General features: G+C 37.8%; 13 protein-coding genes, 1 long non-coding RNA gene, 2 other non-coding genes and 1 pseudogene across 17 annotated transcripts; 10 read left to right on the forward strand and 7 right to left on the reverse strand.

The window, feature by feature from the left end:
• Window positions 1-5696: 5696 nt before the first annotated feature.
• On the forward strand, window positions 5697-6443 carry LOC110890576 (dirigent protein 22). The gene has a single exon (XM_022138189.2). It carries the CDS (start codon window positions 5758-5760, stop codon window positions 6319-6321), a length of 564 nt encoding a protein of 187 aa, XP_021993881.1. The 5' UTR covers window positions 5697-5757; the 3' UTR covers window positions 6322-6443.
• Window positions 6444-59949: 53506 nt separating this feature from the next.
• LOC110888470 (zinc finger MYM-type protein 1-like) lies at window positions 59950-60909 on the reverse strand. Its single transcript, XM_022135995.1, has one exon. It carries the CDS (start codon window positions 60907-60909, stop codon window positions 59950-59952), a length of 960 nt encoding a protein of 319 aa, XP_021991687.1.
• Window positions 60910-67962: 7053 nt separating this feature from the next.
• Window positions 67963-71404, reverse strand: LOC110888468. Its single transcript, XR_004870980.1, has 3 exons — window positions 71318-71404; window positions 70456-70569; window positions 67963-68268 (listed from the first exon to the last, which is right to left on the reverse strand). It is a non-coding gene; the product is annotated as an uncharacterized LOC110888468 (transcript).
• A 572-nt stretch (window positions 71405-71976) lies between these two features.
• On the reverse strand, window positions 71977-72775 carry LOC118479375. Its single transcript, XM_022135994.2, has 2 exons — window positions 72579-72775; window positions 71977-72113 (listed from the first exon to the last, which is right to left on the reverse strand). Exons 1-2 carry the CDS (start codon window positions 72763-72765, stop codon window positions 71977-71979), a joined length of 324 nt encoding a protein of 107 aa, XP_021991686.2. The 5' UTR covers window positions 72766-72775.
• A 9572-nt stretch (window positions 72776-82347) lies between these two features.
• LOC110890575 (prefoldin subunit 6) lies at window positions 82348-86630 on the forward strand. Its single transcript, XM_022138188.2, has 5 exons — window positions 82348-82499; window positions 82581-82651; window positions 83842-83966; window positions 84835-84895; window positions 86385-86630. Exons 1-5 carry the CDS (start codon window positions 82430-82432, stop codon window positions 86439-86441), a joined length of 384 nt encoding a protein of 127 aa, XP_021993880.1. The 5' UTR covers window positions 82348-82429; the 3' UTR covers window positions 86442-86630.
• Window positions 86631-87232: 602 nt separating this feature from the next.
• On the reverse strand, window positions 87233-97140 carry LOC110890574 (twinkle homolog protein, chloroplastic/mitochondrial). Its single transcript, XM_022138187.2, has 20 exons — window positions 96733-97140; window positions 94795-94961; window positions 94152-94207; window positions 94007-94064; window positions 93384-93494; window positions 93141-93224; window positions 92365-92445; window positions 92215-92280; window positions 91994-92110; window positions 91292-91339; window positions 90614-90699; window positions 90264-90507; window positions 89501-89632; window positions 89257-89318; window positions 89024-89107; window positions 88460-88591; window positions 88264-88360; window positions 87836-87970; window positions 87555-87622; window positions 87233-87438 (listed from the first exon to the last, which is right to left on the reverse strand). Exons 1-20 carry the CDS (start codon window positions 96929-96931, stop codon window positions 87408-87410), a joined length of 2058 nt encoding a protein of 685 aa, XP_021993879.1. The 5' UTR covers window positions 96932-97140; the 3' UTR covers window positions 87233-87407.
• A 27577-nt stretch (window positions 97141-124717) lies between these two features.
• LOC110890573 (DNA-binding protein DDB_G0278111) lies at window positions 124718-128888 on the forward strand. The gene is made up of 7 exons (XM_022138186.2): window positions 124718-124854; window positions 126822-126887; window positions 126978-127027; window positions 127636-127700; window positions 128348-128439; window positions 128522-128593; window positions 128677-128888. Exons 1-7 carry the CDS (start codon window positions 124852-124854, stop codon window positions 128713-128715), a joined length of 387 nt encoding a protein of 128 aa, XP_021993878.1. The 5' UTR covers window positions 124718-124851; the 3' UTR covers window positions 128716-128888.
• Window positions 128889-131280: 2392 nt separating this feature from the next.
• Window positions 131281-131881, forward strand: LOC110888467. Its single transcript, XM_022135993.2, has 4 exons — window positions 131281-131340; window positions 131435-131473; window positions 131564-131611; window positions 131682-131881. The coding sequence occupies exons 1-4, from the start codon at window positions 131281-131283 to the stop codon at window positions 131853-131855; spliced, it is 321 nt and encodes a 106-aa protein (XP_021991685.1). The 3' UTR covers window positions 131856-131881.
• Window positions 131882-132108: 227 nt separating this feature from the next.
• On the forward strand, window positions 132109-133374 carry LOC110892164. The gene is made up of 4 exons (XR_002565883.2): window positions 132109-132340; window positions 132419-132547; window positions 132809-132844; window positions 133213-133374. It is a non-coding gene; the product is annotated as an uncharacterized LOC110892164 (long non-coding RNA).
• A 6719-nt stretch (window positions 133375-140093) lies between these two features.
• Window positions 140094-142280, forward strand: LOC110890572 (uncharacterized protein C594.04c). Of its 2 annotated transcripts, none has more exons than XM_022138184.2 (3): window positions 140094-140327; window positions 140423-140550; window positions 141548-142280. In XM_022138184.2, exons 1-3 carry the CDS (start codon window positions 140226-140228, stop codon window positions 142164-142166), a joined length of 849 nt encoding a protein of 282 aa, XP_021993876.1. In that variant the 5' UTR covers window positions 140094-140225; the 3' UTR covers window positions 142167-142280. The 2 variants fall into 2 exon arrangements, with proteins under 2 accessions (XP_021993876.1, XP_021993877.1); XM_022138185.2 differs by having other exon boundaries at window positions 140094-140319.
• A 17786-nt stretch (window positions 142281-160066) lies between these two features.
• LOC110890571 lies at window positions 160067-162528 on the reverse strand. Its single transcript, XM_022138183.2, has 2 exons — window positions 162268-162528; window positions 160067-161951 (listed from the first exon to the last, which is right to left on the reverse strand). The coding sequence occupies exon 2, from the start codon at window positions 161947-161949 to the stop codon at window positions 160228-160230; it is 1722 nt and encodes a 573-aa protein (XP_021993875.1). The 5' UTR covers window positions 161950-161951; window positions 162268-162528; the 3' UTR covers window positions 160067-160227.
• A 582-nt stretch (window positions 162529-163110) lies between these two features.
• On the reverse strand, window positions 163111-167860 carry LOC118484084 (annotated as a pseudogene).
• A 130-nt stretch (window positions 167861-167990) lies between these two features.
• On the forward strand, window positions 167991-168096 carry LOC118484587. Its single transcript, XR_004873695.1, has one exon. It is a non-coding gene; the product is annotated as a small nucleolar RNA R71 (small nucleolar RNA).
• Window positions 168097-184142: 16046 nt separating this feature from the next.
• On the forward strand, window positions 184143-189790 carry LOC110890570 (protein CHUP1, chloroplastic). Its single transcript, XM_022138182.2, has 7 exons — window positions 184143-185624; window positions 186249-187136; window positions 187224-187355; window positions 187942-188123; window positions 188198-188309; window positions 189137-189280; window positions 189441-189790. The coding sequence occupies exons 1-7, from the start codon at window positions 184887-184889 to the stop codon at window positions 189519-189521; spliced, it is 2277 nt and encodes a 758-aa protein (XP_021993874.1). The 5' UTR covers window positions 184143-184886; the 3' UTR covers window positions 189522-189790.
• Window positions 189791-193506: 3716 nt separating this feature from the next.
• LOC110890569 (coatomer subunit epsilon-1) lies at window positions 193507-198874 on the reverse strand. The gene is made up of 7 exons (XM_022138181.1): window positions 198582-198874; window positions 198397-198486; window positions 197183-197334; window positions 196384-196519; window positions 195108-195263; window positions 194162-194241; window positions 193507-193859 (listed from the first exon to the last, which is right to left on the reverse strand). The coding sequence occupies exons 1-7, from the start codon at window positions 198744-198746 to the stop codon at window positions 193769-193771; spliced, it is 870 nt and encodes a 289-aa protein (XP_021993873.1). The 5' UTR covers window positions 198747-198874; the 3' UTR covers window positions 193507-193768.
• Window positions 198875-224641: 25767 nt separating this feature from the next.
• Window positions 224642-229810, forward strand: LOC110890608 (protein MAINTENANCE OF PSII UNDER HIGH LIGHT 1). The gene is made up of 3 exons (XM_022138219.2): window positions 224642-224971; window positions 227844-227978; window positions 229153-229810. Exons 1-3 carry the CDS (start codon window positions 224786-224788, stop codon window positions 229642-229644), a joined length of 813 nt encoding a protein of 270 aa, XP_021993911.1. The 5' UTR covers window positions 224642-224785; the 3' UTR covers window positions 229645-229810.
• Window positions 229811-275805: 45995 nt separating this feature from the next.
• LOC110888485 (extensin-like) lies at window positions 275806-276944 on the forward strand. Its single transcript, XM_022136010.1, has 2 exons — window positions 275806-276481; window positions 276595-276944. Exons 1-2 carry the CDS (start codon window positions 275806-275808, stop codon window positions 276942-276944), a joined length of 1026 nt encoding a protein of 341 aa, XP_021991702.1.
• Window positions 276945-288358: the final 11414 nt, after the last annotated feature.

Genomic DNA, 288358 nt, shown 5'->3' on the forward strand with positions numbered 1-288358 from the left:
GGGTTAAACGAGAGCTTACTACTAACTTATATCTAGGGTAGAATCTATTGAGAATATGATGGTGAAAAAGACTAGAACAAACTCCTTAGAAAGTCCTTCAAGTTGCCACCTCCATAGATCACCTTCAAACTTGAAAGGAACTTGTAAAAATGGAAGAGATGGATGATGATAGTGGCGGTGATGGATTTCGGTTTTGGGGGAAACCGAATGAGAGAGAGGGAGTAGTAATGTGAGGGTGTGTAAGACTTGAATTGATTGTAAGATCTCATGGCCATGCCTTATAATCATCTTCACATATTATGGATACTTACACAAGCAAGAATCAAATATTATGGATACTTACACAAGCAAGAATCAAATATTATGGATACTTACACAAGCAAGAATCAAATAAACAATTGCCATAAAATCTAATCAAATATATGGAGGATGGAGAATGATTTGTGGGTCCATGGGGGACCGAAATTTCGGTTGGGGGGGGGGGGTCTTGATGTAAAATTTCAACTAAATGGTAATTGATAGTTAGAGTGCAAGTATCTTGATAGTATATGTTTGTGTGATGATTTTTGGTGGGTGTTATGGTACACGGGGATCATAACTAGTCAAGAAATAATAACACAGTGTGTTAGACAAATATTTGGTGTCCCGGGTAATGTCCGGTTGTTCGGTCGGATACTGTTCTGTTAAAGTGTTTAATTATTCCGCAAGGCGTCTTATTTATATATTTTTGTAACACAATTTATTCCTAACACCTAGGAAAATATTCAGGACCATTTAGTCAAGTTTTCTGCATACTACTAGTATGCTAACACGCACATGTAAGTATAACACAGTAATCAGAGAGCAGCTAAATAATTCAGCACAGTCATCAAACACTTTAATTTTTATTAAATAATCGTACGGATACATGTAATTACGAGGGTTGTCACAGAATCGACCATGAAAGCTCTTTTTGATAAACACCCTATGGTGCCACCCCCATCACTGCCTTCCAACCCTATTGTCCAACCCACTATTATTGCAGCAGAGGATTGCGTGCTTAAATGTATCCAATCCTTCCCTAGAGGGACATCTTGTGGCAGAGATGGGATGCGGGCCCAACACTTGTTGGACGCTATTGGTTGTGAGGGTTCGGTAAGTTCCTCGGGTCTGCTCACAGCTATTACTGAAGTCGTCAACCTTTGGCTTGAGGGGCTTTGCCCTAAGGTGTTGGCCGAGTTTGTAGCCTCAACCCCCTCACCCCCTTATTGAAACCTGATAATGGTATTAGGCCTATCGCCGTGGGGGGCATCTGGCGTAGGTTGGTCTCTAAGGTGGCTATGAAGAAAGTTGGGAAGGACATGGCCCAGTATTTAGGGGATTTTCAATTCGGGGTTGGTACACCAAATGGGGCGGAGGCGGTGCTTCATAGTGCGAACAGGTTTCTGAGCTCTTTTCATGAGGATGAGTCCATGGCCTTGCTTACGGTAGACTTCACCAATGCTTTCAACATGGTTGACCGCTCAGCGTTCCTCCAACAGGTCCACAAACACTGCCCATCTATCTATCGGTGGGTCCAGTTCCTGTACGCCCAACCTGCTAGGTTGTATGTTGGCAGCGAGTGTATTGGGGCTACCACTGGAGTGCAACAAGGAGATCACTTGGGGCCCCTTCTCTTTGCCCTAGCCTTACACCCCCTTATTCTCCGTGTCCAAGAGCACTGTAACCTCCCCTTTCATGCTTGGTATTTGGATGATGGCACGATTATAGGTAATGCAGTGGAAGTTGCTAAGGCCTTGGACATCATCATCACAGAGGGACCATCCCTAGGGCTCCATCTTAATATTAAGAAAAAGGAAGTGTACTGGCCATCGTGTGACGGTCTCAAGGGTCAAGACGGCCTTTTCCCGAGAGGGATAGGTAGACCTGAGAGGGGGGTTAAGCTCCTTGGGGGGGGGCGGTTAGCCGAGATTCTGTTTTTATCAAGGAATTAGCAGGGCGGCGGGCACTGACAGCGGTTGACCTTATGAAACTCTTGCCCTGCCTTCAGGACCCCCAGTGCGAGCTTCTTCTTTTAAGGTCATGCATGGGGGTAGCTAAGTTACTGTTTGGGATGCGGACCTGCCAACCCCAGTTGATGGCAAATGCGGTATCCTGTTTTGACGATGGTCTTCGAGAGGCTATTGAAGACATTGTTGTTTGTGGGGGGGGTCCTACTTCGGTGACCTTCAGTGGCGTTTGGCATCTTTGCCGATGCGTCTGGGTGGTTTGGGCCTCATCTCAGCTCGGGATGTTGGAGTTTATGCTTTTATGGCGTCTAGAGCTCAGTCGTGTGTATTGCAAGACCATATCCTTCGGAACAGTGGGGTTGGTAAGCTTGACGTAGACTACCAACAAGCCCTTGAGTACTTAAGTGTCTCTCTTCCAGACTTTGATATTGGCGGTTTCTCTAATATGGACACCGCCCCCTCAAAGCCACAAAAAACCTTGGCGAATGCCCTATTTGACAAAATCGCTCGGAGTCTGGGAGAAACATTTGATTTGTCTCCCCGCCAGAAGGCGGTGACTGAGTGCTTGAAAAGCCCCCATGCGCAAGACTTTTTTACTGTTATCCCGATCGAGGGGCTGGTCCAGTGCATGTCGGCTGTTGAGTATAGGGCTATCCTCAAATACCGGCTGATGATCCCTATGTATCCAGAAGACGGAACCTGCCCAATCTGCCATAAAGCCAGCATGGATAAATACGGGGAGCATGCTGTTCACTGTAAGGAGCTACCTGGTTTCAAATATCGGCATGACTGGGTGAGGGATGTTTTGGGGGATATCTTGAGGAGAGCGGGGATTTCTGCCAAGAAGGAGGCCCCTGTGAATTTCCTTACAGATTCTATGGAAGGGAGATCTACATTGAGACCAACATATCTGCTCGTCTTTGGCTGGGAGGGAGGGAAACATGCTTGTGTGGATCTCATAGGAGTCTCCCCCTTAGCTGGTTCAAGGGAAAGCGGGTTTGTAGCAGGACAAGCTATAAGGAAAGCGGAATAAAAAAAGGTGGATAAACACGCTAAAGCCTGTGCTGATAACCAACATGCATTTATCCCCTTCGCCTTCGACACCTTTGGCTCCCTAGCTCCAGAAGTTATCCGTTTGTTGACTAGGGTTCAAAAGGTTGTCCACAGCAGTTGCTCATCAACATGGAGGCAGGGGTTTGTCTTTAATAGGCTAGGGTTTGCTATTCAGAAAGAGGTAGCGGCGCAGCTTGTTGCTCGCTTACCTGCGATATTGATGTAATTCAGCCAGTTCACGTATAATATTACTTTAAAATAATCGTAATTTTTTATCTATTTAGAGTTACAGAAAATGACGCTTGTGATTTGCGTAAAACTGAATCCATTCACTTGGAGCCTCATGTTAAGGAATTTTCACTACGTTTTTTTTTCTAAAAAAAAAAATATATATTGCTGTAAAGCCCTTAAAATGTATATATATCCTTAATTCATATTTCATATTTTGTTTCGTTTATTTAATTTTGAATTTCAAAAGTTAAAGTAAAATGTGCAAGATGGCGAAACAAACTTGAGCTTGATGGGAATACCCAAAACATTATAGACGGGTATTTGAGTATGGGATTAAAACAAAATTACATTATGTTGGTATGAGATTAGGTCTAGCTAAATTACCCAAAATTATGTACGTGTTTACCTGAATCATATATCTAAATTTTTTTTTTCATGTATAACTATTGTTATTTTCTCATAACCTATTTTAGTAATGCTTCATTTTAGTAGCTTCGTTACATGGAAAATAACTTTTTCTTTTTAGGATATATATTTTGATGATATTATATATATTTGTATGCTATGGAATACAAAATTATGTTTTGAGAATTATATAATCATGAAATTTGCATATGTTGAATATTTAAATATTTTATATATGGTGATAATGATATGTATCTAATTTATCATATTATCATACTAGGTTATAACCTCATGTATTACACGAGTTAAATAAATGAATTTTATATACCAAATAATAAAACACTATCTTTTTAAAAGCCTCCTTTATTGCACGAGTTAAACAAATGTAATTTTATATATTAAATAATAAAATAAGTTATATCTATAAGAACCATATGTATTGTACGGGTTGAATAAACGTAATATTATATACTAAATAATAAAAAAAATTATATCTTTAAAACTATTGTATTACACGGGTTGAATAAATGTAATATTGTTTACCAAATAATAAAAAAGTTATATTTTTAAAAACCCCCCACACACAAATAAAAAACTCATAGTTGCACAAAATAAAAAAAAAAATCAAAACTCATCAGCATTCAAAACAACGATCCACAGAAAACAATCACTAATTCCTCCAATTTAACCTAACAATAATCCACATATTTCGCACTACAAAATCACAAAATGTACCGATGTGATGGTTTGTAAATTCACATTGCGGTTGCAGACAATTAAAGGGTCGTGAGTTGTGACTTTTTTATTTATATTACTGTCTACAATAGAATCAGTTGCTAAAAACATGAAAATTGTACATAAAGAAGATGCAAAGTAAGAATCTAATAACCTTATCATATATATATATATATATATGTTGAAAGAAGTTGAATATATGATTGAAAGATATTGGCGGTGGAAACGGTTTGGACCAATCAATCAATTCTTATTAGATTTAATTAAATATTATTGATAATAAAAATTTGTATTAGATTAGATTTGATTAAATATTATTAATAATAAGAATTTGTATTAATTTAGATTAAATATTATTATTATTAGTATTATTAATAATTTTAATTAATTAAATGAGAGAATGACAAGTGTCGGTTTCTTTTATTATATAGTATAGATAGATATAGATATAGATTATTGTAGTTGTTATAATTGTAGCCGTTATAAACAAAAAGTTCTATTAAAATTAAAATGGAAAGCAAAAAAATTATACTTGAAATTCCGAACATCTATTTTTTTTTTCTAAAACTAATTGGTATAACCAATACTCGTATACATGTTCAACATCCGTCAAGTAATGAGTCATGTATGAAACACACTTGTACAATCGGATATGAACTGGAATATCGATACCCGACATATACCTAATCCATTATCACCCCTAAATTTTGATCAATGGGATTAGAAAAACTAATTTCCCCGTTTGCGGTGTGCACATATAATTTATATATGTGTGGGCGCTCGGGGGGCAAAAGTGAAATGGTACTAACTTTAACGTTATTTTACTAATTTCGTGAAAATAACGTTAAAAGCGGCGGATGGTTAATCATGCATCATGTGGTGACGTTGATAGCTGAAGACACGGGGATACATGCACCAATCAGTCTCTGTCCCGATTGTGTAAGTGTTATGTGTCTTAGGTCCAAGGCTTGATACAAAACTACAATCGAGCCGGGGTCTCATCGGAAGCAGCCTCTCTATACCTACGGGGTAGAGGTAAGGTTGTCTACATCTACCATTCTCAGACCCTACCTTAGCTTTGTTATTAGTGGGATTTACTCATGATGATGATTTGCCATTCAAGTGTTGTTTGCTTTATTAGACACAATCATATCGAACAGGTTTTGCTTAACCGTTAATCAAAAGCAAACACCTCATGCTCAACTTGAGTAGCACCACCATGATAAAGTTGACCATGAAATCACACTATATAGAAACCTTAAATCCTAAACAGAAAGTCTATAAAACCTTCAGTCCATCACCCACTCCTACTATCTAAATCATCCATATTTGGCACCCAAAGACAATGACTTCTCTCATCAAGAACACACTCACAATCACCTTCTACTTCATACTCTCTTCATCCCTTTTGCATCCCTCCAATGGAGCATTTTCCGAGGAGATTTCGGAAGCCATATCGATGAAACGAATGGAGAAAACGACACGCTTCCATTTCTTCTTCCACGATATCCACAGCGGCAAAAGTCCATCCGCAATCAAGATCGCAGGAACCCCAGACTCAAGCCTGTTTGGTGACACGTTTATGATGGATAACACATTGACCGAACACCAAGAGGGGACATCAAAAGTGGTCGGAAAAGCGCAAGGAATGTATGCATTTGCAGCCAAGAATGAGCCAGCATTACTTATGGTGCTAAATTTGGAGTTCACTCAGGGAGAGTTCAATGGTAGCAGTCTAAGTGTGCTAGGACGGAATCCGGTGATGGTTGATGTGAGGGAGATGCCGATAGTAGGTGGAAGTGGGCGGTTTCGGTATGCCAGCGGGTATGCTTTAGCTCATACGGTTTGGTTCGAGCCTAAGACGAGTGATGCCATTGTTGAATACAATGTTTATGTGAAACATTACTAGTGGTTAAATGAGGTTTTGATAACTAATCATCTTTAAGTGTTGTGTGTTTGTTTTCTTTGTTAATTTAACATTGTATGCATGCATAGAAGATATGCAAGTAATCTTTTATATTTTACCGGATGCATGGAAACTATTGCCCACCATTGTTTTAAAAACTTGGCATACATGGAGGACAACTTGTGGGAAATGGGACAAGTTTTGAAAATTAGGCTACTTGGTATGGTTGAGGCTCATCCGTGGAGGATGACCCGCCACGTAAGCGCCACGTAGGATGGGTGTGAGGATGGGGTAAAGAGAATGGACCTAAGGAAATGGGGATGAGCCTAAAATATATATGTATATGTTGTATGTATATGTGTGTGTAAGAGAAGAGCACCCTATACCTCCCGTCTCCAACGTCACACCCCTGCCGTTCAGGACGACGACGAGCCTACCCGGGACGGTGTTTGGGGGCGTCGCCGGTGCTCGACGGGGCTGGACGACCCCCCATACCGTCTAGCCATATAGCCTCATACCAATTATTAAACTAACTATCGTAAGTCATAAGATTATGCATGTCATGTAGCCGTTACTCATTAGCCCCGTTTCCCCATGGGTATCCGATGAAAGATTTTATGTGGCTAATTATGTTCCCAAGTTAACTTAACGAGGGAAATGAAAAGAAAGTAAAAGTGAGAAAGGAAAGGACGAGAAAGGAAAAAAAAAAAAAGATGTCTTTCCCCCCATTTCCTTCCAAATCGGAAGGATAAAGAAAAACTAAAGAGTTTAGCCTAGTTTTCCTTTCATTTCCTTTCTTTTCCTTCCTTTAATGTAACTCGGGAACACGACATGTTTTATTTTCCTTTCTTTTCCTTTCTTAAATGAAACTCTGAAACAAAAAATATTTTTAGTTTCTTTTTGTTTCTTTTCCTTTCCTTCCATTAGTGAACTCTGGAACACAATTTATCTCTTAATTAAATCCTATTACGGATTACCCACAACTTGATGTTAAACTCGCTCTAAAAACCGATTTGAAATACTAAATACTTAACTGTATTTTTAATAAGTTTAAGTTACTAACAAAAAATACAATATATTACATTTTAAGGGAAAATTACAAGAATAATTATTGTTGACTTCAAAATAGACAAAATCGGGGTTTAGCCGGTGCTTTCGCCAAAAGCGAGAATTGAGTTGGCGATTTTACCAAAAAGTGAGTGTTAGCCTGCACTTTTTCCAAAAAAAAAAAAAAAACGATTAGACCAGAGGGTATGGGTTCCGTCCTCCCGTCGCCGCCCTATCTTCCCACCCCCCATGCCTGTCGCCGCCCCTTCTCCTGTCCAAATCGTCCTCCCTAAGCCGGTTTTGACGAGCCAACTTCCTCTCTCCTCACACACACACATCTATACATACATACATATATATATATATTGTGACAACCCTCAAAATTCCATGTATTCCGTACAATTTATTAATGAAAATTAAAGTGCTTGATGACTGTGCTGAATCATTTAACTGCTTTCTGATATCTGTGTTATACTTACATATGTATGGTAACATACTAGTAATGTACAAAAAAGTCATTAAATAGTCCGTTATGATTTCCTAAGTGTTAGAAATTAAAAGTGTTACAAAAATATATATAAAAGACACCTTACGGATTAATTAAGCACTTTAACGGAACAGTATCGAACCAAACAACCGGACTTTATCCGGAACATAAAAATATTGTCAAACACATTGTTTTTATTTTTCTGAGCTAGTTAGGGTCCCCGAACACCCTAACACACCTTATATTACATAACACACCTTAATAAACTAACTAGACATTTGAACATAACTAACAAGTAACTAGATCATTGAAAACCAACCCATACCCCCCCTCCCCCATTCGAACCGGTTATGGATATGGGGGACATCCCAGGGCCGTCTCTGAAAATCACAAAAAAAAAAATTTGGCCCTGTTCGAGATAAAAAAATTGGGCCCTATTCGCAAATCTTCATATAACATAAACTCATCAATCATTCAATCATATATATATATATACTAAAAATTCATAATACTACGATAATTGTTATGAAATAGATAAAACAAATTAACAAAAATAGTGTAGCAAAAATGATCAAAGTATCGAACTTACTTGCTAAGCAAACAGTGTGGTTCTCCTAGCGTTTTTTGAAGCAAAGCTCTCGATCAACTCCTTGTAATCCATAGTATCTAATATTTCACTTTCAATAGATATTGTCGCCAACCCGTTTAGCCTTTCTTGTGACATTGTAGAACGTAAATAGGTCTTCAACAACTTCAACTTTGAGAACCTTCTTTCTGCCGATGCCAAGGTTACCGGAATTGTCAACAACACTTTATATGCATTTATAGCATAAGGATAAGTAGTACTGCGTTGGAAGATATAGTCTAAACCGTCAAAAGGGTTGTCAATGTGTCTCGGTAAAAATGTAGTAATCAACTTCAACTTCGTACACAATTCTTTAGCATCAATATCGGATTCTCCTTCATACTTCAATGCATCTTCAAGGCGATAACAACACTCCTTAAGCTTGGCTTCATCAAGAGTCTTCAACTTTTTAGGAAACAAAAACCCAAATATTTTTTCGAATTTTTGGTATTGTTCAAATCTTGTTTCAAGTGAAAAAATAGTTTGATCAACAATACTTAAAAAATAATTTACTCTAAAATCCTCCTCGGGTGAAAATGTTACTTCTTCTACACTTGACGATTCATCAAATTGTTTTTTCCTATATATCACACGTTTTTGACGAAATTCCGCATTAACACCTAATTCATTTGCAATTTATCTAGCTTCATCAAGTGCCTTAGAGAACCCCACTTCTCTATAATTCTTAAAGAATTTAATTAATTTGTCCACTTCATCAATAGCAACATCAAGAACAACATCTTTTGCTTGCAACCGTTTGCTCACCACATTCACCTTTGATAATAGTTCAAACGAAATGACAATTTGTGCCAAAAATTCAAAATCACCAAGTTCATACTCTTCTAATGATTTAGCTTCACTTATGATTTTAGCATCTCTATCCGTCCCCCTAACTTCTCGCAAAGCTTTTCTTACATCTCCAAGTTGAGTTCTTATAGGCTTAATACTATCTATACGACTTTCCCAACGAGTTGTAGACAATGATTTAAGAGTTAATCCTTTAACATTGTCTTTCAAAATTTGACACCTTTTAATAGAATGGGCAAATATAGTATATAACCGTTGTATTGTTTCAAAAAATTCCTTAGACTTAGTAATTGTGTTAGCCATGTCACACAATGCTAGATTTAGACTATGACAACCACAAGCACTATAGAAAGCTCTAGGATTTTTTTTCTAAAAATCTAGTTTGAACTCCTTTGTTTTTCCTCTCATGTTTGCCCCATTATCGTAGCCTTGACCACACATATCACCATTATCAAGATCAAGCGACTCTAATGCCTTACATGTTACTTCAAAAAGTCCTAAACCTGTGGTATCATCAACAACCAAAAAACCTAAAAAGGATTCCTCAATGGTCACAGAACTAGAGTTAAAATTCACATACCTCACAATTATGGACATTTGCTCTTGGTGACTTGTATCAGGCGTGCAATCGAGGATGATGGAGTAATACTTTGCTTGCTTTACTTTCTTGATGATTTCGGTTCTAACTTTATCCCCTAATAATTGTATCAACTCGTTTTGAATATTGTGGCTAAGAAAGTGTACATGGCACTCTTCATTCAAAACTCGGGGCACATGTTCTTTCATAATCGGGTCAAACTCTTCCAACATCTCAACCAAACCCAAAAAGTTTCCATTTCCTTTTTGATACAACTTCTCATTTGACCCACGAAACGCTAAGCCATATTTTGCAAGAAACTTCACAAGTGCAATAATCCTTAAGATGACTTGTTTCCAATAATCTTTTTCTTTTCTAAAGTGCTCATATGCCCCTTTGTCAATTGTTTCTTTGCATTTCAACCTTTGCCGCAATTCAAACCATTCATTCATATTCTTGAAATGTTCTAAACCAACTTCATGTTCTTTAAGTCTACCACTGGCATGTCTCCAATCGTTATAACCTTCATCATCCAACCCACCTTTCGGATGCCGCGTTCTAAAAACTTTACAACAAAAACAACAGAGTTTGTCAAGTTTTTTCGAATACACTAGCCATTCTCTATCGCACGTCTCCCTATTTGATAAAATTCTAGTGTACATGGTATTAGAAAAATGTCTTCCAAATTTATCCACGGGGCCCTTAACATCCATATCTCTTTTTGGACCTTTCGTAACCAACTCTTTAATCATGTCATTACTAAGCCCACCCCAATTTCTTGGATCAAAAATATCAATATCCGGAACCGGATTAACATCATCTTCATCTACGGTATCATTAACATTATCTTCACCTATGTTCATGTTGTCTTCACCTACGGTCACATTGTCTTCGCCCACATTACCTTCTTCACCTACGGTCACATTGTCTTCGCCCACATTAGCCTCTTGACCCACATTATCGTCACCCAAGCTAGAACTAGAATTTTGAGTTTCTTTTGAAAAAAAACTTGTTTATTCGGTTTTGTTTTACGTCGTCCGCCTTTCTTTTCTCTTCCTCTAGCTTCCTCTTCTTACGTTTTTGATGGCCGGATGGGTATTTGTATTTAGGAACGGGAGGCATAATTTCTAAATATTAACAAAAAAAATATTCATTCAATATTTCAATCACATTCACAAGACATCACTTAACAAAAAATATACATTCATTCATTATTAACAAATAACATTCATTCAATATTTCAATCAAAAAAACGAAATCAAAAAGAAAAAAACATATGAAATCAAAATCGAAATCAGCAACTGATATTAAGTTTATAAGTTATTAACATACCTCCGATTGAAATCAGAATACATATTAACTGTTAACATAACTCCGATTGAAAACATATGAAATCAAAAACGAAATCAGCGACTGATATTAAGTTATTAACATACCTCTGATATCAAAAAATATTGCAATTGAAATCACAGCCGGTCAGCAATTCAGCAGCGTCTTGCGTCTTTTTGTTTCCCAGATTCCCTCGTCCCCTCATATCAGATCACATATACTGGCCTTATTGTTTGTAATTGGTCATTGGGCCTATTTCAAAATTGAATTCACTGCAACCATATGGGCTTTAGTGCTTTACATGTGAAACTGATCTAGTAATTGGGCCTATTTCAACATATACAGGAATTTTAGTTTGTTTTTTTTGGGCCCCATGCTGGTTTGGGCCCTGTGCACAGGCCCATCCTGCACATGGGCTTAGCCGGCCCTGGGACATTCCCACATTTCTTTTGATTATTTAAATGGTACATGTTGGGGGATTTTGGACACATTGTATGATGGTTAATATTGATTAGTTTATAAATAGGCACTATGGGTTAATCCTTTCATTTTCACCAACACAATCAAACTTGCACTCTCCTCTCTTCTCTTGCTCTTGTTCGGCCGCCCCCTCACCACCACACTACCACCATTCTTGTTCCAAGTTCAAGCATTTCAAGTGTACATCTAGGTGCACAAAGGTGAATAACGGAAGGTGGAACTCACAGATCATCAAGGACCACTCTCATCTTCTTTTAACCACCACATTTCTTCACTCGAACTTCCCTAGTCTCGAACTAGTGCTAAGAACTTAGATCCGTATATTTTTCATGTTATTAGAGTGGTTAATAGTTATTTGATGATGAAAATCCATGAACACTAAAGAACCATGAACAAAGTCTTGCATATAAACTAAGTTGTAATGAAATATTGATGAAACATAATGAAGTGATGATAAACTGAAGTTGTCTTGATTATGTTACTGATTACTTGCGGATCTACTTGTAATATTGATGTTTGATGTTGTTGTGATCACTAAACATGTTAACGGAATCAATCGAACACAAGTTAAAAAGATAAAAGCTGAAACAGTAGGCTGTTTGGTTTTTACAGCCAACTTCAGTTGGCTGTAACCAGACCGTAACTTAACGAAAAACTGATTTTCTGAAGTCTAGAGTTATGTATTATGAAATACGGTTCTAATGGCATTGGAATCGTAATTTTTGGACTTCGTTTACCATTTTTAAAGTGTCATTTTGTAACAGCAGCTAGAGCTGCATTTTTACTGCTGAAAATATGCATTTTGTTTTCTGTCATAACTTGAGTTCTGTGTAGAGTCAGATCATGAAATTGGTACTGTAGATGGACACTGATGTCGTAGTAATTTTCCCACTAGAATTTCGTCAATCCGACTTACAATGAATTTTTAGTGAATTATTCCGTGGACTGCAGTCAGAAAAAGATAAATCTGAGTGTAGTCTGGAAAATGATTTTTAATAAAATATTGGTAATGAATCGGATCCCGAGATTTTTACACAGTAATATTTGGATCGTTTAGCACCTTCTGTAAAAAGTTGGGAATTTTTTAAATAAGATGACTATTTTATTAAAATGCTTTAAAACAACCCAGTTTTGGATATTTAAGATGAAATGATATAAGTAGTAATTTGCGTGTCTAAATGTCGAGTATGTTATCTGTGAATGATCTAACATGTTGTGTGTCGATAAAAGTGTTATGTGCAATATCGTGTGCTTGCTTATGAACGGGAATAGATGGGGAGTTTATATGGGCATAAACCGTTAAAGTGATGCATGTTATGTGTTAGATGCGTGTAGGAATTTTTGTGCTTATTTGAAGTCACTAATAAACTAAGTGGTAATCCTACTAGGACGTGATTGACCGACTTTGACTATTAGCTATATTTGAGAATCTAACCGAGCAAACCGAGGTGAGTTCACACACTTTCTAAGGCATGGGATTCCCGGTGGTTTGGGAATGGGTTAAAGAATTTAAAACTGAATCTACATATCCTCCTTGGGTAGGATATGTACGACCATCCTCCATGGGTAGGATGCCAATATTAATCCTGCGTACTCTCTTTGGGAGAACTACGTACATTCGTCCTCCTTGGGTTGGACAACAACCTTAAAACTTACTAGACAAAACTCTATCATAAGTCCCTCAATTTATATCGACTTAATCGCCGAGGCCAATGGCGAGCGGGTCATTAGTTAATAGCGCTATTAGGTTTAACAAACCTCACACCGTGCCAGTCGGACGGGCGTGTACTAATGGACTATGGCAAACCGTCAGTGATGATAGACACTGATGTAGGGCACAACTTATTTGCGTTAGCGGTCGATATGGTATAGTCTAGTGGTTCACATGGGGAAGCCCCCACTGATCATGGATATGTTTTGGGTAATAAAGAATGAACTGGTTAATCATGCTTTCAACTACGGGGTAACCCCCACGGCAATTACGCCAACGAAAGACAAACCATGTTTTCAGAAACAACTTAAAACTAAACAACCAAACGTGAACTCACTCAACTTTGTTGTTGACTTGTTGTTACATGCCTTACAGGTCGCTAAATGCTTGGAGCTAGCGCGAGGGAGGAGTCGTTATGGGATACGGACTGTTATGTTCCGTGTTTAATATTTAAATCCTTATGAACTTATTAAACTTACGCTTTGGACTTAAAACTTATGAACTATGGACTTATGTTATGGATTTACGTTTATGCTTCCGCTGTTTGAACTAAACTTAGTTAACTAACTTTGGTCACTAATTGTATTGTGGTTGATTCTATTTGCTTAATTACGTTGTTCAATATGATTAGTGGCTCGATCCTGGTCACGTCACGCCTCCAAGCGGTGGTACTCCGCATGGTGGATTTTGGGGGTGTGACAGATTGGTATCAGAGCCATTGGTTATAGTGAACTTGGTTTTAAAAAAAAGGGAAAAGCTGATGTGTGTAAAATGTAACATATAAATTACATCAAATGAGGCATTAAACTAACCCTTTTTAAGTACTAATGTTGGAAAAAGTGTGTTTTTGTCTTCCTTTTGTATTTTGAGGATTAAATGAGCTCTAATTAACAAAAGAAGCAAAAAGGCAGCTAAATCTAACATAAATACAAGAAAAGGAACAAAAGTGGATTGCCCGACCCCTCGACAGCATCCTCCCAAGCAAAACAGAGAAGGCAGAAGACTGAACACGCCCCGTGCTCAGCGAGCACGGGGCCGTGCCCAACAAGCAGCAGAAAAGACAAACCTATAGAAGCTTCTATTGCTCACCACGGGGCCGTGCCCAGTGAACACGGGGGCGTGCCCAAAGTACTGCAGGCGCATTAATTGAAATTGCAAATTACAATTAATGAGGAGAGATAGTGTCAGACAGGCATGGGGCCGTGCCCAGCGGACACGGGGCCGTGCCCAGCCCTCTGTTCAGCCTATAAATAGGAGTGCTTGGCTTCATTGCAACTCATCCCTTGGCACACCACCTCTCTCACATTTCATCCACCACCCACCACCATCACAACACCATCATCCATTGTCCATCATAGAGTGTGTAAGTCGTCTCGGAATCCAAGATTGATCGTAAGAGTTCTTGACAATCAAGGCCATGTTTGCCTAAGTCTCTTACATCACTTGGTGAAGACAAGTGTTTAGTATAATACTTTTTATTTTTAATCTTTTGCACTTTTTATTTGGTTTTGTATTAATGACTTTAATAACTAGTTGCTTATGTTAAAGGTGACTTTTCCTTACCATTTGTCCGTGGTGTCATGGCATTATTTTACTGTCTATATAAAATAAAAGATTTTCACCATTCATATTTCCAAGGTCTATATGGAGGTATGTTGGCTACCTGGTCGGGGGTTAAGGGAACGGTTTGGTAAGGGTCTTGCCCTTGTTCAGCGTTTAGAGGTCCTGCAAGGGACCTGGGTCAAATTTAGTAGGACCTCCTTCAATACCCAAAGGTATTGGATGGCGGGGGTCCAAACTCTTTGATCCCCTCATAAGTTAACTACTATTAATACTATAACCCGGCTATTTAGGACTGTATCCCTGCTGACTCAGACTACTTAGTCGAGGGTAACGTCACCTCCAAAAGAGGGGCCTACCATAATTTGCATTAATAACTTAATTCGTTATCTTTCAATAATCCGACCCTTTAGGATTGTATCCTTGCTGACTCAAACTACTGGGTTGAGGGTAACGTCACCTTCAAAAGAGAGGCCTACTACAATAACTAAGATAATCTCTTAAACAAGTGCAAAAGTGCGAAAATAATCAAAGGTTATACTAATACACGAGTCGGATCCAAGTGATTCATCTTGTCTATCTGTTTTTATTTTTATTTTATTTTTTAGCATTTAGTTAGTTTTATTTTCTTAGTTTAAAAATCTTTTCTAACATTTTGATTTGATTAGACGTTGAGGATAAACCGGTACTAAAAGCTCTTGTGTCCTTGGACGACCTCGGTATCTTACCAACACTATACTACGTCCACGATGGGTGCACTTGCCCATATGTGTGTTTAGTGTTAGTAAATATCGTGTTTTATAAAATTAAAACTTGGCTAAAAAGTGTAGAAAGGGCTTAAAATATATACCAAAAATATATAATACTACACGCACATCAAGTTTTTGGCTCCGTTGCCGGGGACACAAGGATTTTAAGAAAGTTAGGAATCAACGGCCTAATCATATTTTTTTATTTTCTTTTTAATTTTTAGGATTTTCTTAGTTTTTCAGCTTCTGCAGAGCTCAGCACGGGCCGTGCCTGGTCGGACACGGGCCGTGTCCAGCGTTGTTACTGGCAGTTTTTAGTTTTCCAAGTTACAGAAGGCTGACCACGGGGCCGTGTCGGTGCAACACGGGGCCGTGTCCAACTCTCAAGTAACTGGGATCTGGAAAACAATCACTGTAACTCCGACCACGGGCCGTGTTCATTGAGCACAGGGCCGTGGTGAACCTTCTGACCAACATTCTTTTCTATTTTTGTTACAGGACTTGGAACCAGACGCCAACCCTACGTAGTGTATGAGCTCCAGTTCTAATAAGGACATAAAAGAACCTCTAGAAGAACCCGAACGCTTTCTCAGAAAAAGACTAAAAGCCAAAAACCAAGAGAAGGTTTCGGGGAACCCACTTCCAATGGCGGACCAACGTACCCTCATGGATTATCTACGACCCACCGTAGGTAACCTCGGCGCCGCTATCAATGTACCGAATGTTGAAGCCAATAACTTCGAACTTCGGCCGCATTTGATACAGATGCTTCAGAACTCCGCAACCTTCCATGGGCTTGCGGACGAGGATCCCCATCTACATATGTCACACCCCCAAATTACCACATAGGGAGTGTCCCTGTTAGGCGTGTGACATACCAATAACGAGCCACCAATTACATTGAACCCATACAAGTTATAAATAAAATCCCTATTATTAATAAAAACATCTTCAATAAGTTTAAACGAAAACCAATAAGTTCAGCGGAAGCAAATAGTAAACGAAGTTAAACTGTTTCAAAACCCAAGTATAGTTTCATGAAATCAACCGCATAAATCCTCCCAGTCGACCCATGACCACTCCAGCTACTCCAGACAGCAAGTTTCCCATATCCAAGATACCTAACGACCTGCGAGCATGCAACAAGTGTATCAGACAACGCTGGTGAGTTCATAGTTTTACGAAAACGTTGTTTACCAAGTATGTAGTTAATCCATTGAAGTTAATTCCTGAAGTAATGTTGAAAACAATGTTGATAATAACCCGAATACAAGACGGCTTCTGATTATTTTGCCCTTTCTCCAATGCTCCTATCAAAGCATTGGTCATGACTAGGTCATTAGTTCAACACCCGTCCTCCCAGGTACGGGGTGAGGTTGCCAAACCTAAGTAGCGCTACTAACTAATACCATGTTACCACCCAGGTAACCAAACAACACGGAGGGACTTTAAAGGTGATAGGAAGAGTATATTATCCAACATTCCCGTTTTTACCCAAAAGACTTATCCCTCCCAAGGATACCCACTGACTGTCCCAACCACCGGGACGCATGCTCAAGAAAGATGAACTCACCTTAGAGTGCTCGGTAGAATACGTTACGTGTTTCCGAGTTAATCAATTTGTTCCTATTGTGATTACCACTAACAGTTAGAATCTCGTTCTATCAATTCACGTATCAATCCATGCATGTGACAATTTGCATTAATTACCACGTAGTCACATAATGAACATTCGAGTCGCAGGCATTTCACATATTACATGATTTATTGTATAAATAGCACCCATATAGTTCATGACAACATCACAACCCAGTTCCTTAGCATGCAATTAGTTCATGAGCCAATACACTTTACTCATGCACATGTATAAATCAACTAACAATAAATCCTTTGATGCCCAAATTGTACACAAACAAATTAGTAACACACATTTAACCCACACGTTTCAAGTATTCAAATAACATCACATTTCAACGTACAAAACATGCAATTTCATGTACCACTCGTGGCCTGTAAACCCAACGTACGAGACCCAGGCTCAACCCGTCCCGACCCGCAACCCAGGTGTGGTCACTGTTTCAGTTTCTGGCCCAGTTATTTAATTCCCGAAGCCCATCAGCTAAGTCATTTGTTCCTTATGTGAAACGGCCCAAGTTAAATTCCATGATATGTGGCCCAGATTTAATAAGTTAATCTACCTGTATACGTTCAATCAATGTGTGCGGCCCAATTTGAAGACACTATTAGGATACATATTACTGTGTGTTAGTGTAACTCATGGACCCGAGACCCAACCGGTTTACTGTTTTGATGCATCATTCGCCTCCTAATTATAACCCCAACCTTTAATTCCATTTATCCCCTATGTGTAAATCATAACCATTATTATAACAGTGTATCATCAAAACAGTAACAAGCAATTCAACAATTTTATACGATTCTAGTCATTGATTAACAATGATTGCACACAATCATAATTAACATAACTTAGCCAATGTACTATACACACTTAACGGAGTTAATTATGCATAACCGAATCATTCATAACAGGAAATAACAGACTTCACAGTGTTAGCTGGCTTAACAGTGTTAATTATATTTAATTAGGTTAACCACTAGTGAAGTAATAACCAACAGAGTCACATACTAAACTGAGTTTACAACATAACCAAGTTTATCAGCTAACCAAGTTAATTAGGTTAACTGAGTTAATGACTTAACCCAGTTAATAGTTTAAACGTAGCTACATACTTAACAGGGTTATATATATATATATATATATATATATATATACGTAGCTTAACAAGGTTAACATTGTAACAGATCTAACAACTTAAGAGATTAAAAGTTGAGCCGAAAATAACCATTGGGCCGAAAACCCAGCCAATACCCTTGCTTGGCCGCCCAAACCCCACCTAGTATATGTTGGCCGCCCAAAGTCACATGATTGGACCACCAAATGCATAACCAACCTCTCATTGGACCCCTACATCAACTACATACTAACATTTAATCCATCACATGCAATGTATCACTAATTGAATTAATGTTTAATGGCCGACAACTTTTATAGTAGGTTGGTGATTACTGGGCCTTTCAATTCAAAGCACATGGGCAGTCAACTATGTATTGAGTTCAATGGTCATCATTATCATGGCAGTAGAAGGCACAAGATCAAAAGGGTCAACACATAATAAATTTGATGGCTAGTGAACCCAACATCATCATGATATGCACATGGTTGTTATTGCTACTGTTACATCACCAATAATTATGAACCATGTATCAATCATCATTCCAACAGATATTCATACTCATACGATCATCGATTAGATTTCAAACTCATGCATGAACAACCCTAAACATAATCTAACATGCAAGAACATAATCAGGTTTCTCACGTTTTACACATGGCAAGATCACATAATCAGGAACTAGCATGAGAGTAAATCTACTAACCAAGAGAGGACTCGGCTGAAGAAGGTGGTTTCTCGCTGATGAGGGGGGTGGGGGTCTACTGTTGTCGTGACTCAAGGAAGAGGAAGTAGGGTTTGATTTATTTAAGTTTGCGATAATGAATCCTCATCTAATACGTACTCTAATTAATTAAGGTCTTTGGGGCGGTTCCCTTCTCAACCGAGATGGGCTCAAGTCCATTAAATTGGGTCAGTGCACAAACAGGAAGGGGTAGGGGTTACATAACATCCAATTACATTGCCAACAACAATAACAAATTATAACTGGGTGGGCCGAGATCTAATTATACAAGAGTGAGGATATACAAAGTGTATAATAGGCTTGGGTGATCCATGTTATGAGCCGATACATTGTGGGATTTTAAAATGTGAAAATGCGGCCCAGAAGATATGCGGCCCAAAAGCCAAAACATTAACTAGTAAGTTATCGTACAAATAAGTTTAACGGAGTTATACACACTGAATGATTTATCACATAGAGGAAAATAACGAGAAATAAGGAAACAAGGATCGCAAAATAGAACGTTACCGACTTTGAAAGTTCGGGTTGTCACATCATCCCCAACTTGAAAGAAATTTCGTCCCGAAATTTGACAAGTAAGCACAGAAGAGTGAAGCGATAGAAACTCTACTTAACTATATGTAATACTACACAAATAATAATCACACATAATAATCAAGCATTACACGCAATCACTAAGCATCCAGATAACTGCATAGACACCACGTAAACCAAATTGTAAAAACAGGATTGCTAGATCAGTTGGGTGCCACATCATCCCCAACTTGAAAGGGGATTTCTTCCCGAAATTCGCCAAGAATATCGAAAGTTGGTCCCACCATTTGAACAATCGGGTCTTCAAATTCAGAGGTAGCAGAAGGAAATCGTTCCGAGACTTTGTTTCCCAAGAATTCACAGCTCCCAGCTGTGCTAAGGAGGTTGTAGTTACGCAGTCTTTGAAAATCCCATGATGAATCTGTGAAATATCCAGCGAACCCAAGGGATTGCTGTATCCCAGAAGGAAATCAGGATTTGCATAAGGTCAATTCTGAAATTCCACCTAACGATATGGAAGTAAACCAGGTAACTCTTCAGAAGACACATCAGAAAATTCACGAATAACTGGAAGATACTCGATCTTCATTTCTTAAAGTGGCGAATCGGTGACGAGAGCTAGAATAGCAGGGTAGCCCTTCAGTAGACATTTCTGAGCTTTCATGACTAAGACGATGCCAACAATGGCACCATTACGATGATCTTGAACTGACAAGGATTCCCCACTAGGGAGAGGGATACGCATGATTTTCTCTTTACAGAGAATCTTCGCTCAACGACTACGTCAAAACTTACAAGAATATAGGGAAGTAGGTCAATGTCGAACGCTTGACCCACGAGATCAAGTTTACAACCAAAAAGAACATGAGAAGCTTCTATCGATTTACTATCAGTTAATTCTACTACATGCTTATTTACAAGAAAGGTGGGAGTCAGTCCTTACTGACGACTGAACCCTAAGGCACATAACTCCAATCGAAGCAAGAGTCAAATAAAACAGAAGCAGAAAAAAGATCATTCAAAGAAGACGTACCGGTCTCAACATTGCCATCATTGCGAGTCTCCCCCAGCGCCAATAGTAAATACTCTTCCACGTGCTCCGTTCCCACCATTGTTCCCATTGTTGTCGCTCCCAGTATTGTTGTTGTTGCCAGCATTCTGATTAAGCTGAGGGCAATCCCTCTTAAAATGACCCTCATCACCACACTGAAAGCACCCCTTTTGATTTCCCTGGTTCTGTTGAGACTGTTGCCTCTCCTGTTGTTGTGGCTGCTGCTGCGGCTGCTTTGGAAGCCAGACCCTGCAATCTTTAGCCATATGACCCACCTTGTTGCACCTATGACATACTCGGGTGCACGGCCCGCGATGGTGAAACATACACTTATCACACTTTGGTAACTTTCCCGCGTAAGAACCCTGATTTGAATTGTTGCTCTGATTCTGGTTCACAGAAGACGACTGGCTAAAACTACGGTGGGTGCTGTTGTCTGCCCTTTTCTGAGATTGGCTGGCACTGGTAGCTTTATCAGTGTCATTCCATTTCCGCTTGTTAGCACTAGCAGGTGTTGTAGCTGTAGCAGTCGAGGTGGTAGCAGAAACACGTGGAGGCAGGTTGCCACGTTCGACCTCTTGGTCAGTAATCTTATGTGCCAAACGGACGATACGGGGCAGATTGTCTAGGTTTGCAGCAGTAACGTACCCCTTAACAGCTGGTGCTAAGCCCTTGAGATACAACTCAATTCGCCGAGGTGGGGGTCGAGACATGTTAGGGCACAAAGTTGCTAAATCATTAGACCTCCTAGTGTATGCTTCAATCTCAGATCCCTCCATTTTCAGATTGTAAAACTCGTTTTCCAGCTTCTGAATCTCATCACGAGGACAATACTCCTCCCTCATCAACTCTTTGAAATCATCCCAAGTAGTGGCATTCGCCATCTCAATACCCAACATCTGAACCTGGGCATTCCACCATGTAAGGGCACCATCCTCGAGTGTGCCCGTAGCATACTTCACTCTGTCCCCAGCTGGACAGTTACACATTGCAAATACCGATTCTGCCTTCTCAAACCATCGTAGGAGTCCTACAGCCCCTTCAGTCCCACTGAAGGTCTGTGGCTTACAATCCATGAACATCTTGTACGTACAAACAGGTGGAGCAGGTGGATGGTTTTGATTCGCAGGTTGGCCTAAAACGAAGGAAGTAAGACGCACAGGTAAGATTCGAGTATACGACACAAGGATAGAAAGTAATTGGCACATATCGTACCAGCCTGGTAAGCCGCTAGGGCTTCAGCTACACGAGTGTTGATCAAGTCGGTTAATTCGGCCTGGGTCATAGCAATGTGACCACGTCCACCACCTCGGCCTCCTCCACGTCCACTCATGGTTCTAAATAAGAGAATGGAACTATCTTAAGGGTCGAAATGAGGTAAAAGTCGAGTATCACATTGAAATCTACAAACTACCAAGTTTACACACAATAGGGCAGAACCCTTCCCACGCTCGTTAAGCCTCACTGGGACTTGCATGCACCTCGCGTTATTATTATGTGTGCACCCATAGTAATAAGGTAATTTGCATGCTCATCTCAGTGCCTCTTAACTTGCGCTAAAAGTTTCCCACATTCAAATAGCAAGCGAAAGGTTTTATAGGATCAAGAATCACAATAGTCAAAGGGTAGTGTCACACTAACAGTTCAATTAACAGGGGTTGGTAATATAAGGGCTCATGCTGTTGTGCCAAGTGTGCATTCACGTGCAATCTCATACATAAGTGTACACTAGATATACTATGCGATAGTAAATGAAAAACGAACCTTGCAGTCTGGAGCTGAGTGTCATGGTCGATTTCGATACTGTTCGGTTATAGTCTGGTTTTATGAAAACGTTTTAAAACCAAGTTCACTATAACCAGTGGCTCTGATACCAAACTGTCACACCCCCAAATTACCACATAGGGAGTGTCCCTGTTAGGCGTGTGACATACCAATAACGAGCCACCAATTACATTGAACCCATACAAGTTATAAATAAAATCCCTATTATTAATAAAAACATCTTCAATAAGTTTAAACGAAAACCAATAAGTTCAGCGGAAGCAAATAGTAAACGAAGTTAAACTGTTTCAAAACCCAAGTATAGTTTCATGAAATCAACCGCATAAATCCTCCCAGTCGACCCATGACCACTCCAGCTACTCCAGACAGCAAGTTTCCCATATCCAAGATACCTAACGACCTGCGAGCATGCAACAAGTGTATCAGACAACGCTGGTGAGTTCATAGTTTTACGAAAACGTTGTTTACCAAGTATGTAGTTAATCCATTGAAGTTAATTCCTGAAGTAATGTTGAAAACAATGTTGATAATAACCCGAATACAAGACGGCTTCTGATTATTTTGCCCTTTCTCCAATGCTCCTATCAAAGCATTGGTCATGACTAGGTCATTAGTTCAACACCCGTCCTCCCAGGTACGGGGTGAGGTTGCCAAACCTAAGTAGCGCTACTAACTAATACCATGTTACCACCCAGGTAACCAAACAACACGGAGGGACTTTAAAGGTGATAGGAAGAGTATATTATCCAACATTCCCGTTTTTACCCAAAAGACTTATCCCTCCCAAGGATACCCACTGACTGTCCCAACCACCGGGACGCATGCTCAAGAAAGATGAACTCACCTTAGAGTGCTCGGTAGAATACGTTACGTGTTTCCGAGTTAATCAATTTGTTCCTATTGTGATTACCACTAACAGTTAGAATCTCGTTCTATCAATTCACGTATCAATCCATGCATGTGACAATTTGCATTAATTACCACGTAGTCACATAATGAACATTCGAGTCGCAGGCATTTCACATATTACATGATTTATTGTATAAATAGCACCCATATAGTTCATGACAACATCACAACCCAGTTCCTTAGCATGCAATTAGTTCATGAGCCAATACACTTTACTCATGCACATGTATAAATCAACTAACAATAAATCCTTTGATGCCCAAATTGTACACAAACAAATTAGTAACACACATTTAACCCACACGTTTCAAGTATTCAAATAACATCACATTTCAACGTACAAAACATGCAATTTCATGTACCACTCGTGGCCTGTAAACCCAACGTACGAGACCCAGGCTCAACCCGTCCCGACCCGCAACCCAGGTGTGGTCACTGTTTCAGTTTCTGGCCCAGTTATTTAATTCCCGAAGCCCATCAGCTAAGTCATTTGTTCCTTATGTGAAACGGCCCAAGTTAAATTCCATGATATGTGGCCCAGATTTAATAAGTTAATCTACCTGTATACGTTCAATCAATGTGTGCGGCCCAATTTGAAGACACTATTAGGATACATATTACTGTGTGTTAGTGTAACTCATGGACCCGAGACCCAACCGGTTTACTGTTTTGATGCATCATTCGCCTCCTAATTATAACCCCAACCTTTAATTCCATTTATCCCCTATGTGTAAATCATAACCATTATTATAACAGTGTATCATCAAAACAGTAACAAGCAATTCAACAATTTTATACGATTCTAGTCATTGATTAACAATGATTGCACACAATCATAATTAACATAACTTAGCCAATGTACTATACACACTTAACGGAGTTAATTATGCATAACCGAATCATTCATAACAGGAAATAACAGACTTCACAGTGTTAGCTGGCTTAACAGTGTTAATTATATTTAATTAGGTTAACCACTAGTGAAGTAATAACCAACAGAGTCACATACTAAACTGAGTTTACAACATAACCAAGTTTATCAGCTAACCAAGTTAATTAGGTTAACTGAGTTAATGACTTAACCCAGTTAATAGTTTAAACGTAGCTACATACTTAACAGGGTTATATATATATATATATATATATATATATACGTAGCTTAACAAGGTTAACATTGTAACAGATCTAACAACTTAAGAGATTAAAAGTTGAGCCGAAAATAACCATTGGGCCGAAAACCCAGCCAATACCCTTGCTTGGCCGCCCAAACCCCACCTAGTATATGTTGGCCGCCCAAAGTCACATGATTGGACCACCAAATGCATAACCAACCTCTCATTGGACCCCTACATCAACTACATACTAACATTTAATCCATCACATGCAATGTATCACTAATTGAATTAATGTTTAATGGCCGACAACTTTTATAGTAGGTTGGTGATTACTGGGCCTTTCAATTCAAAGCACATGGGCAGTCAACTATGTATTGAGTTCAATGGTCATCATTATCATGGCAGTAGAAGGCACAAGATCAAAAGGGTCAACACATAATAAATTTGATGGCTAGTGAACCCAACATCATCATGATATGCACATGGTTGTTATTGCTACTGTTACATCACCAATAATTATGAACCATGTATCAATCATCATTCCAACAGATATTCATACTCATACGATCATCGATTAGATTTCAAACTCATGCATGAACAACCCTAAACATAATCTAACATGCAAGAACATAATCAGGTTTCTCACGTTTTACACATGGCAAGATCACATAATCAGGAACTAGCATGAGAGTAAATCTACTAACCAAGAGAGGACTCGGCTGAAGAAGGTGGTTTCTCGCTGATGAGGGGGGTGGGGGTCTACTGTTGTCGTGACTCAAGGAAGAGGAAGTAGGGTTTGATTTATTTAAGTTTGCGATAATGAATCCTCATCTAATACGTACTCTAATTAATTAAGGTCTTTGGGGCGGTTCCCTTCTCAACCGAGATGGGCTCAAGTCCATTAAATTGGGTCAGTGCACAAACAGGAAGGGGTAGGGGTTACATAACATCCAATTACATTGCCAACAACAATAACAAATTATAACTGGGTGGGCCGAGATCTAATTATACAAGAGTGAGGATATACAAAGTGTATAATAGGCTTGGGTGATCCATGTTATGAGCCGATACATTGTGGGATTTTAAAATGTGAAAATGCGGCCCAGAAGATATGCGGCCCAAAAGCCAAAACATTAACTAGTAAGTTATCGTACAAATAAGTTTAACGGAGTTATACACACTGAATGATTTATCACATAGAGGAAAATAACGAGAAATAAGGAAACAAGGATCGCAAAATAGAACGTTACCGACTTTGAAAGTTCGGGTTGTCACAACATATTACTAATTTCTTAGAAATATGTGATACTTTTCGGATCAATGGAGCATCAAATGACGCCATCCGCCTCCGAATGTTTCCTTTTTCACTAAAAGACCGAGCAAAAGCTTGGCTTAACGCCCTCCCAGCTGGATCGGTAAACACCTGGGATGAACTAGCCCAAAAATTTCTATATAAGTATTTCCCTCCCGCTAAAACGGCTAAATTAATGACTGAAATTAATACATATTCATAAGAGGACGGGGAATCCTTATATAAAACTTGGGAAAGGTTCAAGGAGCTATTGCGAAAGTGTCCACATCACGGCCTTGCGATATGGCAACAAGTGTCCACTTTCTATAATGGGCTGTTGCCACACACAAGGCAAACACTGGACTCTAGCTCCGGGGGACTTTTAGGTAATCGTCGCCCGCATGAAAAATATAATCAAACTGAGGAAATTGCTCAAACCAATTTTCAGTGGCACACTCCCCGAGGCAATAAATCTACTGCCCTGGGCGCCCATAAGGTTGATGAAAGCACTTCTTTACAAGCCTAAATCGAGGCCCTCTCTTCAAAAATAAAAAAAAATTGGAAATGACAAAAACGGTCTCGGTTATGGCTTGTGAAGGGTGTGGTGGGCCACATGACAATTGGAGTTGTATGAAAGAAACAGACGATCAACAAGAATCGGTAAACTACATTGATAATAGACCTAGGCCGTCGAGTCCTCCAACGAGCACCTACAACCAAGGATGGCGAAATCACCCTAACCTTGGTTGGAGAGAACCCGGCAATGGTAGTAAACAACAAAACGTAAACCAACGAACAAACTTTCAACAACCAAGAAATGAGTCACAAAATTTCCCTCAACAACAAAGTGGACGAGAAAGGCTTGAAGATACTATATCTCGCCTCATCTCCGACACTGAAAAGAAAAACTCGGATAGATTTCTATAATTAGAATCAAATTTTAGAAATCAACAAGCTAGTATTCAAAACATCGAAAAACAAATAAGTCAACTAGCACAAAATTTCTCTGAGAGACCACAAGGCGCGTTACCAAGCAATACCGAAACAAACCCAAAGGCGCATGTTCATCTCATAACACTACGGAACCGCACCGTGGGTCCTACGGAAAGCTCGCCACCTACCGAGGAGACCGTACACCGCCCTTACAAGAGAAAGGTTCCCCTCCCTCATCAGAGCCTACCAAGGCTCCTCGAGTTCCGTACCCCGGTAAGTTAATCCGACAAAAGACCGATGAGCAATTCGCTAAATTCGAAAGTTTACTAAAACAATTGCATGTTAATATTCCTTTCATTGATGTCCTAACCCAAATGCCTAAATACTCTAAATTCATGAGGGATTTCCTCACTCATAAAAGGAAAATTGAAATATTGCAATTAGTTAACTTAGGCGAAGATTGCTCTGCCATCGTACTCAACAAACTCCCCCAAAAGAAAATCGATCCCGGAAGCTTCACGATTCCTTGCTCAATCGGTGACTCCCCCGTTCGTAATGCACTAGCCGACCTTGGGGATAGCATTAACCTCATGCCCTCATCAATGTTCAAAAGACTCGGCATAGGAAAAACGAGTCCTACAAAAATGAGTATACAACTGGCTGATCGATCCGTCAAATTCCCGCAAGGAGTCATTGAAAATATCCTAGTCAAGGTCGACAAATTCGTCTACCCGGTTGACTTTGTCATACTTGATATGGAAGAAGACACTGAAGTCCCCCTCATATTAGGGAGACCATTTCTCACCACCGCACAAGAAGTGGTAGATATGAATGACGGAACACTCACTTTGAAATATGGGGATGATAAAGTAAAGTTCGGGGTTGGGAAGAGAATAGAGGACGATGACCCGGTCAATTACATGAAGGTTATTGATTCAAGTTTGGATGATGCTCTCCGACGGTGCAACATGGGATGCAAAACATCCCACTCAGAAAACATATAACCTTGCCTTGGGTCTAGCCAAGGACCCTTATAAACGTGGCGCACCACGGAGGCAATCCGCGGAACTATCCTTAGTTTAAGTTTAATCTTTTAGTTTTAATTTGCAGAATAAAACACACTTATGATAGTTAAGGATGACAAGGGAAACGAGAAACATAAACCCATGCACAAAAACAAGGCACCCGACAACTATTTCTCCCTTACAGTCAGTTCAGCACGGGCCGTGCCCAGCCAACACGGCCCCGTGCTGAACACCCTGTCAATTCAGAGGCTTAGACTAATTCAGAGGCGGAATTCATTGAAATAGTCTTCGTAAAGCTTGATTTCACTACTTAACGTCTCCTGTATTGATTAACTGTCAAATTACAAGCTTTTGGAGACAAATGGGCAGGGCTTCGCCGTTACACCTTAAAAAACACACACCTGGATCGCTCATATGATCTCCTATATATAGGCATTTGGGATCGCTTATATGACATGGTCCAATAAGCGACCCAAACACATGCCACTCGAGCGGTCCACATATTGTCACATAAGCGGCCCATTAACATGTCATTCGAGCGGTCCATCCATATGTCCGCTCGAGCGATCCTAAACCTAATTGGACTAATAAGCGATCCAACAAGACTAATATCTATACAATCTTGTATTCCGTACACAATACGATCTGCCCTACCCTAAGACTCGAACGAAGATGTAGTCGACAGACAACTGCACCAACAGACTCCCCCTTGAATGTTGACGGAATCTTCAGTGAGAGTCTTCAATCATTCACGGCTCTTCAATCTTGTTCGGTCTTCTTCAGGAACTCAGCCTGGAATCAAATCTTCTACAAGAACTTCTCCCTGGAAATATATGCCTGGATCTTTCTCTGGTTTTAACTTTCGTCAGACTCCCCCTATCATCATGCTGAGATCTTTGTCTGGAAATCGTTATCACCATTGAAATCAACTCCTGGCTTTCTCTGTTTAAGCTCTTCTCAGGTTCTGATGTGTCTCCTGGCTATCTGTAGCAACAGGATCAGAAACCTGCAAAAACTCATACATACTATCACAAAACAACACAAATTGTGATTCAATCTAATGAATCAACTTATCATTTGATACTGTTTACAATTAAACACTGATTACAAATTTGAAACATTCCAATATTTGATTCAACCTAATGAATCATTTTAGACATTTCAAATGATTTAACCAACCTGTCTGTTCATCAAGTTTAGCCTTTGAGATTTTGAAAATCAGTTCTTCAACATCATGTTGTCGAAAATCTTTTTGGATTTTTCAAAATATGAAATGTAAATGCAAAACAAACATATTTTTGTGAGTTTGTGCAAGAGGATCATATCAGTTTTGATACATATCACCAACACCGTTAAGCTTTTAATCGTTTTAAGTTCTAAACGATTCACATAGATTGACGATATAATTGTCCTCTTAAATTTTCATACAATTTTCAATCTATTCAGGATACTATTTAGGTATTTTATGAACTTAGTTCAATTCATGTGTCCCACCTCTTGAATATACTCCCGTATCCAGAATCCCAATATTCAGTCTTACAGGTATGAACACTACAATGATGTCTGTATATAAATTAGGGGAAAGATGCGAGAACTGAGGGATCTCAGGTCAGAACTTCCGTTCAGCAGAGAGATATCAGCTTCGACTTAGCATTGTGTCCCCTTTAGAGGATCTTTTTAGCTACAACAGATGATTATCAATTTATTGTCTAATCAACTGAGGGCTTTATGCTATATTTCAAGCATTTTGCAGAAAGTATTAGCCAAGGACTAGGTCAGAACTACCGTTCAGCAGAAGTCCCGGAATAATACCCCAGACATCATAGAGTATAAACACCTAGTATATCAGAATACGAGACCTTTCAAACGAGATTTCAGGGGTTACCTATATATCCAAGTAGTGTTCCCCACGAATTTCACAAGTTTGAAATTTTAGGTTTATATCCCGAATAAGTCTACTAAATGTATGAAAACCTATCGTCACATCATCAGTGAGACCGTTTATCACATTTTGCATTACATTTCTTTAGCGTGCTGTGATAGTCCAACTGATTTACTATCATTTCCTCTTGTTTCGCAACAAAACTCATTTTTTTAAATTTTTCAATGTTTTTGACATTTTCAAATTTTCTATTTTTTTAAAATTTTTCTCCCCCTAAAATCAAAATATGTTTCAATTTTGATTTTCTGAGAAAATTTAAAACAAACTGTACAAACTTGACAACTTGATGAGAATCACTTCAATTCTCCATCCACTTGGCATAAACAATCAGAACTCCCCCTCACAACAAACTATTTTCCCATAATGATTTCAAAACACTTAAGTTTGTTTTAATCAAAATGGTTTTTCCGGAAAACTTAGTTTGTTTACCAAACAATTTAGGTACGGGGTTACTTCATCAACTTGTTTACCAAATTCTTGAGTGATAACTAAATCAAGTCCAATTCAATGACCTTGATTTAATCACTTGTAAGATCTACACCAATCACTACCATACAACCACTTGTAGGTTTAGCAATTAAGCTTATCAAACCTGTTTTTCAACCAATTACCATCTTTTGGTTGAATTCTCAAGGTGCCGATTCCTACTCCTCGCTTACAAACCTGGGAGTTCCGGCAAGTCCTGCAAACACCTCACAAACAGACTTAGAAAGATGCCGATTCATGATCCACAATACCATCTTGGGATCTCCGGCAAGTCAGGGTTTTTCATTTAAAAAGATCCACCCAAGCCCGACCAGCCTTGGGTGTTTTCGACAATTTTTCCTCAACCAATGGCTCTTCTGGCTTTGACGAACCAGAATCATTGCCTGAATGTGGCTCGTCTGACTTTACTGAGTCAGATTCATCGCCGACATGTGGCTCCTTTGTTTCTGAAGAAACAGATTCATCGCCAGGAAGTGAAAACTTCACTTTCTTCTTTTTCTCCTCTTTTGTCCCCAGATTTGTATCTGATGAATTCTTTTTGCTTATCTTTGCAGATGAGGAAGTAGATTCATCAGAACTTTTATTCTTTCCAACGGATGAATCCGAGGACAAAATCTTCTCGAGATACTCTCTTGCCTTCTTCCTCTTTTTCCTCAGTCTGTCTTTCTGCCCCTGTGAAAGTTTCACTTTCTTTTCCTGAATTGACTGTTCTTGAACTTTAGGTTTCAGAACCTTCTGTTCCTAGGGCTTGACTTTGACTGGAATCTTTGCCGATTTCTGAGAATTAGCCCTCAATCTTTCATTCGATCTCCTTGGGAAATCTCTGGCAATGTGACCTTTGATGTTGCAGTTAAAGCACCTCCTATTCTCATAACTCCAATACTGGCAGTTAACAGCAATGTGTCCGTGATATCCGCAGCTGTAACACACTCTGTTATCGTACCAATCACCATTTTTAGTCCAAACGCTCAGATCAAAGCATTGTTTGGCTTGGTGATATTCTTTTCTCAAACTTGCTGGATTTGGCTTTGAAGCACTGTGGTCCGACCTGCACCACTTATTACCAACATTTTTTAAGTTTTCACTTTTTACTTTTTTTAATTTTTTCTTTTGATTAGATGAATGATCTGATGAACTTTTAATATCTTTTCGAACAATTTTCTCATTGTTAATTTTTTGTTTCTGTTTTGCTTTCTTCTTCAAAGGTTTTTGCTTCGAGCATTCACCCTTTTCAGTTGATTGCAGAACAGTTTTCTGAAATTTTTTCTTTTTATCATCAGATTTTTCATCACAATCTTTAACTTTGACTTTGTCAAAGTTTGTGACATTGTCACTCATTGGAACAGAATTGATTGGTTTTGGACAGGGAAAATTCAAACTGTCTGATTGAGTCACAAAACCTATCAATTTTTTCTCAAGTTCATCAATCTTGCTTCTGGAATTCTCATCTTCTTTTTCAAACTGAGAGATTCTTTCAAGATGAGACTTGATCGAATTTTCATTTTCATTTTTCAAGTTTTCAAGAACAGATTTTTCATTTTCCAAAACATTTATCTGTTCTTGAAGTTTCACTTCATTAGCTTTCAGATTTTTGTTCTCCAATTTTATCCAGAAATCTTCATTTTCTGATGATTTCTGTTTGCTTTCAAAAACCTTTACATTTTCTTTCAACTTCTTGTTTTCTGATGTCAAACTGTTCATTTTACCCAACAATTTGTCATTTTCAATTTTCAATTTCTCACAATTTTCTTGTAACATAAGAATCTGTTTAATATCAGCTTGCTTCTCGTCTTCCAACTTCTTGACTTTTGATGTCAAACTTTCCGCATCCTTCAAGAGTTTGTCATTATTAGTCTTGAAGTTGTCACATTCGAAGCATACTATTTCAGAACATGAAGTTTCATTCTTCACAGATTCTTCAACCTTCGGCACTTGTTCTTTCTCTATCTTATATATACCTGCACCAAAGATTGTAACAAGATCAAGAGGATTTCTATTATCATCAATATAACAGCCTCTTTTCATATCATACACCGAATTTCTTTTTGTTTTCAAACAAACATTGATTTTTTTTATTTATTTCTTTGATCACTTTTAAACTCAAATCTTCCAAATTTATTTTTATCTTATCCAATATTTCTCTCTTCTTTTGATAATTTTCATAATCGTGATTTTTAAGTTCGCCGATGAATTCATTCAGAGTTAATTTTGAAAAATTAGAATTTTCTTTCAAATTTTTCAAAAAATCATTCCATTCAACTGATAAACCATTAGCGAACTTTGATACCATCTCAGCTTCTGATATCACTATTTGATTTTCCTTCAAATAGTTCATCAAACGATCAAAACGTTTCTCCAAATCATCCAATTTTTCATCTTTCTTACTCAAAAAGCCTTTGAAACATTCATACCAAATTTCTTTTGATATTTTCTGATAAGAACTACTAAGATATCCTCGATACCAACTATTCATTCTCTCAAGATCATTGTTTTCTTGCACATCAAACCTCATTGTCATTTTTCAAAATATCCCGACAAATATTTTGTGAACACAAACGTGAACCAGATGTCCGAATCAGCGAATCGAATGAGCGAACCAAACAATCCGGACCAAATAAGCGGACCAGATGAGGTGTCCAAATAAGCGATTCAAGATTGTTCTTTTGAGCGGTTCCAAATATTCGTTTGAGCGGTCCAAAACTGTTCGATCGAGCGATCCACAACTTATCCGGATGAGCGATTCAAGAACTGTCTGATGAGCGGTCCAAACAACAATTTTGAGCGAACCAGAACCAAAATTGTACGTAAGAGCGATCCAAAACTTGATCTAAACGCGGTTCATGATGATGTCACTATAAGCGGTTCAGATTTCGAACATGATTTGACCCCTAAAAACTTCGAATTTTTGTTTCAAACTTTCCAGGGTTTGTCTAAGTACAATTTCGCACAATCTGTGAAAAATTGATCGAATTCCGACCGTGAAATCTTCCCGAATCAGAAAAAGAAGGTGTAGAAGTGAGAATTTCGAGCGAAAATTGAGCTAAACGGTAAGAACTCTTCCTCCTGAGCTCTGATACCACTTGTATGATCGTTTGTCGACCTGACGAGTCGTTCAGAAGAGTGCTTAGACTAATTCAGAGGCGGAATTCATTGAAATAGTCTTCGTAAAGCTTGATTTCACTACTTAACGTCTCCTGTATTGATTAACTGTCAAATTACAAGCTTTTGGAGACAAATGGGCAGGGCTTCGCCGTTACACCTTAAAAAACACACACCTGGATCGCTCATATGATCTCCTATATATAGGCATTTGGGATCGCTTATATGACATGGTCCAATAAGCGATCCAAACACATGCCACTCGAGCGGTCCACATATTGTCACATAAGCGGCCCATTAACATGTCATTCGAGCGGTCCATCCATATGTCCGCTCGAGCGATCCTAAACCTAATTGGACTAATAAGCGATCCAACAAGACTAATATCTATACAATCTTGTATTCCGTACACAATACGATCTGCCCTACCCTAAGACTCGAACGAAGATGTAGTCGACAGACAACTGCACCAACAGGGGGGATGCTAAAACCTTGAATTTTGCAAGTCCTAATAACAAGCCTTACACAAAACTCTATTGGAACCGCTAATCACCCCAAATTTTTTTTCAGAATTTTTTTTATTTTATTTTGTCTAAGTTTAAGTTGAGAATTCTAAGACTAACAAGGTTATATTTTTATAAGTTTACAACCGATAGCGTCGTGATAAAAAGAACCAACATAAGAAAGTTATGAAACGGCATGGCAAGCTTAGTTAAAATTCGATTATATATGCTCGATTGCATAAAAACCCATTCCCACAAAAGTGAGTTTTGAGCCTTTATTGAGCATATAAATATACATCTTTACGCTAAATGCTCATTTTTTGTTTCTTGTGTGAATAGCCGCTTGGTTCTTACGACTCTAGAACTTGCCATGATAATTCATTCCCGGTCCTTACCAACTTAAACCCAAGTAAGTAAATGATGGAGGCATTAGGACTAACCCTTTTTCTTTCAACACCATTATTTTTATTTTTCTTTTCACCTACCCAAAAAATTCCCCCTAGTTAACCCCTTTGAGCCTAAACCTTTTCATTTCTTAACCCAAAACCCCTTTTTCCCACCAAAACCCCTTTTTATTTTTACCCATTATTTTAGTAACAAGCTCGGTTTTCGTGTGACTAATATATATATATATATATATATATATATTACAATGAAGTTAGAAATAAACAAACAAAGCTCCCTAAACAAAAGCTTGTTTGGATAAATACTTCATTTAAAATAAAAAGTCACAAAAACAAAATGTTTTACGAAAACCGACGCTTTTTACGACTTTCGCCCTTTTTTACTAACCACTAACCCAACCACCCACCTTTAGCCCAAGCCTAACCCTTCGCCCAAAAAGTCCTCTTGATATTTACAAAGGTATAAAGTTAAAAAGGAGGAGGACTGATTGCTTGGCAAGCTTATGGTAGAAATAAGTTCCGTGCCGCTCTCGAGTGATTCACTAAAAATACACCTTCGGCCAAGTGTGAGTGATTTCTCCCGTGAGGTATGTGAACTTGTATATAAATGGAATTTTAGAAAAGTATGTTATGCCTTAATAAATAATTTACCTTATGAAAAGTTTTTAATAAATCATGACGAATAGGATTGTAAATAAGTAAAAATAAAACCTAACCAATCTTGGAAAATCCCGACACTCTATGACAAGCAAAAACCTTCTCTTCTACCCATTCCATTTGGGAGTGTAAGCCACATATTAAGGAGTTTTGCTTGAGGACAAGCAAAAATTCAAGTGTGGGGGTATTTGATGTGTGTAAAATGCAACATATATATTACATCAAATGAGACATAAAACTAACCCTTTTTAAGTACTAATGTTGGAAAAAGTGTGTTTTTGTCTTCCTTTTGTATTTTCAAGATTAAATGAGCTCTAATTAACAAAAGAAGCAAAAAGGCAGCTAAATCTAACATAAATACAAGAAAAGGAACAAACGTGGATTGCCCGACCCCTCGAAAGCATCCTCCCAAGCAAAACAGAGAAGGCAGAAGACTGAACACGCCCCATGCTCAGCGAGCACGGGGCCGTGCCCAAGAAGCAGCAGAAAAGACAAACCTATAGAAGCTTCTATTGCTCACCACGGGGGCGTGCCCAGTGAACACGGGGGCGTGCCCAAAGTACTGCAGGCGCATTAATTGTAATTGCGAATTACAATTAATGAGGAGAGATAGTGTCAGACAGGCACGGGGCCGTGCCCAGCCCTCTGTTCAGCCTATAAATAGGAGTGCTTGGCTTCATTGCAACTCATCCCTTGGCACACCACCTCTCTCACACTTCATCCACCACCCACCACCATCACAACACCATCATCCACCACCATTATCCATTGTCCATCATAGAGTGTGTGAGTCGTCTCGGGATCCAAGATTGATCGTAAGAGTTCTTGACAATCAAGGCCATGTTTGCCTAAGTCTCTTACATCACTTGGTGAAGACAAGTGTTTAGTATAATACTTTTTATTTTTAATCTTTTGCACTTTTTGTTTGGTTTTGTATTAATGACTTTAATAACTAGTTGCTTATGTTGAAGGTGACTTTTCTTTACCGTTTGTCCGTGGTGTCTTGGCATTATTTTACTGTCTATATAAAATAAAAGATTTTCACCATTCATATTTCCACGGTCTATATGGAGGTATGTTGGCTATTAGGGGTGTTCAAAAAAATCCGGATCCGAAACCGAATCCGAAATATCCGAAAATCCGTATCCGAAATATCCGAAATTTTGGATATCCGAAAATTCGGATATCCGAAAACCGGATAATCCGAATTTTCGGATTCGGATTCGGATATGAATTTCAAAAATTTCAGATAATCCGATTATCCGATATCCGAAAACTAATTATTTTTTTATAAATATATATAGTATATGAGCATTATATTTAGTTTGAATTATCGTAAAAATTAATAAAAAAGTAGTAAATAATTGTATTCATGTGAATTTATGATTGTTTTTAATTTTAAATGTTGTAAATTTGGAAAATCGAATATAAGTTTAGTTTTATTCTATACACAAAACGGATTTTTTGATTTTTTTTATAAATTCGGATATCCGTTTGGATATCCGAATCCGCATCCGAAATGTCGGATATCCGAAAATCAGATATCCGAAATTTCGGATACGGATTCGGATATCAATATTCACTATCCGAAATTTTCGGATATCCGGTTTTCGGATATCCGAAAACCGGATAATCCGATCTTGAACACCCCTATTGGCTATGTCACACCCCAACCGATGGCGGAATCATCGGGGCGCGGCACTGAGCGAAACAGATTGTCCAGAAGTTTCCACAACAACTATTATTACAAATTCAGTTAAATGATACGTCCCATACCGTATCCCAAATAAATAAACAAGTTATCATAGAAAGCAACTAGGCAAATAATTCCGTTCCGACAACTCAGATTCAATTATTATTACAGACAATTGTTTATTATTTCTAGACTCCCTAGCCTCGATTTCATCACCACGCGCCTAAGCATCCTAGCAACTTAAGCACCTGTCACATACGTTAAAATAAAGTCAATACATATAATGTAAAGGTGAGCACACAAGTTTGATAATAGCATATAGAGTCCGAATAGTTTACGCATAACCAGGCACGTACACAGAGGAAAACGAAGCATGTTAATTATCGACATGGGACCATCGGTACCAACGACTGCGGGTTGACCGTCCGAGACGGTTCGCAATACATGATTACCACCGTAATCCATGCAAGTAATTGTCCTTAACAACCCCCGTATGAACGGGTGCTGAGTCCAAACTATAGTACTATGTTGCTAAGGCAGGTAGATAGCACTCCACGTGTAAACATAATAAACAGCATTCATTTAGTCAAGTAGCACATGCAAATGGTTAGCGTTCAAATAGTTTGTGTTTGATCGTGATTTGATAGGTAACGTATGTAACACCCAAAAGTGCTAAAAGCAAAAAAGGATCGAGTATACTCACAGTGATTGGTTATGGATTGAAGGGAGCGCTGAGAGTAAGATTAGCCTGAATAGTTTGATAGCATAACGATAAGTAACGCGGAAAAGTAAACAAGTGTGAATGGATCGAATGGACTGGTCGATCGAACGGCAGGTTCGATCGAACGGGCTGTTCGGTCGGCTGGTATGTCCGGTTGGACAGTCCTGTTCGATCGGCCGGTAGGCTCGATCGGCTGGGCCATTCGAGTGGATTGTTTCTTCCTCCAGTGTGTTTGTGTTTGAGGATTTGAACTTTTGAAGTTTTTGTTGCAGCATTTGAGAACACTGAAGTGTTCCTACCTTTCAAGTCGATCGATCGAACGGTTCGTTCGATCGGCTAGCTCACTCGATCGGCTAGGAACTTCAGAATTGGTTCTCAGCTGAATGTCACTCGATCGAACGGACTGTTCGATCGGCTGGCATTTCCTTACTACGAACGAGTGGTAAAATCGATCAAGTGCTGAAGAGTAGTATCTCATGATCTGAAGAGTAATGTTCACCAAACGCAGTTCGATCGAACATCCCTTCCTCGATACTATGCTTCATGAAATTTTAAAGTGTGGGACCATGTGCTAGCCGACCGGCTGGCCCGGTCGATCGGCTGGTTTGTCCGATCGGCTGGGCTGTTCGAACAGCCTAGCCGTTCGGCTAGCATCACTGACCTGGTCGGCCTTTCGTCTAACACTTGGCTGTTTGAGTACATGTCATTATATCGAGGTAGTTTGATAACAGGTTGAACTATGATACCTTCGTTCTTACTCGTCTCTCCGGCTCGGACAGGAATCACCCAAATCCGTCCGTTGAGCGGTTCGGAACGTCGGCTTAGAGTTTAACCCATTGTCGGTGGACCTCGTAGATAGAACCCGAATCTTGAACCATCCAACCATTGGAATGATCGGTGGGTTGGCTCAGGCTCCATTTCTACCGGTTTGAAGGCATTGAGTGTAAAAGAGTTGAAAGAAAGTTGGGATTTCCTTCTTTCAATCCTTCACAACTTGTGGATGTTTAGATCTTTGATAGATCTTAACTTGTTTATGTGGAAATCGGTTAGATCTAAGCTATTCATGGTTGAATGAGGCCAAAGTTTGATGTTCTTCGAGAACACCATGATGACATCACCCCAAGAACACCCAGATCTTGGTGATTTCACGGTTAGAATCCAAGGTTTGAAAGATAGAAAGGTGTAGAATCATGCAATGATCAAAAACGTACAAGAATTAGAGTGAAAACTTACCGGAGTTGAGAGAAATCTGAGAAAAGGTGAAGAATAGGAGCTGGCCGGTCAGAACTTTCCAAAAGTGGAAATGAAGACAAGGACAACCCTATTTATAGGCTTCCAAAAGGGGAAAGTGGCAGCCGATCGGCCAGGAGCTCCGATCGAATGGGCTGCTCGATCGGCTGGCAAGATGCTAGCCGATCGGCTGGCCTGTTCGATCAGGATGTCTCCTGTTCGATCCGCGACACACTTTGAGTATTTTGCGACGATTTTCAACGTTTCAATTTCGACGGATGATGATACGAATACGATAGAGTTCCTAGTCCAATTACTTTTAATCCCAACCACTATATCTAACATACAATATCATATAAGTCACGTTTCGATGTCGGTTTCGATTGAGTTCGATTGCTTTTCGAGTTTCGATTTGATTTTCGATTGATTTACTTGAATACCACACCAAACATATAAATAAACATGCACAAGTAACACGTAAGGCACACACACACGTATAATAACACCAGAGTTCGCATAATTCGAGTCTCGAGTTCGATTGTTGAATCGATTAGCTTGATTATTGATTGATTAACTTTATCGCATTGTTACTTCCTACTATTCACAGTCGTAAATCGGTCGTATTGGTTAAATATTCGATCATTTCATTCATACAATACTTACTCCACATAATACAAAAGTAAAAAGAACATTAACAGTCAAAGAAGTCAAAGTTGACTTGGACTTTGACTTTGACATTTGAAAACACGGGGTGTTATTGGCTACCTGGTCGAGGGTTAAGGGAACGGTTTGGTAAGGGTCTTGCCCTTGTTCAGCGTTTAGAGGTCCTGCAAGGGACCTGGGTCAAATTTAGTAGGACCTCCTTCAATACCCAAAGGTATTGGATGGCGGGGGTCCAAACTCTTTGATCCCCTCATAAGTTAACTACTATTAATACTATAACCCGACTATTTAGGACTGTATCCCTGCTGACTCAGACTACTTAGTCGAGGGTAACGTCACCTCCAAAAGAGGGGCCTACCATAATTTGCATTAATAACTTAATTCGTTATCTTTCAATAATCCGACCCTTTAGGATTGTATCCTTGCTGACTCAAACTACTGGGTTGAGGGTAACGTCGCCTTCAAAAGAGGGGCCTACTACAATAACTAAGATAATCTCTTAAACAAGTGCAAAAGTGCGAAAATAATCAAAGGTTATACTAATACACGAGTCGGATCCAAGTGATTCATCTTGTCTATCTGTTTTTATTTTTATTTTATTTTTCAGCATTTAGTTAGTTTTATTTTCTTAGTTTAAAAATCTTTTCTAACATTTTGATTTGATTAGACGTTGAGGATAAACCGGTACTAAAAGCTCTTGTGTCCTTGGACGACCTCGGTATCTTACCAACACTATACTACGTCCACGATGGGTGCACTTGCCCATATGTGTGTTTAGTGTTAGTAAATATCGTGTTTTATAAATTTAAAACTTGGCTAAAAAGTGTAAAAAGGGCTTAAAATATATACCAAAAATATATAACACCTCGCACACATCAAAAGCTTTTTGGTAAAACCAGACTATAACCTGTACAGTGCTCAACGATCCACAACGACACTTCGCTCCACGTGCAAGACTAGACACAATAGGTGGTATGATCTATGTTATCTTTTCGGTTAGATAGTTACACTGTGCATTAGGTAACGTGATAATTGCTATTTGATTCTTGTGTGCTTACTCTCTCTTGTCGTCCCACACTTACGCACTTTCGCGACACTTTTCTCACTTACGTTGCTACATTGTGAAGATCATGAGCGGACGCGCAGGACGTATCAACCTCACTCAAGCCCAGTTGACGGCTCTAATCAACGAACGAGTTGCTGAGGCACTCGCAGCTGTTCCTGCAGGAGGTATAACCTGCCATATCAACCCATCTTAGGATGTTTAGATCCTACCTTCGCGAACCCACTCTTGTGCTTAACCTTGTCTTTTATTCTCGCGCGACAGGTCAACCTGCACAACCTCCTGTGTGCACGTTCAAAACCTTCATTGATTGCCGACCTAGTACTTTCAGCGGCACCGAAGGAGCTGTAGGCCTTCTTCACTGGTTCGAGAAGCTGGAGTCTGTTTTCGAGATGTGCGAATGCCCTGAATATCGTAGGGTGAAATATGCTACTGGAACACTCGAAGGTGCTGCGTTAACCTGGTGGAAGGCACAGGTTCAACTGCTTGGGTTGGCGGTTGCTAATGCCACCCCGTGGAACGGTTTCAAAGAACTGATCAAAGAAGAGTACTCCAGTCGTGACGACATCCACAAGCTGGAGGTAGAATTTTTAAATCTGAAGATGACGGGGTCTGAGATTGAGGCGTATACTAAGAGGTCAAACGAGCTGGCCATCTTGTGCCCTACCACGGTGGACCCTCCCATCAAGCGCATTGAGCTGTACCTCAAGGGTCTTGTACCAGAGATTCAAAGCCATGTAACCTCAGCTAATCTTGGCACCATTCAGCAAGTCGTCAAGTTGGCTCATCGTCTCACCGATCAGGCAGTTGAGCAGAACAGGCTGCCCAAGCGTATTAGCGCTACTACTTCTGATGCTCCCAACGATAATAAGCGCAAGTGGGATGGAAATTTGGGCAAGGGTTCTGCTTCAGCTCAATCCCAGCAGCGAAAGACAGACGAGTACAGGAGCCCCAGTCAGCAGTCTTCTAGGAATCAAGGTCAGGGTGGGTACAAGGGAAATCACCCCAAGTGCAATCGATGTAATCTGCATCACAGCGGGCAGTGCAACAAGGGCCGTTGTCAGAGATGTCACAAGCTGGGTCATGAAGCCAAAGATTGCAGGAGCCCACGTCCTGCGAATCAGAATCGCCAACAACAACAACAAGCCCCACAGAACCACCAGCAGCAGCATCAGCAGGGAAATAAAGGATGCTTTCAGTGTGGCGCTGAAGGCCACTTTAAGAGGAACTTCCCCCAGCTGAACCAAAATCAGAACAACAACCAAAGAAACGGAAACAACAATGGAGGCAACAACGGAGGTAACAATAATGGCAATGGCGCCCAAGGTCGTGTGTTCGTAATTGGTCAGGGTGAAGCAAGGAACGATCCCAACATTGTGATGGGTAAGTTTCTTCTGGATGATTTCTTTGTTACTGTTTTATTTGATTCGGGTGCCGATACTAGCTACGTGTCCTTAAAAGTTAGTCAGATGCTTAAGCGTACTCCAACACTTTTGAACACCAAGCACATCGTAGAGTTAGCAAATGGTAAAAGTTTAGAGGCTACACATGTAGTTAAGGGTTGCAAGCTTGCCCTTGCCGATCAGAACTTTTCTATCGACCTCATTCCTATCGTTCTGGGTAGTTTTGACGTTGTCATTGGGATGGATTGGTTATCTCAACACCAAGCGGAGATTATTTGCAAGGAGAAAATCGTCAGTATCCCTCGTTCTGATAAAGAACCCCTCGTGATTCGTGGCGACAAGAGCGGTGCTGTTGTAGGCACATCTCTTTCCTTAAGGCCCAGAAGTGTTTACGAAAGGGCCACACCGCTATCCTAGCCCTCGTTTCTGGTTCATCCGCGGAAGAAAGGAATATAGAAGACATACCTATTGTACGTGATTTTCCTGGGGTATTTCCTGAGGAATTACCTGGTCTCCCGCCTCATCGCTAAGTCGAGTTTTAAATCGAGCTAGCTCCTGGAGCAGCGCCCATAGCTCGAGCACCCTATCGTCTAGCTCCATCGGAACTTGAAGAACTGTCTACGCAACTACAAGAACTCTTGGAAAAGGGTTTCATACGTCCTAGATCTTCGCCTTGGGGAGCTCCAGTATTATTTGTGAAGAAGAAAGACGGTAGCTTCAGAATGTGTATTGACTACCGCGAACTCAACAAGGTGACCGTGAAGAATTGTTATCCTCTTCCACGCATTGATGATTTGTTCGACCAGTTTCAAGGGTCGAGTTATTACTCTAAGATTGATTTGAGATCGGGCTACCATCAGTTGAGAGTCCGAGAGGAAGACGTCTCCAAAACGGCATTCAGAACTCGTTATGGCCATTATGAGTTTCTGGTTATGCCTTTCGGGTTAACGAATGCACCAGCGGTCTTCATGGATCTCATGAACCGAGTGTGCAAGCCTTACCTGGATAAGTTTGTCATAGTGTTCATCGACGACATCTTGATTTATTCTAAGAGTCAGGAGGAACACGAGCAACATCTGAGGCTTATTCTAGAACTCATTCGAAAAGAGCAGTTGTATGCCAAGTTTTCGAAATGTGACTTCTGGCTTCGTGAAGTCCATTTTCTGGGCCATGTAGTAAACAAGGATGGGATTCATGTTGATCCATCCAAGGTTGACTCGATCAAGAACTGGCCTGCACCCCACACACCAACAGAAATCCGCCAATTCTTGGGTTTGGCAGGATACTACTGAAGATTCATCAACGATTTCTCCAAGATTGCGCAACCTCTCACTTCACTGACTCAGAAGGGTGTCACCTATCGTTGGGGTGACGCACAGGAGTCCGCATTTCAGCACTTGAAAGATAGACTTTGTAGCGCGCCTATCCTCTCATTGCCTGAAGGCACAGATGATTTTGTGGTTTACTGCGACGCTTCCATCCAAGGACTTGGTTGTGTGTTGATGCAACGTGACAAGGTCATTGCCTACGCATCGTGCCAACTTAAGGTTCATGAAAGGAACTACACTACGCACGACTTGGAACTGGGAATAGTTGTTTTCGCGCTTAAGATATGGAGACATTACTTGTACGGTACCAAGTGCACCATTTACACTGATCACAGGAGTCTCGAGCATATATTCAAGCAAAAGGAGTTAAACATGCGACAACGCCGATGGGTCGAACTCTTGAATGATTACGAATGCGCTATCAAATACCACCCGGGCAAGGCCAATGTTGTGGCCGACGCCCTCAGCCGAAAGGATACTATACCCAGGCGTGTACGTGCGTTACAGCTTACCATCCAATCTAACCTTCCCGCTCAGATTCGCGATGCTCAGGTTGAAGCATTGAAGGCAGAGAACATCAGTGCTGAGTCCCTACGAGGATCGAGGCAGCAGCTAGAACAAAAGGAAAACGGCGCCTACTATGTTAACGGACGCATCTAGGTTCCACTGTATGGAGACCTACGCGAGCTTGTGATGGATGAAGCACATAAGTCTCGTTATTCAGTACATCCTGGTTCAGATAAGATGTACCACGACTTAATGACTACATACTGGTGGCCTGGTATGAAAGCCAGCATAGCAACCTACGTCAGTAAATGCTTGACTTGTGCTAGGGTCAAGGTCGAATACCAGAAACCATCAGGCCCACTCCAACAACCAGAGATACCTAAATGGAAATGGGAGCAAATTTCCATGGATTTCGTTACTGGCCTGCCCAGATCTCAACGCGGGAATGATACCATTTGGGTGATCGTGGATCGACTGACCAAGTCTGCACATTTTCTGGCTATCAAGGAAACGGATAAGTTTTCTACTCTAGCAGACATCTACCTAAAAGAAGTGGTATCAAGGCACGTAGTGCCAACCTCCACCATTTCTGATCGTGACGCGCGCTTTACCTCTGAACTGTGGCAAGCTATGCACAAGTCTTTTGGCTCACGTTTAGATATGAGCACCACTTATCATCCACAGACGGATGGGCAATGTGAACGCACCATCCAAACTCTTGAAGACATGCTTAGGGCATGTGTAATCGACCTTGGTAACGGCTGGGAAAAGCACCTCCCGTTAGTGGAGTTTTCGTATAACAACAGCTACCACACCAGCATCCACGCCGCTCCGTTTGAGGCATTGTATGGACGGAAGTGTCGATCACCTCTTTGCTGGGCAGAAGTTGGTGACAGTCAAATCACTGGCCCAGAACTTGTAGTAGATACAACCGAGAAGATTGCTCAGATACGACAACAAATGGCGGCAGCTCGTGACCGTCAGAAAAGCTATACCGATAAGCGAAGAAAGCCACTCGATTTCCAGGTTGGGGATCGAGTGCTACTCAAAGTCTCACCTTGGAAAGGTGTAGTCCGTTTTGGCAAACGAGGCAAGCTCAATCCGCGTTATGTCGGACCATTCGAGATCATTGAGAAAATCGGCAAGGTGGCCTACAGGTTGAATCTACCTGAAGAACTCAGCGGAGTTCACAACGTGTTCCATGTGTCGAATCTGAAGAAGTGTCTGTCAGATGAGACCCTCATAGTTCCCTTAAAGGAGCTCACTATCGACGCCCAGCTGCGATTCGTCGAAGAACCAGTAGAGATTACAGACCGAGATGTTAAGATTCTCAAGCGTACCAGAATACCTCTCGTCCGAGTTCGTTGGAATTCCCGTCGTGGCCCAGAGTATACCTGAGAATGAGAAGACCAAATGAAACTCAAGTATCCCCAGCTGTTTAAGAAGAATGCAACCACTACTAAGGCTGAAGCTACTGCAGAATTTCGGGACGAAATTCCAAATCAACGGGGGGATGATGTGACACCCAAGGAAAACCAGGAAACCAACGCAACACAACTAGCTTCCTCAGTAACCACGTGCTAAATTTCGGGACGAACCAAACAACCGGACTTTATCCGGAACATAAAAATATTGTCAAACGCATTGTTTTTATTTTTGTGAGCTAGTTAGGGTCCCCGAACACCCTAACACACCTTATATTACATAACACACCTTAATAAACTAACTAGACATTTGAACATAACTAACAAGTAACTAGATCATTGAAAACCAACCCATACCCCCCCCCCCCACTCGAACCGGTTATGGATATGGGGGACATCCCAGGGCCGTCTCTGAAAATCACAAAAAAAAAATTTGGCCCTGTTCGAGATAAAAAATTTGGGCCCTATTCGCAAATCTTCATATAACATAAACTCATCAATCATTCAATCATATATATATATATATATATATATATACTAAAAATTCATAATACTACGATAGTTGTTATGAAATAGATAAAACAAATTAACAAAAATAGTGTAGCAAAAATGATCAAAGTATCGAACTTACTTGCTAAGCAAACAGTGTGGTTCTCCTAGCGTTTTTTGAAGCAAAGCTCTCGATCAACTCCTTGTAATCCATAGTATCTAATATTTCACTTTCAATAGATATTGTCGCCAACCCGTTTAGCCTTTCTTGTGACATTGTAGAACGTAAATAGGTCTTCAACAACTTCAACTTTGAGAAACTTCTTTCTGCCGATGCCACGGTTACCGGAATTGTCAACAACACTTTATATGCATTTATAGCATAAGGATAAGTAGTACTGCGTTGGAAGATATAGTCTAAACCGTCAAAAGGGTTGTCAATGTGTCTCGGTAAAAATGTAGTAATCAACTTCAACTCCGTACACAATTCTTTAGCATCAATATCGGATTCTCCTTCATACTTCAATGCATCTTCAAGGCGATAACAACACTCCTTAAGCTTGGCTTCATCAAGAGTCTTCAACTTTTTAGGAAACAAAAACCCAAATATTTTTTCGAATTTTTGGTATTGTTCAAATCTTGTTTCAAGTGAAAAAATAGCTTGATCAACAATACTTAAAAAATAATTTACTCTAAAATCCTCCTCGGGTGAAAATGTTACTTCTTCTACACTTGACGATTCATCAAATTGTTTTTTCCTATATATCACACGTTTTTGACGAAATTCCGCATTAACACCTAATTCATTTGCAATTTCTCTATCTTCATCAAGTGCCTTAGAGAACCCCACTTCTCTATAATTCTTAAAGAATTTAATTAATTTGTCCACTTCATCAATAGCAACATCAAGAACAACATCTTTTGCTTGCAACCGTTTGCTCACCACATTCACCTTAGATAATAGTTCAAACGAAATGACAATTTGTGCCAAAAATTCAAAATCACCAAGTTCATACTCTTCTAATGATTTAGCTTCACTTATGATTTTAGCATCTCTATCCGTCCCCCTAATGAAGGGGTATGGTCCCAAATCGACCATCACCCGTATCAAACAAACCCCCGCCAGTAATGAGCCGCACCCATGCGGTCACATCCTTCGAATCCAATCGGTCAGAGGATGAGAAGCCTTACCTTAGGCGTAGAAGAAGATGAACATAATGATGCGGTTGGCACCGCATCATATGGGCATTTTCGTCACGACAAGGGATGCAGGCAGACAGTCTCCGCGGACGACGATGCGGCTAGCACCGCATCTCGCGTATTTCTTGATCACAAGCAGGAGACGCGGTAACCTCAGACGTTACCACATGCAGCGATGCGGCTTGCACCGCATCCTATGCACTCAACAAGTGGGACTAACACCACAGTGCAAGTGGCACCAATGGCAGTTACCTGTCAGAGCTACGTAAGCAATGGACTGACGTGGCGTAACCTCCACAACCAACAAGCCTGACACACCTGCAAAGGTGCAGCACGTCGTCAGTCCATCCATCATCCTCCTCCTTCACTCCTCGGCTATAAATACCAACCCCAAACCAGGTTTGAGGTATCTCTACACAACTCTCTCACTACTACTACTATCTTACTTTGCTTCCCAAGCAAACTACTGATTCTCACGCCGGAGAGTGGTAACAAGGAGCACCCCCCACCCCATCCTCCTTGTTACGAGTCACGGCTTGTTTCCTTGTGCAGGAGATCAACCACCGGTGATCCAGCCAGCGATCCTCGAGAGGAAGGGATTAACCCTTCTTGACGAGACCAGTGTGTTAACCCTGCCCGGTTAACCATTGTTTCATCATTGGCGCCCACCGCTACTCTTAGCATTTTTTCATCTATCCTTTTCCCTCTCTCAAGATCATGACTGATCACCAAAACAACACTGCGGATAACCAAAACCCCCCAATCCCACCTCCGGTAGGGGCCAATCCCTCGACCTCCCAACCCGGACACATTGGCACGTCCACACAAAGGGGTCCTTCCTTTACGTTTGGACATAACTTATCACAGTTCACATCTGTGATCCCACCAGGCATGGACGTTCATACCTGGTATGATCAGCAGGCAGCCCTGCTGACAGCAACATACAACCGCGCTTGTGCGGAAGCGCATATACAAGTTGGGCCTACCCCAGCACCGCACACCCCTGCTGACCGTATTTTACAATACGACGGCAGGGTACATTCACGTCCGGCTTCAAGAAGCCGACGTGAAGACCGCGGATCGTCTTACTGTTCGGTCCGCACACTCCACGAGGACGATTCCTCGTATGGGTCCCACACCAGAGGACCAGTGCATACCCGCCTTGGTCCTTATGGCGAGGACAGGCGGCGGTCTACCTCCCGACACGGCCCAGGTATTTAGAGCCGGTTGGGCCCACTACCATACACCGAAGGGTACGGTCATACCGACCCTGACGACTATACCTACCGCGGGGATTCGCACGACACCAGCAGCAGACCGGGAGGGCGCAACTATGTTCCTCCCAGTCACCCCCGCAACACATACCTCAGGGCGGCCAAGCGCCCTGCTAATGAACCATACAGGCCAAAGGCAGCGGCCGAAAATTCCAAGTTCGCCCCGCGGATTGCCCACGCCCGGGTCACAACTACAAAATTCCCATTCGGCATCGGGAAATACAGTGGTTCGACCGACCCGGATGACCACATGAACGTCTTCATGGGCGCAGGGTGCAACGGCCAGTGGGATGAACCCACGTGGTGTAATTTTTTCCCCCAGACCCTCACGGGCCTGGCCAGGGCATGGTTCGATTCTTTGCCAGTGGGATCACTGGAATCATTCGAGGACTTGCGTACTAAGTTCCTCGCCCATTTCAGCCAACAACGACGCCACGAACGCGATTCGATGGACGTCATGAATATCTGGCGAAGGGACGACGAATCTATCGAAGCATTCGTCGTCCGTTATAACAAAGAGTGCCTGGAGATAGGTGACGTGGCAGACCAAATGGCACGGAACCACTTCATCAAGGCCGTCAGGGACAAGCAGATGGTCATGACCATCTCAGGCAAGGAAGGCTTGCCTAAAAAATGGGAAGATGTCATGACCGCGGTCAAGACATACGCCCAGACGCAGCGGTCTCTTGAACCGCATCTGGCGAAGGCACAGCCCCAAGCCGAAACCTCCCACCAAGGGTCCAAGCGTAATAATAAACGCAACAGGGACGCGGGAAATCGTGACAACATTTCCAAACCATATTTCCCGCGAACCAACACGTTCGACCCAAGGAACCACAACCCCGCCCGAGACAATCGGGCGTCAAAGAAAGATTCTCGGGATCGCAACTGGACCGAGATCACCATGTCGCCAAGTGAGGTCCTTCTTGCGGACCCACAGTTCTTGCGACCGGCCCAACCAATGAAGTCCAAGAAAAATCAGGACCTCACACTCTACTGTGAGTACCACAAGGACTCGGGCCACACCACCAACAACTGCATCAGTCTCCGGCTGGAGATTGAGCGGGCCTTAAAGGAGGGGAAACTGCAACACCTTTTGCCAGGTGGGCAAAAACCCACCAAGCGCATCACCCCTCATGGCGAAGGTACCTCCTCCGGGAAGAGAACCATGTACGTGGCTTCCACCCACATGATCCACGGAGGCAAAGGTAGGCCGCGCAAAGCGGCGAGAAGGCCGGATAATGACTGGAAAGATGAGCAAGTCGTCTTTCCAAAAGTCCGAGGCGGACCGCGCGATAGGCGCGCCGTCGTTATTTCAGGCCAACTGGCACACTACTGCACCGAGCGTCTATTCATCGACCCGGGCAGTACTTCTGATATAATCTACGAACAATGCTTCAACCAGTTCGACCAGGAGGACAAAGATCGGTTGCAAGCAGTAGATTACCCGTTGGCCGGGTTCGCAGGGGAAACTGTCTTTCCCCTGGGCCAGATTACTTTTCCTGTGCGTCTTTCCAACGGAAGACACACAAGGACAGAAGAGGTAAACTTCATGGTTTTACCTCACACCTCCAGATATGACGTACTCCTCGGGAGAGAATCCCAAGGAGATTTCAATATGATCACATCCGTCCCCCACTCTACGGTCGGTTTCCCAACTGAATCGGGGGTCGCGATAATCTATGCCCGCAGGGACGTCATGATGTCGGACGAAGTACGTCCGACCAAGGTCGCAAGGCCCACTCCCAACGACCAACCAGAAAAATGGGTTCTCAACGCGAGATACCCAGAACAAAAGGTCACATTGGGTCACGCCTTGTCCCCGACCACCAAAGCGCACCTGAAGCAGCTTCTCTTCAGGAACCAAGACATCTTCGCGTGGACACCCGCGGACATGACCGGGGTCCCACGTGATATCGCGCAACATCACTTGAATACCTTGCCAGGTATTAAGCCAGTGATCCAAGGCCAACGCCACCTTGGGTCCGCTAAAAATCAGGCGATGCAAGAGCAGATCAAAGAACTGCTCTCCGCAGGCATCCTGCGGGAAGTTAAATACCAGACTTGGTTATCCAACCCAGTCATGGTAGAAAAACCGTCCGGGGGCTGGCGCATGTGCGTCGATTACAAAGACCTTAACAAAGCCTGCCCCAAGGATTGTTACGCGCTTCCAGAAATCGACGAAAAAGTCGATAATCTCGCACCATTCAGATGGAAGTGTTTCCTCGATTGCTACAAAGGGTACCATCAGGTCCAAATGGCGATCGAGGATGAAGACAAAACGGCATTCCGCACTCCCACCGGGAATTACTGTTATACAAAAATGCCGTTTGGGTTGCGCAACGCAGGCGCAACCTATCAAAAGCTGATGAACGACATTTTCCGCGGCCAAATAAGCAAAAGTGTCGAAATCTACATGGACGACGTAGTCGTCATGAGCATGGAGGAAGATACCATGCTCACAGATATTGAAAGAACATTCCAGACTCTGCGAAGCGTTAACATAAAGCTCAACCCAGGGAAATGCTCGTTTGGAATGGAAGAAGGCAAATTCCTTGGGTTCATCGTGACAAAAGATGGATTCAAGGTAAACCCGGAGAAAGTTCAGGCGATCGAGCGCATGCCATCGCCTTCATCGATGAAAGATATGCAACGATCAGCCGGCAGGCTAGCGGCACTCAACAGATTCTTAGCCAACCATGCAGCTAAGTCTTATCCTTTCATCAAGACCCTGCGGAACTGTTTAAAGAAAGAACAATTCCAGTGGACCGCAGAGGCCGAAAACGCCTTCCGGGAAATGAAGGAGTGTTTGATACAACTCCCAACCTTAACCGCACCACGCAAAGAGGAGCCACTCATATTATACCTATCTGCCGCGAACAACGCGATAGGTGCGGTATTGATAGTAGAGCGGGAGGGGGTTCAAACACCCATCTATTACATCAGCAAGATGCTCAACGACCCAGAAACAAGGTACTCAATAATGGAAAAATTGGTATTAGCACTAGTGCCGCATCAAGAAGGTTGCGAAGCTACTTCGCGAACCATGTCATCACGGTGCTAACCAATTACAGGATCGGCCCGATCCTATCCAAACCTGACATTTCTGGGAGATTAGCAAAATGGGCAATAGAGCTGGGCGCGCACACGTTGAACTACAAACCGCGCCCCGCGATAAAAGGCCAAATCTTAGCTGATTTCGCTGCCGAAGTACCGGTGAATCGCATCCAAGAATGCGAACAAGCACAAAACCCTGCACCAACGCCATCTTCCTCAGAAACTTGGGCACTATTTACCGACGGTGCCTCCAACGAGGAAGGTGCGGGCGCAGGTCTGCGACTCGTCAGCCCTGATGGCCAAGAGCTTACATATGCCATCCGCCTCGATTTCAAAAGCACAAATAACGAGGCCGAATATGAAGCCCTACTGGCAGGACTACGTTTAGCAGTCAAACTCGGCGTGCAGCATCTGGAAGCACACGTCGACTCTCTGTTGGTTGCAGGACAAATACGCGGCGACTATGCCGCAAAGGGGGATATCATGATCCTCTATCTCGAGCAAGCCCTGCAACTAACATCCCAATTCACTTCGTTCAATATCCGACATATTAATCGAAGTGAAAACAAGTCCGCGGATGCACTATCAAAACTTGCATCCACCAGCTTCCAGCACTTGGCAAAGGAGATACGCATCGAAATTCTACAAAATCCTTCGGTACCCCTGCGCCAAGTCAACGTCATTCAATACGGTACGACATCATGGATGACACCTATTATCGCATATCTGCAATCAGGTGTGACCCCCGAAAGCAAATCAGAGGCACGCAAGCTACAATACAAAGCGTGCCATTATCAAATGGGAAACGGTATCTTATACCGCAAATCATACCTAGGACCACTACTACGATGCGTCAACCCCCAGGATGCCAAATACCTCATCCGAGAGATACACGAGGGCATATGTGGCATACATGCTGGACCGCGCATGGTAGTGGCCAAAATCATGAATGCCGGGTATTACTGGCCCGGCATGCACCTGGACGCCGTCAAAGAGTTGCGCAAATGCATCGACTGTCAACGTCATGCTCCAAAAACTTTGCGGCCAAATAACAACTTAGTCCCCGTCACAACCGCATGGCCCTTTCAGAAATGGGCAATTGACGTTGTGGGACCTTTCCCTGACGCTCCGGGTGCAGTCAAATTCATCATAGTAGCGGTTGATTACTTCACAAAATGGGTAGAAGCAAAACTGCTCGCCTCAACCACTGCTATGATAACAAGAAAGTTCATTTGGGAGCACATCATCTGCCGTTTCAGTTTACCAATGTGCATTGTCACCGATAACAGCACCAACTTCGCGGCCGACGAATTCCAAAAATGGCTAAAAGAACTACATATTGAGCACATATTCTCATCAGTCGCACACCTGCAAGGGAACGGCCAAGTTGAGAGTATCAATAAAAGTCTAGTCGAAGGGATCAAGGCACGGTTAGGAACGGCCAGGCGTGGCTGGGTCGATGAACTCCTAAGTATCTTATGGGCTCACCGTACAAGCCCAAAAACAAGCAATGGGGAAACACCCTTCAGCCTAGTCTACGGTTCAGAAGCGGTGATCCCCGCGGAAGTAGGTCTCCCCTCTCCTAGAATGTTGGCTATTGAAAAACTAGACAACATCACAGAACGCAGGATCGATTTGGACCTCTTGGAAGAAAGGCGCGAAAACGCTGCCATCAACGAGGCCAAATATAAATCCAAACTTGAAAAGTACTACAACACGCGCGTCCGCGTTTGTACTTTCAATCCAGGAGACTACGTCCTACGCGACAACGAAGCATCTAATGCTGAGCGCCCAGGCAAACTTGCCCCCAAGTGGGAAGGACCATACCTCATCAAAGAGGTCTTAGGGAAAGGCGCATACAAATTACAAACGTTAGAATGCGAACCTATCGCACGAACATGGAACGCACAACAGCTTCGACGCTGTTATATGTAAGCCATGTTCCTACATTTTCTATGTAACATATCGGGCCGCAGGCCATTGGCAAATAAATAAATAAGCAATTTTATACATTATTGTTTGTTACTACTATTACAAATGCGTGTTCCACTTTGCGGTATCCCAAAAACAGATTGGCAAAATCTTCATTCGCGATACCCATACAAAGCGGTAACCACACACAAATATTGTAATAGGCCAGCAAAAGGCAAAAAGACTTGCATATTTATCCGGCCGGATAAATAAGTTTTGTTAACACTTAACACAATTCCTGAGCCCAAAAAGGCAAACAATGGAATTGACGCGTACTCATACGATAAAGGTATGGAGTATACTTGACCCCATTCACAAATGGGTAGAGTTCCGGATATATAAGCTTTTACAAAGCTTACACAATTCCAAAACCCTAACGGGGTAAATAACGGAATTGACGCGTACTCATACGACAAAGGTATGGAGTATACTTGACCCCATTCACAAATGGGTAGAGTTCCGGATATATAAGCTTTTACAAAGCTTACACAATTCTAAAACCCCAACGGGGTAAATAACAGAATTGACGCGTACTCATACGACAAAAGTAGGGAGTATACTGGACCCCATTCACAAATGGGTAAAGTTCCGCATACATACGTTCAAACATGCAAGAACTAAAAACACTTGTACAAACTGAACAAAAAACTTTATATTCAAAAAATTCAAGCACCCACGCGATGCTTAATGGATTTACATAAAGTTCCTAGTATATACAAGAGGAAAACAAAAAGGGGGCACACTTGCCAACCTAAACCCTATTTCGTACCGCTGGTACCCGCGTCATCTCCAGCACCACCAGCGGGATCCTCCTATTCGGCATCAGCATACAGCATCCGCAGCCGGTCAACGTAATCCGCAGCCTCTAAGCAGTCGTCCAACTTCTCCACACAAGAGAGGGACGTATCATAAAAGGAGGCTACGGCCGCGTTCAGGCGACCTTCGGTATCCACGTCCCGAAAGCCGGATCGCTCTTCGATAACACCGCCTACAGACATGACGTTCATATGGGAAATGCAGCGGTTATAACCAACTTTAAAACCAGCGTCACGAGCACGCTGCTTGACCAAGTCCAAACCAGCTGCGGTCTCAGGCGCGTCCATGATAGCCTGAACAATTTGCAGTAAACAAAGGATAAGTCTCGGATACTAATCCAAGCAAATATAAAGGTAAGGGATACTTACACGCGCGATACCGTGACTCCGCATCCACTCACGGTCAGCCTCCAGTTGGTTAAACGAAGAGGTCAGAGCATCTCTGGCCTCAACGGCAACATTGGCCCGCTCTTCCGCTGCAGTCATGCGGGCTGTGAGGTCAGTAACCGCGACCTCCCGGGTCTGAACCTCAGCCTGTCAAAGAGCAGAAAACAGTTTACTCAGTAAACATTCTCAAAAAGCAGAGAAATATAAAACAAAGGTAACAAGTCATACCTGAAGGCTGGCAACAACTTTATCTAAACGAATGCGCTCAGCATTCGCCTCTTCAAGAGCCTTGGAAGAACGGCTCTCCCTCTCTTCGGCCTCCTCCAGGGCCTTCGCAGCACGCGCCCCGGCTTCCTTGGCCTCTTCAAAAGCCTTTATGGCCCCGGCCTCCGCCTGCTGCGCTTTAACCGCAATTGCCTCAGCTGCAGCTTTCTCTCTACCCAAGGCAACGTTCGCTGCCTTGGCGTTCGTCAACTCCTGCCGAGCACGGAACAAATTGTCATTTTGCTTAGCCCAAGATTCATTCCACTTCTTGCGCTCATTGGACAACTTTTCGTTCCAGCTCTTGCGTTCATCAGAAAGGAGTTTCGCAAGAGTACGAACCTGTTTCAGCTGAGCAGTGGCAGCCCACTCCGAGGTCTGCTTCTGCTTCTCAAACGCAGCTCTATCTTTCTCAAGCTGCTCCGCACCCGCACGAGCAGCCTTGATCAACTCTTCCGCTTCGGCCCGCATGCGAGCAGCTTCCTCCTCTCTGCGGCCTAACACCTTGTAGTCTTCCAAAATGGCGTTAGCCACTATGGAACTTCCCACTAGCAAGGTGGAGAGTTGATTGATGCGCAACTCACGGGGGGCGGCACGGGCACGTTCCACTTCAAAGGGGGTGCCCAAACCACCCAGAATCTCCTTACACGCAGAAGGGTCGTTGGAAATATCATCCCCCTGCATAACAGTCCAGGGGGGTCGGTGATAAATAGTACTTCGACCCTGGGTATAGGTGCGGTAGTAATACTCCAATTCAGACTCCCCAGGCTGAATCGGAGGCCCATCATACCCCACACCACCGGCAGACGAACCGGTACCCTTCTCACCAGCAGAAGACTTATGCGGCTCAGCATCATGCTGCCGCACCTCAGCATCCGATTTCTGCTTACCACCATCTGAAAACCTCAAGTCCAATCCATCACCCTCATTAGGAGAGATCAGATTGTCAGAGGAATCCACAGTGTCGAATATCTGGTCAGCAGTCTTTTCCACCGTCTTCTCCACGGTGGGATCGCGAACCGGCCCAACGTAAGGGGCCGCAGGCTCCTTGGGCACAACAGGCTCCTTTGGTACACCCGCACCCGCAGCAGCGGTATGCAGGGGAGACGTAGGGAAGTCAAAGAAAGAATAACCTGCATCTTGGGATTCTGCAACACAAAGAGCAACAATTGTTTATCCAACATATTGTACATGCAAAACAATGAAAAGGGATATACTTACCAACAACAACCGCAGGTTTCTTTTGCGCCGGAGCAGACCTTTTGGTCTGCAGTCTCCGTCGTTTGGTTCACCACCACCAGCAGCCTTCTGCTCTGGTCCTCTTTTCTCACCAACAACGGGGGGACCCGCAGCAGTTCCCCCCGCAGCCGCACCACTACCTATAACACCCAAACCCTCAAGGGTGTCAGATACAACCACGTAATCGGTATATCTGCGATAACAAGATCGATAGGTACCTGCGGCTTCAGACACTGAAGAAGGGGCAACTGAGCCTTCAGCCCTCCCCTTGCCACGACCCCGCACGGTTTTCTTCACCGGTTTCTTCTCCGCATGCTTTTTGGGGATGCGCTTCTCAAACTTCCCCAAATCCGCAAGGATACCTGCATTGAAACAATCAAGAAAACCAGTCAAAAAGATAAACTGGAAAAACAGATGCAACTTACGAACTACCTCTCGCGTCTCCCGGCACCGGAGCATCCAGCACTGCACGCGACGGCACGCGGAAGTTGCTAAGAATTTCTAGGTTGAAGCCTTTCTTCAGCTCAACCGCAATAAGCTCAACCCGGCCCTCAAAATCGGGCTCGAACATTCTCCACAAGCCAACCGCATCCACTGATACAACACATGCATGCAGGTTACTACAAGGATTAGGAAGCAAGGAAAACAACAAAGAGTAACAAACTTACCACCACTCTTTTCCCGCAAAACGGGCCTTGCCTTCCTATCCGGTCTAGTGAGCATCATCCGCAACACCCACAGCTGATTGTTATCCAACTTCTTGAGTTCAATAGGCCGCAGCCTAGAGAACCAATCCACAGTCTTTGCAGTGGCAACAGGAATATCTTCATCAGAAACTCCAACGTTGACGTTCCTGAAAGACATGCTGGCATAAACCGCACAGGCTTTAACATAGAAGAATTTCTTCTTCCAGCCTGTCACACCCTTGGGAGGCGTCATCAACTTCAAGCTCCCATGCCGTTGAGTAAACGAGAAAAAACCAGTGTTCACCGTCAACTGGTAGAATCGCCGGAAATTTTCAACAGTGATGGGCAAGCCATGGGCACGGAATGTATATTCAAAGTTCCTGATTCGGAACATTCCAAAGGGACTAAGTTGGGAGATATGAAGATGATAATACTCCAATACCTCTGCAACGAACACCGTCACCGGCAACCTAAGGTTGCCGTCGTTGAAAAAATCAGCCCATAAAGTTATATAACCGGCCGGAGCATCGGCACCGGTCTCCCCCTCTTGTGGGTAAGTAGCATCCCAATCGTCGGCCATCTGAACAGTGGTCATCAGGAGTTTAAAACTACCCTTTGACCACTTCAACACCACCACCGGGAACATCAGCGTCATCATCTTCGTCTTCATCAGCCGCTACTACCGGCTGTTCAGGGTTTTCACCCTCCACATTGTGTGGACTTGATGGTTCAGCCATCAGAAATGTCGAAGAAACGAAAGAAAGTGAGTAGAAACACTAAACTCAGAAAACCTCACCGGAAACTTCAAACAATTGATCGGAGAAGACGAATAACTTCTTTTCTCTCACCGGCAATTTTTTTGAAATTTTGAACAAGTGAGGGGAAACCACGAACGGTTTCCCCTTATATACCCATCGCAATTAATGCGGAGGGAGAAAACGAATCATCACGTTCAAAAAGAACGAATTGCGCGACACCACGTGTCAAGCGCCGTTTTCGCTGACGGTTATCACGCGCGCGTGGCCGCCCACGCGCCTGACATAAGAGACGTTTACACTCTTTGCTACAGTGCATTTAATGCCTCGGGCAGTGCAAACGTCCTTTCATTTCAGCACATGCCAGAAAGATCTCACCAACTTCCACCAACTCACACGTGAGATCAGCCACGTATGCAACAAAAGACGACTACCTTATCCAATTGCAAGCGGTATGCGGTTTCTCTGGTTCCCGCACCATAACCCATACCGCATATCGTTTTTTTTTACATACCCCTAAAAATAGGTAAAAATATATATCTCTATACTATAAGGGGGTATAATACCTATCCACACTATCCACGAGCACACGTGGAATATGCGGACATGACACACACGAGCCCGTTCAGGTGTGTCAGATGCTCAGAACCAGCGTTGTTCTTTGGACTGAACCGCATCTCAGGAACAGGTAAACCGCATTACCTTCATTCTCTTCAAGCTTCAAATCCCTCCTGTCCGGTTCACAACCACAGAGGGTGCATAAACAACTTCTTCAGCACGAAGAAGGAAGGGAATATACGCGACCGCACATCAGCAACCCTGACTCCTGAACCTTCAAGAGCTACATCCGAGCAACACACCCGCTTCGAGCGAATATGGGAATGCAAAACCGCAGACACTCATGAGTAGCTGCGGACATAACCATAGCTTCCACAGACTGGTTGCTACGGAAGAGCCAAGCTAACTCCACATCACCGAGCGAAGCTACTTCAAGGCAAACTCGGTATTGGAGCGTGAAGGAAAGTGGCTCCAGAAAGAACGCAGATAAGCGCTCTAAACAAGCCCTTGTCGAACAGCAAGCGTCCGAACAGCGGTAACAAGTCTGCTTATGACTTTGTTTGCCCGCCTATGGGCCGCATAGAATAAACAATGGTGGGCATACCCTTGCCTATGACCATGTTTATTTACCCATAGTACAAATCTACATTGTTCGACCAAACATGGCCAACAATGACGCAACGAGGTAACCGCAAAGGACGTGCGGTTACTAGAGAGCTATGACGATGAACACGAACACCCAACAAAAAAGGGATCGTCATCTCATGACTAGATGCTGAACATAGAGCTTGAGCAAAGCACTTACAGCATCAACTACTTTTGATCCCGATCTCAGAGATTGGTCCAAAGTTTCTTTTCTTCTTCATGCACCACTTCAACAATTGGTTTGAAGACAGGACCACCTCTCAGAGGTTGAAAGTTTGTGCATACCTTCAAACCACCATCTCAGAGGTTGGTTCGAAGTTTGTGCAGCATTACTAACAAGGTCTCCAAGAGACCTTCGACACAACAACAGGTGGCAACCCACCTGCTGACATAAAACGGCTGAGAATTTCGCATCAGACGAAATTCCTTCACCGGTACGGAAGAGGCGTCACATGACTCTACCAGATCACCAGCCTGATCTGGCCTAGAATTTTCTCCAGACTGCCAACTACCTTCCCATACTATAGTCCAGTGCTCCTCCCACATGCAACTTGCACGAGGCAGCAACACTAGACTGGGGGGGCTTGAAGGGGTATGGTCCCAAATCGACCATCACCCGCATCAAACAAACCCCCGCCAGTAATGAGCCGCACCCATGCGATCACATCCTTCGAATCCAATCGGTCAGAGGATGAGAAGCCTTACCTTAGGCGTAGAAGAAGATGAACATAATGATGCGGCTGGCACCGCATCATATGGGCATTTTCGTCACGACAAGGGATGCAGGCAGACAGTCTCCGCGGATGACGATGCGGCTAGCACCGCATCTCGCGTATTTCTTGATCACAAGCAGGAGACGCGGTAACCTCAGACGTTACCACATGCAGCGATGCGGCTTGCACCGCATCCTATGCACTCAACAAGGGGGACTGACACCACAGTGCAAGTGGCACCAATGGCAGTTACCTGTCAGAGCTACGTAAGCAATGGACTGACGTGGCGTAACCTCCACAACCGACAAGCCTGACACACCTGCAAAGGTGCAGCACGTCGTCAGTCCATCCATCATCCTCCTCCTTCACTCCTCGGCTATAAATACCAACCCCAAACCAGGTTTGAGGTATCTCTACACAACTCTCTCACTACTACTACTATCTTACTTTGCTTCCCAAGCAAACTACTGATTCTCACGCCGGAGAGTGGTAACAAGGAGCACCCCCCACCCCATCCTCCTTGTTACGAGTCACGGCTTGTTTCCTTGTGCAGGAGATCAACCACCGGTGATCCAGCCAGCGATCCTCGAGAGGAAGGGATTAACCCTTCTTGACGAGACCAGTGTGTTAACCCTGCCCGGTTAACCATTGTTTCATCACCTAACTTCTCGCAAAGCTTTTCTTACATCTCCAAGTTGAGTTCTTATAGGCTTAATACTATCTATACGACTTTCCCAACGAGTTGAAGACAATGATTTAAGAGTTAATCCTTTAACATTGTCTTTCAAAATTTGACACCTTTTAATAGAATGGGCAAATATAGTATAACCGTTGTATTGTTCCTAAAAATTCCTTAGACTTAGTAATTGTGTTAGCCATGTCACACAATGCTAGATTTAGACTATGACAACCACAAGCACTATAGAAAGCTCTAGGATTTTTTTTCTAAAAATCTAGTTTGAACTCCTTTGTTTTTCCTCTCATGTTTGCCCCATTATCGTAGCCTTGACCACGCATATCACCAATATCAAGATCAAGCGACTCTAATGCCTTACATGTTACTTCAAAAAGTCCTAAACCTGTGGTATCATCAACAACCAAAAAACCTAAAAAGGATTCCTCAATGGTCATAGAACTAGAGTTAAAATTCACATACCTCACAATTATGGACATTTGCTCTTGGTGACTTGTATCAGGCGTGCAATCGAGGATGATGGAGTAATACTTTGCTTGCTTAACTTTCTTGATGATTTCGGTTCTAACTTTATCCCCTAATAATTGTATCAACTTGTTTTGAATATTGTGGCTAAGAAAGTGTACATGGCACTCTTCATTCAAAACTCGGGGCACATGTTCTTTCATAATCGGGTCAAACTCTTCCAACATCTCAACCAAACCCAAAAAGTTTCCATTTCCTTTTTGATACAACTTCTCATTTGACCCACGAAACGCTAAGCCATATTTTGCAAGAAACTTCACAAGTGAAATAATCCTTAAGATGACTTGTTTCCAATAATCTTTTTCTTTTCTAAAGTGCTCATATGCCCCTTTGTCAATTGTTTCTTTGCATTTCAACCTTTGCCGCAATTCAAACCATTCATTCATATTCTTGAAATGTTCTAAACCAACTTCATGTTCTTTAAGTCTACCACTGGCATGTCTCCAATCGTTATAACCTTCATCATCCAACCCACCTTTCGGATGCCGCGTTCTAAAAACTTTACAACAAAAACAATAGAGTTTGTCAAGTTTTTTCGAATACACTAGCCATTCTCTATCGCACGTCTCCCTATTTGATAAAATTCTAGTGTACATGGTATTAGAAAAATGTCTTCCAAATTTATCCACGGGGCCCTTAACATCCATATCTCTTGTTGGACCTTTCGTAACCAACTCTTTAATCATATCATTACTAAGCCCACCCCAATTTCTTGGATCAAAAATCAATATCCGGAACCGGATTAACATCATCTTCATCTACGGTATCATTAACATTATCTTCACCTACGTTCATGTTGTCTTCACCTACGGTCACATTGTCTTCGCCCACATTAGCCTCTTGACCCACATTATCGTCACCCAAGCTAGAACTAGAATTTTGAGTTTCTTTTGAAAAAAACTTGTTTATTCGGTTTTGTTTTACGTCGTCCGCCTTTCTTTTCTCTTCCTCTAGCTTCCTCTTCTTACGTTTTTGATGGCCGGATGGGTATTTGTATTTAGGAACGGGAGGCATAATTTCTAAATATTAACAAAAAAAAACATTCATTCAATATTTCAATCACATTCACAAGACATCATTTAACAAAAAATATACATTCATTCATTATTAACAAATAACATTCATTCAATATTTCAATCAAAAAAACGAAATCAAAAAGAAAAAAACATATGAAATCAAAATCGAAATCAGCAACTGATATTAAGTTTATAAGTTATTAACATACCTCCGATTGAAATCAGAATACATATTAACTGTTAACATAACTCCGATTGAAAACATATGAAATCAAAAACGAAATCAGCGACTGATATTAAGTTACTAACATACCTCTGATATCAAAAAATATTGCAATTGAAATCACAGCCGATCAGCGATTCAGCAGCGTCTTGCGTCTTTTTGTTTCCCAGTTTCCCTCGTCCCCTCATATCAGATCACATATACTGGCCTTATTGTTTGTAATTGGTCATTGGGCCTATTTCAAAATTGAATTCACTGCAACCATATGGGCTTTAGTGCTTTACATGTGAAACTGATCTAGTAATTGGGCCTATTTCAACATATACAGGAATTTTAGTTTTTTTTTTTTGGGCCCCATGCTGGTTTGGGCCCTGTGCACAGGCCCATCCTGCACATGGGCTTAGCCGGCCCTGGGACATTCCCACATTTCTTTTGATTATTTAAATGGTACTTGTTGGGGGATTTTGGACACATTGTATGATGGTTAATATTGATTAGTTTATAAATAGGCACTATGGGTTAATCCTTTCATTTTCACCAACACAATCAAACTTGCACTCTCCTCTCTTCTCTTGCTCTTGTTCGGCCGCCCCCTCACCACCACACTACCACCATTCTTGTTCCAAGTTCAAGCATTTCAAGTGTACATCTAGGTGCACAAAGGTGAATAACGGAAGGTGGAACTCACGGATCATCAAGGACCACTCTCATCTTCTTTTAACCACCACATTTCTTCACTCGAACTTCCCTAGTCTCGAACTAGTGCTAAGAACTTAGATCCGTATATTTTTCATGTTATTAGAGTGGTTAATAGTTATTTGATGATGAAAATCCATGAACACTAAAGAACCATGAACAAAGTCTTGCATATAAACTAACTTGTAATGAAATATTGATGAAACATAATGAAGTGATGATAAACTGAAGTTGTCTTGATTATGTTACTGATTACTTGCGGATCTACTTGTAATATTGATGTTTAATGTTGTTGTGATCACTAAACATGTTAACGGAATCAATCGAACACAAGTTAAAAAGATAAAAGCTGAAACAGTAGGCTGTTTGGTTTTTACAGCCAACTTCAGTTGGCTGTAACCAGACCGTAACTTAACGAAAAACTGATTTTTTGAAGTCTAGAGTTATGTATTATGAAATACGGTTCTAATGGCATTGGAATCGTAATTTTTGGACTTCGTTTACCATTTTTAAAGTGTCATTTTGTAACAGCAGCTAGAGCTGCATTTTTACTGCTGAAAATATGCATTCTGTTTTCTGTCATAACTTGAGTTCTGTGTAGAGTCAGATCATGAAATTGGTACTGTATATGGACACTGACGTCGTAGTAATTTTCCCACTAGAATTTCGTCAATCCGACTTACAATGAATTTTTAATGAATTATTCCGTGGACTGCAGTCAGAAAAAGATAAATCTGAGTGCAGTCCGGAAAATGATTTTTAATAAAATATTGGTAATGAATCGGATCCCGAGATTTTTACACAATAATATTTGGATCGTTTAGCACCTTCTGTAAAAAGTTGGGAATTTTTTAAATAAGATGACTATTTTATTAAAATGCTTTAAAACAGCCCAGTTTTGGATATTTAAGATGAAATGATATAAGTAGTAATTTGCGTGTCTAAATGTCGAGTATGTTATCTGTGAATGATCTAACATGTTGTGTGTCGATAAAAGTGTTATGTGCAATATTGTGTGCTTGCTTATGAATGGGAATAGATGGGGAGTTTATATGGGCATAAACCGTTAAAGTGATGCATGTTATGTGTTAGATGCGTGTAGGAATTTTTGTGCTTATTTGAAGTCACTAATAAACTAAGTGGTAATCCTACTAGGACGTGATTGACCGACTTTCACTATTAGCTATATTTGAGAATCTAACCGAGCAAACCGAGGTGAGTTCACACACTTTCTAAGGCATGGGATTCCCGGTGGTTTGGGAATGGGTTAAAGAATTTAAAACTGAATCTACATATCCTCCTTGGGTAGGATATGTACGGCCATCCTCCATGGGTAGGATGCCAATATTAATCCTGCGTATTCTCCTTGGGTAGAACCACGTACGTTCGTCCTCCTTGGGTAGGACAACAACCTTAAAACCTACTAGACAAAACTCTATCATAAGTCCCTCAATTTATATCGACTTAATCGCCGAGGCCAATGGCGAGCGGGTCATTAGTTAATAGCGCTATTAGGTTTAACAAACCTCACACCGTGCCAGTCGGACGGGCGTGTACTAATGGACTATGGCAAACCGTCAGTGATGATAGACACTGATGTAGGGCACAACTTATTTGCGTTAGCGGTCGATATGGTATAGTCTAGTGGTTCACATGGGGAAGCCCCCACTGATCATGGATATGTTTTGGGTAATAAAGAATGAATTGGTTAATCATGCTTTCAACTACGGGGTAACCCCCACGGCAATTACGCCAACGAAAGACAAACCATGTTTTCAGAAACAACTTAAAACTAAACAACCAAACGTGAACTCACTCAACTTTGTTGTTGACTTGTTGTTACATGCCTTACAGGTCGCTAAATGCTTGGAGCTAGCGCGAGGGAGGAGTCGTTATGGGATACGGACTGTTATGTTCCGTGTTTAATATTTAAATCCTTATGAACTTATTAAACTTACGCTTTGGACTTAAAACTTATGAACTATGGACTTATGTTATGGATTTACGTTTATGCTTCCGCTGTTTGAACTAAACTTAGTTAACTAACTTTGGTCACTAATTGTATTGTGGTTGATTCTATTTGCTTAATTACGTTGTTCAATATGATTGGTGGCTCGATCCTGGTCACGTCACGCCTCCAAGCGGTGGTACTCCGCATGGTGGATTTTGGGGGTGTGACATATATAAAGGGGTTCATCCCCCACCCCCTAGGTCCATCCTCTCCAAGCCTCTCCTACGTGGCGGTGACGTGACGGCCCATCCTCATGGGGATGAGCCAACCATACCCACTGGTCTTATTGAGTACTAGCCACCTTAGTCGGCATAGCTTACTTGGTGCAATTTGATTGGTTTAGATACTTTTGAAATGTAGATGCTATTACACTCACAATTGGTTCCCGTGTTACGATTATTAACATAAATGTAGATGCTATTGATTTGGTAAATTATACATAAATGTAGATGCTATTATACTCACAATTGGTTCCCGTGTTACGATTATTGACATATTTTAACACCCTCTACTCTTTAACACGAAGTTGCTTCTCATTAACAAATAAATACAAAAAAATCAGGTCGTTTTATATAATATATTTTACTTTATATAATATTTAATATATTATAATTCATTTTATAATTAAACGAAACGATGCATTAAATATGGAAAAAGTTAAATTACAATATAAAAGTTTTTTTATTCTATATTATTTCTATTGTATGTGGGACTTGAAGTCTTGAATTTACGACCTTCAAATCTAAGTGTACCTAAAGGCTTTTCTGTTTGTCAATGGGTCACCAACCTCATTGGTAAGTAATAAACATAAAAGCAATCTATAAATCTCTAATATTTCTTTGTATACCACATTTGTTGTCTTATTTGTAACATTTTTCATCTTTGTCTAATATTAGTAGCTTGATTTTGTGTCTTCTTTTTATTTTTTGATAAGGTCACGTACAACTGTTATGAGCAAAAACCGATTCTTTTAAATACAATCCAACATTTTATACTGATTGTGTTTGATTTTCATTAATACTCATTTGCTAAACATCAAATGTTATTTATTTATAAGATATGTAAATATTTTAAATATGAAAATGATGTTTAGTTGTTATTCAAGATTCCATTAAAAAATAATAATAACAATATACAAAAGATAATAATTATTATATTAATTTAATTAAACAAAGAAGACAATTTAAACTATATTGATTTCGTGAAATATATATGATAATTTTACAAGTTTGCTTATATTAGTTACAAGATTATATTTTAAAAGGTCATTGTATTTATTAAGATTTGTGATTTACAATCACATTCAAAAGGAAATATATATGCAAAAAAAAAAAGGAAAGCCTAACTACTTTAAAATTTGTGAGAAAAGAAGATCAACAAAATTCTTGTGTTTTTCCTCCTAATACAAAACAATAAGGAGTATAATAATGACACGTGACAATTAATGGCTTAAGAAAAAATCATGTCGCCTATAATGGTTTTGATTTATTATAATGTATAGATAGAAAGTGATAATGTATATCGTTAATGTTTAGGCTCATGAATATTATTTCTTGGTGGGTGTATTATTGAGCATATTAGTTACTTTTTCACTAAAAGCTCGAAATTTGTCATAACTCCTATAATTGTTAATAAACTCACATTTCCAACGAAAGAAAAGAAACGTTTTTGTCGATATAGAAAAAAAACATAAATAATCTATAACAAACACCAATTAAGAAAAAGTATATCGTACAACATGTCTTAACGTACATTGCGTACACGATGGCAAGTCGTACGTTATAACAAGAAATCGCATGTTGATAAATTCAGAAGTTCGCATGGTCAACAAGTATATAAATCGTATGGTGATAAATAACCAAAATCGCATGTTGATAATTACTAGGGGTGTAAACAAGCCCAGAGGCTCGAGAGCTACTCGTGATCGACTCGGTTAAAAGCTCGAACGAGCCGAGCCTTAACAAGCCCGAGCCCGAGCTCGAGCCTGAAATAGAGCTCGTTTTGTTATTGAGCCCGAGCTCGAGCCTGAAATACAAAGCTTGTTTAGGCTCGCGAGCCTAAACGAGCCCGTACAAAATTTAAATTTTTTATATATAATATATTAATAGTGATGATAACATCGATGTCCCGAGCTAGAGCCAAGCTTTGGCTTGTTTAAGCGATGTAAAAGTGAGCTCAAGCCGAGCTTTTTAGCTCGTTTAAGGTTGTTCTCAAAATAGTTCGAGCCGAGCTCGAGCTTTGGGTTTTACTCGCGAGCCGAGCTCGAGCTCGAGCTTCATAAAAACCTAACGAGCCGAGCTCGAGCCTGGTCGAGCTCGGGCTCGGTCCGGCTCGTTTACACCCCTAATAATTACCCAAAATTGCATGTTGATATTGTCTCGCGTACGCAATGTATATTAAGACATTTTATACGTTAACCGGTCTCCACCAATTAATATGTGCCATCACATTGTCTTCCCTTTCCAAACACCAATTAATATGTGTCATCACATTGTCTTCCCTTCCAAAAATACTTCACTTTATCAACAATACACTCTTAAAAAATATAGAAACCCGTTAAATAAATCTTCAATCATTGTGTTATTTCTTCCCATTTCTCTCTAAAACACATAAAATGATGGATTATCACCATATATTTTCATCTTAGAATATAATTTCAAGCTTTTTTTATGCAAGTCCTTTATCATTTATTTCACTAAAGAACTTGCCAAGTTACATTAAAACAGAAGGTAGACGGGCAACAAGCTGATCCAGCACCCGTGCGTAATTATCATAAACGTCTTAAACTCATAAAATATTTTACAAACTTATCCTACTATCTAGATGGGTAAAAAATCTGAATCTAAAATCAGTCCTAAATCTTACTGGATACTGGGTTTAGATTTTTCCCTCATCTTATATTCATTTGGTGGAAACCGTTAAGTATTTAAATAAAAAGAGGAAAAATATGGTGTTTTGTGACCTTTAAATGTGAATCAAGTGCAAGGTTAGAGCTCCAAATGAAAATCATAACAAAGTTCAATGATATTTGCAACAATAAAATGAAAATCAAGGGTGGAAGTGATGATGAAATACACAGGGAGTGGTAAACTCTTCATCTAGCCAATCAACACATGTTATGTCAACTCCACTCTCCACTCCTCATTTTGCATAACACTAGGAGTGCTCAAACACATGGGGAGTCCATTTCTTTTCTTTTTTTTTTCTATAGATTATGCATTAATAAATAAAACATATTTAAACAAAATAAAATTACATTTAATTAAAAAAGACATTAAATTAAATTAAAATAAATAAAATTACATTAATATAAAAATAAGACAACACATTAAAATAAAATTATTAAAATATAAAAAGACATTTTAAAACTAAAACTAATTTAACAGTGTAAAACTCTTCTTCATTCTTCCATCCACTCCCTCTTGAAACCACGAGTTATTCGCTTGTACATCACTCACAATTTTTAAAAACAACCTTTTCGACATACGAAACCTATGACGAAAAACTTCTTCGTTGAATTTAGCTCCTCGACAAAATAATCTGCCATGAGGGTTTCATGGCCTTTCTCTCGATCACGACGAACAACTTTCTTTTTTCTAGATGTGCCCGTGTCTTCTAGTGCGACGACTTGCTCGATGAGATTTTGAAAAAAACAAATTAAGCTACTATCGCTTAAGGAAGAATCATCGTCTTCACTAATATCTGATAGTAAGTGACGCTAATTCATTAAACATTTTCACAGACTAGTACGAGTAAAAAAAATCCTTATACACCAAGAATATCAATGAAAATAAAGTCACACTGCTTTGTCTATTATTAACATCAATCCAAAACTGAATAAAGAACATAATATCAATAAATCAAGAATTACAACATGTAACACTTAAAAATTGAATCTTTTCGACTAATAACGGTTTTATATAGTGAATGATAAGCTAAGTTATTGAAGTTTCATGGTTTTTAGGGTCGACCCGAGCAGAGAAACTTTGTCTGGAGAAATCTGCTTGTAATCTTTCTCCAATGGTGCAGCTGCCAATCTTGAGATCTCCTTGTCCTCATTGTTCTTCCCTTTAGTCAGTTGCGCAATTGCAGAAGTGCACTATATCCACAAACACAAAAGGTCAAAAATACCCCTTTGTTAAGAAGCAAATAAAGGCGGTGTTCAGCCCAAAGGGTCAATAGCCGATTCCAGTTGCATATGGTTGATAACTAGAGGTGTAAACGAGTTGAGTCGCTCGTGAGCTACTCAAGATCAACTCACTAAAAGCTCGAATCGATCCAAGCATAAACGAGATCAAGCTTTATCTGGAGAGTGTTATTTATATAAATATATATATTTTTTATAATACATAATTACTTAGAGTATGGTTCCTACGAAAAGTGTGTTTTTCCTAGAAAGTCTACGAAGCGATCTTGTCCATCCGATTGGTGTGTTTAAGGGTTAAGATTAAATCAATGGCAATCTTGTAATAATTAACTATATTTAATAGATTGTTTTAAATGAGTAGGGGCAATTTCGTCCTTATGTGTATTTTAAACCAATCAAAAATAACCGTCAGAGATATCACATCTCCTTAATACACGCCTATTTCCCTCTCTCTCTCTTTCTCTCTCTAAACCCAAATTCGGAAACCCCCAAAATCATACCAAAAATACCTAAAATCATGGATAAAGATAAGAGATTTTCCTTGTTCCATATACGTAAGATCAAGCTTTCATTGTACTGTGTGTTTTACAAAGCGATTACGGGTGATTCTTGTTTGTAATTGACGGTATTTTGCTGGTTGCAGGGAAGAGATTCAAAAAGCAGGAAACTTTGGAAAGGATAGATAGCAGCGGAACAGTTACCGGAAGCCGATCGAAAGCTGGGGCGAAATCTGCTGATGTAAAACACATTTGTATGAATCTGCTTGCTGTTAAAACACAGTTGTATGAATCTGAATTGCTGTTAAAACATAGTTGTATGAATCTGAATGATAAAACACATTTGTATGAATCTGCTTGCTGTTAAAACACAGCTGTATGAATCTGAATGATAAAACACATTTGTATGAATCTGCTCGCTGTTAAAACACAGTTGTATGAATCTCAATGCTAAAACACAACTGTATGAATCTGCTTGCTGTTAAAACACAACTGTATGAATCTGAATGCTAAAACACAACTGTATGCAGCTGCTTGCTGTTAAAACACAACTGTTTGAATCTGAATGCTAAAACACAACTATATGAATCTGCTTGCTGTTAAAACACAGCTGTATGAATCTGAATGCTAAAACACAACTGTATGAATCTGCTTGCTGTTAAAACACAACTGTATGAATCTGAATAATAAAACACAGCTGTATGAATCTGCTTGCTGTTAAAACACATCACCAAGAACAAACTGTTAAAACACAGTACCAAGAACATGCTGATAGATTCCAGCAAGAAAACGAAGGAATGATTGATATTACGTGAGATCAGAAATCGAAAACAAAAAATTCCGAAATTTATGCATAGTTAGTTATTGAAGATAATTTCCTAAAATAAAAATAGATTGTGAAAGTACATAAATGCCCTTTTAGATAAAATCCTTCAATGCCACATGTCGCATTCTTATTGCTTCCTAGACTTTCTAGGAAAAACACACTTTCCACCCAACTCCTACTCTAATTACTTAATAAATATTATTATACATATAATTGTAATAAAATAATTAAATAATATATATTTTGTTATATGCAAAATTATAACTACAGATGTACACACACACACACACATGTAGACAATTGTGTGTATATAAATAATAAAATCAAATATTTGGTAAATAATAAACAAGTCGAACTCGAGCTTTGAAAAATATTAACGAGCCAAGCTCGAACTTAAGACAAGTTTTAAACGACCCAAGCTTGAGCTTTAGACATAAGAAAAAAACGAGCCAAGCTCAAGCTTAAGACAAAAGTTTTAAACGAACCAAGCTCGGGCTTTAGACATAAGAACAAAAACGAGCCAAGCTCAAGTTTAGGCAGTGTTTGGGATCAGCTCGACTCATTTACACCCCTATTGATAATAGACATAAGAAAAACATATTATCGAAATGAACAAATGAGAAAAGTAAGCTTTTACTAAATGACATTCGCCTTAATATTTAACTCATAAAAATAAACAAAAAAGTGTTTGTGGTATAAAAACTTTGAAAACGCAATTTTAGCCGTTATCCAACCCTAAAAGTTTAACCACTGCCAGTAAAGAACTATGTAATTAAGCCCTGCACAAGCATACAAATATAAAGAGTGGTAACTCACCAAGCAAATTCCGTACAGTGCTCTCGTGTTTCTTCCACCTGTCAACTCTATAGTTGATGCGTAATACTTCTTAGCCGTCTGAAGATTTTCAAGTCCACCGATTGTGTAAAGCACCTATTTTCCCACACCACAATCAACATACATTATTACATTAAAGAGGTGCTTAAATTTGCATTTTGAGGTTTTAATAGTCAGCTTTTTTTATACAAATTAGATAGAGGTTCAGTACTTTAGTACATATTACAATAATACTCACATCAGCATAAGCCAGGTGATGCAGTGGAATCATTGGTTGAGATAAGAGTAGCTCCTCATAGCAGAAAGCTGCTTGTTTATACCTAAACAAGGAAATAAAATTAGAATTAGAAAACACAAACCGAATGGTAATGATTTGCAACCAAAGTAATAAAAAATGGTTTGACTTTATATCCACACAAGTAAGAAAAGTTAACAAACGCTCACATTTGCAATGAAACGTATATTTCAGCAAGTTCTCTCCAGGCATCATGATCTGCCATAAATCTGGGAAAGGGTAAACATCACAACTTAAATACAAGTCAGAGTAAATAAGTTACTTGGGTGGCATATGCAAACATTAACCCATAACCAAAAAAACATATTTGTGATAAAAATAGAGAGTTCTTAAAATGAAAATAGAGCTCATAGAAGCATCTCAAATTAGGTTTAAAAAAGGGTAAATAAGAAATAAACTGGTTACTTTACTTGACCCCAAAAAAAAATCAATAATTAAACGAAGTGCTGATTCAGACACTAAAAACTGATTGTTACAACTTCAAGTCGCAATAATCAGATGAACATTCCAAAAAATTTAAAATACCCTAAAATGTGATAAGTTACTTACATTTCAAGATATTTACAGAGCCAATCAATGGCTCCTAAGATATCTCCCCGTGCCTTTGCCATGGCTACCCTCCTCATACTAATAACCTATAGATATTATCGAAAACAATCAGAAACAATATCCAATCAAAGTATTAGATTGTTTGGGTACCTTCTTCAGTTTAACAACTACAATTTGGGTAAACTGACTGATTTACTTTCTTTTTTTCTTCATTTAAATACAAAAAAGTGGCTCGGACATGGTCCTTATCGATGTATGTAATGAGAATAAAGAATCTCACTTGATCAAGTGCATTATCCTCTAGGAGGCTTGAATACGCCTTTTCAGCCTCAGCCCAAGAGCCCTTTGCTTCAAGCAACATTGCTTCTAACCTACCTGCAAAACACACCTATTACTAAGATCTTACCGAGACTTAACTAAACCAAGATGTCATGAAAATTAGAGAAATTTAACCGAAGAAGTTATCAGAGTACTAGAGATGGCAACTTCAACACATTAGTAAAAACTACGGTATATACACAGAACAGGTCTTTGATAAATACTTCAACTTGATATATATGTATATGTGTGCATTTTTTTGCATGAACTATTGCACTCACCAACTCGCTTGCTGTCCGGAAACTTCTTCTGTAAGACCTTAATGCAATCCTGCAAAAGTTTCATACTGATAAATCATAAAAGTAAAAATAGTTCAACAGAAAAATGTTAACACTGGATGAGGAGAATGCTACCTTTGCAACTTCAAGGCATTGGCAGTCGAGCGCAGCAATAGCTACATGCTCATAGTGAGACCATTCTACAAAATGTAAACCCATCATCACTTCATTTATCAACAAAACAAATATCACAAAATCATGCACAAATGATATAATAAAGCATAAAAATGGTCATGCTTTGTTTATTTAGTTTATAGCTAGTATGGTTACTTTCTTACTTAATCAATTATAATTAAGATTATTATTATTATTACTATTATAATTGGTACTATTTTCATCATTATTTATTGTTTCAACTTTCCTAATGCATATTTTCTTGTCTACTTGGATAGCATTTTAGATAGCCTTACACAATTAAAAGTAGCCCATCTGATCACAAAGTCAAAGTCAAATTCAAAGTCAAAATTATAACCAAAATTCCATTAAAAAAACACATAACACAAAAAACCAATCAATGATCTCTAAAACCCACAAACATAACAATCAAAGTAACACAAAAACTAGCAACAATTGATCAAATAACAACATAAGAAAAAGAACTTTACCATCTGGGCCCAAAGCAGAGCGTTTCTTGGGGTCATTCAAAAGGGCTAAACCATGCTTCAAGACCTTATCAGAACGACGTAGTTTGAGCTTCCGAACAAGAGAGAGATACTCCCACGCACCACTACCACCGTTTTCAACTTGATTCTCGAGTTGTTGCAGCTGTGATTCTTCTGTTTTACACACCATCTTGATCAATGGCTTCAGATTCACGATGTTTTGGAGTAAATTAGGAACACGGGCAAACGGGTTTGGGTAATTATAATAGCCGTCTGCATCAAGATCCCACCCGATTGAAAAGATTCTAAGGTGTAAACGAGCCGGCTTCTTGTACTCGAGTTTGGCTTGTTTAACTTAATACGGCTCGTGTTTTGCTCGTTTAGAGCTCTATTTTTAAATCTTAATAATGTCACGGGCCAAATATAAAACTGACCACATAACACTAAACTTAGGGGCTGTTTATTTACCTCTTAATGAGACTCTTAATGGTTCAGACATCTTACTGGTTCAGCACTTAATAGTTCAGACTGTTTGTTTCGCGAGCAAATGTCTGAATGGTTCAGACATTTGCCTCTGAATGGTTAAGAATTATACAGAGTCTGAATGGTTAAGACCTCTAATCTGAATTGGTCAGACATTTACCTCTGAACGGTTAAGCATTATAATGGCTCTTAATGGTTCAGACCTCTTACTGATTTAGCACTTAATGATTTAGACATGTTACTGGTTCAGCACTTAACCATTCAGAAGTTGCCAAACAACCTTTTAGTTCGTGAGTAGATTTCAAGCTTAGGCTTAATTCATAAGTAGATTTTCAAGCACAGGTTGACTTGTTTATTAATTATCTACTTTTATAACTATTTTAATATTTGTAAATGGGTTATAGACTCATGTATTACATAAGCTTAAGGATAGAAAATGAAAGGGTTTAGATAATCATAGAGTTGATCGGGTTCTTTAGAAAAAAAAAAGATGTTTTTAGAATAAATATGTTATTGTTGAGGTTGCTTGCGTTTGAATGATAGAACGATTATAAATTTCGAATCACTTTTTATATTTCATATTATTTCTTGTATCGCACATGATAAATATAAATTTTGATATGAATACATATAACTCTAATATTGAACTATACATACAAAATTAGAGAAGATATAACATTATTCATTTTAAATGATGCGTTTACAAACAAAGAATTCTATTTTTGAATATAAAAGAATTAATATATTATAATTCAAAATTAATATTTTCTTATTTTTAAAAAATGTTATCAAAGTAAGAGATAGCATATAATTAGGGGTAGCCCGGGCTACCCCTCAACTTTGTTGGCGAAGTGCAAATTAGTGCAAAAAACTTCTTTTTCTTCTCCATTTTATGTATCGTATGCCCCTTAACAAATATTAGGATACCCCTAAATCCAAAAAAAAATAGAATACCCCTGAATTTTTCTTTTAGATCTGGCACTACTAAGAGCATATATATTTTACATATATATATATATATATATGTGTGTGTGTGTGTACCGTTTGTGAAAACGTTAATTATAAACATGATAACGTTACGTCAAATAGTGACGGGTGTATGAATTTTTGGTTATCTCATCTTCTTTCATTAAGTTTGTTTTTATTTATTAAAGTAGAGATATTTTATTAAAGTATAGGTAAGTAGATAACCAATATTAATTATTAAGAATTATGAGTATCGAAGAGATATAATTATGAATATAAGATTATTTTATAATATATATATATAAAATCCAATTCATTTAATATGGCAGTTTACTCTTATATTATTATTATTATTGATAGTGAAGAAGATATTGTCGTATGAATATAAGATTATTTTAATATATATATATATATATATATATATAGGTAAAGTGTAGAATACAAATCCCCTAATCCTACATTACATACGCGACAGTAGTGGCCGTACACGTGTCCTGGTTCGTTTTTCTTTGATAAGGTTAAATCAGACAATGAATTCAATCATCTGAGGGCAAATTCGTCTCTTCATTCAATCAGCGAGAAGTTCGTTACACTAATATCCCGGTAATTATCATTCGAATCAGTTTCAAATTTTTCATAATTCTCAATTGCAGTTTTCGTTCTTCTGCGTTAGGGTTTCATTCAATTGTTTTTTTCGATGGATCCACAGAGCAGCACTGGACGAACAGATGTTGATTTTGAAGAAACTCGACCGATCGGTGATCATGCTCAATTATCTGCATATCAGAGAGTTTCGATTGAGGATGTTTTAAATCCGCAACCTGCAAATCCAAATCCAAATCCAAATGCAAGTACAAGTGTTGTAAACGAAGAGACGAATGGTAATTATGTTAATGCTGATCTTTAAATTGTTCGTATACTTGTTTTTGTTTAATCGTAGCAATGATTTTGCATTGTTGTAGCTGTTTTTGAAGTTTGATTGTTGAGTATATTTTGATTTGAAAGCAACATGTATAAGTTCGCATGTTATGAGTTTTTCAATTCACATGTGATGTTTATTCTGTTACAGATTTTCGCATGTTTTGATATAATAAATCGCATGTGTAAAACATATTCATCAGAATCATCATTTCGCATGTTATGGCTCATACAATTCGCACGTGTTGTTTGTCGCACGATGAAATTGTGCATTTATTAATATATCTTAATATATTGTGTTCTATGTCTTAATATGGAAGGTAGTTACTTGGGTATTTCATATTAAAATAGTAATTTATTATGTAGGTAGGGTGGTAAGTTCAGTAGTATTTATTGTAAAATTGATCATTACATGTCAAATTACAGTCACGTCGATAATAAATTAAGTTTTTTATATAAAATAGTTAATTTTTATTTATTTTAGTTATTAATTCGTAATTTTTATTTCATTTTTTAGGACAAAGTAATTTGAAAGTATTAGCAGCATTTTATTCAAATTCGCATTTGATTCGAAAACGAATTCGCAAACTTTAAGAAATCTCAAAGATAATTAACTTTTTTTGAAATCGCATGTGTAAAAGCATGAATTCGCAAACTATAAGAAATTTGAAAGATTATTAACTTTTTATGAAATCGCATGTGTAAAATCATGAATTCGCACATCATAAGACATCTTAAACATATTACCTTTTTTTTGTAAACGCATGTAATGTTACATGATTTCGCAAACTTTACAAAAAACACAACCTTTCTTTTTGTCTGAAATATTTTTCGCACGTTTGAAATGTATTTCGCATTTTTTATATGATTTTCATCCTGCATCATCTTCTTTGATAGATGGTCTATCGATTTGTTTCTGTTCTGAACTTCCAAATTCAGCAGAATTTCAATTCGCAGAAGGAGTTGGTGAATAAGAATCGATCAATTTTTTATTACTTGTTGGATTTTCGAATACGATTTTGAACAAGAATCTTACGGTATGATTTTGAGGTTTTGTTTGCTGATTATCAGGGGTTTTTGATTTCGTAATGGACGATTTTAACCTTGGCGGTTTCATATATATATTTTAATTTTATTAATTTAATAGTTAAGCACGGGGTTTAATTGAGATGATCTGACGGTTGTGGTTATAGCGTACGTAATGTACGATTAGGCATATTGTATGATTTCCGGCCTCTCTCTCTCTCTCTCTATATATATATATATATATATATATAATCCAATCCATTTAATATTTATATTTATTATTATTCTTGAGAGTGAAGAAGATATTGTCGTATGACATTCATTGGAATACTTTATTAGAATTAGATGATAATAATAATAATTTTATATGTAACATATATAGTATATTAAATATTTTTATCATAATTTTATGTATAATAAAAAATTATATAAGTAAAAGGCTCATTTAATCTCTTGAGCTAACTTGAGCACCATATATAATGTTCGGGATCGAGCTCAACAATTTTTTTAGTAAATTGATATTGAGTAGCTAACATGCGGTCTGACGCATTTATACTTATATTCTTAGTCCTAGATTATATATTTTCGGTGTTGCTATAGATGCACGGTGCTCAGGCACTAGGTAACGTTATTATATGGGTCGTATGACAGTGTGAAATGCTTATACAGGTCGTGTGACTTTTTTGGTAGTCACTTCTTTGTCAATTGTCACATGACATCATACGAGTCGTATAACTGAGCGACATCAGTCCTAAGACACACATAAAAATATTATTGCACTTATGATGTACAATCTAGCGTGATATACGACTCGTATGGCCATTTGCACCATCTCATGTGACTCGTATATCCATTACGCCACATATGACAGATCAACGCTGTCTTGATATCATGTCACTTATGTTTGTTTAAACCGACCAAATGTATGTGATTATTCAAGTATATGATTAGTTATTTAACATTTGGTGGGTATGAAATAGGTAATGAGGTATTGTGAATTACCCGAACTCGTTTACCTACAGTAAAACCGAATATAATATTATATTATATAAATCTTAAAAATATAATAAACATTATGTCATATTTTTTATAAATTTAAAATTGTTAAAATTATAGAATTATTAGAAATGTAGTTGAGTAGTTAACATTTAAAAACGTTTCTTCACGTGAGTTTAAGATTGAGTTTCAAGTAATAGGAACCGCAAGGTCCCCAATAAGTAACTTTAACCACATAAGATCATAAACAAGTATACACTAACCCGAGTGTAAACCCGTGAACTCAATGCATAATAAGAGTAACGGGGATGGGTAATAAGCGTCACACCCTGACTTTTGCGGAAGCGTGATTATGTGTGACTTGCTTAATATCATTGCATTTAACCATAACAAACAACTATATGATAAAACACAAGATGTTCATCCATTAATTAAGTTTCAAAACATCACAAACAACATTGTCTTAGAATCCAACCACGGACTTCAAATCCAAATTACAAACCATTCAAATTGTTTTAGAGTTCCAAAAGGACTCGACAAAAGATACTAATAAAAACTAGGCTTTGAACTATGTATCTTATCCGGGATAAGATACACAATCCAAACCCTTAGACACCGGATGGCATCTTTTATTTCCAACATCACTGGAAACTTCCAAACGCCCGCCAGATCCACATTTAATTTCCTGAAATACATGTAATTTGAAAACATCAACAAAAGTTGAGCGAGTTCATGTGTTTTGTATGTGTGCACGAATAAACCTTTGAAATCATTGTAAGTATGTATGTTTGTAAACCCGGTATGAAAACAAACAAGGAAAACATATCGATTAATGGTTTGCAAGGCCATTAATATGTGTGACGTGATGCAGGAAGGCTCAGACCTAGCAGATTTTGCACCGGGCTTCCAGCTGTAAGACATAGTCACCTCATGGGCCAAACCCTGGTCCACATGGGCGGGGCTCGCTACACCCAAATAGATCTATTACCCATGTCCCTTGGTCCTACTACGAGGATTAATGGTCTTAAGCATTATACCCACCACTCACATGATCAAGCAGTACATTCCTTAGCTAACCATACCATGTATAAACGTTTGTAATCAGTTTGTAACATGTACTTCACCCCCGAATTATAAAACAAAAACAGTTAAAGAAAAGGGGGACATGAACTCACGGTTTTGCGTTCTTCAATCCGACTGTAACTCAAAGTTTCCTGTGGTGTACACGACTACCTACAACGTACTACGATCCATTAGACGAGCGGGTCGTGCCTTGACTTAGTATTACTTAGTGTCTTTGAGTTACGTTTCATCGTGTCTTCAATATTATTCCAAGTTATATAATTATTGAGTTAATTACATAGTTAGTCCCGGTGGTTTACCCAAAGTAACATACTTAGGTACTAATAGTTTAAAATCACATTCTAGGGTATTAACTTTTCATTTTGTAACGTTTGGAGGTATTAACGTTATTTATAGGTTTAAAATCACATTATGTTAGTACCTAAGTATGTTATTTTGTGCAAACCACATGGATTAACTATGTTAATACCCTAGAAGTTAATACCTCCAAACGTTACAAAATGAAAAGTTAATACCCTAGAAGGTGATTTTAAACTATTAGTACCTAAGTATGTTATTTTGTGCAAACCACAGGGACTAACTATGTAATTAACTCTATAATTATTTGTTAAAATAATACATATTTTAACTTAAATTATATTTATTAAATTTTGGACTAATAGTTAAAATAATATATTTTAACTTGTTACCCTTTATGTATTTATACATGTATATCCTTCCCAAGGATGGATGTATTTGTATTCGTATTCTTATACTTGTATATTTTTGCCAAGTATCGGTGGCGTATTCCGGTGTGTATTTATACGTATGAGAATACGTATTTTATTGTGTTTATTAAGTATCCTTATACTTAATTTTTCTATTAACTTTTCCGGAATAATATCTTTAATAAAAATACATCAATATATATTTCCAAAATATATATTTTGAGAAATATTACTTAGAAAAATTATTAATAATTTTTCCCTTGGCAAATATATTTATAAATCTCATACAAGTCTCAAAAATAATACATTTCCAAGTCTAACTTAGAAAATATACATAAATCCATTTTTCTTCCAAAAATAATACATCTTCTAATAATTCCAAGAAAATATATATATTTTTTATTCACCCAAAAATAACATATTTTCTCCTTGTCAAAAATATGATATATTTTGTAATAATTGTAAAAATCATATTTTTGTTCTTTTGGTGTCCAAAATTCTTGTTACCAAAATATACTTATGAATAAACTTTCCGGAATATTTTGGTGAGTCATATTCCTCTGTTCGGTTTCTCCAATATATGGTATAATTCATATGTACATTCTCTTGGAATTTTGGTAATATTTTGGATTGTAATTTTTGGTATTTTGATGAGTTATATTATTTCAAGTCCTAAAATAATATAACTAATACACATAATATACAAATAATCACACACATGGTGACATCTAAATATATATTTTCCTAAATACATATTTAGTCACTTTTATTATCAAAAACCAACCTCCAATATTTATAATTTTTGTAACAAAATTTATGGCAAACTTTATGTGAAATTCATGGTTAAAAATATATTTGTAAATATTTGTTTAAAATATTTTTCTAAGTGTTTAATTTTTAGAAAAATTTTGTCATAGTTTCCCCTAAAAATGGAGGTTTTCATGCCTTCAAGGGATAACATTTTCTTTTGTAAATCAACACAATCAACAACAAACAAATCTACACTTACCATTTGCCAAAATCAAGCATAAACTACTACCTCATGAACTTGAAAAATTATAAAAATGTGTAGTAACTTACTAGTGTATTTAGTAAGTCTAGTTACCCTTTAAAGTGTGGTTGTTTATTTAAAAACTTCATTTTTAAAGAAATTAGATCTTCACAACTTGTATATCATTTTTCTAAAAATATTTCTTCTTGGATTCTTCTTGTTAAATACATGATCCTACACTTGATTAACCACTAAAAATGTGGTTTATTTCTTTAAGAACCAAGATTAAGTAAACTTTGTATTTTTAACTTGATTTCTTGAAAATCATTCTTGAAAACATTCTTGAAATCATAGATCTACAAGACTTTACATACACTTTGATCATCACTTAACAAGAAAACAATGTATTCTTTCAAGTTCATGATTCTCATGAGGATGATCTATGGATCTTTAACATTTTCATCCTCTCATCTTGCTAGATTATGTTTTTAATCATTATCTAGCAAGATCATATGATGATCAACATCAAAAACATGAGCAAACAAGAATCAACAAGTATAACAACACATAGACATCATGATTTTGTATGATTTTAAGCTTATGTTCAAGTTTCAAGTTCAAGATTCTTAGTGTTCATCATGATCATCAACTTGTATCTTCTTTTAACCACTAAAATAAGATGTAAAATGAAGAGTATGATGTTCTTACTACTAGCTCAAGGCTAGGGAGGATCACTAGCTGAAATGGAGTGGATAAAAGCACAGGAGAAAGGTCTTTCAACTTCCGAAAGCTCCAAGCTTCCTTGTAGTGTGTGAAAGAATGAATGTTATGGACCTTAAGGTTTCTTATATAATCACTAACACATAATTTTCCAATGGTTTTTGTGTTTTTAAAGAACCAACATGATCTATTATAAAATTCCATAAAATCTTGGTGTGGGGCTCTTGTTGGCCGATTACTAGGTGGGGGGGGGGGGTCTTAGGCTTAGGTAGTAACTAGATAGTTAGTTTAGTTAGTTATAATTCAAGTATTAGTTAGGTGTTTAGTTATTTATATGATATATAGTGTGTTATGATGTTCGGGAACCATAACTAGCTTGGTAATGTTAAAACAATGCTTCTAGTGAAAATTTGGTGTTTCGGGTATTGTCCGGTTGTTCGGTTGGTTAACGGTTCGTTAAGGTGCTAAACTACACAGTTTAGTGTGCTTTATGTTACCTTTCGTGAGAGTTTTGATTCCCGACACTTAGGAAAGCATTTAGGACCATTTAACCATATTTCTGCATGATATTAGTGTGTTTAAATGTTGATTATTGCTGATTTTTGCTGAAATCGGCAATTTAAGCGAGTTTCAGGCACTTTCCGGCACTTACTATTACTAGGAAGGCAGTTTTGTGATCCTTACTTTCCTACACACTATACTAGTGTAATACTTGGTTTCTGGCTAATTCTGTGTTTCAATAAAATGTATGTTTATGTACTGAACTCCGTCAGCATTTTTCTGCTTTGTCTGATAACTGTGCTAATTGTGTTTTGTGCATCATTTGAATCAACAAAGTTAGCATGCAATAATGATATGTCATTTGAAATATGTGATGCACATGTATGTATAATGCAATTATCAGAAAGCAATCCAAGTCATTAATTGTAATTCAGCACAGTCATTAAGCACTAATCATTGTTTAATAATTGTACGGATACCTGGAATTTTGACAGTTGTCACAATAAGTAATAAGTATCAGGAGAGAGTATGAGATACGAGGCATGGTTTTATAATTTGGTATGATATAAGATTGCTAATGGGGGTGTTTGAGGTTCCTTTTAACTTATGACTTATTAAATTCTATCTTAACATTTTCTCCGTTTCAAACTATAAAACTCTTTCTCAACCCTTGTCCAAACAAACACTAACCTAGGGCTGGCATATCGTGTATACCCGTACACGATAAGACACGACACGACACGACACGACACGACACGACACGACGCGACACGACACGACACGATAAGACACGATACACGAAATCCCATACACGAACACGACATGATAACTTATCATGTCCTTTTTTTCAAACACGAACACGACACGACGCGACACGACACGACACGATAAGACACGATACACGAAATCCCATACACGAACACGACATGATAACTTATCATGTCCTTTTTTTCAAACACGAACACGACACGATATACACGACAATTACCTGTTAATACCTTCGACTGTTATACACAAAAATTACCTGTTAATACCTGTTAACACGAACACGACATGCTATCTGAGAGTTACAGAGGGAGTTTAGGGTTTTTTTTTAATTGAATGAGAAATGAAAATAGAAAGGAATTAAGGAACCCACACGCACATGGCTGAAGAGTTTTATTTAATTTAATTTCTTATCGTGAACTAACGGGTATTAACAGGTAAACATGTATTTGACCTGTTTATACACGAAAATTAACAGGTAATCTCGTGTCTACCTGTTTGGTACACGATACCTGTTAACTTCGTGTAGGTTTATATCATGTATTCGTGTATTCATGTAAAATTAACACTAACACTAACCCAAACACCCACAATATATATATGTCCATTGTCCAATATCTAACCCATTTCCTAAAGTAAAAAAGGAAGAAAAATCATCAGGTCAGTGACGCCGACTCTCCTCGCTTTGAAGCTCACAAATGGCTGCAGTACGAGAATTACAGAAAGATTTGGAGGCAAAAGCCAATGATCTCAGCAAAATCCAAAAGGGCAAGTCACCATCTTCATCTTCATCTTCTTGCATTATTTTTTCAGATCCTAACTAACACTATGATTGATTTGTTACTACAGACATATCCAAAAACCATCAAGTCAGAAAGAAGTACACCATTCAACTCGGTGAAAACGAGCTCGTTCTTAAGGTCTTTTCATCTGCCATTACTCTTTAGTCTTTACATAAACGGGTCATTGATGTTTTGAAGATATTTTATGCCAATTTTTAGGTTTACAAAATGGTACCAATAGCTTTAGGTTCATTCCTAATTTGGTTTCAAAATCTTGGGTAATTTTTAATGTGAAAAGAAAGCTGTATTTTTTGATCCAAGCTACACGTCGTTCACTAGCTTGTAGAGGTGTATTATACTAGTTGTGTATTTAAGTCAGTGTAATCCCTGCTTGCGGTGTGCGCATATAATGTATATATGTGTGGACCCCTCAGGGGCAAAGTGAAAGTGCTTTTACTAATTTCGTGAAAATAACGTTAAAAGAGGCGGAGGATTAATCATGCATTATGTGGTGGCGTTGATAGCCGAAAGACAAGGGGGTACATGCACAAATCGGCCTTTGTCTCAATTGCTGAGTGTTATGTGCCTTATGTCCAAGGCTTGATGCAAAGCTACTATCGAGCCGGAGGTCTCACTGGAAGTAGCCTCTCTGTTCCTATGGGGTAGAGGTAAGGCTGTCTACATCTTACCCTCCTCAGACCCTACCTTAGCTTTGCTATTGGTGGGATTTACTGAGTATGATGATGATGGTATCATAGTCTAGAAGGTGTACATGGGTAACATCAAACTCTAGGTAGTCAAAGGCTCAAGGCCCAAAGGGTGGGCTTGTCGCCTAGGCGCAAGACGCTTAAAAAGCACACACCCGATACAAGCAAGGAGCGCATCTATTCAAGGACATTTTTAGCTGTTTCAGAACAGTTCCGGCAGGTTTCATACCAGTTCAGGCGTGCCTGTGCGCCTTGCTGCCCTCGAGGCGGTTTGTCCTTGCCTCGCCTCGCCTAGGCACGACTCACGAGTCTTGACTATGAAGATTAAACTCTATATATAAAGCCTTTTTGTAACTCTATTATAAACACAATCAATATACATTTATTTACCCTTTTGGTTTATCTAGCTGAATGATTTTTATGACGTGTCAGAAGTTGGTGATTTTTATAGTTTTGTCACTTTGTGTTTCTAGATTGGATTTTTTTTTTTTATCAAAGTTGAGTGGTTCTGGTAATATATGTTATGGTCGGAGTGACCAAAGAGCGACCGCAAATTGATATTCCTTTATAGTTACTTGTATATAGTTTTAATTGTTCTCTTATCTTGTTGTGTTTGTAAAGGAGTTGGATTTGTTGAACGATGATGCAAATGTCTACAAATTGATAGGACCAGTGCTGGTAAAGCAAGATCTTGCGGAAGCAAATGCAAATGTTCGGAAGAGAATTGAATATATTTCAGCTGAATTGTACGTCTGCTTTATGTTAAATATCATCCCAAGCTTACAACTGCCTGTTTTTTAGAACTAATGATTATTTTTTTTTTAATTTAAAAAGGTTCTAGTTTGCTTGATGTGCATGTCTCCTTTTGAGATTCTATAAATAATCGTTTTTAGGGCTGCAAACGAACCGAACAAACACGAACAAGACCTTGTTCGTGTTCGTTTGTTAACAGATATTTGTGTTCACGAACGGTTCATGAACACTTACCGAACGAGATTTTATGTTCGTGTTCGTTTGTTAAGGAAACGAACTTGTTCATGTTCGTTTGTTTTTGTTTGTTAATATTAGGCAACGAACGTTGATGAACAAAAATGAGCACAAACTAATGTTCATGAACACAAATGGAAACAAACGAATACAAACAACCGTTAAAAAACAAAATATATAAAACACTAACACTTATTAAATATGTTATTTGTTGGAATTTTGAAATATATAAATAAAACATAAAAACTAAAAACACTAATGAACTATCGAACACAAACGAACGCGTTACTGAACGTTCACGAACATAAATGAATGAACGTGGCATCTGTTCATGTTTGTTCATTTAGTTAAATGAACGAAATTTCTTGTTCGTGTTCGTTTGTTTAATAAACGAACGAACACAAACGAACTTCCCACCGAACAGTTCAAACGAACGAACACAAACGAACTTCCCACTGAACAGTTCACGAACTGGTCGCCGAACGTTTGGTTCGTTTGCAGCCCTAATCGTTTTCATTGCATTGCATTGAAGGAAGTAACCGATCATACAATTAAAAGCTGTTTCGGAGTTCTATGGCCTTCTTTTTGGTTAATTAATCTAACGGTCTATCTGATTTTCATCAACAGGAAGCGACTTGATTCAACTCTTCAGGATTTGGAGGAAAAGCAAAATAGCAAGAAAGAGGCGGTCAGTTACTCTTTCTCTGTTCATGTTGTAATAATATATTGTAGGTGAAGATTTTTATTCATTTGTTATGATAGTGTTGGTCTCGTTTATATAACTAATTAACTATGGAGTCTAGGCTTGACTTATACCTACTAACTACTAAGAACCTTGTGAGTGGGGTTTAATGTTTATTCTATGAACCGGTCTGTGTTCCATTGAATTGCAACATGAGTTGAATAGGCAAGGGTTCTTTGTAGGCAGTTTCTCTGCACCGCTTACTTTGGATAGTTGTCTTGCGAATTTTGTCTAAACCAGTCTCGTTTCCTCGAAGTTTTTCATGGTTATTGGCCATATCGTATTGTGGTTTGAAAATAATATTCCTGAACTTGGTTTTAAAAAGGCACGGGGCAGTTCAAGGCGCTTAGGGTCTTAGAAGCCGAGGTGCGAGCGAAAGCACTAGCCCCACGCATCTGTATTGCCCAGTATTAATAAAATACTTATAAGTTAATTCTGGATAAGATTTAATGCTTGTTAATCAACAGTCAACACCTAAAAATAAGATAATAAGTGAAATACAGAATTTAATAACAAAATTGTGTGTATATCTTGAAGAAAATAGATGCCTCTTTTTACCATTTCAACTAGAGAAATTTAAGACAAAGTCTGTATGTACTCAACCTGCTTCCTTTGTTGTCCGAGCTGTAAATATGATTTAGGAGGTTTTATGCGTAATAAATACACTTTTGACTTTCAACTCATGTAACCCAGTTGAATTGTCTCCTTCATGCTATTTTTTTTTTATTTTACCCGTTTAAATAAAACATATCCCAAATCTTCCCGTTTATAAATGAATGGGTCAAAATTGTCTATGCTCAGATATTCATTGTTTCATAAGTTAGCTAACACCTTGTCTACCCGCTGCGGTGTGCACATATAATGTATATATGTGTGGGCCCTCGGGGGGGCAAAAGTGAAATTGCACTAATTTTAACATTATTTCACTAATATCGTGAAAATAACATTAAAAGCGGCGGGTGGTTAATCATGCATCATGTGGTAGCGTTGATAGCCGAAAGACAAAAGGGTACATGCACTAATTGACCTTTGTCTCGATTGTTGAGTGTTATGTGCCATATGTCCAAGGCTTGATATCGAGCCGGGGGTCTCACTGGAAGCAGCCTCTCTATTCCTAGTGGGTAGAGTTAAGGCTGCCTACATCTTACCTCCTCAAACCCTACATTAGCTTTGCTATTGGTGGGATTTACTGAGTATGATGATGATCATTAGAATTGCAGTGCAGAATTTTTAAAATAGCTGCATATTGTGCTTTTAACTTTATTAGTTTATTTAACGACATATAAGATAAGTTGCATATTTACCATTATGGCCTCATGATTCTTAAATCCAGATTTCATGCATTTTAACATTTATTTTTGTTTTCTGAACGGCGTATTTTGGCATTTATGATATATGGCGATAAGCATCTAAATATCAATCTTTCATCTTCCAGATGTTCAAGTTACAACAAAGGATTCAATCTCTTCAGGCTGGAAAAGATAAGGCTTGATTTGCAGTATGAGAAGTCTGCATTTGAGTGCAGTTGTTTTTGCTCTTTTTTTGAATTGTTCCATCTTTGTTATCATGGCAAATTCGGGTTAAATATATGTAGAATCTTGATTTAAGGTACAACTTTGTTTTAGAGGTGGCGATTTCATTATTCGTATCTTGAAAACGGATTGATTTGGGCTGTGTTTTCTCTGTTGTGGTTAAAAGTTGAAACTAACTTGAAACATTGCTAGAAACTAAACGTCAAGCAGATTGTCCTAAGTGTTTTCAAAAATTAAATTTATTGTCAGCGTAATATATTTTTTTTATAACTTATTAGCTATTTATAAGCTTTTAAGGAATGACAGAACATGTTTACATTTCAGTCCAGGCTGCTAAAAGTGGGTAAATTTAGATTATTATCCCAACCCAACTGGTACACTAAATACCTAATCCGTTAGACCCGCCGATATATCATGCAACTGCTTTAACTATCTCATCTTTTCGCCAAACAAGTATATCTCAAATGTTCTTGTGTTTATTGACGGGACAATTTCATGTACCACCCCGTAAGGCTGGGTGCAGTGGGTATCGCCATTTCACCATATAGGGGCGTTATCAGGACATGAAAGGGTAAGGCGTGAGTGTGGCAAGCCAACAGACGTCAGACTTGTACGTGTGGATATACGTGTGGAATTAATTTAAAAGTCAATTAAATAATTCCATGTGGACTTGGGCGTGAATCCGCTACACCCAACCTAAAATTGCAAAATATTATATTTGCCCAAAATACATTATTTCAGCCAATGTTCCTTGGTGATTCTTAATTTAAAGTTGTCTCATAGTCCTTACATTAGGTAATAATGATGTATTTGCATAAAGATTTACAATCAAAATTTATGTATGAATGAAATTTCTTCAACTTTACCATACTTACAAAGTTGAAATAAGTTTAAAAAAATGGATTCCCCTCTTGTCTGTCCTTTGGCTAATTGATGTCCATATATTCACCAGTTACTCTGCACCAGTAAATTCAGTATGCACTCAAATTATATCCCCTAAAATATAAGCACAAATGCATGTGTGTGTATTTACAACATTAAACATAGACATAAAGAATATGAAAGCAACATACCTATTATATTGCAAGAATGCATCACCTATTGTTCCCGAGACTTTATTCCGTACCTTTCGCACGCAAATCTAGAAAAAAAATTTATAAAAAAAAACGTTAAGATTGAGGCACGCCTAGAAAGATTAAGGAGGTGTTTGGACTATCAGAATGGTTACAATGAGCTACATGATTTAATATTCTTTACCGATGCTGCATAGTTATATGTTATAATGCTTTCATAAAATATTAAAATTCATCGAGTATTAAACAAGCGCTTAGTTAATGAGAGAAAAGCACAGTACCTGCACTAGGTCCAGTGCACCTGCCTCTGGATCCCGATTCCGATGAATAACAATTCCATTATCACATTTGTTTATGAAGTGTGCACTTCCACTAATGTCATATAGATTAGGAGGTTTCCCCGTCCATTGTTGCAGCTGTTGAACAGATTTTAAAAGTTAGATCAATGCCCTGCCCATGTAGGGTCGGATGGCGGGTCAGCTGGTCAGATTCGGTTATTTTTGCATGTGTCAAAGCTCAAAATGGGTCGGGTCAGGCCATCCAACAACCACTTTATCCTTTCCTTGAGTTATAATAATTATATAAATAATGAATTGAGTCAAAAACTATGTTATTACAATGATTTTCTAGAAATTACTCATTTGACCCTCTAGAGAAAAAGTATAACCCAAAACGACCCGTTTATCCACAAATGATGCTAACAGCTAACCTGTTTGGGGTGCGCCACAAACCAAACATGGCATGAATGGTGTTGGGCAAATCTCTTGATGCTAGTCAACATCTGACTCACATACTCTGTCTCAGTCCTGTTGCACATTTATATGATCACAAAAACTTATTATTACAACAATAATAATAAAATGTCTTAATAAAGCGATTTACGGGAAATGGTGATCTATACTCACTGGTTGGGTGGTCGCTGGTGATCGAGCTCATTGTACGGATCAATCACGAGCCCGTTCACACCATGTCTAAGAACTGCAGCTTTGGCAAGTGTGAGCACCCAATTGATACTCGGTAAGCAATCATTTTCACACCTATTTTCATCCCCTTAAACTCTTAGCATTAAAAAAAAAGTGTAAAGTACACGGACGATCTCTGTGGTTTACCAAAATTTTGGGTTTCATCCATAGTTTTTCAAAAGTACCAAAAATGGTCCATGTGGTTTGTACTTTGTAACGTATTTAGTCCTCATCTTTTGCCAAAAGTACATGGATGGTCCCTGTGGTTTGCACTTTGTAACGCATTTAGTCCCCCAACGTTTAGTAACCAAATGCGCTACAAAGTACATACCACAGGGACCATCTATATACTTTTGGCAAAAGTTGGGGACTAAATGCGTTACAAAATGCAAACCACAGGGACCATCCTGGTACTTTAAAAAAAGCCAGGGACGAATTCCAAAATTTCGGTTAATCACAAGGACAATCTGTGTACTTTACTAAAAAAACACTATTAGTGAAACTCACCGTATGAGATGAAATGTATCACTTAACCATTTCTTTCCTACCTCCAATTCCTCCTCGCTCATTCTTTCGACAGATTGTCCATACCTAGAATGAAAAATTAGCAATATATTAGGTATTTTTTGGTCACCTAAAAGACATTTTGAGGTTACAATATTGATATAAATGTTAATAAATTAGGAGGAAATGAAGACTAATTTGATCATCGAACAGTGGAAACCGGAAACCGGGCTAACCTCACATTAAAAAATGGCTTTTTCATGCGCTTTTCAAGGAGTTTTCTGGCATGCTCTCTAACCTAAATGTATAGAAACATAGAACCACCAACCATAAGTAATGTATATGGCAACTTTTATAGTTATTATTATTATTATTATTATTATTTTTATGCATGCTTCGAATTTGCATGGTCATATTAGAAAGCAAAAATGAAATACTGATAATGAAAAGTAGTGCTTGAAATTGATAGAGCAAGCGTACCTTGTTCTCCATAGAGCAGAGTGCAAATTTCCAACCATTACTTTGATTAAGATTACATAACAATGCATCAATCCACTCGCTCTTTCCTGAATTCGGGACTCCGGTGACTACAGTCAACTCTCCTGGCACAACCTGAGTACACGAAACATCACAGTCATCATTACAAGATAGCATGTTATGTAACTAAACAAACATGCATGCCTATTTAATAGGTAGCTTGAAAGAATACAAGTCAAAAGTTACCTAAGGCGTATTTTCGATGCAGAAAATATCCCAAATCCTTTCTTTAAACTAATTGTAAGAATTGTTGACTAATATTTCATAAGAAAAGAATAAAAAATTGGATAAAAAAGTGCTCCAAATCTACCAAACCGGCCTGCTTCCCCCATAACAAAGAATTACCGGTTTTGACCCGTTACAACCCAACCGCTCATTCATAGTTGTCTATAGCGCCCGCTATAGCAGTAATAGCACGCTATGTAGCGTATAGGTCATATGTCGTTATATAGTATATAGTGACATATTTATTTATTTTTATTTTTTTCAGTTTTTCCTCATCTCCACTGCTCGATAACATGTATTTTAATGTTTCTCTACTTTATCGCTAAACATGAAATAGTGGGCGCTATTTCGTCACTATCGCTACGTAGCATATAGGTAGCTTGTTGCTATTGAGTATTGACCGCTATTCGCTATTGACAACTATGCGCTCATTATAGCAAGTTTTTATTCTTTTAGGCTTCTGAAGAATAAGTATGCATACATTATACAAATCATCCATAGCCCTCCACCCGGTTGAAACTCCAATCTCAGTACCAAGGGTTTGATGATAGTACGCATCAATTTCACTGAGGTAATTTTTGAAGCTAAATAAACCTTTGATAGGGTACAATTCAGCAGACTCAATAACGCCCCGCAATACAGCGGGGCCCATGAACATGAGAACCTCATTAGCATCTTTAAAATGCTCGTTGTCATTTTTACGTGGCCACGTGACTCGCCAGCACCTGTTTCAATCATCCCAATATTAAAACTTGAGGGGTATTAATGTAAATCGGATACTTCACTAGCACTCGAAAGTAAGGTCAACATCAAATAGTCAATAAGGTCAACCTTTCTCTTCCGAGGCGGCGTGCTAGCTCTTCCGCTAAGGCTTGACCAGGTCCGTCCCCATCGGTGGCAAGTATTATGCGAGACGCCTGTAACATAACAATAATCTATGCAGTTAATGCGGTAAAAAATCGGATATCGGTTATCGCGGTGGGATATCGGTAATTTTAGTATCATGCAGAATTTATATAATTTAACACTAACAATTCAGTATACTCTTCTACCATTAAAAAATTAACCTTTTGCAAATAGGAACTGATTAAAACTTAGAACACTAACAATTAAGACTTAATGCACTAATAGGAGCAATAAGAAGAAAGACAAATGGTAGAACTAAGAAGAAAAGTACTGATATCGGGAAAATCAGTAATATATCGGTCAATATCGTCGATAATATCGGTATTTTCAGAAAAGTACTTTGTTGTCCATTTTCAGATTGTTTAAATATATGTGTTAAATAAGGTTATAAAAACTATCTTGTAAGAACAATACTCTATAATATCAAATGAAGTTATTTAGAAGGTTGTATGAACCATGTTCCCCTTTTTTACGTGTTTTTTATCCGTTTAAGATAAAACGAAACCCAAGTCAACCCGCTCATAAGCAGATGGGTTGAAATTGCCACCTATATACAAATATACCGTAAGAGCAAAACAAAAATTAGAAAGTAGTCGAACATACCTTTTCCAAATACTCCTTGCAGTTCCATAAATATTGGTATTTTATGTCCTACATCCATATAATAAAAAATTTGAGCATTGTCACAAGAAAAATATTCCAATCTATAAACAAAGGTCATGACCGACTATAACAAATGACAAATTGACCAAAGGCAGTAGCGAATCAATTTATTAGAAAAAAAAAAAAGAAACGAGTTCACTCTACAGATTTATTAAAGAAAAAAGAGTAAAGTACACGGATGGTCCCTGTGGTTAACCAAAATACTGGATTTGGTCCCTAGCTTTTCAAAAGTACACGGACGGTCCTGTGGTTTGCACTTTGTAACTCATTTAGTCCCCAACAAACAAATCTAAAGGTTTTAGCAGGTCCAAGTTAGGGGCTAAATGTGTTACAAAGTGCAAACCACAGGGACCATCCATGTTACTTTTGGCAAAGTTGGGGACTAAATACGTTATAAAGTGCAAACCACCAGGACCATCCGTGTACTTTTGAAAAGCTAGGGACCAAATCCAAAACTTTGGTAAACCACAAAGACCATCCGTGTACTTTACTCAAGAAATAAACTCTCAAAACCATAATCCTCATACTTGTAAAAACTTTATGATATAACTCATAAAAAGTTTAGTACGGTGACGTAATATATTAATATCCAGCAAAAAATAACCAAAAATGATAAGAATTTAAAGTTGAATTAAACTAAACCTCTTCTTGAGATGGTAAATCTTTAGAGGAAACTTTTTTAGGAGCACCATCAGGGACGCTCACACAATTCCTGAAACCCGCTTCTTCCATTGCAAGTTTGTCCATTTCACCCTCAACCTGTTATAAAAAAAAACCCTTAATCACAAAGTAGAGAAGACAGACGAACACAGAATGACTAGGCGATGTAGACTTTAAGTGTGTTTCAAGATGAAAAATATTACAATGATGACATCACGTGCTCCATCTATATCATCGAGTCCGTATAATATTTTCTCAGTGTCACTTTCCTGCACGTTAGAAGTGAAACCATCGTAAGCTTTTGTCAAAGTACGTCTTTTATTATACGAAAATAGATGTGAGGAAAAGAGGACCTGCCAAAAGTGCTTTGCGAGATCGCGGTACTTGCAATTAATAAGTTCCCCCTTTCTTCTGTAAGTAAACGCAATAGCAATCTGCCAACACAATATTTAGTTATTCCAATAAGATTATAAATTTGCACCTTAGAAGTAGGGGTGAGCAAACTTTAGCCCTTAACCGAAATTAACCGACAACCAAACCATCACCGAACGGAATTAACCGATATTAACCAACGGTTATGGATAACGCTATTTAATTAACCGATAAGTCGGTTATGGATATGGCTAAAGGTGTCCCATAACCGAACGTTAACCGAACCGAAATCAATTAAAACATGCTTTTAATATATATCTATATGTAAATTATACTTGTTCAAGAAATGAAACTATATATACATAGAAAAACATATACGAAAGCTTTTTATGTTATATAATTAGTTTTAAAATGTTTAAAAAATAATTATTGTATAAAACTTGACTCATTTTATGCATGTGTGTTTTTTTGTCTTTTTTTTTTCGTTATATAAAAACGATTATAACTGAGACAACAAAAGTCTATTATGTTCATTAAGTTTAAATTTTAGTTCAAACTTCAATCGGTTAATTAACCACAATTAACCGAAACCGAACCATAACCAAGTCTCATAACCAATTAACCGAACCGGGTTTCGGTTATGGTTATGATTAAGGAAATTCCATAACCAAAGCTAGCGGTTACGGATATGCTTAAAGGTAAAAACCGAACCGACCAACCATTTGCACACCCCTACTTAGAAGGATGTGTTTTGTACCTTATTTTCATATCTTCTTTGCATGACAGAGTTTCTCAGTAACGTCTCTTTAGATATCATTCGTTCAGCAAAATATTCAAATAACTGAATCACATAAATATGATAACATCAAGCATGACCACAACAAAGATTCAGTGTACTTTCCGCAGTTCACCGTCAAACTAAGAGGGTGTTCGGATTTGCTTTGAAAACACAAATCCGAACACCCCCTGTGTATGATAAGTAAATAGGAGAGAGTTTTACATCGTGGCACAAAGGTTCTAACTTCAATTCACGCTCTGTGATTTCCTTAATTTTTTTCACTTTGGTGAGTTTATTCATACTGTTGTAAGTTGACTTAACACCTGCCGAACCCTGCAACGCCACTAGACCATTAAAGATCGCTCAAAGAAAACCAAACAGTAAAAAATAAATAAATGAGTAAAATGCCATTTTCGTCCCTGAGGTTTGACAAGTTTTGCGACGTTCGTGCAAAGGTTTGTTTTTCCGCGTATGGATCCAAAAAGTTTGAAATCTTTCCATTTTCATCGGGCTCGTTAACTCCATCCATTTTCTCCGTTAAGTTGGGTAATTTCGTCTTTTTACCTATATTATTTTTGCTTTTTTATTTAGTAAGAGTATTTCAAATGCTTATACATAAACTGAAAAAGACTGAATTGCCCTTTAAGTTAACAAAAAAGACGGAAATACCCCTGACTTAACGAATAAAATGGATGGAGTTAACGAGGCGGATGAAAATGGCAAGATGTCAAACCTTTTGGATCCAGATGCGGAAAAACAAACCTTTGGACGAAAGTTGCAAAATTGGCCAAACCACAAGGACAAAAATGGCATTTTACTCTAAATAAAAAGTAATAAATGTTAACCTGTGTCTTGCCTTTCCACCCACACTTAGCTCGAAAACAATTCCACGTAGCTGCATTACTGCAACATTTTAAGTAGTTAAAAAATGAGATGTCAGAAAACAATAAGTTAATAAAAAAGTAATGGCGAGAATATGAGACAACCTACCCATCATCGGAAATGAAGAGAGCAAGTTTCTTCTCCCCGGTGCTGCCACCATTGCACTAATTGGAGGAGTAGAAAGATTTATTTATATATTCCAAATTTAAATATACAGAAATCAAAAAGAGCTAGACAAAGAACATCGTTATTAGTTACCCCCCCCCCCCCCTTTTTATTTTACCCCAATTTTAAATACAATTAACACACGATTTCGACCTTAATGATACTATAAGGTAATTATTAAGAAGTTATATATGAATTTATGATAAATATCATCAAAAGCAGTAACTAGATAATAGGAAAAAAAATTGTGGTTTATTTTTTGTAGTGGATAATAAATAGATTTTCATATATTAATTCTAAATACAGCATATAATTTTATCTATGTTGGTTATCTTATGTTGGTTATTCAACAAAATCACAAAAACAGTTTTATAACAAACATCCAAACACCTCCTAAGTCAACAGAGTGTTTCGACTTCAACAACGACCACACTCTTATGCTACATGTGTTGTTAAAATTCCCAAATGACAATCTAGAAATTTAAATATATAAAGTGATACCAACTTCGATATTATTAGTGTTACCGATTTAATGATTTTCAACGAAAATTCAAGTATCGGAGATGAAAGAAATAGTTGTGCACACCATGGGGCAGTGCAAGCCATATGTCTGGCCGGGCCGGCAAGATCCACAGTCTATTCCAATTTCCTTCAATTTCAGTCTAAGCAGCTTTAACTGAGCCGTATCATCTATTTTATCATCAGCCTTATCGCCTATTTTCTCGTCAGGCTTCTCCAAATATACTTCAGAGACTATAACAAAAGAAGAAACGACAATATCACTGTTAATTTAATGAACTAGTGGAACGCTGAATACAGAACCATTTTAAGTAGAGAATTGAGGAAACAGTTAAAAGCACTCCTCAAGTTGCAGCATATATGTGACAACACACAGTGCAGTTAAACAAGATACAGTCATCGTATAATCAATGATGCCATGTAAAGCATGTTTCTTGAAGTGTGATGTATCATAACCATGTATCGTACCTCACCAGTAAACATTCGGGGCGTTAAAACAACAGTTGAACCAAGACCAAATTGGACGTCTTGGCGTTAAAACATTCTAAAGATCCCATATCTCAAATGTAAAAATCACTATCCAGTCAAGGTTTAGGTCATTTCAAATCATTAAAGAAAGTAAAAGTTGTGAGTCAAATTCTTGGTTGGTTGGATCTGATTTGACTTCATTTACATATTCATATATCTCTTCAAGATCTGTGGATAATATTCTGTTGCTATTACTTATTTTGTTAGTTCCAAATTTTAAACATGGAAAACCGTCACTTTTGAAAGAACCAATTAACGGTCACAGGATAATTACATATTCCAAGAGTAAAGAAACCCAAAATGATAACAAACTTAGGTCCAGTTTTTTTTGCCGAATAAAAGAACATAAACAAACTAGCAAGGTTTAAAAAACGGAAACGAGTTTCAAGGCGTTTTCTGTTCGCCTCACGAGGCGTAAGCCTTGAGGCGAACCGAGGCGGAATTAAAAAACAAATATAAAATTATATATCTTATAAAAACAATAATACTAACTAAATTCATCATCAAATTCATCAAAAACACACATAAAAAATACATAAATTGCTTGAAATTGACACAAAAATATCAAAAACAAATATCAGAAACACCTGAGGTGCAGCCTTTTTAGCGCCTCAGCCCCTCTGAGGCGCACGTACAATAGAAACCCCATGAGGGGTGCCTCAGAATCGTTTTTTGGGCGTTTCGCCTTGAGGCGCATGTGATACGATCCGACCCGGGTGTGCAACCCGACCCATGATAACTTAGTTAAAAAAATGAAACACACTTTTATTTTGCATGCATTTAGAGTCAAAGTCCACGTTTCCATTTAATGTTCGTGTAGTCTTATTTCTAGTTCCATGTTCTGCATTATAGTTCCACGTTCATGTTAACAGTTTAATTCATGCATTCCCCTATTTATATTGTGCTTGCATTTGAGAAGAAATTTTAGAGAAGAAAATTGTTAGCAAAACTTAGTCTTGTTCTTTATCTTTTTTTCTTGGAGCCTAACCCGCTCTGCGGGTATCTATCGGGAGATTGACCATCTCGAATCGGTCTCGATCAGCATGCCTCCGTTTTTCTAAAACCATGCAAACTAGCATACCCAATACAATCCCACTAATAACAGAGTCGTTGGTAGGGTCTAAGGAGGGTAGGATGATGGCTATCCTTTACGCATAAGTAATCCGTATAACATAAAATGTGGTTAAGAGAGTTAAAGCAACAACCATACAATAGTACTTATATGGATAGTTCATAGTAGTAAGCTACAGCTAGCATGAACTGATGAGTAAACCATATTCACAATAGACAAATAGACAAGAAAAAGTAGCACTAACCCCTTTGAAAGTACCTACATACTCTCCTAAAAAATCTATTGCTAAGGGTAAGACATACAAAAGTACAGGGAAAGCTAAGATAAATGCAACAAAAACATACAAATACTTAATAAAAATCAAAGATAGATACAGGGTGGGTTAATGAATAATGATGAATTCACCTGGTCTAGGGATGCTGGCACGTGTAGAAACCGAAAAATCACAACTTTTAAAAGATAAAGAAGGCAATTTGGGGAACAAATTTGAGGGGTGACCAAAAGAAATGAAATAGTTAGATGGGTATAAGTTGGATTTGTGATTGGAGTGATTAAATGAAGTGGGTGTTGTGGATTTGAAGTGGATAAAGTGAGTGGAGTTCATAATGGTACGGACTGCGTCGATTAAAGAAGACTCAAGAAGGTAGTTTAGTGGGAGTATGAGTAGCGATTATGGGGGTTGGGTTGGGTTGGGTTGAGGTTTGTTTCAGGAGGTTTAATGGCGGAAAAGGGGGCAGGGTTGAAGGGTTTTTGGGGGGCGAAGTGGAGGACGATGATAACACATCAAGTGGGCGCCAAGTTTATTGGTTCTTGGGAAAGTTATCTTTTGTTAATATTTACAAGTTGTTTAGACATATGTCACATTTGTTTTGAAAAAAAGGTATGGGGCTTGGGTTAGGGCGTGGGTTGAGATAAAACGTTCAAGCCACCACCCAGGGTAGGTTTGGGTTGGGTCGTGGCCCTTGGGGCTTGGGTTTGAAGCCGGGCGTGGAGCGGGCTAGCGGTCTGATGTGGCGGCCTCCTATTCGCTTTGTTGGCCATGTCATAGCGGGGTGTTTGAGTTTGAATTTTAAATTGTAACCGTTTGGCCAAGTCAAGTGGTCACCCCAACCCCCAATAGTCAACATCCCCTATAAATACAAACCCAACCCCACCGGCTACCCCAACCCAAACCATCGTTGTTCAACCCCAACCTCACTTGATCCCACGAACCCGCTACCCCAACCCGAATAAGATGGCCTCTTGGACCCACGAAGAAAAGTTAGCTCTCGTCACAAGCGTCGTCGACGCTATGAAGGGGCGACAACCCGGCCAACCACGATATTGGCCGGAAGCCTTCGCAAGCTACCGACATAACGTCGGACACGACCGGCACAACTTAAACGCGTGCCAACATAAATGGCGCAAGCTACGGCCCAAGCTCGATCGTTTCAAGGCCTACTACGAAGCCGTTCCGAGCGGCGAGTTAAGCCACGAGGACCGGGTGGCGGTGGCGAACATTGAGTTTCGGGGCAAGGAGCGAAGGTCGTTCGACAAGCTCGCGCTTTTTGAAATTTACCTAACGCTCTGCGTTTTTTTTTATTTTGTAATTGTTTTTATGTTTTTTTTGTAATTTTTAGGTTTTTTTATTTTGTAATCATTTTTAGTTTTTTTTTATTTTGTAATTAATAAAGTTTTAGGTTTTTTTTAATGTTGTGTGTATTTTTTTAATTTTTTGTAATTTTTTTTAATAAACTGCCAAGCCACGCCCCCAACCCAAGCCCCGTCATACCCCACGGACGCGTCACTCACCGGTGGGGGGCTCCAACTCCACGTATCAACTCATGCCCCCAACCCAAGCCCCACCATACCCCACGGTCTAGCTGGAGTTGAGCTTACTTCAAAGTACCACGATATATTGTTTAAACTAGTTTTTTAACGTCGTGCGTTGTGGCGAAACCAAGCAAATGATAGTGTTAAACAAACGTGATTTGAAAATAAAGCATTTTGTTTAGAAAGACAAACCATTAGAGCGGTTTATTTTATTATCATAGCATTTATGATTACAACTAAATACTTTATTTTCGGTACAACTTTGTTTTTAACAAAACTTATAACGGAATGTCGAGGGAAAAAGTCAATCACAACTACATACTTAAGTTTTTAGAAAAAAGTTATAAAAGTAAATTATTTAAGTATCAAATTAATTGATAAATTAATGAATGTTCTTAAAAAAAGAAAAAAAGGATTATTGAAAGAATGGTAAAGGAAATATATGGTTTTAAAAAATAAAATAAAATAAAATATATGTTATTAAAAGAAAATATAATAATAAACTATTATTAATATTTTAAATAAAAAGTAACAAAAAAAACTATATATTATTATAATAATAAAGTTACTATTCATCGTTCTTTATCAACAATATATATGATAATGATAATTGCTCACCCTAAGTTTGAATCTCTACGAGAAGTGCTCTCCCTTATTTACATAACTAGGTTATCACCCGGGATTGTTTCCCGTGCTCGGGAAACTTAGTTATATTATTTAGAGTAAATTACAAAGTTCGTCCTTTATGTATGTCATTTATTACAAAATATGTCCTTTATCTTTAATAAGCTCAGAAAACATACTTAATGTTTGCAAACCCTTGCGTGTTATGTCCTTTAGCCCTAACTGAGTTAGTTTTTATAGTTAAATCTGACTAGGTGGATCCTACATAAGGGTATTTTAGACATTTTACCCTAAATAAATAATTATGTTTAAAAAAATATATTATATATACATCAATGACCAGAACTCTCCTTCATCCTCTCTCTCTACCTCTCTTACACGTACACACCCAATACCATCTACCCACCATCACCTCCACACCTCCACTGTCACCACCGCACCTCCACCACCGTCAACACCTCCACCACCATACCTCCGTCATCAGCACTGAACTTCCACCACCGCACCTCCACTCCTGCTGCACAACCTCCACCACCGCACCTCCACCGCCGTCGTCGGAGATCCAGATGCGCCGTCAAACCACCACTCTCTTGTATCCTCCACCGTTCTTCCAGATCCACCACCTACCTCTCCGACCACCACCCCCTTCAATCATCTCATCTGCATCCACAGATTCGCTCAACACACCACCTTTTCTCCACCTGGTCGGTGCTGCTTTAGATATGCCACTCAACGATCTAATCAAGAACAACAAGAAGTCCGGCGACAGCGGCGGCCGCGACCGTGGTCTGGCATCTGGACCGGGACCTGCACATCGCTTCAACAACCACGATTTTAACAGATCTACTCCGTATGGCACAACTAAGGTTGATTAGTTAGTTTGATCGGGTTGATTTAATGGTTGAATTTGGTGGAATGTTGTAGATGTTTGTAAAGGTTTTGTGCATCTGATTTAGGCACCGGATACTGCTCCTGCTGCTTGGAATCATGATATGTTAGGTGGTGTGGATCTGAGTTTTGGACCTGGTGGCAGGGCTTCTAGAATTGATACCGGAACGAGGCTTTTATGTGTCCAATTTGGATTGTGGAGTTTTTAATGAGGATATTAAGGTATTTGTTATTCTGTGTAGTTGGGGATGCGGGTGGTGCGGTGTGAGAGATGGGTGGCGGTGGCAAGTGGTGGTGGTGGGGTGGTTGCAGTGGTGGATAGTTAGAGTGAGAAAGAGTGTAGAGCTACAGAGAGAGATTGTATCTGTGTGTTTGTGTGTATATATATATATATATATATATAATATAAATAAAATTCTTTTATATTATTTTTTATAATTGTTTATTTTAGTAATTAGAGTAAAATGTCTAAAATACCCTCATGGAGGATCCACCTGGTCAGATTTAACTATAAAAACTAACTCAGTTATGGCTAAAGGACATAACACGCAAGGGTTTGCAAACATTAAGTATGTTTTCTGAGCTTATTAAAGATAAAGGACATACTTTGTAATAAATAACATACATAAAGGACGAACTTTGTAATTTACTCTATTATATATTATTTGTTATTAATACGACCTCATTACATCAAGCATCTCATTGGATTCAACAACAATGTCTTCAAATCACCGGATTAGATCATGAACCCATATTAGAGGTCAAACAAAAGCACAACAGAACCACATGAATAACATCATTTCCACTTTTACTTCAATGCACTTACATGATCGGGTGATTTGGGATTTTGTAAAAATGTGACGTGACTGTGTCGTCCCGATCAGACAAAAACCCAATTAAACCTAGGTAGCTAGGGTAAGTCGGGTATCGAATCCACGAAGAGCAGGTGGTCAATATTGCACGACCCGTTCGATTAGTTAGACTATTTACAACTAATGTACAAGATGATTATGAAGATTGCTATTTTTATTTATTTGTTTGGTTTTTAAAATAAATCGGAATGAACCGACAAACTGATGTTATCGAAAACAATGATTTATTAACTAAACTTGTAAACTAAACTACTTAATTGAAAACAAGAATTAAGAATACGGATCACACCCGGTTTCGGTAATTGTAAGTCCTAGGGTTCCTACATGTTTTAATTCCACTCAATTGCATACGATTAGCGGATTTAGTGTACCGTGACTTAGGTGCCAATAACTATCAACGTCCCGAAGAACGGACAAGAATGCTTTGTAATCAACACAAGTAAATCCTAACCACGACAACGCATAACTACACATAACCATTTCGCAAAGTCATAACTTTTAACATCGTTCGACAATTTACGAATACGAAACAAATGTAAACTATTGTCAATGGTTTAAAAAATCAATACAAGTTGTCACAAAGTCGAATCAAAGAACAAATGCATAAACCCTAGAAAATACAACTACCTACACCGGGGTGAAACCGAAGAGACTAGCCGCTCATGGTTGGGTGGACGCGATCACCGGCCAACGAACACGAACACGGAGCCATGACCTTGAGTCTTCAAGAGTGGTGAAGGTTAGGGTTGAAGGTGATGATGGAAGGTTGAAGATGGTGGAATGATTGAAGGTTACAGATTATGGAGAATTGGTTAGGGTTTTGATGTTAGAGGTGAAAGAAAGATGTTAGGTGTGGATTAGAGAGGTAGGTGCAATTGGTGATGAATGGTTGGTGAAAAGATATGATTGATGGCTCCAAGATCAAAGTTTGGACTCCAAAAATAGTGTAAGTTACGAATTCAATGCTCCCCCACCAATAGAAATCAACTTTTAGCTAACACAATATAAAATTCGCGTCGCAGAAAAATACTGCCCGTCGCCGACGGGTTCTCCTGATCATGTTTTCGTTCGACGGCTTGTATTGCTGGTTACGGGGATCTTTGGCTGACGGGATTATCTGGAGCCCGTCCCGGACGGCCCTATACCCGTCGGCGACGGCCTCTTGAACACCACTTCTCCAATTTCCACTTCTTGCACTCCCGGTTGATCCGTAACGCGTCTCGGTGCTCCGGTTTTTGACCCGATGACTCGTAAAGCTCCCGAAAAGCTCCTTAAACTCCATCAAACCTGCAAAACACATTTTTGATTAAAAGTAGGCTATCCGAAATTAAAACTTATGTAAAAACATCAAGTTATGCAATAACAAACACCGGTTTTCAACCACGTATCAAAATGTTTGTTCTTGTACTTCTTTACAAAATTACATAGAATTCAAGAAAACGAAACAATGAATTAAACGATGTTGAGTTATTCAAAGTTATGTTGAATACTAAATGAGATGTTGACCAAAATTCAAACAGATGTTGACCAAAAGTCAATCAGATGTTGACCAATAGTCAAACAGATGTTGACCTTAAACAGATGTTTGGTTTAAGGCCAAACATCTGTTTATGGCCAAACATCTATTTAAGGTCAAACATTTGTTTAAGTCCAAATATCTGATATAGAAGGCCAAACATCTGTTTAAGGCAAAACATCTGTTTAAGGTCAAACAACCGTTTAAGTCCAAACATCTGATATAGAAGGCCAAACATCTATTTAAGCCTGAACAAATGTTTAACTTAATCAGATCTACTGTCTTCTCACACTCTTTTCCTCTTCAAAACACTGTTCAACCTAACATGGGTTTCCATCAACTGTTGACCAAAAGGCAAATAGATGTTCAAACCACTGTTTGTTATTGTACTTCTTTAAAAAATTACATAGAATCCAACAAAACGAAACAATGACTTAAAGAACTATAATTTAACACCCAATCTAATCGGGCAAAGCAATCTATTATCTTAAAATTCCCTGGTTTTTACAACATGAAACACAACATCATCATGCCAAATACAGTCATAGTTCCCTAACAATATGAAACATCTGATTAAATAAAAAACGTGTTATATAACATTTGTGTATTCAAATGTCCAAAAAAATCATAAGACAAATATATACGGTACCATCTCATCCATGAAGATCATATCAAGGCGATATGTTTCATTTTTGTTTTCATTCATCATCTTCCTCGACATGCTAACAATCTTCACTCTGATCGAATAGTTATTTGAGAATGTATTAAGATCGTTAAGCATGCTAACCTTTGCAACCTCCATTTGAAGACTGTACATAAAAAAAATAAGCAAAATATATCTATTGATAAACGTAATATGATAATACAATTAGCATGGATGTTCATAAAAAAATATCAAGGTTGGAATTCAAGCTTATCGATTCTCCATTCACAATTTACATTGAATGCAGTGGTAAATGTAATTTGAAAGGTAAGTAGTGCATATCCTTATATCACGTTTTATTAAAGTAATTAAATATTAGAAATGATATGCAAAGTAGAAAAAAAAAGAGAGAACGTCAATTTTAAATTACCATTTGCATATTTTGAATTTCAAAAGTTATTGATATTATCAGTAATTACTGATTTGATTTGAAAGGAATTGTCATGATGACTTTTCTAATTTTTATTTTAACTTTAATTAAGAGATAATAACCGTCAGTTTGAAATTCACACTTTGCATATTTTCAATGTCCAAAGCTCAAGAAATTAGCATTAATTACTGATTTAATTTGCAACAAATTATCATCAAGAGTTTTTTTTTTTAACTTTAATTTTTATCATGAAAACAATGTTGGAGGAACTTTTATCTCATTGGAATGTAACGATTAGGTAAAATGGTAATTTCATTGTAATTCTAGTTTTCATCTGATAATTTCAATCTATCACTAATTAACTCCATCAACAATAAAAATGTGAGTATTGGCTGTTTTTTAGGGAAACCACTGATGGTCAATAACAGTGGATGTCAACAATAAAAATGTGAGCAGTGATTGTTTTTTAACTATTAGTGGATAGCCAAGAGTGATTGAAACACTGATGTTTGGTCAGTCGGTGGTCAACATGAAGAATGAAAAAACAGAGGTTGTCTTTCAGCAGTGAATAACTTTTAACAATCAGATGTTTGAACAAACACAATGGTTGTAACAGACTTTTAAGGATTAATGAAAACTATCATTTTTAACTATTTCGAAGAGTGTTAAAATGTGAGAAGACAGTGGATCTGGTTAAACATCTGTTTAGACTTAAACAAATGTTGGGACTTAAACAGATGTTTGGCCTTATATATCAGTTGTCTGGACTTAAACAGAAGTTTGACCTTAAACAGATGTTTGGCCATAAACATATGTTTGGCCATAAATAGATGTTTGGCCTTAAACAAATGTTTGAGCTTAAACAGATGTTTGCCCATAAACATCTGTTTGCAAAAAAAAAAAAAAAAATCAAGAATATTATACCCAAACAATCAAAATGAGGAGCTTAATAATCATCCACGTGTACTTCATTTTTTTATTTATTAGTATAAAGATCAAACAACTGTTCAATTTATAGTACAGATCAAACCACTGAGGTGATGTGATAAATAGCGTTACATATAAACACTGTTGTGATAAACACTGTTACATATAAACACTGATGTCATAAATACTGTTACATATAAACACTGAGGGGATGACATCTAACAACCTATCAGACTATAAAACACTGATGTGATAAATACTATTACATATAAACACTGTTAACATAAACAAAGGTAGAATAACTGATGTTGATTGTTGGGTCAAAATGGAGAATGATGTTATCAATTAAGGCGACTTTAATTAGCGATTTTATTATTTGTATGATCTAGCGTGACGTAGCGATGCTAGTTAGTATTCTTGTGCATTTTAGTGGGTTTGGTAGGTTTTCCAAGCAAGAGGCGTCTTGCTTGGAGGACAAGGCTCAGGGGCTATATATAGATTACCACACCTCACATGGAGGGCGTGCATTTTGTGAGCCACCACCCCGAGGGAGCTCACCCGGGGTGGATGGTTATCTTTTGTATTCTCTTATCACATTCAATGAAAATATCTATGTTCCAATTATTAGAGTTTCTATCTTTATTGTTCATTTTCGTTTGTTCTTGGTTCAAAATCACCCGTCTCCATATTTTATATCGAACCGAGGCTGAAATCGGATCGTTTCGGACCTCTCATTGATGCTGAACCACTGTTGTTGTTGGGCAGTGGTTCACCTTTGGTTAATCAGGCCTTTGGTTCATCAGTGCTTGTCTTCAACAGGGCTTTGGTCTTCATCAGTGCTTTGGTCTTCAACAGTGGATGAACTTCATCAGTCTTGTGTACAACAGTCTTTATATCCAACAGTTGTTAGGAAAATCAGTGCTTTGCCTTATTAACTTATTATAACCACTGTCATTGGAGGAAACTTAGATGGCCAGTGCTTATTGTGGATCAACGTGTAACTTCAACAGCCAAATCAACATCATCTTTATCTCCTTCAGCAATATCCGCTATCTTTTATTCGATTCTTGGATCAAATGTCTTGAACGTTTTCCCTTTTCATCAAAACAAAACATATATATATATATATATATATATATAGTGGAGAGTTCAAATGAGAAGAAATTTTTTGTAAAAAGAAAAAATAACAAATTTCAACCAATAAGAATGCTTTATTTTACTTCATTTAATATAAATATTTAATGTTACTATAAGGGTACATTGGTAAATCTACATAGGTCATCAATTTGTAGTATTCCTCTTTAATAGCTAATACATTAAAGTTTTTGTAACTTATCTTCAAAATATATATTTAAAAAAATATAAAATAAAATAATTTAAAGTGTAGGATAAATTAGAAGTTGTGTAGGATAAATTACGAGTTGTGTAAGATAAATTTCAACGTGTAGGATAAATTTTGAAATAAGTAGGACAACTTTTTGATGTATGTAGTAAAAAAAGTTAGTGTGGAGGATAATAGTCTTTATGACTAATTAATTAGTCAAAAATGAAAATAAATGAGATAAGTGAAAAACTATTTAGTGTTTTACAAAATTACCATTTGTTCTTTTTCTTCTCAATTAAATTTTCTTCTCAAATGAACCTTCCCCTACATATATATATATATATATATATATATATATATATATATATATATATATATATATATATAGGGTAATGCTAGATAAAAAACCCTAAAATTCTTAGAAAACTCTGGAAACCCAAATGGGAAGCCATTTTTACCCAACCTCCCGACATTTTTTTTTTTTGAAAAAAATTACACATGTAATATACATGTTTTTAGAGTGTTTTGGGCCAAAAAAAAACAAAAAAGCGCCGAAGGGATTTTTAAAAAAAAAATAAACAAATTTCAGCTCCTAACACGTGTTAAGCAAAAAAGACACAATTTTCCTGAAATTCGCTGAAACTTTTTTTTTTTTTTTAAATATCCCTTCGGCGCTTTTTTGATTTTTTTGGCCCAAAAGTCTTAAAAACATGTATATTACATGTGTTATTTTTTTCAAAAAAAAAATGTCGGGAGCTTGGGTTTTCTAGGGTTTTTTATATATATAGGGTTTTCTATATAGCCCAACCCTATATATATATATATATATATATATATATATATATATATATATATATCGACAATTAATCTGAAAAAAAACACGTGGAACTAACAGCAAAAAGTGTACCTGAAACAGAATCGACGATTAAGAATAAAAAAACATGTAAAATTAACAATGCATAGATTAATGAAGGAAACTTACGGTGCTGATTAAGAAAACTCCGTTTAATTGCTCAAATTGAGATGACAGGTGATCTGCAAGTGATTACAAATGAATCAATGCATCAATAAACGGTAAATCAAAATGTTACGAATACCAAAAAATAAACCAGACCAATTGAGGTTACCTTGGTGTTGTGCAACGAAGAAGGAAGAAGATGATGCGACAACTATATGGTAAAAGAAGAGATTTAACTATATTATTACTCAAAAAAGTCACATTAGTTTTTATGCAATTGCTCTACACCAAACATACAATTTGGAGACATGTGAAATCACCTCGATGTCCATTACAACAGCACCTTCTTAAAAAACAAAGTAAAACTGATTGTAAGATTAAAACATTCAATGACTTACAGTACATGGATCCGACTGATCTCAATCATGCACTAAAATTCCTATACTCATCTGAGATTGTCTTCCTCTCCACCATCTTAATTCGTCTCTCCCTAACTTCAATTGTAAAGAAAAGGGCAAAAATCAAATACATGACTAAAACAACCTCATTGAAAGTGGGACTGTAAATGAGTATCACACCGAATAACAAAAAGCGATGAAGCCTAAACTTTGGGCTGGTATCACCTATCAACAGACCTGAAAACAAAATCAGTTTCTAAACAATGACTTCATGAAACTGAAAATCATTAAAGTAAACACAAATTAAGTAACAACCAACCTTAATTCAGAAGCCTGCAAATATAAAGTTACCACATAAATAATGAAGTAGAACTTGCTGCAAAAATAATAAAGTGTGAAAACAATCTCAAAAACTTCTCTGTAATTGAGTAGTAAAGCTACTTAATTTAGTTAACTACATAAACAATCCAACAATGAATTTACCGTCTTTCTCCTTCTCTTTCACATTTCCATCTCCCCAATAACGATCTGGCAGAGGTTACTTCTTATTAACATACTTTATAAAATAAAAATAATAATAATAATAATAATAATAATATGCATAAAATCTATATATTCTTCTTGGATTGCTAGAATAATATTATGAAAGTTGAAATAAAAACAGAGGATCAAGAAACATAGGGGCATCCAACATTACTAACATGGGTGAATAAATCAACAAAACAGATTGTGAAAAACAAAAACAAAAACTACAAACATATCAAAATCAATCTACTCGTAATCACATGATACAACAAAGCAAGCATCTGAATAAACAATAACAAATGAATGACAAAATCAAAAGCTACAAACATAGTTATTCATATATCTATTATTACAACATACCAGTGTCACCGATTAACATGAGCTTGTACAAAAGGGTTCATCGTGTACGATAAGAAACCCTAGGAGAGCTTCTTCTTCTTCTGAGGGTACAAAACGGTTCATCGTGTTCAGTAGAGAAAATAGATAAAACCAAATAAAATTTCTGAATGAAAATAAATAGATCTTACATGAATATTTTGTTCTTCAACTACTCGACAGTACATGATTTAGGGTTTCAAACGCAGATGTATCCAATAGAAGTAACCTCTGCCGGACGTTGTTGAGGAGATGGAAATGTGAAGAAGGAGAAGGATGACCATCAGAAAGAAAGGGGATCTTGTATGGAGAGGTGAATGAGAAGAATAAAGTAGGGTTTGTGAAAAGGTGAGAGTAAAGGGGAGTGGTACTGTTGGGCGGGAAAAGGGAAAAACGATGCCCTAATATACTGACACGTGGCCCAAATAACTTTCATTTATTATATATAATAGAAATAGATTTGCACTTAGTAAGAATTGAATTTGAGACCTCCCAAGTGGAAACCACTTAGTGAAAAACCCTATAACTTTTGAAATTGATTGTAGTTTAATGTTGTGGTAAGACTATGTATAATGGGGAAACATCTCAACTCTCACCTACATAGATGTTACTTTGACTTTGAACATCGTCTTAATGGGCATGAAAGGGAGGAGTGTGAGAGCATCCACATTGCAATTTTTATTTTTATTTATATAAATTAACTCACGTTAAGTGCTACAATTTGTTCACCTTAAAAAAGTCTTGTTTTATTCTTTTTATCTACCTCAGTCTAATTAAAGAATCATTTTCTTCTTTTTTTATTATATTTTCTTTTTCTTTCACTCACAACTATGCAATCCATATATTTATTGCTTATTTAAAAAAATATATGGAACATATCTATATCTATCCATCTCTTATACTAAAGCAAAATAATGGTTGACTTTTTGACTTTGATGTGGCTATTCTCTTTGGCCAGAGAATTGTGATTTTGGGCGGCATTCTAATTTCATCTATTCTCCTTCCTCTTCAATTCGTATTCAATGCTCTTCAATACACATAATTTCTAAAAATTCAATCAATTCAAGGTTTCTAAAAATATGAAATCTCCATCGTTCTTTGCCAAACCCTAATGAAATCTCCATCGTCCTGTGCCAAACCCTAAAATCACCGGCTCCATATCATTCTGAAACTTATTTATCTGAATCAAAAGGAACATCGATTTTCTTTGAGAATCTGGGATTCTTATTTCAGATTTTCGATTACAGTATAATGGAATTTATTTGGCAGCAATCGATTCATGGACACATCAGGTAATCAAATCTTCTTTCCAATTTGCATTAATGAAGTTTTAATCTTTTGTTGCATATCATTGATGCATCATCTTCCTTTGTGTTATCTTTAAGTTTTAAGCCATGTTAACAAACCCAAATTCTTAAACTTATTTATTTGATTGTTTCTTTTTGAAGGCAGATTGTTATTTTTTCTATTTTATCCTAATTCAAACCATTGGTTGTCAGCAATGATGAAGCTTTTGATGATGGTAGAGAGGAAGATGTTGTTGAGGTAAGTGTTTCTTGAGTTCACGATGTGGGTTTCTTGAGAATTGGTTTTGATAAAGTTATTTTTTATGAAGATATGTGTGTTCTTATCGCAATTGATTCGAATAATTGATGTGGTTTATTTTTTTTCTTTCCGTTTCTACATGTTTTTGTCTGTAAAAGTGATTAGTATTTTCGATTTAGGATAGTGGGTAAATTTTGATTTTGGATGTCAAAAGGGTTGCAAATTTAGTTTCAATATTGACATGGTTCTGTGAATTTCTTGACATAATTTTTGAAATTAAGTTCATGTTTATAGAATTTAGTTTCAAAATTTGACATGGTTATGATATTGATCTAGGTATTAATCCAGCCTTCATTCAATGCAAAAAAAAAACATTTTAATTTTTCAAATCGGATCTCTGAAGAAAATGCTCTGGATATTTTTTTTGTATCAGCTTGAAGAGAAGCGAGAAAAAGGGTGGGGGGGAGGTCGAAACAAATTCTGAAAAACTATTGATCTCAGATTTAAGAAACCGATAGAGGTTATTAAAGGTATTAGTTAGTTAGAATAGGAGTTGGGTGGAAAGTGTGTTTTTCCTAGAAAGTCTAGGAAGCAATAAGAACGCGACATGTGGCATTGAAGGATTTTATCTAAAAGGGCATTTATGTACTTTCACAATCTATTTTTATTTTAGGAAATTATCTTCAATAACTAACTATCCATAAATTTCGGAATTTTTTGTTTTTGATTTCTGATCTCACGTAATATCAATAATTCCTTCGTTTTCTTGCTGGAATCTATCAGCATGTTCTTGATACTGTGTTTTAACAGTTTGTTCTTGGTGATGTGTTTTAACAGCAAGCAGATTCATATAACTGTGTTTTATTATTCAGATTCATACAGTTGTGTTTTAACAGCAAGCAGATTCATACAGTTGTGTTTTAGCATTTAGATTCATACAGCTGTGTTTTAACAGCAAGCAGATTCATACAGTTGTGTTTTAGCATTCAAATTCAAACAATTGTGTTTTAACAACAAGTAGATGCATACAGTTGTGTTTTAGCATTCAGATTCATACAGTTGTGTTTTAACAGCAAGCAGATTCATACAGTTGTGTTTTAGCATTCAGATTCATACAGGTGTGTTTTAACAGCAAGCAGATTCATACAGTTGTGTTTTAACAGCAAGCAGATTCATACAGTTGTGTTTTAGCATTCAGATTCATACAGCTGTGTTTTAACAGCAAGCAGATTCATACAAATGTGTTTTATCATTCAGATTCATACAGCTGTGTTTTAACAGCAAGCAGATTCATACAAATGTGTTTTATCATTCAGATTCATACAGCTGTGTTTTAACAGCAATTCAGATTCATACAGCTGTGTTTTAACAGCAAGCAGATTCATACAAATATGTTTTACATCAACAGATTTCGCCCCAGATTTCGATCGGCTTCCGGTAACTGTTCCGCTGCTATCTATCCTTTCCAAAGTTTCCTGCTTTTTGAATCTCTTCCCTGCAACCAGCAATATACCGTCAATTACAAACAAGAATCACCCGTAATCGCTTTGTAAAACACGCAGGACAATGAAAGCTTGATCTTACGTATATGGAACAAGGAAAATCTCTTATCTTCATCCATGATTTTAGGTATTTTTGGTATGATTTTGGGGGTTTCTGAATTTGGGTTTAGAGAGAGAAAGAGATAGAGAGGGAAATTGGCGTGAATTAAGGAGGTGTGATATCTCTGACGGTTATTTTTGATTGGTTTAAAACTCACATAAGGACGAAATTACCCCTACTCATTTAAAACAATCTATTAAATATAGTTAATTATTACAAGATTGCCATTGATTTAATCTCAACTCTTAAACACACCAATCGGATGGACAAGATCGCTTCCTAGACTTTCTAGGAAAAACACACTTTCCGTAGGAACCCTACTCTATATATATGCTTTATATTGTTTTCTTTTGAGTGGACGTGTGTTAGATGAATTATGAAACTAAAACAAATACATTGATTTAAATGGATTGTTAATGTCAAATACATTTAATAGTTTAACAAAATATTCTTTGCATTTAATAGTGTCAAATACATATAATAGTTTAAGCAACTGTTAGAGGTGGCAAACTAAGTGTGTTGGATGGGTTTAGTAACGAGTCAAAATGGGTTATGAGGCAAAATGCTTACTTATCTTTTATCCATTTCTTTTGTGTTTTATAAATAACTGATGTGTTATATATGATTATGAAATCTACGCTACTGAATATTATTTAAAATTGATGTTAATTTTTCTACTTTAGTGTTTATAAATGTATAAATATTAGAGTTTCTATTGCATAGTTTGTTGAAGTCTTAATTTCATATTGCTCATGACAGTATGAATATGGCCCTGACATTATCTTTCTCTTGTTGCCGTTTACGCTGAGGTAATTAGCTGGTGACAACATGTATGCATAGCAAATTAGTTTCCTTGACTAACTTTTTATTAATTGATGCTTATTCTAGATTGAAAATATTGGGTGGGAACATTTGGTTAGATTGGCAAAAGATTTATTATTTGTCACATCTCATGCCGTGTAAGATCCGTTAGCCGAATGATGTTCACTTATGTTTAGCTTCAATAGTTTTTGATATTTTTTTATTTTTTGCTCAAAATCATGTATGCTTCACATAATGGTTTTTGTTTTTAAATCGACTGATTTTTTGTTTAACTTTGTATGTACGTAGCTCGACTTTGAATTCAGAGACATCACAATTTTTTTGAATAGTGTTCCACTGAATCCGCAAGTCAATTAAGCCATTAGAGCAGCTCATGCTCATGGGTATTTACTTATTTTACTCGATTTTTTACTCCGTTTTTCTTATTATATTTTGCATTTATATGATTAATGTTTATATGTTTATGAAGCTGTTATGATGTTTCATATGAAATTGTGTATATTTCAGATGTGATTGAAGGTACTTGGTGATGTGAATAAGTTTTTCATTGAAACAATCCCAAAAAGGTTATCAGATTTATGATTGTTTTTAGGGTATTATCACAGTCCTGTAATGTCGAGTATGACAAATTTATGTTTATTTTTTCTAATTGGAACCGGTCAATAATCAATCTTTGTGCTACTTTGCATATTCAGTTGTCAAACATATGGATAGCCAGATGTCAAAAAACAAAGAAACTGGACAAGGGATGTTCGAGAATTAAATTCTGAACAGACTCACGAGCGTTAAATTTAGAAAAAGAGAATAATTCTTGGTTTGGTTGTTCATGCAGACTGATTGAACCCAAAGACATGTAATGAATGAACTCATTCGACACACACGAAGATACATAAAGGTGACTATTACAGACATTTGCTATTTACATATAAAGGGAAAACTGACAAGGATGGATGGTAATTCAAAATCCAATATTTTTCTTTTTGTTACTTCAATGCAATAACTGTTTGTCTCTATGGTTGTGTTCATGAAGCCTCCCATTTGGCACATGATTTGAATGGACAACATTTTGTATGAGTTAGTTGTTCAAATATTAATATGTGGATCTGTTTGATTTAAAGGAACCCACCAGGACATGGTGACTTTTTCCCATCTTTGATGAACAGTGGGAAACTTGAAGCACTTTTGTCTCAGGTTTTGCTGTCCAGCTTAGTTTTTTGCACTTTGACTATATGGCATGTATATTCTTTGGGTGTTTATTTACATGCATATTTTCAAGTTTTGCTATGTAGTTCATTACAACTTAACCAATACGACATAACACAGTAGGTGACAAAATGGGTGTTATAATTTGATTTAGGGGTGTTTGGCATAAATTGTTAATAGTTTCACTTTTATCGATAATAAGGATGAGATTTGGGCAAATAGGTGATTCTGTTATTTTAGGTTGCGTTAGTCTATTTAAGTGCACATATCTAAACACCCCATTTACTTACCAATGGGTCAATTCTTATATATGAATTGATAATAATATGTTTTTTTTAATAAAATGAATAATAGTGTTTATATACTAAAACTTAAGCGAACTAACTTGCATGTGTAATTTGATGCTTTTGCTTCGAGATTTTCATCATGTGTGTTATGTGTAGGCGTCGTTTCTTCATTCGTTTTAGTGATTTGATTTGAGATGTGGGCTACATTTTTTTGATTACTTGAAATCTTGAATACAATTGATGAATGAAAATGTTGTTTAAAGAAATTGTTTTGGGTTTTGAGGATTCTTGATATGTTTAAAAAATAAGAACCTGGTATTTTGTTGTTGTTTGTAATTTAGTATCCGGGGATGGTTTGGTATTAAAGAGTATGACTAAAGGAATTTAACCTTTTTTCAAGATACTCGTGAAAGATGGATATTTTTTAGTTTTGAGGAAGGTAGTTCATATGCTTTTAGATCCCTTTTAGAGTATGATTCTTCTATTCTTGGGTTGGCTGATCTTATACTAAATGTTTGGAATTCCTTCTCAAAAGTCCTTTTTGACTTCTATGAAAAGTTAATAAGTCAAAAATTGTGACTTATTAACTTCTTCACTCACATCACATGCAATCCCGAACAAGTTAGAAGTCCTTTTGAACTTTTCAAAAAGTTAATAGGTTATAAGTTGATGAAAATAAGGAATCCCAAACACCCACTAAATAAAACGAGTCCGAGTAATCATGATATAGAGCAAGAAGATCCAAGACAAATGGATAAGACAAACGTGGCCTATAAAGAAAATCTTGGACTTTTGATTTTTTTTCGTATTTCCTTTTTTAGTTCATTTTAATTAATATTTACCTAAGTAATGGAAGGTTTTGTTTTCATTTAAAAGTCTATGTGAACACTGTTTAATAATATAATTACTTTGAGACTACCCATGTAATACACGGGTTCTAAAGCTAATGTTTCTATTCGAATGAACCTATAATAAAGTATTTACGCATTAAAGTATAAATTGTTTTTTGTTTAGCAACCCGTGTTTTGCCATTTGTCCTTTTATTACCCATCTTATTGCCAATATAAAACCGTTTTTTTTTTCTAACTTAGTTCCCGTTTCCTTTTTCATATATTCCTTTGAAATCCTTTCAAATAAAATGGTACCTACAATTCCCCTCTTTCATATTTTTCCCTCCAATTTATCATTGCATCTCTCCAATCTATAGCTAATTACATTAGTCATTCCCAATTTTCGAATATCTTTGTTTACAAGATTAAGAAGATAACATGTATTGGCGTGTGTTATTTATGACTCTACTTTCACGTGTTAATGTAATTTTAGATGTCAACATTGCCGGTTCAAGTCTTATTCGCCAAAAGGCATGAAAACATCATGAAGATTTCGTTAAGAAAAACTTAATATCTAATGAACATTAAGGAGATGTAGTATTGACACTTTGTCAACAATCTTAAAATATTATGGTTTCAAAATAACAGTTTAACGATTAAACGTTTAGAATTTGTACGTGTTTAGTTGGTGTAAAGCCACCCGTGTATTACACGGGTACTTAGACTAGATTTAATTTTTTCCCGTGTGAAGGAGCTGCCTAACACTTGCTCGTTAGTTCTGAAAAACTACACTTTTGCCCTGCGCCCCTGAAAAATATGGTCTTATCATCATTTTGGATTAATTGAGAATTATTCAGCCATCGCCCCACAACGTGAGCGGGGCATCAAGTAGACTACATTTTCTAATCGTGTTATAGAAGCTTATATTATATCTTTAAATGATATTGATACTAGAACTTTGACGCCTTCTGACAACATAATTTCTTTCACATTAAAATGAAGGCAGCTTCTGTTGTTTCACGTAATTTTTTATTCACTTGATTATTTAGTTTCACCCATCTATCATACGGGCTCTAAACGAGTAAGATGTAATAAAATGGAAGAAACTTGAAAATGGTGTATTAATAAGTTTACAAAATATTAAATTGTTAGCCAAAGTGTAAGAACTAAAGTTCTTTAAAGAGAAAATTGAGATAAAAGTTTATTAGAAATTGATCAAGCTAGATTTGTGGTTATTATCTTAAACAAAATTTGTTTATATGTACTAGTAGGATGCCCGCGCGATGCGGTGGGGGCGACACTTTGCATTGCAAAACTCGTTTCTGGTAGTTTTTTTATTCGTATAATATTTATGATAACATTATTGTGGTGGATATATGTCATAAGTTTACACATATGTAAAAGTTTTGTTCTTTTATAAAAAATAATAACCAAAAGACAAAAAATATTGTTTTTTTGTATAAAAATTAATAATCAAAAGACAAAAAATAAAAGATAAGTTGTTATAATTGTAAAGTTTGTTTATTTTATTGGTTAAATTATAAAGTATAATTTTATTCTTTAAAGTTCATAACTTTTTATAAATATCCACATAGTACTCATCCAATAAACTTTAAGTTTAAAATTTTCGTTTTTATAAAAATAAAAAATAGTATTTGACTCGTAAGTACGTTTTAGAGCTTTAACTTAAATTGTTAAATTTCGGGTTTTTACAAATATAAAAAATTATATTTTTATAAGATTTCATAAACTGTTTTTATAAAAAAATAGGATGATAAGAGTTTATATCTTTATTAACTTTATATCATACTAAGTTCAAATTTTTAGTTCCTAACTAATCTTATCTATATGAGTCTACTTTTAACTAATAATCTCTAAAAATATGCAACACAATCTACTACTATGTATCTAGTCAAGTTGGTAAATAATTATTTTAGAACTGACTAATATTATCTATAACAATATAGTTGAACTTATAATTCCTAAAAATTTGGAACCCAGTTTAGAATTTATATAGTAAAGATTGTAAATTTCTGGAGTATTTTATTTATATTACTTGTTATAAAAATGTTTATAAAATAATTATTTTTTTATTAACTTTATATCATAGTAAGTTCAGTTTTTTAGTTTAGCTTTAAAGTTTATTACTTTATTACTTTTTAATTAAAAAATACAAATTATTAGATTAATATCCAAGAATAACTGCAATAATTTTTTTTATTAGTTGACTTATAATTTCTAAAATTTTGGGACATAGTTTACTATTTATCTACTAAATATCGTAAATTAGTATTAAATAATTCCTAAAATTTTGGGATATAGTTTACTATCTATCTACTAATCCGTAAATTAGTATTAAATAATTCCTAAAATTTTGGAACATAGTTTATCTTCTATCTACTAAATATCAAAGTTTTGTTTTGTTATAAAAATTAATAATAAATAAAGTATAGAAAAACTGTTTTAAACATGTAAAGATTCGTTTGTTAATAAAAAATACTAAACAAATGACAAAAAATAAAAAACAAGTTGCTATCGTTATAAAGTAAGTTTATTTTGTTGGTGAAATGATAAAGTTTATAATTTTATTGTTTAAAGTCCATAACTTTTTTAAATATCCACATCATACTCATCCAATAAACTATAATTTTAAAATTTTCGTTTTTGAAAAAGTAAAAAGTAAAAAATCGTAGGTGAGTTGTAGGTACGTTTTAAACACCTTTAACTAATGTTAAATTTCATTTTTATAAATATTTAAAAAATCATATTTTTATAAAACAGTTTTTATAAAAAAAATAGGATGTAAAAGTTTATATCTTTATTAACTTTATCTTTTTATTTAAGAAATACAAATTATTCGAAAAATCTATAATATTATATAATTATTTTTTCATATCTCGTGTCGTCCAACACTTTTTTTTTATAGAAGGCACTAATGGATATATACGAAATCCTCGTGAAACACGACTGTTAAATTGAATAAGTTTAGTGTGCTTTGTAAATACAATCTTGAATTTACTCCAAACCAAGAGGTAGTTTTCATGTTTTGGCCATTCTTGGTAATCGAATTTATCTCTTTGGAGATGATCAAGTACGAACATGTAAATTATATAATACGAACATGATTAAGTACTAAAGTATATTAGTTCAATCGAGATGTAAATTATAAGTGCAATAAAATAACACAAAACATAAACTTCAAATATAAAATAAACTTTATTATTCAAGGGATAGTCTATATCAAACTAAAACAACTGAAAATGAAAAAAAACATAAAAACACTTGATATATTTCATCTAAAATCTCTACTTTTTTGATCTGTTTTTCTTGTTTGTGCTCGAATCAGCAGTATCATCTAATTCATCTTCTTTCTCATCGTCCTCAGAATCATCTAAATTTATAACCTCGACCCATTTCCATTCAGAGAGTCTCTTAGATCTTTTCTTTTGATTCTCATACTTCCGATCCTTAAAAAACAAAAATTTAATAAAAAAGTTAAAAAATGATTAAATAAATTTAAAAAAAGAACAAATATAGAATAAAAAAATTTAAAAAAGATTAAATAAATTTTAAAATTACCTCTTCACTAAATTGACGTTGAAGCTTAGACTTGTATGGACTGAACATTGCACCATTAGAAATAATTTCAACACTATTATCACCATCATCCTACAATAAAACACCAAATAATAATATAACGAACTTGTTAATATGAAAGATTATAAGCGAAAATATTACTTAAAAACTAACAAAAGCTTGTTCAACAACTGGGGTGTTTAAATTGGTGTGTTGAATATGAAAAATCAAATAAGTTAGTATTCACATAAAAGTAAATAAAAGAAAACAATTATTCATTATTGCGATATAACAAAACTTATCATAGAACCGACCTTAGATTTTTCAATATCGCATGCTTGTTTTTTCGCATCAAGAATTCAGAACTGGCTCTATGTTTTAAATCTGTTTAGCAATAGAAATGTAGAATTGTGAGTGTTTGCTATGTATTTGTATTCCATTAGGGTTTAGTTTTAGATTGGTCATCCATTTATTTAGGAAGTTTGTTGTGAGTTTTAAGTTTTTAAAATAAGATGCACATATCCTGTTTAGTTTGTTGTGGCATGTTTAATAGAAAGTTTGTTGTGAGTTTTATCTATACTTACTATATTAAACATGCCACAACAACTGACTCTGTACAAGTAAAATTAGGGAATATTTTAGTTTATTAAGGTCGTTCAAAATAAAAAACTTGGGTAAAAAACAAATGTTAATGTACGGTAGCTAGGTAATGGTCAAAGCTGGCTTGGGTAGAAAACAAATGTTGGCTTTAATCAATTGTACATTTACGCATCGGCTATTTGTACTTTATGAACGCACGGCGAAACTAAAAAAGACAACTATCGAAACGTTTAAAAAATGTGCCGGTCGTCATGGTACCTTTGGATTTTTTTAAAACATTACGGGTTGTAAGATATCGCAGGAATACATTAAAGAATTAAAGAGGGGGGGAGTGTAACTAATTACCCATAATTATGTTAAATGTCAAGGATTTAAATGTAATAGATCCAGGGACTAAAAAATAATTATGGTTTAAAAGACCACATTACCATCATTCTAGGGGTTTGTTTATAAATAATGGGGGAAGAAGTTCTTAACTTTTGGGAATCATTCCCTCATGTATTATAATATAGTATAGATATGCCATAGTTAAAGTCAATTGTTAATTTATTATCTTGAATTCTTATTATAACTAGGATTGAGACCTGCCGCAATGCGGCGGGGATTCTTTAGTTATAACTAAGTTGATCTAGGACCCGCACGTTATGTTAAACCTGTCAAACGGGGAAAAAAGACGATGTAAAAAACGTTCACCTACACACACACGTTGCGTCATGTTAACTCGCAAAATTTAGAACGAAACGTAAAAACGTTAAACCAAAGACGCACCTTGCGATGTGTTAAGTCACAAAATTTAGAACCAAGCATATAGCGAAAAATTTGCGTAAAATGAAAACTATAAAGGACCAAAGTTGAAAGTAAAAAAAGTTATGAGGATAGAATGCAAAAGATAAAAAGTTTTGGGTTAAAAGTAAACAAACAAATAGTTTTGGGTTAAAAGTAATTTATTAAATACTTTTTGGTAAAAAGTAAAAAAAAAAAACATTTTTTTTAAACCCACAAAGCCAAAGTTACGACAACTATATGCATAACCATTTTTTCTTTGAAAACCCCCCAAAGCACACCCCGCGTTGCGGCGGGGCGTAAAATGGTGTCAAAACCCGTCATCGACCACCAACGCTGACTCGACCTAGGATATGCGTGTTGCGACGAACCTGTCAAACATGGAAAAATATAGGTAAAAATGTTGAACCACACATGCACGTTACGTCGTGTTAACTCGAAAAATTTAGAACTATACGCAAAACGAAAATTTGCGAAAGATGAAAAGTATAAGTAACAAAAGTTTTGAAGTTAAATTGCAAATAATGAAAAGTTTTGGGTTAAATTTAAAAAACAAAATATGTAGGGTTAAAATGAAAAAGGTAAAAACCTTTTGGGTTAAAAGTAAAAATTCAAGTTTTTTTTTTTTTTTTTTTTTTGAAAAATGCCCTAAGCACAAGTTACAAATCTTGATGCCTATATTTATTGCTTCTTTATAGTAATAAAATAAACGATTCCAAATCTCACCAAAAAATTTTAATTTCCTTTATTTTAAGTTTAAAATCTAATTATGTTAATGTTTTTTTTCATAAAAGTTAATATAAAAATTGAATTCTAATTATTACTTTTTAACGACAAATTTCTTTTAATCCTTGTCGTCCGTGAGACTTGAACCTAAGACTTATATTTCAAACTCAGGTATTTAAAGTTTTTTGTCTTTATCAATAAACCAACACCCCGTTGGTAATTATAACTGTTACTTAATTAAAGAAAGAAATAATTTTACTGGAAAATTTATTAACATTACTTACTCGAATGATTCAAACTAAAATATTTTAATAACAATAACTATAGATGGGGATGTTAAATAAAGTGATTAGTGTTTTTTCAACACTAGAAACACTAGTTTTTTAATATTCTAAATCGTGTATGCGTGTATACTAAAAATTTTACAACACTAGGAATTTCCTACCATGTGTTGTGACAGGGAATCCGTGTACAAATCAAATGGTAAAGACTAATATAAAGGTACAAAATATAAAGGTGTAAAACACCCAAACACTAAATAAAATGTAACAAAAAAAGTAGATAAATTTCCCGCGCATTACAACAGTACGTTTCGTCTTATATTAAATTCGAGAAAAACCACGCGAGTGTAGATAAAAAAACTTGTGTCGAAATGCAGATAAAAACACATTTGACAGTATATTTACAAATAACGCAAAGTTACATGCTAAATTAAACTCAAGTAAAACCGTGACATTATTACAATTAATAAATAAATTTACTAAAAAGTAAGATAAGACTATAATTATTCTATATATATATATATGTGTGTGTGTGAAAAATATAACACACAATTTGTTTAACATATTTAATAGATAGAATAAAAAATATCTGTGTATAAAATTATGAATTATTTATATTTTCTATCTGTTTTATAAAATAAAATAAAATAAGCCTTGGTTTTTTTGTGGCTTATTAAAGTCCAGAAAAAAAAATTAGTGACCATAATACAAAGAAAACATGTTATTATTGTAGCTAACAGCCTAACAAGATGTATTATAATGTATAATATAATATAATATAATATAATATAATATAATATAATATAATATAATATAATATAATATAATATAATATAATATAATATAATATAATATAATATAATATAATATAATATAATATAATTAAAAAATAAATTGAATAAAAATAAGATAAGCCTTTATTTATTCTAAAAATAAATAAAATATAAAAAAAATACAACACACTGTTTGTTTAACATATTTAACATATAGAAGAAAAAGTAGTTGAGTATAAAATTATGAATTATTTATATTTTCTTTTTTGATTTATAAAAGTAAAGTAAGATATAAAAAGTTAAAAAAAAAGAAACTTTGATAACCAAAATACAACAGACATATACCTTACTGTAGCTAACATGACATAATTTAATATGTATTATAATATAATATAATATAATTATAATTATAATATAATATAATATCTAATGGTTAATAAACGGTAGGTATCACCAACTCGTAAGGGACTCAAAATACATAAAAATTCAACCACGAAAGTTTAGTTTTAAAGTTTAGCAGGTCAATATGTGTTTAACTCAAATTATGTATACTATAAAGAGTTAACAACACAGATGGACCCTATGGTTTATAGCTAGTTTCACCTTTGAGTACTAACTTTTTTTTAACAAGTTCAGGTTTTATGGTTTCAATTTTGTAACACATTTGGGTACTAACATCAAAATTAGTTAATTTATTAATATAATGACTAAAATACCCTTCCATTTTTTTTTTAATTTTATCAATGTAACACCTTTGGGTAATAACACCTAATTTTATTTAAGTTTAAATCAATTTTACAAAATCTATTTTTTTATTTTCATCTTTTTATTATATCTCTTAATTAACATAAAATCTATTTATTTTTTATTTTCATCTTTTTATTAAATTTCTTATTTAACATAAAATCTTCTAGTTGCACTAGTATTTTTTTGTTCATTTACAGTTTCTATCTTTTTAGTTAACGTGATATTTTTTAGTATTTTAATTTCAGATGGGCGTATATGGACATATTAGATGTGATGCTCTCAAAATATGTCGCGAACTTCCATTAATAAGGTCGATACCCACACTCGAACTCCATTGATGCAAAATGTCTGATTCTCAAGAGCTCTGGTTTGCTTATGGTGATATAAATATTCAATTAATAAGAAAATAATTTAAAATAATTTATATCTTAGTGATCAATATAATAAATATAAAAACTGTATAAGTTCTAAAATAGTAAAATATAAATGAACAAAAAAAATACTGGTGTAACTAGTAGATTTTATGTTAAATAAGAAATTTAATAAAAAGATGAAAATAATAAAAATAAATATATTTTATGTTAATTAAGAGATATAATAAAAACATGAAAATAAAAGAAATGAATAGATTTTGTAAAATTGATTTATACTTAAATAAAATTATGTGTTAGTACCCAAAGGTGCTACATTGATAAAAAAAATGGAAGAGTATTTTAGTCATAATATTGATAAAATTAACTAATTTTAGTGTTAGTGACCAAATGTGTTACAAAATTGAAACCATAAACCTAAACCTGTAAAAAAAAGTTATTATCTAGAGGTGAAACTAGCTATAACTCATAGGGTCCATATTTGTAATTAACTCTACTATAAATAAATGAGTAAACTGTCATTTTGGTCCATGTGGTTTGGGCATTTTTGCCATTTTAGTCCAAATCTCAAACTTTTAAAATCTGAGTCCTTGTGGTTTCACTTTTATTGTCATTTTAGTACAAAATTCAAAAAGTCCTATTTTTTACTGTTACCACCTGTCTATTTTGTCTTTTTTGTGCATGGCTATTTTTGTCCAACTACTTTAAATTTAACATTTTCTTAATTAAAAAGCTAAAGCAAATAAATTATTAACACATTTAAATACCCCTCTTAATATTCATAAACACTATTTCATCATCTTCAACCCCTGGATCAAAACCCTAACCAAAGACATCTTCAACCCCCTAGTAAAACCCCAACACACAGTAGATCAAAGCACATCATTTTCAACCCCCTAGTAAAACCCTAACACACAGGGTACGCCGTCTGTTCCCATCATTTGCACATCATTTGCAACTGAACTTGTCGAACATCCAACACCTGAATCATCGGTTTCGCGTCCGTCGTTTGCAAATTTCCGCCACATATCGCCGATATTACGCCTGCCGTTAGTCTCACCGCCATTGATGGAGGTTAATTGCAGTTGTGTGTGTAAGAAGATTTGGAATTCTGGAAACCCTATAGAGAGAAAGTATGAGAGAGAGGGAAAATAGGAACTGAATCTTGGTGTTGGATGTTCTGCAAGTTTTGGAAACCCTAACAGAGATATAATAATGTAACACATAGGGTATGCCGATGATGAAGATGATGAGGCCGGTTTGATTGAATTCGTGTTAATCCTCGTTGTTGATTGAATCAGGTTTGTGTCATAAGTTACCTCATTGTTGATTGAATCAGGTTTCATTGAATTGGTGTGATTCGGATCTGAATCGGTTGGGCGAAATGGAGCTGGAGATGGTTAAGAAGGAGTTTGAGCAGGTGGTGGTGCTAGTGCGAGAGGGTGGTGGCAGGTGGTGGTGGGGTGGGGGTGGGGGTGCGAGAGGGGTGTGGCAGGTGGTGTTCCATCGGAGATGCGATTAACCAACTATGGATTCACCAAATACCAATTAGAGATGCTGCACCAAATACCAATGTCGGAACAAGAAGGAGCTGTCTTCTAGGTATTTGGTGAATGGAAATATATGTTATATTAAAATCAGAATGACCAAAATGCCACTACAAAAAAAGACAAAATAGGCATGTTGGAACAGTAAAAAATGAGGGTTTTTGAATTTTGGACTAAAATGACAATAAAAGTGAAACTACAGGACCAAGATTTAAAAAAATTGAGATTTGAACTAAAATGACAAAACTGCCCAAACCACAGGGACCAAAATGACAGTTTACTCTAAATAAATAAATATGCTATTTTATCATATCAATCAACTTTGACCCTTTAACTTTGTCATTAACCAACTTTAGCCCATCAACTTTGGTATGATATGTTTATCCCCTTAACTAAACAACTTTAGCCTTTCAACTTTAACAATGACATGTTTAGTCCCTTAACTAAAGCATCAAACAACTTTAACTCTCACGATTTGCTTATTTCTATCTACGTTTCGAACCCGTTACGGAGTGCCGACGGTAACCCTATGGTTACGCTTAAATCTATCTATTATAATAAAAGAAACCAATTATAGGACACTTGTCATTCATTGAGACTATCTATTTTTTTGTTTTCTTATTAAATTAAATAATTTACAATTTTGAGGATAAATGTTGATCATCAATTCTCAATTAAAAGATAATATTAAATCAAATCTAATCATTATTATATAATACTAAAATTATTGATTATTTTAAATTTAAAAATATGTATTATTGAAAGTCGATTATTTTGAATTTACCCATTTACTGACATATTATTATATTATAACTCATAGCTTAATATATTACGGGTTATATTATAATTTGTTGTTGGGTGAATAAACGGGTATGCTAGAAAATAATAATCTGCTTTCTATTTTAAGTATAAAATAATGATCGTTAAATTAGGTTCTTTGTAGTCTACGAATGCCTTATATAAAACAAAAATTATAAATAAAATAACTTGTATTTTTTTTAAACGGCTAAGTTTTTTTTTTCTCTCCATTAATTCTAAACTAAATAACTTATATGAGTATAGTCTACGAATCTATATCTATACTATATAATAAACAAACCTATGAGTGACACGTATCATTTATTGATGCTATCTATTTTTTGTTTCCCCTTATAATTAATAAATAGTACTTTGAAATTCATTTTTAAAGACATGTTTTGATGACTGTATGTGTCAACCGATTAAATTACATTTTATTCAACTTATATAATACATAGTTTTATTCAACCTTTGTAATATACAGTTTTATTCAACCTATGCAACACATGTGTTTTTTTAAGATATATTTTTATTACTTAATGTATAAAATTATATTTATTCAACCCGTGTAACACACGGGTTTTAAACTACTTCTAAAATAATCGAATTTTGAAATGGAACTAAAATTTGCACCAACACTTTCACATCTACATCCAAACGCGTCCTATAAACGCCACCTTCACACCACTGTTCGTTCCAAATCAACAGGCTCCGCCTCCGAATTAGGGTTTTCCGACACCAATGGTATCTTCTTTACTCTTCCTCATCATGTAGACAGATGCGTATGTATCTATATGTATGAATGCCGATTATAATTTGAATCCAATTTACCTAGGGCTATTATGATTATCATCGCCTTTTGGATTATATTTACATTCTTGTACGATTTGTGATCTATATTATCGAATTTTGTTAAATTTTACTTGTGATGTTTACGATTGATTGTTGTTTCTACGATGCTTGTTGATATGAATTCTGCTGAGATGGAATCTGAATTTGAATTTCAGTTTTATCTGATTTTGTCATGCTTATGGGTGTGTTTTTGAGATAGTTAGGGCTACTTACTCTTTGTCTAGGTTTTAGGAACATGATTTGGTATAAGGTCAACTGTAGCAAGATCAATGTTAGTGATGAAGTGAATTAGAAGTTTAGAACCGAAACCTCAAATTCTATGCACCTGTTCATCGTTCTAATGATAAAGTTAAAGAAGAAGATCAAAATTTATAATTATTTTGCCGATGTATTAAGTTACTAATTAGGAGGAAGGGCATATATGAAGCTGCCGGGTTCACTGTTCACTCGTTCAGTGATGGATTCTCACTCTCTATCGTATTTATAGAAGATTCTTAATATCTTATATGTCTCATAAGGAATAATGAACGCGGTCTTTAATGTTCTACTTTTGTATTTTTTAGATATATAGAGCTATTTTCTTCTTGTGCTGGTTTTAGGAGCATATATAAATGGCATACGGTTGGTTGAGGCAAGATAAATGTTACTTGTTAGTAAAGTATACGGATAGTCCCTGTGGTTTTCAAAATTTTGGAAATCGTCTTTAAGTATGAGAAATTGAACAGATAGTCCAAACTTTTGTAATTTGTAATGGTTGTCAATAGCGGCTATAGCGACCGCTATAGCGCGCTATGTAGCAAGGCGACCAAGTGTCGCTATCTGGGTCATAGCGACCAATAGCGTGAATAGTGACAGTTAGGTTTTTTTTTTTTTTTTTTTTTGGTGTAAATAGCAATTAGATATAGCTATAAAATAGCTGGAATTATAGGTTTTTGTTAAATATACATGTAAAATGGCATATATACCAGGGTATTTTGATGTAATACATATATAACAATTTTCAAAATTCTTTTTCTAGTGTATCGCTATTTATAAAATAGCGGTCGCTATTCGCGATGTAGCTTATAGGTTCCTTGTCGCTATTCGCTATTAACAACTATGCTCTAGTCCGAACTTTTCCAATTGGTAACACTTTTAGTCCCCATCTGTTAACAAAAAAGTTAACCCCATCTGTTTTCATGGACTAAAGGTGTTACAAAGCGCAAAAGTTACTTTGGACTAAAGGTGTATTGCAAAAGTTTTAGACTTTCTTTGTAATTTCTTATTGTTAACGACGGTTTTCAAAATTTTGGAAAACCGCGGGGACTATCTGTGTACTTTACTCTAAATGTTAACGAGGAAGTAAATTATAAACAGAACCTCAAATTCTATGCAAATGTTCATCATTCTAATGATAAAGTTAACAAGGAAGATCAAAATGGATGATGATTTTCTTAAGATATTAATTAGGAAGGATATATATGAAGCTGTCGTGTAAGTGTTCATTGTAGAGTGCTGGATTCTCACTCTACACTGTATGTTAGTATTTGTAGAAGATTTTTATATTAATGCGGTCTTTAATGTTCTACTTTTGTCTGTTTAAGGTAAAGATAGTGTTCTTAAACTATTAATTATGACGTAAATAACTTCAACTAATTATGAAGCATAGGAGGATGAGGATTGTAAATTTCTGAACTATTTAAAAGTGTATCTATAGTTCTACTATGGTCAATTCATAATCTAGGGGTTAGTTTGGACTTTGGATTCATATTTTGCTATGGTCAATCTGCAATTTAGAGTTAGTTTCGATTCTTATTTGTCAGATGTGATTCACTGCTATTGTCTGATTGGCTGGACAACAATGTTTGGGTGTGTTACAGGCTGACCCAGAACTGGAAGCTATCAGGCAAAGAAGAATGCAGGAGCTAATGGCTAAACATGGGGGTGTAAGTGAAGTTTATGTTAATTTGCTCATTTAATTTCAAGTTTTCTATCGGCGGTGTTAAATATTAGTTATGGAACTTGTCTATAAACAGGGAAGTCAGCAAACCCCTGATCAGCAGAAAGCTCAGGATGAAGCTAAAAGGTTGTTTTCCTTCTTGAATTAGTAACATTAATAGCCTCATATTCTTATAGTTCAAGTAGGCCTCTTTGTTACAAAAATAAGTCATTGTTTTCAGAACCGGATCGGCCTGTCAAATCGCAAACCAGCTATGTAACCGGTCTGGTTGAGTCTATTAAAGCCACCTCCATTTAAACCACACTGGATGGTCGCCGGTCGGATTGGATTTCACAATTTGTTTATGTTTTTTCCTTTTAAAATCTCATTTATTGATTCCTCATTTACTACTTAATGTTTGTTTATACAAGGCTTCATTTTTTATTAACATTGCAAATCCACACCAAAATATAAATTATTTTGTATTTTATTCAGGACATGCTCTATATTTTTTTAAATAAACTATTTATGACACCGTCCTGTTTTGAAACTTGTTCGACCAATCCAACGTGTGGACCGGTAACTTGGCTGATTTAAAAGAATCTTTTACAATTGTATTTGGTACTAGTGGAAATTTTGTCAAGGATGACTAAACAACAAAAAGATTAGTGGGAAACTGGGAATATAGTTTGTTACTAAGGGAGTGATTGTTATTTATTTTAACTGATTTGAACTTCTTAAACAAACTCATCCAGCGAGGCAGATGAACGAAGGCAAATGATGCTTAGTCAGATATTGTCATCTCAAGCACGTGAAAGACGTAAGTAAATTTCAGGATCTGTGTTCTCTTTTTCATGCAAAAGGTGTTCAACTATTAGAATTGCCCTAATTTATATGCTTCAGCACATGTAACTTCTTCGGTTTCATTTCTTTCTTTTTTTTTTCTGCCAATATTTTATCCATTTAAAATTGGAACTTTTTTTTCCAAAACTAATCATTTTTTTTATCATATAAACTATAAGGGCTACAATATATGAGATTTTTGGCTCAACTCTAGTCGGTCAATTATGGTTATTCATCTACTAGAGGTTGACTGTTATCGACTAGTTAAGATTGCATTTGTTGTGACTAGGGGTGTACATATATGTTGAAACTGACTGAACCGCCCAAACCAAGCAAGTCGGCTAGTTTGAGATCTCTGCTGTTCGGTTTTGGCGGGTTTTGGCAGTTTAATGGTTCGGCCGGCGGTTTGGAACTTGGAACAGGCTGTATAAACCGAACCAGCCATTTTAACCTTATTTGTTTATTTCTACGTGCAACTTCGGTGTTGCTTCTTTTTCCAACCCGCTGCCATTATTTTCTTTGGAACGGCTTAGATAATTGTCGTTATGTATAAAATAATTATCACAGTGTTGTAGCCATTGATGTTCTATCATTCTGTTAAATTACATGTTTTTATACATACAGTTGCCCGGATAGCGTTAGTGAAGCCTGAGAAGGCCCGAGGAGTTGAAGATGTTATACTAAGGGCCGCCCAAATGGGTCAGATTGTTGAGAAGGTTGTTCTTTTTCGTAATTACATGTAATTTCATCATTAACGTTTATCGATGTGTTTATTAATTTGTTGGTAACTAAATGCAGGTTTCCGAAGAAAAGCTGATATCATTGTTGGAACAAATCAACACCCAAACAACCAAACAAACCAAAGTGACAGTAAGTTTGAACGTCATTTCTCATTTTTTATAGTTTAAAAAATTGATTGATTTGAAGTTGATTTTGTTTATAATTTACTGTAGATTCAGAGGCGTCGGAGCGTGCTTGACGATGATGACTAGATTAATGTTGGTTTGTTCGACGGTTGTTATAGTGTTATCTACTACGCTTCTGGGTAGTGTTCACTTGACTTGTTTGTGTGGTTAAAGTTTAAGCATTATGTAATTCTTTTAAATTTGATCTATTCTTGTAATGTGACTGGGCTATTTAAACTTGAGTAGTTATTTCTGGTGAATGTAATGGTGCCAAAAGGTTTGGTAAAGTTAAAATGGGTAATTGTGTGTCTGTGGGCTGAATAAAGGAGAACCGGGGGGCTGTTTGGTAAGACTAAGCGGTATGGGGGCCGGCGAGGCGCGGCGCCGGTCCCCCACACCGCCCCCCTCTTCCCGTCCCGGCGTATCCGGCTCCCCACAGACGAAGTCGACGGGCCTCCTCCTCCTCCCTTCTCTCACATATACCTATCTATTATCTATATTAAAACAAAACATTTTGGTGCCACTTGGCATTATTTTAATCCTCTAATTGCCACCTGGCATTTGCTTAAACCATTACTCTTCTTTTTGAGCGGCAATTTGTTTACAAGCGGCTTCTCAAACACGCATTATTCAAAAACCCTAATTATCATCTTCTTCAATTCTCTGGCGATTTCATACTTCTTCAATTGTCTCAAACACAAAAACTCTAATCCATGTATCTTTATCATCTTCAACTTTTTCAGATCTTGAAGTTTTATTCACGATTAATTTCCTTTTCATTCTTCAAGTTTTCATCTTCTTTCCTATTTGAAACCCTAACGGAGAAGCCCCTGATCCAGCCGATCGATCTTCATCTGATAAGTTTTTGATGGATCGGGTTTTTCAATTCCCCGCAAGTAGAGAAAAAGATCAAGGTTGGTATATGCTTCTGAATGTTTGATTCTTTGTTTTTATTAGTTTATTTCAACATAGATCCATGAGTTTATACGACACCAAACCATTTGTAATCTGATAAAAATTGTGTTGTTAATTGTGTGTCGTTTTTTAATTTGTTCTCTATTTGCGATTTGTATTAATGATGGATAATGAATTAGGGCACCAAAAGTGACTAAAAATCTCATCATCTCATTGCCATTTACTAATTCGGCTGATCATCCAACCTGGCCGGTTTGATTTGTCGTTTCCCAAAACTATAGTTAGCGGTTTGACCGAATATTATAGTCATAACATGTAGCTAGCGGGTTGACCGCAAAATTGATATACAATATCTCTGATACTTTGATGTATCTGTATAAGATTTTGTGAATGAGATTATATGTGAATATCCCATTTCTTATGATTATTTGATGTGGTGGTATATCTTGCGTATGTATGGTTTCTTGGATGTGTTGGGGCTCTTCAGAAGTAATTAATCTGCCAATATGTCTTGCAAATTTATCCCGTATAATACACAGGTCTATCACATGTAAATATTTTTTTGGTCTTAACATAATGTTTTGTGGTTTTGATTATGTATGTTTGAGGATCTTGGCTATGATTTTGATCATGATGACCACCAGAGGTCAAAATCTTTTCATTCTCTTTTGTATCTAAAGAAATCTTAATTGCTTGTGATAGAAGTTTCATTTATGTTTTCAAAGGGGTTAATGGATTACATCTATACCTGGAAGCTGGTGCTTGATCTATAATGGGTCAGATAATTTTTTATATCTTAAAGGGCTTAAATGGGTCAAACATGTAATGAAGATAGGAAGATCCACTTCTGCACAAAATATGGGCTACTATTAGAGATTAGTGAGATCAACACACCAAGGTTTTATTTCTATTTTGTTTTATTATTTTATTTTCAAAAAGGATATTTTAACAATCTATATTTGATACATATCCTAAGCCTTAGGAAACTGAAGCAGAACCACCTTTTATGAATATTTTAGCACTGAGAACCAAGCCATAAATTGGTATCTTAAAGAATGACTGATGATAGAACCGAATATTACCACTTTCTGTTTGGTTTTACTATTTTGTTTGTTTGGACTATTTTTGCATACCCTTATTCGTGATCGAGCTATCATTTGTCGTTGTTTCGGAAAACTACAAGTTCCTGTATATAAATGACATCATTCATATGTTTGAGAGTTTTTTTTTTTTAAATTGAATACTTATTTGTAGAAGGGATGGTTGTATCTTTTATATTTAAATTCATTTTATTCGTTTCATAACACCTGGACCCTGTTAATGTAAAAACTAGAGAGTTAGGGGAGGCATTGAAAGTTGTTACTGCTGAACAAAATTACTTAACTCATCATGTTATCTTAGGAAGTGAGGACTCAGGAATAGAACCTAATAACTCTTTGGAGTTATGGAATTCTTTTCATATTTGATATAATATTAGTCTGACTTTAAAGTCATCAGGGATGCCTTATGTTACTAATTGATAACATTTAAATAGAATTTGAAATTAAATAGAGTTTAAATTAAAAAAAAAAAAGATAGAGATTTTTTTAGAATTCCTTTCATGAGAGTTGAACCATTAGTACATGAATTACAAACATGTTAAACCCCATCGATATCCGTAATGTATATGTGCTCTATTTTTGTATGTCAAAGTGAATGCAACCTTTAGCATGGCTTCTCATGATAATAAATGGTATTATGGCGCTCTTTGCCTTGACTATGAATTCTAGGGATAACAAAATTACTCGAGCCCGACAAGTAAACCTGATACGCGACGAGCATGGGACTGAGATATTTTCGTATTCATTTTCTTCATGTCATTGTAATTTAATACTTATACGTGGCGCAATAGTGCAAATTGGAAAAGGGGTCCGTAGATGAGGTTCAGCAGGCATGCTATCTAGCTATTTTTTGTATTTTTATTTTTTTTTGTTTACTTCCATTTTATGAATTCTTATATATTATTATAATTTTGTTATAGGCTGATGAGAGCAAGCTTACAACAGCAACATCAGATCATGTGGACCAAGTATGTTATTTGGTATTTTAAATAATTTTTATAACATTTATTAATAAGTTCTAAAATAATTGTGAATTAGGTGGTAAAATCCGAGACGTGTCCTAAAGAAGAGGTAGACCCTACAGTGGAGAACAAATCTCCAAAATCAGTTATGAGTAACGGAGTAAATGAGACGGTTAAGGAAGAAGCATCAGTTGACCAAGAGTCAAAGAAACTAGAGGAAGAAAAAACTCAAGAATCGCTTAATAAATAAGACACTGACGATTATGATGCTGACAATTATGTTTTTTACAGTTATTTAAATATTATATTATATTTTACGACTACTGTAATATTGTTTAATTTTTGTTCGTTTTTACCTGTAAGTAATCTCTTAGAACGTTTGGTCTATTTGGTGTGCAGTGTGTGGGTTGCAAGACGACTTCATGGCTATGCTTTTGTTGATTGTAATGACAAGCGAGATGCTCAGGATGCCATCCACGAACTTGATGGTACTGTTATAATTACCTTTAGTATTCATATTTTACTTAATTTAAAGTTCCCGTCTATTAACCTGGGTTAGATTTATTAGTTTAGGAGTTCTCATATATTAATGACTAAACCAAATAAGAATGGGGGAGAGTAGAAATGTCCAATAACTTTAGAGGATCATGTGGTGGTGGCGGCGATGGCAGTGTAGGGCACGGTGGAGGTCGTGGTTGCTCTAGAGTTACTGAAAGTTTAAACCGAGGTCATCAGGTGATTGTTTCTGCATATACATTTGTTGACACACCATATGGATGTATATATATTGTTACTAACACATAATATTGGCAGATGTATGGAAAAATGATTTCGATGATGTACCTGGGAGAAATTCTTCGTAGAGTTATGTAGGGTGCCTGAAGAGGCTGTCCTTTTTCTTGACACGCTGCCCCCGAAACTAAAAAGTCTGTTTGTGTTGAGGTATTTATATTACCATACTATTCATTTACGTATCTATTGAAGAATCCACATTGTCTTTATACATTTATAAATAGTCAAGAAAAAAATGAAATAAAAAAAATGTCAAGGAAGTATAAGGGACAAAATTGGCAGGTTGTTCGGTTAACGGATCATAACATGTAAAGTTATGGTTCGGGTTGAGACACTTTGTGCCAACTGCCTAACGATCTATAGGTAGGTTTATGCATATTTAACCCAACTTTTATATTTATGTCTATGCAGGTCATCATATGTCCGAGTCTCGCTTACTACATCAAGGTAATCGTACCCATTGAGTATGATAGTTATATAATGGGCTTTGTTATTCTAGCGAGCAAATATTTTTGGAAAGGTAAAAATAGTTTTTTAAGTAAATATGAAATTTGATGTCAATTCCCTTTTTACAAACGATGCTTTAAATGTGCAACTCATGGAGCTGCTTGGAGCTCAGGTACTTTCATTTTTTATGGCCCAGGTTAGTATTTATCAAAATTTGATATATTTATTTAATTGAAGATTGGTTATATTTGAATCAATTAATAAATGACATGGATATTTGGAGTATTCTATGCACATGGATTCTCTTGTGAACCATTTTGGGGCATAAACTGGGATCTTATAATACTAATTAGTTATTTGGCCTGCAGTTATTCCTGGCTGGTGGATGACGGTCTAAAGTTATTTGAATCAATCGAGGCATAGTATAACATCGTTCCGTCACTTGAGCATTACTGTTGCGTTTTAGATATGTTAGGGAGAGATGGTAGTGTGTCAGAAGCTTACGATTTTGTTGAAAGATTTGGGGAAAAGGTAATTATTCGAAAGTTTAGGGTTTACTTTTGGGCTCTTGCAGAACCCATGAGAATTTCGATTGGCGAAAGTTGTTGTGAGTAAGTTGGTTGAAATGGGTCTGGTAAATAAGAATGCGGGTTATCATGCGTTGTTGTCAAATATATATCCGGGTTCTAAAAATTGCTATAAAATCATTTGTACAATAACATCTCAATACCTATAAAAAATGAATCAAAACATATTTACCTAAGTGAGAAAAATCATATTTTTATACGTTTATATTGAAAAGTTCTTTCATTACAAAGTTCATCTCATTGCCAGTATATATTATATGTTTGTGTTAAACCACCCGCGAAGCTCGCGGGATCTTAGGCTAGTACATACATATATATATAAAGGGGTTCATCCCCACCCCCTAGGTCCATCCCCTCCAAGCCACTCCTACGTGGCGCCGACGTGGTGGCCCATCCCCTTGGGGATGAGGCTCTCCATACCCTCTAGTCTAAGTAAGAGGTCTGACTGGGTAAGAGTCTGAACCGGCAAGTGGTGAGCCAGTAAGTGTTGTTTGACTAAAGCTCTGAATGACTTGCAAAATGAGTGTTTTACCACTATGAACTATTTTGTGTTGAATGAAATGTATCTGATGGTTGTCGGGTGGTGATGGTGGTTGTTGGCGGTGGCGGGTGGTCGGAATGGTGGGTGGTGGGTGGTGGTGTTGGTAGTTGACGGTGTTTGTTATGGGTGGTGGTGGCTGAAGTTTAGAGTGGAAGTTTATTAGGGCAAAGGTAAATATGTCTCTTAATCTTCAACATCATCTTATCACTTAATCATTAAGAGGGGAACTGAACCATTAACATGTGTTATTTTTGTGAACTAAACATCCTTGCCTCTAGGGGTGTTCAAAACTATCCGTATCCGAAAATCTGATCCAGATCCGAAATATCCGAAATGTCGGATATCCGATTTTTCGGATTCAAATGGTGATTTTAAAAATTTTCGGATATTTCGAATATACGAAATATCCAAAAATTTAAATATTTATTTTTTTCGGATATCCGAATATCCGAAGTATCTGAAAACTTAAATTTGGATATCCGAAATATCTGGTTCCGAAAATCAAAAAATAATAAAAATAAATAAATAAAAAATTGGATATTCGGATATCCGAAATTTCGGATACGGATTCAGATAGTGAAATGGTATCCGAAAATTTCGGATATCCGAATTTCGGATATACGGTTTTGGACACCCTTGCTTGTCTCATGCTGACTTAGAGATCATTAAGAGATAATCATTAAGAGGCTACCATACAACCCTGAATATTTTTAGTCGGTCTGAATGGACACAAGCAAATGTTTGACTAATTCAAATTAGATGTCTTAATCATTTAGACATTTTCTCGCGAAACAAAAAGTCCTAGCTATTAAGTGCTGAACCAGTAAAAGGTCTGAACCATTAAAAGTCCATTAAGAGGTGAAACAAACAACCCCTGAGTAGTGAGCATTATTGCATTATCCTCTTGCCACCACTTCATCGATTGGCGCCTCCAAATAATGCACTGTGAGCGTTACCGACCGACACCACCTAAGGGATTTGGTTTAGTAACATACGTGAAGCTTTGTTGTTTGAGTTCTTCTATTTAGCCGGCATCACCTAAGGGATTTGGTGTAGTAACATCGTGAAGCTTTGTTGTTTGAGTTCTTCTTTTTAGCCAACCAAATAATTACAGATCATACTTACTTTTCACTCACTAACCATTACTTTTACACAATCCATGATTAGTTAGTGAGAGCCCCACTGTAGTAGTGGCGTGACACTCACTAACTGTTACCACTACATGTGGTGATGTCTTACTAACAATTGTGACAACGTGATTGTGTGAATATAACATATTCAATAGTTTGATGTCACCTCCTTGTAAAAGTAAACTAGCCCAACTGGTTAGTCACTTCTAAATAAGAGGTCACTGATTCAACCCTTGTCGTCAACATCTAAGGGTTTTGTAACTTTTATAATGTTAAGTTGAATAATGCATTATCACACCTATTATTTTTAATACCATCAACACCCTACCCTATGAACAACCATAACACCAACAACCTCTAAGCACATCTAATAACATCAACTTATTGTATTTGATTAATTCAATAGGTTTTTCGAACATAACTGATGTATGAAAATGAGATGGAGAACAATGATTCACTTTTGAGCTTTGAAACAAAACTTTGGGACTTAGGTTAGGGTTTCTATTGTTGGTTTTGTTTCGTTTGAATTACTATTTTACATGTTTGAAATCACATTCGGTGTGACTTTGTCTATATTTAAGTGCAATTTGATGCCGGATATGTTTTTGGTGTGTATATGTATGGTATACCCATTTTGGTAAGGGAAGTGAGTGGAGAAAGGGGGTGAGGTGAATTATTTTTCATAGCATGGGGTGTTTCAACATAGTCGATATGTGAAAACTGAAAAGTGTGTTAAGAGTGTTAAAGAGTTATTCTGATGGGAAGCCTAAAAAACACATACGCGTCACACATGCATGATGTATTCCTCTCTCACAACCGAAAGCGCAACAAAGCACACCCCCTCTTCCTCTCATCTCCCTCCTGCCTTCGAACATATAATAAAAGGACATCAATGGGGACGGGTGCCTTCAACTATCTTCTCCCTCTCTCTTCCACTTTAGTGTCAGGTTCTCACGTGCCGCATGAACAATAAAAAAACCCGGTGTCACGTACTCACGTGCCTCATGAACAATAAAAAAACGTTCCAATCAAAGATGCTCTTACAACCAAAGAAGAATGGTGATGTTACCAGAGAAGATAACCGAAAAAGAACCGTATTAAATGGTATATGGTTTACTTAATAATAAGATTTAAATTAAATTCCTAGAAATAAAATATAAAAACCATCCGATTACAAGACAAAAAAAGAAGAATTATTACAATGAATTAGAAGGCTAAATGATCATTCCACGCATTCATAAAGTACAAGGGGTTTTCTGTAACTTATTTAAACATGAGGGCTTGTTAAGTAACTTCCGCCGAAAGAAATCGAACATACTATGCGTTAATTTCGGGCCTTTTTTGGGATGAAAATGATGACGAAACTTGAGAAAGTGACTTGTAAAGACACTCCCTCTATTGGCTCAACTGGAAATAAATAAATAAGAGAAAATTATGTACTTTTTGTACTTATATATATTTATAAAATAAGTTAATATTTTATACAATTGTATACTAATATACTATACATGTATGATCATTTTATACTTAAGTATCATACTATTTTTTAATCACAATCTCCTAGAAACCACGTAATATATCAACTTTACACTCACATATTATCATAAGACCGGAATATAAGATATAATGTAAATAATCAATAGGGTGGTGATCTATTGCTAAAGACAAAGTCTTTAAACACTAAGGGAGGTCTTGGGTTCAAATCTTACACACGACATGAATTAAAAAAGATTCGCCGTTTCAAAAAATAGATATAATGTAAAGAAAAAAAACCGCAATTACTTTAAAAAGATTCATGTTTAAACTAAAGAACTTGACATAAATTTTCTTCTAATATTTCTTTGAACATTTGATCTAAAATAACTACTTAAGTTATGACACATAATACTTTAAGAAATATGTGAAAAACAAACATATCAACCTATCAATTTGTCATGTTATAAACCCGACTGGTTTAGATATTTGATTCGAAACTGACCTAAATCCGTTCAAGTCAAACCAAACACTTGTTGACTATACTTTAATAGTTTGGCCTTGTTGTGTGTTCATCTAAAGTGATTGATCAAGTAATTTTTCATGGTTATTACCTTGTGATAATTTCTTAACTTTTTGAACGACAAATATTACTCTTACTATATTTTACACAAAATATTCTAAACTACTTCCCTTGTCAAGGTTTGAAACCTAGGATATTCCTTCTAATAGATATGTGTCTCTATAAAATAGGTTAGCTCCACGTTAACGTGATAATTTCCTACTCTTAAATACAATTTTCTGATTATTTATATTCTTAAATAAAAAAATTAAAAGCTCCTACTCTTCTAAGACCACTCGTAGTGGTTTAGAAAAATAATGCCCCCACCATGGGGCATTATCCGACACGTGTCATCCCAGTCAGCATGGGACATTATTTCAAAAGTGGCGTAGTGGGGCATTATTCCAATAACGTCCCTTCCAATTAGGAAAAAAAAATGGTCATGTGATATTTCGGTCCCTGTGCATGTTAAAAAAAAAAGAAACTACTTGGAAGCCTCCCATTGGCTAGTCAACCCCCACCATGTGCATCTTAAGCGTTTTAATTAAAACGCCAACTTCAATTTTTTGCGAAAATAACGCCCGGTAACACCGGGTGTAGTGGGGAGAGGGGCGTTTTGGGGCGTTTTTTTTTTATTTTTTTTTTTAAAAATCACGCCCCACTACGGATGGTCTAAGTGAAAAATCTATATATCTAATTTTTTTTAACACAATCAACTCAAATAGAATCTATAATGATTGCTTCTATCACGCACACCACTCTACAATCTAAACATCATTAGCTAACAAACAAACAAAGGCGTGGGCATTGTGTAAATAATTCAAGCATGGACACTTTCGAAGATCCCTAGGAAGCCAACACATCAACTTTAACAAAATTCAACCGCTTTTTCATTCGTAAATTTTAAACATGTATTTAGTTTTGATTAGGGTTTATAGTATTGAGCATATGAAAGAATGAATTGCATTACCAAATATGTAATCTTACAATTTATAGAAATTACAAGAAAACTATGATAAACCCATACTAAGAAACATAAATCTAAACAAATATTTTTGTTCCTTTGTTTATCCTTGAAACATACCTTAAGAAGAAAACACTAAAGTCCATGTATCTTAGTTCACTAATATGACAACTTAAGTCCCTTAAGTATCATTAATCTGGATACATGACACCAAAATCCATAGTTTATTCCTTTTTCACGTTTTCGACATATTATAACATTCTTGTCTTACTTTCAATATAACTAAATCTAACTCCTGTCAGCTTATCACAAAAGGGGCATAAATTAAACCATTTTCAAGATAATACACAAAAAAATAGGATGTTACCTTTGCTAAGCCGTATATTTACCTTTCAATGTATTTTTGCTTGCTAGATTAGCATAGATAAATAGTTATAACAGAGCCGTCCCTGAAAACTCTTGAAAAATTTTTGGCCTCGGGCGACCAAAAGAATTGGGTCCAAAAGTATGGTTAAGGGTAAATGAATTACAAAAATAAAAACTTAGTGATGAAGCAAAGACTCGAACTTGAGACCTTTACATTATTTTGAGGTGGTTTTTGCCACTACACCACCAATATTTTTTTTTCCATAACAAACGGATGAATTTACTAAATATATAATTTAATATATATATACAAGCTTATAAATACTTTTCGGACCCTTTGAAATTTTGGGCCTTGGGCGTCGGCACGGGTTTGCCGGGCCCAGAGCCGGCCTTGAGTTAGGCCATGGGGTATGGGGCTTGGGTTGGGGCGTGGGTTGGCTGAAAACGCCCAAGCCACCACCCCGGGGGCTTGGGTTGGGGCGTGGCCCCATTGGCGTGGGTTTGAAGCCGGGCGTGAGGATGGCTAGTAAGTGACATGGCAGACTGTCAATGGCCAAACCAAACTCATGCCCCCAACCCAAGCCCCATCATACACCATGGGCGTGGGTTTGAGTGGTGGGGGGACTCCCATTCCACGTGTCAACAAATGCCCCAACCGAAGCCCAACCCAAGCCCCACCATACCCCATGGTCTTATAACATATTTAACTATTGACCTAGTATATTATTTATCAAATGAAAGTTTTGAGTTTCGATGTAATTCCCCGAGTAAATTAAAACACTGATTACATGCTGATTAGATTTTTGCTTCGCTAACTAGAATTTCCTTAAGCTCATTGAGCTGGTTAGACTTTTTGATCTAGTAAGAATTATTCGATCTAACGAAGTTTGTTTAAGTTGACTAGACTCTGCTTAAGCTGACCATACTTTCATCATTTATCCACGACTCAACCGTATACCAAATATACGCACATGTATACAACTAAACACTATCATGCATTCTTTATTTAAGCTGATGATAATGAAAACCAAATATTGTAAACTAAATAACTTCCAATATAAACAGGGCTATAATTGAGCAAAGCTGAGCCACGCTTGGCTCGAGCTTGAATTTAAATGAGTCAGTTTGGCTCGGCTCATTTATTTTATCAAGCTAAAAGTCGATTTTTTTTTTAGTCAGCTCAAGCCCAATCGAGCCGAGTGTTTTTTTTTTTTTTTTGTTTTTTTTTTCTAATCGTGTTTTTTTTTTCAAGCGAGTCATGAGCTTTTTACACACCCCTGATATATAAATTAGGGGTGAGCAAACGGTAGCGGATACCAAAAGCGAACAAATACCTGTACTGAATGTACCGTTCCAAACCATTTTCGGTACCAATTCAATACCCACTTTTTGTGTTTTTCAAGATCGGTACTTTCAATTCGATACGCTACCAATATTTTAGATTGGTTTACCTTCAAATACCATAGCGCACCGTACCAAACATTAACGGTACCGATACAATACCAAACTCATCCCTGATATAAATAATGATTACATTAAAATAAATAAATTCAATAATCTAAACCAAATCAAATCTTGAAAATGTAGTACTATATAAGAACACAAATAGGTAGACTAGACCAATAATTCACTTGAAGTTTGATCCAAGAAAATGGGTAGAAACTTCAAAAATGCATTCATTGCATTTCTTGCTCCTCTTCCATCAATCTTCTTCTACACCACCTTTCTCAACAACCACCACCATAACCACCACCCAATATGGTCATGGTGCCACCACCACCCTCTCCTCTTAATCAACCTCCTCTTCTTCTTCAACATCAATGTTCTCTTCTGGCTCATCAGCCTCATCCAAGCAACTGGGTCACTAAACTCTCACACTTCTACTCACTTATTCACTTCCAAACTTTCAGATCTATCAAACATTGAAACCTTAATCTGTCTTTGTTTTCTTGCAGATGATTGATGTTTACTGGACAGTGATCCCGGTGTTGCTGGTGCATTATTTTCAGTTGCATCCTGGCTCGATGTTTGACTTTTGGCGGTCTAGAGTTGTGGTTGCGTTGACTTGGGTTTGGGCTGTCAGGTATAACTTATAAGGGGGTGTTTTGTAATAAATGATATTTGAAGGGTGGATATTGGAGTTGTAACTAACGTTTTGAAAGTTAGTTGAACTGGGTTTAAACCCTAAACCGGTTTGGGTTGGTCAACAAAAAAGTCAAAACCGGTTTCGGGTTCGAAACGGTTCGGGTTGTGTTGGTTTGTTGACTAGTCCCAACCCTACGGGTTCAAATGGGTCCAAACTGGTTTCTCTTGCCATCGGTGACAAATCAGTTTTTGGGTTGCATCTCTACCTACAATGGGTGGGTTTTGGGCGTTTTTTAGCCGCCAAAAACACCACATTATCCGGTTTTACTATTGTAGAGCTTGTTTTTGGCACCGGTTTTTTTGAGTGTAGTTCTTGGCCATGAACTAGAAAAAACGGATTGGGATGGCCCATTGTACTTTTTATATGTAAACTATATACATATAGAGTGATGAGTAGTTAATATAAAAAATGTGGTGATGATGTGAAAATGTTTTTTTTGGTGGATTTCGGGTAATTTTAAAGAATTGGAGTTTTTTTTAGAGTAAAGTACACGAATAGCCCCTGTGGTTTTCCAAAATTTTAGATTTGGTCCCTAGCTTCCCAAAAGTACATGGATGATCCTGGTGGTTTGCACTTTGTAACGTGTTTAGCCCCCAACTTTTGACAAAGGTACACGAATGGTCCCTGTGGTTTGCACTTTGTAACGCATTTAGTCCCTAATTTAGACCTTGGGAAACCTTTAGATTTGTTGGTTGGGGACTAAATGCGTTACAAAGTGCAAACCACAGGGATTCATGACTTTTAAAAAGCTAGGGACCAAATCCAAAATTTTGGAAAACCACAGGGACTATCCGTGTACTTTAGTCTTTTTTATGTAACAGCTAACTAGACACGTTTTTGGACGTTTTACGATCTCCATATTATGGATGCTCTTAATGAGAATGATAACCAAATTGTAGCCAGTTCACTCTATCTAAACATACTCTTATCACAGGTTGACCCACAGCTACTTCCGCCGCGAGAAGTGGCAGTGGGGCGCCAGAGAAGACTGGCGCTTCACCGATCTAGCACAACAGTACGGCAAAAACTGGTGGTGGATCTCATTCTTCGCAGTTTACCTAATCCAACAAGTATTTTTAATCGGCGTATGCCTGCCAATGTACATCGTGCACTCCATCAGCATCCCATGGAACATATTAGACACAGCTGCAGTCGCAGTATGCCTGACCGGCATTACAATAGCCTACATCGCAGACACGCAGCTTCACAGTTTTGTGAGCCAAAACGAGAAGCTAAAACAACTTGGAAAGCCGTTGGTCCCGAATCTTGATGCAGGGTTGTGGTATTACTCTAGGCACCCTAACTATTTTGGTGAGCAGTTATGGTGGTGGGGTCTGGCTATATTCGGTTGGAACCTTGGGTGCACTTGGGTCTTTGTTGGTCCATTGGTTAACACCTTGTGTTTGGCTTATGTGACCATACTTGTTGAAAGAAAGATGGTTAAGTTAGAGTATAGGGCTGAACAATATAAGTTGTACCAAAAGAGAACCTCTGTGTGGGTGCCATGGTTCAAATCATCTGTAATTCAGGAGGCTAAGGAAAAGGGTTGTTGACTTTTAGTTGGTCAACAACACTGTTTTGAGCGAGATGAGTGTTTGTTGAATTATATATATATTATTCTGTATCTATCTGTTTTCTAGATATAAATTATGAGTTTGGTTTTGTTTTCCTGTTCAGCGAAGGACTAGCGTTAATGCGCTAGAAGATGGTAATTTCGACACATTTACTGTTACTGCGTTGATTTTGTTTATGAATTAGTTTTAAAGAAAATAATACTTGACGCATTAATTGTTATTATTTATTTTTAATAAAAGATTGGAGAAAGAGATTAGCTTGATCAACCCGATTGTGCCACGAGTAATGATCTTTTTGTTTGACTTTATAAGAACTGGATGAAGCAATCTGGTCTCTAGACTGGATGAAGAATGTTGGTTTGACTGTTTTGGTCAAATGAAAGAAATGTAGGATGCAAACTTGCTACAGATTAGGCTAGATATGGATGTAAACGAACACGTATAATGATAGTATACATAGAGGACTACCTTTAACAAATGTTTCATGTTTGATTTGAGATGTAATCTGGTGTCACATTTGAATTTTAAAACTATCTGATTGACCAAAAAAAAGTCAAAAGTGCTCCTATGTTCCTAGAACAACTAGATGTTTTTTGATGATGAATTCCTTAGATGTATATCCCTGGTCCATGACAATGTTTTCATTTGGTTAGTTGTTTTTAAGCCGCTAGCTGGCGTTATGATCAAGTAGTTATCTGATTTTCGTACATACATGTTGGATTAACCGATTAAGCAACCCATACTCAAACCAACCTTTCGACATGCTTCAACCAGATTAATCGTACCATGATAATCAACCTAAACCTGACCAACCCGAACTTTAGATGGTTCGGTTATCGGGTCACTTTTTCCTGGCAAAAAGCATGAACAACCCTACCCGAAACACGAACCCAAAAAAAACCCTAACATTTATTGTTCTTTTTTTAATAGATGTGTTTTGGTTTGGAATCTTTAATATTTGGAACATTAAGCTTTGAGACTATGAACTTTATAATATCATGCAACGTTACAATTATATACATGTGTATAGAAAACAATCACTTAACAACTACAAGTATATACAACTATATATATGTGTATAAAAACCAATTGCTCACCGAACAACAACACGAAAAATATATGTATAATAACAATGTCTCTTAGTTGTTGTGTGTATACAACATCACAATTATACACATGTGTGTAAAAAAACAAACAGTCACTTAACAACTATACACATGTGTATTAAACACAAAGAGTCACTTAACAGCAACTATAAGTATATACAACTATACACATGTGTATAAAAACTAAAATGCTCAACGAACAACAATTATACACATGTGTATAAAAAACAAACAGTCACTTAACAACAACTACACACATGTGTATAAAAACCAAATGCTCACCGAACAACAACTAGATGTATACAAAAAGAATTAAAAAGTGATGATTTGTATTTGTTGATGAAGAGGAGATGACCTTTTTTCTTTCTTTCCACAAATCATAAAAAGATTGGGGGGGGGGGATACTTGAATAGTATATTGACAAGTTTACTTAATTGCCGTTTTAATTAAATAAAGAGATATTGGCCTTCAATAATCCTTATTGGCTATTGCCAGTCCCACCTTTTTTTTATTCCCACTGATGGTCCCACATTTCAACTATTTTTCCTCCACCGGTCCTCTGTTAAAAAAACTTAACGGAGTTAAGTTTTATTTTCTGAATTACAAACTGACGTTTTAGGGCTTTTGATTAGAATGAGGATACGAGTCTATTGATGTAAAACTTACCTCGAAACGGTGCTCCAAACGACTTGATTTTTGCTAATTAGAAGTTTAAACACCCGAATCGAAGCACCGTTTTCGCCATTTGGAGCACAATTTCAAGGTAAGTTTTACATCAATAGACTCGTATCCTCGTTCTGATCAAAAGCCCAAAAACGTCAGTTTGTAATTCGGAAAAAAAATTAACTCTGTTAAGTTTTTTTAACTGAGGACCGGTGGAGGAAAAATGTTTGAAAGGTGGGACTGGCAGAGGAAATAAAAAAATGTGAGACTGCCAATGGCCAATGACATCTAGTAGAGATTATTAGAGGCCAATATCCCTTAAATAAATAATAAAGAAAAGATCAAACAAGATGAGTGGTTAAGATTAGTTCATTTAGTTCACAATTAGGGAGGAGGTTCACATTTGAACCTAACCCTATATATATATATATACACACGCGCATCCTAATCTTCAATACTTGATTAACGTATTCCGATTCTTCAATTGTTAATCTTGATAATAACCTAAAACATGACTAATTTAATTCCAATAGAACTTCTAGCACTACACCACCATTCTAGATGTATATATTAAGTGTTTAGGGACATGTATGTGGTAGATGCACATTAACTAACAACAACTTGATAACACGAGTTCCTAATTTCAATCATATCAAAACCAGGGTTCATTTGTGTTTCTTAACTTGTTATAATTAGCACTAAACATATTGTTTCCCTAACAAAAACATTCAGTTCAATTAAACATGAGGCTACAAATTACACTGTTATTATGACAAGTTTGGGGAAACACTAGGTAAGTGGTCCATGGTTGGAATAAGTTGTAGTTGATATGGAGAAAAAACTTTTTCTTGTAGGAAATGGGAGTTGTTTGGCATGCCTTGTAAGCATGTAGTAGCTGTAGCAGTCATATGGAACATGGCCTAGCATGGTCAACAAGTTAGCATTCTTGAAGCATGGGTTTCTGAGGTATTGCAAGGGTGAGGGATCGTTACTACAATGTTATGCAATGGAAAATGATACAATCAAAGGTCTTGCAAGGTGAGGGATCCTCATGAGATGTTTCTCAATGAGCTCTATAACTAACCCAAGATGTGTAGTTTGACGTCATGGTCTTTTGGTCCAGGTTTTGGTCTTTTGAACTATGTTTAGTGTTACGGTAACATGTAGTAGTTTTCGGAACAATGTCACTGTGGCATGAGGTTACTTATTCTCTTTTGAACCATATTTGAAACGTGTTTTATGGTTATAAGGTTATGTTATTAGTATATGTCATGTAAAACTTGTTATTGTCTTTTGCTTATAGGGTTGTAAACAAGCTAAACTCAACCCAGCTCGAGCTCGGCTCGAACTCAATTCGAGCTAGCTCGGCTGAGCTCGATCTAGCTTGAACTAACAAAGAACTGCAAAATTTATAATTTTTAAAAAGCCCTAAAAATGAATCTCTTCATAGCTTAAGGACCATAATTGCAATTTAATTTAAGCAAATGGTTAAATATGCAAGTATAAATAGTTAGCTCACTTTGCACAGTGTCTTTACCTTTTTTTATAGTGTCTTTACCTTCTTTTATAGGGGAGATACTCCCTTAATTTTTGTTTTCTGAGCGATGTGGGACAAAAATATAAAGGATGTAAACCTTATCAAGCCGTCTCACGAGCGAAGCCAAGCCAAACTCGAGCTCGGCTCGTTTACAAATCGAGCCAGCTGGCTCGTTTACAACCGAGCCAATTTCGAGCCGAGTTTTTTTCAAACTTTTTTCAAGCGAGCCGCGAGTTTCAAACAAGCCGCGAGTTTTTGAACACCCCTATTTGCTTATGCCTTTATTATGATATTATGTGATGTACATGTCAATTTTTACATTACTAAAATAGCCAACATCATGCTAATATTATATCATTTGATACATTAGTGAAATAGCTAACCTCATGTAAATTGTAATATCCTATCAAGTGTCTTTTAAACAAATCTTATGCTTGTGGTAGAATTACATTAACAAAGTAGCCAATATCAAAATATGTTGATTCCATTACCAAATACTTCGGTACATGATATCCATATTTACCTTCACAACATATTAGCCAAAATTAGGTCAATTTGTTAACAAAATACAGTTCGTTTGGTCATAAAGTAGATGACAAAGAATACCTAACTTAAACCTAGGACAAGTTTAAAGTCTCTTGATTTGACTTGCCATGCTCCTACACCTTGCTTCATTGTTGTTGATCGATCTAAGCAATCTGTGAATGATTTCATTTACCCTTGCACAAAGTTGAGGATCAGCCCAACTAACAAACCCACGATTTGATTTGTGTTTAAGTTTAAATTTTGATTAGCAAAAAATAGAACTGGAGTCAACCCTCAAAATTAGACGCCTATTGTTCTTGCATAGAAATGCAACCTACGACCAGGATCTAATGTAGTTTGTTGAGACAACAAATATTAGACCAAAGATAGTAGCAAGGGCGGTTAGGCAGAAGGGTTAAAAGGTTTAACCTTGCCTAACGCAGGTCGTGGGGTCTCCTCACGTTTGCAAGACGTGGAAGGAGATTCACTAGTTTATATTTCTTGTTTGAAGATCCAATTCTGAAGTATTGTTCAGAAAAGGATTGAGGAACAAAAAGAATAAGTGTAATGTGAATGTGAGTGAGAGACACTTGCGTGAACTAAGTGTACGATGTGAAGGACCAGAGTTTGAGAAAGTAAATCTGATCTGGGATGTCCCTTTGATAGGTGAAGTGTCACTTATATAGGAGAGGACATCTCCCAAAGAAGTATTCGTTTGACTAGTGAACCAGCTTGCAGTGAGGGGCTTACCCTTTCGAGGGTTGAAGCCTTTTGACCCCTGGGTAATAGCATGTACTCTCTGGACCTGCATTGCTTTTACGGCTGTGGTAGGGGAGACTGTTTGAGGATGTGATTTGTTCACTGTTCCCGTGTTACTTTACTCCATCTCCTCAGCTTTTTCAACCATTGAACCTTTTAACCTTTTAGGCGTTTACATACTTGGTCATTTTATTTGGTCTCGGGCTACCCCGTCATCATAGTCCATGAAGAGTGAATTGAAGTTTGATAGCGTATCACCATGTTCGTGGGATTGACGGCTCCAACCTCATAGCAAAGAGAGAGAACGAAAAGAGAGAACTGGTGAGAGCTAGGGTTTGAAAAGGTAAGTGTAGATATTTAAGGTTATTTATGTGAGACATATAGGAATTGAAGAAAATGCAATGCCCTCACATGAGCAACATATGATCAACATTTAACGAAGAAATTAAATTGCGTTAGGATATGGACGAAAACGGTAAAAAAAATTGAAGCGTTGGGACATGATATGTTAAGATTTTTGGAATTTGAGCTCAACAAGATAATATGACAAACCTCAAAGGCGAAACCGAACTTAACTCTTTACTAAAAAACATCTAGTGAATTAGACTTACTACCATCACCTAAATAGAGGAATGTGAACATTTGAAACAAGAATCCATCTAAGAATGTGTTCCTCTAACGTTATATATTATTAGAAAGATACTCTCGACTAAAAGAAGTCAAGCCCATACCTGACTCTTTTTATACACCAAGTGATTGTTAGTTGATTTTTATGCTTCCATTTCTTTGATCTAGTATTTATTTATTTATTTATATAATAACAATTCATGAAAGGTGAATAGTGAGTTTTTTTTTTTTTTGCCATTTTTCTTTTATGGTTTTTGTTTCTTAGTGATTTTTTATGTTTTTTCATTGGTATCATCGGAACTAGTATTTATATTCGTTTTTATGGTTTATGATGAATAAAGCTAATAACGACCAACGTCACGACTAGACCTGGCAAACGGGTTGGGTCAAGTCGGGTCGGGTCATGGGTCGAAACGGGTCAATTAAAAAAAAGGTCGTTTTGGTTCGGGTCAAAAGGGGTTTCGGGTCAGGTTAGTTAAAAAATGTTTTTTTAAGTAATTGTACATCAAGGGACAATTCCATTGCGTTTGCAATTTCTAAAATTTGGTCAAATGTTAAATGTTCTGGAAGTCACCTAGCCATATATACTATACAACCAACCAGGCTAGCACTAGAATTATTACTAAACATAATTTAATTAAATTAGCTTACAGATTCAAATTTCATCACCAACTTTTCCTAACTGGTGGCCAGTTCCGTATCCTGCTGCACATATGATTGTTTAACTGACATTAGGTGTTGTTTTTGTTTCCATATTGAATGAATAATTTAACGGTTCGATTCGAAACGGTGCGGGTCGGAACGGTTCGCGTTGAAACGGTTCCTGTTGAAACAGTACGGGTCGAAACGGTACTGGTCGAAATGGTACGGGTCGAAACGGTGCGTGTCGAAACGGTGCGTGTCGAAACGGTACGGGTCGAAACGGTACGAAACTCGTCCCGACCCGAAACTCGTCTCGTGCGGAAACTCGTGTCGGCCCAAAACCCGTTGCGATCCGAAACCCGTCCCGTGGAGAAACCCGTGTCGGCCCGAACCCCGACCCGACCCGAACCGACCCCGTTCCGATCCAAAACCTGCGTCGTGCCAAAACCCGTCTCGGCCCGAAACTCAATTTGAACTGAACCCGTTCCAATCCAAAACCCGTCTCGGCCCGAAACTCAATTTGAACTGAACCCGTTCCAATCCAAAACCCGTTTCGTGTCGTAACCCGTCTCGTGTGGATACTTGTGCCGGCTCGAAACCCATTCCGATCCGAGACCTGCCCCGTTTCTTTAAGACACTAACCCACATCGACCCATTTCTTTAATGTTGTCGACCCGCTTTGACCCGAAAAATAATAAGATGGAATTTCAAGTGACCCATTGTGATCCATTTAGTTAAAATATCTTACCCAAACCAACCCATATAATTTTAAAAGCAACCCAAATTGACCCACTTGGAAGGCTTTGGGTCAAGATTGCCCCCTCTAGTCATGACGCGTAGCACGGGAGAAAAATGATCAAACTCTCGTCGCATAGCGCGGGAAAAAAACCTAGTTAGATAATACAACTCTAGTATTCACATACTATTTCAAAATTTTATACCAAAGTTATGAATGTTGTTATTTTCAAATTCTAGACTCAAAGGTTGTTAAGTAATTCTGTTTCGACAACTCAGATTGAAATAAAATAAAATATTGTTTGTTTGTTTCTAAAGACCCCTAGCTTGACAGCTACAGACAACTATTTGTTGGGGGGCTCTAGATCCTTATTCTAGCCTCGCTTCCCTAGCAAGTAAACACCTTAAACACCTGTCACTAGGGGTGTTCAAAACCGGATATCCGAAAATTCGGATATCCGAATTTTGGATATCCGAAATTTTCGGATACTAGATTTCACTATCCGAATCCGTATCCGAAATTTCGGATATCCGAAATTCGGATATCCGAAATTTCGGATACGGATTCGGATAATGAATCGGATATCCGAAAATCCAACTTTTTATTTAATTTTTATTTTTTTGATTATTTTTTTGTTATTTTTTTCATATTCGGAAACGGATATTCTGGATAGTTTCGGATATCCGAATGTAAATTTTCGGATATTTTTCGGATATTTCGGATATTTTTCGGATACTTCGGATATTTTTCGGATATTTCGGATATATTTCGGATATATTTCGGATATTTTTCGGATATTTCGGATATTTTCGGATACTTCGGATATTCGGATATCCGAAAAAAATGAAAATTAAATTTTTCGGATATTTCGGATATCCGAAATATCCGAAAATTTTGAAAATCACTATCCGAATCCGAATCCGAAAAATTCGGATATCCGAATTTCGGATATCCGATTTTTCGGATATTTCGGATTCGGATATCGGATATTTCGGATCGGATTTTCGGATACGGATACTTTTGAACACCCCTACCTGTCACATACGTTAAAATAAAGTCAATACATATAATGTAAAGGTGAGCATACAAGTTTGATAATAGCATATAGAGTTCGAAATAGTTTACGCATAACCAGCACGTACACAGAGGAAAACGAAGCATGTTAATTATCGACATGAATCTATCGATACCAATGACTGCGGGTTGACTGTCCGAGACAGTTCGCAATACATGATTACCACCGTAATCCATGCAAGTAATTGTCCTTAACAACCCCCGTGTGAACGGGTGCTGAGTCCAAACTATAGTACTACGTCGTTAAGGCAGGTAGACAACATTCCACGTGTAAACATAACAACAAGCATTCATTTAGTCACGTAATACAAGCAGAACGGTTAGCGTATAAAGTAATTGTGTAGTGTGTTCGATTGTGATTTAGATAAGTAACGTATGTAACACCCAAAAGTGCTAAAGCAAAAAGGGTTCGAGTATACTCACAACGATTGATTGATGGATTGAAGGGAGCGCTTGAGAGTAGGGTTAGCCTGAGTAGTTCGATAGCATAACGGTGAGCAATGCGTAAAATGGAAACAATGTAAATGGGTCGAACAGCCTGGTCGATTGAACTGCAGGTTCGATCGATCGGGTCGTTCGTTCGGTTTGAAAGTCCGTTTGGACAGTCTGTTCGATCGGCTGGTAGGCTCGATCGGCTGGACTGTTCGAGTGGATTGTTTCTTCCTTTGATTAGGATGTGTTTGTGTATGATGGTTTGACCTTTTGAAATTTTCGTTGTAGTATTTGAGAACATTGAAGTGTTCTTACCTTTCAGGTCGATCGATCGAACGGGTCGTTTGATCGGCCGGCTTAACCGATTGGTTAGACACTTTGGTAGTAGGTCCTCAGCTGGGTGTCACCTGATCGAACAGCATGTTCGATCGAGTGGCACTCCATACTACGAACGAGTTGTAAAATCGATTAAGGGTTGAAGCATAGTATCTCATGATCCGATGAGTAATGTTATCAAATAGCTCGTTCAATCGAACATCACCTCGTTCACTACTATACTTCATGAAATCGTCAAAGTGTGGGGCCACTTGCTAGCCGATCGGCTGGCCTGGACGATCGGCTGACATGTCCGATCAGTTGGGTTGTTCGTTCGAACAACTTGTTCGATCGGTCAGCATCCTGACCTGGTCGGCCTGTTCGTCTAACACTTGGCTGCTCTGATTGTTTGACGTTATTTCAAGGTATTTTGACAATGAGTTGAACAATGGAACCTTCGTTCTTACTTGTTCCTCCTACTCGGACAGGAATCACCCAAGTCCGGCCGGTGAACGATTCGGAACGGTGGTTTAACGTTTAACCCGAAATCGGTGAACCTCGTGGATAGAATCCGAATCTTGAACCACACAATCATTAGAAGGATTAGTGAGTTGGCTCAAGCTCCATTTCTACCGGTTTGAAGGCATTGAGTGTAAAAGAGTTGAAAGAAAGTTGAAAATCATCTTTCAATCCTTCACATCATGCAACTGTTTAGATCTGTGATAGATCTTAGTTTGTTTATGTGGAAATCGGTTAGATCCAAGTGATTCTTGGTGGAATGAGGCCAAAACATGGAGTTCTTGAAGAACACCATGATGACATCATCCTTGAATACTTAGATCTTAATGATTTCACGGTTAGAATTCAAGTTTTGAAAGATAGAAAGGTGTAGGAGCATGATTGACTAAGAAAGTACAAGATTTAGGATGAAAACTTACTGAAATCGGAAGAAATCTGAGAAAAGAAGGGGAGCACGAGCTGGCCGGTCAGAGAGTTTCCAAAAGTGGAAAGAATGATAATGATAGGCCTATTTATAGGCTTCCCAAAGAGGAAAGGGCTGGCCGATCGGCCAGGCATCCCGATCGGACAGCCTGCTTGATCGGACAGCTTGTCCGATCGGCTGGGCTGTTCGATCGGCTAGGGGCCTGCTCGATCGGACAGCTTGCGTCTTCTATCGGCGTAACTTTTCTGTCTATCTCGAGCTTTGACCAAATTGTCCCGAATTTTAAGGATTTTGTCAGCCGTTTCTTGTAGAAGCTCGGGACCGGTTAATTGTGAGTGACCGATCTCGTGCCATACAATGGGCGATCGACATCTTCTTCCATATAAGTCCTCGAATGGTGCCATTTGAATGCTGGCATGATAACTGTTGTTGTACGAGAATTCGACTAGTGACAGGTGTTTGTTCCAACTACCACCGAAGTCTATGACACACGCGCGGAGCATGTCTATAAGAGTACGGATCGTTCTTTCAGTCTGTCCGTCGGTTTGAGGATGGAATGCGGTACTCAAGTTAAGCGACGTACCGAGAGCCGCTTGAAACGTTTCCCACAATCGCGAAGTAAACCGAGCGTCACGGTCTGAGATAATGTCACGAGGCGTACCATGACTACAAATGATCTCGTCGGTGTAGATTCGGGCTAGTCGTTCTACCTTGTAGTCTTCCCGTATTGGCAAAAAGTGGGCTGCTTTGGTCAGACGATCAACTATAACCCAAATGCTGTCGTGACCTGATGGCGTGGGCGGAAATTTGGTTATGAAATCCATAGCTATACTCTCCCACTTCCATATGGGGATTGGAGGTTGTTCGAGTAAGCCAGAGGGTCGTTGATGTTCAGCCTTAACTCTTGCACAAGTCAGGCAACTTCCAACATAGAGAGCGATATCCCGTTTCATGCCCGGCCACCAGTACTTGTAGCGAAGGTCCTGGTACATCTTATCGGCACCGGGATGAATAGAGTATCGGGACTTGTGGGCTTCGGTCATTATAATCTTTCGCAAATCGGTCCGCTTAGGAATCCATATTCGGTCCAGATAATAGAAAATCCCATTTGTTTTGCTTACAAGCTGAGCTCCATCGTGATAGATCTTCTCTTTCTTCAAGGTGCGCTCGTTAAAACAAGCATGTTGGGCTTCGCGGATGAGGGTTTCGAGATTATGCTGAGCTTGGGTATTGCGAATACTGAGCATGTAACTCCGTCTGCTGAGCGCGTTGATGTGTGTAAAATGCAACATATAAAACACATCAATTAAGGCATAAAACTAACCCTTTTTTAGTACTAATGTTGGAAAAAGAGTGTTTTTGTCTTCCTTTTGTATTTTCAGGATGAAATGAGCTCAAAATCACAAAAGAAGCAAAAAGACCACTAATTCTACCATAAATACAAGAAAAGGAACAAAAGTAGACTGCCCGGACCCTCAACGGCACCTCCCAAAGCAAAAAGGAAGAAACAGAGTCTGAACACGCCCCGTGTCCAGCGAACACGGGGGCGTGCCCAGGAAGCAGCAGAAAAGACAAACCAGTAGAAGCTTCCATTGCCCACCACGGGGCCGTGTCCAGCGAGCACGGGGGCGTGGTGAAAGTACAGCAGGCGCATTAATTGTAATTCGCAATTACAATTAATGAGGAGAGAGAGTGTCAGGCGGGCACGGGGCCGTGTCCAGCGGACACGGGGCCGTGTCCAGCCTTCTGTTCAGCCTATAAATAGAGGAGCTTGGCTTCATTCTCTCTCATCCCTTGGCACACCACCTCTCTCACACTTCATCCACCACCCACCACCACCATAATACCATCATCCACCACCATCATCCATTGTCCATCATAGAGTGTGTGAGTCGTCTCGGGATCCAAGATTGATCGTAAGAGTTCTTGACAATCAAGGCCATGTTTGCCTAAGTCTCTTACATCACTTGGTGAAGACAAGTGTTTAGTATAATACTTTTTATTTTTAATCTTTTGCACTTTTTATTTGGTTTTGTATTAATGACTTTAATAACTAGTTACTTATGTTGAAGGTGATCTTTCCTTATCGTTTGTCCGTGGTGTCTTGGCGTTATTTTACTGTCTATATAAAATAAAAGATTTTCACCATTCATATCTCCACGGTCTATATGGAGGTATGTTGGCTACCTGGTCGGGGGTTAAGGGAACGGTTTGGTAAGGGTCTTGCCCTTGTTCAGCGTTTAGAGGTCCTGCTTGGGACCTGGGTCAAATTTAGTAGGATCTCCTTCAATGCCCATAGGTATTGGATGGCGGGGATCCAAACTCTTTGACCCCCTCATAAGTTAACTACTATTAATACTATAACCCGGTTATTTAGGACTGTATCCCTGCTGACTCAGACTACTTAGCCGAGGGTAACGTCACCGCCAGAAGCGGGGCCTACCACAATTTGCATTAATAACTTAATTCATTATCTTTCAATAATCCGACCCTTTAGGATTGTATCCTTGCTGACTCAAACTACTGGGTTGAGGGTAACGTCACCTTCAAAAGAGGGGCCTACTACAATAACTAAGATAATCTCTTAAACAAGTGCAAAAGTGCGAAAATAATCAAAGGTTATACTAATACACGTGTCGGATCCAAGTGATTCATCTTGTCTATCTGTTTTTATTTTATTTTTATTTTCAGCATTTAGTTAGTTTTTATTTTTCTTAGTTTAAAACATTTTTCTAACTTTTTGATTTGATTAGACGTTGAGGATAAACCGGTATTAAAAGCTCTTGTGTCCTTGGACGACCTCGGTATCTTACCAACACTATACTACGTCCACGATGGGTGCACTTGCCCATATGTGTGTTTAGTGTTAGTAAATATCGTGTTTTATAAATTTAAAACTTGGCTAAAAGTGTAAAAAGGGCTTAAAATATACATCAAAAATATATACACACTGACACGCATCAAGTTTTTGGCGCCGTTGCCGGGGACACAAGGATTTTAAGAAAGCTTAAAATCGATGGCCTAATCAGTTTTTCAAAACCTTTTCAAAACGCGCGCATTTTTCTGCATTTTAGTTTAGTTTTGCATTTACAGTAGCCTGAACACGGGGTCGTGCTCGCTGAACACGCCCCCGTGCTGCATAATTTTAGAGTAGATACCCAGATACAGAGTCTGAACACGGGGCCGTGCTCGCTGAACACGCCCCCGTGCTCAACGTGACCAGTAACTTTAATTAAAACGCCCAGATACAGAGCCTGAACACGGGGCCGTGTTCACTCAACACGGGGCCGTGTCCAGCTTCTGTTTCCGTCTTATTTTTGTTTTCTGGTCCCGAGACTCAGTTGTGGTCTGTTGAGTGATTCTTATGGATCAATACTCAAGAGGTTACAACTACACCTATGATGAGGATGATTATAGGGGTAATTATTGTACTAGTTGTCGTAACACACGCTCGGTTCAATATAATACTTCATATCAACCATCCAATTCATACAACTATTATGAGGAGCCCAGGTACGAGCCATCAACTTCATACACATCCTATGAAGACCAAAGGTATGAACCCCCTCCCTCATACTCATATTTTGATGAACCAAGGTATGAGCCTTCATACTCATACTTTGAAAATTCAACATATGAGCCACCACCTTCATACTCTTATTATGAGGAACCATGGCGTGAACAACCCACCTCATATAAGTACTATGAAGAACAAAGTTTCGACCCTTATCCATCATATACTTACAATGAAGAACAATGGTGTGAACCATCTACTTCATATGAGTACTATGAGGAACCAAGGATCGAACAACCGGATTCAAGCTTTGAGGATCCAAATTCTTTCAATCTCACCGAAGTGACCAATAGGATATTAGAACATATTAAAACTATCGAACGTTGCATAAAAGAATCTCGCGCAAGGGAAGAGGAATCCCGCGCAAGAGAAGAGCTAAAAAATGATAATAACGTAGAGATAGTTGAAAGTGTAAAAATGGAAGAACAAGAAAGTGAAAAACCGACACATGAGTTAAACAACGAAAATGGTGAGACCAATAATGTGAAAATTCAAGAAGAGTCTAATTTTGAAGAAATTAACCTCTTGTCACCTACTTTCGAAAATCATTGTTTGATAACCCCTCATGCTAAGTTTTTAAAAGAGTTAAACACTAGTGCTAAAATCAAAGACTTAGTAAGCGTTAAGTTAACTAATGATCAAACCTCGCTAATAAAAGAAGACCCTTTTGAAATTAACATTACACCGGTTCCATGTTTCTTTCAAAATTCATTTATTAGTAATATCACCATCGATAAGGATCTTTGCATTAACATAATGCCTAACTATATTTTTGAAAAATTAAGTGTTAGTGATTTTACTCCACTTCAAATACCCATTTTTCTATCCAATCGGAAAGTAATAAAATCAATCGGTGTAGTTGAAGATGTTTTGGTTCAAACAAATCAAATGGTAATCCCAACCGACTTCGTCATCCTAGATGACGCACCCTTAGTCTTGGGAAAACCTTTTGTACAAACTCATAGAACTTTGAAAAACCGGAAATTCAACAATCTACCTCTTCAATTAGGGGCATTCAAAAGGAGCATAGATCTTGAGCGCTCAATGAAATATCCTTTTGGTAACAATGACCCCCTAATTGAAGATAAAGCTGAACCACCCGATACAACCAACGAAGAGGACCACTTTGTCGAGGAAGAGATAGCCATAGAACAAACTTTTAAGGTTCTCGATCTAGATGAGCCACAAAATAAGGTGTCTTCTAAAGACCCACCCATTGAGCTCAAAGAACTTCCTAAAGGTTTGGAATATGCTTTCCTAGACAAAGAAGGTAGTTTACCCATAATTATTTCATCTAAATTAAGTAATATAGAAAAAGAGAAATTAGTTAACTTACTTAAAAAACACAAAAACGCGATCGCTTGGAAGCTTGTAGATATTAAAGGAATAAGCCCTTCCATGTGCACGCACAAAATTTTAATGAATGATGACTACAAGACGGTAATTCAACCACAACGAAGAGTGAACCCCAATGTTCAAGAAGTGGTTAAGAATGAAGTCATCAAACTACTCGACGCCGGACTAATCTACCCTATCTCCGATAGCCCGTGGGTAAGTCCAGTTCAAGTAGTCCCAAAGAAAGGAGGTATGACGGTAATAACTAACGAGAAAAATGAATTAATACCAACGAGAACCGTCACAGGATGGAGAGTCTGTATAGATTATAGGCGATTAAATGAAGCGACTAGGAAAGACCACTTTCCTTTGCCCTTCATTGATCAAATGTTAGAAAGATTATCCGGTCATAAATTTTATTGTTTCTTAGATGGTTTTTCAGGTTACTTTCAAATACCGATAGCACCAGAAGACCAAGAGAAAACAACTTTCACATGTCCCTACGGAACTTTTACATATCGACGCATGCCGTTTGGTCTATGTAATGCGCCTGCAACATTCCAACGTTGTATGGTCGCCATTTTCCATGATATGATCGAAAAGACAATGGAAGTCTTCATGGATGACTTTTCCATCTTTGGAGACTCATATGACCAATGCCTCGATAATCTTGAACGAATGCTATCCCGATGTGAGGAAACTAACCTCGCCCTTAACTGGGAAAAATGCCATTTCATGGTAACAGAGGGAATAGTACTCGGTCACAAAATCTCAAGCGAAGGAATGGAAGTTGATCGAGCAAAAATAGAGACTATTTCTCGATTACCTCCTCCATCCTCCGTGCGAGCAATCAGAAGTTTCCTAGGGCATGCCGGATTTTATAGAAGGTTTATCAAAGACTTTTCAAAAATTTCAAGGCCTCTAACAAAATTACTTGAAAAAGATGCACCCTTCATCTTTGACAAGGAATGCAATCAAGCATTTCTAACCCTCAAGGAAATGCTAGTCAATGCACCTATCATGATAGCGCCAGATTGGAAATTTCCTTTCGAGATCATGTGCGATGCAAGTGACTTCGCTGTTGGAGCAGTCTTGGGACAAAGAAAAGAAAAACATTTCCACCCAATCTATTATGCTAGTAAAACTCTTAATGATGCGCAAGAAAATTATACAACTACAGAAAAAGAATTACTAGCGGTGGTATTTGCTTTTGATAAATTTGACGTGATGTCGTGGTCACGCAAATTTAATCCCAAAAACAACTATGTAAATAGTGGTAAGCGGGTATCGAACACAGGGAGTTTGTGGAAAATGTGTTATTTGAAAGTTGTCTAAGTTAACTAAAATTAAACTAATTGCAAGAAAAATAAAATTCACGAGTTGTTTTGATTTGATTGGTTTTAAAAACTAAAATTAATTAACTAATTTGCGAAATGAAACTTGAAGTTGTAAACAATTGAGAAATAAACGACTATCTTGTGTATCCGGTTTGCTTCAACTTTTGTGTTAATCATTTAACTAGAAAGAACTACATAGACATAGTTCATGCATAAACAATTGCAGTGATGAAAGGGGACGAAGTACTCAGATTCCAAGAACGTGAGGTTATCACCCGATGATCAATCAACCCTTACCCAAACCTAACTATACCCATGATATCCCGATTGCCAACGGCACCAAGAACGTATGGTTTCTAATTAGTTTAAAATAAGAATCAACCTGTTACTAACAATCGATTACACACCATAACAATCAATTTAAATGAAAAGAGATTGATATTCTAGAAATGCAAATAAGAACACAAAAGTCTAAACAAACCTTCACCACAAGATAGTCATTAAAGTACCTAGCCACTCATGGCTTTAACACACATCATGACAAAATAGAAATAAAACCAAAGTTCACAAGTTCCACCAACAAAGACAAGAATATAATGCAAAGATTGTTTCCCAATGATTCTAGTGAAAAGATTATGCAAAAGATGTTTTCCCAAGCCTTCAAGACTCTAATTTATGCTCCCAAGTCGTGTTCCATTCAGGTGTAACCGAAGACCCATGATGAGGACCCTTAAAGCTCCATAAAACGGCCATTTAATGCAGGAGTTACCCATTTAGAACAATCGGCGCCGTAAGCTACGGCGCCTGCCGTAGCTTACGCCACCCAGCGAACCATTCACCCTCCATCAACACCGTAAGGTACGGCAGGAGGCCGTAGCTTACGGTGAGCATTGAACCTTTACGCCGCTTTGCTCCTGTCTTACGGCAGACATTTCTTGTAGGTTATAGGGGCCGTAAGCTACGGCCTGGTGGCGTAGCTTACGGCTCTGAGTGATCTTTTGCTTCCGATTTCTTCATTTTCCTTTGTTTTCACTCATTTTGATCACGCCAGCCTCTAACATCCTTCAAGCCCTCTAAAAGCTGCATCTTGTACACTTTAACACATGCACCACCATTAACTTGTGATTACCTAATTCACGCAAATAACCGGATAAAATGTAGAATGTGCGTTAAGTTAAAGCCTTTTAAGGGTTGTCCTACGGACCACCCGTCACATCCCCACACTTACCCGTTGCTTGTCCCAAGCAACCACTTCAAAAACTGTTTTTAACCATAAGCGACCAATCATGCAAACCAAACCAAAGTGCCATCCTTTTACTAGCTTTTTATCAATCCACAAGACACACCCCTCTCAAACTCTCGGTGACAAGAAAAATTAGCAACTTATGCTAAACCACTCAATGCGTATATGTGTGTGTGCGACAATAAGCTTGTATGAAAATCAAGTTGCCTCCTAACCAATGTCTAGCATGCTTTTGAATCAAGGAAACTTACGGGTTGTAATGGGGCTAGGTGCAAGGGTAGGAAAAGGAATTTATATGTAGTAGCGAAGGATTTAACCCGGTCTTTTATTACACAATGAAATAAACGAACAACTATCAAACTTAACTACTATATACAAGACAACTAAGCATCACCTTTTTTCATATTTTCATTGCTTATTCTCCTTTTTTTTTTTTTTTTTTTTTTTTTTTTTAGAACACAACTAAATCATAAACTACTAAACAACCACTAATATTATAAGACCGGGTCAAATCGGGCAAATTTTTAGGTAACTAACTAGGGGGTAACAAATGATAGGCTTTTAGGCACAAAATGGGCAACTAAATGTCCAAACCCCCGCCCCTCTCGCAACCATGCTCATATATATAATTAATGAGGTCCAACCCCCCAAATCCCACACTCGCACTCATCTAGACGAGGCATCCTAGAAGTCCCATATCATCTTCAAAAGCATGTTGACTCTAGGATTTAACAAGTATTCACACACAAGTTCTATTAACACACAACACACAACGCCACTCAAACAAGAAAAATATCACTAACAATCATGCGTGGCTCAATTCTCACCAAGAAAAGATTTGAAATGGGTGTCGGTGTGTCAAATGGAACAATATCAAGTTTTCAAATTTTTACACTTTCGCTTGGATTTGCAAAATTTTTGAATTTCTCAAAAATTTCCCCCATCCCCACACTTGGGATACATTGTCCCAATGTATGGTTTTGAGGGAAAGATCGCTTTCAACAAAAACATCCCCAATTGCTTATATTCTCAAACCCATTTTTTTTTTTTTTTTTTATTATTATTGACACCACCAACGCTCACAACCCACAAACATATTAACACAAACACCACCCAACCTCCCAACCGCAACATAAACATAAACACATAAACATATATACAAAAATGTACAAAGGAACGAAATACGACCTGGCTAGTAATACTTCGGTTGTGGAGGCCCAAAGATGGATGTCATCACATCCGTCCATTCACCAAAACCAAATGCTCCACCGCCACTACTACTTCCTTGATCACTACTTGGATTTGCTTGTTGGTAACTCATAGCATGCGGATCCACCCATTGAGAGTGGTGCAATGGTGGGGTGGGGTATGACACACTACCATCATATGGTGGAAGTGTGGTGTAGTCCACAACGGGTGGATCTCCCACAACCGGTTGCCCCGCATGCCATTGATCGTGCATGCGCCTTTGTCGATCATCCAAGTAACGGTTATTCATCTCTTCTTCATGGGCATATCTATGAGCGCGGTTCAATTGCTCATTCCTATCATAGCTTCTTTTGATAGCCCTTTCCGCACTAGCACCCAAAAAAGTTTGATGATCAAATAACACTTGGTTTGGTTCACTCCAATTGCCGAATGTGGGTGGCCGCCTTTGTTGAATGATTTGACCCATATCCCCCGAGTGGGCCCAATACGGGTCGTAAGCTTGTTGTGCATAGTCAAATGCACTTCCCACATAGCCAGATTGTACGCCGGCTCCTTGAACCCCCGCTTGACCAACACCTCTTACTTGAGCATCTACCGTGAATGTGTCTTCGCGGTAATCATCATCCCCGCTCACTTCATCATCCGTTGACTCAGGCTCCTCTTCCTCCCCCGGTCGTAACGGTCTCGCGTCTACTTTTAACGCTCTCCACCTTCTACCATCCGTTTTCAACTTATGAAACCTATCCGATTCGGTGTACGTCCAATCCGACCCAAGATTCTTAAGGTCGAATGGTCTAAACCTCTTGTAAGAACCTCTTTCATCTCCTTTGATTGCCCCATACTTCTTGAGTAATGCCGTAATCAACCGGCAATGAGGTATAATCTTCCTTTCCCCGCTAATCTTGCTCAACCAGATGTTGTTTAGTACCAAAAATCGGAAAGGAACCTTTGGTGACCCATTCATCAACATATACAAAACTGGTACTTCTTGAAACCGCACCTCCATCTTGTCACCCCGCCTAGGCATGACATTGTACATGCACAACGTCAATAACAACTTTGCTTCCATCCTTAAATTTCTTCTATATAATTTCCCATGTGTTGTGCCCGGAAGAAAGAGGTAATCAAGCATGGCTTGCCATTGTTCATGTTTCGCGGGCTCATGATAAAGATCCCTAAGACTCGGGTAGATATATTCATTGGCCGGCCCATCATCAAACTTCGCCACCCGGCGCAAAGAATCATATGACATTTCCACTTTTACACCTATACACTTCCCAACTAGACGCATCTTGTTCGGAGCCTTGAATGGGGGGCATTCGAGTGATGCCACCCACTCTTGGATTTGCTTGTCATACATTTTCTTCGTCTCACCATCATAGCATTTTGTGGCCGCTCCCCAACCCAACGCATTAAACTTGGCGATGATCCCAAACGGGGCAAAATCCGCCTCCCGGATTTCTTTTTCACAAATAAACGCTTCTCCCCTTTGTTTTAACTTGTTCATTTGATCGTGAAAAAGTTCCTCTCTCCATTCCGCGGGTTGGTCTAACAATGAACCGGTTGTCCAATCCGGCTTTGGCCCCCTTGGCGGTGCATCCTCCTCTGAATCCGGGTCACCAATCCGAGCCAATTTCCTCCTTTTCTGTTGTGCCGCATCCCCTTGGGAAGAACTTGCAATTCCCTTTCCTTTCCTAGATGCCATACCTACACACATTCACAACCAAGCAAACAATTCAAGTTAGTTATTTTTATCCCATCTTCCCCACACTTGCTTCATGTTATAGATATAAATGTGCAAAAACCCAAAATTTTTATTTTTTCAAACAAAATTTTGGCATGATGTCTCCTAAAATCAGAATTTTCCAACAAAGTTTTATAAAACATCAACACATTTATACTAATAACAATCAATGGTTTACAAATTCTATCATCTATCTCATACAAGCAAGTGTGTAAGTAAAAACATAATGGAAACTTACAAACCTCAATGTACTTCAAAGAATGAACAAAAATTGCATACCTTGGTGTTGTAGAAGATGAGAATCACTAAAGCTTGAAGTTCACACAAAAACCCACAAAAAGACCCAAATTTTCGGCACCTAGGGTTTGAAATTCGACCCAGAAAACTAAGGAATCTTCAAGATTCAATACTAAATCTGAATTCCTTGTGAAATTCCACCCAAAATGGACCCAAGAATCACCGAAATCGGACTTGTTTTGAGAAAGTTATGAAAGTGTGAAGGTTAGGGTTCTTAGAGTTCTTAGAAGAGAAGAAGAAGAAGAAAGGTGTGGTTGGGGAGAGAAGAAAATGTGTGGTTGGGGTTCAAGATGATTGTTTTATTATGATTATTATTAAATTTTCGGGTTTTGTTATTATTATTATTATATTTTTTTTTTTATATACAAAGCATGACCTGAACCAACGAAGACCCACCATTTCGCTCGGCGCCGTAAGCTACGGCTCTGTGCCGTAGCTTACGGTGACATCTGGGTAAATATGTTTCGCCGTAAGACAGGGGACACTTGGCGTATGGCTCTAATTATTGAATGGCCGCCGTAAGCTACGCCCCCCCACCGTAGCTTACGGCGGGTACTGGGCATAGGGGGGCCAACGCAAGCTTGCAAAAAAAAAATTTTTTTTTTTTTATTTTTTTTTTATTTTTTTTTTTATTTTTTTTTTATTTTTAAGAAAAACATAAATTTTACCCTACCCCCCGTTAAAAACCCGTGTTGTCCTCAACACTATGTTCGGGAAATTCGTGAAAATTTCCCCACACTTGTTTCGAACACCGGTTTGAACGAGACTTATTTGAAATAAAATAAACTATCCTAAATATTTACAAATACCAAACCTGGGCCTCTTTCACGTTTCCTCATCATCCACTGGGCGTAAAATGTAACCCACTTTATCTAGCTCAAGGTTGTTGATATCATTCCCTTCCAAGTACGGTTTGAGGCGATGCCCGTTAACCGTTTGTTGCTTGTTTGTTCGTTCGTCTTGAATATCAACATCTCCGAACCTTCCCACTCTTCGGACAACGTAAGGACCCATCCACTTGCTTTTCAGTTTCCCCGCAAATAATTTCAACCTTGAATTATACAACCACACTTTCTGACCCACTTCAAAGTTCTTTTTCTTTATCTTCGCATCATGAACTTTTTTAAGTTTGTCTTTGTACGCGGATGCACATTCATAGGCTTGATCTCTTATTTCCTCTATTTCATTTAATTGAAGCTTTCTCGCCCGACCCGCTTCATCATAGTTTGCGTTCACTGTTTTAATTGCCCAATACGCCCGGTGTGCCAACTCCATAGGCAAGTGACATCCTTTCCCATAAACCATCCGATAAGGAGTGGTATCAAGCGGAGTTTTGTAAGCCGTTCGATAGGCCCACAACGCATCGTCAAGCTTGCTTGACCAATCCTTCCGATCCGTTCTCACCGTCTTCATTAAAATCTCTTTAATTTGTCGGTTAGAAACTTCGACTTGACCACTCGTTTGCGGGTGGTATGGTGTAGCAACGCGGTGGTTCACATTGTATCTCTTGAGTAACTTCCCAAAATTGAAATTCTTGAAATGCGACCCGCCATCACTTATTATCACCCTAGGCACACCAAAACGAGCAAAAATATTAGATTGCACAAACTTACATACAACGGAGTGATCATTGGTCCTTGTGGCAATAGCTTCAATCCATTTCGATACGTAATCGACCGCCACCAAAATGTATAAGAACCCATTTGAGTTTGGGAAAGGACCCATGAAGTCAATTCCCCAAACATCAAATACTTCTACTACCAAAATCGGGTTTAACGGCATTTCATCACGTTTCGAAATACTTCCCATTCTTTGACAATTGATGCAATTCCGAGCATACTCACAAGAATCCTTGAAAATCGTGGGCCAATAAAACCCACTAGATAACACCCGATAACCCGTCTTGTTCCCACTAAAATGCCCACCACACGCCGATGAATGAGCATGAATCAAAATCTCTAGAACTTCCGTTTCGGGAACACATCTTCGTATCACTTGATCGGCTCCGATTTTGAACAAGTCGGGTTCGTCCCATATGTATTGCTTCACTTGACTAAGAAATTGTTGTCGTCTCTTCCTAGTCCAATGACTTGGAATTGCACCCTTAGCCAAATAATTAACGTAATGGGCATACCAAGGTGCAACATAAGTAGAGACGGCCAACAAGTGCTCATCGGGAAACCGTTCATTGATTTCACTTGGGTCATCAACACCTTCCAACGGGATTCGGGACAAATGATCCGCAACAACATTTTCACATCCCTTTTTGTCCCGAATCTCAAGATCGAATTCTTGTAGTAAAAGCACCCAACGAATCAACCGGGGCTTTGCATCCTTCTTTTCCATCAAATATCGGACCGCGCTATGATCCGAATACACTATCACCTTGCTCCCCCAAATGTAAGATCTAAACTTGTCCAAGGCATACACCACCGCTAATAATTCTTTCTCGGTTGTGGTGTAGTTAAGTTGCGCCTCGGACAATGTTTTGCTTGCATAGTATATCACCACCGGCTTTTTATCTACCCTTTGCCCCAAAACCGCTCCAATAGTTGTATCACTAGCATCACACATAATCTCGAACGGCTTTGACCAATCCGGTGGTTGCAAAATGGGAGCCTTCACCAACTGTTCCTTCAACACATGAAACGCTTGCAAACATTCATCAGTAAAATCAAAGGGAACATCTTTTAATAATAAGTTACATAAAGGTTTTGTGATCACACTAAAGCCTTTAATAAACCTTCGGTAAAACCCCGCATGTCCCAAAAAAGATCTCACCCCCTTTACATTCTTTGGTGGGGGTAAAGATGAAATTACCCGAATCTTTGCTTTATCTACCTCCATCCCCCGGTCCGAAATGACATGCCCCAAAACAATACCCTCTTGAACCATAAAATGGCTCTTTTCCCAACTTAGTACCAAGTTTGTCTCAACACACCTTTTTAAAACTTTTTCTAATTCATTAAGACAAGAGTCAAAACTTGGACCAAAAATGGAAAAATCGTCCATAAACACTTCAAGAGACTCCCCGACCATGTCCGAAAATATACTCATCATACATCTTTGGAACGTGGCGGGGGCGTTACATAATCCAAATGGCATTCGCCGAAAAGCAAATGTACCATATGGACATGTAAACGTGGTTTTGTGTTGGTCGTCCGGGTGAATAGCAATTTGGTTATATCCCGAATACCCATCCAAAAAGCAATAATATTTTTGACCGGAAAGTTTTTCAATTATTTGGTCAATGAAGGGTAACGGGAAATGGTCTTTTGAGGTAGCCGCGTTTAATTTGCGATAATCAATACACACTCGCCACCCGGTTACCGGGCGGGTGGCGATTTGCTCACCTTGTTCATCTTTCACTACTTGGATGCCGGATTTTTTTAGGCACTACCTGTGTCGGACTTACCCATGCACTATCCGAAATGGGGTAAATAATCCCCGCATCCAACCACTTGATGACTTCTTTCTTCACCACCTCTCTCAAATTTGGATTTAACCTTCTTTGTGTTTCACGGGTCGGCTTTGCATCCTCGCTTGTAATAATCTTGTGCATCACAATGGATGGACTAATACCTTTTAAATCGGCTATCGTCCACCCAATTGCCGCCTTATGAGCCTTCAACACCCGCATCAATTCTTCCTCTTGAGCCACCTCCAAGTTGGAAGCAATGATTACCGGTAAGGTATCATTTTCCCCCAAAAATGCATACTTTAGGTGCTTTGGTAGCTCCTTCAACTCTACACTTGGTGGACTTTCCAAAGAAGGCTTTGTGCCCGAATCAATTTCCACCGGTAAAGTATCCGTTTGGTAAGTCCATGGTGGACTTCCTTCCTTCACCGCGAGAGCTTCTTGCTCCTTCTCTTCAACCTCTAACTCGCATGTATGAACCTGCAAAGACATATCACAAACACAAGAACCCAAAATTTCTTCTTCGAATACCTTCGGGTCATAGCCATCTATAAAATCTGCCAAGAAACACTCATCACCATACACATTAGTACCGTTAGTAAAAACATTTAACCTTATTTTTCTATTACCGAATGTCATGTCAACTGTGCCATAACGACAATCAATAATAGCATGTGCGGTGTTCAAAAATGGCCGACCCAAAATAACATTTTGTTGTTGAATTGGATCCGCGGATGAGTAATCTAGCACAAGGAAATCAACGGGATAATAGAATTCATCAACTTTAACTATAACATCCCGTACGATACCCCGGGGGAGTTTATGAGACAAGTCGGCTAATACAACCGTTGTCTCAACCCGCTTCAATGGACCAAAATCGAATTGGTCATATAACCCCCCCGGTAGGATACTTACTCCGGCTCCAAGATCCAATAATGCCCTCGTAGTTTGAAAATTTCCAACTTGAATATTTATTAAAGGCGTTCCCGGATCTTGTAACTTAGGAGGAAGGTCACCTTTCAATACCGCACTTACCCGCTCCGTCAAATCTACCAATTTAGGCACTTTTTGTTGCCTCTTTTGAGTACACAATTCCTTTAGAAATTTGGCGTAAGCGGGTACCTGTTTAATAGCTTCAAGCAAAGGAAGATTAATTTTAACCTGTTTGAACACCTCCCACATTTCCTCTTTTTGAGGACCCCGTTTTGAAATAAAATTCTTTTTACCCGGATCTAGCAAAGCCGAAGGAAACGGTACTTCACTAGACCCCTCACCCTCATTTACTTTTTCTTTTTCTTTAATAATTTCGGGTTTTTCAAAATTGGGTTTTTTAGAAGAAACAATGGGTGGTTCATTTTCTTCCTCACTTTCTTGACCCGTTATATCCTCAACCACCCCTTCAACCAAATCCGGTGAAGGATTGGTTTTATACTCTTTCCCACTTCTCAAAACACTCACATGATGAATATTAACATTGTTACCTCTTGACGTACCGTGAGATGGATTTACCTTAGTGTCGCTTGGTAATTGACCTTTACCCTTCTTCAATTCGGACACTTCGGTTGCAAGTTGACCCATTTGAGTGGTCAAAGTTTGGATTGCTTTGTCTCGCGCCTCATCCTTTTGTATGCGTGCGTCATCCATTTGGTTTCTCTTTTGCATCTCCGCTTGCATACTCTTCAACATTTCCATCATTTCATTTCCACCCGAAGACCCCCCTTTTTCTTGACCCACTTGGTATTGCCTTTGGTATCCTTGGTTGTTCCCACCTCTATATCCACCTTGATTATTGTAAGGTTGGCGCGAACCATAATTCCCTTGGCTACCTTGAAAGTTCGGGTTCGATTGATTCAAAGGGTTCCCATAACGAAAATTCGGATGATTTCTCAACCCGGGGTGATAAGTATTAGAATTCATGTTGTAATTTCTACCACCCCCTCCTTGACCTTGAATGGCATGAACTTCTTCAAATTGCCCTTCAACCATTCCTTGGCAATTTTCCGCCGCATGACCTATTTCATTACACAATGCACAAACGTCATAAATTTGATTAGAAGTTTGTATATTACCGTCATCAACCGCGTGCACTTGTGTTCGAGTAACGGCCGGTCGTGCTCTCCTTGAAGCTTGAGCCTTTCTCTTCGAGGTGTTCGCCATTTGTTCCAAAAATTCCCAATCCTCATGCTCATAATTTGTGCCAAAAGTTCCATTTGTGATGGACATCAAATCTCGTGCATCTTCGGCACACAACCCTTCATGAAAAGCGTTCATTAACTCCCAAAGCTCAATCCCATGGTGTGGACAATTTTTAATCATCATGTTCAACCGCTCGAATGCTTCATGGAACATTTCGCCTTGTTGTTGTTGAAAGCTCCTCAATCCTTTTCTCGCATCATTGGTCTTTTGGGCGGTATAGAATTCGTCTAAGAATGTTTGTTGCATCTCCGCCCAAGTATAAATAGATGCTGAAGGCAAAGTGTAGAACCACTTCTTTGCCTTGTCCTCCAAAGAAAATTGAAATAGTACCAACTTGATATCATCGGCCGAAAAACCTTGACTCCCAAGAGTATTGCAAATTGAGTCATAGGCTTCCAAATGGAAATAAGGCTCCTCCGTTGCTAGCCCCTTATATTTCGGCAAACTCTGTAACGAATTGGTTCTTACTTCAAAAGTTCTCCCTTGGTTGTTGTGAGGAATAACCACCGGTGAAGGATTGTGCGTTATCACCGGTCTAAAATGTGCTTCAATTCCCCTTGCATTTTCCCTAAGATGCCTCCTTGGCACACCAAATCGACCTCTTGGACGAACTTGACCCATTGGCCTTTGCATGGGCCCTTGTGGTATGATTGGTTGTTGAATTGGCCTTTGAATTTGCGGTTGCACCTGTTGTGGTTGAACTTGTTGCAAAGGAACCGGGCGTTGCATTTGCGGCCCTTGTGGCCTTGGCCTAATATGTTGAGGTATGAGTTGTTGTTGAACCCCACCAACATTTGGAATCACTTGTACTTGGCCTTGCGTATAACCATACTCCCCTTGCTCTCCATCACCCCCATAACCGTATCCTTCTTCATCAAAACCTTCAAATTCCTCATAACCTTCATCATACCCATCTCCTTGAATCCCCGATGATTGCCCAAATGGAATAGTCGAGTATTGGAAACCCGATTGATTTGGTGGTCGATACGGTGTAGCATGGACAATAGACGAAATTGGTGCCATAGTATGGCTCGAATATGATGGACCCGCACCCGGGAAAAAATGGGATAATGGTGGTATAGTAGTGGAAGGGTTAAAGGTGACGGTTGGTTCTTCTTGGGTAGTAATGGGCTGTGTGGTGTTGGTTGGTGTGACATGTTGAGGTATGGTGGGTTCGGTAGTATTTGGTGGAATGGTAGTGTTAGGTGAAGGTTGAGTGGATGTTGGTATGAATGATGAGGTAAATTCACCCGTAGTGGGTAGTGGTGGTGGTGGATCCATGTATCGAATTGGTGTAACTGGTGTTGTTGGTGAACTATTGATTGTATTTTCCCTTAGCAAAATTCTGTTTGCTCGCAAAGTTCGCTCGATTTCCGGATCAAACGCCAATGGTGATAGCTTGTGAGAGCTCCTAGTACGCATGCACCTGTAAATACCTGCACACTAACACACCTCGCGTAAACCAGAAAAATAACAAACTTAAAGCAAAAACAAAAATAACACACGTTGCGCACTACTCCCCGGCAGCGGCGCCAAAATTTGACGTGATGTCGTGGTCACGCAAATTTAATCCCAAAAACAACTATGTAAATAGTGGTAAGCGGGTATCGAACACAGGGAGTTTGTGGAAAATGTGTTATTTGAAAGTTGTCTAAGTTAACTAAAATTAAACTAATTGCAAGAAAAATAAAATTCACGAGTTGTTTTGATTTGATTGGTTTTAAAAACTAAAATTAATTAACTAATTTGCGAAATGAAACTTGAAGTTGTAAACAATTGAGAAATAAACGACTATCTTGTGTATCCGGTTTGCTTCAACTTTTGTGTTAATCATTTAACTAGAAAGAACTACATAGACATAGTTCATGCATAAACAATTGCAGTGATGAAAGGGGACGAAGTACTCAGATTCCAAGAACGTGAGGTTATCACCCGATGATCAATCAACCCTTACCCAAACCTAACTATACCCATGATATCCCGATTGCCAACGGCACCAAGAACGTATGGTTTCTAATTAGTTTAAAATAAGAATCAACCTGTTACTAACAATCGATTACACACCATAACAATCAATTTAAATGAAAAGAGATTGATATTCTAGAAATGCAAATAAGAACACAAAAGTCTAAACAAACCTTCACCACAAGATAGTCATTAAAGTACCTAGCCACTCATGGCTTTAACACACATCATGACAAAATAGAAATAAAACCAAAGTTCACAAGTTCCACCAACAAAGACAAGAATATAATGCAAAGATTGTTTCCCAATGATTCTAGTGAAAAGATTATGCAAAAGATGTTTTCCCAAGCCTTCAAGACTCTAATTTATGCTCCCAAGTCGTGTTCCATTCAGGTGTAACCGAAGACCCATGATGAGGACCCTTAAAGCTCCATAAAACGGCCATTTAATGCAGGAGTTACCCATTTAGAACAATCGGCGCCGTAAGCTACGGCGCCTGCCGTAGCTTACGCCACCCAGCGAACCATTCACCCTCCATCAACACCGTAAGGTACGGCAGGAGGCCGTAGCTTACGGTGAGCATTGAACCTTTACGCCGCTTTGCTCCTGTCTTACGGCGGACATTTCTTGTAGGTTATAGGGGCCGTAAGCTACGGCCTGGTGGCGTAGCTTACGGCTCTGAGTGATCTTTTGCTTCCGATTTCTTCATTTTCCTTTGTTTTCACTCATTTTGATCACGCCAGCCTCTAACATCCTTCAAGCCCTCTAAAAGCTGCATCTTGTACACTTTAACACCTGCACCACCATTAACTTGTGATTACCTATTTCACGCAAATAACCGGATAAAATGTAGAATGTGTGTTAAGTTAAAGCCTTTTAAGGGTTGTCCTACGGACCACCCGTCAAAATTTCGTTCTTATCTTGTTCTTTCTAAAACAATAGTCTATACAGACCATGCAGCCATCAGGTACCTCTTCAAGAAGCAAGACGCAAAACCCCGTTTGATAAGATGGATTCTACTCCTCCAAGAATTCGACATTGAAATCAAGGACAAAAGAGGAGCAGAAAACACTGCTGCAGATCATCTCTCACGCTTAGAAGACCCAGCTTTGGAGACAACCAGGGACGAGCAAATCAACGAAAAATTTCCCACGGAATCCTTGGAAATGATAGAGAGTAGACAAGAACCATGGTATGCCGACTACGCTAATTTCTTAGCTAGCGGTGTAGTCACCAAAGGATGGCCACATCATCAAAGAAGGAAATTCTTTGCTGATGTAAAGCATTACTTTTGGGAAGACCCCTATCTTTTCAAAATGTGTGCTGACCAGCTCATCCGAAGGTGTGTCTATGGTAATGAAGCACGAAGAATTCTCCATCATTGTCATGAAGGTCCATACGGAGGACATCATGGTGCCGCAAGTACCGCACGAAAGGTATTTGATTCAGGATTTTACTGGCCGACCATTTACAAGGATGCACAAAACCTTGTAAAGACATGTGATGCATGCCAAAGATCAGGTAATATTTCTTCCAAAAACGAAATGCCTCAAAATGGCATTCTCGTCTGTGAAATCTTTGATGTGTGGGGACTCGATTTCATGGGACCTTTCCCACCTTCAAAGGGAAACAAATATATACTTGTGGCAGTCGATTACTTGTCTAAATGGGCAGAGGCCGAGGCTCTTCCAACAAATGATGGAAGAGTGGTGGTAAAATTTCTGAAAAAGCTGTTCTCTCGTTTCGGGACACCAAAGGCTTTGATAAGTGATAGAGGTACCCATTTTTGCAATCATCAACTCGAAAAAATATTAACAAGGTATGGGGTCTATCACCGGGTCTCAACAGCATATCATCCTCAAACAAATGGGCAAGCCGAAGTGACTAATCGAGGTTTAAAACGAATACTTGAAAAAACCGTAGGAATAAATAAAAAAGAATGGGCCGATAAATTAGACGACGCTTTATGGGCTTTTCGAACTACTTATAAAACCACTATAGGCACAACCCCATATAAACTCGTCTATGGAAAAAGTTGTCACTTGCCAGTAGAAATAGCTCACAAAGCCTACTGGGCAATAAAAAACGTAAACTTAGATTTGGAAAATGCCGGTAAAAATCGATTTTGTCAAATAAATGAATTAGACGAACTTAGGAATTATGCATATTCTAATTCCGAAATTTATAAGGAAAGAATGAAAAATTTGCATGATAAATATATTAAATCTAATGAATTTCGGGTTGGAGACCAAGTTCTATTGTTTAATTCACGACTTCGATTATTTCCTGGTAAGTTAAAATCTAGGTGGTCAGGACCTTTTTCCGTCACCCATGTTTTTCCACACGGTGCAGTAGAAATTAAAACTCGAATTGGGACACCATTTAAAGTCAATGGCCAACGGCTGAAACTCTACCGAGGATCCATTGAGGATGAGGAAGAGGAGATCTCACTTCAGACGGTTAACGAATAAATTCGTACCCGACATGTTACAGGTAAGTGTACGTTTAAAAACCGGTAAATCATTTTTCGGAAATAAGGGGCATGCACACGAGCACAACAAAAAAAAAAAAGAAGAAATTTTTTCAAAAACTTTGCCTGGCACGGGGCCGTGTCCGCTGGACACGGGGCCGTGTCGAGGCGACTGTCGGGATAAAACCCTCTTTTCCTATCAGTTACACCATTCCACACGCCCCGTTTAGCCGAAAACTCTCTGGTTCGAGGCGATTTTCTGCAGTTTTTCTACGTCACCACCGAATCTAACAACGTCAAGGTATGATTCTATCTTCATTAGTAGTTAGATTAGTTACTTGCATGTAGTTAAAACATCAAAAATTTGGGAAAAATCTAGGGTTCTTCATGTTCATCCGGATCGAACTCAAAATTTTTGATGAAATTTGTTAGTAGTGGTTTAGATTAGTGTAGTAGAAGGTAACTAGCCAAGTATTGTTGATAGATTTGTCCGATTTCCAAATAAAACCCCAAACCCTTGTTCTTGAACCGAAAAACACGAAATTGAAAGGGTAAACGGTTTGTTTTGGGAAAAATGACACTTAGGGTTTCATTTTAGGGGGAAACCGCTACTATTGGGCTAAAAATTTCCAGGTTTTCGAAACCGGGACGAAAAATGGAATTTTTGGGTTACAGACGCCTGGACACGGGGCCGTGTCCGCTGAACACGGGGCCGTGTCCAGCCCACTGTTTGCAGTTTCACTTTAATTTTCCTGGTTTCGTACTAACTTTTTATGTATTCTTTTCAGATGTCGAAATTCACAAGGTTTGGCGCAAATGAACTGGACGCTAGGGCACGGTACGAGGTTCTACAAACAAGACCGGAAGAGTACCCAAGACGGGCGTGTACTGATTTGCTAACCATGGTGAACCAACTTGACCGCTTCAACAACATTGTGAGGGGTCCACTGCATGCCGCATTGACCACCCGACTACGGTCGGTACATCAATGCACGATGGAGTTCTATAGCACCTTCCTTTTCAACTCGAGGCGCGAACCATTTGATCATGACGCGGTTGAATTTCGATGTGGAGGGACCACATTTAGAACCTCCATGGCACAGTTTGGAGCCATCATTGGGCTGTACAGTGAAGAGGAAGCGGGGAATGAAGAGAATACAGGGGGGTTACGAGACTTGGATGCAATCGAACGCCAAGCCGCATGGGCTCAAATAGGTGAAGGAATCTACAACCCAAGCAGCACCAAAAGCACCAAACTGAGGGACCCGTTATACCGCTACATCCACAGGCTCCTCACGTACTCGCTGAACCAACGCCATGACAGTAGTGGCGTTGTTGGGTTGAAAGATTTGGTTGTCCTTCACTGCATCCACAACCAGAAGCCTCTAGATGTCCCTTACCTCCTACTGCGAAACATGCACTTGAACCGCCTTGCTCATGCTCCTACACCGATCTTCTTCGGAGGATGGGTGTATCGTCTTTTCAAGCACTTCACGAATATCCCAAGGTCCTTCGAAAGGAGTCCATGGTCGGGCCGGGTCGATTATCACATTTGCCGAGCCATGAACTTGCTTTATGAAGCGGAGGACGGGACGGTGAGCTTTCAAAGGACGCAAGGCTATGCATGGAACCCGCAGGAGGCTCTAGTTCTTCATGCACCACATCCCCATTTTCAATATCCACCCCAAGGTTATGGATGGCGGGGATCCAAACTCTTTGACCCCCTCATAAGTTAACTACTATTAATACTATAACCCGGTTATTTAGGACTGTATCCCTGCTGACTCAGACTACTTAGCCGAGGGTAACGTCACCGCCAGAAGCGGGGCCTACCACAATTTGCATTAATAACTTAATTCATTATCTTTCAATAATCCGACCCTTTAGGATTGTATCCTTGCTGACTCAAACTACTGGGTTGAGGGTAACGTCACCTTCAAAAGAGGGGCCTACTACAATAACTAAGATAATCTCTTAAACAAGTGCAAAAGTGCGAAAATAATCAAAGGTTATACTAATACACGTGTCGGATCCAAGTGATTCATCTTGTCTATCTGTTTTTATTTTATTTTTATTTTCAGCATTTAGTTAGTTTTTATTTTTCTTAGTTTAAAACATTTTTCTAACTTTTTGATTTGATTAGACGTTGAGGATAAACCGGTATTAAAAGCTCTTGTGTCCTTGGACGACCTCGGTATCTTACCAACACTATACTACGTCCACGATGGGTGCACTTGCCCATATGTGTGTTTAGTGTTAGTAAATATCGTGTTTTATAAATTTAAAACTTGGCTAAAAGTGTAAAAAGGGCTTAAAATATACATCAAAAATATATACACACTGACACGCATCAGCGTCGGCAACAACATTTGCTTTGCCTGGGTGATAACGAATCTCACAGTCGTAATCATTAAGAAGTTCTACCCATCGGCGTTGACACATATTAAGTTCCCTATGATTAAAGATGTGTTGTAAACTCCTGTGATCGGTGAAGATCGTACACTTGGTACCATACAGGTAGTGTCGCCAAATCTTCAATGCAAAGACAACTGCGCCTAGCTCGAGGTCATGGGTTGTATAGTTCTTCTCGTGGATTTTGAGCTGATGAGATGCGTAAGCTATAACCTTGTCTCGTTGCATAAGAACACAACCAAGACCAAGGTTGGAAGCATCACAATAGACAATGAAATTGTTGCTTCCGTCGGGTAGTGTGAGAACAGGAGCATTGCAAAGCATATGCTTAAGGGTTTGAAAGGCAGTTTCTTGTGCAGTTCCCCAAATAAAAGGCTTGTCTTTATGAGTAAGAGCGGTGAGCGGCACAGCGATCTTAGAGAATCCTTCGATAAATCGTCGATAATAGCCCGCTAGTCCGAGAAAAGAACGAACTTCAGACGGGTTCTTAGGCGTAATCCAGCTCTTAACTGCTTCAATCTTCGCGGGATCGACGTGAATACCTTGACTATTAACGATGTGACCCAGAAATTGAACCTCCTATAGCCAGAATTCGCACTTGGAGAACTTGGCATATAGTCGATTTCCCTGGAGTAGCTCGAGAACCAAACGTAGATGTTGCGCGTGTTCGGCTTTCGACTTTGAATAGATCAAGACATCGTCGATGAATATGATGACGAAATGGTCTAGAAATGGCTTACACATGTGATTCATCAGATCCATGAAAACCGCGGGTGCGTTGGTTAAACCAAAAGGCATAACAACGAACTCATAGTGGCCGTATCGAGTTTGAAAAGCGGTTTTGGGAATGTCTTCCTCTTGACTGCGCAACTGATGATAGCCTGAACGTAGATCAATCTTCGAGAAACACTTGGCACCTTGCAGCTGATCAAATAAGTCATCGATTCGAGGCAAAGGGTAACGGTTCTTGATGGTTAACTTATTCAACTCCTGATAGTCGATGCACATCCTGAACGACCCGTTATTATTTTTTAACGAAAAGGACTGGCGCGCCCCAAGGAGAGGTGCTCGGGCGAATAAAGCCTTTTTCAAGTAACTCCTGGAGTTGGTTCGAGAGTTCCCGCATTTCGAATGGTGCGAGTCGATAAGGGGCTTTGGCAACAGGGTTAGCTCCTGGAATAAGGTCGATACGAAAGTCGATATCACTACTTGGCGGTAATCCGGGAAGATCATCAGGGAACACCTGAGGAAATTCACGAACCACTGGAACGTCTTTGACTTCAACCTTCTTTTTCTTTTCCTTCTCCGCTACTACAATGTTGGCTAAGAAAACTCTGTATTCCTTGCGGAGATACTTGCTAGCTTGGATACACGACATGAGCTTAAGACCTTTCGAAGCAGTATCACCGTACACACATAATAAATCACCATTTGCGAGCGAGAATCGAATCATCTTATCAAAGCACACAACTTCAGCATGGTTTTCGCGAAGAAAGTCCATGCCTACTATGACATCGAGGCTTCCGAGTGCATTGGAATAAGATCGATTGGGAAGATGTGATTTTTGAGCTCGAGAGTACAATCACGGAGATCAGAGTTAACGACGACAGTTCTTCCAGTAGCGACTTCAACTTCGAATGACGAGGGGAGATAAGAGCGCTTACGACTAAGGAGCTTCTCGAATTCAAACGACACAAAGCAGTTATCGGCTCCAGTATCAAACAAACATGATGCATAAATACAATTCACAAGGAACGTACCATTAACCACGTTGTTGTCAGCCTGAGCCTGACGGGCATTGATGTTGAAGGTTCGGGCACGGGCTGCTTGCTGCTGTTGCTGAGGCTGCTGCTGCTAGGGCTCTTGTTTCACCACCCTGTTCGGGCACATGTTTGCAAAGTGGTTAGGATCACCACATGCAAAGCAGACTCGAGCATTGACCGCGGGCGCTTGAGCTGCTGGTTGGCCTTGAGGGGCGGGGAGTAGAGCTTGATGGGCAGTGGCTTGAACTGGGGCTTGACGAGGACCATAGCGACAATTCGCAGTGAAGTGACCGTAGAGGTTGCAGTGAGCGCAGAAACGATAGGCGAGTCCCACCGGATGATGATATGAGCATGTCGGGCAGAGCAGGTGGGGACCTGTGTATGCACGCTTTGCTGGCGGTGCATTGGTCACTGGAGCTGGTCGGTGGTGCATCTGCTGCTGAGCTGGTACAGCTTGAAGAGGGGCAGCAGTTGTTGCGACAACACAGTTCTTGTTGTTGGAGCTGCTGTTGTTGTGCTTCTTCTTGCGACGTGACGATTTGGAGGGTTGAGCAGTGGTGGTGTCGACGGTTGCTGCTGTGGTAGCTTGATGCAGAGACTTGGATGGCTTATCCCAGAAACCAGACTTTACCCGCTTGTCGTTGATCTCGGCAGCGAGCAAGTAGGTTTCCTCGATCGACGAGGTCTTGGCGGCATGAACAAAATCGGCTACGCAATCTGGCAGAGCTCGAATATACTTCTTGATGGCCATGTCTGGGGTCTTGACTTGATCAAGACAAATAATGTTAAGCTGCTTGAAGCGAGCAGTTAAAGCAGCGTTGTCTCCGTCCTTCTGCTTGATGTTCCAAAACTCGTCCTCCAGCTTTTGGCGTTCATGGGGAGGGCAGAATTCGTCCATTATAATGGCCTTTAGCTCTTCCCAAGTCAGCTCATAAGCTGCATCGTTCCCGCGTTTGTTTCGTTCGGCCGTCCACCAGTCTAGAGCTCAGGACTGGAAAACGCCGGTTGCATTGAGGGTGCGAAGATTTTCCAGACAACCGCTTTGGCGCAGAGTAACTTCGACCGAGTCAAACCATTAGAACATAGCGGTAGGGCCATCTTCCCCGGTAAACTCTTTGGGTCCGCATGCTTTAAACTGTTTGAAGCTGAAAACAGTCTTGCTAGCATCTTTGGGAGCGTCGATTCGGGATTCCTCCGACGATTTGCTGACATTCTCATACACTTCGCTTACAGCTTTAGCTACTTGCTTGGCGATGATCTCAGCGAGACGCTTGTTTCTCTTTTCTTGGTGAGTAAGAGGTGTTCGGCGTCCAGATGACGACATGGTCTGCAAGAGACATTGTCGTAGGTCTCAGACACAACAGATCGAATCTCACCTCACGCGTCTACTACTTACTAAAGCTCAGGAACACGATAAGGCATGAATCACATAAACGCACAGGCACAATACCACAGATTCACGTAATCACAGAAACACGGAAGCACATAGAGCACAGAAGCACAGAAACACATAAGTACATAGACATTTAATCATAGATGCAGTCAGAATACAGAAACCTATTATTCAAAGCTCGCGCGTCGTTCGTATGAGTAGCATAGTATAATCGTATAGCGTGTCGAATAGTATGGCATAATTGTATATAATGTTGTCTAGATCGCAGCGACTTGTTAGCGTATTGAGATAGAATAGCAATGCGAGTCGTGTGTGTTGATCGAAGCGATAGCAAAAATCGAGCGAACATCAAAATTTAAACACATAAACAGGCAAACATACTTAAAACATATAAAATCGACAAATTTATCAGAGTATGCGGTTGCGGGCTCAGAATTGAAACACATAAAATCGAGAAATGGATTGTCTGCGGCTATTAGACATCGACTATCCAAAGCGATTCGGCTATTCGCAGTAGACTTGTCGCCACTTTTCGACTTTCGGGTTCGTGTTTCTGCCTCGATTCTTGGGCATTCATCACGTATTCCCTAGGTCATACTCGTGAGTTCAGGTCGTTGGAGTCCGTCGAGGCTTTGGTGAGATAGAATAAAATCCGGTCAAGGTTAGGGTTTCACCCCTAGCTTAGCAACTTCTTCCTTGTTTTTGTAAAATATGAGGAGATTATTCATCAAAATATGGATTTCACTCCTGATTTGGTATAATCCTCCTCGTTTTTTGTCGAAAATAATGAGGAAATCATTGATGAATTGATAAAATCAGCATTAATCAAGCAATTTAGTCAAGAGTTTGCGGTTTTCACACCTAATCTTGACTAAGTCGCTTGACTTCATTTGGAAATTCTAGTGTTGTGATAGCGAAAGGTAGCAGAATATAGCACATAAACTTGGTCTGTGGTTCCTAACTATAGTCTAGGTCTCTAAGACAGCGACCCGGACTAGGTCGTGTCTTGCCTAATTCCCTATAGTTATGGCTCTGATACCAATATGTCACACCCCAACCGACGGCGGAATCATCGGGGCATGGTACTGAGCGAAACAGATTGTCCAGAAGTTTCCACAACAACTATAAATACTATTCAGTTAAATGATACGTCCCATACCGTATCCCAAATAATACAATAAATTATTACAGATAACTACCAGTCAAGTAATTTTGTTCCGACAACTCAGATTGAAATAAAATATAATATTGTTTTTTTGTTTCTAAAGACCCCTAGCTTGACAGCTACAGACAACTATTTGTTGGGGGGCTCTAGATCCTTATTATAGCCTCGCTTCCCTAGCAAGTAAACACCTTAAACACTTGTCACATACGTTAAAATAAAGTCAATACATATAATGTAAAGGTGAGCATACAAGTTTGATAATAGCATATAGAGTTCGAAATAGTTTACGCATAACCAGCACGTACACAGAGGAAAACGAAGCATGTTAATTATCGACATGGATCTATCGATACCAATGACTGCGGGTTGACTGTCCGAGACAGTTCGCAATACATGATTACCACCGTAATCCATGAAAGTAATTGTCCTTAACAACCCCCGTGTGAACGGGTGCTGAGTCCAAACTATAGTACTACGTCGTTAAGGCAGGTAGACAACATTCCACGTGTAAACATAACAACAAGCATTCATTTAGTCACGTAATACAAGCAGAACGATTAGCGTATAAAGTAATTGAGTAGTATGTGCGATTGTGATTTAGATAAGTAACGTATGTAACACTCAAAAGTGCTAAAGCAAAAAGGGTTCAAGTATACTCACAGTGATTGATTGATGGATTGAAGGGAGCGCTTGAGAGTATGGTTAGCCTGAATAGTTCGATAGCATAACGGTGAGCAATGCGTAAAATGGAAACAATGTAAATGGGTCGAACAACCTGGTCGATCGAACTGCAGGTTCGATCGATCGGGTCGTTCGTTCGGTTTGAAAGTCCGTTTGGACAGTCTGTTCGATCGGCTGGTAGGCTCGATCGGCTGGACTGTTCGAGTGGATTGTTTCTTCCTTTGATTAGGATGTGTTTGTGTATGATGGTTTGATCTTTTGAAGTTTTCGTTGTAGTATTTGAGAACATTGAAGAGTGTTTTTACCTTTCAGGTCGTTCGATCGAACGGGTCGTTCGATCGGCCGGCTTAACCAATTGGTTAGACACTTTGGTAGTAGGTCCTCAGCTGGGTGTCACCTGATCGAACAGCATGTTCGATCGAGTGGCACTCCATACTACGAACGAGTTGTAAAATCGATTAAGGGTTGAAGCATAGTATCTCATGATCCGATGAGTAATGTTATCAAATAGCTCGTTCGATCGAACATCACCTCGTTCACTACTATACTTCATGAAATCGTCAAAGTGTGGGGCCACTTGCTAGCCGATTGGCTGGCCTGGTCGATCAGCTGACATGTCCGATCGGTTGGGCTGTTCGTTCGAACAAGTTGTTCGATCGGTCAGCATCCTGACTTGGTCGGCCTGTTCGTCTAACACTTGGCTGCTCTGATTGTTTGACGTTATTTCAAGGTATTTTGACAATGAGTTGAACAATGGAACCTTCGTTCTTACTTGTTCCTCCTGCTCGGACAGGAATCACCCAAGTCCGGCCGGTGAACGGTTCGGAACGGTGGTTTAACGTTTAACCCGAAATCGGTGAACCTCGTGGATAGAATCGAATCTTGAACCACACAACCATTAGAAGGATTAGTGAGTTGGCTCAAGCTCCGTTTCTACCGGTTTGAAGGCATCGAGTGTAAAAGAGTTGAAAGAAAGTTGAAAATCAACTTTCAATCCTTCACATCATGCAACTGTTTAGATCTGTGATAGATGTTAGTTTGTTTATGTGGAAATCGGTTAGATCCAAGTGATTCTTGGTGGAATGAGGCCAAAACATGGAGTTCTTGAAGAACACCATGATGACATCATCCTTGAATACTTAGATCTTGATGATTTCACGGTTAGAATTCAAGTTTTGAAAGATAGAAAGGTGTAGGAGCATGTATTGACTAAGAAAGTACAAGATTTAGGATGAAAACTTACTGAAATCGGAAGAAATCTGAGAAAAGAAGGGGAGCACGAGCTGGCCGGTCATAGAGTTTCCAAAAGTGGAAAGAATGATAATGACAGGCCTATTTATAGGCTTCCCAAAGAGGAACGGGTTGGCTGATCGGTCAGGCATCCCGATCGGACAGCCTGCTCGATCAGACAGCTTGTCCGATCGGCTGGGCTGTTCGATCGGCTAGGGGCCTGATCGATCCAAAGCGTGCTTCGATTGTTTCGGGCGACGATTTCCGATATTTCGATTTCGATTGAAGACGATACGAATACGATTGAGTTCCTAATCAAATTATCTACATACAAGCATCTATATTCCGTATTCGATTTTGATTGAGTTTCGAGTTTCGATTGGTTCGATTGATTACCACACAAAACATAAGGTAAGCACGCACAGGTAACACATAAGGCACACACACAAATAATATAATCCCAATTTCGCATAATTCGATTAGCTTGATTACTGATTGATTAACTTTATCACATTGTTACTTGCTACTATTCAAGGTCGATAAACAGTCGTATTGATTAAACATTTGATCACTTTGATTAGACAACACTTACTCCACATAATACAAAATAAGAAAAATAGACTAAATAGAGTCAAAGAAGTCAAACTTTGACTTTGACTTTGACATTCAGAAACACGGGGTGTTACATCATCTCCCTTATATATACCCACTAGAACCTGCATCCACTTGCGTCAGTATTCCTTTGAACCCGCCCCTTACATCGTTTTCCATGCTCTACGGTTAAACAACCACATGAAGTAGCCGTCACAGGTTTAGATACATGTTTAGGCTACCTAATTGCCAACGGGTTAAGGCTTATGACATTGTAGTCGAGCTACCAACAATACCCGTAAAGAGTACCGAGCGGTGCCCCGTATTCCCTTAGAGCTTTCACATCTTATCTAGGGCTGGCAAATCGTGTCTTAGCAGGTTTAACAGGTATCTGATGACGCAAACAACAAAAATTTTAAACATGAATACGGCTCGTTTAACTACTTTATATCCAATGTCTATAAGACATATGTATATTTTATGCACCTAGAAGGAGAAATAATGGATCCTAACTTTCAAATTTTGATTATTTTAAAAAACGTAAAAAATCACATGGTGTACTTTTCTGTTATCGTGTCTTAGCAGGTTACCTACATGTTACTACCTACTGTCAGCCCATTCTTATCCATCAAATTCTAATAGAGTGGTTTTCTATATTATAAAAAGTGTTTGTAAGTGGTTGTGAGTGGAGAAGAGAGAAAATGTTATTGTTCATCTGTATATTTGAAAGGACACTGTTCACCCTCTGTAATCTTTTAATATATTTTGAAAGTGTTTGTAAGTAGAAATAAGAGAAAAGGTAATGATAACAATATAAAAATATATTACTTAATTAAAAGGAGAAAAAGTATAATTGTTTTTATGGGTGGAGATATAATAGGAAGTTTATTTGGCTAGGAAGGCTAGGAAGTGATCTTGACCATCCATTTACTTAATCAAGGGCTAAGATTAAATCAGGGAAATTGAAAGTAAAAAAAGAGGCGCGTGACTTTTTTCAGGGGCAATCTAGTCAATCCAAGCCAATAGTTTCTCTCTCCTCCAATTCCCCCCATTTTTTAAACGTTAATAACTCTTTCATACGACATTATTTTTTTATAAAAATTGCACCAAAAAAACGAGTGTTTTTTTATCTTTAAAACGAGTATACTATTGCTATATTTTGAAAAAAAAAAATTTAAAACCCAGTTGCGTAAAACGCAATAGAAAAAACCCCAGTATCGTAAAACGCAATGAAAAAAAAACCCTAAAAAATGACATTTTTCTAAAACGCAATGCACAAAAAACACAAAGAAATGACTTTTTTGTAAAACGCAATGGCCAGAAAACACATAAAAATGTGTTTTACCTAAAACGCAATGCACCAAAAACACAAAAAAATGACTTATTTGTAAAACGCAATGGCCAGAATACACTTAAAATGTCTGTTTTCTAAAACGCAATGGACTGAAAACACATAAAAAAGTGTTTTACCTAAAACGCAATGCACCAAAAACACAAAGAAATGTCTTATATGTAAAACGCAATGGCCAGAAAACACTTAAAAATGACACATTCTAAAACGCAATGGACTGAAAACACCTAAAAAATGTGTTTTACCTAAAACACAATGACTAAAAACACTTAAAAATGTGTTTTTTTCTAAAACGCAATAGCTGTCTGTCACTGTGAACTGTCTGTCACTGTGAACTGTCTTATTTCTAAAACGCAATGGACACATAAAACTGTCTGTCACTGTGAACTGTCTGAATTGTCTACGAATTACTGTCTTCGAAATGAGCCAATTTATGGAAATTTAATTTTTCTGATGCGTTTTTAGCCAGGGGCTCTGCCCCTTGGACCCCGCCAGGGGCTGCCGCCCCTGGGACCCCGCTACCGGGGGCTGCCGCCCCCGGACCCCCGCAAAGATCGTAAAACGCAATGACTAAATAAAAAACCCAGATCATGAAAATGAAATTAAAGAATTTCTTACATGGATCGAAGCCGATTTCTTCATCAATTGACGGAATTTGAATGATAGAAACACTTATCAACGCTCGAATCGAACGAATCGAGTGATTATCTCCAAAATCACCGGAAAAAACGAGATTTTTTTATGAAATTAAACTGGGTTTTCTTCAAAAAAAAAAGCTGAAGAACACGTTGATCGGGTTCTGAATCATTGATTTGTGATGAAAATCGCACTATAATGTAGTGATTATTGAGATATAAAGTGAAGAAATAGTTGAAGATGGTGGATTTTGAAAATGATGGGTTTTTGAATTTACTGGGTTTTGAAAAAGGAAGAAGAAAGAGTTGGATTGACTAAAATACCCTTTCTCTTTATTTTAAAATTTGCCACATGTCATAATCCTATGGCTTCCTATCCTTCATAGAGAAAATTAACTTCCTATTTGATCTTTACCCTTGTTTTTATTGTAATTATACGGTGCTAAAAGTGGTAAAAGTGATGGATAGGATATGAATGTTTTACACTTTGTTCCTTTTGTGTCATAATAAAAACACAATATTTCATATAACACCAAACACCCCCTCCCTCATACTTTTATTACACTTTATATCTTGTCTTTTTCATCTAGAGTCAGCAATATAGATATATATCAGGCCCCACTTCAAAAATATGATCGTTACATTCAAAAAAGTGGTGCATCTTCCAACCCCTTCTTCTCACATTCGAATTTCAAATTTTCAAATGCAAAAGCATCATTCTTGCTGATGCATCGTCTGACAGCTCGCCCCTTTTCTCGCCGTTCCGCTCCCTCAAACACATCCCGATGACATTACCCTAATTTATTTATTAATCTTCCGATTCAATCTCCAAGTTTTGCGGTTTTCAAACCCCCACATAACCCGTTCGACGAATTGTTTCATAAGTTCTTTTCATTTTGTAGGTTTTTCAAACCTGCACAGAAGGTGTTCGACGAGTTGTTTCACAAGTATTTTTCGTTTTGGGGGTTTTTTAAAGTTGCATAGAAGGTGTTTGATGAATTGTATGAAAAGTTTTCCATTTTGGGGGTTTTTTAAAGTTGCATAGAAGCTGTTCAACGAATTGTTTAACAATTTTTTTTCATTTTGGGTTTTTCTTAAACTTGCATAGAAGCTGTTCGATGAAATGCTTGATAAGCTTTTGACATTTTGGGGTTTTTTAAAAGTTGCATAGAAGCTGTTCAACGAATTGTTTGATAAGTTTTTTTCATTTTGGGGTTTTTTAAAGTTGCATAGAAGCTGTTCGATGAAATGCTTGATAAGTTTTTGACATTTTGGGGGTTTTTAAAAGTTGAATAGAAGCTGTTTGACGAACTGTTTGATAAGTTTTTAAAATGGGGGAAACCAAGGAGAACAAGTTGAAGCCACCGTCGAAGTTTTCGGATGAGAATCAAGCGCCGTTAAAGCCTAGAAACAGCAATGTGCAGTCGAATTTGAAGCCCAGATCGATTTGGGGTTCCAACATTGTGAAAGGGTTTTCAGCTGATAAGAAAACCAGATCGCAACAAGTTGGTAAGAAATCGCAACAACAACCGCTTACTACAGTCTCCAACACGAATTCGAAAAACCCTTTTGCTCAGAATCGAACAAAACGGTCACTTATCGGAGATTTATCCTGTTCTGTCACTGCTACACAAGTTCATCCACAAGGGCTGTATAAATCATCGTCTTCATCAGGTTCTCGTGATCTGTTTGCCGAGCTTGATCAGCTCAGAAGCTTGCTTCAAGAATCTAAAGACAGAGAAGCCAAACTGCAGGCTGAGTTAGGTGATTTCAAGAAGAAAAACCTCAAGGCTTTGGAGCTCGAACAAGCGGTTGAATCGAAGACTAGTGAAATAGAAACTCTCAAAAGCAAAATCGATTTGCTCGAATCGGAAAACGCCAGTCTTTCTGAGCAGTTGAATTCCCAGCAGTTGCAAGAAAATATAGCAAAGGGGGTTGTTAATGGTGTTGAGGTAGATGTTCTTAAGTTGAGAAGGCTGAATGCTGAGCTTCATCTTCAAAAGAGAAATCTTTGTTTCAGAATCTCTTCAATGGAGTCAGAACTAGCTGCCATAGCCAAAGATTCTGAGGTTTCCAAAATTTTCATAAAACTTATTACTTTTTAATTTTTGTTCATATTTGGTTTGAATATCTTGGTAACATAGTTTCCCTTGATAAAAGTAACCGTTTGAAATCCGTCATACCCATAAAAAAGAAATTGCAAATTCGACGTGTGTAGCAGTGGTATTCATAAACCGCAGAAGCCGCCCAAACCCCTAAATTGAAGAATATATTCCCGTTTGGCTGGTTTGAAATTTGAATAATGTACGGTCTGGTTTTAATGGTTTGACAGTTATGGTTTGGAACTTGGAAGCCGTAGTGTAAACTGAACTAGTCGTTTAACATTTATTATTATATTGTTATATTTATATAATTTAGGATAATAAAGTTATATATATAATTAATTATATATCATATTCATGAACCGTTCTTACCTTTTTTTAGTATGCTTTTGTAGAAAAATAGTTTTTTTTGTATAAAACCTCAAAACCGAACCGTCAAACCATGAAAACCGGCCGGTTCGGTTTGTATATTCACAAAACCATAGTTACCAGTTTGGCCCAAAATGTTTTTCAAAACCAGCCAAACCGGATTGTGAACGCCCCTGGTGTGTAGCAATGTGGTGGTCTGATTACGCTGGCTAAAAAATGCAGAATGAATTCGTTCAGAAGATCAAAGCGGAGGCATCTATGTTACGACAAACAAACGAAGATTTATGTAAACAAGTTGAAGATCTACAAGTAAGTCGATTAAACGAGGTTGAGGAGCTTGTCTATCTTAGATGGGTCAACACCTGTCTTAAAAACGAGTTGCAAAATTCGACGTTTGTAAGTTCCGAAGTAACATCAAGTCCAGCTTCCGTTGAATGGCTCAACGGTTCCGTATCAAGTGACGGAAGTTCCGAACACGGTAGTACCCAAAAAACGTTAAGTTTGATTAAGAAAATGAAAAAATGGCCCGTTCTTGATGAAGAAACGAATGTCTCGGAACCGATTAACTCTAAACTGAATCTCGGTTGGTCAGACGGAAGACGACATTCAATCAGTGGAGCTAATTGCTGTCAAGAAGATCTTGTAGTGAATAAACGAAGACAATCTGACGGTTTTATATGTATAACGGAAACGGATGGTGTAAATGATTTGAATGTGATCCAAGGGTCACAATTGCGTGAAGCTACGAAACTGAAAACGTTTTTGGACGTTGAAAAACGGGCGTTGCGTGTTCCTAACCCTCCTCCGAGACCGTCTAGCTTTACTTCTAAGGAACATACGGAGGTTAGTAATCAAGTACCACCGCCACCACCACCACCACCACCGCCGCCGCCGCCTCCACCGCCACCACCTCCGAAGTTCACGGGGAGAAACAACGGTGGAGGGGTTGTTCAACGAGCTCCGGAAGTGGTTGAGTTTTATCATTCGCTTATGAAAAGGGACTCCAGGAAAGATCCGTTAAATGATGGGATCTGTGATGCGCTAGATGTGAATAATGTTCGAAATAGTATGATTGGTGAAATCGAAAACCGATCGTCACATTTGCTTGCTGTAAGTTTTTTTAATAAACTATCTTGATTTTGTTGTTATTTATTTCAGCTGATGTTGTTTGCTTTTTTTATTTTATATATTTTTTAGATAAAGGAGGATGTTGAGACTCAAGGGGAATTCGTGAATTCGTTAATACGGGAGGTCAACAATGCGGTTTATCCGGAAATAGAAGATGTGGTGGCTTTTGTGAACTGGCTGGATGATGAACTTGGCTTTCTTGTAAGTTTCTCATATGAACTAAGGTAGGAAATTTTGACCCGTTTATGGATAAATGAGTCCAGTTGGGTGATTTATATCCTCAAACGGGCCAGTGGAGTAAAATAGTTGCCTAAAATGTGTTCACAATGCATACGTCCTTTTAAATATATTTATCGAATCTAAGAAAGTGTTTGCAGGAATGCTCAACCCATCCCGTTAGCTCTAAAAGTTACGGGTTTTGACCAAACCCATCCGTTTTGTGCCTTAATATGCATCTATCATTACACAAGTTTTAATCTCGAAAAAATTACGGAATCGTTCTTCATTGTAAAATCAAAATTGTGTTGGCACTCCTTTTTTGGCATATTGACGATTGCTTGGTTGTAGTGATTATTCCCGGTTCCGGACCCGATCCGGTCAAAACCCGGAAAAACCCAGCCAAACTGGCCAAAACCCGAACGTACCCGGAACCGGTTCCTACCCGGTTCTTGACTTTGTTGACCAAACCCGGACCCGGTTCGAGGTTCTAAAAAAACCCAGTTTGTGCATCTCTATTTTTTTGTATATTTATAATGTGTGGTTGATTGCTGTTGGATTTTGTAAAAAGGTGGACGAGAGGGCTGTGCTGAAACACTTTGATTGGCCGGAGAAGAAAGCCGACACATTAAGAGAGGCAGCGTTTGCGTATCGAGATCTAAAGAAGCTGGAGCATGAAATTTCAAATTACAAGGACAATTACCACATACCCTGTGACTTGGCGTTGAAGAAAATGGTCTCCTTGTCTGAAAAGTAAGAAAATTTTCAATCCTTGTGTGACAAGTAAGAACGTTTTATATCTAACATTGTCTGTTGCGCACTGTTAGGATGGAGCGTATCGTTTATAACCTTCTTAGAACGAGAGATACATTGATGCGTAATTGCAAAGAGTTCCATATTCCTACTGATTGGATGCTTGATTCAGGAATATTAAACAAGGTTTGTTATTTCTGTACTAAATTTTCCCTTTGTTATCATTCACAAAACACCAGTTGACATGTATACATCATCATGATGGATTACTGCTGTAAGTTCAAGAATGAATGGATGAAGAGAGTTGCTAAACGGGTCGTCTATGTGGGTTGGCGGATCGAACCCAACATGAACCCGGAAATCGTGTCTCACACATGAATCCTGACATGACATGTGTATTCATGGTTTGACACGTAGATGGCCCATTTAACCCAAAAAAAGAACTTTTTTTTTTTACTTTTTTTAAATATTTATACAATACAATTCAAAATTTACATAGTTTTTTTTTTAAATCAATCATGTTTAAACTATGCCAATATTTTTTAAAATTGTAAACGTAGATATAAAATACCCAAATAATTTAGGTTATTATATAAAAAACTAAAAAAATAAATTAATAGGTTAAACGGGTCAACCCACAAACTTGCGGGGTTGACACGAACAAGGCCCATTTAGCTAAACGTGTTCGCCCGGAACTGATCCTAACCTGTTTAGAGTAAACCCAAACCCGCGAATTTCTTGTTAGGTTCTTGTCGTGTTAGAAATTTACACCCCTATGGATGAATGAATTAATTCATGATCTTAATGAATGCATACATCATCATGACGATTGACGGATTACTATTGTATGTTCAAAAATGAATTGATAATACATGATCTCAATGTGCATGCATGCATCATCATGATTGAATATTGCTATAAAGTCAAGAATGAATGAATGAATGAATGGATAATACGCGCATACATTAAGAACGAATGAATAGATGGATAATACATGATCTCCATGCATGCAGATTAAGCTGGGATCGGTTAAGTTGGCAAAGAAATACTTAAAAAGAGTTGCTACAGAACTTCAAACGAAGGGAACAACCGAGAAAGATTCTTCAATGGACTATATGCTACTTCAAGGAGTGCGATTTGCTTTCCGCATTCATCAGGTTAGACATATTTACTTGCATAACACAATATTTACAATCTTATTATTCAACAATTTTTCACAAGATACAACCATGCTCATTTGATGTTATTGATGACACCTCTCAAATCATTTTTCTTTCAAAAAATGAATTTATTAATATAATATTTGCTTTGTTGCAGTTTGCTGGTGGATTTGATGTCGATACAATGCATGCGTTCGAGGAGCTTCGCAACTTGGCTCTTGTTTTGAACAAAAAGTAGAATGAAAAGAGGAATTTTTTGGTGCAGGAAATATGGATATTTTTTTTTGTACAGGTTGTCATTTAAGATGTTAGTTTTGGTATGAAGAAAGAATGAAGGCTTGTTAAATACAAATGGGATGGGATGGGATGGCATGTGATGATAGAGAGGTCATCATCACCATCACCATCATCATGGTTATCGTCATTTGTTCCTACAAAAACATATATGTATTTGGGGTTCAAGATTAGTTTGACCCATGTTGACTTTATCTTTCATTTTCTTACACCTTTCACATTTCCTTTAAGTTTATCTTTTAGGTGGTTTATGGATTTAATTGCAAGGATTAGGCTTGCAAGTTAATTGAACGGACACGAACGGGATCGTTCATGTTCATTTGTTCGTTAACAAAATGAAAATGTCTGTTTTCGTTTAGTAATATTCTAAACAAACATAGACTAAGAAAATGAATGTTTTTTAGTCGATTAATCTTATTGATAACTAATAATTAAATTAGAATGAATAAATATGTAAACATAGATAGCGTTCACAAACGTAAATGAATTTCCGCAACATGTGTTCTTTTATATAAACAAAATCTTTTCTTATTTTCGTTCGTTTATTAAATAAAAGAATATTTTAGGCATGGTTAGTATATGGACAGTGACGAATTCTTAAATTTTTTTCCGTGGGTTTCTTATGATAGATTCTTACTAATTTTTTTCTAAATCATACAAGGTCTCTCTATTTTTTTTTCCAAACCGAGTGAGTCCCTAGAAACCAGGCCCACGCTACCCCTCAACTTTTCCATCGAAGTGGGTTTTTTTTTTTTTTTTTTTAATTTTATGTATTATGCTACCTTTAAAATTATATTATGCTACCACTCAATATTTTAAAAGTCCAATACCCTTACCCTCTCAAAGTTTTATTAAAGCCCACAACTTATCTATAACTTAAAAGCCCAAGTAAAATAAAAGATTAAAGCCAAACACTTGTTTAACATTCGTGGTTAGAGTATAGTACTAAAGAACTATCTATATAAAAGATTTTTGTTTATAAAACGAATCTATATAAAAAATTGGAAATTAATTTTTGTCGTAGTTTATAAAATTTAAAAGATCATTCACCTTAATAGAAAAAAATAACTGAGTTAGTGATTGGATGAAAATTTATAAAAATTATGTAACAAAACTATTAATTTATTTATAAGAACTGCATGTTATATTTTGTTTTATATATATGTGACAAAATTAATTAAATAAAAGAAATTAAAAAGAATCTAAGTAAATTGCCAAAATCGTCCCTGAGGTTTTATATTTGCCAGTTCCATCCAAATCTCCTTAAACTTAACAGAAAAAGTAAACTAAGTTAGTGGTTTGGATGAAAATGCCAAAGGTGAAGGACTATTTGGCACAAAAAAAAATCATTTTGGATGAAACTGCCAAACAGACCTAAACCTCCGGGACGATTGTGGCAATTTACTCTTGAAAAACTCTCAAAACCAATGGTACAACTACCATATGCACTTATATGTTGCTTATTTATAGTTGATAATTGATAATTTATAATTGCATTTATTGGTTTGGTGTCTGCATTGAAAGGTTCGACTCCTTCCATAGGTTGTTTTAATATTTTTTTTGAGTTAATTACATAGTTAGTCCATGTGGTTTGCACAAAATAACATACTTAGGTACTAATAGTTTAAAATCACCTTCTAGGGTATTAAATTTTCATTTTGTAACGTTTGGAGGTATTAACTTCTAGGGTATTAACATAGTTAGTCCCTGTGGTTTGAACAAAATAACATACTTAGGTACTAATAGAATGTGATTTTAAACCTACAAATAACGTTAATACATCTAAACGTTACAAAATGAAAAGTTAATACTCTAGAATGTGCTTTTAAACTATTAGTACCTAAGTATCTTACTTTGTGCAAACTACATGGCCTAACTATCTAATTAACTCTTTTTTTTTCCTTTTATGTTTTTACCCCATCTTATTTTTTTCTATTTGTTTCTTTTTATTGTTTTTTAGCTGGATTCATATTGTTTTGTTTTTGTTTTTTCGTTGCTCATTTTTAATTTTCCTTTTTTTTTCTAATTTAAAACTGTAATTTTTGTGATGTATTGGTTTATCGTTGTCTTTATTATTTAAGTTAAATAAAATTTAACTAAACAATTTTTAATAATTATTTAAATGGTTTTTTTGTTATAAAAAACTAATAAAGCGAACACATTTCGGACATGTTACGACTATAATTTTGAGGTATTTTCTTCCGTTCATTATAGCGAACGCATCAAAACAGATAAAGTTCCCACTGTTTATAAATGTATAATTTTATTTTTTATATATTTTTAAAAGTATTTCTATTTTAGGGCTCATTTTTAAATAAGTTATTTTTTTCATTTCAAAAGTGAGTTGTTGACTTTATATTATAGGACCCTGTTTTATCTACTTGCTCCGTGCTCAAAAATTTTTAAGAATTTTTGGAGACGGTCCTGACGGCCTATACTAACTTAATGAGATGAGAAATTACTAATCAACTAGTGAGAAGTTATAATAGTGATGACTACAACATTAGATAGATGTATATAGTGAAAACAAATCGTGTGTGAAGATTGAAAAATGGGCATAAGGTGAATTACGTAGCACGCACCCAAACCATGGATCACCTTTTTTAGGCAACTAAAAGGGACTGAGGTGCAAAAGAATGGGGACCATAACCTTTAGCAAATCCAAAACTTTTGCTGATTCATGAAGACTTTGGCCTTGCACTTAGACACACCAACACGGCAACACCAAGCAAGCACTTGTTTCGCCTAAGCCCCGTCTCCTTAAACAAGTAGTTCCCTTGCGTCTGTTTGAGGCGCCTTAGGCCACACATCACACGGCCAGGCCCATCTTTGACTGCATAGCTAGTGACAACTATGTCTGGGTGAACAGTATTGATTTACCATCTTCTAGCACTCCAAAAACATGATCTTTGTATAAGAAAAGGTGATAGAATCTACACCACCTCAAACAAAAACATTTTTATCAGACCACCCGTACTCGTGAGATTTTAGGGTTTTTTGGACGAAAACGCCGGAGCACGCCCCTCAAGCGGCCCCCGTGAGCGTTTTTTTTTTTTTTTTTTTTTTGCAAAATTCGTATGGAGCGTTGTATATTACACGCCGGATCGAACTTGAATGGGCCAATCACCTGTTTCCATGCTCCATTTGTCCAATAACATTTTTTATGGTTTTTTTTATTTATTTAATTCTATTACACCACAATGTCCACATCCCCACTATACCCATTTTAGAAAACGTCTCATAATACCCCATTGCTAACTGGGCTGCAACATGGCACATAACGCTCAAGGATAGGGGCATTACCACTACACATGGTCTCAAACAAAACCCAATAGTCATAAGCAAAAATTGCACACGTGACACTCATCTATTGGTGGACAAGGATCTCTATAGAGTATATAAGATGTGTCGATAGAGTTGCAAAAAAAACCGTTTTGGAAAAAAAAAAAAAATTGTAACCGTTTTGTAACCGTTTATTGAGGAACCAGTTACAAACCAATAAGGACCATAGCTTAGAAACCAATTTGGGGTTTTCAAAAATGAAACCGGATTTGAACATGTTAAAAAAATATTTATAATTGATTTTTCTTATAAGAAAATATATCATTTAACCAAAAACAATTAATTTAATCGGTAATTTCAGTTAATCAGTTCGGTTTATAACATATTTAGTTGGACATTTAGGGTATTTAACATTATCGAACCAGCTATTAACCAAACCGGTTATTGGCCAACCGGTACTGACAATTTTGACTAATTACTGGGTCGGTTAATAATCAATATGTGCACCTCTAGTAGTGTGTCCGGCAGTCCGGGCCAATACTGATGGGTCCAACCCAGTTGTTTAGCTACTAAGCAGGCTTATTCAGCACTAATATGAATGAAGGAAAAAAATCCCTTTGCTGTGCGAGCGTATTACTTCCTCCTACTTGCACCAAACGATTTTCAAATACTTTATTTAACAAGCATATATCTTTACAACACTCGAAAGTATTTTTTTTCGAACCAGTAAAATATAGTCAGGTAAACAAACCCGAGTCCCCGACTTCCTAGAATCACCATGAGATATAAAAGAAAATCCAGAAAATAACTACCAACAAATTCAGCATTATACCGAGTCTACTAGAAATCCTTTTCAACAATCATACCGCGAATTAAAAATTCAAAACTTATAGAAACAATTGGTAGCTCTCAGACCGTTTGAACTGCTCTGTCGAAACTTTCTTCTGCGGTTAATCCCCGTTTGACCAGCATGTGTTCTGGATGGGTGAGTTTCAACTGACTGCAAATAATAAAAATAAAAAAAAAAACCAAATTTTGCTTAAAGGAAACTCGACATATTGTTTCCTAAAACATGTGCACTCACGTCATCGAGTTAATATGAAATATACAAGAAATGTGATTCTACTTTCAGACATATGAAACTCATAATCTGGAGAATTTAGTAGTTGAAAGCAAACTCATAATGTCAGTAGATGACAAACATAATATCGTGCGGCGTCACATAAAAGTAGATTTTTGTAAGTATGTAAAATACTCCAGACAGTACCAAAGCAACAATGCACACACATGCGATGAGCATACCTTAAGAATCGCGAAGAAGGTTTCCCAAGATGAAGACAGCATACAACCAGGTTTGCTAGTGTTTCTGGATCCTTTGCATCCTACATCAATCAAGGCATCAAAGGTCATACTTAGCAGGTGCAATTTTGGAGGCCAATTAGAGAGCGGAACGTTAAATGCTATGTTATCACAACTGAACAACAGACGAAACACAATAACCCACTTTGTCTCACTATTCATCCTAGCCAATCACACACTGCCACATGTCAGCCTTGTTTATCACTTTAATCCCTCATCTTTAGTAATAACATGTTTAGCCCCTCTACTCTAATTCCTTTGTTTTTCTCTTTAACTTAATTAGTCCCTCAACTTTGTTAATAACATGTTTAGCCCACCTACTTTAATAAATTTTCAAATTCCTTCGTTTCTGTTTTTTACATTACTAACTAATATAAACAAATATACATGTTTGGTGCCTCTTCTTTAATAAAGTTTAATCAACACAATTTTAGTCCCTCTACCTTAATAAAGTTTTCAAGTTCCTTTTTTTTCTTTTTTAACCTTACTAATATACACTTAATTTTTTTATTCTACGATTTGACATTAATTTTTGTAACGTCATTTTTAAACCGACCGGCATTCGCACGTAGGGTGGTTAAGTTTGAAAGTTCTTTTCCCCATGGTTCTACATTATCTCTTTCGGTTGGTATACCGAGTACCAGTACTATACTGATAACTGATCATCAAATTCTCGCCACAACTCACGGGGTTAAAATACTAGTTATATAAAGGAAACAACCAAGCAAGAAGCAGAAATATGTTTTAGCCCATAAAATCTAGAACTAAGTGGTTTAAAATGACTTGTTCAATCAGTTGGGTTGACTCATTGACTGACAGTTATCAATAATCTCAAAGGGAGTGAACAAAAAACTTCAACTGAAAAGACAAGAGTTGGTTCAAAATTTACCTTGTTAAGTGCTTCTAATAGAAATGATTCAGCTTCATCAAAGTTGCCCATGTGCATGCAGCACACAGCTTTCCCATTGAGGACCAGACTAGTCATCTGGTACTTCTCTGAGAAGTCCTGAAAGATGAGATATGCTTCTTGTATCTTTGAACCACCCTATTTCAAAACAAAGTAGCAGTAAGAATAGTGTAATACTGTAACTTATAGTTTAAAGGCAAAATTGCACTTTTCGTCCTTTATGTTTCGAAGTTTCTGCAGGCTGTCCTTTAAGTTTAAAAATTACACTCTATGTCCTTTATGTTTGCAACCTATAACGGGCGGTGTCCTTTCACCTAAACCCAGTTAACTTTTTTATGTTAAAACCCCTCTTTGTAAAGCTCCTTAACAGCAGGGACCATATGTGCAATATTCATTCTCTTTGAGAGAAAAGAGGGAAGTCCGGTGACCGGACACACCTCCGCCCGGCGTTTTTCCGGCGCCACACCTCCGGCCACACCCACTCAACCTCCTCACCCTGTACCGCCTCACACGCACAACCCACTCTCACCCATCTCTCGTCCCTCATCTGAAACAGAAACGAACCACCACCACCACGATCGGTGGTGGGTGTCGGAGGCGAGAACCGCAAGAGAGAGAGAAGCAGAGAGGAAGAGATCGGAGACACAGAAGCGAAGACGGCAGTGACACCGCCGTCTGCGGCGGCGGCGGGGAAGACGGCAGAACCCTCCTTCTCTTTTCTCCTTTTTTCCGGTTCGATTCAGGTCTGGTTCGTCGGGTTCAGGTGCAGGGTTGGTCAACACGGGTCAAGGGTTGGGTGTTTCAGTTGGTTCGGTTTGAGTGGTGACGACAGCGGTGGTGCTACGTCGCCGGCGTTGCCTGAACCAGAAGAGAGAGAGGGATGTTGTAGGATGAGCGTGGGGTGCGGCCGGAGAAGATGGAGATGATGTTTATCGCGAAAGACACGGAGTTGCCGGAGTTGCCGGAATCTGGCGAAATTGCCGGCCGGAGTTGCAGAGAAGATGGCGGCTGTTTTTGTGTTTGAATGTTTCACTTTTTAACATAAAAGGTCCCTCATGTTTGAATTTAACGTTAAAAGTTAACTGGGTTTAGGTGAAAGGACACCGCCCGTTATAGGTTGCAAACATAAAGGACATAGAGTGTAATTTTTAAACTTAAAGGACAGCGCCTGCAGAAACTTCGAAACATAAAGGACGAAAAGTGCAATTTTGCCTAGTTTAAATGTATAATAAAATAGCATAAATGAGAGATTACAAACCACAGCTAAATTTAGCCATGCAGTAGCAAGTTGAGTTAGTGTGTGATCCTCATCAATCTGTTGCATAACTCTCAATTGCTTCTCAGCATGATCTGATCTGTGCATCTTGAGATAAATCTGGACATTCAAAGCGTTCCTGAAAGTGGAAAAAGCACCAGGACCAGATATAGAATGAGAACTCTTGCTTATCTATGATCATTCATTCAAACTATAGAGCTAAAACATCTTGATGCTGCTTAATACAAACAATCACAACCATATATTCACTCATCTGCAGTGAAACGATCTTAAAATCTCATGTTATCAGCTTTAGTGTTATAGGTACTTCCTATGAAAAAAGTGACGGCCTAAACAAGCATGTATATTTGTGACTTATCGAAATGAACACATAGACAACAATAGAGAAAATATATATAAAAAACAATGTAATGTCTTGGTTCATTCTTCAATTATTAATGAGAGGTCAGAGGTGAATGAGGATAGTGAATAGATCAAGGTTTAAAATAACAATCAGAAATCGCAAAACGGTGAACGTAGACTTTCAGAGCAAGCACTAACAAGTTGAAAAACATCAAGCAGGAGATATTTGAACATGTGGTAACTGTAAACAATAACATTGGAGGATGACGAAGATATAAAATAAACGAAAAATTGACCCAGAAGTAGACAGTTTAGGAGACTTCTTATGGTTGATGACAAAAACATATGATTTCAAAAATCAACAGCAAACATGCAAAAAATAGCAATACTGTATAAAAAGATGCTAAAGAGGCAGAGGCAGAGGCAGAGTAAGACTAACAGTTCCATAGTTCCTCCAGCATGTGTGTGCTTCAGAGCCTCATTATAGTCCTGTTCATGCATGAATATGATCCCGGCAATAAGCCTGAGTATCGGGTTGTTCCCAATGGCTGCATCACTCAACCACTCCCGTATGCTTGAAATTACAGTTTCCTATCATATCCATGTGAAAAAAATGATTACACAAGTTGACCATCCAGTTATCAATAGAGCAAAAGAAGTACACATACTAACTTTACACATGATGCAATTCACTTTAATGAACATGGTTCTTCAATCACATAAAACAATGATTTACTATTTTACTTTCAATGATTCTCTAAGTCTTCCTCATTGCAGACTATGAACATAAATCTAATTCCAAGACTTATATTGTAACAGCATGATTATGTCTACCTAAAGCCCTAAATCACTCAGGAATTCATGATTCAAAAAACAGCAAAGCATGCTTCGTGAATAAAACTTCTAGCGCCAAATTAACCTCACCATTACAAGAAAATGAGTTCAATCACATGATCAATATGAACACTTCAGATTTTACATAAAAACTGATAACTAAATCATATAGCAAATACTACCAAACATAACAAAATCAATGCCTCTTATAATCCAACAGAATACGTTAGTATAACAATCCCTACAACACTACAGTGTGGAAAAGTAGATACAAAAAGTCAACAACCGCCTTAAACTTCGCCCTATTACCTTTCAGTTATCTATTTCCTTGAGTTTTTCAACTTTCTAGGGCAACACAGCCTCATGTCTAGCATCATATCACTTGCACATTCACAGATCTGGAAAAAAAAACAAAAAACCTAGATCCATAACACGAGATTTCACCTTATTACCAGTGCTCAAAAGGTATATGGCAAGCAATTTCACTGCCCGTGGAGCCATTTTTATATAACAAACTGATAACACACATTTAAACATATAACAAATGCTACCAAACATGCAAACATAACAAAATCAATGTCTCTTTTGATCTAACAGAATACACTACTATATCAATCCCTACAGCACAATAGTGTGCAAAAGTAGATACAATAAGTCAATAACATCCTAAACTTCGCCCTATTACACGTCAATTATCTATTTTCTAGAGATATTCAACTTTCTAGGGCAACACATCCACATATCTAGCATCCATACCACTCACACATTCACAGATCTGAAAAAAAACAAAAAACCTAAATCAACGAAACAACATTTCACCTTGTTATCAGCGCTCAAAAGGTACATAGCGAGCAACTTCACAGCCTGTAGAGGCGTAGCCGCAGACGAATCGACCTCGTTAATCACAAGCTGTTGTTGAAGATCCAAAACAAAAAATTAGAGATCAAAACAAATCATATCAGCAATTACAACTGATGAACGATGAAATCAAATCAATTACTTACTTGATAGCTTCCGAGAGCAATGTAGGATCTGTAAATGAGGCAATCGCGTTCGATCGCATCCTCTTCGGAGAGGTTTTGAACATCGCCGCTGTTGATTGCTGCTTGAAATGCTCCGATGTAGAAGTTGTTTCTCAGTGCGAATAACAGATCTGGTGCTCCCGCCATTGTAAGGTTAGATCTAGGTCGGTGGTGTTAACAGATCAGGAGAGAAGATGGTGCACGAGTTGTAGGAGATGAGTGATTTTGTACGGGTGCCGTTCTTTATCAGGGAGACGATTAAAAGGAACAAGCAAAAGAGTTTTTTATTAGTTGGTTACGAATTACGCGATGGTATCGGTTTGGTTTTTTTTTACAGTACTACTGACACTTGTTATATCAACTAAAAGAAAAAACCTTGAAAAAAATAAAATCTTGATACAATAAAAAGGATATTGATATGTATTTTACATCAATCAAAAACCGTAATAACAAATATCATCGAAACTGGTTCTAGTAATACAGTACCGATGTTGTTCGGTCGGAATCGGTTTATTTCGTCATGGTAACGGCACTTGTATAAATTAGCTATTTGAATACAAATTATAAGAGATAGAAGGAAACGGTTTTTAATGATTATTATTAATATATAATTATAGAGGGTGTTCATTTATGTTAAGAGGGTGTTTGGGATTACGTTTTGAAGTGATTATTTGATTATTGCGTTTGTAAAACATAAATAATCTAAAAAAATGTTTGGATGAAAAAGTGATTATCTGCCTCCAAAACGCAGTTTTGGAGAAGCATGTACCTACATACTTTTTCAAAACGCAGGTTTGAAAACGCAAAATCTATTTTGAAAACGCATAATATATTTTGAAAACGCAACACCAAACACCGCCTAAGAACTGTGAAAACCGCATAATGTATTTGTATTTTTTGCTTTAGGTGTGATACAGATGACAATAAGCGACTACCTCCATGTCTTATTAATTCATCAATGCACTATGTACAAGAGTTTTATGTGGTTCCCACGATTTTTAATATAAATTTGGTTTTGAAAAAAAATGTACGTAGATTTACTGAACAATGAGGAACAAATTACTGATTTTCGGCCATTGACTTATTTTAATATTCAATCTTAACGACTGGTTTACTTAATGTCTATTGTATGAATTTCACACCGAATCTAGTCTTCATTGTAATGTGTCCAAACTCTTTTTTCACACGGTTTTTTATTTTAAACCTCACAAATAACTATATATGTTGATTTATTCTTTCTAGTTACGATAGTACACTGTAGTGGTGAATTGTTGTGTGATAGTGTATACTTTCCATTGCCTTGTCAAGCAATTGCTAGGTAAGGTTGATACTCGTTATGCTTCAACTCCGCTTACTTCTTTCAATGTCGGGGAAACATAAAGAAGAAAAAGGAAGAACTTCATGCTTATCACTCTATTGATTCAAAGAAATCAAAACGGTGTTGTTGCATATATGCTCAAATATTAATTGCTTACTTTTGTGATAATAAAAATTAGATGACACAATTTAAGTATCATACGGAGTTGATTATAAGGGTAAAGAGGGATGGGTGCGGCAAACACTTCGGTGACCCCGTTTGCTGATCGGCAATTCTGCCGCCGTCGCCAAAGTTGCCATGCGATGATGATTGAATCAGTGACCACTCACCGCTTGAGGGAAGAGGAGAAGGAGGGGATATCTAGTGGGCCCCTTCTCTTTCAACAAATCATAATTTTTTCCTATTTTTTTCTTTTCTTTTTAAGAAAAAAATATTTGGGTAAATCACCCCTTATGTTTTTTGGGCAATAGAAAAGTTAGGGAATTGACATGGCAATAGATGATTGGGTGGATGTAAAGTTTACCCCATCTCATGAGGGGTGCACCCCTTTCAGTAATGGCAATGGGCCGGGTTTGGGCCGGGTATTAGTAATTCCAAGCCCGTACCCGGTTGTAATTCTTTGGCCCATACCCGGTCGTTACCCGTTGGGTATTTTGTAACACCCCGAAAACAGGTTTGATAATTAAACCCCGCTAATACTAAAAACGGGTAAAGTACCGTTAGTGGTAAAAGTAACCCGGTAAATATTAGGATTTAAATAAATAATCCTAGTATTAATTAAAAGTGGATAAGAGCTTTCAAGAAAATAAAATGGATAAAAGACCCGAGTTAGCGGGGCTTAAAGTAAAACGGGTTATGACTTCCCGAACCCATTAAATTAACTAGGAATAATTAACCTAGTTAGTAATATGTGACTAAGTTATAAATAGTGAATTATAGTTCATTTGATCAAAATAAACACGAGGGACTAAAAAGGGGACAAGTGTGAAAGTGTTTATAATTAAAAGATTTAAAACACCAAAACACACACATGAGTGTGTGTTTGGTCGAATAACATCAGGAGGGTTCCTTCAAAACCCTAAAGCTCACAAATCCAGCAAAATCGAAGATGAATCAAGCAAAGAAATTAGGGCTTTAGCTAAATCCTTGATCCCCTAAGCTAGGAGGTCACAAGGTATGTCGATTTTTGTAATTCGGTGATATCTTGAATTTATGATGAACACCCACAATCGAAATTCTTGAGTGCATGTGGAATGTATGGGTGATATTGACATAAATACAAGTCTAGGAACAAGTCCTAGAAGCAAACTTGTAGAATTAGTACCATAAGACTAGAGATTTAATGATATCCCTTATATGTGCTAAGTGGGTTTTCATGATAAAATGATGAACACATGAATTTGAGTGTTAAATTGTGAAATTTGAAGATAGGATGCAAGACCTAGATGTTGTTTATAAACACTAGACATAGAGATTTGATTCTTGATGTAAATCTTGGTGAAAATAACTAGTTATGAACTAGTTAGTAAACATGTAAAATTATGCACATTAGGTGTTTGTTAAAATGCCTAAATGAGAACTAAAGTGTTGAAATTTGGGGTGAAACGCGTATTTGAATTATATGGCAACTATGCGTAATATGAAGTGACAAGGGTTCTAAACATCATGTTGAATTAGACTCAATTGTGTAAACCGTGTGATTGAAAGTAATTAACTTTTGATAAGTTAATCTAACCAATGATATGATCGAATGATAAATTCGGTATAAGAAGCGTAGGATGGAATAGTCGTAAATGATTATCACTAACCTAACCATCTTACAATTACAATGATAGTTTGACGCTTGGCAAGCTAGGTGAAAGCTTGGGGAAGGAAGCGAGTCAAACGAATCAAGAATGAAGGAAAAGCATAATTCGGATGCAAGGTAGGTATATCTTACATTAGTCATGTATTTTAGAATATTCTTTTTTTGTATTAATTACGTAAAAGACATATACCTAATTGAGATATGGTGTTCCGACGTATAGTCGTACGGAACAGGATAATCAAATATGATAAGAAACCATAGTGATGGCTAAAAATGAGTTAAATCGGTAATTCGATCATATTATGACGAATGAAACATGTACTTTTAATGGTTATCATATAAGGTAAATCATAATAACCAATAAGGGCAAAATGGTAATTTGGTCACACGTTGACCATAACCGTTAGTTTTGAAAGACAACTATGACGTAAGCTGCTAAGATATGAATTTGTAAGGAAAATGACCGCACGGTGCAAACCGGAGCGAGTCATATATACGATGTGGTAATAAATGTCATCTCGCTAATATAATTGGTCATTTAGACCAAACGGGTCAAAAGGTGAAATTATCACCCTTTGACAATATCGACTAATGGGTTGTCGAGTTGTATGATTTTAGGAAATAAACAGCACATGGATGTGTACATCGCTATCACTTAGCAGCCACTAAGGCAAGGTATTGAAACGGGTCAATATATTGATCCGAGCCAGGTATGTATAATGATACAACTTATCATGTAGAATTTGGAGTTCTATAATAGTTAGACAAGGTTAAAATAAGATATTCGGTTATCTTTAGGTAAACCGAATAAATTGAGTTGTGATTATGGTGTTTTAAAAACATATTGCTTTCTAATTAAGATTATAGTTAAAAGGTCGGATTTTGGGTCAAACAAGTACTTAAAAGTCCTTTGTCGTAAAAGAAGGGTGGAAATTGACCAAAAAACCCTTATAAGCTAAATTGAACAAACGACCTATAAAGGTTGTTTGAAAACGAGTTTTATGAGTAAATAAATATTTAGAATAAGTATAGAAAGTGAGAGATGTAAATACTTGGGTCAAACGACTATATAGGAATCTTTGGCGTAAAACAATGATCCGAGGGGTAAAACTCGGAACATATGGATTTCCACATTTAATCCATCACACATATAGTTGTGGTGGAAGATTATTTGATAAGAAATGTAGGAACATGATACTAGAAATGAAGGGAAGCGATTTTAAGCTTTAAAGTGCTTAAATACCCTTAATGGGTCAAAATAAGCACTTGAGCGTAAACGGGTTTTAATTAAGTAAGAAACCCGTGATTTATGATTAATATGATAGGAGATATTGAAATTATGAATCTCATGAGTTTATAGATAAAACAAACATGTTTGTTTGATAAAATCACGAAAGGGTCAAAATTTGGTAAAAGGGGAAATAAGTCGAAGACTTAAAAGTCAGAAATTTTGTTAATCCGGATGTTGGATTTTAACTCCATTAGATGGAGAATTAAATTACGGACACGTAGGAAAAAGAATCGGGTAAAACGGATTAAAAACGAGAGAGTTATGCTCGTTTCCGTGAAAACGAGTTATGCTAGGAATATGCAGCACCAGCAATCAACAATCTGTCAAAAATCGTTGCTGGCGCGACGCCACGGCCTCCCTCACGTGACGCGACGGCGGTGGCGCGACGCCACGGCCTCCCTTGCGCGACGCCAAATCTGGATGATGATCAAGTGTCAAACTAATAATTTGAGTATGGAACTTGCTTATACTTGGCGTTTAAAGTGTCAAACTAATAATTTTAAATGGTTTTGACCGTAGGTGAATATGGAACCAAATCCGGATGGTGATCAAGCCATTATCAAGAACCGAACGCACTAAACGAAGCTTCCGCACTTGATCTATTTTGTCTTAGCATTATGTAGATACTTGAACTATGTTTTCAAACGTTATCTAGTAGACACTTGAAGTTATGTTTTGTATGTTTAATGGATATTTTCCTTTTAACTGAAATCCCAGGATCAAATATGGTCTTTTAATCAAGAAAGTTTTTTGTAAACTTGATATTGTAGTATCAATTCCTTGTTTTGTATCATTAATTTTGTTACATTAAGTTGGGTCTTACATATTTATCCATCGGGTATCGGGTATACCCGCAGGTAACAGGTATACCCATTAGTTTGTTAAAAATATCATTGAAACTCTCATGTGCATTTTTCTACTATAATGTTTATATAATTTACTACTTTAATAACTACAACAAAGGAAAATATGACCAATAACATACAAATATATCATATTCAAATGCATATTTGAAACATATATCTGCATAATTAACTAATTAATGTACTGCTACTTTGAAGCACATAATGTCAGTTTATATAATTTGCGTTTAATTGAACACCAAACATGAAAAATAGTAGCATTAATCAGAACCCAAGTTCCCTAACAACTTGAAATGTGTTTAGAAAATTCCAAAACTAACACACATTTTTAATTTGCATAGAAACAACATAACCAAACATCAAATCTTGTGTTTGTATGTTAAAGTCTTGAAGACAAACAACAAAGCAAAATAATATGAATAAGTGTATGTACTAAAGTTTATATAAATGGAAAATTAAATTTAAAATAATATGCTTTTCGGGTATTATTCGGGTAAGCGGGCCGGGTATCGCTAAATCCCATACCCGTACTCGTACCCAAATATTTTTATATTTTTAATCCCATACCCGGCCCATACCCGTCGGGCTTCGGGTATACCCGGCCTGTATGTTTCGGGTTTCGGGTATACCCGTCGGGCTTGGGCTTTTTTGCCATCCTTACCTTTCACCATAAGATTAAGATTATACGGAATATTACCTAACCTCGTAAGTTCCACTTTGAATCATCATTTTAGCACAATACAAGCATGACAACTTATTTAACATCAACTACAACATGAATTGCATATTTTAATCAGGTTCAAGCTAAAACAACAAAGTTTGGTGGATTATAACTATCATCCAACTACGGGTCATATAAAAAGTTCGGGACTCCATTTGATCACTGACAACTAATGTTCAACGTTTTCAACACGATCACATACAACATTGTGATTCATCAACACTTTTATTCAAGTTTCAAAATAATATGGTTTGATTTAAATGCCATAGACAATATTTTTATAACATTTTCCACTCATTTAAGCTAGTATTTTTTACACACACAATTAAAACACCAAGTTAGGCCGAATTTTTGTCAAATCCCACTATCATTTTCGTCGAATTTTACCTTATCATCAACAATTGTTAACTCCAACAATCTCCCGCTATTTTCAACATAATACGTAAACTCGTCCCATTGCTCAATACCTCAAACATGCACACATTTGGAGTTCAGGATTCTAACTAGTTTAAACATTTGTCTAAGCTATTTCTAACCCAAATCAACAATAATTTTTCAGATTTAGACACATTTCATCATGAACCCAATAACCTACACAAAAACTTGAGTTTGGGTTAATGATTTGTTAACCAAAGCTTGTTCTCCACTTGGAGATGGTCGTCCTCAACTTCAATACGTATAATGTTTTACCTTTTTTTCATGGATTATCACTCTCACTTGTTTCTCTATCTCACACACGCTTTCACACACTTCTTTTATAGACCTATTCCAACTTACATGGCATACTCACAAAGGTAATCGAGTATTGTTTTAAGTTTCGCCTCTATGCCTCTTAGTCCTTTAAGTTTCATAATAAAAAGTATGTTTGCTCTAAGGGGCTGTTTGGCTAAGCTTATTGGAATGACTTATTTACTTGTTTGCTTATTTGAAAAGCAAATAAGTCATAAGGGAATGACTTATTTACTTATTCCTCTCACATAATAAACTAACCCAAACACTTTTTAACTTTTCAAAAAGTAAATAAGTAAATAAGTCACTAAAATAAGCTTAGCCAAACAGCACCTAAGTTTGCCAATTCCCTTTTACACGCGTATACTTATCAAGTTAGCATATAAGTTTGTTTAACCCGAACTTAATTATGGGATACATAACTAAATACTAGTTGTCACACCCTGACTTTTACGGAAGCGTGATTATTGGTGTGACTTCTTAATACCATTGCATATGATCATAACAACACTATATGATAAAACCAGTAGATGTACATTGATGTGCGTAAAGTGTGTTATATTTTTAGATGTATATTTAAGCCCTTTTTACACTTTTAGCCAAGTTTTAAATTTATAAAACACGATATTCACTAACACTAAACACACATATGGGCAAGTGCACCCATCGTGGACGTAGTATAGTGTTGGTAAGATACCGAGGTCGTCCAAGGACACAAGAGCTTTTAATACCGGTTTATCCTCAACGTCTAATCAAATCAAAAAGTGAGAAAAATGTTTTAAACTAAGAAAAGTAAAAACTAACTAAATGCTGAAAATAAAAATAAAATAAAAACAGATAGACAAGATGAATCACTTGGATCCGACACGTGTATTAGTATAACCTTTGATTATTTTCGCACTTTTGCACTTGTTTAAGAGATTATCTTAGTTATTGTAGTAGGCCCCTCTTTTGAAGGCGACGTTACCCTCAACCCAGTAGTTTGAGTCAGCAAGGATACAATCCTAAAGGGTCGGATTATTGAAAGATAATGAATTAAGTTATTAATGCAAATTGTGGTAGGCCCCGCTTTTGGCGGTGACGTTACCCTCGGCTAAGTAGTCTGAGTCAGCAGGGATACAGTCCTAAATAGCCGGGTTATAGTATTAATAGTAGTTAACTTATGAGGGGGTCAAAGAGTTTGGATCCCCGCCATCCAATACCTATGGGCATTGAAGGAGATCCTACTAAAATTGACCCAGGTCCCAAGCAGGACCTCTAAACGCTGAACAAGGGCAAGACCCTTACCAAACCGTTCCCTTAACCCCCGACCAGGTAGCCAACATACCTCCATATAGACCGTGGAGATATGAATGGTGAAAATCTTTTATTTTATATAGACAGTAAAATAATGCCAAGACACCACGGACAAACGATAAGGAAAGATCACCTTCAACATAAGTAACTAGTTATTAAAGTCATTAATACAAAACCAAATAAAAAGTGCAAAAGATTAAAAATAAAAAGTATTATACTAAACACTTGTCTTCACCAAGTGATGTAAGAGACTTAGGCAAACATGGCCTTGATTGTCAAGAACTCTTACGATCAATCTTGGATCCTGAGACGACTCACACACACTCTACGATGGACAATGGATGATGGTGGTGGATGATGGTGTTATGGTGGTGGTGGGTGGTGGATGAAGTGTGAGAGAGGTGGTGTGCCAAGGGATGAGAGAGAATGAAGCCAAGCTCCTCTATTTATAGGCTGAACAGAAGGCTGGACACGGCCCCGTGTCCGCTGGACACGGCCCCGTGCCCGTCTGACATTCTCTCACTTCATTAATTGTAATTGCGAATTACAATTAATGCGCCTGCTATACTTTCACCACGCCCCCGTGCTCGCTGGACACGGCCCCGTGGTGGGCAATGGAAGCTTCTACTGGTTTGTCTTTTCTGCTGCTTCCTGGGCACGCCCCCGTGTTCGCTGGACACGGGGCGTGTTCAGACTCTGTTTCTTCTCTTTTGCCTTGGGAGGTGCCGTTGAGGGTCCGGGCAATCCACTTTTGTTCCTTTTTCTTGTATTTATGGTAGAATTAGTTGTCTTTTTGCTTCTTTTGTGATTTTGAGCTCATTTCATCCTGAAAATACAAAAGGAAGACAAAAACACTCTTTTTCCAACATTAGTACTTAAAAAGGGTTAGTTTTATGCCTTAATTGATGTGATTTATATGTTGCATTTTACACACATCAAATACCCCCACACTTGAACTTTTGCTTGTCCTCAAGCAAAACTCTTTAAATGTGGCTTACACTCCCAAATGGAATAGGTAGAAGAGAAGTTTTTTAGCTTGTCCTAGAGTGTCGGGAATCCAAGGTTTTTATAGGTTTTATTTTTATTTATTTACAATCCTATTCGTTATGATTTATTTTGAACGTTTCATAAGATAAATTACTTATTTGGGCATAGCATGCCTTATTAAAATTCCATTTATATACAAGTTCACATATCTCACGGGAGATCACTCAACACTCGGCCGAAGGTGTATATTTTAGTGAATCACTCGAGAGCGGCACGGAACTTACGTCTTCCATAGGCTTGCCAAGCAATCAATCCTCCTCCTTTTTAACTTTTTACCTTTGTAAATATCAAGAGGACTTTTTGGGTGAAGGCTTGGGTTTAAAGGTGGGTGGTTGGTTAGTGGTTAGTAAAAAGGGCGAAAATCGTAACAAGCGTCGGTTTTCGTGAAGTACCTTGTTTTTAGTGACTTTTTTTTTATTTTGAAGTATTTCTCCAAACAAGCTTTTATAGCTTTTGTTTGTTTTTGACTTCATCATCATCATTTTTTATTTTTTGATCGTCACATAAAAAGGTGAGTTTACGAAAAAGCGAACTTGTTCCTAAAAAAAAAAAGGTTTTTGGTGGGTAAAAAGGGTTTTGGGGTAATGAAATGAAAGGTTTAGGCTCAAATGGGCTATCTAGGGGGATTTTGGGTAGGTAAAAAAAATGAAAAATAATGGTTTTGAAAGAAAAATGGTTAGTCCTAATGCCTCCATCATTTACTTACTTGGGTTTAAGTTGGTAAGGACCGGGAATGTATCGTCGTGGCAAGTTCTAGATTTGTAAGGACCGAGCGGCTATTCACACAAGAAACGAAAAATGAGCATTTAATCTAAATATGTGTATTTTTATGCTCAATAAAGGCTCAAAACTCACTTTTGTGGGAATGGGTTTTTAATGTGACCAAGCATATATAATCGAATTTTTAACTAGACTTGTTATACCGTTTCATAATTTTCTTATGTTGGTTCTTTTTTTATCACGACGCTATCGGTTGTAAACTTGTAAAAATATAACCTTTTTAGAACTTGTTATTCCCAACTTAAACTAAGACAAGTAAATAAAAAAAATGAAAAAGTTTTTTGAAAAAATTTGGGGTGTTTAGCGGTTCCAATAGAGTTTTGTGTAAGACTTGTGTTTAGGATTTTGCAAAATTTCAAGGTTTTAGCATCCCCCCCACACTTAAATTACACATTGTCCTCAATGTGTCCAAAAATAATGTTTTTGGTTGATTAGAATGTGTAAAAGTGGATTTAAAAGCAAAGGTTTATGTTACTGGCAGTCTGGACACGGCCCCGTGCCCATTGGACACGACCCCGTGGTGAACTGCCAGTAACGATAACTTACAGAAGCTGAACACGGGGGCGTGTCGGCTGGACACGACCTCGTGTCTGGCAAAAAATTGCAGGTCAGTAGCCAAACAGCAGATCTGGGAGATGAACACGGGGGCGTGTCGGCTGGACACGTCCCCGTGTGGACAATCTGTTAGCCCGAAAAATAGGTTTTGTCTCCCGGTTTCTCCATCATGGGGCTGCAAGTGCTAATGTTTAGCACTCTAACCCTTGCATTGCACCTGTTTAAACACTAAATACCAACCAAACAAGCACAAACCATCCTAAATTATCATCGTCAAGCATCATCCAAACACAAAGTAAAAATAAAACAAAGATAAAAAGTAGTTAGAGAAAGTAAATTGTTCGACAAATGGCACGCAGGCCATGAATTGTTTGATAGATAGAAGGGCACTTAAACCTGTGGGCTCATCACCAACCAGCCCCTTGTTCCTCCAAGCCTCCTACTCCATGTCTTCATCACTACCATCACCTCCACCCCCTTGCCTCGCCATGTACTCCCGGATGCTACCGATATCATCTTGTATATCGTTAATGTTGCGTTCGATAGCTCCAACCCGGTGGTGTGTGTTGTTGGCGAGATTGTAGGTGTTCCTTGTGCACATGAGGTTTTCCTGCAAGAGATCATGTAAAATTTGAAAGTTAGGAAAACCACCTCCTTGAGAGGAGGATTGGCCCGCATCGCCTTGGGGTGGATACTGAAAATGGGGATGTGGTGCATGAAGAACTAGAGCCTCTTGCGGGTTCCATGCATAGCCTTGCGTTCTCTGAAAGCTCACCGTCCCGTCCTCCGCTTCATAAAGCAAGTTCATGGATCGGCAAATGTGATAATCGACCCGTCCCGACCATGGACTCCTTTCGAAGGACCTTGGGATATTCGTGAAGTGCTTGAAAAGACGGTACACCCATCCTCCGAAGAAGATCGGTGTAGGAGCATGAGCAAGGCGGTTTAGGTGCATGTTTCGCAGTAGGAGGTACGGAACATCTAGAGGCTTCTGGTTGTGGATGCAGTGAAGGACAACCAAATCTTTCAACCCAACAACGCCACTACTGTTGTGGCATTGGTTCAGCGAGTACGATAGGAGCCTGTGGATGTATCGGTATAGCGGGTCCCTCAGTTTGGTACTTTTGGTGCTGCTCGGGTTGTAGATTCCTTCACCTATTTGAGCCCATGCGGCTTGGCGTTCAGTTGCATTCAAGTCTCGTAACCCCCTGTATTCTCTTCATTCCCCGCTTCCTCTTCACTATATAGCCCAATGATGGCTCCAAACTGTGCCATGGAGGTTCTAAACGTGGTCCCTCCACATCGAAATTCGACCGCGTCATGATCAAACGGTTCGCGCCTCGAGTTGAAAATGAAGGTGCTGTAGAACTCCATCGTGCATTGATGTACCGACCGTAGTCGGGTGGTCAATGCGACATGCAGTGGACCGCTCACAATGTTGTTGAAGCGGTCAAGTTGGTTCACCATGGTTAGCAAATCAGTACACGCCCGCCTTGGGTACTCTTCCGGTCTTGTTTGTAGAACCTCGTACCGTGCCCTAGCGTCCAGTTCATTTGCGTAAACCTTGTGAATTTCGACATCTGAAAAGAATACATAAAAAGTTAGTACGAAACAAGGAAAATCAGAGTGAAACTGCAAACAGTGGGCTGGACACGGCCCCGTGTTCAGCGGACACGGCCCCGTGTCCAGGCGTCTGTAACTCAAAAATTCCATTTTTCGTCCCGGTTTCGAAAACCTGAAAATTTTTAGCCCAATAGCAGCGGTTTCCCCCGAAAATGAAACCCTAAGTGTCATTTTTCCCAAAACAAACCGTTTACCCTTTCAATTTCGTGTTTTTCGGTTCAAGAACAAGGGTTTGGGGTTTTATTTGGAAATCGGACAAATCTATCAACAATACATGCTTATTCACTTTCTACTACTCTAATCTAAACTACTACTAACAAATTTTATCAAAAATTTTGAGTTCGATCCGGATGAACATGAAGAACCCTAGATTTTTCCCCAATTTTTGATGTTTTAACTACATGCAAGTAACTAATCTAACTACTAATGAAGATAGAATCATACCTTGACGTTGTTAGATTCGGTGGTGACGTTGAAAAACTGCAGAAAATCGCCTCAAACCAGAGAGTTTTCGGCTAAACGGGGCGTGTGGAATGGTGTAACTGATAGGAAAAGAGGGTTTTATCCCGACAGTCGTCTCGACACGGCCCCGTGTCCAGCGGACACGGCCCCGTGCCGGGCAAAGTTTTTGAATTTTTTTTTTATGTGCTCGTGTGCATGCCCCTTATTTCCGAAAAATGGTTAGAAGATTTACCGGTTTTTAAACGTACACTTACCTGTAACATGTCGGGTATGAGTTTATTCGTTAACCGTCTGAAGTGAGATCTCCTCTTCTTCATCCTCAATGGATCCTCGGTAGAGTTTCAGCCGTTGGCCATTGACTTTAAATGGTGTCCCATTTCGAGTTTTAATTTCTACTGCACCGTGTGGAAAAACATGGGTGACGGAAAAAGGTCCTGACCACCTAGATTTTAACTTACCAGGAAATAATCGAAGTCGTGAATTAAACAATAGAACTTGGTCTCCAACCCGAAATTCATTAGATTTAATATATTTATCATGCAAATTTTTCATTCTTTCTTTATAAATTTCGGAGTTAGAATATGCACAATTCCTAAGTTCGTCTAATTCGTTTATTTGACAAAATCGATTTTTACCGGCATTTTCCAAATCTAAGTTTACGTTTTTTATTGCCCAGTAGGCTTTGTGAGCTATTTCTACTGGCAAGTGACAACTTTTTCCATAGACGAGTTTATATGGGGTTGTGCCTATAGTGGTTTTATAAGCAGTTCGAAAAGCCCATAAAGCGTCGTCTAATTTGTCAGCCCATTCTTTTTTTATTTATTCCTACGGTTTTTTCAAGTATTCGTTTTAAACCTCGATTAGTCACTTCGGCTTGCCCATTTGTTTGAGGATGATATGCCGTTGAGACCCGGTGATAGACCCCATACCTTGTTAATATTTTTTCGAGTTGATGATTGCAAAAATGGGTACCTCTATCACTTATCAAAGCCTTTGGTGTCCCGAAACGAGAGAACAGCTTTTTCAGAAATTTTACCACCACTCTTCCATCATTTGTTGGAAGAGCCTCGGCCTCTGCCCATTTAGACAAGTAATCGACTGCCACAAGTATATATTTGTTTCCCTTTGACGGTGGGAAAGGTCCCATGAAGTCGAGTCCCCACACATCAAAGATTTCACAGACGAGAATGCCATTTTGAGGCATTTCATTTTTGGAAGAAATATTACCTGATCTTTGGCAGGCATCGCATGTCTTTACAAGGTTTTGTGCATCCTTGTAAATGGTCGGCCAGTAAAATCCTGCATCAAATACCTTTCGTGCGGTACTTGCGGCACCATGATGTCCTCCGTATGGACCTTCATGACAATGATGGAGAATTCTTCGTGCTTCATTACCATAGACACACCTTCGGATGAGCTGGTCGGCACACATTTTGAAAAGATAGGGGTCTTCCCAAAAGTAATGCTTTACATCAGCAAAGAATTTTTTTCTTTGATGATGTGGCCATCCTTTGGTGACTACACCGCTAGCTAAGAAATTAGCGTAGTCGGCATACCATGGTTCTTGTCTACTTTCCATCATTTCCAAGGATTCCGTGGGAAACTTCTCGTTGATTTGCTCGTCTCTGGTTGTCTCCAAAGCTGGGTCTTCTAAGCGTGAGAGATGATCTGCAGCAGTGTTTTCTGCTCCTCTTTTGTCCTTGATTTCAATGTCGAATTCTTGGAGGAGTAGAATCCATCTTATCAAACGGGGTTTTGCGTCTTGCTTCTTGAAGAGGTACCTGATGGCTGCATGGTCTGTATAGACTATTGTTTTAGAAAGAACAAGATAAGAACGAAATTTATCAAAAGCAAATACCACCGCTAGTAATTCTTTTTCTGTAGTTGTATAATTTTCTTGCGCATCATTAAGAGTTTTACTAGCATAATAAATTGGGTGGAAATGTTTTTCTTTTCTTTGTCCCAAGACTGCTCCAACAGCGAAGTCACTTGCATCGCACATGATTTCGAAAGGAAATTTCCAATCTGGCGCTATCATGATAGGTGCATTGACTAGCATTTCCTTGAGGGTTAGAAATGCTTGATTGCATTCCTTGTCAAAGATGAAGGGTGCATCTTTTTCAAGTAATTTTGTTAGAGGCCTTGAAATTTTTGAAAAGTCTTTGATAAACCTTCTATAAAATCCGGCATGTCCTAAGAAACTTCTGATTGCTCGCACGGAGGATGGAGGAGGTAATCGAGAAATAGTCTCTATTTTTGCTCGATCAACTTCCATTCCTTCGCTTGAGATTTTGTGACCGAGTACTATTCCCTCTGTTACCATGAAATGGCATTTTTCCCAGTTAAGGGCGAGGTTAGTTTCCTCACATCGGGATAGCATTCGTTCAAGATTATCGAGGCATTGGTCATATGAGTCTCCAAAGATGGAAAAGTCATCCATGAAGACTTCCATTGTCTTTTCGATCATATCATGGAAAATGGCGACCATACAACGTTGGAATGTTGCAGGCGCATTACATAGACCGAATGGCATGCGTCGATATGCAAAAGTTCCGTAGGGACATGTGAAAGTTGTTTTCTCTTGGTCTTCTGGTGCTATCGGTATTTGAAAGTAACCTGAAAAACCATCTAAGAAACAATAAAATTTATGACCGGATAATCTTTCTAACATTTGATCAATGAAGGGCAAAGGAAAGTGGTCTTTCCTAGTCGCTTCATTTAATCGCCTATAATCTATACAGACTCTCCATCCTGTGACGGTTCTCGTTGGTATTAATTCATTTTTCTCGTTAGTTATTACCGTCATACCTCTTTCTTTGGGACTACTTGAACGGGACTTACCCACGGGCTATCGGAGATAGGGTAGATTAGTCCGGCGTCGAGTAGTTTGATGACTTCATTCTTAACCACTTCTTGAACATTGGGGTTCACTCTTCGTTGTGGTTGAATTACCGTCTTGTAGTCATCATTCATTAAAATTTTGTGCGTGCACATGGAAGGGCTTATTCCTTTAATATCTACAAGCTTCCAAGCGATCGCGTTTTTGTGTTTTTTAAGTAGGTTAACTAATTTCTCTTTCTCTATATTACTTAATTTAGATTAAATAATTACGGGTAAACTACCTTCTTTGCCTAGAAAAGCATATTCCAAACCTTTAGGAAGTTCTTTGAGCTCAATGGGTGGGTCTTTAGAAGACACCTTATTTTGTGGCTCATCTAGATCAAGAACCTTAAAGGTTTGTTCTATGGCTATCTCTTCCTCGAAAAAGTGGTCCTCTTCGTTGGTTGTATCGGGTGGTTCAGCTTCATCTTCAATTAGGGGGTCATTGTTGCCAAAAGGATATTTCATTGAGCGCTCAAGATCTATGCTCCTTTTGAATGCCCCTAATTGGAGAGGTAGATTGTTAAATTTCCGGTTTTTCAAAGCTCTATGAGTTTGTACAAAAGGTTTTCCCAAGACTAAGGGGGCGTCATCTAGGATGACGAAGTCGGTTGGGATTACCATTTGATTTGTTTGAACCAAAACATCTTCAACTACACCGATTGATTTTATTACTTTCCGATTGGATAGAAAAATGGGTATTTGAAGTGGAGTAAAATCACTAACACTTAATTTTTCAAAAATATAGTTAGGCATTATGTTAACACAAAGATCCTTATCGATGGTGATATTGCTAATAAATGAATTTTGAAAGAAACATGGAACCGGTGTAATGTTAATTTCAAAAGGATCTTCTTTTATTAGCGAGGTTTGATCATTAGTTAACTTAACACTTACTAAGTCTTTGATTTTAGCACTAGTGTTTAACTCTTTTAAAAACTTGGCATGAGGGGTTATTAAACAATGATTTTCGAAAGTAGGTGACAAGAGGTTAATTTCTTCAAAATTAGACTCTTCTTGAATTTTAACATTATCGGACTCACCATTTTCGTTGTTTAACTCATGTGTCGGTTTTTCACTTTCTTGTTCTTCCATTTTTACACTTTCAACTATCTCTACGTTATTATCATTTTTTAGCTCTTCTCTTGCGCGGGGTTCCTCTTCCCTTGCGCGAGATTCTTTTATGCAACGTTCGATAGTTTTAATGTGTTCTAATGTCCTATTGGTCACTTCGGTGAGATTGAAAGAATTTGGATCCTCAAAGCTTGAATCCGGTTGTTCGATCCTTGGCTCCTCATAATTCTCATATGAAGTAGATGGTTCACACCATTGTTCTTCATTGTAAGTATATGATGGATAAGGGTCGAAACTTTGTTCTTCATAGTACTCATATGAGGTGGGTTGTTCACGCCATGGTTCCTCATAATAAGAGTATGAAGGTGGTGGCTCATATGTTGAATCTTCAAAGTATGAGTATGAAGGCTCATACCTTGGTTCATCAAAATATGAGTATGAGGGAGGAGGTTCATACCTTTGGTCTTCATAGGATGTGTATGAAGTTGATGGCTCGTACCTGGGCTCCTCATAATGGTTGTATGAATTGGATGGTTGATATGAGTTATTATATTGAACCGAGCGTGCGTTACGACAATTAGTGCAATAATTACCCCTATAATCATCCTCATCATAGGTGTAGTTGTAACCTCTTGAGTATTGATCCATAAGAATCACTCAACAGATCACAACTGAGTCTCGGGACCAGAAAACAAAAATAAGACGGAAACAGAAGCTGGACATGGCCCCGTGTTGGGTGAACACGGCCCCGTGTTCAGGGTCTGTATCTGGGCGTTTTAATTAAAGTTACTGGTCACGTTGAGCACGGGGGCGTGTTCAGTGAACACGGCCCCGTGTTCAGACTCTGTATCTGGGTATCTAACTAAAAATATGCAGCACGGGGGCGTGTTCAGCGAGCACGGCCCCGTGTTCAGGCTACTGTAAATGCAAACTAAACTAAAATGCAGAAAAATATGCGCGCGTTTTAAAAAGGTTTTGAAAAACTGATTAGGCCGTCGATTTTAAGCTTTCTTAAAATCCTTGTGTCCCCGGCAACGGCGCCAAAAACTTGATGTGCGTAAAGTGTGTTATATTTTTAGATGTATATTTAAGCCCTTTTTACACTTTTAGCCAAGTTTTAAATTTATAAAACACGATATTCACTAACACTAAACACACATATGGGCAAGTGCACCCATCGTGGACGTAGTATAGTGTTGGTAAGATACCGAGGTCGTCCAAGGACACAAGAGCTTTTAATACCGGTTTATCCTCAACGTCTAATCAAATCAAAAAGTGAGAAAAATGTTTTAAACTAAGAAAAGTAAAAACTAACTAAATGCTGAAAATAAAAATAAAATAAAAACAGATCGACAAGATGAATCACTTGGATCCGACACGTGTATTAGTATAACCTTTGATTATTTTCGCACTTTTGCACTTGTTTAAGAGATTATCTTAGTTATTGTAGTAGGCCCCTCTTTTGAAGGCGACGTTACCCTCAACCCAGTAGTTTGAGTCAGCAAGGATACAATCCTAAAGGGTCGGATTATTGAAAGATAATGAATTAAGTTATTAATGCAAATTGTGGTAGGCCCCGCTTTTGGCGGTGACGTTACCCTCGGCTAAGTAGTCTGAGTCAGCAGGGATACAGTCCTAAATAGCCGGGTTATAGTATTAATAGTAGTTAACTTATGAGGGGGTCAAAGAGTTTTGATCCCCGCCATCCAATACCTATGGGCATTGAAGGAGATCCTACTAAAATTGACCCAGGTCCCAAGCAGGACCTCTAAACGCTGAACAAGGGCAAGACCCTTACCAAACCGTTCCCTTAACCCCCGACCAGGTAGCCAACATACCTCCATATAGACCGTGGAGATATGAATGGTGAAAATCTTTTATTTTATATAGACAGTAAAATAATGCCAAGACACCACGGACAAACGATAAGGAAAGATCACCTTCAACATAAGTAACTAGTTATTAAAGTCATTAATACAAAACCAAATAAAAAGTGCAAAAGATTAAAAATAAAAAGTATTATACTAAACACTTGTCTTCACCAAGTGATGTAAGAGACTTAGGCAAACATGGCCTTGATTGTCAAGAACTCTTACGATCAATCTTGGATCCCGAGACGACTCACACACACTCTACGATGGACAATGGATGATGGTGGTGGATGATGGTGTTATGGTGGTGGTGGGTGGTGGATGAAGTGTGAGAGAGGTGGTGTGCCAAGGGATGAGAGAGAATGAAGCCAAGCTCCTCTATTTATAGGCTGAACAGAAGGCTGGACACGGCCCCGTGTCCGCTGGACACGGCCCCGTGCCCGTCTGACATTCTCTCACTTCATTAATTGTAATTGCGAATTACAATTAATGCGCCTGCTGTACTTTCACCACGCCCCCGTGCTCGCTGGACACGGCCCCGTGGTGGGCAATGGAAGCTTCTACTGGTTTGTCTTTTCTGCTGCTTCCTGGGCACGCCCCCGTGTTCGCTGGACACGGGGCGTGTTCAGACTCTGTTTCTTCTCCTTTGCCTTGGGAGGTGCCGTTGAGGGTCCGGGCAATCCACTTTTGTTCCTTTTTCTTGTATTTATGGTAGAGTTAGTTGTCTTTTTGCTTCTTTTGTGATTTTGAGCTCATTTCATCCTGAAAATACAAAAGGAAGACAAAAACACTCTTTTTCCAACATTAGTACTTAAAAAGGGTTAGTTTTATGCCTTAATTGATGTGATTTATATGTTGCATTTTACACACATCAACATCCATTAATTTAAGTTTAAAAGTAGTACAACATAATTGTCTGAAATGACGAGACCAAATTCAAGTTACCAACCATAACATGTTTTAAGGAGTTCAAAAAGACTCAACAAAAGATTTTAAAACAACCCCGAGTTTAGGACCACGTATCTCGTCCAGGATTAAGATACGCCTCCTAAGCCCGAATGACTTGGATGACATCTTTATTCACAACGCAGCTTAAAAACTCCAACGCCCGCCAGATCCATTTACTAATTCCCTGAAATACATGTAGTTTGAAAAATCAACAAAAGTTGAGCGAGTTCATGTGTAAGTGAGTATGTATAAACCTTTGTAAAAATGTCTGTATGTATGAAAATCCCTGGTATGTAGCAATAAGGAAAAAGAAACCACCATTGGGTTGCAAAGCCAATGATAAGTGTGAAGTGATGCAGGAAGACTCAAACCTAGCGGATTTGTGCGTCGGGCACTTAGTCATCTCATGGTCCACTCAGCGGACTCAAGAGTGGGGCTCGCTACACCCAAATAGATCTATCACTAATGTCCCTCGGTCCTACAACGAGGATTAATGGCCTTAAGTGTCATGCCCACCACTCACATGTTCGCGTAATAAAAACCCTCCTTAAGCTAACCATACCATGTAAATAAATGTCTGTAATGTCTGTAAATGTCTGTAAATGTCTGTAAATGTCTGCAAATGTCTGTAAATGTCTGTAACATGTATTTCACCCCCGAGGTGTAAAACTGAAAACAGTTAAAGAGAAAAGGGGGACATGAACTCACTGTATTGCGTCCTCGGTACTTGTAACCCAAATCTCCTCAGCAAACACGACTACCTACAATGGTCTAACGTCTATTAGACGAACGGGTCGTGCCTTGTCTTAGTATTTATGTTTTTGAGTTACGTTTCTTATATTATTTCGAGTGATAATTATTTGTCAAAATAATTAGTATTTCAACTTAATCATATGCCGTGTTGGAATATTTGTTCATTCCATATCCTAGTATCAATACTTCTAAAGTATCATATATATGCGTTTCCTTCCCAAGGATGGGATGTCGGAAATATATTTTTAAGTCCCTTTTAGAGGATATATATATATTTAACCATGTTCATGTATGAAACCAACCTCCGATACTTCGTATTTCGATAAATATTATGACGAGTTTTATCTTTGAAAAACTTAGTAGAAAATATACTAGTAAACTCTTGTCTAGAAAATGTTTACTAAGTGTTAGGATTTTCGGGAAATTTTGCCATGGTCTCCTTTGTAACTAGGGGTGTCCATGCTTCATAGGATATCATTTTCTTTTACGTATATCCCGTAGTTCATTTTCAATAATCAAACCGACATATAGACATACAAAGCATTACTTACTTTATTTCAGCTTCATCACCCAAAACTAGACTGTTTTCGAGGATTTTTATAAAATAGTTAACCTTTTCCAAAAATTCCCAAAGTTTTACAGAATGACTCATACGATCCAAATTTTATTGTGTAAAAATATCAGAGTCCAGTTCGTTACCAATATTTTATAGATATTTATTTACCCGACTGCAATCAGATTTGTTACTTTCTGATTGCAGTTTACGGAATAATTCACTAAAAATTAACCGTAAGTCCGATTGACGAAATTCTAGTCGGAGGATCATCGTGATAACGGTGACCATCTACTGTAAAAATTCCATGAGTTGATTCTACTCAGGTTTCATGTTATGACTCCAAATACAACACACTTTTTCTGCAGGAAAAACACAGCTTAAGCTGCTGTCCAAAAACAGTCCTTTAAAAATAGTAAACGACCTCGAAAAATTACGATTCCAGCGCCATTTGTTCGGTTATTCCAAAATGCATATTTTAGGCTTCAGAAAATCAGTTTTTCGATTTAAAATGGTCTAGTTACAGCCTGTTGAAGTTGGCTGAAAATGTAAATCAGCATGTTTCTTGTTCATATTTCTTGTTTAAACTTTTAGTGTTCTTGTAAATTTCATCATATTACCTATCTTAACCATGAACAAGATGAACAAGAGTTTAAGCAAGGAACTTACTAATAGCTTAAAGCTAGGGATGATTCTAGTGGAGAAGATGATGAGAAATGATGAAAAAGTAAGAACAAAGTCCCTTTTGAAGTTCCACAAGTTGTAAGTCTCTAGCATCCATCTTCTACACTTGAAGGAAGCTTGTAAATGGAAGATGGTGGTGTGAAAGTGGTGGTGATGGTGGCTGCTATAGTGTGGCCGAAAATGAGAGAGAGAATGAGGGTGGAGTGTGATCTTTGAAGTTATGATGAAAATCCTTGGAACCATGTGCACCCTAATACCTATTGTCATCATTAATTAGATTCTTGGGCAATCAAATGAAGATTTCCATAACTAAAATCTCAACAAAATATATTAGTAATCATGGGCTGAAAATTCGGTTAGGGGGGGGGGGTAAAATGTAAAATTTTGGTAATTAGTGGGTAATTAATTAGAAGGTTAAGGGTATTTTCAAGAATAGTGGGTGTATGCCATGTTTCTATAGTGTGTGGGGATTTTTGTGACCGTAAATAATTAAGAATGATAAAATAATATTTCTGACAATATTTTGGTGTCCCGGGTAATGTCTGGTTGTTCGGTTACGTATCGTTCCGTTAAAGCGTTTAATTGTACCGCATAGTGTCTTTTATGCATCTTTTTGTAACGAAATTAATTCCAACACTTAGGAAAGTGGTCAGGACCATTTAGTCAATACTCTGTATAATACGAGTGTGTTAAAAGCTGAATTGTTACTGAAAATGCAGAATTCTGTACTTAAAATGAGTTTTAGGCACTTTCCGGCACTCAAACTATCACCTAGTGACACAGTCCTATGGTCCTCACTTCCCTACACTCCGTACTGGTGTAGTACTTTATCCCTGGCCCATACTGGCCTCAATATAGTGTCTGTCTATGTGCTGGCATTGTCAGCATGTGTCTGAGTTATCCGCTCACTGTGCTAATTGTGCTTTGTGCATCAGGTTTGTCACTAAGAGTCTGTATGAAATAAATGGAGTGACTGTATGTAAAGGATGCACATGCATGTATATAACATAAATCAGTAAGCAGTTTAAAGTGTCAGTTGTAATCAATCACAGTCATTAAGCACATAATTAGAGTTAATTAATTTGTACAGTACCTGTAATTGCGAGGGTTGTCACACTAGTCCTCAAAACTGAACACTATAACCTGATTTCACGAGTCTAACGCATTTATATCAGATACACACAAAATTTAGGATGTTACATATCTACCCTGCTGATTTAAGATTCCATCCTCAAGCATGAATTAGACACAGAATAAGTAAGGACAATACTTCAACGTTTCTTCTTTTGCCTCCTAAGTGATATCGTGTCCTTTGTTATGATTCCGTTGAACGACTCATTAACCACCTTATTATGAAGTTGCTAACCTTATGGTCAATATAGTGATCGATTTCTTCACATAGTGTCATAGTGAAGTTTACCATCAATCTCTATATTGTCAATAGGCACATATATTCACCAGCTAAATACATTCACAATTGTGACACATAAAAAGTGTTCTGAATACCACTAAACTCTTATGGCAATCCCAACCAATAAGCCTCTTCTCTTACTCAAGCTATGATCTTAAACAACCATATAAACATGGACTTAATATGCCTCGTTTACGAAACGAATTACACCTTTCCATGAAGAAAAATTCAACATGACACTATCCCACTTAATATTTAATTGACTGTAGAGGGGTGTGGGTGGGTTTCAGTTATATATATACTTATTTGGGTAAATTACAATTTTCGTCCTTTATGTTTGTACTGGATTGCAATTGATAGCCTTTAACTTCAATAATTACAGTCACAATCCTTTATTTGGAAAACGGATTACACCTTTCGTCCTTTAGCACTAACCAAGTTAAAATTTTCAGTTATGTCTATTTACTCAAGGGTATTCTGGTCGATTCATCTTTTATTTAAATGTTTAATAAATAAAATAATTTTTTTTTTTGCATACACACACTTTATCTTCCCTAATTTTCTAACCCTAAAATCCTAATCATCATATTTCTCTCCTCTTCGGTTCTCTCTCTATCTCGAATCCCTCTCTCTAGAATCCTTCGTGGGACCTGTTGACTGACTTGTAGAAAAGTCATTCAGAATTTGAATAGCAATTTCATATTTAACCTCTGCCGCTTCCTACAGGTCAATTATGAGAAAGATTATGTCACTGAAACTTAAGGCCAGCTCTTCTATAAAAGGGTTCATGGCTACAGAAGGGATGTACCATGATGCTGTAAAATGTGCCACCATCTATAAAGATAAACACAAATACATTAAATGAAGAATATATCAAAATCAACATTAAGTGAAGAATATATCAAAATCAAATAAAACAAAAAATACCAAAAAAAAATGAAAATCAAATTGGTTTTACATCATGCATTTGTCATAAATAATAATGAAATGAAATTTGAGGCTTGGAATTAGAATTAAGACCCATTTAGGTCATGGGGTATGGGGCTTGGGTTGGGGCGTGGGTTGGTTGAAAACGTCCAAGCCACCACCCCGGGGGCTTGGGTTGGGCGTGACCCCCATTAGCGTGGGTTTGAAGCCGGGCGTGGGGCGGGCTAGTAAGTGACATGGCAGGCTCTCAATGGCCAAACCAAACTCATGCCCCCCAACCCAAGCCTCACCATACCCCATGGACGTAGGTTTGAGTGGTGGGGGGCTCCCATTCCACGTGTCAACCAATGCCCCAACCAAGCCCCATGGTCTTAGGGGGAGCGGGGTGCATGCGGGAAGGGAAATCGGGGAGGGGGTTGCCGAGCGGGAAGGGTGCCGCCAACAAAGCGGGGAGGGAAATCGGGGGTGTTTATCGGGGAGGGTTCACCGCAACGAAGGAGAGAGAAGATGGTGGGCCACCCTCATTTTCAACCAATCAACATTTTTTCTTTTTAATAAAAAAACAATTCCCCTAAGAGGGGAGTGCCGCCATCAAATTGGGGTGCGAGGAGAGTTTAAGAGGGGAGTTGACGTGGCATAACCTGATTGGGTGTGCGTAAGAGAGGGGACTCCCCTAAGAGGGGAGTGCCCCTCTCACCCTTAGGGTGGAGGGTATGGTTCAATCACTCTAGGGTGTTTGAGTCATTATCTACCCAATAATAACATGCCATGTCAACTCCCCATTCTACTCCCCATTTTACACTCAATCACTAGGTATGGTTCAAACACCCCTCAATTAAAAAATACTTGATTGGTTGTATCTCTCCTCTTCTCTCCTCTCATCGGTGACTATACACCGAAATCAACCCTCCCCACTCACTGATGGACCGGCAATCATTCACCGTGCGGTGAATGCCATCCCCGAATGATGTCACTGAACCATACCGACTCCCCTTAGTCAAAACCTATACTGACACAATCAAATTTTGATTCCAGACATTTGAAATCAGAATTCCCAAATATACCCTTTACACAGTTTATAAAAGCAAGCTAAAAAACCCTGATAAAAAAACGATTTTTGCAACACATTATGATTAGATCAAAGTGAGTCTGAACAAGAAATTGTCTCTATAAACAAAAGATTTAAAAAAAGTTGCAAGCTTTAGGGTTTAATTGAATAGGAAGCTGCAAAGGTTAAATATGAAATTGGTATTCAAATTCCGAATGACTTTCTACAAGTCAGTCAATAGTTCCCACGAAGCATTCTAGAGAGAGAGGGATTCGAGAGAGAGAGAGAACTGAAGAGGAGAGAGGAGGAGGGGGAAATGTGGTGATTTAGGGTTTTAGGGTTAGGAAATTGGAGAAGATGGAGTAGGGATGGGATTGGTACAGTACCCGTACCTATACCCGTACCAGTACCGAAAATACCGGTACCGAATTTGAACAAAACTAGGTACCAAATACCGTACCAAATATATAGGTACGGTACGGGTACGAGTACGGGTATTTTCGGTACAGTACCCGCTTGGTACCATTTTGTTTTTATTTACTTTTTGAGCACTTGTACGAGTACTAAATAGGTAAAATTGACATGAGTACCAATATAGTACGAGTACCAAATAGGTAAAATTGGTACGAGTACCAATACGATACGGGTACCACATAGGTAAAATCAATACGAGTATACTATAAATACCATAATATGAAATAAAACATAATACAAAAAAACTTTTAAAGGTGTACATAGAATTCGGTACCAGTACCCGTTTTTACCCGTACCCGTACCCATACCAATACCGAAAGTACCGAATACCAAAATCAATAAAATTGGGTACCGATACATATACCAAATACCTAAAATCGGTACGGGTACAGGTACGGGTACGGGTACGGTATGGGTACGAGTACGGGTATTTGGGAAAAAAAGCCCATCCCTAAGATGGAGTGTGTATATGCAATTTTTTTTTGATTTTATTTATTAAACATTTAAATAAAAGATGAACTGACCAGAATACCCTTGAGTAAATAGAAATAACTGAAAATTTTCACTTGTTTAGTGTTAAAGGACGAAATGTGTAACACATTTTCTAAATAAAGGATTGTGACTGTAATTATTGAAGTTAAACGCTATCTATTACAATTTAATACAAATATTTACGTACGAAAAGTGTAATTTACCCTACTTATTTTTAAATTCAGTTTGTCATTAAACCAATGAGAAGCTAAGCATGTGAAGATCGTGACCTAAAAACTAAATTCGTAATTTGGCTCAAACCATGTAAACACGAAAAAACAATTTAATACATTTTTTTAATCTTTTATGTGATTCTCTCCTCACCTTATTGGGTCGGGTCGGGTCAAAATTCCATGCAAAATAAAAAACAAAAGGCAATCAAATCAACGCTGGAAACTCATCCAACGCCTACTCAAAACCAGCCACAAAAAATCCCCCAAAACAAATCCCTACGCACCATCTCACTCACAAAATCTCGATATCCAACAACAAAATAATCTTCGATTTCGAACAACAAAATTGAAGCTGAATTACAACCAAATGGCGTCATCTGCTGCTGCCGCATTATCAGCAAACAGCTGTAGCACACACATGAGAGTAAGTTTCTTCAACAACAATCGCTATAATAAGATTCATCAGAAACAGAGTCTCAGATTTTTCAAAGTTCGAGCTTCATCTGATGAGCAAGAGGATTGTAATGTTGAAGAATGTGCTCCTGATAAAGAGGTAACGGTTTTGATTTGAGTGATTCTGTTTTTAATATGAATTTGTTGGAAATAATTGGGTGTTTTTGGAGTTTTATTAGGTTTAGAGAACTTGTTTGATTGGATAAGTGATTGATGATGAAGAAGTGTTTATTGTTGTGAATGGAAATTGTGTGTTTGATGGAAAACGAATTTATTGGTTTTGCTTTAATTTGTAAATGTGTGTAGCTGAATTATTGGTGTCCTGTTATTACCTTAATTGATTTTGAGTTTAAACTAAATTTATGTTAGCAATTTCTATTCACTGGCATGCATACAAGAGTTTAAATACAGATTTATATAATTAAGTTTCGCTAATTCTCGACTGAGAAGGTGGATAAATAGTAATAACCAGCTTATAAGGATAAACAAGTGGTATTCTTCTCTTTTGTGTCTTGTACTGTGAAAAAAGAAGGTTGTGTTGAGCTGTGGGTCTCATTGGGAGCAGTCTCTCTATCTCCTGGGATAGAGGTAGGGTTTGCCTTCATCTCATCCTCCCTAGACTCTAGACCGCATAGTTATCAAAGGCGCTAGGCGCACAGGCCTTGCATGTGGTGTGTTTGCAAAGCGCAAAAAAAGCGAGGGCCTGAGGAAAAAAATAAAAAAATATATTATGTATTAGAAAAAGTTATACTATTCTCAAATATCACCATCATCATACTCAGTATATCCCACCAATAGCAAAGCTAAGGTAGGGTCTGAGGAGGGTAAGATGTAGACAACCTTACCTCTACTCCTTAGGAATAGAGAGGTTGCTTCCAGTGAGACCCCCGGCTCGATATACTATTCTCAAATAAAATAAACAAAAGCTATAATATAACATTTAATATCATCTAATTAGTACCAAAAGTTCTAAAATATTAGTGTAGTAGTGTATAAAAGTAGTTTTCCTTGGATAAAAGTAGAAATCTGGTTGGAATGTTGCCGGCATTTAGAGAATTTGGCCGGAAACTCGCTGTAATCTGCGCCTGAACCATCTCCTGATGAATTAAAGCGCATTCGCCTTGCCTCGCCTCGCCTGGAAAATGTGCCTAGGCGCAAGAAGTGATCACTTTTAACAACTATGCTAGACCCTATTCTATGAGTGGGATATTACTGGGTACGTTTGTTTGTTTGTTTGAGTCATATTCAGCAACTAGTGGTTATGATCTTTCAACTGCTTAGACTTCTTATCCTTGTTTGGTGACATGTTAATCCACGTAGTTTGGATTACTCTTAGACACCCTTTTAGGTTTCTTCAGCCTATGAGTACCCACCGTTTGGGCTCGAACCTTGTCCTCAAGGGGAAGGTTAAGAAACCTATCACAAAAGTCTTTGGTATTCTCCCACATGCCATCTTCAATTTGTATCCTTTGAGCCAACAGCTGTAGGTTTGCCTTGGGTTTGCATTATTATTTGTCCATTATTTGCTACAGGAGAGACACATGATCTATTGGGTGAATCCGAGACTAGGGAGGTAGCTTCAGCATATCAGTCTCTTTGCTAATATTTTCTTTTATTTGATATATCCAGTTGCCCATATAATCTGCTTGCAAGCTTCTAGTATGCATGCTCTAGGGCTGTAAACGAACCGAACGAACACGAACAAGGCCTTGTTCGTGTTTGTTCGTTAAGGAAATAATGTGTTCACGAACGGTTCTTGAACACTTACCGAACGAGATTTTATGTTCGTGTTCGTTCGTTAAAGAAATGAATGTGTTCACGAACACAAAAAAAGTCGGTGAAAGCGACAGAGGCTAAATGTGGATGGCGCAGAGAGCAGCTAGAACTTGAAGTCGTAATCGTAGAACAGAGGTGAATAGTGTTCGCCAATGTGAATATAGAGGAAGGAAAAGAGAACGATGCATAAACACGGTGGAAAAAGGGCTTTCTATTATAATTTTTAGGATAATAAAATAGATAAAAGTTAAAGAATATAAAAAATATTTAGATAAAATAAATAAAAGTACAAAAATCTCACGAACAACATAAACAAACAAAGATGAACGAATGTTCACGAACACGTTACCGAACGTTCACGAACGAGACCTATGTTCATGTTCTTTCATTTAAATAATCGAACGAAATTTCTTGTTCATGTCCGTTCATTTATTAAACGAACGAACGTAAACGAACTTCCCGCCGAACGGTTCACGAACTGTTTGCTGAACGTTCACTTCGTTTACAGCTCTATGCATGCCTGATTACTCCCATTGCAAATGATAGGGATGAAATTTCAAAAACACCAAATCTCACACATGATAATTAATGTCTATATGATTCGAGTCAACTTATTTCATCCTGTTAAGATGTTGTTATATGACATCTCTTGCAATTAAGCTTCTATAAACTTCATTCACATGATATAACCTTCATTGTAGTATGGAAATCGTAAGGGTGGTTCTGCAATACAGAGCTTGAATGGCTGTTAATTTACTAAAAAAATGTTTTTTTGGTAGTCACAAAACGTCTTTGGGCTGACAATGAAAACTAATATTTATTGGCTATTAAAAAATATAGGGCATTCATGAGATGTTGAATCTTGTCTATCATCCCTGTGTATTCGACTTTGCCAGGGGATTGCTTGATACTATATACATAGACGGGGTTCCAGCTGTCTTGACATAGGAACATTTAACTCAACTTTATCATGTGTGTGTGTAATCAGTAATGTGTATCATAGACGGGGTGTCTATATTTCACGCTATTTGTGTCACTCTGGCCACTTACGGATTTAGATTACAGCAAGAATATATTTTTTTGGGGAAAATATATTCTGCAAGTTGATACAATGTGGTCACGGAGTTAGATATATATGGTACACTTGATATTGAAATCTGAATATGATGAATATATGCATTGTGATATAAAAACAGGTAGGGAAAGTGAGCATGGAATGGTTAGCCGGGGAGAAAACCAAAGTGGCTGGAACATTCCCACCTCGTAGACGTGATTGGAGTGGTTATGTTGAGAAGGACACGGCTGGGCAGACAAATATATATTCAGTTGAGGTTAGTGCTTCCGGTATTTATATTATCTCTTAAACTTAATCTTACTCATCTATTTACCAGATTCTTCAGTCTCACATGTTTAGGTAGTGAAAACTTCTTTTTTTTTCTTTTCTTTTTCACGATGCTTTGGAGATTTAGTTTTGGATAACACACACCTAACCAACTCGTTCATAAGTTGATGCAAAGTACTTATAAATGGGTTGATTCGGAGTAAGTTTTATTCCTAACAAGTCAAATATGTAAAACTAAAGAAAGGTAGCCAAAACGGAAATGGACTGAAAGTCGCAAAAAGTGTATTCTTAATCCATAAAACGTCCTATATCATTTTACTCGGAAAGTTATCTTTTCATCGAGATGATATAAATTTTGTAATATCATCTGATATTTTAACAAGATTGTTTATAGAAAATATAGAGATTTTGGACAAAAATGATTGCCCTTTTCCCATTTTGCAACCTGTAGACTTTATTTTTAAAGGAATTGATAATACCTAGTAGGAATATAGCCTTAGATATTAACAAGAGTAAATTACTATTTTGGTCCCTGTGGTTATATCACTTTTACCCTTTTAGCCCAAAAAGGAATCCTTTAACATCTGAGCCCCAACGTCTTTTTTTCTAACCCTTTTGGCCCCTAACACTAACCCCATCCACTTACTTTTAGGGGCCAAAAGGGTTAGAAAAAAAGACGTTGGGGGCCAAAAGGGTTAGAAAAAAAGACGTTGGGGGCTCAGATGTTAAAAAATTCCTTTTTGGGCTAAAAGGTTAAAAGTGATATAACTACGGGGGCCAAAATCGTAATTTACTCTATCAACAAACTACAGTTACCATAGTGACGAGACAGGGAAATTTGGGTTATGCTTCGGGTCAAAGGGCATCCAAAATGTATTCAAAATGCTCAAAACCTATGACCTATTTAAAACATTAGATTATCATTGTAATAATTTGGCTTTATAATCATATTAACATGGAAACATGTTGAATGGCGAAGTGAGTCAAACAAATAGCAAGTCCGTATTCAAAATGCATAAAGCCACAATATTTTACGCCAAAAAATAGAGTGTCGGTGTGTTAATATAGGATTTTTAATCATATCTAAGACTAATTATTTGTAAAATTCAAGAAAAGAAAAGACCATCAGGAAATAACAATTTGATGTCAATAAACTCGCGCAGCCTGCAGTTTACGTGGCAGAGAGTGCAATCAGCTCAGGGACATCAGGTACATCAGCTGACGGGGCAGAGAATACAGCGGGATTAGTTGGTTTTGGCGCGCTTATCGCTATTGCCGCTGCATCCGCAATTCTCTTGCAAGTAGGGAAGAACCCACCACAAATACAAACATTAGATTACTCGGGTCCATCACTTAGTTACTACATTACCAAATTCAAACCCGCGGAAATTGTCCAAATTTCCGTGCCAACCGCACCCGAGCCAGAGACCTCTACCCCACAAGTAGAATCAGTAGCTCCGGCAGCCGAAGTAGATTCAGGAGCTCCGGCAGCTGCAGTAGATTCAGGAGCTTCGGAAACCGAGACATCATCTTCAGCTGGACAGCCGGAGAGTGGGACACAAGTAGTGTCGGAAGTTGTGGTCGAATCCGAGACGTCAACTTCGGCTGGACAGCCACAAGTAGTGTCGGAAGAAGTTGTGGCCGAATCCAGTTAAGTTAAAAATGTGGCTAGCTTTTATATGTAACGGTAAAGTGTGGTTGTATGTATGGTTCTCATTGAGTTGTATACTTTGTGCTACAAGCAAATTCGTCATACCATTGTAAAATTATTGATCAGTTGATTGTTGGAATAATCAATCTCCCAGGCTTTATTCCACACCATAATACTGCTGTTAGAAGGCTTTATTCAAAGTATTTATTCAAAGTAATACAGTATTACAAAACACAAGTAGTCTAGTTGACATAGTGTAAATACAAATACAAATTCAGGCTATGAATACACATTAGTTCCATAGATAGTGTAACGTACGTTTATATTTACAATTTTCAAAGTATTATGAATAAATGTTAATCCATAATGTATTATAAATATATAATTAATAAACAATTGACGAGCCGAACTTGAGTTTGAAAAATTGTTCATAAGCTGAGTTTGAGCTTTTGATGTATAATTTAAAACGAGCCTAACTCAAGATAGGTCAGCTTGGCTCGCTTACACCTTTACACAAACCACCTATGTGAGATTGTGAATTCACAATGTAAACTCATATCTGAATTTTCGATTCAAAATAATAATTGAATTGTTAATTTATAGCGTACTTTCACATGCGAACTAACACTAGTAGTCTATTACGTATGTGACATAGTGTAAATACAAATTGAGGCTATGAATTCACATTAGTTTCATAGATACTAGATAGTGTAACATAGGTTTATATTTACATTGTCAAAGTATTTAAATTAAAATTAATTCATAATGTATTACCTGACTAAGCTTTTTAATTCATGATATCAACATATTACTTTATAACTTTTTAATCAGGCTATATAGCTTTTGTCACACCCTGATTCATAGCGAATTTAGTGACTGGGTCAAGATAATTGTCCATAACTTATGTCAACTATTAAATGTGTAAATATTATTCATAACCAATTTAACTATGTCACATAACCAAATAAATTTCAAATAATACGAACAATATTCAAGATGTAAAACTTAGAATACATATCCAGTTCATTTGACTAAGAAATTTCCTACGTGATCTTCATCCATGCTCGTCAAACCTGATTTCTTGTATCATGTGTAAAATAATCTTCTGGTCAACAAAAATTGGCGATTAAATCTATTGTTTAAATAAAATTGTTTTTGTTTATTTGTTTAAAAATGTTAACATGCAATTCAAGGGTAATTAAATGATAAAAATAAATAATACCAATAATTATATAAACCACAAACAAACAACCAACATGATGATGTGAAAACATATTCCCTCACCTCTTCTAATAAAATCAGTCCTGGTAACTCCATCAGCCTCTAAAATTCTAAAATGGTCCTCAGAAAGAACAAGCCATGAATTGACAATAGTCAGGGCAAAGGCAAATGAAGAAGTGAAAAAGACTTCAATGAATAGCGAATAGCGTGATAAGCCTGGAAATTGAAGATCTGCAAGATCTACTGGGTCTTTCACTCAAAAGGAATGTTGATTACTTACTCTCAGAAAGATTTGAAAAGCAATTTAAAGCCCAAGTCAGAGATAAGTTGAAGAGAATTAAAAATTGATCGAATAAACATCTATTTTGGCATCATATATTCTAGGGGGAGATTGTTGGACCTACAAAAGAACAGATGATATTCAAAGCTAAAACATGATCAAGAAATAAACAGAAGCTTGAACCAAATTCTCCCCAAAGATAGTGAATCTTGAACACCTAAATCAAAGCATCTGTTGAAGACAAGCAAACATCTGATCAAAGCCTTAGAACCGCTGGTCAAGAAGAAACAAGGTCTGTTGAAGCAAAGGTCTGATGAAGAAAATCAAACATCTGTCTGGCCAAACAGATGTTTGGAATCAAAGCAACAGATGATAACTCAAACATAGGTTTACCAATGCAAGAGTACTTGTTTTGTATCAGTGTTTAGCATAGTTAGATCAGAAGTTAGATTTGCACAGATGTTTGCAACATCTGTAGAATCTTTTCTGCTAGGAATGTTAGATGTCACTATCAGGGTGATGTCAGTCAATCACCAACAGAGCTTTCGTACTTTGTATAAATAGATCTCACCTGTTAGAGATCTAATTATCAATATACATCACCTTTCTTTTGTACGAACAGTCTTTGTTATAGTGATCAATTTGAGGGGGAGTCTGTAGAATCAATCCTCTGTAAAACATTTGAATCAATGAAAAACAATTGTTGATGATGACTTCTCGTTTGTAATTGCTTATCTTTTATAAAATACAAAATTATTTTGAGCTTAATAGTTAATTTAACACAAACCTTGTAAACTCAAACTTAACAATTTCTTTTATAAATTAAAAATCTGATTTTTTTTTTCTAAGGAGGGCGATTGAAATTTTCCAAGGTATGCGAGTGAAAAATTCCAAGAGGTGCGGTTGAGATTTTACCAGAAAATTAACACTATTTTTTTTCAAGGGGTGCGGCTGCCTACCCACGAGCGTAGGTAGGTCCGCCCCTGAGTGTCTAACGTTCTTTTATTTAGCTGTTACATTCTTACAGATTTATCACATTTGTGTTGGTTGTTTTGGTATTGTTGGTTTTACCACTGTGTTGACTACGTACAAGTTTATTGTGCCTATGTTGTTTCTTCTGGGTTGTTTTGTTTTACGTTTTTATGTGGTCGATGATGCTCTTAGCCTTTTGGTTTGCATGAGGTTTGATGCTTTGATGGTTCATTTGTTGTTTTCGGGTGGCGTGTTTACGTTTTTTTTGTTGTAGATGTGTTTTTAAAACAAACAACCGTTTCCAAACTGTGACGTACATTGTTGAGGTTGTGAAGATTCTTTTATCTAGGCATGGTAGCCAAGGGCCAGAATCCCTTTTTGACTCTGGACCATTAATTCTACTATTATTGGTGGCTTCAACAAAGACGCCGGTCGTAGCCGATAAGCTGAGCCCCCGAATCTATGTTATACAGTGTTAATTACTAACAGTCTGGTGTATTGCGGGTTTTACCTTTGCCTTTGTTGGTATTCCTTTCTTTAGGTGATTTACTCCTTGATGTGTGCAAAATGCAACATATAAATTATATCAAAATAGGCATAAAACTAACCCTTTTTAGTACGAATATTGGAAAAAAACGCGTTTCTTTCTTCCTTTTGAATTTACAAGACTAAACGAGCTTAAAAGAACAAAAGGAGCAAATAAGCAGCCAAAACCAACATAAATACAAGAAGAAGGAATAAAGTGACATGCCCGACCCCTCGGCAACATCTCCCAAGATAAAACAAGGAAACAGAACCTGACCACGGGGCCGTGCCCAGCTGAGCATAGGGAGTGTTCAGGACCTGCACAACAAGACAAACCTGCAGAAGCCTCTACGCCCACCACGGGGCCATGCCCAGCTCTACACGGGGCGTGGTCAACTCTTAGATTTGCAGAATCTTGATAGTACAGCAAAGAGTTGACCACGGGGCCGCGCCCAGAAGACACGGGGTCGTGTGGGGCCCTCCGCTGATAATTGCAATTAATGAAGGAAGAGAAAAGGATGGCCACGGGCCATGCCCACTGGACACAGGGCTGTGGCCAGGACTCTGTTCAGGCTATAAATAGGCGTGCTTAGTTCACTTCAAAGGCATCCCTTGGCAAACCACTTCTCTCCCACTTTGCCACCACTCCACCACCACTACAACACCAACACCCACCACCATCATCCATCATCCATCTTTAGAGTGTGTAGTAGTCTCGGGATCCAAGATTGATCGTAAGAGTTCTTGTCAATCAAAGGCCATGTTTGGCTAAATGCTTACATCACTTGGTGAAGACAAGTCTTTAATGTATTACTTTTGATTTTTAATCTTTCGGCACTTTTTAATTGGGTTTGTATTAATGACTTTAATAACTAGTTTCTTATGTTGAAAGTGAATTTTCTTTACCATTTCTTCATGATGTCATTGATTTGCTCATTCGTGTCTTTACGGTTTATATAAAACGCGTTAACTACGTGGAAGGGGGTTAGGAGGGTGGTTTGGTAAAGTTTTGTCTCGTTCAGTGTATATAGGGCTGTAAACGAATTGAACGAACACGAACAAGGCCTTGTTCGTGTTCGTTCGTTAAGGAAATAAATGTGTTCACGAACGGTTCATGAACACTTACCGAACGAGATTTTATGTTCGTGTTCATTCATTAAGGAAATGAGTGTGTTCGCGAACGGTTCACAAACACAAATAAATTTGGCGAATGTGATGAAGGATAAAGGTGGATGGCCTAGAGAGTAGCACTAGAACTTGAATTCCTTATTGTGGAACGGTTGTCGATCGTATTCGTTGATGTAAATAATAAGAAATGAAAGGGAAATGGTGCATAAACAAGGTTAAATATGGTTTTTTTAGTTTAATTTTTAGGGTAAAAAATAAATATAAGTTTAATTATATAAAAAAAGTACAGATAAAATATATGAAAGTACAAAAATCTTTCACTAAAAGACAAACATGCGAACATAAACGAACGCCAATGAACGAATGTTCACGAACACGCTCACGAACACCTTACAGAACGTTCACGAACACAATTTAACGAACGAGACCTTTGTTCATGTTCATTCATTTAACTAATCGAATGATATTCCTTGTTTGTGTTCGTTCGTTTATTAAACGAACGAACATAAACGAACTTCCCGCCGAACGGTTCACGAACTGTTCGCTGAATGTTCGGTTCGTTTACAGCCCTAAGTGTATAGATCATGCGAGGACTTGGTTCAAGCTTACTGGGACCTCCTTCAATGCCCAACGGTATTGGATGGCGGGGGTGCGAATAGCTTGAACCCCTCATATGTAAACTACTATTAATACTTTAAACTGGCTTCTTGGGATTGGATCCTTGCTGACTCAAACCACTTAGCTGAGGGTAATGTCACCTTCAAAAGAGAGGCCTACCACTTTTCGCATTAATAACTAACTTAATTGTCTTTCAATATTCCGACCCTTTGAGATTGTATCCCTGCTGACTCAAACCACTGGGTTGAGGGTAACATCACCTTCAAAAGGGGGGCCTACTACTATAACTATGATAATCTCTTAAAAAGTCCGAAAGTGCGAAAATCATCAAAAGATACATTAAAGATGAGTTGAATCCAAGTGATTCTATCTTGTCTATCTGTTTTTCTTTTTATTTATCTTTTCATTTTTAGTTTTATTTTCATATTTAAAAAAACTCTTTTCTCAAAAATTGGATTGATTAGACGTTGAGGATAAACCGGTATTAAAAGCTCTTGTGTCCTTGGACGACCTCGGTATCTTACCAACACTATACTACGCTCGCGATGGGTGCACTTGCCCAAGTATGTGTTTAGTGTTAGTACAATATCGTGTTTTATAAATTTAAAACTTGACTAATGCGTAAAATGGTCTCAAAATATTAATAAAATCAAATTGCACTTCACGCACACCAAGTTTTTGCCGCCGTTGCCCGGGACACAAGGATTTTAAGAAAGTTTAAAATCGACGGCCTTATTATTTTTATTCATTTTTCTAATTTTTTAGGAATTTTTCTTAGTTTTTCAATTTTTGCAGAACTCAGCCCGGGCCATGCTCAGCCAGACACGGGGCCGTGTCCATCACCTTTACTGGCAATTCTATTTTAAGTCAGACAATAGCTGACCACGGGGCCGTGTCCACTCAACACGCCCCCGTGTCCCATCTCTAGTTACTGGAAACAAGACCGTAAGATCCTAACGGTTGGTAAATTCTGACAAAAATATGGATGATATTGATTATTTTTCTTTCGCCACTCTTACGGTGAGTGGTGTCAAATATGTGGTGGATTCCATCAAGATTTAGAATGTTGTTTTCTAAATTATGAACCCCACTATTTAGACCCATTGCTTTCCTGTAATCACCTTAAGATGGGCAAAAGTAAAAACGATCATTATTATCCAACCGAATGCCCTCAACCATCTCTTCCAACCGATATAACCTCCGAAGAATTATGTCAAATCGAAGAAAGAATTCTCCTAAAAATAAAAGAAATAGAGCTTATGAGGAAAGTGAGGTATTCATCACAAAACAACTGTCAAGGAGAAATGTCGGGGTCACATTCGGATTCTACCAACATCGACGACACCAAAAGTAGCTCAACCTCTTGTGAAAGCATGAGCGATAGTCGTCCCTGTGTCGATTGCGCCGTGAAGGACTCTCCATCGGCCCCTACCGATGCGCTCATAGACCTGAGCGATTCGACATACACCTTCTTTAATAAGAGCCCAGATAAGGGGAATAAAGGTTGGTTTCGCCCACCGGTAACTAGTTTAGGTTTTACCCTTTCCGATAACCTCTTGCGTTCTTGCATAAATCAAGAGCTATTAAGGTACCTTAGGCACTTCGGTGTTGTTCCCTCCAGTAAGAAACCACCCAATCTGAATAAAAACCTTAAAATAAGACGCCACTTCATAAACACTCTAGCCACGGGGCCGTGCTCAGGTCAACATGCCCCGTGCCCACCTCAAATTTCACCACGGGGCCGTGTCCAGGCCAACACACCCCATGCCCATAATATGGACAAAAGCGTCAGAATCTTATCTGACCACGGGGCTGTGTCCAGCCGACACGGGCCGTGGTCAGTGTGCTGTCGTTTTCTATAAAGTCAGCATTGTTTTCTGCACATTTGGACCCATTCCAAAGACAAAGATCTGCTGAGGATTTGTGTCACACCCTGAATTTTGCGGAAGCGTATGATGTGTGACTGGTTTAATATCATTGCATTCAATCATAATAAACAACTACATGATCAAAACGATGTTCATCCATTCATAAAATTTAAAGTATTACAAACACCGGTTATTTAAGTTTTAAACACAACCTTCGACTAGGTCACAAACCAACAAAAGTGGATGACATCTAAACTTGAAATTTACTTCTAGAAACAACACCCGCACCCAAGATCCAACCTGTTACCTGAAATACATGTAATTTTGGAAAACATCAACAAAAGTTGAGCGAGTTCATGCGTTTTGTGTGAGTATTGACAAACTTGTAATCCTTTGAGAGACTCCTTTGAAAACAAGTATGAAAAGCATTTATGAACATATCAAATTAATGTTTTCCAAGGAAATTAAGGCATGTGAGGACATAGGGAGCACTCAAAATGAGTAGACTTATACCCTCCTCGATTCCCTCGACGATGTCGAATTCCCCTTCGACTATGTCAATTCACCTTGACTATGTCAATTCACCTTGACTAATGTCGATTCACCTCGACTGGGACATCGAAGCACTCAAGTGGTCACATAAGTACCATGAGTGGGGTTCGGCCGTACCCGTTAGATCTAACCTTCGTCCCTAATTAAGAGTTAATGGCATTTCAAATTTAGTCTATGCTCACATGATCTAATAGTTCATTTCATAGTCAATTCATACTGTTTAAACATTCGTAACATGTATTCCATCCCCGAGAGTTATAAAACCAAAAACAGTTAAGAGAAAAGGGGGACATGAACTCACGGTTTTGCGTTCTTCAATCCGACGAAACTCAAGCCACTATTTGGGTGCACGACAACCTACAATGTACTACTGTCTATTAGGCGAGCGGGTCGTGCCTTGACTTTGTATTAGTTAGTGCTTTTGAGTTACGTTTTATTGTGCCTTCGGTATTATTCCAAGTCATATAATTATTTGTTAAAATAATAAATATTTTAACTTAAATTACATTTATCAAATTTTGGAATAATTGTTAAAACAATATATATTGACTTGATACTTCCCAAGTATTCATGCTTGTAAATCCTTCCCAAGGATGGGTGTATTTGTATTTGCATTCTTATACTTGTATATCTTTGCCATGTATTGGGGTTGTATTCTGGTGCGTATTTATACGTGAAAGAGTACGTATTTTTATTGTATTCATTAAGTATTCTTATACTTAATTTCGTATTAATTTTCCGGAATATTATCTTTAATAAAAGTCCACCAATATATATTTCCAGAATACATATTGTAATAAATATTATTTAGAAAATTTATTTATAATATTTCTTTTGGCAAAAGTATTTGTATTTTCTTATAAGTTTCCAAAAATAATATGTTTTTGTGTCTAACCTGGGAAATATATATAGACTCATTTTTCTCCAAAAAACGATATATTTCATATTCATTTGAGAAAATATATCTTTCACTCCATAAATATTGTATTTCAAGTGTGTTTGAGAAATATATATATTCCTCCAAAAATATTACATCTTCTAGTAATTCTGTGAAAAATATATATATTTTTATTCACCCAAAATAATATATTTTCCTCTTGTTAAAAATATGATGCAGCTTTGTAATAATTGTAAAAATCATATTTTTGTTTCCTTGGGTGTCCAAAATATTATTTTACCAAAATATACACATGAATATCATTCCGGAGTATTTTGTAAGTCATATTCTATAGTTCGGTTTCACCAATATTTTGTGTATAACTTGTATGTTTATTTCTTGGAATTTTGGTAATATTTTGGATTGTAATTCTTGGTGTTTTGAGGTGTTATATTATTTCATAATATGACTAATACACAAAATATACAAATAATCACACACATGGTGTCATCTAAATATATATTTCTTAAATACATATTTAGTCACTTTTATTTATAAAAACCAACCTCCAATAATTATAGTTTTTGTAATAAAAATTATGGCAAAGTTTTTGTAACAATTTGTGGTTTAAAATACACTTGTAAGTGTATGTTAACAAATATTTCTCTAAGTATTAAATCTAGTTGATTAAATCTAGTTGGATTCCAAGTATTAAAGTTAGGTATTAAGGGGTTTTGTGTTCATGAGATGTAATATGATGTTCGGTGACCATAACTAGCTTCGTAACATAAAACAGTGCTTCTAGTAAAAATTTGATGTTTCGGGTAGTGTCCGGTTGTTCGTTTCGTTACTGTTCGTTAAAGTGCTAAATTGCGCAGTTTAGTGCGCTTTATGTAGTCTTTTATGACAGTTTCGGTTCCCGACACTTAGGAAAGAATTCTGGACCATTAAACCACTTTTCTGCATTATAATGAGATGTTAAATTGCTGAAAATTGCTGAATTTATTAATTTTCTGCAGAATTTTGCAGTTCTAGTGTGTTTCTGGCACTTTCCGGCACCCATGTCATCACTAGGAAGGCAGTTTTGTAATCTCTACTTTGCTACACACTATCCTAGTGTATCACTTGGTTCTGGGGCTCATTCTGTGTCTTAACATCATGTCTGTCTAAGTACTGAACTCCCGTCAGTGCTTTTAGTTTGTCTGATAATGGTGCCAATTCTGTTCTGTGCATTAATAGAACTATATCTTGTTGCATGTAGTAATGATGAAAGTATTGCAACATGAAATGCCATTGTATGTATATAACAGTAATCAGAAATTCATTCGTCTTATAAACTAGATCATACACAGTCATTAAAGCACAGATTTCTGTCTAGTTATTGTACGGAATGTACGGAAAAGTGACAGTTGTCACATTCTCCCCCCGTTAAAAGAATTCCAAGTAACTCCGGGCTATGATATGAATTCCAATGAACTCTAACAAATCAATTACGACTTCTCCGAGTTTTGTGGTTCCCAGTCTGCAACCTTAACAGGTTCTTTAATAAATTGGAGTTGGTCGTTGACGTGAATCCTGTTTTGCGGAAATAACGACTGTTCCTAGAGTTAGTGCTCTTCTAAAGACTAGACACGTGAAACGTGTCGTGATTACTGCTGAACTTCTCTGGAAGTTTCAGGTTGTGAGCAATGGTCCCGATCCTTTCCAGGATCTCGAAAGGTCAAATATACCGGGGGTCCAACCTCCCATGCTTTCCAAATCATACCACGCCTTCCCAAGGCGAGACTCCCATTAGAACCATACGTCTTATCTTCAAATTCCAACGGTTTCCACCGCTCGTTGGTGTAGCCTTTCTGTATACCGCGTGCTGTATTGATATGATCACATATCTGAAAGATCTTGCCTATAGTTTTCCTGAACCAATTTGGGGCCAGTAAGTCGTTTATCTCTGGTCTTCGTCCTACACAACGGGGATCGACACTTACGTTCCGTCTAAAACTTCACACAAGGCGGCCTAAATGACGGTGTGATAAATGTTATGGTAGGAAAACTCCACTAAGGGCAAGTGTGTATTCCAACTTTTCATCAAGGTTCGTCACACAAGCATGTAACATGTTCACACAGTCTGTATCGTCTGTTTGCTCTGGCCGTCCGTCTGAGGGTGAAATGTAGTACTAAGGTCCAATCGTGACCTAAACACCTTTTGAAACGTCTGCCATATCCTTGGCACAGAACGACCATCTTGGTCGGGTATGCTAGAATCAGGCACTCCATGACGTGCCACAACATTTCTAGGCTAAATCTCTGCTAATTCCCTTGTGCTGTCTTCCTCACTGTTTGGTAGGAGGTGTGCGTTCTTGGTGTGTCAGTCAATACTCACCCAAATCATCTCGTGACCTCTTTGGGTTCCTGGCAGCTTGTAATGAAATCCATTAAGATACGTTCCCTCTTCCACATGAGGACCTCAGGCCGTTGCCACAACCCTGATGGTTTCTGGTATTCTGTCTTAACTTTGGCATAAGTAAGACTTTTACCCACATAAGTAGCTATATCAGCTTCCGTCTTGGGCCACTCATACTAATCCTTCAAGTCTTGGTACCTCTTTCCGAATCCAAGATGGATCGAGTACCTGGACCTATGAGTCCTGCCCCAAAGTAAACGTTCGAAACTTGTCGTGAAACGGAACCTAAAGTCATTCCAGGAAGTGTATGGTTCTGTCTTCCTTAGGCAATACTGCACTTACATGCCATATAGTGCTCCAGCTTGAAAGTCCTCAGGTTTGAGCATCTCATGCTCAGTTTCACGAATCCAAGTAACGAGATTTGTCTGTATAGTCATTTCTAAGGCTCGCACTCTTAGAGGCTCTGCGCGCTCCTTGCGGCTTAAGGTGTCTGCTACAATGCTTGCCTTGTTCAGGGGATACTTAATCTCACAGTCACATTCATTCAGTAGCCCACTCTATCTCGTTATCTCATGTTTAAGTCCTTTTGATCGACGGTGTGCTGCAATCCTTGTGATCAGTAAAGATCGTGCAGCGTTTTCCCATACAAGTACTGGTGTCAAAACTTCAGCGCGCAATTGCTGTACCTAGTTCAGGGTCTCTTCTCATGATTCCTTTAATCAGCGTGACGCCTATGCGATGACGTGATCTCGTTGCATCAACGCGCAGTCGAGACTTCGTCGAGAGGCGTCACAAGTACCGCAACTCTATTGATACTTTTAGGTGACGACAAGATAGGTGTTGACTAGGTTAGGGTTGTTAGCGGTTGAGCAGTCCTTGACAGGTTCTCTAGGGGTCGTCCGATACAGCCTACAATCCCCAAAAATTTCTTAGTTGCATCTTGTGGGACTCCTTAGTTCTTGATTGCAGGGTCGACATGAATCTCATTCTTATCTCCCACATATCCTAAGAATCTTGCCTTGCGAATCCATAGTTCGCACTTCGGCATCCTAGCACATAACTGTTCTTTCTCCAAGAGTCCCAAGATAAATTGCAGATGTTGCTCATGACCTTCCTTGGTCGTTGAGCATGTAAGAATGTAGTCAATCATGATATATCCAGGTGTAGCTTACACATTCGATTCATGAGGTCCATGAATACTACCGATGCATGTGTTAAGCCAAACGGTACGACAAGGAACTCGTAATGCTCGAAGCGAGTCCTAAAGGTCGTTTTAGGGATATTTTCTTCCTGCATTTGCAGTTGAGGACATCCTGACCTAAAGTCGATCTTCCAGTAGTAACTAGAACCTTTCAATTGGTTGAACAGGTCATCAATCCTTAGTAATGGATACCGGTCCTTGATATCCAATTCTCTAAAGTTAATGCAAAATGGAAACTGTCAACTTTCTTCTCGTGTCATTAACTAAGGGTGTCATGTCCTTATTTCTATCTTAGAATAGTGGCTGGGCCTTGTAGTTGGTTGACTAGTCTTCAATTCTCGGTAAGGGGTGCCGATTCTTAATGGTTAGTCACCTATCTCCACGTAACCTATGCGTAACACTTTTTCTACATACTTCTTTTGAGTTCCTCGCAGATTAGACTGTGTATGCGTGTAAGAACTGTCGTCCTACATTCTAATGAATATCACTGGGGCTTCCACGGTGAGAGGCTCGACCTGTTAGGCTTCCTTTGTCTAGCAGCCCTTGCAGTTGCATTGGAGGTTCATGTATCTTGGACGAAGCTAGTTGGTAAGGCGTCATTTGTCACCAGTGTCATTCCTGGCACTAGGTTTATCCTAAACTCCTCTTGTTGTTGTGGAAGTATTTCTGGCAAGTCATCAGGAAAGGCTTCTGGAAATTCCTCCACCATGGGGTTGTCTTCTAGCTCCAGCTCCTTGGTCTCCTTATCGGCAACATGAGCTAAGAAGGCTATACGGTGTATTCGGAGGCGTTTCTGTGTCTCTTCGACCAATGTGAGATGTCGCAGACCCACTATCTTATGGGGCCTAGTACCCTTGCACCTATTACAAGAAGGTCGTGTACTATAAGTCTTTCATCTTTCGCAAGAGGGTTGCGACTGATTTTCCTTATAACGAACAACTTCAGCTCTATACTTGGATATCCAATCCATGCTGACTACCATATCATGACTTCCCAAGTCAATGGTAATAGAAGGTTCCGGCCTTCTGAGTTCCCAAAATATAATCCTTAATCGCCTCGTCTGCTTAAACTAACCTTCTATATGCCAATTCTAAAGAATACGAGACGTCTATTCTACTCGAAGCTAGGCCAAGCAGTTTCTCAAGTTCTAAGCATACAAGGTTAAAGTTGGTGCCAGTATTAATCAAAAATAGATGCATAAGGTTGGTTAATAGGGAACGTACCCGTAACCGCATCTGGATCTTGGCGTGCTTCACGAGCTCTGATCGTGAAGACCCTTCCTCGCTTGGTGCTTCTTAGGGCAATCTTTCCTAAAGTGCCCTACTCCACCACACCGGTAGCAACCTGTACTCTACCATTATCTCTTCCGTCTGGGTCCTTCGCCCAACAGGCATCCTCGCTGTGCCATTCTTTTCCATACTTTCCACACTTAGGCTTCAGACATCGACCCTCATGGTAAAAATCGCATTCCCCGCATCTCGGTTTATTCCCCAAGTAAACCTTACCACCGGCCTTATTAGCGGCTCCATAAGCCTTCCTGCCACGAGGCGGGTTCACTTCCCTTCTTTTGTTCGCCTTAAAACTTCCATAGCTAACTTGGGGGCCTATCTTTAGGTTCGAAGACTTCCTTTTGTTATTGCCCGAAGACTCCACATGAGTCTCTTCCTTGTTTGTCTCAGATTCCGAAAACTTTCCCATCCGAAGAGCTTCTTCAGTAAGCGTAACCCTCAAATCGATAGCCTCTGTGATGGTTTTAGGCTTGGAGGCAGTAACCATGCTCAGGATTTGCGATGCAAGTCCATAAATGAATCGCTCAATCCTCTTGAGTTCTGGTTTGACTAAGTAGGGAACGACCCTAGACAAATCGTGAAATCATTGGTCGTACTCAGCAATCTTCGGCCCGTCCATTTTCAAATTCCAAAACTCAGTCTCAAGCTTTTGGATTTCAGCCCTTGAACAGTATTTCTTTTCCATCATCTCCTTGAGCTCGTCCCAGCTCAGTGCATAAGCAGTATCTTCACCAAGGTTCTGAACCTTAAGGTTCCACTAGGAGAGTGCGCCATCCAAAAACCACCCTGAGATAAAGGTAACACTCCGCTGGGGCGGACATTTACTCATTCTCATAACGGAGTCAGTCTTTTCTGCCCAACGCACAAATGCAGCGGCACCTCCTGTGCCGTCAAAGTTCAATGGCTTGCAGTTCAGGAATTGTTTATAAGTGCAGCCAGTTGGAGGGTTACTCCTAGAAGTGCCACCGCTGCGTTCAGAGCGGAGGGCTTCATGTTGCGCTATAGCTTGGGAAATGCGCTCATTGAGTTCGGCCTCCGTTAACGTAATGGTGTCCGTGTCCCGTCTGGGCGGCATTTCCGTCTGTCAAAAGGGTAGGGAGTAGGTTAGACAACATTCCCTAATTGTCTATGAGGTACATATTACCACAAGCAAACATGCAATCACCCAATATCACATGCATATATATAACAATGTATAAGTAAGGAAGCAACCACTAGGCTCTCATATAGGCTTGGAAACTTGACTTATTGTTTGTAATGGGAAAAATAAAATGAACTCGAGGCTACATCATCTCGGTCATACAAGTTTCATAATATGAAGTGGTAGTTAATTTCCTTCTGCATTGGTTTTCTTAGGTCTTTAGCTTCACAGCGATGGATATGCTTTCCAATGGGTGGGGTTTGTGCATATAGAGGTGATAGAGTGTATAACGTCACCGAATCTTTCCCACGTGTTAGCCATCTTCACTTGCTTAGAAACTGATTCCCAACGGCTCGTAGACGGGTAGAAGTGTCAGACACGAAGTAGGCAAAGACAGGTTTCCTACTTTATAAAGTGCTAAAGCAATGGTCTAGGTGTTGTTCTACCAGATGAAGGTGTGAACACCTATAGATTATTTTTGGTGGGGTGGTGATCATTAGCCTGACCCGCAGAGTCCACCAGGATTTTCATGCACTATAAGTCGTTATTACGTGGGCCCCCTTAATAATAAATTGTCTTGCACAGTTACCCCAATTTTCCCTCGTCCAAGCAGATGATCAACCAAGGAGGGGACACTACTGTCCTTATACCTCCGACATGGAAAGGACCATTGCGGTGGTCCACGCGCTAACATTCGTTATCGTTACGCGTGAATAGGCACGATGATTAAACGAAATAGGAATAAGGAGAATTCCTAGTAGTTGGAGGGGCACCTTTAAGATGAATACTTCATCTTCCTTGTCTGGTCAAGTGTGTCGTCAATCTTGCTCAGCAAAAGCCACAGGGACCTCGTCCTGCTGATAAGGTTGTTGTCCAAGGTTGCCGCCTCTGCCTCGCCGTCACTACCATAGTCAGGCACCTTCACAATCGAGAGGGAAGAGCTGCCATCTCCTACGGAAACAAGCTCAGAATCTCGTTTGGTAATCACTCCAGCCATGAGCTTTGCAATGAACGCGAGGCCGATAGTTTTATCGTGCGAGTAAGAACAATAATAGGATTCGGAGTCGAAGGTATCGTATTCACGTCAATAATTATTCCGTACACTTATTCGTATGTATATATCAATAAACAAGTATGTTACTTAGCATAAACAGGAAAATAAATGCATCATATCACATATAACTCTCGTTTATCCTTTGGGTGGGTCATTTTGTCTTTGGAAAGTCTATCCCACATAGACTAGACTATGCCTTAATTGGCACCTTAGTTTGGGGTATTCTCCTCCCTACTAATGTCCTTGCCTTGTCTTTTCTTTGAAAAAAAATGTTTGACTCATGGATCTTGACGCTTACGTGAATGCAATGAAAACCTTTTTGTAAAATGTTTTTTGTGAGAGAGTCCTAGTGATTGTAGTCTAGACTCGAGAAGGAATCCTAGTTCACTACAATCGAAGCTCTGTACCAAACTGTCACACCTGACTTTTGCGAAAGCGTATGATGTGTGACTGGTTTAATATCATTGCATTCAATCATAATAAACAACTACATGATCAAAACGATGTTCATCCATTCATAAAATTTAAAGTATTACAAACACCGGTTATTTAAGTTTTAAAACACAACCTTCGACTAAGTCACAAACCAACAAAAGTGGATGACATCTAAACTTGAAATTTACTTCTAGAACCAACACCCGCGCCCAAAATCCAACCTGTTACCTGAAATACATGTAATTTTGGAAAACATCAACAAAAATTGAGCGAGTTCATGCGTTTTGTGTGAGTACTGACAAACTTGTAATCCTTTGAGAGACTCCTTTGAAAACAAGTATGAAAAGCATTTATGAACATATCAAATTAATGTTTTACAAGGACATTAAGGCATGTGAGGACATAGGGAGCACTCAAAATGAGTAGACTTATACCCTCGTCGATTCCCTCGACTATGTCGAATTCCCCTTCGACTATGTCAATTCACCTTGACTAATGTCGATTCACCTCGACTGGGACATCGAAGCACTCAAGTGGTCACATAAGCACCATGAGTGGGGTTTGGCCGTACCCGTTAGATCTAACCTTCGTCCCTAATTAAGAGTTAATGGCATTTCAAATTTAGTCTATGCTCACATGATCTAATAGTTCATTTCATAGTCAATTCATACTGTTTAAACATTCGTAACATGTATTCCACCCCCGAGAGTTATAAAACCAAAAACAGTTAAGAGAAAAGGGGGACATGAACTCACGGTTTTGCGTTTTTCAATCCGACGAAACTCAAGCCACTATTTGTGTGCACGACAACCTACAATGTACTACTGTTTATTAGGCGAGCGGGTCGTGCCTTGACTTTGTATTAGTTAGTGCTTTTGAGTTACGTTTTATTGTGCCTTCGGTATTATTCCAAGTCATATAATTATTTGTTAAAATAATAAATATTTTAACTTAAATTACATTTATCAAATTTTGGAATAATTGTTAAAACAATATATATTGACTTGATACTTCCCAAGTATTCATGCTTGTAAATCCTTCCCAAGGATGGGTGTATTTGTATTTGCCTTCTTATACTTGTATATTTTTGCCATGTATTGGGGTCGTATTCCGGTGCGTATTTATACGTGAGAGAATACGTATTTTTATTGTATTCATTAAGTATTCTTATACTTAATTTCGTATTAATTTTCCGGAATATTATCTTTAATAAAAGTCCACCAATATATATTTCCAAAATACATATTGTAATAAATATTATTTAGAAAAATTATTTATAATTTTTCTTTTGGCAAAAATATTTGTATTTTCTTCTAAGTTTCCAAAAATAATATGTTTTTGTGTCTAACTTGGGAAATATATATAGACTCATTTTTCTCCAAAAACGATATATTTCATATTCGTTTGAGAAAATATATCTTTCACTCTATAAATATTGTATTTCAAGTGTGTTTGAGAAATATATATATTCCTCCAAAAATATTACATCTTCTAGTAATTCCGTGAAAAATATATATATTTTTATTCACCCAAAATAATATATTTTCCTCTTGTCAAAAATATGACGTAGCTTTGTAATAATTGTAAAAATCATATTTTTGTTTCCTTGGGTGTCCAAAATATTATTTACTAAAATATGCACATTAATATCATTCCGGAGTATTTTATAAGTCATATTCTATAGTTCGGTTTCACCAATATTTTGTGTATAACTTGTATGTTTATTTCTTGGAATTTTGGTAATATTTTGGATTGTAATTCTTGGTGTTTTGAGGTGTTATATTTTTTCATAATATGACTAATACAAAAAATATACAAATAATCACACATATGGTGTCATCTAAATATATATTTCCTAAATACATATTTAGTCACTTTTATTTATAAAAACCAACCTCCAATAATTATAGTTTTTGTAATAAAAATTATGGCAAAGTTTTTGTAACAATTTGTGGTTTAAAATACACTTGTAAGTGTATGTTAACAAATATTTCTCTGAGTGTTTAGATTTTTAGAAAATTTTGCCATAGTTTCCCCTAAAAATGGAGGTTTCCATTTTTTCAAGCATAACATTTTCTTTTGTAAGAATCATCACAGTCAATCATCATTCAACAATAAACAACTTACACTTACCAATCTTGCCAAATCAAGCATAATCTAACTACTTCATGAACTTGAATATTTGTAGTAACTTACTAGTGTTATTAGTAAGCCTTGTTATCCTTTAAAGTGTGATTAGTTGTTTAAAAACTTCATTCTTGAAGAAGATTGATCTTTACAACTTGTGATCATCATTTCTAAAAATGTTTCCTTATGATTTCTTCTTGTTTCACAAGTGGTTCTACACTTGTTTAACCACCAAAAATAAAGTTTGTTTATGTAAAAACCAAGATTTAGTAAAACTTATATTCTTAACTAGGTTTCTTTAGAAATCATCCATAAATCTTTAGATCTACAAGTGTTACTACTCACTTTGATCATTATTTTTCAAGAAATCAATGTATCTTTTCAAGTTCATGATCTTTGTGTGGATGATCCATCATCCCACAACATTTCTACTTTCTCATCTTGCTAGATTATGTTCTCAATCATGATCTAGCAAGATCATATGATGATCTACATCATATATATGAACAAACAACAATCAACAAGTATTACAACACATAAACATTAAGATTTCTTATGTATTCAAGCTTATGTTCATATATTATTCTTGTGATTCTTCATGTTCTTCAAGATTATCATTATGTACATCTTTTAACCACTTGAAATTGATGTAAAATAGAAAGATCAAGGTTCTTACCACTAGATCAAGGCTAGGGATGATCAAATGAAGAGAACAAGTGGATAAAAGCAAATAAGAGAGGTCCTTGCACTTCCGTAAGCTCCTAGCTCCTTTATGTGACTTCTAACACCTTGGTATGCGCTTGAAATGTGTTGAAATGAATCGAAAATGGAGGTGTATGGATGGATGGTTGTGGCCGTGAGCTTAGAGGAAGGGAGAGGAGAAGAAACGTGGTGAATGAGTTTGATGAAGACATGTGCTAATCTTCTAAGATTTATAGAATCTTCATAATCTTCCAAGGTATATTTGTGGGTATATTCTCCAACAAGATCAAATAAAATAATGTAAGAAAATCTCAAGTGGGACCCTCCTTGTAATTGGCCTAACTATGGGGGGGGGGGGTAAAGTGTAGTATTCCAAACATTAGTTGATTAAATCTAGTTGGATTCCAAGTACTAAAGTTAGGTATTAAGGGGTTTTGTGTTCATGAGATGTAATATGATGTTCGGTGACCATAACTAGCTTCATAACATAAAAACAGTGCTTCTAGTAAAAATTTGATGTTTCGGGTAGTGTCCAGTTGTTCGTTTCGTTACTGTCCGTTAAAGTGCTAAATTGCGCAGTTTATTGTGCTTTATGTAGTCTTTTATGACAGTTTCGGTTCCCGACACTTAGGAAAGTATTCTGGACCATTAAACCAATTTTCTGCATTATAATGAGATGTTAAATTGCTGAAAATTGCTGAATTTATTTATTTTCTGCAGAATTTTGTAGTTTTAGTGTGTTTTTGGAACTTTCCGGCACCTATGTCATCACTAGGAAGGTAGTTTTGTAATCCCTACTTTCCTACACACTATCCTAGTGTATCACTTGGTTCTGGGGCTCATTTTGTGTCTTAACATCATGTCTGTCTAAGTAGTGAACTCCCGTCAGTGCTTTTAGTTTGTCTGATAATGGTGCCAATTCTGTTCTGTGCATTAATAGAACTATATCGTGTTGCATGTAGTAATGATGAAAGTATTGCAACATGAAATGCCATTGTATGTATATAACAGTAATTAGAAATTCATTCGTCTTATAAACTAGATCATGCACAGTCATTAAAGCACATATTTCTGTCTAGTTATTGTACGGAATGTACGGAAAAGTGACATGGAAAATCTAGGACTTTTGTAACTTTTAATTTTTAGGATTATCTTAGGACCGTATGTATCTTGAAATCTTAATAAATGATGGTTTAAGTTATTGTGTGGTGTTTGTATCTTTTATAATGGCTTAACAAACGAGAAAATGTGAAAACTGCCAAAGGGACGTTAAAACCGCACCCCATGCATGTAAACAGAGTCTTCCGTCAACTTTTTCAACTTTCCAGCATGTGCAGCCCGGGGCCGTGCTCAGCCCAACACGCCCTGTGCCCAGGCTCTGCAGAAAATATCTCCAGATCAGGTAACTGACCACGGGCCGTGCTCACTGAACACGCCCCGTGGCCAGCGTTCTGTTAAATTCTGTTACTGGCACTCTGACCACGGGGCCGTTCCCAGACCACACGGGTGTAACATCTCTCAAAAATCATGCCTGATACAGTGGTGACACGTATCATAAACCCTGATCATGTTAAAAAGATAACTAGAGGGACTAAAGTTGTCAAACAGTGAAAAGATGTAAATAGAAGGACCAAAAGCGTCAACATGCCAAACTTTTGCCTCTGAATGACCTCATAAGATGTTCGTATTCGTAACTGAATAAATTGACGGACACAAGAAACCGTTTGTGCTTAAAAATCAAATGTTACGTAGCACAGGGGTTAAAAGTGTCAACATGTTAATTCTTACCTCTGAGTGACCTTTTAACGTTCCCGAAGCTTCATAGTATATTATTTATACCCTCATGTACATCAGATAATGATTTATTAAAGATCCGGTGCAATTATGTAATATAATTTGCAATTATCAAGCATAAGGGTCAAAAGTATAAAAGTAAGAATTCTTCATTCGAGAACCATTCTCAATATGTCCAAGACCTCTTTATGCATGGCCATACTCCCAAGATCATTCTAACCTGAATTTGTGGAACCCCCATGCTGAAAGTGTCAGAATATCGAGCTTTGGAAGTGCAGGGACTGATTTGGTAAACAACAAAACAACGTTTGAATTTTCACTCCCCCGCGTGTCGCGCAGGGTTCCCCTGCGCTTGGTGCGACACGCGGGCGGGACTGTTTTTCAGCTGGTACTGGCAGCTGCCAGCATGCATTACCTGCAAATCTTTCTTGATTCTCTGCAACCTGTTTCGAATTCAGCAGCAAGTTAACAGTTTTGTAAAACCACTAGACACTTGGAAGCATCAAATTTCACCTGGGGACACTTGGATTAATCTTGATCCATCCTCCTCTCCTATATATAGAGCCCAAGATTGAGCATTTGAACTTTCCATTTTCAAAATCAGATTTCAAACTCTCAAACTGAGTTCTCTGGAGCATCCTAAGCATTAAGGAAGCTCTAATAGTTCAAATCTTTGTGCTAAGGACCTTTGTAAGTGTTCTTAGCTTCTGTAATTATGCTTTTGTTAGTTTAATGACCGAAAGTTAAAGATATCGTAATTACGCTTTGACTTTGTGATTAATCACTAACGGTCCAGCCATTATTCGAATTGAAAGTGGCTATGTGTTGGTAATTATGTAGGTGTTAAACCCTTAAAAGGGCACCTCCTAATTATCACATTTACTTGGTCAATTGTTGGGTCAAACTACTTAACAGAAAAGTCAAACGAGTCAGTTTTTACAAAATAAATCATAACTGATAATGTAGAAGCTATAAAATACATTTTATCACTTAAATAACTTGGTAAATAATATAAGAACATGTTTAGGCATGTTCAACCCGACAATTCTGAGATTAGGCTCGGTTCGTAACCGAAAGTTGCAAAAGTAGACTTTTACTTTGACTTTCAATTCTGACCCGAATTAGCTTAGTTTAACTATGCCTTAGGATTCCTATGTGACCATATTATGTGTTAATATAACTCTCTGAAGTTATACTACATGGCCCCTTAGAAATCAGAGATTAATTGCATGTTTCGTTATTTGCTTAAAATTGACCATTATGCCCTTTTGTTATTAAAACGAGATTTTTAAAAATGTGAGAGGACAAAAAGCTTTATTACTGATATATAAATATGTCACAAAAATTTGACATCAGTTTATGGTCTCAAACTAAAGTTATGCAAGATATCGTAAAACAGAACTTTTTGTTAATTAAATTGCATTTTCTGCATAAATTATATTTAAACCCAATTTTTGGCACCAAACTTATTACCTACTATTTTAATATAATTTTTAGGGAATTTTAGAATTTTTGGTCAAATTTTATACTGATCATTACATAGAGTTCTAGCATGGACTCGGTAATTGACGATAATGCCCTTTTCACTAATAAAATGAGTTTTACACATAATTTACATGTCAACCTTTTTTCTACTGATTTTATATATTAAATAAAATATTTTAAGCAGTTAAGACTGATCAAAATCTCAGATTTCCTTAAACATCTCAAATATCGTCAAATATCGACTTTTTTGCGAATTAGGCGCATAGTATGGTTTAAAACCATATTTAGCACCTAAGACTTGTTACCTACTGATTTTAAAAATATATTTTTATACTTTAACAGTAAGTATAAGTCTTGAACTCAGACTTCCAAATTTGACCTCAAAAGCATATGTGAAATGACCAAAATGCCCCTACGGTGCATAGTTTGGCCATAAATGATTAAACACACATATGTATGATATCTTACTGATGTAACAACATAAAACAAATATTTTTGCAGAATGTTTTAGACCAGAACCTCAGTTTAATATTAAATCTTTTTATAAATTTTAAAATGACCAAAATACCCTTTCGTGACTTAAATAGGTCTTAAATTCATTTGGGGCATAATTGTTGATATCCTACTGATATCACAACATATTTTAAGCATAATAACTATTGGAACTTGTATATGACTCATCCGGTTACCCGTTATGCATATACGCGTTCGATACGATTTATGTAACTAGTTTGCATGAATTAGCCGAAACGGGTCAAACCTTATCATTTTTACTTCAAAATCCAGAATGTATTTAGTTTACCCAATATATACAAGTCTTCATACTTGTCGGGTCTAAATCACATTCCAATCTGGTCACCGCTTAATCTTGCGTTTCGTACCGTAAACTTTCCTCTAAAACTAACCGGTCAAAGTTATAACTTAAATAAGACCCGTTAGGAATCTAATAGGTTATTAAAACCTTTGTTCCAGATTAGGGGCATAGTAAAAGCTCCCTGCACTTGCTGATTAGAATATACGACTAAGAATAAATTACATTTAGCTCAGGTAAATACTTTTAACTTATTTTCCCTTATACGGGCTTGGGATACGGTAAATTATTACCGCTTGGTCGGGTATTGAATATTTAGTCGATTAGTGGTTAAATCATTGAGATAACCTGTTTTAATCTATTTTGTTTGATACAAAGCATTTGGGGGTTAATATGACCGTGTCCTGGATATCCTCGGCTCATTCATTTGAAATGGCCACGACTTAAGCACGGGGTGTAGGCATACACCTGACAGTTGCGTATGTAAAACGGTATCTCGCTCGTGAGGAAACTTCTTGTGGGCTTATACTAGTGGTGTGTCTATTAATCTTGTCCCGACTCTTCTATTCCGGGCCCTGAACGTACGATGAACATGTAAATCTGTATACAAGATTATTTTATATAATTATCCCAAGTTATAAAAGATTTTATGCCTTGTGCATCCAAAACAATTTTTATAAATACTTTCACAAGAGTCAGTTAATTGTATTTATGTCACACCCCAACCGATGGCGGAAATATCGGAGTGAGACAAAATAGATTGCAAGAGACTTCATAACACTATTTGTAACAAGTATTTAAATAAGAAATTTCCATTTCATTTCTAAAGAGTCAATTACAAAGATTTGAAATAAATACAACATGAGTAACGAAATACAATACAATAGGAATACAAATTTAAAGTGTGTATCTAAGCATCCTACTGGATTCCATGCATCACCAACATCATCGCTAAACCTGCAACATGTTTTAAAAGTGTAGTTCAATACAAAAAGTATTGGCGAGCATACAAGTTTGGTGCATAGTATATAAGTATAAAAATGATAAGGAACAATCCACATGGCAAACCTAGTTACCAAGATTAACGTATTAAACTGGCATGTGATTTACAAGTCAACCCTTTGTTTACACAAGTATGAATGAATAAACCTAACATGACCTCTCATTCACGGGCGGTGCGTTACTCCTATAGCGCTATACATGTTAAGTGGAGGCTTGTACGAAGCTAATGACAAGTTCATCATATAAGAATCACCCAGAAAACACGAATCAAGCATAACAAATAGTAAGCATGTATTGGATTGTTTGTTTATGTATTTGCATAAGAGTATGTATACTAAGTGTGTTTTGTATATAAAAACATGTTACACTTAAAAGTGTAAAAACGGTAAAATGGGTCAAGTATACTCACAAAATTTGCACATGCTTTCCGATTATCCAATTGTTGATGAGCAATGAGATTAGGAGATCAAATGTATAAGGGTTAAAGTTCAAGGTATGTTTAGAGTCGAGATTCGGAATTTAAAACATAAGAATATAACATATGAAAGTAATCATCTTTTAACACATAATACTTGTTTGACACTATGAAACCCCAAGGGTTAGAATGTTTTTATGGGTAGGACACCCATTAGAATCATAACAAGTTTTAGGTCTTAGATGATGCAATCTAGTACTTTGACAAATGAACACAAATTCATCATCAAAGGTTCGAATATTTGGATAGTTTATATAAGTATTTTATATGTTATGTAATATATCAATAAGTCCATTAGTTCAAGCATGAGGTAGGAGGATGAATCCTCCATTTAGGAACCTCTTAAGTGTCATAGAATTCATGTAGGAGGTAGGAAGAAAAGTCTTCCATTTAGGCACCTCTAAGTGTTCACCACTACACTTGATGTTATGAACATACAAGGAGGGTCATGAACTTATAAGTAATACAAGAATATGAACAACTAATCTATGATATATCATCAAGCAATGTGTGGATTTTTAAGTAGGATAACCCAAGTTAATCCTAAATCACACAAACATCAATTCTTGAACCTAAACATCACTTGTGGGTTAAACCCCTGAACAAAACAGAAAGTTTGTGAGGTTTATACCTCTGATTTTGAATGTCTCAACCTTGTTTTTAAGCCTAACTAACCATAGATGTGGTTATAAGCATAAGGACATAGGTTTGAGATGAGTTTCCTCAAGTTTAAACAAGTTTATCAAAGATTGAAACATGAACAGAAAAATCAGTCAACTTTGGAGCCCTTTTGGCGACGTTCCAGGCTCTGGTTTTCCAGGGAAAACCCATGGAAACGTAGCTAAAGTCAATACAAAGATGTAGCAAAAAGAATCGAGTGAATCGGATAAGAATTGAGTAGGGCTGAGCAGTATACGGTTCAGAACCGCCAGAACCGGGGAACCGAACCGGAACCGCTAGATCCAAACCGTATTTTTGTATATAGGGTCCGGTTCCAGTTCTTAAATTTGGGTAAAAACGGTTCCCGGTTCGGTTTCGGTTAAAACCACGGTTCCGGTTAAAGAACCGCTAGAACCAGTTGGGATCATAAATATTTAAAACCCCCTATTTTGTTAATGGGGTTTTCAACATCATACGACCATCATCATTCTTATTCCCTCCTGTTATATTCATTCCACGATCTCATTTTTCATCTTCTAATTCTTCTCCATCTCTCAACCCTAACCCTAATTGCTATCATACAAGTTCATTTCAATCAACACCCTGCAAATACAGGTACACTATTCTACATGACCTTTTTTTTATGATTGCATATATTTTCTTTCTAGATGTTTGCTTTTTGATACATATAGTTTTCTGTATGTGAAAATAAAAATTAAACAAAAATAATCAGATCAATGTTGATCAAATTGTAAATGTGTATATAAATAGTGTATCGCTTGGTAAATACAATAGATGCATTACTGATCAATCTACTCACGTGAACCAAATACAGTAGATGCATTATTCGTTTAATTTTTTTTAATTGCTAACACTTGGTTTCATTTAGATGTTTATGAGAAGATTGAGAGGATGAAGATCGAATGAAGTTTGAAGATGTTTGTTTTAATTATTAACACGATGGTTGTAATAGTTTTATTTAGGTAGTGTTTGGTATGCAGGAATGAGAGAGGGAATGGAATGGACTATTACGAGGGAATGGAAAAAAATGTGTTTGGTTGGTCAAGGTAATGGAATCACCCGTTACATATAGCATTCCATTCCCTCAAATTCATTCCATCCACACCCCTTGTTTTTTTTTTCCAATCCATTCCATCTCTCACCTTCATCACCAACACCTCCCACCACTAGCGACCCACAAATGCCACCACCACCCGCCACCGCCACCTTACGCTGTCGACCATCGGCGCTGCCATTGCCGCCACCCGTCGTGCCACCGTCGACCATCGCCACCCTCCGCCACCGAACACCGGCGCCACCGCCACTACCCGCCGCCGCAACCACCCCTCCGCCACCGAACATCAGCACCAACGCCACCATCAACCACCAAACACCACCGACCACCGACCACCGCCACCATAACCCACCACTGTCACACCCTCCGCTACCGAACATTGACGCCACCACCGGCCACCACCACTAGCACTGCCCACCCGCCACCACCCTTCGCCAGTACATCGACACCACTTCCGACCATCGCCACCCTCCGCCACCGAACACCAGCATCACTGCCGCCACAACCTACCACCGCCACTGCCACCACCGCTGCCACCAACCGCTGCCGCCATCGACTACCGCCACCCATCGCCAATTTTATTCCTTCTTCTTTTCCTACCCACCAAACATTACAAGGTAATGATCCATTCCATTCCCATATGGTAACCAAATAAGACCATGGAATGGAATGATCCATTTCATTCCTTTGTCCATTGCATTACCTCGTCCATTCCATTCTCTCGTTCATTCCATTACCCCATACCAAACAGACCCTTAGAGTTTGTTTTATGGCTTGAAATTTTTTTTTGTTGCTTTGCTACTTTTATTTTGGTTGGTTTGAACTTTGAATGTTACAACTCTTAGTTAATGTTTTAAATGGTTTGATTCATTTTTATTGAATTGTTAATTTTATGATTTAATTGTAAACTGGTTCCCGCGAGAACCGTTTACACGGTTCGTAACCGAACCGGAACCGTTATAATACAGTTCGGTTCTGGTTCTTAAATTTAGCAAATAACGGTTCTGGTTCGGTTCTAGTTCGGTTCGGTCCGGTTCTGAACCGTTGCACAGCCTTAGAATTGAGTGAGTTATGCTCACTTTAGTGAAGTAGTATCAATCTGCTCGAACTTCAGAAGTCAGCTATGGTTTGGAGTGTTTGAGAGTGAATGGAGAGTGGTTAGAAAGTGAGAAATGCTTGGAGGAGGCTTGGGTTATATAGGGGATGGATTAGGGTTTCATTGGGTTGGGCTTTGGAAGTGTTTAGTGGGCTGAATAACTCAAAACAAAGAATTTAAGTGGGCTGATGCAAGGCTGTTAAAAACCCTATAATTTTTTTTTATTTTATTGACATTAGAAGGTATATATTTGATGTTTAATAAAGTGTTACATGGTGTCTAGTATGTATGTACCTTGTAACAAGGTCCAAAATGCATAAATGACATGTTTTAATTTAGCAAAAGTGTGATAACATAGGTGTGTAAAACACATAAAATGTAACAAGTATGTATGGTTTATAGTTTGGTATGATCAAGTGAAAAAAACATACAACTTAATCTTATAATAGAATAACCAAGTGTTTGAATGTATGAAGATTTAGGGATTACGAATACACGATCATTGTTTACGAGTTAAGCTTATGTTTATGCGAATTACGAATCATGTGTCAAACAAATGTATGTATCAATGTATAAACGATGTATATTTCATATAAAAGATTCCTTTCATTACGATCAAGTCTCGGATTTATAATAGCTTGAAACGAAATACGATTACAAAGGAAACGGGTTTCCGAAAATAGAATTACAAGATGAACTTTCTAAAAACAGAAAGCTGCGAAAAGCGAGGCGTTATAGTTTCCCCTCCTTTAGGAAATTTCGTCCCGAAATTTATTTAAGAGGAAGACTTGCAAGAGTCTTAGCAAAAAGGGTGATTAAAATTGAGACTCAAAAACTTTGAAACGTAAAAAGTACGAAATTTTGAGGAATGACAAGATGGGTTTGCAAAGGAGTTTGTTTTGTCCAAAATAATTTGAGGTACCAAACATAATTAAAAACGTGTAGGTGCGTATATAGGTAAAGCGAGTTTAAGAAAGTTTGAATAACTTAAATCGGAGATGTATTAAAAATGTGCCGTATTAAGAAGGAAGATTTTGTATGAAACGGTTTATATTTTGATGGAAAGTGGGGTAGTTTACATAGGAAGTTTTTAAGGATAGTATAAAATCACACATTCGTAAAAATTGTTTATTGAGAGGGATGAAAAGGTATGGCACTTTAAAAATAAAGTGATAACGGTCTACTAAGTATGTTAGTACAAGAATAGAAAGATAGTTTTAAGGTAAGGAGATAAGTTAGGATTCGTATGTTTAAACATACTTGATTGTAAACGGGGTTCGATAAGGACAAGGATAATGGAGAAAATGGGAGATATGAAAAGTGGGCGATTGATCTAATGGGCAAATTACGAGTATCAGAATAGTATAAGTATCGGATAGACGAAGGTGAGGTGTTAAGAATGAGGTCTCGTCGTGGATAATCGGATATAATGCGTTTGTGTGTTGTCTAAAATTTGTATAAGGTCCAAAGGTATGTGATATTCGCTAATTTACACATATTTTAGTCCCCCATTTTATCCCCATTTTATGCGTTTTCGGCCGTAAAACCGTCATTCGGATACTTAATCATGTATACTTTTGTTTACAGGCCTAAAACAACATACCAGACAAGATGATAGTGAAAACGAGGATTTTCCGGGCAAAACGAATGAACTGCGAACATTCTGTGGAAAATTCTGACCTGGGCAAGTTGCACCCCCGTGCGACTGGTGGCACCCCCGTGCGGATGCGACAACAAGGCTCAGCTCGGCGTTGCACCCCCGTGCAACTGTCGGCACCCCCGTGCGGATGCGACAACAAGGCTCAGCTCGGCGTTGCACACCCAGTGCGATCAGGAGTGCAACGAAATCTCGGGAACGCACCCCCGTGCGAATGGTGGCACCCCCGTGCGGATGCGATGACCAGCACCAGCCCGGATATGCACTACCAGTGCAGCTGCTCGTGCCACCGGATACGCACGCCCGTGCAACCCATTGCACCCCCGTGCGGATCTGAAGACCGGTCAAAATCTGATGATGTCATGCGGTATGGTGAACATTAACTCCAATAATGCAAAAAGTGAACGGTCTTGCCATAAAGTGCACGACCGTGCGATCGCAAAATGATATAAAAAACTTGCAGAAACATTCTGCTCGTAACTCTGGAATTTTGGAGAGCTCCACAGGCGATTTTCAGGCTCCGGAAGCATCAGCTTTAGCCCAGATTCAAGCCACATTTCCCGGTTTAGCTCGGTTACTATCCAGATTCTCATTCTTATGCTTGTTTATGGTTTGGTTTCTCAAATCTTTCCATAATTTTGTTATGTTTCAAGCATTTAGACTGATTATTATGTATTAATGTAAGCCTTTGGGCAAAAACGCAACAATCCCTTGCTTGATTATAGCCATTAGTATGTTAATCTTTGTTTGTAATGACATTTTGAAGTATTTTCTATGACTATCTTTGATGATTAGTTTGCAACCTTGTTATTGATATTGATTTCTTGATTATAAATAATTGTGTTGGATGATTGGTGCTTGGTTAGTTAAGATAGTTGAAAAATGAAGCTTAATTAATCATGTATTAGTAAACTTTTAATTTGGTTAACTAGTTTAACTCGGTTAAAATGTGGGCACCATGATACTAGAAATGGTTAGTGGTTTAATAAAATGTAATTATTGTTAATCAAGAAAGCTTGCCCTCACGGAAGGACTCTAACGGGTTAGATGGTGTTGTTATGAATTCTTGCCATGATTTGTTAGCTTAGTTAGTAGTTTCGGCCAAAATTGCTATCTTGGTGAATTTATGCGCAAGATTTGTAAAATGAACTCGGTTGTGATTTAATCTAGTTTATGCTTGTCTCGGTGGTTGCATTGTGTTTATGGGTGTTGCTTTCCTTGATTAAGTGAGGTTAGAAAACTCCTAACGGATGACTAACTTATTTTTAGGAGATTTTCATAGACATTTATCAATCGCACGTTAAAGAACAATTTTAGGTGGTTAAAGTGTGTTTATCGTTTTAACTTTCCGAATGATTGTCATGTTAGGATTCCCGAAAGGGATACTAATTGTCTCAAAATGGAAAATTGACCGAATGCTTCTAGTGCCAAAACCAACTTAGTTGACATGCTTTGGTTGTGTATTAAGCAAGGCTATTTATATATAATCTACTATGTTTTATAAATATTTGTTTATGCTTACCTTAGTTTATCAAAATCAAACAACTTATGTTTTTACCGGTAGTTTAGTGACAAAGGTCTAGTATTATTTCTCCGCCCATTTCCGTGGATCGATACTTGGTTCTTACCGATACTTTATTACATATATGACGGGGTACACTTGCCTCTTTCGTGTGTGTTTTGATGTAAAAGTAATAATCACTTTTATAAATTTAAAACCAAATCGTGTGTAATTTCATTGTAAAAATATGTGTAGTCGCGCACACGTCAAGTTTTTGGCGCCGTTGCCGGGGAAATGGCGAGTTTTAGGAACGACCCGAGTCATTATATTATCGGTGTATATACTTGTTAATATTTGTGAATATTTTCTTGATTATTTATTTGTTTATTTATTTGTTATATATTTCTTGATTTTAATTCAATTTATTCGTTTTTGTGATTCTTTTGTACACTTGTAAATTTTTGTTCCATTTATTTGTTCGAATCCGGATTTATTTATTCATTTATTTTTTTTAGTTTTCGGCTCCAAAAATTATTTTCATACTAGCCGATTCGATTATTTTAGTTATTTTAATTTTCATAAAATTTTGGGCCCATTTTTGAATTTTTATAAAATATCCAGCCCATTTTTCTATATATTCTGGTAATTTTCAGCAAAAAAAAAACTTTATTATAATAATATTATATGCATGTGTGTCAATTTCTCGTTTGCAGGTTGTTGTCCTCAACCACCGCTCTCGACGCTGCTGAGCCTTCAGACGAACCCGAGCGTGATCTGAGGAGACGTCTTCGTAAGAGATCCCGTGCGGTTGCGCTGCAACTCGTAGTAGCTGTGGACGAGCAGGTGGTACCCGCTTAGGCCGAGGGCCCAGCCGATGAAGGACACATCATCATGGCGGACGACAAGACAAGAAGCGTGTTTACGAAAAAGGCATGCCATTTACCGGTGGAGTTGGAGGATAAGGCAATGTGGGCTTTAAAACCTGCAAATCTGGATTTAAAACCGGAGGTGAAGCCCGGTTTCTTCAGATTCATGATTTGTTAGATTCATGAATGGGAAGAGCTGAGACAACACGTCTATGAAAGCTCCGTGTTGTACAAAGAGCGCACAAAGAGATTGCACGATAAACGTTTGAAGGACCACAAACAATTCCAAGCGAGCGATCTTGTTCTTCTTTACAACTCGCGGTTGCGCTTATTTCCAGGAAAGCTTCATTCACGTTGGACAGGACCATACACAGTAAAAGAGGTATTTCCTTATGGGACTGTTGCAATAGAGAACGCGGACGGCGTTATTTTCAAGGTAAATGGGCATCGGTTGAAGGTTTACGTTGGAGGGCCGATCGAGTCGGCGGTGGAGGTTATCGAGCTCCACACCCCGCATACAGCTTAAGTGTGGGGACATGAGTCTTGCTATCGACTCGCCGACAAAAATTTAGCATGAGTCTTGTTATCGACTCGCCGACAAAAATTTAACATGAGTCTTGCTATCGACTCGCCGACAAAAATTTAGCATGAGTCTTGCTATCGACTTGCCGACAAAAATTTAGCATGAGTCTTGCTATCGACTCGCCGAAAAAAATTTAGCATGAGTCTACGCTACTGACTCGCGGATTAAAAATGTAGCAAGAGCGTCTTTGACGCTTTAGGGGTAAAATCGTCCTTTTATGTGTTTTTCTAGTTTTAGCGTAAATTAGGAGTGTTTGGTAGTTTCCGTTAGTTTGTACAGCTTTTGTACGTGCCGAGTGAAGGGTCTACATGGGAATATTGTTAAAACATGTTGCGGATGGTAAAAATGGCGAAAAACGGCCAAAAAGAGTGCTGAAACTGGTTTCTGCAGCAAACAGACACATCTGCAGATTTGGCATGGCCGTTCCATGGGTCGCACGCCCGTGCGATTTCGGGCTGGCCTGCACCTCGAGTCGCACCCCCGTGCATTACCGAGGTCAACGTGCAAGAATGGGTCAACATCGGATCCGCACGCCCGTGCGAATATCCGCATGACCGTGCGCATGGTCAGGGGCATTTTTTCATTGTTCCATATAAAAGCCCTCATCTGCATCCACTTCTCACATTCGCGAAACCCTACTACACTCTCGTTCCTGGCCGATTTTTCCCCAAAATCGCACCATTTTTCGCACGGTTTCTCAAATCTTCTCGCACATTTTTTTTCTTGTCGATTTCCTGTTTTTATCGCTTTCTAGGGTTAGACTCTCCGATTTCTTCAAGGCTTTTTAGGGTTCCCTTCATAAACAAATCGAAACCATAGCCCTTGCAAGAACTTCACAAATCATGAACACCCGGCTGATTTCCTAACCCCCTGTCACTAGAAACTTGAAAAATTTCGAAAAGATTTGACTGTTCTGATTCGGGGTTAAGAATCTGCAGAAAAAAACGGGATCGCACGATCGTTCTGTACATGGAACGGTCGTGCGTATGCGGGTCGTTCATGATTTTTAACTGTGGTGCCGGACATGCACGGTGTGCGGCCAGTCGCACGTCCGTGCAATCCCGTCATGTTCCGACAATCAAGACCGCACCACCATTGATCTCGGTGACGCATGACCATGCGTCCATTCGCACGCCCGTGCGAAACACCTAGATAAGTTTGACAAAATCTTCATAACTGTGTGTTCGGCTGAGCATGAAGAGGAGGAGCAGAATCAGCCACCACCCATACCACCCACACCAGCAGTTCCAGCAGCACCAAGACTAGCCACCCGGCATCCCATCTTATCCTGATTTGTACCAGCAATTTCAACAAATGCAGCTGAACCAGGAGCAGCTGCGAGTCAACCAGGAGGTGGTGCTGACGGTGATGATGAGTAGCTGGTGGTGGTAGTAGCATTTCAGTACTTTATACTTCGAGTGTTCATTTTGGTTGTTATTTCAACACCCCCGGTTATGTACTCTTTATTTTCAGACGCTTTAGCTTTTATGTCTTGTCTTTGTTTGGATTTTAGTACTTCTATTTATGTATATTATGGTTTATTTGGTTTATTTGTTTCTGTTCTGTTTTGCTGCACCTTGTGACATACTTGCAGATTTCGGCTATCAAATCTTGGACCGGAGCACATCACAGATACAGCTTGGAAGTCTCGTTGCATCACAATCGTCTTGAGGGGAGTATTATTCTCCTTTTTTTCTATATTTCGGGTTTCGCATTGGGGACAATGCGAAGTTCAAGTGTGGGGAGGGGTTTAATTTGTTAACTTTGTTTGTCCTCTAAAAAAAAAGTTTTCAGAAAAATGATTCAAAAATATATGTATTTTGTACATATTTTAGTAAATAAACCGGTTGGTTGTGTTTTAGAAAGCTTCGGACATGATAAAAACTCGACAAGCAAAATAGATTTTGAAAAAGTAAACCGGAAAGCGTAACAAACAAAGAAAGACTTGTATGATAGTTTTCACACTTTTACCCACTCCTTCCGTTACGTGAGCATATTTGGGCCTTGAAATTGTTATATATTTGTTCATTTCGGAGTAGGAGTGAGCCGGATGTCATGTGTAATTTAGAACTTGTCACTAGCATGCTTGTTAAGACCATGAACTTGCGGAATTGTGTAAAAGTGATAGAGGCACTTAGATTACCCCTTTGTTGTTAGCCTTGTTCTTTGTGTTGTGTTTCCCGTAAACCTTACATTACCTTTAGGACTAACCATGTCGAGCCTTCCTGTTTACCTTTGTTTACCCAACATAATCGCCCACTTAGCCAACACTTGGTTTCATTTAGATGTTTATGAGAAGATTGAGAGGATGAAGATCGAATGAAGTTTGAAGATGTTTGTTTTAATTATTAACACGATGGTTGTAATAGTTTTATTTAGGTAGTGTTTGGTATGCAGGAATGAGAGAGGGAATGGAATGGACTATTACGAGGGAATGGAAAAAAATGTGTTTGGTTGGTCAAGGTAATGGAATCACCCGTTACATATGGCATTCCATTCCCTCAAATTCATTCCATCCACACCCCTTGTTTTTTTTTTCCAATCCATTCCATCTCTGACCTTCATCACCAACACCTCCCACCACTAGCGACCCACAAATGCCACCACCACCCGCCACCGCCACCTTACGCTGTCGACCATCGGCGCCGCGATTGCCGCCACCCGTCGTGCCACCGTCGACCATCGCCACCCTCCGCCACCGAACACCGGCGCCACCGCCACTACCCGCCGCCGCAACCACCCCTCCGCCACCGAACATCAGCACCAACGCAACCATCAACCACCAAACACCACCGACCACCGACCACCGCCACCACAACCCACCACTGTCACACCCTCCGCTACCGAACATTGACGCCACCACCGGCCACCACCACTAGCACTGCCCACCCGCCACCACCCTTCGCCAGTACATCGACACCACTTCCGACCATCGCCACCCTCCGCCACCGAACACCAGCATCACTGCCGCCACAACCTACCACCGCCACTGCCACCACCGCTGCCACCAACCGCTGCCGCCATCGACTACCGCCACCCATCGCCAATTTTATTCCTTCTTCTTTTCCTACCCACCAAACATTACAAGGTAATGATCCATTCCATTCCCATATGGTAACCAAATAAGACCATGGAATGGAATGATCCATTTCATTCCTTTGTCCATTCCATTACCTCGTCCATTCCATTCTCTCGTTCATTCCATTACCCCATACCAAACAGACCCTTAGAGTTTGTTTTATGGCTTGAAATTTTTTTTGTTGCTTTGCTACTTTTATTTTGGTTGGTTTGAACTTTGAATGTTACAACTCTTAGTTACTGTTTTAAATGGTTTGATTCATTTTTATTGAATTGCTAATTTTATGATTTAATTGTAAACTGGTTCCCGTGAGAACCGTTTACACGGTTCGTAACCGAACCGGAACCGTTATAATACAGTTCGGTTCTGGTTCTTAAATTTAGCAAATAACGGTTATGGTTCGGTTCTAGTTCGGTTCGGTTCGGTCCGGTTCTGAACCGTTGCACAGCCTTAGAATTGAGTGAGTTATGCTCACTTTAGTGAAGTAGTATCAATCTGCTCGAACTTCAGAAGTCAGCTACGGTTTGGAGTGTTTGAGAGTGAATGGAGAGTGGTTAGAAAGTGAGAAATGCTTGGAGGAGGCTTGGGTTATATAGGGGATGGATTAGGGTTTCATTGGGTTGGGCTTTGGAAGTGTTTAGTGGGTTGAATAACTCAAAACAAAGAATTTAAGTGGGCTGATGCAAGGCTGTTAAAAACCCTATAATTTATTTATTTATTTTATTGACATTAGAAGGTATATATTTGATGTTTAATAAAGTGTTACATGGTGTCTAGTATGTATGTACCTTGTAACAAGGTCCAAAATGCATAAATGACATGTTTTAATTTAGCAAAAGTGTGATAACATAGGTGTGTAAAACACATAAAATGTAACAAGTATGTATGTTTTATAGTTTGGTATGATCAAGTGAAAAAAACATACAACTTGTTCTTATAATCGAATAACCAAGTGTTTGAATGTATGAAGATTTAGGGATTACGAATACACGATCATTGTTTACGAGTTAAGCTTATGTTTATGCGAATTACGAATCATGTGTCAAACAAATGTATGTATCAATGTATAAACGATGTATATTTCATATAAAAGATTCCTTTCATTACGATCAAGTCTCGGATTTATAATAGCTTGAAACGAAATACGATTACAAAGGAAACGGGTTTCCAAAAATAGAATTACAAGATGAACTTTCTAAAAACAGAAAGCTGCGAAAAGCGAGGCGTTATAGTCTCCCCTCCTTTAGGAAATTTCGTCCCGAAATTTATTTAAGAGGAAGACTTGCAAGAGTCTTAGCAAAAAGGGTGATTAAAATTGAGACTCGAAAACTTTGAAACATAAAAAGTACGAAATTTTGAGGAATGACAAGATGGGTTTGCAAAGGAGTTTGTTTTGTCCAAAATATTTTGAGGTACCAAACATAATTAAAAACGTGTTGGTGCGTATATAGGTAAAGCGAGTTTAAGAAAGTTTGAATAACTTAAATCGGAGATGTATTAAAAATGTGTCGTATTAAGAAGGAAGATTTTGTACGAAACGGTTTATATTTTGATGGAAAGTGGGGTAGTTTACATAGGAAGTTTTTAAGGATAGTATAAAATCACACATTCGTAAAAATTGTTTATTGAGAGGGATGCAAAGGTATGGTACTTTTAAAATAAAGTGATAACGGTCTACTAAGTATGTTAGTACAAGAATAGAAAGATAGTTTTAAGGTAAGGAGATAAGTTAGGATTCGAATGTTTAAACATACTTGATTGTAAACGGGGTTCGATAAGGACAAGGATAATGGAGAAAATGGGAGATATGAAAAGTGGGCGATTGATCTAATGGGCAAATTACGAGTATCAGAATAGTATAAGTATCGGATAGACGAAGGTGAGGTGTTAAGAATGAGGTCTCGTCGTGGATAATCGGATATAATGCGTTTGTGTGTTGTCTAAAATTTGTATAAGGTCCAAAGGTATACAAAACACTAAATTTCTCTTTGCACGTTTTAGGAAAGTTTGGTAACATGGTGAAAACACTTATATATAGGAAGTACCAGCGACGTATCCACCATGTTTTGACCATATTACGTCCGTTTCGTATCCGGTGTCATGTTACGCTCCTTGTCTTACCATATACAGCAGTACACTCTATGGTTCTCATGCGCTTATCACTATAACCCCATGTGCACCCGCGATTATACTGATCGTCTCATGATCTGCATAGCTTGTACTAGTTGCATATGAATTAAGGTATTTGAAAATATGAATGAGTACATATAAGAATGTAGTGTATAAGCAAGTCCATGCTTAAGTATGTATGGGACCCACGTAAGCGAATCCCTCAGATTCCACTCGCGCACGGGTACGAATGTATGAATCATGAGTATGAATGAAAGTATGAGCATAAAATAAGTTTAAGTATGAATATTCACGTAAGTATGAGTATAGACATAAAACGTACGAGTAGCATGAGTATAAGTGTAAGCATAAAACGTATGAGTATAAGTATAAGCATAAAACGCATGAGTATAAGTGTAGGTACGAATAACAAAAATTACGTATATAGTGTATGTTGAAGCATAACAAATTTGGACATATAAAACGCTCGAGAAATTTGAATATGTAAAACAAATGATATAAGCGATTTCGCCGCGAGGTATCGATTAAATTGTGCATGATGAATTACATGTATAGTTGTTTAAGCGAAATGTTGAGTTTATTGAATCAAAATAGATCGAGTTTGATTTGGAAGGTAGAATATAGTTTGTAAATGCAAGGCGATATAAAGTGTTCATTGGGTATGCATAACGTGTTTTGTAATGAATGGAAATGCTACTTTTGTTTTAACAAGTTTACGTATGTTGAAGAATGTCGGTTCTCATGAAGTCTCCTAGCCCACGTGTTTTGAAATTTGAAAGATGAATTAAGCGGTGCAGAAAAAGGTTTTCAGAGATAATAGGTTTGTTTCATTTGCATCAAAGCAAGACATTTTGAATTTTGGAGGTTCTTATGAAAACGTTGTTCTTTAGAAAAGAAATTTAGCAAAATGGACTTAGTGATTATTGAAAAAAAAGTTTTAACAAATGATTCGTTGATGTTGAAAAGAGTCTTTGGTAAAATGATCATATAATATCTCTAAGATCTTATAAGTATACAAGAAAGTTGGTTTGAATTTCGATTGAGAATGAAAGTCTTTAGTATGGTGGTATAACGTGAGTGTGTGTTTTAGTGATTAAGTCGAATATGAAGTTCATGGGCAAGAGATTCATTGGACCGATTAAATTGATAGGTAGCATTTCGTAAGGTTTTGAAATTCGGGTAATAAAACGTTTTAAGACATGATTAAGAATCTCGTGTATATGAGTTGAGTGAAAATAGATTGTAGGATAAGAAGTACGTTTGATAAAACAATGTATTTTGAAATCGGTATAAGTAGGTATTTTGAATAATGATAAACGATTTAGGTATAAAACATGATCGGGTTTGCATAATAAGATATTTTGAAGGAAATTTTTTGGTAACGATCACCTAGGTAAGGGAATCACCCCTAACTCATTGGTGAGGTCGTTTTAAGAAAGAGGGAGTGGAGTTAATCTTCAAGGTAAGGAATTCACTCCTATCTTGATGATATGTTTCCATTTGTTGTTATAAGAGATATAAATAAAATTTTATGAAATCATGCATATGTATAAATGTATGAAATGATTTAATATGTTGTGTGTGTGAAAAGAGAATATCGGAAATTAGTTTGAATTTGAAAGATTGCATCGTATAAGATAAATAATAGAAACACATGTTTGATTAAAATTTGGATGGTTCCAAAATGGAACTTTGACTAACCAAGGTGGTCGAAAAGTCTTTTGAATTTGAGGAGCATGCTTTGGCCTAATAGGTAAAATACTCTCGTCGACAAGTCGGTTAACGGTATTTACCCTTCCAGTTACTACATGTCCCAAATCAATTGAAATTTCGAGACTTGGCGGGATTTATGAAAATCAAGGAGTGGAACTAGTCGACAAGGTGCGGGTTTCACCCCTAACTTGGCGATTTCGTATCCTAAGTGTGGTTGGTACTCGTCGGGTCAAAATTTAATTTCAACACTTTGGCGAGGGTCCACTAGAATTTGAAATTTGAATTTCTCCATCAAGGTGAGGATTTCACTCCTATCTTGATGGTGAATTTCATGTAAAAAGGAAAAGTAGATGGATTGAGAGTTGTTCACCAAATTGTAGGTTTCACGCCTATTTTGGTGAAGTCGTCTCGTTTGTGTATTATGAGTGGTATTGATATTTGTATAAACGTGTAAATGACGTATGTTCAAAATAATAATAACAAGTATAAGCACATAAAGCATTTCAAGAAAATACCACGTAAAAGACATTTCAAGAATAGCACATAAGGATGTTTCAATAAAATAGCATGTGAAGCAAGTATGGTCGAATTTGGTGCTTAACTATAGACTAGCAAAGCATGGCAATTTTTTTTCCTAATTCCCTATAGTTATGTGACACCTGTGCCTCCATGGCCATCAACAGATACCAAATCAATGAAATATTGTTTTTCATACTTGGGATTTGTAAAAAAATTGTGTATCGTTTGCACATAACAATTCTTGTTCGATTTCGGGCTTTAAATCGCTTTCTGTAAGGTTATACGCGATCCGATGCGTAAATATAACCAGTTTAATGAAAAAAACACTCCGGAATAGTGAAATAGGTTTAACATACCTTAAATAACCTTTACATAACTTTGAAATAAGTTTTGGATGGTTTGGTAAATGCCGAAATCAAGTTTATTCGCTTACAGGGACTAAATTCGACAAACTGCGAAAGTATGCCGATTAGTACTGTAACGGACATTCCGGAACTTGATCATAAGTTAAACATACCCTAAAGATCCTTTACATAGCTTAGAATTAGGCTTTGAGGGATTCGGTGTGCTAAAATAAACTTTATGCTCATTCAGGGACTAAAAGCATCAAAAAGTGCATAAGTTTGCATTTTCGCGCATAACTTACGTTCTGAATATATCTAGACTTCCAAAATTTATGTAATCATTAAAATACTTTATTTTAGTGATTGGCATGATAAAATTCCATTCGTCGCGTAATTTGGATCGTTTTTCGCATTCGTTCGTGTTTCGTCGTAATTAACCCAACAACGCAACTGTACGACCAAACGAACCGACATCTGAGATATTTTTGAGCATGTTTCATCTTCCCTATACTTTAACTTCATTTTAGAGCCTTGAAATGGGATTAACGGGGCTTAAACATGTCAAAAATGCATCAAAAACCATGTTTTGCATATTCAGGGACCAAAATTGACATTCTGCCATAGTTATCTTAGGAAGGGACCAAAATGAAAAATCTAAATTCCAGCTTGTTCTAGCTATTCCCCTCATTTGCATATGGATTTAATGAAACTAGGGGCTCCCATGGTTTCACAAAACCATGGGCACATGTGTACGGATGAGATCGAAGCTCGTTTTACGATGAACGCTCTTAACGGTTCTTGCTTTCCTATAAATACCCAACCCCATTTGCTTCAAAACCCACACCTTGATCTGATTGCTCTCTAAGTTGAAGTGCTTACACTTCATACCTGAGAATAATCGGGTCAAACTTCCGTTCTTGGACCTTTTGTAAGTATTATTTCGTTCTTTTTCGCGTTTTTAGCATGAAAGTTGTTTGACTTTCTGCATTGACCAGTTTATGGTCAACACGAAGTTCATTTGAACTTCATAACGTGAGCGTGATCACGATGGTTATAGTCCCTAGTGATTATACCTACTGATTACCACGTTATCTAGGCTTAGTGACGAGTCGTAGTTTCAGCCAAAATGCGTATTCTTGCATATTTTGTAACCAAACTACTTTTGGGTATCAAGACCATTTGTCTTGATATCAAACTTGTTTTAAACCTCGTTAAACATGTTTTTAACATGTTTAACTCGTCACTTTTAGATTTGTGCTTATATAGGGTCGTAAGGCAAGCGATCTAAACAATCGCTTATACTTTTGAACCCGACCCGTTTGGTCGATCATTAGGATCCGACCAAACACTTTAGGTGAGCATAGTTATATAGGGAATAACCTTCCGAGGTTATATATCAAACTTGTTTTAAACCTCGTTAAACATGTTTTTAACATGTTTAACTCGTCACTTTTAGATTTGTGCTTATATAGGGTCGTAAGGCAAGCGATCTAAACAATCGCTTATACTTTCGAACCCGACCCGTTTGGTCGATCATTAGGATCCGACCAAACACTTTAGGTGAGCATAGTTATATAGGGAATAACCTTCCGAGGTTATACCTTATGGTCACTTCGTTTAAGTAGTTGTATGATAGGTAGTTTATATGCTTTAGGAAAATTACCAAAATGCCCTTTTTACGCATAAATTCATTTTAAGCATATGTAACATAATTTTTAACATCTAAACTGATTAGGCAACATTATTAGACATGAGGCATATAATACTTGTCATAGGACTAGTTAGGCGGTCCGAACGCGTTTTACGCGAAAGACGTGTAAAAGTAGCATAAGCTACCTAAACGGGTCATAATGGGTCGTAAGCACTTAGGTTAGGTTTCATTGTAGTATGTAGGCTTTGTTAAACCATATCATATGAGTTCCAATACTCATTTGGTTTACGAAACCTCATACTATCCAATCTCCCGATTTGGGTTCTGTTATTTATGTAGTTACCTATATTAGGTGCCGGTTGATTTTGTGATCCCTCTAGCCTTGCTTGGTTGTTGTTCATTACTTCTAAGCACCCTTAAGTGAGTACATAGTCCCCTCTTTTACTGTTTTCAAACTGTTTTGGGGTTGGACACATGTGCCTACTTGTTACTTTCGTGCTTTCCATATTTTCATATCATATACTTGCTATGTTCATTAGTACACTATTAATACATGATTTCATTATGTTTTATGCTATGTATGTCCATCCAGTGCATACTTAGTACATTAATTTACATTACATTTCTGCTATGTATGTTGACTGAGCATGCTAGCACATTGTTTTACATTACATTTTATGCTTTGTATGTTAACTTAGCATACTTAGTACATTGTTTTATACATTTTGAACCATTTGAAGCTGATTGATTTATGTGAACCATTTGTAACCTTTTGATTTATGTGAACCATTTGTAACTGTTTGAACCATTGGGATTAAGGGAAGTGATTAGGTAACGGGGCGGGTGTAATGTATTAAAAGCATGGTAGATACGCCGCTGGTACTTCCTATATATAAATGCTTTTAACACATTATATATCGTTGCATTATCTAGATCACTTGGGCAAATGTTATCAAAACAAAGTTATACTACAAGGTTTTTCTATCAATATATATATATACACCATTTGAGTTTTATTTCAAAAATGATTTAAAAATCTGGGTTTAATTAAACAAATATTTTGGAGTTAAGAAACATGGCTACGAGATTTTGTTAAATTATAATCAACTTGATTTGAGTTGGTTACTTATGTCGCAATGCTATACTTTTCAAAATAAGGTTTTAAAATAAGTATTGCAACATGTAAAACAAGCCATGAATCTGACACTCACATAAAACCTATGTACTCGCCGGCATTTTTATGCTGACGTATTTTCACATGTGTTTCAGGTACAATAGTTGGTGATATATGATGATGATATTGGTGTATGCTCACATAGGAATGGATGAGGCCTTAGAGACATTAAAAGATGCAAGACTAGTTAATTATATTATGTTTCTTTCTTGTTTAGACATTGTAACTCATTTAAATTCAATAAAACGAAACTGTTTAAATCCATGGTTGTGAAACAACGATTATGTTACAACACTCCCCGAGGTTTCCGCCACGTTTTGTTGTTTTACGTGGTTGGGGTGTGACAAGTTATGGCCATGATACCAATCTGTCACACCCCAACCGATGGCGGAAACATCGGAGTGAGACGAAATAGATTTCAAGAGACTTCATAACACTATTTGTGACAAGTATTTAAATAAGAAATTTCCATTTCATTTCTAAAGAGTCAATTACAAAGTTTTGAAATAAATACAACATGAGTAACAAATTTCCATTTCATTTCTTAGATGATGCAATCTAGTACTTTGACGAATGAACACAAATTCATCATCAAAGGTACGAATATTTGGATAGTTTATATAAGTATTATATATGTTATGTAATATATCAATAAGTACATTAGTTCAAGCATGAGGTAGGAGGATGAATCCTCCATTTAGGAACCTCTTAAGTGTCATAGAATTCATGTAGGAGGTAGGAAGAAAAGTCTTCCATTTAGGCACCTCTAAGTGTTCACCACTACACTTGATGTTATGAACATACAAGGAGGGTCAAGAAGTTATAAGTAATACAAGAATATGAACAACTAATCTATGAGAAATCATCAAGCAATGTGTGGATTCTTAAGTAGGATAACCCAAGTTAATCCTAAATCACACAAACATTAAGTCTTGAACTTGAACATCACTTGTGGGTTAAACCCTTGAACAAAACGGTATCTCACTCGTGAGGAAACTTCTTGTGGGCTTATACTAGTGGTGTGTCTATTAATCTTGTCCTGGCTCTTCTATTCCGGGCCCTGAACGTACGACGAACATGTAGATCTGTATACAAGATTATTTTATATAATTGTCCCAAGTTATAAAAGATTTATGCCTTGTGCATCCAAAACAATTTTTATAAACACTTTCACAAGAGTCAATTAATTGTATTTATGTCACACCCCAACCGATGGCGGAAACATCGGAATGAGACGAAATAGATTGCAAGAGACTTCATAACACTATTTGTGACAAGTATTTAAATAAGAAATTTCTATTTCATTTCTAAAGAGTCAATTACAAAGATTTGAAATAAATACAACATGAGTAACGAAATACAATACAATAAGAATACAAATTTAAAGTGTGTATCTAAGCATCCTACTAGATTCCATACATCACCAACATCATCGCTAAACCTGCAACATGTTTTAAAAGTGTAGTTCAATACAAAAAGTATTGGCGAGCATACAAGTTTGGTGCGTAGTATATAAGTATAAAAATGATAAGGAACAATCCACATTGCAAACCTAGTTACCAAGATTAACGTATTAAACTGGCATGTGATTTACAAGTCAACCCTCTGTTTACACAAGTATGAATGAATAAACCAAACATGACCTCTCGTTCACGGGCGGTGCGTTACTCCTATAGCGCTATACATGTTAAGTGGAGGCTTGTATGAAGCTAATGACAAGTTCATCACATAAGAATCACCCAGAAAACACGAATCAAGCATAACAAATAGTAAGCATGTATTGGATTGTTTGTTTATGTATTTGTATAAGAGTATGTATACTAAGTGTGTTTTGTATATAAAAACATGTTACACTTAAAAGTGTAAAAACGGTAAAATGGGTGAAGTATACTCACAAAATTTGCATATGCTTTCCGATTATCCAATTGTTGATGAGCAATGAGATTAGGAGATCAAATGTATAAGGGTTAAAGTTCAAGGTATGTTTAGAGTCGAGATTCGGAATTTAAAACATAAGAATATAACATATGAAAGTAATCATCTTTTAACACATAATACTTGTTTGACACTATGAAACCCCAAGGGTTAGAATGTTTTCATGGGTAGGACACGCATTAGAATCATAACAAGTTTTAGGTCTTAGATGATGCAATCTAGTACTTTGACGAATGAACACAAATTCATCATCAAAGGTTCGAATATTTGGATAGTTTATATAAGTATTATATATGTTATGTAATATATCAATAAGTCCATTAGTTCAAGCATGAGGTAGGAGGATGAATCCTCCATTTAGGAACCTCTTAAGTGTCATAGAATTCATGTAGGAGGTAGGAAGAAAAGTATTCCATTTAGGCACCTCTAAGTGTTCACCACTACACTTGATGTTATGAACATACAAGGAGGGTCAAGAACTTATAAGTAATACAAGAATATGAACAACTAATCTATGAGAAATCATCAAGCAATGTGTGGATTTTTAAATAGGATAACCCAAGTTAATCCTAAATCACACAAACATCAAGTCTTGAACTTGAACATCACTTGTGGGTTAAACCCTTGAACAAAACAGAAAGTTTGTGAGGTTTATACCTCTAATTTTGAATGTCTCAACCTTGTTTTTATGCCTAACTAACCATAGATGTGGTTATAAGCATAAGGACATAGGTTTGAGATGAGTTTCCTCAAGTTTAAACAAGTTTATCAAAGCTTGAAACATGAACAGAAAAATCAGTCAACTTTGGAGCCCTTTTGGCGACATTCCAGGCACTGGTTTTCCAGGGAAAACCCATGGAAACGTAGCTAAGGTCAATACAAAGAAGTAGCAAAAAGAATCGAGTAAATCAGATAAGAATTGAGTGAGTTATGCTCACTTTAGTGAAGTAGTATCAATCTGCTCGAACTTCAGAAGTCAGCTACGGTTTGGAGTGTTTGAGAGTAAATGGAGAGTGTTTAGAAAGTGAAAAATGCTTGGGGGAGGCTTGACTTATATAGGGTATGGATTAGGGTTTCACTGGGTTGGGCTTTGGAAGTGTTTAGTGAGCTGAATAACTCAAAACAAAGAATTTAAGTGGGCTGATGCAAGGCTGTTAACAGCCCTATAATTTTTGTTTTATTTTATTTTTTTACATTAGAAGGTATAGATTTGATGTTTAATAAAGTGTTACATGGTGTCTAGTATGTATGTAACTTGTAACAATGTCCAGAATGCATAAATGACATGTTTTAATTTAGCAAAAGTGTGATAACATAGGTGTGTAAAACACATAAAATGTAACAAGTATGTATGGTTTATAGTTTGGTAAATTCAAGTGAAAAAAAAACATACAACTTAATCTTATAATCGAATAATCAAGTGTTTGAATGTATGAAGATTTAGGGATTACGAATACACGATCATTGTTTACGAGTTAAGCTTATGTTTATGCGAATTATGAATCATGTGTCAAACAAACGAATGTATCAATGTATAAATAATGTATAAACGATGTATATTTCATATAAAAGATTCCTTTCATTACGATCAAATCTCGGATTTACAATAGCTTGAAATGAAATACGATTACAAAGGAAACAGGTTTCCGAAAATAGAATTACTAGATGAACTTTCTAAAAACAGAAAGCTGCGAAAAGCGAGGCGTTACAATTTACCAGTGTAAATTGACGTATTTTTCAAAAAGATTAAGTGCAGGTACTACACGAAATGGGCTGGAAGCTCCTGAGTATTAGTTAAAGAGTCTTGCAAGCTCTTAATACTTAAAGTCTGTTGAACAATATTTACTTTCTGTTTTAGATCCGCCTGTGGATCCACTTACAACCGTTGTGTAATATTTTATTATACTTTTCAATTCAGTTTGTATTATTACTTTTTGACTTCCGCTGTGTATTAAACTGTGATCACTTGTCTATAATGATATCAACTACGTCACGATACTCCCCACCAGCCCACTGGTAATACGTGGAAATATCGGGGTGTGACAGGTTGGTATCAGAGCCAACATTGAGGGAATTAAACACTAGCCTTTTATGTTTAATCTCAATGGCACAGTTGCACATTCCTTGACTTCCGAGTCTAGGCAAAGGACTTAGGATTAATCCTAATCTTAATTGGCTTTTGTCTTTTGTTGTTTCTTTCGTTTTGACAGGATCAAAAGCGAAAATGCCGCCAAGGGTGAGAGGCCGAGGAGGAAGAGGAAAAGCTCCAATTACTAGGAACGACCATGAAGCCGGACTATCACACCGGCGTACACCATCCGCTTCATACGGATCAAGTCCTCACGAAGACTGGAGGACATATCTTGAGCCTGCGAGGCGTTATGTCTCGCTCAGCTCCTCACCATCCTATCACCATTCCTTTGGGCCACAGCAGGAGGACGAGCCCAGCGATTCTCACCACTCTTACATTCCTCTGCAACGATCGGGTTCGCACCATTCATTCCAGAACCCGACACCTTATTTTCAAAGCCGGTTCAACCCGATGAACCAGATAGAAGAACCAGAGGGTCAAAACCCTTTGGGACCAGCTGATCATTTCCCTGAAATCCAAAACATGTATGTGGACGAAGATCCAGATCCTGAGATGCCACCATCTGGGAAGTCGATGCATCCCATTGATATATCTAGCGGATCATCCTTCCATGGTTCGCCTTACAGGGGCCCTGATATTTGGGCCGAAAGATGGGCTTCATACAAGTGGGAGTATACCCCCCCTCACCGCAACTCGCCACCACACCAGCAGGTCCCTTCTAAGGACCCGCATTTTCCGGCGGTCACGCCACCGCCACCGCTAGCGCCGGAGCAGCAACCGCCTCCACAACCACTGAGGCGCAGAAGAGGTGCACGGATGTCCATGCATGGGGGTTTCCATTTCAGCACCCCCAACACTCCAGTAGCAGCAACTACCCACCGCTCTATGAAGACCCGCAAATGGGTGGGCCTTCAAATGCAGTTTCTGAAGTCGACTCTGTACCAGTCGAACCAGCACCACACATGGGTTATAAAAAGCCAATTCCTTCTTACCCAGGTGCAGCTGGGTACAACCCGTTCGAGCAGCAAGCTTATTCGGGTTATAGCTACAACAATGCCCCTGCCATTGACCCGTACATTGAGGCAGCGAACTACAATGCTCTCTACCCTGGACCCTTTCCAGCTATGTACCCAATTGGGTACCCTGCATATGGGTATCAATACCCACCGCCTCCTCAACCTCAGCAGCAACAGACCCGCAGCCACCACAAATTCAACCACCGCAGCAGCAAGAAATCCTCCAGAGGTTGCACGAGGTGGAACAAAGGGTAGACGAAGAGCGTAGGCGCCGCCGCGGTCTACTAAAGGGTTTGGCAAGCCTTATTAAGGGGAAGAAGAAGAGGGATTATTAGAAATCCTTATTTATTGTTTTGTAATTTCATTTTCAATTAAGTCCCTACGTGGACATTTCATTTATGTATTTGGTTGCGTGGACAAGTTAGTTATTTAAAGTCCCATTTAGGGCAACTATTGTACTTCTTAAGACAATTTATGGAATGTTTCATTTTAAAATTTTTATTTGTCTTTATATGCATGTACTATATAAAACAAATCAAAATATCATTCCAATTTACAATTGATCTGCCATTAAATATTAAAAGAAAATCTTGAGGGTATAACCTAGCCCATATGTCATTTTAGACATGGCCATGATGGTAAAAACCTTTTTAAGATTCAAATCTCTGTTAACATCTGAGAACATGTTAGCACTCCTGGAAAATGTGATTCGATAAAGTCACGCTAGTCATCCTTATATTGGATTTTTCCAATTCCTTGTCTAACTTGATGATTAAAAAATGCATTAGTGATGAAGTGCCTACGGGCCATATTTAAAAATGACAGTGTAGTCTATGACTTCCTATCAAGAAAAGGGTGATGAACTATGTTCGAGCCTTAATGCCTCGATCCTATGAGATCATGGCTTATAAATTTAAAATTGTCCTCGTGACTAGGCCTTTTGTGCCACTTTAATATCCTTAATGATATATAACTGGGATAATTTATAATGAAAAATTTAAAATAAATATGATTAACAAATTAACCAATATGGTCTATGTTTACCATGGTTAATGAATCATCGAAATTGATGATTCCATAATAAACCTCTGAATAAATTTTTGTCAATTATTTTATAGCAATCAAGCTTCAGCATGTCTGAATCAGAAGAGGTTAATAGTCATCCAAGGGAGAGAAATGATACCACCAGAATAAATGTAGCTGGTGCAGATCTACAAGCATTGATAGACAATGTTGTTACTAGAGCCATTGACAGACAGTTCAAAGAACCAGTAATACTCGCACAAAGACTCAAACTGTGGCTCATAGTAAGCCCCCTTCTAAAACGCATAAGTCAAATAAAGATAATTCTCGTCACTCGTCGAATCAGAAAAGTATACCATCGAAACAAATTGTGCTTAATCAGGAGCCACGTGTCAAGACCTGCTCTTACAAGTACTTCATCTCTTGCAAGCCAAGGGACTTTACAGGAGAAAAAAGAGCCATTGACTGTATGACATGGCTCGATGAGATGGATATTGTAGTTGATATCAGTGGTTGTGTGGAACAGGATATTGTGAAGTTTGTTTCATAATCATTTAAAGGTGAAGCTTTGGCTTGGTGGAGGTCGTTAATCCAAGCCACAGGGAAGATCCCATTGTATAATTTGTCTTGGGATCAATTTGTTGCACTGGTCAAGGAAAAGTTCTGTCCTCAGCATGAGGTAGAGAAAATCGAAATTGACTTCTTGACTCTGGTCATGAAGAATTTGGATTGTCAGGCGTATGTTACAAGCTTCAACACCATGTCCCGATTGGTTCCTTATTTGGTCACACCGGAACCAAAGCGCATAGCACGTTTTATTGGAGGCCTGGCTCCAGAAATCAAGGGAAATGTGAAAGCATCCAGACCTACCACATACAGTTCAGTGGTGGATCTGTCTCTATCTCTCACACTCGATGCACTCAGAAAGAAATATGCCAAAGCTTCGGATGAAGAAAAGCGGAAACGGGAGGATGAGAGTTCTTATCGCTCCGATAAGAAAAGAAAAGGTAACTCTGAGCATAGGAAGAGTTCTGAGTTTAAGAAGGACTCCCAGTAGTCAGGTGAGAAGCCTAAGTGTAAAACCTGCCAGAAGCACCATTTTGGGAAATGCAGACTCGAATCGCAATCGCAATCACAATCGCAAACGAAGTCTAAAGTTTGTGGGATTTGCAAGTCAAAAGAGCATAGAACTTTGGATTGCAAGAAAATGAAAGATGCAACCTGTAATGGTTGCAACGAGAAGGGGCACATAAAGACCAATTGTCCAAAAAACCCAAAGAGGCCTGAAGAGGCCAAGAAGACTAATGCACGAGTCTTCCAAATGAATGCTCAGGAGGCTATGCAAAATGATAACGTTATAACAGGTACATTCCTTATTAATGATGTATATGCTAGAGTTTTATTTGATTCTGGTGCAGATAAGTCTTTTGTAGACAATAAATTTTGTAAACTGTTAAATCTGTCTGTTAAAACTCTAAGCATAAAATATGAGGTAGAATTGGCTGATGGTACCATAGAAACTGCTTCAACAATCTTAGATGGATGTTTATATCCATTAGGAATCACTCTTTTCCGTTGTCTTTGCTTCCGTTGAAATTGGCAGGATTCGATATAGTGATAGGCATGGATTGGTTGTCTCGTAACCAAGCCTAAATTGTATGTGATAAGAAGCAAATGGTTATCAAGACTCCTTACGGTGAGCCATTAACAATTCATGGAGATACGCAGTACGGATTGCCTAAACAAGTATCTATGCTTAAAGCATCAAAGTGTTTGAAGAAAGGTTGTGTCATTTACATGGCACAAGTGACTATAGACGAGCCAAAGCCTAAGATTGAAGATATTCCTGTTATTTCTGAATATTCAGATGTTTTTCCTGAAGAATTACCTGGTTTACCTCCAGACAGGCATGTGGAATTCAGGATCGATATTATTCCTGGAGCAGCACCAGTTGCAAGAGCACCTTATCGGTTGGCACCGACTGAGATGAAAGAGTTAAGGACTTAGTTGGATGATTTGTTGGAGAAGGGTTTTATTTGACCTAGCTCGTCCCCTTGGGGAGCGCTGATCCTATTTGTGAAAAAGAAGGATGGATCAACGCGTTTATGCATTGATTATCGTGAGCTGAACAAAGTTACAATCAAGAACCGATATCCATTACCCAGGATCGACGATCTGTTCGATCAACTTCAAGGGGCAAGTTACTTTTCAAAGATCGACTTAAGGTCGGGATACCATCAGCTGAAGGTCAGAACCGAAGATGTGCATAAGACTGCATTCAGGACTCGATATAGCCACTACGAGTTCTTAGTGATGCCTTTCGGGCTCACTAATGCACCTGCAGCATTCATGGATCTCATGAATCGCGTTTGCAAGCCATATCTAGACAAGTTTGTCATTATTTTTATTGATGACATACTTATTTATTCGAAGAATCAAGCCGATCATGAAAAACATCTCCGATGTATTCATGAACTTATGCAACAAGAGAAGCTTTATGCAAAGTTCTCTAAATGTGAATTCTGGCTCCGAGAAGTCCAATTTCTTGGGCATGTAGTGAGTGAGCATGGAATCCAGGTGGATCCTGACAATATTGAAGCGATTATGAATTGGCAAGCACCAAAAACACCTACAGAGATTCGCAGCTTTTTGGGTCTAGCAGGATACTACAGACGTTTCATTGAAATTTTTTCTAGGATTGCTGCACCTCTAACTTCGCTAACTCGCAAGAATTTAAAGTTTGACTGGGTCCCAAGCAACAAGAATCTTTTGAGATCCTCAAGAAGAAATTAAGCAATGCTCTGGTGTTGACATTGCCAGAAGGGATTGAAGAGTTTGTTGTGTACTGCGACGCATCGCACACAGGTATGGGTTGTGTGCTCATGCAGAGAGGCAAGGTTATTGCCTATGCTTCACGAAAATTAAAGGTGCACGAAAAGAACTACACCACCCATGATTTGGAATTGGGTGTCGTTGTATTTGCACTAAAGCTTTGGAGCCATTATCTATATGGAACCAAGTGAGTAATCTATTCAGACCATAAAAGCCTTCAACACTTGTTTAACCAAAAAGATCTTAACATGAGGCAACGTCGTTGGATGGAGACTTTGAATGATTATGATTGCGAAATTCGCTACCATCCAGGCAAAGCAAATGTGGTTGCTGATGCTTTGAGCAGAAAAGAAAGGATTAAACAAATAAGGATCAACGCTAAAAGCATCGAGTTAAGGAACAACTTGAATGAAAGGTTGTTAGCTGCTCAAAAGGAAGCTGTATTAGAAACTAACTTTCCGAATGAGAAGTTAGGTGTAACCGCTGATCAATTGTCGTATGGCAAGGATGGAATCCTTAGATTAAATTGTCGAATCTGGGTTCCAATCCATGGAGGACTTAGAGATGTGATCCTCCAAGAAGCTCATAGTTCAAAATATTCAGTCCATCTAGGCAGTGATAAGATGTACCAGGATCTAAAGGCAAATTATTGGTGGATAGGTTTGAAGAAATCTATAGCCACTTATGTGGCTAAATGTCTGACATGCGCACAGGTTAAAGCCGAGCATCAAAAGCCGTCAGGTTTGCTGCAACAGCCTGAACTTCCCACCTGGAAGTGGGAAATGGTAACTATGGATTTTATCACTAAGTTACCAAGGACAAAGCACGAGAATGATACTATTTGGGTTATAGTCGACAGACTGACCAAGTCAGCTAACTTCTTGCCTATTAAAGAAACGCACAGCTCCGATAAGCTGGCTCAGCTATACGTGGATGAGATAGTATCTCTCCACAGAGTGCCGGTATCTATTATCTCCGACAGGGATACTAGGTACACGTCTCACTTTTGGAAAACCTTTCAGCAATCTTTAGGCACTCGTTTAAATTTCAGCACTGCTTATCATCCTCAGACGGATGGCCAAAGCGAGCGTACGATTCAAACGCTGGAAGATATGCTCAGGGCTTGTGTTATTGACTTGGGTGGAAGTTGGGATGACCATCTTCTTTTGATTGAATTTTCATAAAATAATAGTTATCATTCAAGTATCCAAGTCGCGCCTTTTGAGGCCTTGTATGGAAGAAAGTGCAGAACGCTAGTTTACTGGGCGGAAGTTGGAGAAACCCAACTATCAGGACCTGATATAGTCCTCGAGATGACGGATAAGATAGTTCAGATTCGTGATCTTCTCAAAGCTGCCAGGGATAGGCAGAAGAGCTACGCAGACAAAAGGCGCAAACCTCTAAAATTTGAAGTTGGTGATATGGTACTACTCAAGGTGTCACCCTGGAAAGGGTGATGCGATTTGGCAAAAAGGGCAAGCTGAGCCCAAGATATATTGGACCATTCGAGATTATCGAATGTGTCGGAAGTGTGGCTTACAAGCTGAATCTACCTGAAGAGCTTAGTGGAATTCACAATGTGTTCCACATCTACAACTTAAAGAAATGTCTAGCCGATGAATCGCTAGCAATGTCCTATAAGGACGTGCAAATTGACGAAAGCTTGAATTTCGTTCAAAAACCTTTGTCGATCGAAGATCGACAGGTTAAGAAGCTTCGAAGAAAGAATGTGCCGATCGTCAAAGTGAAATGGGATGCCCGTAGATGCCCATAATATACGTGGGAGGTTGAATCCACGATGAAACAAAAATACCCTCATTTATTTCAGAAATCTCAAGGTCGAGATTTCTTTTAAGGGGGAGAGGATGTAACACCTCGCAAAAATCATGTCTGATACAGTGGTGACACGTATCATAAACCCTAATCATGTTAAAAAGATAACTGGAGGGACTAAAGTTGTCAAACAGTGAAAAGATGTAAATAGAAGGACCAAAAGCGTCAACATGCTAAACTTGTGCCTCTGAATGACCTCATAAGATGTTCGTATTCGTAATTGAATAAATTGACGGACACAAGAAACCGTTTGTGCTTAAAAATCAAATGTTACGTAGCACAGGGGTTAAAAGTGTTAACATGTTAATTCTTACCTCTGAGTGACCTTTTAACGTTCTCGAAGCTTCATAGTATATTGTTATACCCTCATGTACATCAGATAATGATTTATTAAAGATCTGGTGCAATTATGTAATATAATTTGCAATTATCAAGAATAAGGGTCAAAAGTATAAAAGTAAGAATTCTTCATTCGGGAACCATTTTCAATATGTCCAAGACCTCTTTATGCATGGCCATACTCCCAAGATCATACAAACCTGAATTTGTGGACCCCCATGCTAAAAGTGTCAGATTATCGAGCTTTGGAAGTGCAGGGACTGATTTGGTAAACAACAAAACAACTTTTGAATTTTCACTCCCCCGCGTGTCGCGCAGGGTTCCCCTGCGCTTAGCGCGACACGCGGGCGGGACTGTTTTTCAGCTGGTACTGGCAGCTGCCAGCATGCATTACCTGCAAATATTTCTTGATTCTCTACAACCTGTTTCGAATTCAGCAGCAAGTTAACAGTTTTGTAAAACCACTAGACACTTGGAAGCATCAAATTTCACCTGGGGACACTTGGATTAATCTTGATCCATCCTCCTCTCCTATATATAGAGCCCAAGATTGAGCATTTGAACTTGCCATTTTCAAAATCAGATTTCAAACTCTCAAACTGAGTTCTCTGGAGCATCCTAAGCATTAAGGAAGCTCTAATAGTTCAAATCTTCGTGCTAAGGACCTTTGTAAGTGTTCTTAGCTTCTGTAGTTAAGCTTTTGTTAGTTTAATGACCGAAAGTCAAAGATATCGTAGTTACGCTTCGACTTTGTGATTAATCACTAACGGTCCAGCCATTATTCGAATTGAAAGTGGCTATGTGTTGGTAATTATGTAGGTGTTAAACCCTTAAAAGGGCACCTCCGAATTATCACATTTACTTGGTCAACTGTCAGGTCAAACTACTTAACAGAAAAGTCAAACGAGTCAGTTTTTACAAAATAAATCATAACTGATAATGTAGAAGCTATAAAATACATTTTATCACTTAAATAACTTGGTAAATAATATAAGAACATGTTTAGGCATGTTCAACCTGACAATTCTGAGATTAGGCTCGGTTCGCAACTGAAAGTTGCAAAAGTAGACTTTTGCTTTGAGTTTCAGTTCTGACCCGAATTAGCTTAGTTTAATTATGCCTTAGGATTCCTATGAGACCATATTATGTGTTAATATAACTCTCTGAAGTTATACTACATGGTCCCTTAGAAATCAGAGATTAATTGCATGTTCCGTTATTTGCTTAAAATTGACCATTATGCCCTTTTGTTATTAAAACGAGATTTTTAAAAATGTGAGAGGACAAAAAGCTTTATTACTGATATATAAATATGTCACAAAAATTTGACATCAGTTTATGGTCTCAAACTAAAGTTATGCAAGATATCGTAAAACAGAACTTTTTGTTAATTAAATTGCATTTTCAGCATAAATTATACTTAAACCCAATTTTTGGCACCAAACTTGTTACCTACTGTTTTAATATAATTCTTAGGGAATTTTAGATTTTTTGGTCAAATTTTATACTGATCATTACATAGAGTTCTAGCATGGACTCGGTAATTGACGATAATGCCCTTTTCACTAATAAAATGAGTTTTGCACATCATTTACATGTCAAACCTTTTTCTACTGATTTTATATATTGAATAAAATATTTTAAGCAGCTAAGACTGATCAGAATCTCAGATTTCCTTAAACATCTCAAATATCGTCAAATATCGACTTTTATGCGAATTAGGCGCATAGTATGGTTTAAAACCATATTTAGCACCTAAGACTTGTTACCTACTGATTTTAAAAATAGATTTTTATACTTTAACAGTAAGTATAATTCTTGAACTCGGACTTCCAAATTTGACCTCAAAAGCATATGTGAAATGACCAAAATGCCCCTACGGTGCATAGTTTGGCCATAAATGATTAAACACACATATGTATGATATCTCACTGATGTAACAACATAAAACATATATTTTTGCAGAATGTTTTAGACCAGAACCTCAGTTTGCTATTAAATCTTTTTATAAATTTTAAAATGATCAAAATACCCTTTCATGACTTAAATTGGTCTTAAATTCATTTGGGCATAATTGTTGATATCCTACTGATATCACAACATATTTTAAGCATAATAACTATTGGAACTTGTATATGACTCATCCGGTTACCCATTATGCATATACGCGTTCGATACGGGTTATGTAACTAGTTTGCATGAATTAGCCGAAACGGGTCAAACCTTATCATTTTTACTTCAAAATCCAGAATGTATTTAGTTTACCCAATATATACAAGTCTTCATACTTGTCAGGTCTAAATCACATTCCAATCCGGTCACCGCTTAATTTTGCGTTTCGTACCGTAAACTTTCCTTTAAAACTAACCGGTCAAAGTTATAACTTAAATAAGACCCGTTAGGAATCTAATAGGTTATTAAAACCTTCGTTCTAGATTAGGGGCCCAGTAAAAGCTCCCTGCACTTGCTGATTAGAATATACGACTGAGAATAAATTACATTTAGCTCGGGTAAATACTTTTAACTTATTTTCCCTTATACGGGCTTGGGATACGGTAAATTATTACTGCTTGGTCGGGTATTGAATATTTAATCGATTAGTGGTTAAATCATTGAGATAACCTGTTTTAATCTGTTTTTTTTATACAAAGCATTGGGGGTTAATATGACCGTATCCTGGATATCCTCGGCTCATTCATTTGAAATGGCCACGACTTAAGCACGGGGTGTAGGCATACACCTGACAGTTGCGTATGTATAACGATATCTCATTCATGAGGAAACTTCTTGTGGGCTTATACTAGTGGTGTGTCTATTAATCTTGTCCCGGCTCTTCTATTCCGGGCCCTGAACGTATGACGAACATGTAAATCTGTATACAAGATTATTTTATATAATTTTCCCAAGTTATAAAAGATTTTATGCCTTGTGCATCCAAAACAATTTTTATAAACACTTTCACAAGAGTCATTTAATTGTATTTACCAGTGTAAACTGACGTATTTTTCAAAAAGATTAAGTGCAGGTACTACACGAAATGGGATGGAAGCTCCTGAGTATTAGTTAAAGAGTCTTGCAAGCTCTTAATACTTAAAGTCTGTTGAACAATATTTACTTTCTGTTTTAGATCCGCCTGTGGATCCACTTACAACCGTTGTGTAATATTTTATTATACTTTTCAATTCAGTTTGTATTATTACTTTTAGACTTCCGCTGTGCATTAAACTGTGATCACTTGTCTATAATGATATCAACTACGTCGCGATACTCCCCACCGGGCCCACCGGTAATACGTGGAAATATCGGGGTGTGACAACGGGGTCGTGGCCAGATGCCCAGTAACATAAAAATTGTTTTTAAACACACTTTTACACATCCGAATCAACCTAAAAACTTATTTTGGGACACTTTGAGGACAATGTGTAATTTAAGTGGAGGGGGGGGGGATGCTAAAACCTTGAATCTTGCAAGTTCTAACAACAAGTCTTACACAAAACTTTATTGGAACCGCTAATCACCCCAATTCTTTTTTCAAAAATTTTTTATTTTTTCTTCCTTGTCTTGGTTTAATTTGAGAATAACAAGTTCTTAAAAGGTTATGTTTTTACAAATTTACAACCGATAACGTCGTGATAAAAAGAACCAAATAAGAAAATTAGGAAAAGGCATGACAAATCTATTAAAAATTGATTATATATACTTGATCACCTTATAAACCCATTCCCACAATAAGTGAGCTTTGAGTCTTTATTGAGCATACATGCATATATCTTTAAACTAAATGCTTATTTTTCGTTTCTTGTGTGAATAGCCGCTTGGTTCTTACGACTCTAAAACTTGCCAAGACGATACATTCCTGGTCCTTACCAACTTAAACCCAAGTAAGTTGATTGATTCGGTTGACTTGTGATTTGTTTATATTTTGAGTTCCTTCTTTATAACGTGTTCGGTTGATGACAAAACTTTGAGTGGGTTGAGTGTGACATAAAGAAGGTAGGCTTAATATAATTAATTGCCAGTTAACTGAATCAATCAAGTTAAATATCTGTCACATAAATAACATAGATTGAAAGTATAAAAAACTCAGACATGAAAAACCTATAAAACCGTTCACCAGGAGGAAGCCGCGCGTGTTTAGCCGCACACGCACATCATTGGTTCGAACCTTCTTTTTACCGTGAAGTGATGATGTTGATTTTTTTCCTTTTATGATGGCGGCTGCCCTCCTTTTATGATGATGACTCCCTTCTTGTTTTGGCGGCCAATCAATAAAACCCACAAATTTCCTTGCCGTCAAAGCCCATGTGAATGTCAAAGAAGTCCACCTTTTTCCATTATGGCTGCATGTGTGTACTGCTACCCCAAGAGTCCACATGATGATGTTTTTTTAAACCCCACAAAACAAAACCTTCCTCACGTGACTTCTATTCCTCTTTGTATATTGATGTGAGGTTGAATTAATTAAAACAAAAGCCTCTCCCCAAGTCCATGTGATTGTTGCTGCCTAAAGTATATCATCCACCCAAAAATCCTATATGTTGGCCCCCAAAAATTTGTAGATGCCCACTCATGTCAATTATAATAATCCCTCTCGGCTGCCAACATGTGCGTGTCTCTATATACTATCTACCGTAGGCTACGGGTTAAGATCGTAGCTGAAGAAACACTGATCTAATTAGGGTATTAATTAGAAGGGTTTATGTTCCTATCATAGAGGTTAATCTTCTTTGAGGTATTTGAGCTCCGACTGGTAAATCAACCTGCAAAACAGAACACCGTTACTCGTTAAGAGGGGAATGTGGGGGTTTCCCTCTTAACCAGGCTCCGGCGTGAGAATAAGCGACCGCTTTGAGAGTAATTAAGTGTAAAGAGTGAGAACCAAGAGAATAGAATGTTTAACCTGAGGCATGAAGGTCTCTATTTATAGCCGGAGAGGTGTAAGAGGTTGTGGGCTGATGGGCCTTGGGCCAGAAACGGACAACAACGAATATGCTCTTTGCCTCGCTGGCCTCGACCGCTTAGTGGCTTCTAGATGCTCGTCGGTGCTGGCGCACCTTGATTGGAGCCACGTGTCATTGTTGTCGGCCTTGTTGTCCTTCTGTCATCAGCAGACGAGTGGAGATCGTGGGACAGTTGTCTCCGTCCTCTGATTGGTGCCATGTAGGCGTCCTTGTGTACTTCTCGTCAGGCGATCGTGGCGCACGATTGACCAGAGCCTGCTAGACGCTCATTGGCTCCTTTTACTGCCACTTGTACCTTGTGTACCACTGTAGGTAGCCGCGCGCTTCCTTACCGAGTGGCTCATTTCTTCCATTGTTTTATGTTAAGTGCTGATATCTGGGTTTGTTGTGTGCATTCCCTCGCGCGGGATAATCGTAGAGCGATGTAGGCCGCGCAAGGTTGTTGTTAACACCTTGTTGTGTTAAGGAGTGTGGTCTCATGCGCAACCTGATCTGAGGTTTGCGCGACTTTTTGGGACCATACCCCTTCAAGTCCCCCCAGTCCAGTGCTCCACCATGCGCAACGCAAGTGGTTGGAGCTCTGGACTTAATAAAAAACAAGAGTAGGGGAAATGGTTCCTTTGATCCTGACTTGTATGGTGGACGTTGAAAACTGTTGTTTTCAATGCGCAGGTACTAGGC

The sequence above is a fragment of the Helianthus annuus genome, chromosome 11, assembly GCF_002127325.2.
Source record: "Helianthus annuus cultivar XRQ/B chromosome 11, HanXRQr2.0-SUNRISE, whole genome shotgun sequence".
NCBI classification, from domain to species: Eukaryota; Viridiplantae; Streptophyta; class Magnoliopsida; order Asterales; family Asteraceae; genus Helianthus; species Helianthus annuus.

Excerpts from the sequence above, each read along its gene's own strand:
- LOC110890570 (XM_022138182.2), top strand. The coding sequence starts at position 184,887 with ATGGGGGAAACCAAGGAGAACAAGTTGAAGCCACCGTCGAAGTTTTCG. Across the intron at positions 187,137-187,223 it reads GATCGTCACATTTGCTTGCT|ATAAAGGAGGATGTTGAGAC; the intron begins GTAAGTTTTTTT and ends TATATTTTTTAG. Across the intron at positions 188,124-188,197 it reads ATGGTCTCCTTGTCTGAAAA|GATGGAGCGTATCGTTTATA; the intron begins GTAAGAAAATTT and ends GCGCACTGTTAG.
- LOC110888470 (XM_022135995.1), bottom strand. The coding sequence starts at position 60,909 with ATGATTAAAGAGTTGGTTACGAAAGGTCCAACAAGAGATATGGATGTT.
- LOC110890572 (XM_022138185.2), top strand. The coding sequence starts at position 140,119 with ATGGGTAGAAACTTCAAAAATGCATTCATTGCATTTCTTGCTCCTCTT. Across the intron at positions 140,320-140,422 it reads GGCTCATCAGCCTCATCCAA|ATGATTGATGTTTACTGGAC; the intron begins GCAACTGGGTCA and ends GTTTTCTTGCAG. Across the intron at positions 140,551-141,547 it reads ACTTGGGTTTGGGCTGTCAG|GTTGACCCACAGCTACTTCC; the intron begins GTATAACTTATA and ends CTCTTATCACAG.
- LOC110890569 (XM_022138181.1), bottom strand. The coding sequence starts at position 198,746 with ATGGCGGGAGCACCAGATCTGTTATTCGCACTGAGAAACAACTTCTAC. Across the intron at positions 196,520-197,182 it reads GCTGGAGGAACTATGGAACT|GAACGCTTTGAATGTCCAGA; the intron begins GTTAGTCTTACT and ends TTCCACTTTCAG. Across the intron at positions 195,264-196,383 it reads CATGGCTAAATTTAGCTGTG|GGTGGTTCAAAGATACAAGA; the intron begins GTTTGTAATCTC and ends GTTTTGAAATAG.
- LOC110888485 (XM_022136010.1), top strand. The coding sequence starts at position 275,806 with ATGCCGCCAAGGGTGAGAGGCCGAGGAGGAAGAGGAAAAGCTCCAATT. Across the intron at positions 276,482-276,594 it reads ACCACTGAGGCGCAGAAGAG|TTTCTGAAGTCGACTCTGTA; the intron begins GTGCACGGATGT and ends CTTCAAATGCAG.
- LOC110890608 (XM_022138219.2), top strand. The coding sequence starts at position 224,786 with ATGGCGTCATCTGCTGCTGCCGCATTATCAGCAAACAGCTGTAGCACA. Across the intron at positions 224,972-227,843 it reads AATGTGCTCCTGATAAAGAG|GTAGGGAAAGTGAGCATGGA; the intron begins GTAACGGTTTTG and ends ATATAAAAACAG. Across the intron at positions 227,979-229,152 it reads CAAATATATATTCAGTTGAG|CCTGCAGTTTACGTGGCAGA; the intron begins GTTAGTGCTTCC and ends AAACTCGCGCAG.
- LOC118479375 (XM_022135994.2), bottom strand. The coding sequence starts at position 72,765 with ATGGTGTGTAAAACAGAAGAATCACAGCTGCAACAACTCGAGAATCAA. Across the intron at positions 72,114-72,578 it reads CTCTGCTTTGGGCCCAGATG|AATGGTCTCACTATGAGCAT; the intron begins GTAAAGTTCTTT and ends TACATTTTGTAG.
- LOC110890573 (XM_022138186.2), top strand. Across the intron at positions 127,028-127,635 it reads GCTCAGGATGAAGCTAAAAG|CGAGGCAGATGAACGAAGGC; the intron begins GTTGTTTTCCTT and ends AAACTCATCCAG. Across the intron at positions 128,594-128,676 it reads CCAAACAAACCAAAGTGACA|ATTCAGAGGCGTCGGAGCGT; the intron begins GTAAGTTTGAAC and ends AATTTACTGTAG.
- LOC110890575 (XM_022138188.2), top strand. The coding sequence starts at position 82,430 with ATGGCTGCAGTACGAGAATTACAGAAAGATTTGGAGGCAAAAGCCAAT. Across the intron at positions 83,967-84,834 it reads GAATATATTTCAGCTGAATT|GAAGCGACTTGATTCAACTC; the intron begins GTACGTCTGCTT and ends TTTCATCAACAG. Across the intron at positions 84,896-86,384 it reads AAAATAGCAAGAAAGAGGCG|ATGTTCAAGTTACAACAAAG; the intron begins GTCAGTTACTCT and ends TTCATCTTCCAG.
- LOC110888467 (XM_022135993.2), top strand. The coding sequence starts at position 131,281 with ATGGCGCTCTTTGCCTTGACTATGAATTCTAGGGATAACAAAATTACT. Across the intron at positions 131,474-131,563 it reads CCGTAGATGAGGTTCAGCAG|GCTGATGAGAGCAAGCTTAC; the intron begins GCATGCTATCTA and ends ATTTTGTTATAG. Across the intron at positions 131,612-131,681 it reads CATCAGATCATGTGGACCAA|GTGGTAAAATCCGAGACGTG; the intron begins GTATGTTATTTG and ends ATTGTGAATTAG.
- LOC110890574 (XM_022138187.2), bottom strand. The coding sequence starts at position 96,931 with ATGAACTCCACTCACTTTATCCACTTCAAATCCACAACACCCACTTCA. Across the intron at positions 92,446-93,140 it reads AAAGAAGATATGAAAATAAG|ATTGCTATTGCGTTTACTTA; the intron begins GTACAAAACACA and ends TTGTGTTGGCAG. Across the intron at positions 92,281-92,364 it reads TCGCAAAGCACTTTTGGCAG|GAAAGTGACACTGAGAAAAT; the intron begins GTCCTCTTTTCC and ends TCTAACGTGCAG.
- LOC110890571 (XM_022138183.2), bottom strand. The coding sequence starts at position 161,949 with ATGGCATCTAGGAAAGGAAAGGGAATTGCAAGTTCTTCCCAAGGGGAT.
- LOC110890576 (XM_022138189.2), top strand. The coding sequence starts at position 5,758 with ATGACTTCTCTCATCAAGAACACACTCACAATCACCTTCTACTTCATA.